The sequence below is a fragment of the Ctenopharyngodon idella genome, chromosome 10 (genome assembly GCF_019924925.1).
Source record: "Ctenopharyngodon idella isolate HZGC_01 chromosome 10, HZGC01, whole genome shotgun sequence".
Taxonomy (NCBI): Eukaryota; Metazoa; Chordata; class Actinopteri; order Cypriniformes; family Xenocyprididae; genus Ctenopharyngodon; species Ctenopharyngodon idella.
The window spans coordinates 24,821,335-25,032,222 of NC_067229.1; the positions used below are offsets into that span (position 1 = coordinate 24,821,335).

At 37.1% G+C, this 210,888-nt stretch overlaps 4 protein-coding genes across 23 annotated transcripts; 1 reads left to right on the forward strand and 3 right to left on the reverse strand.

Moving 5' to 3' along the window:
- Nucleotides 1–6,389: 6,389 nt before the first annotated feature.
- psd3l (pleckstrin and Sec7 domain containing 3, like) lies at nucleotides 6,390–108,888 on the reverse strand. 6 transcript variants are annotated; one of them, XM_051907590.1, is made up of 16 exons: nucleotides 108,399–108,888; nucleotides 92,565–92,676; nucleotides 86,213–87,080; nucleotides 84,157–84,576; nucleotides 63,115–63,306; nucleotides 60,818–60,898; nucleotides 58,637–58,749; nucleotides 57,653–57,711; nucleotides 52,450–52,539; nucleotides 26,956–26,999; nucleotides 18,158–18,342; nucleotides 14,485–14,555; nucleotides 12,806–12,963; nucleotides 12,413–12,557; nucleotides 12,167–12,310; nucleotides 6,390–9,225 (listed from the first exon to the last, which is right to left on the reverse strand). In XM_051907590.1, the coding sequence occupies exons 1-16, from the start codon at nucleotides 108,522–108,524 to the stop codon at nucleotides 9,025–9,027; spliced, it is 3,009 nt and encodes a 1,002-aa protein (XP_051763550.1). In that variant the 5' UTR covers nucleotides 108,525–108,888; the 3' UTR covers nucleotides 6,390–9,024. The 6 variants fall into 6 exon arrangements, with proteins under 6 accessions (XP_051763550.1, XP_051763551.1, XP_051763552.1 ...); XM_051907591.1 differs by lacking the exon at nucleotides 108,399–108,888 and adding an exon at nucleotides 105,648–105,808; XM_051907592.1 differs by lacking the exons at nucleotides 92,565–92,676; nucleotides 108,399–108,888 and adding an exon at nucleotides 105,648–105,791.
- On the forward strand, nucleotides 93,124–136,714 carry sh2d4a (SH2 domain containing 4A). 5 transcript variants are annotated; one of them, XM_051907600.1, is made up of 10 exons: nucleotides 93,124–93,289; nucleotides 124,262–124,401; nucleotides 125,152–125,402; nucleotides 126,459–126,618; nucleotides 129,052–129,196; nucleotides 129,323–129,470; nucleotides 129,785–129,974; nucleotides 131,951–132,081; nucleotides 134,610–134,827; nucleotides 135,967–136,714. In XM_051907600.1, the coding sequence occupies exons 3-10, from the start codon at nucleotides 125,228–125,230 to the stop codon at nucleotides 136,060–136,062; spliced, it is 1,263 nt and encodes a 420-aa protein (XP_051763560.1). In that variant the 5' UTR covers nucleotides 93,124–93,289; nucleotides 124,262–124,401; nucleotides 125,152–125,227; the 3' UTR covers nucleotides 136,063–136,714. The 5 variants fall into 5 exon arrangements, with proteins under 5 accessions (XP_051763560.1, XP_051763562.1, XP_051763561.1 ...); XM_051907602.1 differs by lacking the exon at nucleotides 93,124–93,289 and adding an exon at nucleotides 124,002–124,020; XM_051907601.1 differs by lacking the exon at nucleotides 93,124–93,289 and having other exon boundaries at nucleotides 124,147–124,401.
- On the reverse strand, nucleotides 136,480–153,230 carry slc38a9 (solute carrier family 38 member 9). 3 transcript variants are annotated; one of them, XM_051907596.1, is made up of 15 exons: nucleotides 153,070–153,230; nucleotides 151,763–151,875; nucleotides 150,954–151,083; nucleotides 149,357–149,475; nucleotides 148,938–149,001; nucleotides 148,762–148,855; nucleotides 147,263–147,433; nucleotides 147,092–147,148; nucleotides 146,191–146,391; nucleotides 145,678–145,785; nucleotides 144,603–144,709; nucleotides 142,679–142,792; nucleotides 142,424–142,572; nucleotides 137,972–138,061; nucleotides 136,480–137,857 (listed from the first exon to the last, which is right to left on the reverse strand). In XM_051907596.1, the coding sequence occupies exons 2-15, from the start codon at nucleotides 151,843–151,845 to the stop codon at nucleotides 137,692–137,694; spliced, it is 1,653 nt and encodes a 550-aa protein (XP_051763556.1). In that variant the 5' UTR covers nucleotides 151,846–151,875; nucleotides 153,070–153,230; the 3' UTR covers nucleotides 136,480–137,691. The 3 variants fall into 3 exon arrangements, with proteins under 3 accessions (XP_051763556.1, XP_051763558.1, XP_051763557.1); XM_051907598.1 differs by lacking the exon at nucleotides 153,070–153,230 and adding an exon at nucleotides 152,945–152,968; XM_051907597.1 differs by lacking the exon at nucleotides 153,070–153,230 and adding an exon at nucleotides 152,080–152,182.
- A 3,234-nt stretch (nucleotides 153,231–156,464) lies between these two features.
- ddx4 (DEAD (Asp-Glu-Ala-Asp) box polypeptide 4) lies at nucleotides 156,465–202,633 on the reverse strand. 9 transcript variants are annotated; one of them, XM_051910760.1, is made up of 25 exons: nucleotides 202,488–202,632; nucleotides 202,014–202,083; nucleotides 201,000–201,030; nucleotides 196,836–196,883; nucleotides 195,506–195,538; nucleotides 190,271–190,324; nucleotides 189,967–190,023; nucleotides 189,109–189,135; nucleotides 188,956–189,030; nucleotides 188,697–188,735; nucleotides 188,583–188,609; nucleotides 188,445–188,507; nucleotides 186,618–186,659; nucleotides 186,483–186,518; nucleotides 186,347–186,391; nucleotides 183,974–184,116; nucleotides 182,713–182,865; nucleotides 178,239–178,393; nucleotides 176,415–176,544; nucleotides 176,120–176,286; nucleotides 170,717–170,862; nucleotides 168,929–169,028; nucleotides 168,481–168,751; nucleotides 157,146–157,253; nucleotides 156,465–157,059 (listed from the first exon to the last, which is right to left on the reverse strand). In XM_051910760.1, exons 2-25 carry the CDS (start codon nucleotides 202,035–202,037, stop codon nucleotides 156,976–156,978), a joined length of 2,058 nt encoding a protein of 685 aa, XP_051766720.1. In that variant the 5' UTR covers nucleotides 202,038–202,083; nucleotides 202,488–202,632; the 3' UTR covers nucleotides 156,465–156,975. The 9 variants fall into 9 exon arrangements, with proteins under 9 accessions (XP_051766720.1, XP_051766721.1, XP_051766722.1 ...); XM_051910761.1 differs by having other exon boundaries at nucleotides 202,494–202,551; XM_051910762.1 differs by lacking the exon at nucleotides 202,488–202,632 and adding an exon at nucleotides 202,184–202,202.
- Between the last annotated feature and the right edge of the window lie 8,255 nt (nucleotides 202,634–210,888).

Genomic DNA, 210,888 nt, shown 5'->3' on the forward strand with positions numbered 1-210,888 from the left:
TCATGTTTCAGTTCTAAGACTATGTGCCATATTACTAGAGAGAAGAGCAGCACCATCCCGGGAGGGATGAATACCATCTCTTTTCAACAGGTCAGGTCTGCCCCAAAAGCTTTTCCAATTGTCTATGAAACCTATTTTATTTTGCGGACACCACTTAGACAGCCAGCCATTGAGTGATGATAATCTGCTAACTATCTCATCACTCCGACGAACAGGAAGGGGGCCAGAGCAAATTACTTCTCCTGACATTGTACTTGCGAGTTCACACACCTCTTTAATGTTAATTTTAGTGATCTCCGACTGGCGAAGTCGAACATCATTAGTGCCGACGTGAATAATAATCTTAGAGTATTTACGATTAGCATTAGCCAGCACTTTTAAATTTGCTTTGATGTCAGGTGCTCTGGCTCCCGGCAAACATGTGACTATGGTGGCTGGTGTCTCTATTTTCACGTTCCGTGTAATAGAATCGCCAATAACTAGGGCACTTTCAACAGGATTCTCAGTGGGTGTATCACTGAGTGGGGAGAACCTGTTTGATGTTCTTATTGGAACGGAAGAGTGGTGTTTTCCGCGGCTAGGCCGCCTCACCGTTACCCAAGTGCCCTGCTGCGCGGGCTCTACAGCCGGAACCGAACAATGTACAGAGTTCACTAAGCTAGTCGCATTTAAAACAGTATCTGAAGCCCTTGCATTCTTACTATCCTCGATTAAAGTTTGGATGCGTGTCTCTAATTCTGAGATTCTCTCTGTCAGCCTGACTATTTCCCTACATTTATGACATGTAAATCCCTCGTCGCTGACAGAGAGAGCTATGGTGAACATGTGGCAAATGGAACAGGTAGCAATGCTGGGAGAAGATGACATGACTCACCGTGTTTGTAGACTGATCCGACTTACCACAGCTGTTTGAAGAACGCGTTGAAAAAGGAGCACGCGAGAGACTGTTAACAAGTTAACAAGCTAGCGCTGCAAATGCAAATGCGTTGTAACAGCGATTTAGATTCAAAGATTACAAGCTTGCGACGTCAGATTAGTGTGGTAGGCAATATTACATATAAGGTAATAAAAAATAAGAAACAATGAATAAAAGTAAGAGATTCAAAACAAAGCTATACAGAGTTACAGACGCAAACCAATCTGAGCAGCGAGGCCTGTATGATTTCTTTAACGGAGGTTTTGTAAGAAATGCCAATCATAATCAGCACTTAGTGTAGTTTTACAGTATCTAACATAATACTTCACCAAAATCCTTTATTAATAATTGTTTACAATGGGATTATTAAACTATTTTGGCATAAGAATAACCTTTACTATACTGGACACCTAATGATAAATTCAAGGGGTTTACACTGAATGATATGCTGTAGTAACTGCAAGATACTGGCATATCTGCCATGTTTAACAATAAAGAAAAACTCAAAAAAGTATTTTCTCATTTGTATTCAATAGTCAGAGTTCAAAATGACTTCATAATGAAGTAGCGTACTGAAATATTTTATTAAAAATCAAATACTGCCATCAAACTATAGACCTGTTCTCTATTACATAAGCATTCAGCTGGTGACACGCAAATATGCTACTGGGTTGCAAATATTACTTAAATATTACAGGTCAGTAGAATGAAAAAAGCAGTCTAGAGATTGGAATGGAAAAAATATGAGTAAGGTTTTGAGACACATTTTTTTTAAAAGTTATTACTGTAAATGTTATTTTAAACGTATTAAAAGTTATAGGTCTGCTTATTTTAACTTGAGTGCCACAATACCATGTCATGCATGAGATTGCCCCCTATACCCTTAAATAGGGTACTGTTTGAGGGGACAGTCATCTGTAGTGGTGTCCGAAACCATAGTGAGAGTTGAGCACACTCATTCAATCCCATAATGCACTGCAATAATGAGTGTACAATTGATGTACACTCAACGGCTAGAGAATACCCATAATGCACTGTGAGGGTTGCTCCGAATGAATTCCCGCGTCTAACCAGAAGATGGAAGCTGAATCATCTATCCATTTTCCAAACTGCTGGTCCAATGTGGCTACAGTATAATATCATACAGGTATAAATCCCTTTTTAATTTTAAATTGTTTAATTAAGGTTTATACATGCTAGTTTCCATGGCAGAGTTCAAGATAAATCTTTTCATTAATACTGGAGCTGCCAGTTTGCCAAGTTTCAGATGATTATTAAACAGCAAGCACAAACTATGCAAAAGCGGCAGCCCTTCCGGTGCACTCAGTGTCTGAATTCACTCACTAGTTTTCATTCATTCCTTCAAGTGGACTATATTAGTGGAGTAGGGAATAGTGAATAAGGGTATAGGGTGCAATTCCGGACAGCTTCTGAAAAGACGCAAGCGCAACGGTGAAACATGTCCATCTAGTGCGTTTACATAGAAAAACAATGGAAAAGTAGCGCACTGGAATGGAAAAACATATTCTGTGTGAACGACCGACCCCTAAGTTTGTAACATTCCACCCTCTTCTCCTTTTTGGTTGAGAATGAAGTCTCTGTAGATCTGCTCACATTAAGCTGAACTCTCTATAACGTGGTCAGCTGGACATGCTCTCTTGTTCCCACATCATCTCCTATTTTCTCCCATATCTTTCTCCCTCCTCCTCCACTTTCCCCCTCTCTTCTTTATCTGTTCCTCCTATATAACTATGTATCAATAACTATGAATATTTTTTTGGTAACACTTTATTTTAGGTTCTTTTAACTAGTTTCTTATTAGCATGCATATTACTAGAATATTAGCTGTTTATTAGTACTTATAAAGCAGATTTTAATGCCTTATTCTACATTCTTAATCCTACCCAATACCTAAACTTAAAGGGATAGTTCACCCAGAAATGAAAATTTGATGTTTATCTGCTTACCCCCAGGGCATCCAAGATGTAGGTGACTTTGTTTCTTCAGTAGAACACAAATGATGATTTTTAACCATTGCGGTCTGTCAGTCATATAATGCATGGCAATGGGAACTCCGTCTATAAGAGTCAAAAAAACATGCACAGACAAATCCAAATTAAACCCTGCGGCTCGTGATGACACATTGATGTCCTAAGACATGAACGATCGGTTTGTGCGAGAAACCGAACAGTATTTATATCACTTTTTACCTCTAATACACCTTGACCTTGAGCATCCGGTTGGTGAGGTCTGAATGCGCTCTGACAACGGAAGTGAACTCTCGCACTCATTGAAGTATAAGCGCGAGAGATCACTTCCGTCATCAGAGCGCGTTTTCAGACCTCACACACCAGATGCTCAAGGCTGTTGGCCATAGTGGTGTATTAGAGGTAAAAAATAATATAAATACTGTTCAGTTTCTCGCACAAACCGATCGTTTCGTGTCTTAGGACATCAATGTGTCATCATGAGCCACAGGGTTTAATTTGGATTTGTCTGTGCATGTTTTTTTTTTACTCTTATAGACGAAGTTCCCATTGCCATGCATTATACGACTGACAGACCGCAACGGTTGGAGTTAAAAATCATCATTTGTGTTCTACTGAAGAAACAAAGTCACCTACATCTTGGATGCCCTGGGGGTAAGCAGATAAACATCAAATTTTCATTTTTGGGTGAACTATCCCTTTAACAACTTACTATTAATAAGCAGTAAATCATGAGTTTATTTAGGGAAAAGTCATAGTTAATAGTGAATACAGGTTCCCTATTACCTTTTTTTTTTGTATTATTTTTTAATAACTATGATTTTTTTTGGTAACCAACACATTTCTCTGGTTATATCCACAGTATTGCTGTCCTCTGTTTTTGGTGTGATGAAAGAATGTTGGAGTAAATGAAAAGAACAGACAGATGTCAATATTTGCTAAATATATTAAGAAATCACAGATTACGTCAGCAGTTCGGTGCTCATAAACGATAAACCTTTTATTTAGAGTCATTTTCAGGCTTTTGTGTGCAATATATGTGTGAAGTCCAAAGTGGGCTTAGGACATTGTAATCTGGCATTTTCCTGTTCCAGCACTGTCAGACCACCCTTCTGTCTCAATTTGAATAGTCTAAAGTTCACTATTACAAAGGTGTCTTAACTCTTACCTTATCCACATACCAGAACACTTCTAAATTAATCCAGGCATTGTTTCAAACATAATGCTGAATGGTTGAAATCTCAGGCATGCATTTAGTTGAGTTTGAATGCATTGTTGTGTACAGTAGCTTATATTATTCTCTTTATGGATATGTAGAGGATGTGCTGCAGTTTTATCTGCACTTGTTTTCCCAGCCACATGGCCAGGCAAGTTCATTTCCTTGTTTTTCCTGAAAATCCTTTACCAAACTTACTGAAAATATCTGCCCAACCTGTGTTGTGTAATCAGCCTCACCACTTTCACTAGAAGCAATAAAGCTACATTATATTCATTTCCAGTGGATGTGAAGGTTCTGCAGATATATATTTCTGGTTACAAAGCATTTACCAATCACAGCTGTTGATGTGGTGTAACCCGCTGCTCACTCCACAAGGTGGTGTTGTCTTATCTGAGGGTCCTCAGATTTTTATGTTGTTTACAAAATGAAATGGTGTTCTTACAGGTTTTTGAAGTAACATGACATTTTTTTGGCTTGGTCTGTCTTGCTTTGTCTTGAAATGGTTTCATTGTCCAGCAAATCTGAAACTGTAGGATGGACCTTTGGGTTGAAACTGGAGGTGGTAGTGAGTTCGGAGCAGTGGAGAAAAACGAAGAAAGATAAAATTAACATTGCATTGAGGTTATGGGCAGTATTGACAGAGTGGTAGCCTAGGCGGAGAGTGGAGATACATTTGGTGAGGAAGTCTATGGTTCAGGGTTGTCTGGTGTCTGGGCAGATTAACCTTTCATGGATCCGGCTTGGAGGACTTTGTCACTATTAAGATATGAAATTGATGTGACAAATAGAAGGGAAAAATCAGGAAATGGCCAGTTGTAGATTAGGTAATTATTTAAATTTTTTCCATGCTGTTCAAAGGTTTGGAGGGTTCTTGGAGAGACGGCTTGTAGGATGGAGTTGAGGGAGACGTCAAGAAGTGGTTTTAGTGGGTGATTTACAGAAATATGAGCTCTGAATAAGAAGGTACTGGGGTTGCGGTTGAATTCGACTCTGGAGACAGCGATCTGAATTTCTTAAAGTATTTGCACTTTGATGTTATTGGCCACTGGAAGTCCCGAGGGGACAGTGTTCGGCGGGGCGGGCAAGAAGCGTGACAGAGAAAAGAGTGTATGGAAATCAAGGCTGGAGCAGAGAGGAAGAAAGAAAAGGGGCCGGGGCTATAGTCGTTGGTGAAGGCAGCCTCGCTATAGGGTCTACCCCTGTAGCCGACAGCCAAGGATAGGGAAGAGGATTAGAAATAGCAGGAGGAACAGGCAATGTGTGAGTGGTTGATGCGGGGTAGACATTGTGGAAGGCAAGGATTGGAGGGCGCGGGTGACTGACAGATCTGCGGCGTGGGAGAAAAGTGGGAGCTGGCTGTGGCGGGATCCGGAATACGGCCTTGGCTTTCTGAGGACCTGATAGAGCTCGATCTGGTACATGATGGACACTTAGGGTGGGGCCAAATGCCGGAAAACTGTTGAGGAATGGTGGTGAGAGACTTCCTCTTGTGCTGATTGGATCAATTATTAGAATATGCTCCTCCTGAACTTTATTAAAATAACTTACAGGCTATGTTCAAATTACTGTCATGTAATTGTTTCTTTTAAAAATAATACATTATTTTAAAAAGAAAACAGTTTAATTTCACCTCAGACTTTGTATGCGTTTTCTCTGTCACTCAGAGATATGTCCACCCAGAAGACAAGAACATTATGAATGACAACTACATAAAGGTCAACATGAAATCAAAATTGACAATTCCTTTTTTTTTTTTTTTTAATGGAATACTGCAGTGTTTATTATAAATGGTTTATCGGTGCACATCATTGTTTTAAATTTATGTGGCTCAATCAAAATAACTTCACCTCCCTCTTGCAACGACATCTCTTCTCTTCTCTGATGACGAGGGCGGGGCAACCTGTCATTCACATGAGATCCACCAATAGCAAACCACAACCATCCAATCAATTCCCCATGGATAAAATAAAGCCCCACACTGCATTTGTTCTTGAGAAACCATTTCACTCATATACACGTCACAATATAGGGAAGAAAATATGAGCACAACAACAGTTGCTATGTCAATATCCTGACAAATAGAATAGCTTTAAGTAATGTATATTTGCCGGTACACGTCAAGATTTTCATGTGATCAACACCTGCTAAATTCAATATGTGTTGACTTACAATATGTTGGCTAACTTTTATTTGAGGAAATCAGTTTATAAGAAGCTGTTAAGTTTGTACCTCATATACTGTATGACAAATGAGTGCAGATGCAATGAACGATTAAATACAGTATTTTATTGACTGAAGCCAACATTGTGTCCCTGATCTTAGCAGGCAGGCGTAAGACACGCATGCCAAGAGACCACAACCAACAAACCCAATCTTCTGAACACAGGGCAACAGGCATATTTAACAACATTTACATATTGAAAGGAGTGGTACAGGATCACAGCTAAAAAAGGTATTTCACTCTATCTGAGTTTGGACACCAAATGGCCCAACTGATGGCTAAGGCGCATTAAAACCAGCAGCTCTCCTTCAATGCTCACACAATTGCATTTTGAGAGGAGATCATACATTACAGGGTTTGATAAAGAGTAAACAGACAAAGATGACATCGCTGGAAAAATAAAGCGTTGTGCCGTACATCATGGTAAACATGAGCATTTGCACCCAGGAGATTAAAAGTCACAAACAAATTGTATGTTCCAGTCAAAATATTGTCATAAAGAAAGAAAGATATTCCACTTATTATTTCAAACCTCTTCACTGCTTCTAATTATGCAAGTCACACTTTTATGCGTTTTTTTCATTTGCGTTGTTATTGTTTTTATTTTGAAACCCTAAAGTGCACTTGCATTCCACCATCTTTACATTACACTTTTTCTGATTTTCTTTTATTGTTCTCTACATCCTATGTAAAATATTAACAAATGGAATTACTATTTAAAAGTACTAAGTCTGTGTACAACGTGCACTGTTAAAGGGTTAGTGCCAGAGTTACATCTCACAGAAAACTATTTGGTCTGGAGAAGCAGTGAACATCAAACAACATAAAACATAGTAGCACACAAAAGGAAGAGTCCATCTCTTCATATCACCATTCATACTGATGACAGTTTTGTAGTATTCATTACTAACTGTGTATATACTGCTCAAAAGTAATTGCAATTTTTTTTTTTTGTTCTAAACAGCAACAAATAAATAAAAATAAACATTATCTAAGTGCTTCTGTGAGAGCAACAATATAAAGTCTGTTTAAAGAGCTAGTAATGACAAAAACACAATGTAGATATGAACGAATCCTTTCTATTTGTCAAATTCTAAAAAAAAATAAAGTGTCCTCAAAAATATTTCAAGTAAACAAATGTCTTTATAGACTGCAGGGACTTATAGACTAATATCTGTAAATGTGAATAGCTTTTCATATAGATTCCTTTTAAACCCTCAAAAGTTCAAATGAGTAAATAGATTGACGATCTTTGTTGGTGTGCAATCAACAGTGTAGAACGTTCATATAGTGTTCACGTCAATTCTGTCTGTAATGAAAATGACATCTTAAATTCAGCATCACGAAAAGCAACAGTTCCAAACCTAAATGTTCTAAATTCTTCTAGAAAACGTGTCTTTGAACAACCTAAACATGACAGCAAAAATACACAAGCACAGACAAACTAACACAACTTTACACGAGTGAAAATGTACCTTCCGCTGTGTACCTTCAATAAAATCAACCAGCGATTTGGTTATGCTTGAAAAACCTGTGATATAATGAAGTAACATATCACTACCCTTTATAAAGCTCTCTAAAAGAGTCAAAAGAACTAATAAAGTGCACTATAAATACTACTGTCATCTTTACAACAATAATGTTCTGAACCGAGAATTAAAAATTCAAATATATAAGATTATAAAATACACAAAAGGAGCATTGGCATTTACACTACTGAAAAAGCAGAAGTACTTCAACAAACAGATAAAAAAATAAATGGCACAAACTGCACAGTCGATGATATCAAGATTGATATCATCTTGCAGTCTGAAACGCCGTAACTCAGCAAGTACCTCAAAATCATCATTAGAAAATAATCTATGTAGAGTTTCGGTCCATTGCTGCGACATGCTGGTACAATCCATTAACGCGGGTGAGTAGATATTATATTGAGAATTTGGTGGTTTGTTAGTAGATGGTTAGTACGTCGGTAGTGGACTACATCGACAACGAAAGGCTTTCGTGACAAACTCTGTATCATAACCATGCACTGAAATCCTGAAGGATCCCCTCAAAAACTCTTCCTGCTTTTCATCAGGCTGTTGTCAGTTTATATCTGCCGCTTATTTGTATATTAAAATAACAGTTAATGCTCCGAGTGAGACTATATCTACTGCCTAGCGTATGTATGTGGACGTTTCCACTAACTTGAAGAAAATACTGCTCTTGAAAGAAAAGCAAATTAGGGGACAGCACAATCAAGAGAGTCATGTTCTCTGAACAAAACTGGTAGCACTTTATTTTACAGTCCTGTTCCGCATGCACTTACTATAGTAATTACAATAACTGGGTAATAACTAGGTACTAAACCTGAACCTACCCCTAAACCTAACCTTAACCCACGTACAGTAGTTACCTAATATTACACAGTCATTTCTTGTGTACATACACATACTGTAAAATAAAGTGCAACCATGAAATATTTACACGCTAACAAATAAAAAAGAAAACCATACTATTTGCTCCACAAGCACCAGCTGGTCAAGGGAGACCTAGAGATTTACAACTTCCAATCAATTGATCAATTTACATTTTACACAAATGTTATCTGATACAACTGTCGGCAGGTAAATAAATTACATCAAAATACAGTCACGCGTGATATACAATGGCTCTCCGACAGGAAGCAGAAGACTGCCTATGTAACCTTGGGCGTTTCGGGCCGGTAATCCTTCCGCTCGGATGTGTTGCGCTTGACTTTGGCGGTGGCCGGCTGAGATTCTTGGTTGAGAGAGGGGCTGGACTGAGATTTCTTCAGCGCTGTGTCACCATCCCTGGCCGTCAGGAGCTCTTTCACCCCCTCTTTCAGGAGCTTCACGTACATCTCGTAACGGCTCTCCTTCAGAGAGAATTCAGAAAATCCATTAGACTCCATTATCATGTCATCACCCGCCACACAGCCCAATGACACAAGCGTTCTAACAATAGCTCTGTTCCAAACCCTCGCTGTTGACACAGGCAGTTACTGTACCTTTAAAGGCAGCAACTTAAATCAAATGGCACCTTGTGAGTGATTTAAGGCAAGACACCACAGGCAAAACCAGTTTTTTTTATGGTCAGGCCAATTTTGAGATATTGAGCTAATTTGATTTCATACCATGTCTTCTTTCAGACTAGTGGTTAGAGAACATCCAAAATACACATTTAAATGTCTATTTTATTACACTTTATCTATTTGAGTCTGCAGGTTTCAATCACAATACATAACTTAAAAGGCCGTTTTCTCAAAATTATTTTTTTTTCTCAGTCAGAAATCAGAGACCTAAATCTCCACTTCAGCAGCTTTTACAAGCACCAAACTTTACAGTTTTAATCCTTATCTGTATTCTGAAGGGTTTTACAGAGGTATTTGCTCATATAATTTGCCTGATTGTATACTTTATACATTTCATTCCTAAAATCATGGTGAAAATGTATCGTTTTCTGGCTGTTGGCAGTATTTTCCAATTTATGATAAAAAGAGATCCAAAATCCCCTCTGTAAAAAACTCTGACTCTAACATGTCAACAAAATAAAACAAGAATTTTGAACTCTATAAAATATAAATTTAATTTGATAATGCTTTATTTGCTTATATAAAAACATTTCAGAAACCTGTAATACAAAACAACTTAATGTACTGTGATTAATCACCTGGGGTAGTATGGTGAAATAGCATATTTTTTGTTTACCCTCTTCTTGTCTTGCCTTAAAGCACACAAACAACACTCCTCAGGTGACTGCAGGAATCATAGCAGCATGTTGCTATTCTAACACACTACAAATTTTTAATTTTCCTCAGTGTCCACCATTTGGAATTCATTTTATTCACTGAGCTTGTTGTAGTGCATTCTGGAATTGCATTGCTACCTAGACTTTGGCCAAAACCTGCTGTTTTGAACAGCCTTTGTGTTGAAGGTGCACCTAAAGATGCTGCCTAAACACACAAATCACTAATGTCTGGAACAGAGCAAACCCCTAAATACAGTGTAATAAACATTAACTTACAAAAGTGCGAAATAAACCTCATATCATGCTGATTAGGGGATAGATTTCTCAGGTTGGTCTTGACAGTTAAAAGGAGAGATTCATTAAAGATCCACATTTAGGAGGGTCTTTTACCCTTCAACTGTAAAACACACTGACTGGAATATTGATCCTGACTTCTGGCCAAAGAACTTTAAAAGGTTTTTTTTCTTCCTACAGAGGTGTTTCTTTTATTATTGTAGCTGAAAGCCCATCAGAGTGTATGTGTGTTACGTCAGTGTGTGATTGCCAGGTTTATTAGGAAAGGTTAATACACTGCAATACAAGTGTGTTCATCAGAATTACATATTATAATGGGGCTGTCCAATAAAACTAGTAAAACTGAGTTCACTTTAACCAATTATTTCACTGGTTAACAATCATATTATTTGTTTCTCAGTTTTGTATTATTTATCACACACATTGCACCTCCCCTGCACTTGATGACGAGCCATTTTCCATCTGTTGAACTGACTCAATCAACGCAGCTACATAGTTCACCCAAAAATGAACATTGTCATCATTTATTCTCCCTCATGTCATTCCAAACCTGTATGACTTTCTTTCTTCAGTGGAACACAAAAGAAGATGTTTTGAGGAATGTTGGTATCCACAAAAGAAGATGAATGATGGTAACCAAACAGTTTAATTTCCCATTGACTTCCATTATGGACAAATGGACAAAAAATATAATGAAACTTAATGGGAACTGAAACTGTTTGGTTACCAAAATTCATCTTCTTTTGTGTTCCATAGAAGAGAGAAAGTCATACAGGACTGGAATTACATACGGGAGAGTAAATGATGACAATGTTCATTTTTGGGTGAACTATCACTTCAAACTATGGCTGGAGAAATTTGAGAAGTTTGGGTTGGTTTCATAATTCAAGGCTACTTCTCTTTGACCTCTATGATCGTAGACTCTTTCCACAAAAAGGGTACAAAAACAGGGTTTGACACTTAAAAAAAAAAAAAATCAAACATTCACTTCAAAATCATTTTTAACTATTTTTTTGTGAATGACACTGTTTGTGAACGATGCTGCTTAACCTCAGAAAGTTATTTTTTTTTTTTTTTAAGTTATTTTATTTTCAATTAATGTCAAGTCTAAATACTGTTTAAAACCCTGATTTTCAATGGATGTTAATTTATAAAACTAAAAATAAAAAATATAATGGTAACACTGTTGCACATTTAGCCTAAATGAAGCTGCTGCTCAGTAGAAAATATTTGTTTGATCATTTTGATCAAAAACGTCTTTGATAACAGGATTGAATGGCTGAGCTTGATGTACACTGTCAACACAACTGTGTATAAATGGATTTTAAAGATTATTTGATTTTTAGAGATTTTTTTAAACAAAATCTGTTTATAATTGTTACAATATTAATTATTATTTATGTATTAGATGAGGACTACATCAAAAAGTGCTGGTTTGAATTCATTAAATATGAGAACAAGAATTTATACAGCATCTTCTTTAATGTTGAAACAAAAGTGCATGCTCTATGATAAGAGTACTGTCTAATTCTCTTCCTCTGACCTTAACTATCAATCAAAGCCAGAAAATGAAACGACTTCAGTAAATGCATTTCCATCAATTCTATGCGAGTTCATCGCTGACAGTCTAGATGAGGAAACGTCAAAAACTATGAATGCGAGTCTCCACGTGTCAGCATACGCCAAAGCGAGGGGGAAAATATGGCCAAGGTAAACCTGAGTGAACGAGATGCTTGATTGTGTCTCTTGCATCATAAAAAGGCAAGGGTGCCTACCTCAAATTCTAGGTAGTGCTCTTTCAAGCGGTACTCATCGATCTCTTTGGCTTTGACCTTCTTATCTGGAGGGTAGGATCTGTGCTCGGCTAACTCTGTAGAGACGTGCTTCAGCTTGGCCTCGTGGGACTTGAGCTGCTCTTCCTGTAACACAACAGGCACATCAAACGATCACCAGTTATCAAAGACTTCAGATGGACACAGCCCGTCCCATCAGCAGCGCCTCACTTTACTCTTTAAACCCACCTGAGACATTCGGGTGGTGGTCGCTGGCAGCAGCGGGCGGCTGAATTTTTTCTGAGAGCCAATGGCAGCGGGGAAGGACGGGGCCGAAAACATGGCCGCCACTGAGTTGATTATTCCAATCCAGGACTCCATTTCCTCAGGGCTCCTACAGAGAAGAGATTTCACATGTTCATATGAGGAAGGCCATGCTACAGTTGTGCAAACTCGCAAGATGAGCCCAGTCAGCCTTAGGAAGAAATAAAAGGTCTGCAGACAGACCAATGGAAGAGATAAACGAGCTTTAATTAAGGTTAAACTGAAGCATGAAATTAGATTTGGAGTTCAGGGAAGGTCTCAGCAGTGTTTTAGGCCTGTTTCTTTGTAGACGTGCTGGTGTCTGTGAGCGGATCTTACTGGGCTTGGAAGAGGAAAACTCTCCAGTCAGCAGTCTTGAGCTTGAGAACATTGGGCTTCTTCTCATAGTCCATAGCCTTGATGGCGAGAGCGTGATGCACGCTGATGGCGTTCTTTAGATCGTCCTCTGATAGAGCCTTCTCCGGCTTATATTCGTCCTGCAGAAGTAACCACACACAGGACGAATGATGAACAATGTATAGGGAACTGGAGAAATTTAACTAAACTGGTTCAGATTCCTATTCCTTAAAAATTCTTTTATTACTACTGAAACGTTTTTTTTTTTTTTTTTTTCATAAATCAGCTGTTTGTTTGTTGTTGCGAGGACAACACAATAGAAAGCACTCTTTTGATGAAGTTAATGACTACATTTAAAAAAAATAACAACTTATTTTTAAATACTTTTGCTAAATGTCCCCACAAAGATGTCAATGTCCAAAATACTTGTCCTTGTGGGGACATTTTTTGGTCCCCATGAGGAAAACAGCTTATAAATCACACTAAGTAATGTTTTTGAAAATGTAAAAATATAGAAAGTATTCTTTGATGGGTAGGTTTAGGGGTAGGGTTAGTGTAGGGGGAGAGAATGTATGACAGTATGTAGAGTACAAAAATCATTATGTCTATGGAAAGTCCAGATAAAACATGGAACGTGTGTGTGTGTGTGTGTGTGTGTGTGTGTGTGTAACTGAGGATCTTTAAAGTAAAAATACACTGTACTATATGTTTTTCATGGCTCCTCAATATATATTGTCAATTAAGGGGTCAGGACGTTGGAGCCATAAAGTTACAAAGACAGAATATTGTTACACAATGTCTTCTTTATAGTCTATTACTTGATTCACTTTGGGTGTGTCTCAATCAGCTCCCTAGCTTCAGAGGTTGTGAAATAGTATATCTTGTACAGTACATGAATTCGGGCACAGTAAGGACCCTGGCTCACTACACATTGGGACACTGATGACACTATTTCCAGCGACATGACAACGTCCTCATTGTACAACATCATTACTGGTATTTATGAACAACAGCAGAACTGATATCTTTCTGACATTACTTTCTTGTTACATATACGTGCAACATTGTAGCCGTAAATAAATTATAAATGTTTGCTAGATTATGTTCATTAACTGTTCATTAATCAAAACGAAGCCACTACAAGTATAATCTTTTAAAGTATATTATTTCCTCCACAGTAAAGGGTCTGTTTGAAATGATAATGAGAAAGCCATCCAGCACATTTTCTGTTCCTCTGATGAGACTCATTCGGTGTGATTGCTGCACTTGGGTAAATGGCACATCATTAGCTGATAAAGCCATGGAAACCTGTGGCTGCAGGTACAATCAGTCACCGGCACAAATGTATGCACAGGTACGGCAGTATTTCATGCCTGTGACTTTTGCATGACTGCACAGCTAAGCAACTAATGCAAGTTCAAATGGAGCACATAAATAAACTATTGTAACAGAGAATGGGAGGCGCTGGGACGCATCTTTTTTTGATGGGCTTTGAAAAGGTTTGTCAGACCTGAAATAAATGTGAGAATGTGATTACCTCTCACCATCTGACTCTCCTGGAGGAGAAATTGAATTATTATTGACAATGTTTGTGAGAAATGATGGAAATTTGATTAAATCAACAGGGCGAGAAGGGGAAATGAAAGAGCGAATAAACAAACCTTCTGCAAATAGAGGATCATGCCTTTGAGAACAGCATAAAATGTTTTCCACCCTCGCTTTCCTCTTGGTGCTAGAGAATACAAATAATAAAAATATTAAAATCATGATAATAACATTCTACAATATTATTACAGAGGACATAAAAAGTCTCCACACCATTATAACAGCTGTTTTTTTTGTGATGTAATAAAATGAAACAAAGACAAATCAAATCAGAACTTTTGCACCATTAATGTAAAAAGTACAGTCTATGCAATGGAACTGAAAAACAATGTGACACATTTAATAAAAACTTAACCTAACTACATAAGTGCGCACACCCTTTTATAATTGGGTATGTGGCTGTGTTCAGAAAGAAATAATCATCAGGCTCATGTGAAATAGTACCCTGTGGTACTAGGGTTGCATGCTACTACAAGAGCCATGGGCCAAAAAGAGCTTACGAAGCATCAAGGGGATTTCATTGTTGAAAGGTATCGCTCAGGCGAGAGCTACAAAAAAAAAAAAAAAAAAACTTTCCAAGGCATTAGATAAACCATGGAACACAGTGAAGACAGTGACCAAGTGGAGAAAGTACCCTGACAGTCACATCATCAAGAACAGGGCCAAAACTGACAAGAAGGCTAAGAGAATACTGGTTGGGCAGGCTGTCAAGAGGCTTACAGCAACATTAAAAGAGTTGCAGCTCTCTCTGGCAAGTACTGGTTGCTCTCTACATGTAACAACTATCTCCCGTATTCACCATCTGTCTGGGCTATTGGGCAGAGTAGCAAGATGCAAGCATTTTCTGACAAAAAAACAAAAACAAAACAAAAAAAAAAAACATCCAAGACTGACTAAACTTTCCAAAAACATTTATCCATTCTCCCACCATGTGAAAAAATGTGGTATGGTCTGAGTAGACCAAGATTGAACATTTAGGATAAAATAGTAAAAAGTATGTTTGCTGAAAAAACAACGGCACATCAGCAAAAGTACACCATTACCCATGGTGAAGCATGATGGTGCAGCATGACACTTTGGTGCTGCTTTTCTGGAGCCAGGGCTTTAAGTGAAGGTGGAGGAAATCACTGATAGCTCCAAGTACCAGTCACTTTTTGGCACAGAACCTTCTGGCATATGACAGAAAGCTGAAAATAAAGAGAACTTTCATCTTTCAGCATGACTATGATCCAAAACACTCATCTAAATCAACAACAGAATGGCTTCAGCAAAGAAAGATAAATGTTTTGGAATGGCCCAGTCAGAGCCTAGACCTGAAAACCTGTGGGGGACCTGAAGAGGGCCGTGCACGGGACATGCCCTCGCAATATAACAGATCTGGAACGTTTTTGCAAAGAACAGTGTGAAAATATTCCCAAGTCAAGATGTGCCAAACTGATATTTGGCTCCTATCCAAACAGACCTAGTGCTGTAATAAAATCAAAGGGTGCTTCAACTAAGTATTAGTTCAGGGGTGTGAACACTTAGGCAGTTATTTATTAAAAAAAAATTCTCTCTGAAATGTGTCACTTTGGTTTTCAAGGACATTGCATAGGTTGTAATTTTACATTAAACATGCAAAAGTTATGATATGATCAGATTTATTGATCAGATGATTTACATCACAAAAATTAGCTGTTTTAAAAGGGGTGTGTGAACTTTTTTATATCCACTGCACTTGATATGCTAATCTTTTCCATTAAATGACAGTTCAAAGTGATCATGGCTGTTAAACTCAAAATATAACAAATAAAAATATATCATAAAAGTATCCTAACTGTAGTCCATATATGAGTCATGCACGATATTTCAAGTCTTCTGAAGTCATATGCTTTGTGTGAGGAACAAACCCAAATTTGAGACGCTATTCATTGATAATCACTGTAGTATGCATACTAATCACAATCAGTAACAACATACACATCAAAGTAACACTGACTACTTTTGTAGTGTTTTTGGAGCACAACAGCATCTGTTCTCATTCACTCCCATTCACTTTGTGTTCCACTGAAGCACGAAATTCATATGGGTTTGGAATGACATTAGGGTGACTACATTTTTTCTTTTTCTTTTTTATGCTCCTTTAGTCCTGTATTCTCCATACTGTTGTGTTTTCAGCGCTTTATTCCACCTCTGAAGGGTATTACTTAAATTTCCACTGTCAAATGATTCCCTTGATAGTGTCTCTGTAGAACAGCTTTATTTACGGTAGTGCTATAGGAGCTTTGGGAAGCATCCAAATCCTTTACACCACACACAGACCGAGTTCTCAGAAGTGTGCCATGCCTTACTGATGGCACCTCTGGGACCCTGGCCTGAATGCTCTCAGCATGTGATGCATCAGATCACTAAAGCCCTGCTGTTTTTATCTTCGTTGTAATGCGTCCACAGACACGCTCATTAGACCGCACTGGCATGGCTGGTATTGGAGACTCAGCGTGGCATGCCCACTAAACTCATATAGGCAGGTCTTCTGCCAGAGCTGGGCAGTAAATCACAAAGCAGTGGAGGGTAGAAGGTAACCCCCTCAGTTTACCCTGTTAAACATGTTCAAACACAGACTCCCGTTCAAAAGTTTGGGGTCAGTAAGATGTTTTCACTTCTGCTCACTAAATTTGATCAAAAATACAGTAAAAACAGTGAAATATTTTTACAATTTAAAATAACTGTTTTCTATTTTCATCTATTGTAAAATGTAATGTATTCCTGTGATCAAAGCTGAATTTTCAGCATTATTACTCCAGTCTTCAGTGTCACATGATCCTTCAGAAATCATTCTAATATGCTGATTTGGTGCTCAAGAAACATTTCCGATTATTATAATTGAAAAGTTTTCAGTATTTTTTGATGAATTGAAAGTTCAAAAGAACAGCTTTTATAAAATAAATGTTATAAATGTCTTTACTCTCACTTTTGATTTAATGTGTTCTTGCAGAATTAAAGAAGTTCTAAAAAAAAAAAAAAAAAAAAACATTTTACTGATTCCAAAATTTTGAACGGTAGTGTATATAATACAAAAAAAAAAAAAAACAGAAATATTTACAGTTTTTGAAATCAACATCTTAAATTTTCCTATAATATCAGTTCTGATTATTTCAACTGTCAGTATCTGAGGTTTGTTTTTCCCACACACTTGCTGGAGGAGCTGAAATCGGTACGTCTCTTCAAACAGACACAAACAGCTCAGCAGGTTTGCAAGTGACTCTAGAATCTCATTAGGAAGGAAAAATAAGTGGACATAATATATGAGAGACTACGGCCAAAATCCCATTTCACCATGTGTGCTTGCCAAAGCACTGAATCACACCTGCTTTATCCTCGTTCACATTACACAGCGTTTATTTAATGCTCTTTCCCATCATTCCCTGCATACCCAGAAGCTTTACTTGTGAAGAGTGATAAATATAACCTGCTTACGAAAAAGGCTTTTAATTACACACAGAATTAATACATCAAAATGCTTCTTAAAAATCAGTAAAGGCATTCGAATGACCTGCTCTGCTTTTTAGCAAAAATAAATGTTTAGTTTTAGTTCAAAGTCTTAACTCTAATTAAACAATGCAGTTTCAGAGTATTTTACTGTATTACTGTATCAAAATCATGCTGCATGGATCATGTGGTATTGAAGATGTTTCAAACAATAGCCATTACATTACGAAACAAGCCAAAACCTCAGAACTTAAATCTTACTTTTCTTCCCGTCCATGTCAGCGTGGATTTTGCGGGTTAGGAAGCCAGTTTTGTAGACGGCAGCGTTAGGGTCATGGGCGATGTCCAGGAACGGGTTACTGCCGCTGCTGATGCGACTGATGCTCTTAGAGTGATGGTTCTTATCAGCCAGCTCAGACAGAGACTTCTTCAGCTCATCTCCATCACTAGAAGACAGTACAAACATCCCATCAACTCTTTTCTCATCACACACCTTCATGCGTGACAACTCTTCCATAGCCCTGACCATGTATAAAGTATCTGTGGTGAGAGTTTGAACAGGTTCTGTATGTTGGTTACAATGTTGATGTGGAAATACAACTTGTGTGCATGCAAGAGACTGATGGGCTGATTTGTGGGAGAGTATGCAGTCATTCAACATCACTGCAGGAATCCCAATATAAACACACTGACCACTGACGCATACTGAACATCTGCTATTATATGGCCATCTGTCTGGAGGAAAAATCATTTGACTGCATCTAAATGTCTTTTTTGCATGCATTTAAACGACAGCAAAAAAATAAAAGACGATTCATGTGTCTGATTTGGTATGCACAGTCCAATTTATACTAAGTCACATAAATGTTTCTCCACAAAATGGATATAAATCCAAAGTACTATTCGTACACTATATGAAACTATTACAGAGTTCGCTTCTGTGATGCTGCTATCTTCAGCCCGTATGGCAAAGTGACTCCATCCTTGTGTGTCATTTACGACTGCTCATTTATGTATGGATGGCAGGGCTCCTGGAAATCTATCCATCCTTCTGTCCATCTCGAAGGTGTCTTGGCAGGTTTTTACACTGGTCTTTTTATGACCAGACACCTCTCTGATCAATGGAAATGCATAAAGTGACCAAATATATATTATACCCCCAATAATAGAAAAACACTGTGGAATGAAACTGGTATGCATGGTATTTCAGCAAAAACCTTATATTATCAATCTTATCACAATTTAACCAGATATAGTGCTGCACCATGATTATTTAAGTGATTCTCTTGCAAATGTAATTCAAGTGCTATCTGTTTATTCACCTTATTCACAAAAGTCAGCTATATGCCTGCTGCAATTGACAACACACTAAACTGAATTTAGTATATAAAAAAGATTATATTACATTATATTATACTGTATTACATTACATTATATTATATTATTGATCATGGCACATTTTTGGCCATGTTTCTGCCATTACCTGATTTGTAAAATAGTAAATTGAGTCCCAAAACAACACAGATAGATTGTGCAAATATATTAATTCTAAGATAATTCCTCTGTGTGCATTTATAAAGCCATTTATATAGTTACCTCTAACTTTAACACTTTAAATTTGTTTTTGTGATTAACCTTTGATGCATGATGAATGTATACTACCAATCAAAAGTTTAGGGTTAGTAAGATATGTATTTTTAGATATATTTATATTTTTAAAGATTTCTATTTCAAATAAATGCTGTTCATTTGAACTTTTTATTCATTACAGTAGAGACCTGCACTCCCGCGGGACCCAACGCAACAGAGTGCAGTGCGGGACAAGATTTGATGGGCGCGTACAGGCACGGGCGCTGAGACACTACTCGTGTGCGGGTTGCGGGAGAATCAAATGGTTCGCGGGACTCCGGCAAAATACCTAAATACAAATATCTAAAAACTAATAAATTGTTATTCATATATTGCAAAAAAGCAACAAGAACAACTAATATAAAATAAAAACGAATTACAGTCGCAAGCATATGCAAGATTCTATTTATAACTTGTGTTTGCAGTGTTGAGCAATGTAGCCAATCACAGACATATCTGTTGATTTCTGAGACGCAATGGAGATGCAACACAATCAGGTATTTATGTTAGAATCCAGACATTTGCGCGCTCACAAATCCTATTATTATAACACACAAAGTGTAAACATTATGAAATATTCATTGTTCATATATTCATTGTGTAATAACAGAGCTTTGTGAGATTGCGATGAACTGAGATGTCAGCTTTAGTCGTTATAACGGGAGCGCTCTTTGCACGCATTCTGCCATACCAAACCATGCACGCAGCAGCTTGCTTTTCGGTTAAACTATCTGTGGTTTGTGAATGTTGATGCTTTAATAACAAATATTTTATCGGAAGCGTTTATGCTGGGATGTTGTGGTGACACATACTTTAATATTTCATGGATGTACGGACAAAAATCTATATAAGCTACTTTTATGCGAGATTTTGCAGGCGGGAGCGGGACAAATATAACAAAATCTGTCCCGCGCAGGTCTCTACATTACAGCTGCAGTCCGTAAGTTTTGCCTCTTTGTCGCCATCTCTGTTTGAAACCTGCAATTGCAGTTGTTTGCAGAATTATCATCTTTACATGGGTTGTGCATCATATCAAACTATGCAAATTATTATTATTGTTATACTTTGTTCTCAAATTGTTAATGTTAACAACAACAGCATTGCGTAACTACGTGTATTTAGTGTGTGTTAGCAGATTTCCTGTAGATTTCAATTTCTGTAAAGTCTAATCTCTAACATTAATTTGTCATACCATACAATCTGCCATCAGAATGATAAGTTTAATCATTCCAGCTGCTGTGAGAAAAGCGGTAGTGCATGTAATGACTTTAGTTTAGATCTGTTCCTCGCACAGATATCATAAGAGACTTCTGAAGACCTGAAATATAGCACACACACACTGTACAGACTAATTTTATGTTTATGGTGTTTTGCATCATTTTCAAGGCTTGAAAGTTTCTGTCCCCATTCATTTACTGCAACCAGTTCAAAACTTCTTTGTGTTCCACAGAAGTTTTTTAACATTCGTTTTCCATTAAATTTAAACAAGAGACAAGTGCATTTATAAGTAGAAGAAAATAGCTGTAAATCCGATGTCCTTCTCTTTGTTTCGCAGAGCAGGTGGAGAAGATTAAAGACAGACAGCTTTAATCATGTGACAGCTGCGTGACCATCAGATATCACAACTTTAACGGATCATTTAAAGTGGGTCACATGTTTACACACTTCGCTACTGCATGTCATATTACTGGCTGAGAAGATGCTTGAAGGGACAAAGACTACAGTTGCACTGCTAGGTTCTTGATTAAATGCAAACACTCTGCCGGACTCTGTCCTGAAGGTTGGAGCTTCTGTCAGTCACGTTGCTAGGAAACTAACAATCCCAATAGCAGCCATTTACCTCGGCTTGCAAAAATATGTTTGAAGCTCGTGACCACTATTTCCTTTGTGACATTAGTCGAGTGTCAGGAGGCATTAGAAATGCTCAAAGATTCCCTTTACGTAAAGAAGGATCACACAAAATATTCTTCAAAAGAAAAGCTGACAAAAAGAAACATTAATAAATACTGATTTAGGCAAAGAGTCAATGTAGTCACAACCCGTAGACAGGCTCACAGCAGCGCCTCTTGTCTCGGTATATAAATGACCCTGTTAGAAGTTCCCATCCACTTACTCAAGCTGAATCACACCATTAACCAGCAGATGTCATTTACCTACCCACAAAATAAACAATCAACATACTTCAAATCAATTCAAAACAATTCATTTCACCCTCATTTCAACTTTACATTAAAACAGGCCATTTCATTCACCCTCTCTGTACTGTATATAGCACTCTCCACGTACTCTAGGAAACGCTATAAAAATCCAGATATATTATGATGGAGGCAGATTATTTCTGCAAGATGAGAAATGAACAGAGCTAGTGTTAAATGACAGTTTCTGTTATGTATATGACTTTAAGAAAACGTCTGCACTTTATGTGAATCAGCTGCACATTTCCATATTTAACATCTAATGAAATAGGGCGGAAAATGTCTGCGCAACAAACACAAAGAAATACTTTACATATTAAACCACCACCAGATGAGAAATGATGACAATCAATTAAAATATCGATTGGAACTGACGATGCATTTGATACATCTGACGATAGTTATTTAATTTACATTAGTCTATGATTTTCCAAGACAACACAAAATACAGCTGCAGCAGCAATTTTTAAATTAGTCACTTATTTACAGCTATTGACCAGTGGCAAAAAGTTCACAGATTATATGTGTTTCCACAGTCTCTTTCACTCTGATTTACACTAGACAGGGCCGGACCAAATACGTTCTGCTTGTAAAGCAAAGCTATCAGAAAGAGTTGCACCAAATTTGGTTGCACCACTGTTGGAGGGGGATAACTATTTCACATGCAGTGGCAAATAAGAAAAAAAGTCTAAGCCATTAGGAGCCCAAATTAAGAAAAAGAATAGGAAACAAGCAAAAAAAAAAAAAAATAAAATAAATAAATAAATAAATAAATAAAGATATGCCTTATCACTCTCGGTATGAGTATAATATTATGAATAGAATAAAATAGGATAATATATCACTTATGTTATGCTATGTTGCTTGTTATGCTATTACACACAGGGCAACAATATTATTTTTCTGTCCAAGCTTACATAACCAGACAGAAAATTTGATTTTGTAACATCATGTGTGTAATTTTTTTAAACAAATTTAAAAATGTTTGTACTGTACAGTTGTGTAGTTTTGGGGAATTTATGGTATTTTTTTTATTTGCCTCAATTTTTTATACTTTAAATATATACATTTATATAAAATAGCAACATTTTTTGTAAAATTCACTTTAAAAAAAATCTACATTACTCAGTTTCATTCATAGTGATAATATGAAAAATGTGCCTTGGTTTAGTGGAAGATTGCTGCCATCTACTGGAAAAGAAACACTTAAAATTAAAATAACATGAATTTTCAACTACAGCCACTAGATGGCTGCGGAGGATTACTCAATGGCTCATAAACCATTCCCAAGTTTTTCATTTAGATTTATGTTTAGATATTATAAAATCATTATTATAACAATAATTTAACATTACAGTCAAACCTGAACATGGTGTTATGCATGTTATATGTGTGCGTGTGTTTTCATTTGTTCTCCATCGCGGATATGTTAAGGTGTCACTTCTTCATTTCTGTGTGGGTCTACATAGTTGTTAGGGTGTTGAGTTTTCACCCAGGGCGCCATACGAGCTAGAACCGCCACTGTTCACATATAAAGACTGCATAATTGGAACCTTCAACACCAAAGCAATGAAAGATGCATTTGTGTCCATTTTAGCCCAAGACAATTTCTAAAAACGTAATTTTTACTTTGGATGTTAAAATATATTCTCAAAACTCATAAGATTCGTAAACAAAGACAGCATGCCATGTTTGTTTGATGGCAGCAGGGGAGTCGCTAGGAATTATGGGCCTTGTGACTGTATATTGCTCTTGGCCCCTTTGCACCCCTTATAGATCCAGTTTAATGGCTGAGATTGGGGTGAGATGTGGAGACATCTCCATTGGATTGGGGGTGTCTGTTCCATCCCTTAAAATCATCCTAACTTTCCAACATAGTGCCCTTGGTTGGGAGGTTATGTAATAACAGTCAGTTACGTTATTTTCTGGTGTGTGCCGGCAATGTTGGGGAAAGTTACTTTTAAAAGTAATGTGTTATAATATTGCGTTACTCTCTTTAAAAAGTAACTAATTGTGTTAGTTACTTTTTATGTAAAGTAATGCGTTACGTTACTTTTGTGTTACTTTTTCTCACCTGGACTGGGCTTGCTTGTTTGTTTTTAATAACATAAAAAACATAAGGTCTATTTTTGGTAAATGTAAAGGCCCTTTCTTTCACACCAAAAGTGAAATGAATGAGCCTCAGGCTGAAGGAAATGCACAGCTGTACAGTAGAGGGTGCAGCCCAAACAAACCTTTCAGCAGTGCTGGCCTTGCTTGAGTGTATGAGTGTATGTTAACTGGAGTGTATGTTTTTATATATATATATATATATATATATATATATATATATATATATATATATACACACACACACACACACAGGTGCTGGTCATATAATTAGAATATCATCAAAAAGTTCATTTTTTTATTATAAATTATTTTTAAAAATGAAACTTTCATATATTCTAGATTCCCTACATGTAAAGTAAAACATTTCAAAAGTTTTTTTTTTAAATTTTGATGATTAGAGCGTACAGCTCATGAAAGTCCAAAATCCAGTATTTCAAAATATTAGAATATTTCCTAAAATCAATCAAAAAATGGATTTGCAAAACAGAAAAGTTAAAGTTCTTTAAAGTATGTTCTTTTGTGCACTCAATACTTGATCGGCAGGACATATTACAGCAAATGACTTGCTCCTAGCACAAATTACTGCATCAGTGAAGTGTGGCATGGAAGTGATCAGCCTGTGGCACTGCTGAGGCACTATTGAGCCTTCAGATCATCTGTATATTGTTGGATCGACTGTTTCTCATCTTTCTCTTGAAAATATCCCATAGATTCAGGTCAGGCATATTGGCTGGCCAATAAAGCACAGTAATATCATGGTCAGCAAACCACTTGGAAGTGTTTTTTGCACTGTGGGCAGGTGCTAAAGTCCTGCTGGAAAAGGAAATCAGCATCTCCATAAAGCTTGTCAGCAGATGGAAGCATAAAGTGCTTCAAAATCTCCTGGAAGATGGCTGCATTGACTTTGCACTTGATAAAACACAATGGACCAACACCAGCAGATGTCACGGCCCCCCCAAATCATTATTGACTTCAGAAACTTCACACTAGACTTCAAGCAGCTTGGATTCTGTGCCTCTCCAGTCTTCCTTCAGACTCTGGGACCATGATTTCAACATGAAATGCAAAATTTACTTTTATCTGAAAAGAGGACTTTCGACCACTGTTCACTGTCCAGTTCTTTTTCTCCTTAGCCCAGGTAAGATGCTTCTGACATTGTCTCTGGTTCAGAAGTGGCTTGGTAGTCCTTTTCCTGAAGATGTCTGAGTGTGGTGACTCTTGATGTGCTGACTCCGGCTTCATTCTACTCATTGTGAAGCTCTCCCAAGTGTTTGAATCGGCTTTACTTGACAGTATTGTCAAGCTTGCGGACATCCCTGTTGCTTGTGCACCTTTGCCTACCCAATTTCTTCCTTCCAGTCAACTTTGCATTTAATATGCTTTGATATTTCACTCTGTAAACAGCCACCCCATTCAGTAATGACCTTCTGTGACTTACTTTCTTTGTGGAGGGTGTCAATGATTGTCTCCTGGACCATTGCCAAGTCAGCAGTCTTCCCCATTAGTGTGGTTTCAAAAAACAAAAGATACCCGGATTTTATACTGTAGGGATGGTCATTTAATGAAACTCAAATGTAAATATTCTAATATTTTGAGATACTGGATTTTGGACTTTCATTAGCTGTACGCTCCAATCAACAAATTTACAAAAAAAAAAACTTTTGAAATGTTTTACTTTACATGTAGGGAATCTAGAATATATGAAAGTTTCATTTTTTAAAATAATTTACAATAAAAAAATGAACTTTTTCACGATATTCTAATTATATGACCAGCACCTGTATATCTTGTTTTGAGTTCCACAGATTTTTGAGTTTTCATTTTTGAGAGTAGTATCTCTTAATGAAAAATGCACTTTTTCTACATCTATAAAATCCATTTTTAAACAAATTCCCTCTTTGCAAAATATTTGATGTGATCTGGGTGGACAGTGAACTTTTACAAGTAAAATCTGCTAATAATGTCTTTATACTCACAGTCACTAATGTCAATTTAAAGCGGTCCTTGATTATTGGCTGAGCCACATTTGTAGCCGTTGTAAAATACTCTATAAACACACACCTGTGACCTCATCACATCAGTATTACTGCACCAGTGTATTGGTGTGTTGCTTGGCAACCATTCTTCTAAACACTGCTTGGCGGAAGAGTCAATTCAAAGAAATATTCCAGGTTCAATTCTATATCTCAGCATAATTGGCATAATGTCAATTACAGCAGAAAACAATTTTCTTTAATTATTATAATTATTACATTATATATATTTTTGTTTAAACAATCATATATGTACATGTTTTGTGTTCTTATCTTGTGTTTATATGTTCAAAATTGTGTGTTTTAATTGCTTAAAATAATTGCTTTATTTCTTTGCACCTTTTATTTTTCAACCACATATTGTAAAAAATGTATTGTTAACAAAAAAAAAAAAAGTAACAACAGCAACGCCCCTTAATCACTGTAAACAATGGTATCTTGGGGTTTATTGCTTTAATAAACAGAATATATTTAAACATTATAGCACTTAATATTTAATCAGCAAAGAACTACTGTAATGTATACTACAGCAAGAGATTTAAAGCTTGAAATCGTTTTGTTGGGCTCAGGCAGAGTGAGATCTGGTTTGCAGTTGGAGCAGAGAGTTGGCGAGGGCTGGCTGTAATTTGGAGCAATGGGACGGTGTCTCGCTCTATGACTGTTATCAGTAAGACACACTGTCAGTCTAATGTCATGTTTTCAAGATCATAATTACAGCTCATGTCTCAGATGCCACCGATCTAATCATTTGACTCAAAAGCACACTATCACACACTTTTTGGACCTTAACTGGACCATGTATTTGATGTGTATTGGTGTATTGTGGGCACCAGAGCCAGGGATGACGAAGATAAAAATAAAACTACTCATTTTTTTCACCCCTTGTAAGGACTTGAGGCTTTAGAAAGGTGGTGGTGCAGGATCTGTGGGCTAGTAAATATTGCATGTGCTCATGGGAATGCCAGCTTGAATCCAGCATGCACATTTCCTGATCCTATAAAGCACAATTCATAGCTTTTTCCCTACAATTTTCTGTTTATTCTTTTATTTCTGCTTTAAAAGACAGGAATGATGGTGGCGAAGTACTTACACGGCCCATTCCAGCTTCTCATTCTTGATGGAGTTATACAACGACTGCATGGAAAAAACAGAAAAAAGAAACAGGCTTAGTATGGTATGCATTCAATTTTAATAGAATTCATATTCACCTGAAGTACAAGGTATTCATTTAACCTCCTGAAATAACTGTTTTTTAAAATGTGAGATCTGTCCCATGGTATGTGTGATCTGTCTAACTAACATCATGATTGTGTAAAACGTAACAATGATGCTTGTGGTCTTTTATTTAATATAACATCTAATAGAGTTATTATGAAGTCAACCACTGTAGAAGCAGTCATAATGAAACACTGTCTCCTCCGGACACTAATGGATCTTTCTCATGCAATGCCATCAAGTGAAATTCATTGTGAAAATGTCACACAATTCATTTGCAGTATTTATGCAAATGCACACCCAGATTCCTGCAAGGAACGTTCTGCATGAAGTATGAGCGAAAAGGTCAAACTAAATCTCAAAATGCAGATCTCTCATTTGTTATCATGAATATTAGGACTTAGAGTTCTTCTTCAGACCACATGCAAACTTTCAGAACCACGCCATACATCCATGCAGGTGTCAAATGACAAAAAGGGCTTCACTACAATCATGCCAGATAAAATAGATTGACGTACTCTTTCAGCTGTCATCTGATACACGTTTCACATGAAGTAACCTCACTGTAACACTGATGTGACCCTCAGTAGACACTCAAGCGGCTGATATCTCATAACAGTCACCGTCTCATAACACTAAACACACGTCAGCTGATGTTACGTGAAGCTGCTAGACGACACATGATGGATCATGGCCCGTATGTTTGTGGTCTGCAACACACTCCCTTGTAGTACTGGGAAGTACTGGTGCAAAAATGAGGAAAAAAAGTCATGATACCAGTCTGTGCTTTCTGACTGACACATGGCTTCTTTTGAACGCATGTATATCTAAGTGCACACGTGATCAGTGAACACTGGGTGTGCATGTGAGTGATCAAATACACTTCTTGCTCAAAATGCCTGTCGTGGCGAGGTTTTAATACCAAACCAGTTAAATGTCTTAGAAGATACAAAATGTCACAATATTCAATCTGCATTAGAAATATCTATTAACATTAATCAAACATTAATACTTTCAAGACACAGAGAACACTCGCTGTTATAATTTTCTTTGTTCTTTATGACTGTTTACTTGAAAAATTACACTAAAAATCTGAAGTAGTGTTTATTTCACTGACCAATACTTAAAACTACATTACAGCCATTGTTTTAATTTAATTAATTTAATTATGCTTGTCAGACTGTATGAACATGATCCCTGCTGTAAACCATGTCACATTGTAGGATCTCAGTTGTCATTCATGTCAGTCTGGACAGCAGTCAAGATGTGTTAAAAACGGACACACGCAAGAAGACTAGTCCAGAATTTTACATCATCAATCAGAGACACGTTCAGTGACTGTGAGCTGCATTTACATGCAGGATTGAAATGGTGGCTAGTAAACAAAAACAATCTCTAGCATTAATTTTTATCATGGCTTCTCTTGAAAAGAAAACTGGGGGGGGGAAAGACGATGTGTGTGGTTTGTTGTTGTCTCACTAATTGCGTCATTAGGTTCAGGGCTCATATTGGTTTTTGATTTGACGGTTGTCATAGAAGTCGTCACACTGCAAAACTTCTGACACTGCCAGAATTTCGTCTGAGGTAAAATTTGATCGCAAAATTCATTAACCGGCTGTCGGTGAACATGTCAAAATGATTTTGGCCAAGGACCAGATTTTGGCCAAAGATCCGAGGAATTTTTCAGGATTCACAAAATTTGTCTCAGATGGCCAAATCGTGGCCAAAATCATACACTGTGAACCAAGCTTTACCTATGTTGCAATTTGTCAACAGGTTAGGTTAGTGCATACTGTGCTGTAAGGCACTTTAGACAAGAAAATCTGCCAAATGAGAAAATAGTGTCAGCTATATTTTATATTTAAAATAGCAAAATTAAGTACACTGATTTCCAGAGAAGCATAAACAATGTGGCGCTTCCAAAACACTGACGTTTGTTTGAGATGCACAACATGTCGAGTACTGACCAAACCAATGGCGTGAGTTTGGGGAGGGACCATCTGTTTGAATGACTAAATGCACTGATGGAAACCTGTTTGAAAACATTATTTTGTCTTTTTGTTTGGCACTAGTTACGTCAGAGTCAATAGCCTTGTGGGCATCGCTCCAACATATAGCATAAATATAGCACGGTTGTACTTCGGCTGATTCTCGGCTCATGGTGGTTTCCGATCTCAACGCCCTCTCGCTAACTCCCACATTGCTTCCTGCCAACTCTAAACTGTACTATATGTATAAAAGCAAAAAAATGCCAATATATAAAATCTATTCTAAATAGAATTAAATACATTTATAAAATCTATTTTAAACCTAATTAATAATGTTATAATAATATTTTTGTTTGTGTATACACACACACATACATACATACATACATACATACATACATACATCCAAACAAATCTGATCAAATCTACAGCAGAAAAGGTTAAAAATGGTCAAATATACCCATAAACTCCAATGTGCTCCATCTCGTATCACTTTAGCCTCTAAATCCAGCTAAATCATCAGTTTTCTTTAAAGGAATCACAACCAATACACAAACAATTGCACGAGGATCCACTGCTGTTTAGTCATTAGTAGTTGTAGTCATTTTCCCTTGTTAGTTTACCCAAAGTGAGAAGTGTCAATGTTCATATGTGTACAAACACAAAGCCATGATCCTCTCGCATGAAATGTGTGTCAGTGGTAGCGGGATACCGCCCGCAGGACAGCAGACACATTAGACTGGCGGTGTTAATGGCACAACAGAAAACACACGGGTGTGAAAGAGGGAGCAAGTTACATTGGAGAGGGTTACGCTGTCATGAATGATATCTGTGAATCATAAATCAAACACAGTGGCCAATGAAGGAGAGAGACGCCATTAACCCGGGTCAAGGTGACTCGTTAATGCCATCACAATAACAGATGTTAACAACAGCATGCATGTCATTCAATAACCGCCGCAAAAGGCGAAAAAGCTGTCATCAAGCCATCTATAACTGCTGCCTGTTGGCTTCTGGTACAGACATAAATCCAGTGTAAGGACAAGAACATGTCTCATCCAGTGGGAAATGCAGCATTTTGTTGAGTGCAAGTATTGCGCCCAGTGCTGCAGGCACAATCACATCACACTGAACTACAACACCAGAGCTGCACTTAATAACAGCATTATCTGAGGAGCTTTTGTGTGCGTGCAAGTCAACAGCAGCATGCCATCGATTATACTCAAAAATCCCAGAGTCCAATAACAACAGAGATTATGTTAATACAGCATCACAATGCCAAAGAAATCATCTCCATTCCAGGCACACAAACACCACAGCAAATGTCAGGCATTACCTTTTCCTTTTTGGGCAGTCCAGTGTTGAATTCAGCAGAATTGGACACTTTGAGGGACTTGGAGCGGTGCTGGGGCTGACGCCTGACCGACTCCTCCCTGCCGTACTTGACGGAGCCGCTGGCCCGCATGCGGACCTTCCCGGTCCCCTGAACGCTGTTTACCCCGATCATCTCCTCTGATTAAAGCTCCTTCACATGCACACAGTGCGAGAGAGGAGATCAAGCTTGATCCGGAGCCCCCGGACGTCTGCACAACAGAAGGGACGTGTGAGGAGGCAGCGGTGAGCCACAGGAAAGGCGAAGAGTGAAAACCAATAGACGAGCGAAGCAGAACGGCACACAAATGTCCCTGCCTTCAAGATACGCACGGCGCTGCTCTCTCCCGCATCGCTCACTGGAGTGTTTGGATACAGAGCGATAGTTTCCCTGGAAGCAACACGTCAGTGACTGGTAGAGTCAGAGAGAGACAGAGAAATAGAGAGAGAGGGGGGAAGAGGAGGTGCTCCTCCCATTCTGAAGTGAGCCAATGTTCAGATCGATTCATTTACATTTCAAACAGCCGATGTGAGCTGCCCATCAGACTCACTCGCGTCTGCACAGAGAACACAAGCCATCCTGGCCAACTCACAGCTCTGGTCTGGTGCTCAGAGAATGTTAACCAGAAGATTACCAGCACTAGCTGTAGATGAACTCTCGTTTACGTGATCAAGAAACAAACAACAATGCAGCGCTGCCCCTGAGGCATGCATACACTATGCATGCTAATATTGGAGTTTATTGGAGAAACGGCCAAATAAGATTCTATTGAACGCAATAAGACTTTCATGCACAACTCTGGCTGTCTTGAGGTGGTTTATGATAATAACAGTTCTGGAATAATGAGGGAGATTCTTCCAAACATGCCTGGCTCTAGGCAGTAATTCAAAGATCTCCTGTGAGAAATCCATCACCTCAGTATGATTTCAACTAAATCAATAATTCAAAGCGTTCAAGCGCATACTAATGACTGCAAACACACCATGACTGGCTGAAATAAAACAAATTATGAGCAGGCAGGTTTAATCAGATGTGAAACTGTAATGATAAGCTCAATGCAGCACACTCATGAGCCTTCTAAAAAGCGGCAAAAGCTTACAAGCTCTAATCCTATTGGCTGACAGTCATGTTTGCAAGGTTGCTACAATGAACACTTTGGAGGAAGAACTCCATTTGCGTGAAAAGTTTGTTGAGGTTCATAAGATGTTGAGATTTAGAGATGTACTATATACTGCCACCATGTCAATTATCAGCTGATATTAGTGACTTTTTAATTTACATTTATCAGTATCAGTAAGTATTGTATATATAATAGATGATATTGGATATTTAATTGTGCATGTTCTTATGCACCAATATTTACATTTAGATAACCTTGCCTTCATTAAGCACTTTAACAATTTTTTGTAGATCTCAATATTTCAACATCAATCTGTCTTTCATACAGTACACTGTAATGTTGTGATGCCTAAATTCACAGCATTTAGAACTACTGTTTGTATTTTTAAATCTAAAATTGGCCATTTATTGGTTATTGTGCATAACATAATTATCGGCAAGAATTTTAATATTAGTGCATTCCTAATTGAGATTAATAAAAAAAAAAAAAAAGTTTCTGCACTACTGTCGGTTCCACCTTAATTTTATAGCTGTGAAATAATCTATGCATCAGATGCACAGTATCATTTTTCGTTGAAAAGTACACACACATTTTAAATCATACAATCTTTCAGGGAGAAAATAAAATTCTTGGATCATTATCTAAAGTTTACAAATACAAATTTAAAAGTACCTTTTACAAATTTTAACATTATGTTAGCATGAAGTTATTTGAAGGTAGGGCTTAAAAACTGGCAACGCTGTAACTGGACAATTTTGGTTGCTACATAGCATTTCATTTTTCCCTTTAAGATATGTAAATGACATCTGTCATGAGAAATGAGGCATAATCAAAGGTTGCTGTTGCATCAAGAACGGTATGAAATAAGCACCCTGCACCAGCCAAATGGAGGTGAACTTTCTGAGGGGAAGGGTGAATTGCCATCAACCACATTTACGATTCTCTTTTAGAGGAAAATACTTTCCCCTTAATGTTCATTACTATTACTGACTGTAGTTTACTTTATAAACAAGTTGTTTTAAGTTGTTGGACAGTTGTTTGGCATTTAGTTTAAATCCCCTGCTTTATCTAATAGCTAGTTGTTAGATCTGCAACGAGATTTCGTTTTTGTGTAAACTAATCTTAATTTTGTAAACTGAATAAAGTTAATAGTTAGATTAAGAATAATTTGGAAAGATTTTTCAGGAATTATACCACTAACTACTAAAAAAGTGTGGATGCTGGTTATAAAATTTAAAAGTATGAAAAAATGAATTTAATGAAAAATGGAAGTTCAGAGAGAGGAGAACAATACATTTTCTGACTTCATCTGGATGTGTATGTAAATAACTCCACTTTTCCCAATTAATGCATACTAATGCTTTCATTAAGGTTGGAGGATAGTATCAGACACATAGAGCCCATGCAGATTGTCAGGAACCCTATTATCAGATATCTGTTTGTAGGGGCTTTTGCACCGGGTAGTTATAGGAAGATCAAGACATTAGGGCAGTTCTCTGAGAGCTAAATTTTCCCCTAGGGCAGTTTTTCTGGTTCCATATGCAGTAGGAATGTGCTGTAAGTGATGTAAGTCGGCCAACAGCGACGTCATCTAAGCGCGGCATTGAACGTCACCAACTGGAGGATGGAGGACACCATGATCGGAACTGTGTTTTTATTGTGTGTTGTGGGTTTTGTGATAACGAAGATGGAATGTAGACGTATAAGTCATGTGATTGAAAGACCAAAATGGAAGGCTAAGAGAAGAAATCTCCTATGACAACTTGGATATCTTCTGCATATCAACTTTTACATATCAAGGCTGAGAAAAAGAACACTACGCCGCAGGCAAAGGTAACAGGTAAATGCCGTTAACATTAGCTTTTTGTATGTTTAGGGAAGTAAGTATAAGTAAACTGTGCATTTACACACCTTTTTATAAATGGCAGGTGTTGGTTTTTCAAATGAGTTCGGCCAATGAACGTACACTTACGTCACTGGTATTTCCTATTGTCCTGGGTTAGACCCTACTCTGAAGTATGAGCTAATTTTGTCCCCCCAAAAGGTGTTCCTATAACTAAAATTGTTCCCAGTTCCTGCAGTGCAAACACGGCAAAAAGCGGGCACTTCTGCCAATAGTTATAGGAAATATAAAAACGTTCCTCTGGTGCGAAAGCCCCTTAAAACAAAAGATAGCTAGCTACACTATTAGCTAACTACACTATTAAAAATAAAAGTGCCAAAAAATAGGGTTTTCAAAGCGATGCCATAGAAGAAACATTTTTGTTTCCCCAAGGAACCTTTCAGTGAACAGTTCTTAAAAGAAGTATTTATTTTCTAGAGTAAAGCAGATTTTTAATAATCAGAAGAACCATTCTCTACTAGAAAGAACCATTTGTGCAATGGAAAGATTCCATGAATGTTAAAGGTTCTTCATGGAACCATAAATGCCAATAAAGAACCTTTATTTTAAGAGTGTAATATAAGGCTAGCTTGTTTTAATATTACAAATCACACTTTGAGAGCACTAGCAAAAGAGAGAAGAATATTTTAATGTTTCTGTGAAGAAATACAAATCTCTTTACGTTTTCTGTTTGATAAGGTTGATGAAAAGGTAAAACTTAGGGAAAGGCTCACACAGGTTCAAAGTTCTTCTCATTCATGTCGAATGGCTCTGTTAACAGTGGTGTGCAGGCACAAGAACTGCTTTAAGTATGCAATTGTAGGGCAGCATAATGAGTAGCATAAGCCAACATAACAAAAGCTACAGTATCCGTGCCATGGATGGTGTCTGCAGTCAAGCGAGGGACAAAGAATGAAAGAGCAACTGACAGTGCAGCATAAAGAGTATTGTTGTACCTGGGCTGAGGATCATGCATGTATTCTGCATGTCCACAGACTGCAGCTTTCATACAAGGATTCTGTTAAAAACAGCACTTTCTCTTTGAGTAGATGCAGTGATCAGTTCCCATTCAACAAAGAAATTTGAAGTCTGCATTCAAAGTATGCATGGCAGTCTAAACCTACTCATGCCCACCAGAGTAGGTGGCACATGGTGGCTGGCTCATCTTCTGAAAGCATTACACCAGTTCCTCAGAGAAGCAAATAGGCTGTGGATCTGTATATATTGGATCTGAGATAATTATGCCATCCTAAACTTGCAAAATTATTATTTATTATCTTTCATTTGATGGTTTTCAATCCAACAAGTAGCATGTACATTTATTATTCACTTGACTGTATGCCAGATTCAGTCACATGACATTGGAGGAGTCAATTATACTTAAAAAAAACAAGGTAAAAGGCCTTTATGACACTGTCAGAGATCTACAAGACACCCTTAATCACCTTAGCTGACAGACAGGACTGACTGTGGCCAAACTCCATGCTACACTTTACACATTACAGATCTGTGCTATTAAATAACAAAACAAGAGTGTGAGAGTGTGTGTGTATGTGTTATGTAACCAATTAACAGAAAATACTACTGGACAAATGGATTTTGGGAAATTACTCATTTTATGTAGATCTGGTGCTCGAAAAAGCGCAGACAGCCAATAGTTTTCTCTGTCACGCAAAGAAGGGTTACATCACTCAAAAATGCAACGATCGTACAGCTTATACAGATCATGAACAGAAGGTAGTGATGTCAGATCTGGAGTGATGCTTACAATACAAATGCACTGTAGGTAAACATGTCTTGGCATCAGTCTTTTTATAGAAACATACAGAACTGGTATGTTATAAGGGGGATAATATATTTGTGAATGTTTTGTGATCGTTTACTCTTTAATGTGCTCAGCAACTTTATTTCAGCCCTACAGTATTCTGCATAACAGATAACGTTTTTTTGTAATAAACTGCCCTCTGCGCTACAGCTCCGACCACTTTGTGTTACTGACAGACAGACGATGATCACAATAAAGATGTGCAGAATACAAGCCAAATTTCAGTAAATAAATAAATAAATAAATAAATACAGTAAGAGCCAGTTATGTTTTTATTAAATTGACTTTGAGAGTTCCTGTTTGAAATTTTCCCTGGGGAGATTTTGGATATGGTGATGGATGGATGAATACTTCAGATGATCAATGCAATCAACCACAGTTCTAATCGTATGGGTGTCAAAATGACTATTCCCAAACTGTAACTGGTTAGTTCATTCAAACGTTTTAATTCTGCATTTACTCACTCTCATATTGTTTTCGCGCATCATGCAAGCATTTGAATGTCTGTGTTTACTACAGTATGCGCGTCGTTGTAAATCTGTTCATCATATAAAGCCACTGTGCCTCTTCAGAAGACTTGGATTTGGATTAGACCACTTGATTGATTCATTTTATGACGACTTTATGACATTTTTTGGATCTTTTAAGTTTTAGAGAAATGGACTTTAAATGGAGGGACAGAAATCTCTCAGGTTTCATAAAAAATATCTTCATTTGTGTTTGGAAGTTGAATGAAAATCTTAGGTTTGAAATGACATGAGGGTGGTACATGATGACAGAATTAAAATTTTGGGGTGAATTATACCTTATAAATACAGCAAGCTGTGTCTTGGATAAAACTAACTCTATATCGTGAATCATTTCGTTTACATCAACGATACATTTCGTCGCATTTTTTTAATCGCGATATCTCGATATACCAATGTATCGTTACACCCCTAATTAAAGCTACTTTTATGACAACTAGTCATCTTTAGATTTTTCTTTGTTATACAGTGCAAAAGACAGAGCACTTTCAAATACATTTGATGAAGGTTTTATTAATTTTATTCTTAGCAGGTTTGTCATCAGGTTGCTTAAGATGGCATGGTCACTTGCCAGACAATATGCCTTAATGTGACGAGTGAGCCAATGGGCTCATGCATCATCATGCCCATCTGTTCCCTACAGTGAGCTGCAGAGCGCCTGTGTCTCCTCAAGCAACAGCATCCACTGCTTTAAAGCCAAAAGCACTCATGTCACTCTAATAAAATTGAAGAAGCTAATCTTACTGTTTGCTTCAAAGTGTCTTTGATGTGCATCTAAATAATAAGAAAAACAACAACAATAATACTCCATGCCTTGCAGAATGAGATCTAATAGTTAGACTGAAATAATCAACATAAAATGTTAAACAATAAACAGAATTATAGAATAGAATTATTTAATTAAAAAAGCAAAATGTGTATAATTGTATTTAAGTATGTTTTGGGATTGTGAATAAATTAACTCAAACACAGATATCTGTGATAAATCACAATTTTTAATCATAAATATATTGGCAAATCAAAATACTCTTATATGTGTAAATATCATGAACATTTGGATTCTCCATTTCATGAACCCTTTAAAGGAAGTGAACTAATAAATCATGCTATCATATAAATCCACTTCGTTGGATTTTACTACTGTTTTCTATTGAATTATAAAAAATACTGAAAGCATAACAGAAATGTTTCACAGCAAATGCATATTTGTAACTGTATTTATTTGTAATAGCTTGATCTTATAACTGGTTAAAAACAAACTACAGTTACACTAGTAACACTGTGGCCACTCAAGTCATTCTGAACATTATGTTGTGGGAGTGGGGATATTCAAATGAACACCACATCCTGACATCATGATGTGGCTGATTTCAAAGCAAACAATTTTGCAGAATTAAAACTAGGGATGCACCGATATCGATACCAGTATTGGGCCCGATACCAAGCTCATGTACTTGTACTCGTACTCATAAAAATACCCCCGATACCAAAGACCGATCCCTCACATGACGTAACTGACAGAATTTTCCGTGCACAGAGACACCGGCGGCAGCAGCAGAAACAATGTCAACCTCAGGGGTGTGGAAATACTTCAAAATTAATAATGACAACCCACACTTTGCGAACTGCATGCTTTCAATCAAAATTCTTTATCGATTAGTGAAGGCGGGATAGGCGGAATCATGCTGAATGACACAGACCAGAAGCGCTCCTTCTCGCATGTGCGCTCTCTCTCTTTCTTTCTTGCGCGCGATCCCAGTTCTCTCAGACAGCGCGCGATCAGTTCTCCTTGCACCTGAATGGTCAAATGCACACATAATTGTCAAAATGTCCATCGTGTGGAGTATCTCACATAAATACAGTCGGTTATGGCTTAAGTGAACGTAAACAGGTGGCTGAAAACAGGATATGTGTCAGATATTACATCCATGGATTCGGTCTTAAAGGGACAGTAGCCTATTAATTTTAATAAAACAACAAAAGATGTTAAATAAATGTATACATGGTAAATAAGCATACTGTATCTGAAAAACAAGTTTATTTAATTTGTATCTCTATAGTATTTGTTGTATTGTCAGTAATTTGTTTGTAAATTTCTTTTTATATAACAATTATATATATTGGTAATTATGCCCTTTGAAGGTTATTGGACACTGCAAAATTTTTGTTCTTTAAGTTTGTGACAAGCACATAAAAATTACTTTTTTCAGTGGAGTAATAAAGATGCTGTCCTACATTCATTAGTCTCACTGTGTTGTGTTTGGAAAACTGCCACATCACCAAAAAAAGAAGAAAAAAAAAAAAAGAAATTAATAAATGTATAGGCATCGTATCGGCGAGTACCAGAAAAAAAATATCGGTACTCATACTCGGTCTTTAAAAAATGGTATCTGTGCATCCCTGATTGAAACAATAAATGTTCATTTTCAGTGTTGGGAAAAGTTACTTTTAAAAGTAATGCATTACAATATTGCGTTACTCCCTGAAAAGTAACTAATTGCGTTACTTAGTTACTTTTTATGGAAAGTAATGCGTTATGTTACTTTTGCATTACTTTTTCTCATCTGGGCTGTTTGTTTGTTTGTTTGTTTTAATGACAACAACAAAAAATTATTTACAAATGTAAAGGCCTTTTCGCACCAAAAGTGAAATGAATAAGCCTCAGGCTGAAGGAAATGCAAATTCACACCTGTACAGTAGAGGGTGCAGTTTAAACAAACAAGTCTTTCAGCTGTGCTGCCATTCTGGAATACAGACAAACAGGCCGCAGGAGAAGTAGTAAATGAGTAAATGCCTGCTCACATTTAGTCTAGAACTAATCTAGAATAACCATCACGTTCACACAGTGCACACAGCGCCTCTGCACTTACTTCTGATGTCTTTTAACATGGGGACAGGAGAGCTGACAGTCAATAAACTGAAAAAATAAAGTAACTTGCGAAAAAGTAACTTAGATACTTTGCGTTACCCCAAACACTGTTCATTTTGGAATGAGGAGAGTGAGTTCTGAAACTCAGAGCACAATGTTTTTACAGTGTCATGACTTCAGACTGACAAGTCTACTTTCTCTGACTGATCTACCAGAGACAAAACTTTGAATTAATACCCAGTAGTTCAAATATTTATAAGTAAAAACATTAAAAAAAAATGATTTTGATAAGCTCAATAGCGTCACTTTTTCTAATTGTTTTTTGCATTGTTTTGTGCACTGAGTGCTTGGTAAGTTTAAATTTTGGACAATGTTAGTACTGATGCCATGTCACTCAAAACATCAGCATTCATGTGATGTCATTAAAGGCATTCATACTGATACTGATCTACAGCGACAAAGTGATGGAAGTCGGTGATTTGAGGTGACATGAGCAACAACGACCTCTGGCAATGCAACAAAGTTGAGTTATATGAACTTTCTAATGAGCAGTCATTTCACTCGGTGGCCATGTTCATAACAACCTCGGCCAGCTATTTCCTAAGATAACAATGGTATGATATTTTGTGCTTCTTAATATCAACTCATACAGAGAAAAAAAAAAAAAAACATGTTTAAGGCCAGTTCAGCTACAGCACATTCTACTAAAAAAAAAAAAAATAAATAAAAACTCTACTCTTTTACATGTAATTTGGGACTACAGACTGGATTTTAAGTGTTATGATTTTACCTATAAATACATGTAGGAGTGGACCTGAATGGTTATACAGCATCTGCCACCAGTGTGGGTGAAGACAGTGGAGCTGATGCAATTGGACACTGCAGATGAATGTCAGAGTAGAATGATTTAATTGCTGTCAGTGCGAAGACAAAATTACACTGCGTTCTAAATAGGCACGACCAGCACAACAAGTGTTCACTCTCTTGATCCATCTTTTTATAGCCCACTATGATAATTGATGCATGAAAATTGGTGGTCGAAAGACATGGATTTTTTTGATGGCCGATACCAATATTTTTAAGAGCAGGGTGGCCAAAGGCAGATATAAAGCTGATATAGGCCTATATGATATGACAATACTACATTTAAATATAGCAAATAACACACAACGCTGTGGAATTTATATTTCTTTCTTTCATTGGCCTCATTCTAATCATTGGCCTTATTCAAGATGGAGATGAGTTGGCATATAGTCAGCAGGTGGAACAGCTCTCCTTGTGGTGCAGATGCAATAATCTGCAATTAAACATCAGCAAGACTGTGGAGATGATTGTTGATTTTAAGAAAAGCCCTTCCTGTTTGTCTCCACTTATAATCAATGGTTGTATAGTGAGCAGCACTGAAGTTCCTTGGCACTACAATTTGTAGTGAGCTGATTGATTAACTAATTGATTGATTTATTTGACGTAATATTTACTGAATTAGAAATAAAAAATCTTCTTGATTGTTTAATCATATTGTAATATTTTTCACAAATTATTTCAAGAAATTATTAAAAACATGAATAAAAACAAAGTAAACACTGTAACCAACACCAACATATTTTCTCACTTAAGGACCAGGTAACCCTAATTTTATAGACAGTACACAGTGAACATGACATGAATATGACAATGACAAAATGGATCTATTGCAGCATTGTTTGAAATGAAGGATTTAATGTTTGCAGCTTGTGCGTGTCCAGGGACAGCCGCATTACAATTTGTACAGATGAACCATCAGAGGATCTAAGAGCTGGACTCAGTTTGCAAAGTTTGTAGAATTAAATATTTACAGTATAGACCATTTAGGTGGTTGCTAACAGTGATGCCGTGTTTTGTGGGCGGAGCCTACTTGGTGGCAGAAAATGACAGTTCTGCAGTAGCAGTCTATGGAAGCCATAGAATAAAAGAATAAAAAAAAAAAAAGGGTAATTTTCGAGTTTCTACCTCACAATTCAGACATTTTTCCTTGCAATTCTGAATTTATATTGCAATTCTGAATTTATATCACAATTCTGACATTTTTCCTCGCAATTCTGAGTTTATATCTCACAATTCCGAGAAGAAAAATCAGAATTGCGAGATCTAAACTCGTTGTTTTGTCTTTTTTACTCAGAATTGCAAGTTTATAGACTTTTTTTCTTTAGAATTGGGATATAAACTGGCAATTGTGAGTAATAAAGTCAGAATTGAAAGATAAAAATGCTATAGGTTTAAATGGTATCTATGTAAAATGTTATAGGTTTAAATATTGTTTCATGCTCACAGTTGGGCTAATACACCATACCCCCTATGAACCACATGTGAATATTATGTAGATCTATTGTTTACATCAAATTCATGCTTTAATAGCAGACTAATCATCACAAGTTTCATCAGCCTGTCCGTTTAATGGCTTGCAACCACAAACGTCTGCGTTTAGCTTCAAAGAGCGTCTTTGATGATGACATTCTGTAAAAATGAAGACCATCTCTTTTTTTTTTTGCATTCCAACAAGACATTTTTTTCCTCTTATTCTGTGGATCTTGCCTATTTTTCTCCTCTCATTACCACTGTTTTCTGCCGCCACTATGCACGCGCAACTGCAGTGACCAAATGATGCTCCCAAATGGTCTATTAGACATTCAAAAACTTCTTTAAAATTCATCATGAAATCAAAAATTGACCCTATTTACTTTGTTAGTGCACATTACTAGTTTTGTGGTGAACAATTAATCTGTGCAAATTTTTTTTTGTTTTCAACTTCCGGTTCATGAGGATTTTAAATGCAATTAGCTGAATGCTGACAGAAAATAAGAATGTAGTATAGCATTAGCATTTCTATTAATAATAAAAGAAAGGCAATCACTATAGTTTTTTTTTAATATACCATTTACTTCCTTTGTTTAACAGTTCTAATAATTTATTAGACATATTGCCGTTTCCAGAGCTGTCAAAATAAAAGTCCTGGCACTGTCAAAATACTTATTGGCCAAACAGAATAATGTATTATGTTTTTTAAAAAATGCTAAATATCAGCCAATATAACAGCCTTGGCAATATATTAGTTGACCACTGACAAAAATGTAGCGACTGATTACAACATGGAGAACTGTTGTCTGTGGACACTTTTCATCATGCAGTTAAGAGCGTCTGATATATTGAATTAAAGCACTTTACAGCTGATGTACTCTAATTGAATGAAATCTTTATGGGGTCTGTTTATTTGCCTGCTGACCATTAAACTCAGCTTATTTTATACCCTCATTAAAGCGGCACAGCTTAGTGTGACCTACAGGTTAATGGGCAGCGCACATGCAATTCAGATCTTGGTTTCTACTTGATTATTCATGCATTGAGAAAGATTCACTCTAAACAATATTTTGGCCACATTCAGAATGACGCCATAGAACTGGTTTTATTAGACATCAAGCAATAGCATACCACTGTTGCTAAATGTATAATGTACATGGTACATGCAGCTCATAATTGATTAAGACATGCATACACAAAACACAATGCTTCACAAAAATCTACAAGACATCGTGTGAGTGTCTGTATAATCTATACAAATAAAACAGTTTCTATGCGCAACCTTGAAATGGTGTGGACATGCATGTGTAGGATGAAATGCTGGCAGCAGTTGAGCCCGTCTCAGTGCCGCGCGCCATACGCCAGATAACACAGACAGGTCAATTCACTGCTGCTCAGAATAAACCACCATTCGATTCAACCAATATATAGTGGGTACATGCCATATAGCACTAAATGATGCATTCATCTCACAGCACACACTAAAAACACAATAAACCAATGCAGTTTTGTGAATATTTCAGCTGCTGTCATTTCTCAGGAGAAATATCATAAAGTATCAACACACGGCTGTCCTGTCAGACGAGGCCTTCCTGTAAGTCAAACAGTTGACAGTTCGGTTCCCAGAGAATGCATTAACTGAAAAAGTGTATAGCTTATATAAATACACTCTACCGTTCAGTGTCTTTTGCCCGACTGCATTATGTGATCAAAAATACATTAAAAACAGTAATTGTGAAATATTACAATTTAAAATACCTGTTTTCGATTTTAATATATAATTTATTACTGTGATGGCAAAGCTGATTTTTTATTATTATTTGAAACTAAAAAAGGTTTTTGCTGCTTCATTTTTTTTTTTTTTTTTTTTGTGGAAACCGTGATACATTTTTTTAATGATTCTTTGATGAAAAGAAGAACAGCAGTTTTTGAAACTGAAATCTTTTGTAACAGTATAAATATCTTTATTGTCACTTTAGATCATTTAATGCATCCTTGCAAAAAAAAAAAAAGAAGAAGTGTACATACGAACCTGAAAGCCATTTAATATGGGAAAACAGCTTAAGACGTGAATACAACGTTCATGTTTGTGCAGTTTGCAAACTGTATGCGCTTGCATGACCACATAAGCACATTAAGAAAAATGAACACTCCAAGCAACTCTGTGAAAAGGAGATTGAAAAGCACAAAGCAGGGGATTCAAGAAGATTTCCACTTCCAATAAATATCCTTTGAGTACAGTTAAACCAATAATTAAATACTGAAGCAGTATGGCACTGTTGTAAATCTACCAACAGCAGGCTATGACAGCTGTTGCCATCACGATGAACACGCCTTTAATGAGTCCACACAAACACTGATGCTTTGTGTAACATGCCTTCAGTCCTACTACCAGACAAAAGCAAAACACATCAAGTGCCAAATTCGAGTAACAAAAAGTTACTGGCCAGATACCGGTAACCACACATCAGGAAAAACACCATTCTCACCTGGAAGGCTTGTAAGGGTAGATGGTAAAATAAATGCAGCAAACAGAGAGAAATCAAAAGAGAAATCAAAACCTATCAGCAATAAAAGAATAAAAGCATCACAACATTGTGTTCTGACATACTGAAGAATAAGCTGAAAGGAATCTCCTCTCCTTGTGCAAAGCAGCAGTTGTCTAAAGATAGCCACTGCGATTTTCCATCTAATATACAGTTATTAATCTTTTGACCTTTGATTTAACGCTTTGTTTTCAGATAGATGAGCTGCGTCACATCGCCTGCGTTTATAAACCTGATATCAGACAATCATTCTAGCAGCATCTTGCCATGAAGACAAACAATCTCTATTAAATGTAACACTTGAAATGTTTTTTAAGTTTTTCTGGACCAGCATAACAATAAGAATCATTCAGATCAGTTATTAATCTCACCAAATCAATGCATGTATTAAAGCTTCTAACAAGATGTTAAAGTGAAATTAAGTAGTGCAATAGAGACAACTAAATAAGGCAGGGAAATAAAACAGATGTAGTGTTAAAAAGGTTAAAATTTTACAGTAAATTCACCACAGGTCACTGTGTCTTGCCCAAGAGCTTGGCGAACACCTTCAGCATTATGTGTGTTGAGTCTAGCAAAAATAGGTCTGATAAGAATAGAAGCGTTATAAGTGTGGTGGCAGCGATCGGTGTCTGATTACACGGAGGTGTGCAGTCACTCATGTCTCTGTTTTAAAGGCCAGACCTCAGCAAATCCAAAGATCTAAGGGTTTCAATATACCAGGACAAGAGATGGTACTTGAACATTCAAACATTACTGCCATTAATCCCCTGGTCAATGGTTGAGATTTCTGCAGTATATATTCAGTTTAAATTCATTATTGTACTGAATATTGAAATTAATATGGTAACACTTTACAATAAGGTTAATTAGTTAGCATTAGTTAACTACATTAGTTAACATGAACTAATAATGAACTGCACTTCTACAGCATTTATTAATCTTTGTTAATTTCAAAATTTACGAATACATTATTAAAATCAAGAGTTGTATTTGTTAACGTTAGTTAATGCACTGTGAACTAACATTAACAAACAATGACCTGCTGTATTATCATTAACTAACATTAACAAAGATTAACAAATACAGTAATAAATGTGTTGCTCATGGTTACTTCATGTTAGGTAATACATTAGCTAATGTTAACAAATGAAACATAGTAAAGTGTTACCATGATGAATATTTAAAAATGCCACAAATATGAACTATTCCAACAAATATTAAATTAAATGAGCCAAATTGTTAAAACAGGGATCAGATAATATATATATATATATATATATATATATATATATATGTCTACTCTTTTTGCACACATATGTACCTATACATATGTAACTACTTATTGCATTTCCTGAAGAATTTAAGTGATGTTTGCCTGTGTAAAACTCATACTGCCGTGATGCTAGGGAATTCTCAGTGTTTTTCAGCATGTCGCTATGCAGTTGCTAGGGTGTTCAGGGTGGTTGCTAGGGTGTTGTGAGCATTGCTTAACGACCACAGTCAAAAGAGCTCAGAAGAGTCTGTGATATTCTGGTCTCTATCTCTAGTCCCTCCTTACATGGAGAAGTATAAAGCTGAGCTCACATAATAAGTCCTCTGAAGGATAACAAGAGATCACATAACCTTCATAGACTTTGACACACTGCTGTCAGTGTGAACGCCCCGTAATATTTTGAGTTAGGGAACAAACCCCTAAACTTAAGTATGAACAGCTGTAATAATGCAACACTAATGTGCATTCCATCAGCAAACCAGGCTCAGCTGTGGTTAACTAGGTTTAGCTATGGTCTAAGACTGTCAAGGAAATATTCTTCAGTTTTCACTAGCTAATACTCTTACACAAATACATATATATAATATGTCTGTCTCATGAACACACAGACATTAAACAGCAACATGAAACTTTAACGCAAGGAAATATAAAGGCGTGAAGTTTCCTCTGGATATCAGTTGTGACGACAGTACACGGCTGATCATTGTGACTCCACTACAAACAAGGCTGTAGTCATAAACACAGCAACATTAAACTTGTAAATGATACATAACAGTCAGACCCCAAATTACAGTATGTAACTAGAGCAGATGAGAAATTAGATCTTTGATATATCAAAGCAGACTGTTTAATACTGCAAGAGATATGTGACAAATTGTTCTGTGTGTACGGTCAAATGGAGACACACAGTCACACAGCCCTTCACACTTACAGACACTGACGCTTTCAAGTTTATTTGTGTCCGTCGCAATAGTCCTTCTGAAAAGACACTCTTAACAAGCCACAATGTTTCTCGGAGTGAAAAAAACTGTCCTTAAATCTTAATTAAAAAAAAAAAAAAAAAAAGCCTTGTTACAAGAATTCTTGAAAAGAAAACTTTATTATTAGGTAGTTTGGCATGTTATTCTATAATTTTAAAGGAAGAAACAAAATTGTTTCAGTGCTTAATAAAGCAATAAGCCCCATGAAGCAAAATGAAGTCCCATGAAGTGTTGTAAATCCGCTGTAAACCACGGCTTCACAGGGCTTATTGCATTTATAAAAAGGTTAATCTATAAAAAGATTTATTTTAATATTTATTGCAGTTGCGCAGTAATACTGATGTAATGAGGTCACAGGTGTATGTTTGAACAAGGTTCAACTAATCAGAATCAAGGACCAGAACTATCCGTTTTAGAGTAATATTTGAAAAACTTTTGTCTGCAAAATGTAATCTGCAATGTAGTGGATGTAACCAACAAAATTCTTTTAGAGCAACTACAGAAAACACCCGCAGACCTTAAAGACTATGTGTCAAGGACATTAAGTCTTAAAATATCTTTTTAGCACAGGTTGTAAAAGGTCATGCGACTCCCTAAACACTTCAAGGGCAGGGCTCCAGACTGCAACCAAATGGTTGCATTTTGTGACCTTTTGTCCTGCCGGTGCAACTAAATTTTGTTGAAGTTCTCACTGGTGCAACCTCCATGTTGCCCACCTGATAAGAGCTGCCTTATATATGAGAAACATCAAAAGGCAACCAAAACGAAAGTGAAACAAAACTGCACAATTCGTTTGAGCTGCGCAGATCAGCTCGGAGCAATAACTGACAGCGCAGCACAAGCTCAGAACAGGTTTACTCACGGGCCAATCTCGAGCACGCTACACTGCTACTACACAGTGCTGTGAGATCTAGTGAGAAAGCGTTTGAATTTACCGAAATACTAACATATTAAAACACAGACATTGCAAAATTCATCACAGCGCTGTATAGTATCTAGTACGTATAATATCTAGTACGTATAATATCTAGTACTAGTATATCTAAATGTATTTTAAATTTGATGTTAGTAGATTAAAATAATGGCCATTAACATACATACTGTATGCCTATCTGAGTGTGGTATAACCATACTTGTTAGTGAATAATCAGAGTAATGAAAATCACATGTAAACTGGAGTGAAGATTTTGCTCTTGTCATGTAAACTTCTTTCTGCGATTAAGACCTTACTCTGATTATTTGAAATAATCGCATTTTTGGTGCACATGTAAACGTAGTGATTGTGCCATGAACTAACAAGTTATAGAAGGCTTTCCAGTCCACAAATCACAAACATTCACCATGGATTTAATGTAGTAACGCTATCTGTAACCATGGTATTATGGCAAAAATAAGTGCTTCACACTTTCTCCAGCAATTCAAAGCTCTAAATATTAACCAATTTTAATGTTAATTTTAATGTGATGATTTGTAAAACTAAAAGTTTAAAGATGTAGGAAAACTAAAACTTTGTGGCAAACTAACACTTTTATTTAAAAAAAGACATGAAATTACCACTATAACCAGTAGATGGCAGCAGAGATGCACTTATTTGCTTATTAGCCATTTCCACTCCCTAATATATGGAAAAAGTACTAAGTCACAAAGTCTCATGAAAAACAAAAACTTTTCTTCAAATTGTGATTAAATTACACAGAAAACAAGAGCGCTCTATTTAAAATATAACACAGAAGCTGTCGGTCAGTTCAGTGTGATATTAGAACAACGGTACATTTAATAAGAGTAGAATATTTTAATTTTCCCTATAAAAATGAGGGTTTTACACTTTACTATTGTTAAAAAAAGTTAATTTTATCTGCATCTCAAGTGCTTTACTGTCCAATTTCCAATAAACAAACATGCCATTTTATTAGTAACTACACTTATTAATGCAAAACAATAGTAATTTTATGATTAAATTAATTATGGTTAAAAGTGCTACCAAATGAGGCGCTGGTGCCAAATCAGATGCTGGTGGCTCCATCTGTAGAGCTTAGTGGCACCGGTGTTACTGCTCTCAAATATTAGTCTGGAGCCCTGAAGAGGTCATGACGTTCCTTTTTTGCAGTATTTTAATGTTGCTTGATGTTCACTTCTAAAGTTTTCTGCACAAAATACAGTTACATATTTGCAAAGCAAGCTTTTTTTCCACCCTCATTCTGACCCTCTGTCAGAAACACTCCATTTTTGGTGCTACGTCTTGACTTGTCAGTAGCAACAGGAAGGTAATGGTGTAATGGATAAAAGCATCTGCCAAATGCATAAATGTAAATGTAAATCTAATGCTGGACAGGCTATGGAACTGATAAGGTAAAGTGGGTATTGATGTGTTGTTGTGGAGGCGGTCAGATGCAAATATCTGCCACAGTGGGACGTCGCAATGCGGAGGAAGTAGAAAACTAGTGATTTTAGCAGCTTGGACACATGCTATTTTTAGAAACCATACAGAATTTTTTATAGTAGAATTACCTCTTATATGTCAAAAGATCAAAATAAATTTGATTCCTCATGTCATTAACACCTTTAATGATGTTTATCAATGAACAATTCAGAAACTTCTTTAAAAAAACACTTACCTATACTTTTTAATATATTTAAAAACTATATTTATGATCAAGATGAATACACACACCTGTATTTGAGTTTTACAAAGAGAAGAGTACATTTCTGAGAACAGCTAATAACTTTACTTTCGTTTTTTAGTTGTAAATAAATAAATAATTATGGTCTTTCTGCATCATTTATGTAACTAATTGCTTAAGTTGACAGCCCCAAAATGTGCATTTTATTAACCATCAGCCACTCTGCTATCCAAATACTGGCATTTCTGATAACATGAAATAAACAAATTAGAAGCATTTTTCCACCAAACTTATGCCTTAATAATAAAATAAAACATTAAGTTCTGCTACAAAGATGCTGCTGGCACTATGTGATTCAGTCAGCCATTTACCAGAGTTCCTTCAGATGCCAACCAAGAAATATGAAAGGACAAAATAATCCATCAATATATTTTGAGTTTTGGCAGGTTAATTTCACTGCAGAAAACAAGACGGTGACTCACACAACTAAAAAACTTGACCTTGTACTCAGAATGTGTCACTGAAATGAGCTGAAAACAACTTTAAATGATTCTGGCCTTGCTGCCTCAGATCTTAATAAACTTGTCTGATTGTTTCGCTAGATGTTAATATGACCGAGGTAAGTCTGTCAAAGATGCAAACTACTTCATTCCACAGCACTGAACTAACTGAACCGAGACAAGATTATCTGCGTCCATTACAAGAATTCTTGTGACCTAACGTCAAAAAGACATATTTGACACAAAAAAACCTGAAGAACCCAGTACACAGCACTCTTCTCTTTCATTAAGACAAGTTGTCAGTGAGTCATTCAGCATTGTGATACCTGTGAGCAGGCCATAAAAAGCTCATAAAAGCAGGCAGCTCATGGAGTTGGCAGAGGACAGTCACGACAGACGCTCGGCAAGGGCACTCAGTTTTGGTGCAGCTTTATATAACGTCATATAAAGTGCTCACTGAAGTTACTGCCAATTTATTAAGCATGCAATACACATCCTGTTAGTGTGTGAAGTGTATTCATTTTAATAAAGCGGGACAGAAAGGGGCGGGAGGTGCGCTATCCGGAAGAGGTGGTAATTATTTATGTCCACTGATTTTGGCAGATCACACTCATTTGATCTTGAGCCCACGTGGGGCTGTTTTGGCCTGTTGTTGATTGAGCTTGGCTGCAGTGATCGTGCCAGCACCGGACATTTCAGAGGAATCATGGGGCAAGGATTTTTTGCAGTTGGGCCACAGATCTGTTGGTGAATCAAAACATCTCTAGAAAAGGGGAAGTGACCATACAAAGCCCAATCAATCAAAGTTTCCTGTAGATATCTGAATAGCCTTCCGATAAGATTAATTTCTCATCTGAACATTCATGTTATGTTTTGTCATGAACTGACAAATGATGTTATAAGTAATATACTGTAATTGCTGAGTGGCCTTAGAAGGTACATGTGCAGCATTTAAAGGGGCTATAGGAATTTTCATGCATTTTAATTGCTTTTTTATTGCCAATGTGTGAAGAGTTTGTAATAAAACTTAAAAAACAAGACCTTCCCTGACTTCTTAGGTCGTCTATGAAAGCCTGTAGACTGATTTTTTTTACGTGAAGGTTTCGGGACTTTTCGCCACAAAAATCAAAAGGATGTGACGCATGCTCCCGAGATCCTCTCTTCCGTTCAATGACACATGAAATAAATGCTTAAACAATGTTCAGGATAATGCATTCTGTACTGTAATGTCAATGTGTCATGCAAAGAAAAGGGATTGATTCAAACTATAGTTTTGCATACCCAGATCTATATAGTCTATAGTTTCAAACATACTTTAAAATCAAACTATCATGACAGTGTAATTTTAATGATCTGTTGACATTGATGCCGGTGAATTGCAGAGCTGGAGCAAACATATCCACATCACCATGATCAGATGCTTTCTTAACTGCTGTTTTCTCACCGTTGTCATTTTTGTTGTGTGATTATTTTGTTATTTAGAGAAAAGCGATTAGCATATATTTACATATTCATCTAAACGTTGCTCTCAGCAGCGTGGACGATGTTGGGATATATCACTGCAAAGGTATTTCCAACTTTATTTACTTCTAAGCGAAGAATGAACAAGAACTACGCCGTGAGAATATCAGGGCCTTGAATCACGTTCAGTCTCTTGTGCATTACGTTTGCACGAGTGCGATCACAAGCAGTAAGTTGCTGGCTGCAGTCCACTTAATGGCCACCGGTGCATTATCGCTAATAACAAGGGTTTCTGAATTCTACATATAGCTCCTTTAAAGGGATAGTTCACCCAAAAATGAAAATTATCCCATGATTTACTCACCCTCAAGCCATCCTAGGTGTATATGACTATCTTCTTTCAGACAAACACAATCTGAGATATATTTTAAAATATCCTCAGTCCTCCAAGGTTTATAATGGTTGTGAATGGTAATCCAAATTCTGAAGACAAAAAATTGAATCCATACGACTCCAAGCGAATTGATGCATTTGTGTAAGACTAGTATCCTTATTTAAAACTTTATAAAGTAAAATAATGAGCTTCTGGCGCGACAGCCATACGCATTCGACGTAGGTCCAAAAAGCGTTAACTTCCGTGACGTAGTACACAATGCTATGACATTCTACACATTCTAACATGAAGTACAACACGTAGTACGTCATGTCATTGTGTAGATCGTAATTGCATTGTGTACTACACCACGGAAGTTAAGGCTTTTTGGACGTACGTCGAATACGTATGGCTGTCGCGCCAGAAGCTCATTATTTTACTTTATAAAGTTTTAAATAAGGATACTAGTCTTGCACAAATGCATCAATTCGCTTCAGAAGGCCTTTATTAACCCCCTGGAGTTGTATGGATTCATTTTTTTTATGGATGGATACATTTTTTTTGTCTTCAGAATATGGATTACTATTCACAACCATTATAAACCTTGGAGGACTAAGGATATTTTTTAAATATATCTCAGATTGTGTTCGTCTGAAAGAAGATAGTCATATACACCCTAGGATGGCTTGAGGCCAAGTAAATCATAGGATAATTTTCATTTTTGGGTGAACTATCCCTTTAAGCAGACCTGTGTTTAACCCCCTATGCATTTTTTAAATAATTTATCAGCCAATTTATAAGCCCACTTGAAAAAAGATTATATTTTTGGATTACAATTAAATTCAGAGCATTTTTTTTTCTTCAAGAAGCTTGTAAAATGTTTATTTAATATGGTTATCAACAGTTTGTATTAATTTTTTTATCTACTGCATCTTGTTGTTGTTCCTGTAGCTCAAACAATAGCCAGCAACAGCAAGGTCATGGGCTTGGTTCCCAGGGAGTGCATGAACTGAAAAAAAAACTGAAATTGAAAATCTTGAATGCGATGTAAGCTTTAGATTAGCACCTGACAAATGTATACATTTAAATTTGTGTGAACATCACTTATGATCACAAACAACTCAAGATCCGAATATTTACATAATTACCTCCATATAAAGAGAAAATGACAGTAACAAAAAGTGTCCACTTGCTGTGAAACAAATAAATCCTCTCCTGCTCTCTATCCTGTTCTGTCAGACGCTTCTAGCCACACAAGTTTGATATCACGCATCATTGCATTTTGCATTCTTAGTATTGCCACAAGATATATTTTTATTTTAGTATTCACTTTTATGGTGGAGCAACAGTTTGAAGGGGATGCACTGCACTAGTTCAGGACTCCAAACGTCCATGTCTGTCTCCAATAACAGCATCCATTACTAATGAATCCAATTCAAGAGCGCTTTTGTGCTAAACTTGTATCAGGTGTACAAACATCAGGTTGATGGTGATTGATTAGTAAGGATCAGATGATCTTATGAAAACAGGGGAAAGTAGACGGCATTGTGTGTTATAGAATATCACTGGGCTCCACGGACCTGGAGCAGCTGATTTCCATTTTGAGTTTTCTGTATCGTTCACGTCGGCTTTTAATGTAACGCATCCTTCCACACGTGATCTTACAAAGGAATGCTGAGAGATTTGTTTGAGTCTTACCTTCAGCAGCTCCCGGGGGAAATCTTGTCCTCCGTTGAGTCCGTCCAGGTTATTGATGAATTCTTGGCACGTCATCTTCTTCCCAATATTCTGTGGGGCATGAGAAACATTTATTGGGCTGTTAATGGGACAGGATGGCACTGCATCACCCTGATTTAACCCTGTGAGCCCGACATGACCTGATGCCACTGACAGCAGCAGAGCAGAAGATCTCTAATGAATTTATGCTGACATCCCAGCAATGGCTGTAAATCAGTCAGTCCTGCTTTCTCATCAGATTTACAGACTGAATAGTACTTTGCGTTAAAAATAAGGAGCCATATGTACTGCTGGGGTGAGATCTTATATCACATTATTTATCACCACGTAGTTGTCTTTGCTGGAAGTTCAATGTGAAACCGTTTATATATTAAACACACTACCATAAGATTTTTTTTTATTTTTTTTTTAAAGAAATTAATACTTTTATTCAGTAAGGATCAAAGTGACAATAATATGACAGAAACTATCTCTATTTCAAATAAATGCTGTTCTTTTGAACTTTATATTTTTCAAATAATTCTGAACAAAGGACCACAGTTTACAATAAAATCAGCACAACTGTTATCAACATTGATAATAATAATAAATGTTTCTTGAGCAGCAAATCCGCATATTAGAATGATTTCTGAAGGATCATGTGACACTGAAGACTGGAGTAACGATGCTGAAAATTCAGCTTTGATCACAGGAATAAATTTTACAATATATTCACATACAAAACAGTTATTTTAAATTGAAATAATATTTCATTGTTTTTACTGTATTTTTGATCAAATAAATACAGCCTTGGTGAGCAAAAGAACCTTCTTTCAAGAACATTAACAGAAAAATATAGACCTTAAACTTTTGAACAGTAGTGTGTGTGTGTATGTAGTAATGCCTCTTATTGGATAATCCAATAAATAACTTTGCAAATTAAAAGTACATAATATTTTTTAATTGCTTTCTCTTCACATTTGATTGCTTTCCTCTTCACTTGTAACTTGATGGATGCAAAGCAAAAGATTATATATAAATTAATATGTCTGACATCATATAATGCCAAGCTCATGTAAAAATTCACAGAGGGATGCAGTTGATTAAATACTGCTGGACGAGGTGACATATTTAACTAAATGTACAGGATTAAGACTATCAATTATAACACCGAAAATGATCTAATCTAATAACATAAGATTATTTAACTGTAATGTGTAATCACCTACTAATGCCTCATTACTGATGGCCCATGAACATTTGCTCTGAGCTATTTTTTACAGTTTGTGTACAATAAAAGAAATTTAAGTGTTTTAATATAAAATGTAACTTCATTGAATCACTTAAACAGTTTGCATTTTGTTAGAGTATTAACTATCCACTGAAAATGTATATAAGTATTTGGGATTGACAACCGCATTTACTTACAGATGTGTCTCGAAATGTCCCGTTCAAACAGCAACTTACTGTAGCATCTCGAATTCTATCTGTATGAATGTGCAACGGGAGTCAAGCCCATATTCTTTTACCAGTAACAATGGTGACGGTGACCAAAGTAATATACTGTACAAGACGGTGACGTCCATGAAACTGAAAAGTCTTATCACTTTTGACACAACAAGAGTGCAATCGAGCCGAGATTTCATCTGTTAAATCTTTATTAGCCGACAGCAGCTTTTATATCTTGGATGGAGAGCAGAGAATTTGAGTTGTGCGTAGAACACAAAACTGATGGGAACAGCTCCGGTGGAGAACTTTATCTAAAACCTTCAGATGACACACAGCTCATATCTGTGTAGCTGAAGGTACCGAAACCACGCATGAAAAAAATGCAATCCATGGTAGTAGAGAGCGGCTCTTTCGACTGTATGATGTGACAGACAACTATTTGTCCACTCCGGTTCTGTTCACACAGCGTGGGTTTTCCAAGAATGCAGTTGTGAGTCCTGAAAATTTACGGGTGTGAGTTTGGTTATAGAATGTGGTTGACAGTCCAGTAAATAACTGAACTGTGTGTAAGCATAACCATGTTAAGGACATTGCCTTTGTGAGCATCTGTCCCCCTGTTCTATGATACAGTAGTTCTTTATTTTGTTTGTTCGTTCTGTAAGAGAGCAAAAATACCTAAATAAATGTGGGAAAAAATATGCACCAAACCATTTTCATACCTCTGGTATAACAGCTCATGCAGGAACAAACAGAGAAAATGTCACAGCAGAACAGATCACAGTTCTACAACTGCTGTAATGACCAAAGCCACGATAGCAGAGCTGCATCTCACCATATAAACAATACTGTGACCAGCTGAAGCCTGCTGTAAGATCTGCAATACATACACTAACTGCTGCCATTAGATATTATCTACAATTACTCTGTCTGAACCTTGATTTCTCCTTCACAGCATCAGATTGCTGCTTTTATAATGTCACGACAAAGACCGAAGGAGCGGCTGCTTGCATTCTAAAATAAAGCGCAGACGGTGTTTGTTCCACTGACTTTACTGTTCCTGCCAGCACCAGCCGAGTTTGTAGGTGGATGGCACTGACAAATGTTCAGACTGGCACGAGAAATCAAAGAGAGACACAGGCTGCTTCCAAATACACGATTCAACAAGATCTCGCACTGCAGTTTCATCGGCGAAATGATGCTATAACCTCACGTCATCCATCACTTAAACAGCCATTTTTCTCTTTCTGTATGATTTGACATGGATCTGCAATGCACACATATCACAAAGTCAGCAAAGACTGACTGACAATAAAACACTATTTTGCAAGGACAATAAATCATTCTTAAAAGTAACATTTGAGTCTTGCTCAGTAACCAGATATCATACTCAAATACAAAGCAAACGTGTGTTCATTCCCCCGCCCCTAAAGTTTAATTCTCATTACTGTAAAGCAAGAAAGGTCTATTTCATATTTTATTTCATTCTGAATGAATCATGTTAGCATTTGTTATACTGAATGCAATTTAGGCTACTAAAAAAACGTTCTCATAAAGAATGATTTCCATTATGTTTTACAGTAAGTATAATGAGATTGCATTATGGGAAAATGCAGTTAATTGTATTGTCACAAACAATGCCCTAATAAAAACAAATGATGTTTTGTTTTCCTGTATTGATGTACTCATTTCTCTTATGCTCATCAAGGCAGCATTATTGTGATCAAGAAATACATTAAGAATACTGTGAAATATTATATTACAATTTAAATATTACAATTTAAAATAGCTGTTTTCTATGTGAATATATTCTGTAATGTAATATATTCCCTGTGATAAAAACTGAATTTTCAGCATCATTACTCCAGTCTTCAGAAATCATTCTAATATGATGATTTGCTGCTTAAGAAACATGTCTGATTATTATCAATGTCATTTCTTTTGACATTTTTTTTGTAAAACAATGTAAAAGTCTTTACAGTTTTTAATCGATTTAATTATTCCTTGCTGAAGAAAAGTATTAATTGAAAAAAAAAAAAAAAATCTTACTGACTCCAAACTTTTTATTGGTACTTAATGTACCGTTGACACGGGATGTTTGGTCGAGAAATAACAAAGACCCTTTTTATTCAATAAGTTTCAGTCATGTCACAGGTCTTTGTCATTGGACATTCTCATTCTGAAGAGAATGTGAGCAAACAAACATCTTGGATATCTGGAGTTAATTTTGACAGCTTTCAGGAATACAATAAGGCTAGGTTCACACTGTAAGGCTTAACGCTCAATTCTGATTTATCGCTCAGATCTGATTAACAGATTTGAGTGTGAACAGGTCACGGTCCCAAAAAAGAACAGTAACAAGATGGTGTGCAGCAATCTGTCATGCGGCAGTAAACACGGAGGTTACTGAAGTCAGCATTAGGGGTTTAATTATGAGCCGATGTGCTCAGGAGGACATAAGGAGGTCAAAGACGAGGATGAGGAGTTTTTCTAGTTTTCCCTCACTGTCCATCCATTGACTAACTTCACTGCCATCTTCCATATTAACCAAGTGACCAAAGAACTACCGTTATGTAAAATCTTTGGAGTGATTCCCATCAGTGCAGAATTGTAACCAATGTCGATCTAGAGTGACGTAAAAGTAGCATGAATTCAGACTGAGGTTGAATTGCAAAAAATCTGATTTAGTACCATATATGGAAGTGGCCCAAATCAGAATCTTAAAGATCAGATTCCATGTGGTTTGTGCTGTTCACACTGTTAAGAAAAAAACAGATCTGAGCAAAAAAAAAAAAATCAGATTTGGGCCATTTTGCCTCCAGTCTGAGCGTAGTCTAAATTACCTTAAAGCTAAAAATAAGTTTTGCTTTCTTTACGTAAAACACAAACATCTCCTTTCATCTTTCAAATTTTGTCTTTTTGAGGTGAAATGGGACCTGGACAGACTTTGAGGAGATTCCCCCATCTGCACCTGCTCTGTCTCCATATAACCTGTGTGATATGCATAACGCTTCTCTCCACAAATGGAGCCATGTATTTGTGTGTGGGTGTCTGGCATACATTTCTGAAAAGATCCACGGCTGCGCAACTTTCAGCTGTATTCACCCACATGACATGAAACTAAACAATGTTTGAAATGAAAGCGTCTAGAGAAGTGCTGTGGCGTGGGCATGAAATCTCTACGTCTCCATGGCACATGCGTTCTACTGAATGTGTCAAACTCCTGTAAGTTCCAAGACACATGATCAAACTCCATGGAGACCAATGAGAGGAGCTATTCTTAGAGAACCCAGAATGCACCTCACATTTCACTTAGGAAATAGTGGGGGGTGCAAAACTTTCTTCTTTCTTCACTGTAGTTACTGATGGCACATATCTGAACCATTTCTTTTTGTTTTCTTCCTGTGGTTAAAACCAGCTGGTTTTATTTAGACACATTCATGCAGATTTATCAGGTTTAACATTCAATATTTAATCACAGATATCTACAAATAAATAAATCACAAACGAATCTGACATGCTTGATGCACATTGCACCCTGCCCCAAAAGCTTATTTTGTCTTTTGATTTTGGAGTAAATATGACCCAAACATATTGTCCTCCAGTAGAATCTTTACATTCGCTGATAACAGGCTCTGATAAGGTCAAACGGTGTCTGATTTCAAAGAGGGAACAAACTGTCACTTCTCATTTAGCTGCTAATATGAGAAACTCTACCAGAGGGTCAGAGGTCACTTACAGGGCCATGAAGGTCAGTGTTGAGCAGCATTAGCGCACAGGTAAGGCAATGAACTCCATCTGCAAACATCAATGAAGCACTCGTCATATTATGAACGCACTCACATACAGGTCAAACAGAGAGAACATTATTTTTATCATAACTTCTGATATCACACACACATTCATTTCTGCATCGGGAGAAAATCTAACATCACTTCCATGGCAACAGTCTTAGCAACAAGGAGATGGTTTAGCTATACTGGCCATAGCTGTTACTAAGAAGGTTGCTATGGAGGAAACGCAACACTGTGATACTGAATGAGCGATTAGACAATCACGCTTTATGGAGAATTAGTAAAATGATCTGACTTATCGAACAGATATCTAATGTTCTGCAAGTGCACAGTATTTCATAAGGAGGGAGTTCTATATGTCAAAGCATTAAACACTAAAATAGTCCACAGGCAACTTTTACATTTGAGACAGCTGTGCTAGTTTCATGTCTTTCGTATTACTCCACATTCTCTTCCTTCTCTCATAAGAGTGAATGATATAAAAAAATATATATATGCATCACAGTATTCTTAAAATTTCACTCGATAACAATATACATTACAATATAAACATTTTTATGGAAATGTGATAATAGTAATAGTAGAAATGTGTTACATTTTGATTTTTTTTATTTAAACAGTCATGAACACTGAAATGAAACAGCTTTATCAATATCTGTTTAACATTTTAACTGGTATATCACCCTCTTCTATTCTTGCATTATTAATTTCAACTCATATCAATATATCTTATCCATTTATGTATTATTTGGAAAGTAGCCATGCAATAAGTAGGATAATGTACAGTCAGACTGGGTGATCAGGACCCAAACACAGAGTGCAAGTGTGTATCACTCTGTTAGGGTCACATATTCTCATATTGATGGAAAACACTAATCTTGTAAGTAATGAGTGAATGAGAAAGGTTGCGTGAGGTTGACATGCAATACCTTGTGCAGTGATGACAGTGGGATTACACTGATAGTACCGATTAGAGAAATGAATTAACACCCGCTCCCTCTCCTGAGTCTCGCCCATTAGTGAGAATGCTTTCAGAAAACATCTGCAACAGAAAAACAGCAATATAACATGATCATCACAAGACGCATGGACATGATGTCTCTGATTTGTAGAGCCAACAAAGTGCCCTAATCAGAGCAGAAAACATGAATGATGTGTGTGGGCAGAAATAAAGGTTCAGAACCACACAAACAGATAAATGAAAAAGTTTGAACACTGGGTGATTATCTAAACTCCTGAACTGTGATCTGGCATTGACCTAAAATAACTTTATAATAATAAAAATAGACTTATTTATTTAAACAACATAATAATGTTCATCATTCTTTTGTTTCCTAAATGATCTTGATTGTTAAAAGCGTTTATTCAATTACGATACAGCAAAACAGAATAAGTGTTGCTTTTCTTTATAATTATAACAGCAATGAGCAAAAAGTCCACAGACTCATTTCACAACTTTTAAAGTCCCCCCCCCCCCCCCACCCCGTAGTCAATAATTTCATCCCTTAAAACTCATCTTTGATCACCAAAATGACACATTTAAAAAAAATTTCCTGTGAAATAAATAATGTAACTCTACACCCTTGCTTCATTTATTATACACTGTTTTATGAATATACTAATTAGCCCCGTCTCCACTCGCACAAGCTCAGAGATCCACTCGGTCAACTTACTGAGGTAAACGCTGCACAATGGTATCGCTTTTTACAATGCCAGACACATGACAGTAATTAATATGATTAGACTTTTGCTTGACTACATTATCAAACAGCTGCTAATAATGTGTTGCTAATGTTACACGTTCCCACTCGCGAGACAGTATCCTTAAAAATCAGTTTCCTTAGAAACGCTTCGAACACCTTAGAACATCAGTGGAGAAAGGCATACAGTTCATCATAACATTGTTATTAGGGCTGCACAACGATTAATCCTGATTAATCGTTTGCAAAATAAAAGTCTGTGTTTACGTAATATATGTGTGTATTCTGTGTATAATAATTATGTATATACAAATACACACACATGTATAAATTTAAGAAATATATGCATGTATAAATATATATTTATATATATATATATTCTATATTACATATAAATATTTTATATATAAATATAACATTTTTCTTAAATATATACATGTATGTATGTGTATTTATATATACATAATAGGCTTGCTACGGTAGTCGGTGTTACCGGTGCTACCGGTGTTCAGTCACAACACCGGTTTCATTACTTGCCCACCGCGGCACCGAGGTTGATTTGTTTTCCCACTTTAACGCGTTAAAATATTTGCATTTAATGCAATTAACATAGTATCCATTTTCTGCATTATATGATCAAGCTCTTATTCATGCTAATGGTTTTAAACCATTCAAGCACGACAAGGCAAAAGAGAACGCGCTGTCTGTGAATGTCCTGCCTATGTGACACACACACACACACACACACACACACACACATATCTCACGTTGCAGTATGAGAAATTTTATTTAACAGTAACAGTACATATCACAATATTGCATTTTTGCTGGAAATTTTATTAATATTAAGTACTCTTTTTTTTGATATTCCAACGAATACATTTACAAATTAAACCGTATTTCATTTTTTGTGGGACCAAGAGATAACCAAAAGGCAAAATTATAATATATGTAATATTATTATGTGTAATAGTGGCATCATCGCAAGAAAAAACAATCTTTCTATTTAACACGAGTTAAAAACCCAAGACTAAACAGATAACCAGATGAGGCACACTTCTAGACATTGCAAAATAGCAGCGATATGCACATTGTGACCGTATGACTGCACATTAGTTAAAACTCTGCTTGGCAACTGTAAACAGCCTTCAGTTACAGCATCAATACTAAATCACTACCCTTAGGATGCCGTCTACACTAGAAGCACTCGCCTGTGACACACTTTGCATTTTACTGATGCATGGTATATAATGTTATACCACCCAGCAGTCCTAACATGGAAATATGTATTAAATAAAAGCCACTGAATATACAGCTTCTAAAGAGCTCATTAACAATGACGCATGCAGTCAATCACACATCAGTGGGCTCTACCCACATAATGACATAAACACTTGACATGAGAAGTACCTGAGAGATTGGTCCAATGTCTGGTCTGTAAACTCAAAGAATGTGAGGTACTCTTCTGCAACCATCTTACTGAAGTCATTACTGTGAATGCAAACACAAAAAATATATTACATTACTATGGAGATAAAAAAAAAAAAAAAAAATTACATTCACATTATGAAAAAAAAAATTACATTCACATTCACGTGGGTTGTGCATCGTCAGCGCGGATGAATCTAATGTTTTAAGGAGAATGTGTGGCTGTCAGTCACCGCACCGGTGTGAATACTGTACTTCGGAATCATAGATTGTAGTCTATTTTCACCAGAAAATGTCATTTGAACAAGTAAGTAACAAATCTTCCACTTTTGTTCTGACCAACTGAGAAAAAAAGCATTACAATAAATTGCGCTACCATTGGTGATTAAATCTAACGATCACTTAGCTCATATTACATCAAACCGTGCAAATTGTTCTCAAACTGTTAATGTTAACAACATCAGCATTGCGTGACTATGTGTGTATTATTGTTGCCTGTAGATATCAATTTCTGTACAGTCTAATCTCTAATGTTAATTTGTCATACCATACAATCCGCCATCAAATTGATAAGTTTAATTATTTCAGCTGCTGTGAGAAGAGGCTAGAAATGATGCGTCAACTGCAGCATCCTCACATGCCATATAGGACTCCTTCTTTATGTAAACAGACGTGACGTAATGACGCAAAGACGAACGGCTGTATGCTCCAATTTCCCGCAGAAACCTTCCAGTACCATCCGGATTAGGAAACATTATTACAAGCTTACCGTTGTGAATCGGGCTAAGGTAAGGAGATAGTTTTGAACACTGGCTGGTTATGTACTTACTCAAAAATTGATTTTGAATCATTTTTAACCAAAAAAAAAAAAAAAAAGTTACGGACTGCAGCTTTAATATGACTTTTATACTGACAGAATTTTCAAAAGCTGCACAAATACAGGACTGCTAGAAACTATTTTATCTAGACTTTTGATTGTAAATCTTATTTTCGGCTCATGACCTTTTAGCAGAGGGCAGCTGTTTTTTGCTGTATTAGAAGGCATGATATCAAGCCAAGATTTGCTTGAAAAGACTTGTGTGAAGATCTGCGTGATAAGCTGCAGACAGTGATGGTCTTCAGACAGCAGGAGAGTGAGACAAGATGACCACAGGGCTGTGGACAGTGATGCTCTTACGACACAGGATGAACACATGGATGAACGCAGGGCTGTGGACAGTGATGGTCTTCAGACAGCAGAAGAGTGAGACAGGATGTGCAGGGCTGTGGAGGCGGTGCTAGAGAGCACACTGGAGTAATGATGCTCTCCTCTGGAGTACTGTGTCTGGCACTGAGAATGCTTATGAATATGGATGAGTGCCTGTATGTTCAAATCTTTATTTCTGTGTGTGAAATTGTGAGGGATGAACTTGAAGGCTGAGGGCAGTTCTTTAAGGGGACTGACAGTGTTTAACTGCTCCAGTGCAGTCAATGACCCAAGGTCACACACAGATCTGACAGAGGAATTAAAATTATGCCTTAATGTTTTTGTCTGTAAACCCCAAGTGAGCAAGTCAAAGTCTTGACTGTGTCAAGGAATGAAAAACTACAGGGACCTGAACTGTAAATGTTATGTACATAAAAAATAAACTTTTATTGAAATGTTCATGCATCATTTTTCACGCAAACTTTGACATTTATTTTTTAAAAATCTGGCATAGATATGTGGACTGTGCATACACACTCTTTTAGTGCGAGCGAACTTATGATTGGGCTGAAGTACACAGAATGATTTTAAACATGTTACATCTTAATGTTGCATTGACAGCAAGGATTGCTTGGCTCATGGTAATTCCATTTTGAATTGTGCTCTAAATTGCGGAAATCATGCTCTGAGTGCAAATAAAACATGTTCACCTTAATAACAATTAATATTTGATGTGCCCTTAACTAAGAATATGGCTTAAGCAACATAGAAAGTATAAGATACATGACAGACTCATTAAGTGGTTAAACGGTTAATTAGTTGGTTTCTACAGTAGCTTTTTCAGAGAGAGCATGGTGAAGTGACACAGAAGTGTAATGTAGTCAACAAATCCAAAACTACCTGCCAACCAATCAGACTCAAAGAAAGCATCTACATGTATTTTTGCAGATTGTCTTTCTTCAGGTTCAATTTAGAGACTAATGTTTTCATTCTCATCTGGTTTCTTGTTATAACAGGTATCCAGTGAAAAACAGGATAGAGAGGAAGAAAACCCAGAACTGAATTTATGGCTGAACTGAATTTATGCACTCACTTCTTGCCCAGATGTTTAGCGACATCCGAGCGTCGGAAGCCCTCCAGGTGGTAAAGTCGTTTGGCCAGACGTCGGGCAGCTTCCTGGTCGCTCCGACCGCCATTGTGGAGAACATCTGTGTCCTTAAGACAATCCACACCATCCATGTCTGAGTCCCAGTCCGACAGCACGTCCTTCAGCCCTGCATCGCTGCTACACAACACACAACCACACATAAGACAGTTACAATTACAATAGGGATGGGTCACAACAACTGGGTAGTCAGTTAGTTAATGTAGATATTTTCTTTTTTAAATTTTAATAGTTTTAGTGGCACTGCTTTAATTAGTTGTGCACAGGACAACCCCTCTCTGAAAAGTTCTGCCCTACTGAAGTTGGCATAAAATTTTTGACCCACTTTGACCCATATTGTTATGTATTTCCGAGTGAAACTGCTTATCAAACAATAAAAATAATGTAGGGTGGAACTTGACTTTATCCATCGCTTGTTGTTTGGCTCATGAAAAGTGAGCATTGCATTCCGGAATGGAGGCAGATCTGAATGTGATTGGCTGAACTGTAGAGCAGTCTTGCATACATCAGTAGCGAATAATAATGAATAGAGCGCTCATTGATTCACCTAAACAATTCGCTGGCCACCAAAAAGTATTTGGACACTTAAAAACATCTCAATCCGTTCATCCATTGAACTCTGTGTAGAACACTTTTGAGGAATCATCTGATATCGTCTGAACAGTAACAGACATATTTGAAATCTGAGACCACACACATTTCACCAGAGAAAAACAAACGCAAAGCCCAAATCCACAGGCCGACGATACAAAAGACCAATGTCACCACAGGCCTCTGCCAATAAAGATGAAAGCCAAAACTACACCAGAAACAACTCAGACAAATGAACCGATCATCACCCGCTGTCCTCCCACATCAATGACATCATCCAAGATCTCAGAGTCCAATCTGTTTTATTCTGGTTCTGGCAACAATTAGCCACTAGAAGGATAATACAGACAAACGCTAGCTGTGTCATGAAGGACAGCATCTGGAGAAGGTTATGATCATTCACACAGAACTTCATAGAGATGTGACACTGAAATGCAATGAGGAGGTTGATTAAATAAGACAAATGCTTTTTTAAATTTCTTCTCTCTACACAGTCTGAACACAGGTGGAGATTAATGACCATGAAAACTTTAATTAAATAGTATTGTTCATTGAGGTTGGTTTCTGAAGAGCATGTTTGTATTCATTTACTCCAATGGTACAGTATCTGTTATCCTCAAGTCATCACACACTCCTCATCACAGTTTAACAGTGCCATCTGTTGAGTGCCTGAACAAATGACAACAAAAAGGAAAAGAAAAGCTCAGGATATAGTGTAGAAAAACTGGGTCAGCTCATTGGGAGCAGAGGCAGTTATGTAACAGTTCGTTCTGCTCCTCTACTTTGATTGGACAAAATCACTGTCACTTCTTCTTCACTGTATAAACAGTGACACAAAAACAAATAGAAATTTTCCTTAATTTACACAATTTTAAAAACACTGCTATCTGTTTCCCTAGTTTAGAAACATGGCCACAGCAAAGGACGCTAATTGAGAAGTGAAGAAAAGTAGAGAAAATAAAAGTTCCTCCCCTTTTCTAGGAAAAAAAAAATAAAGAAACAATTTTTTATTTCAGTCTAAAACTTATTAACTTTTGTAGTCCAACTGTTAGAGATTTAACAGTTAAAATAATATAGGACTAATACTGCATAAATAATGTACCATACATAATACAGAAGAACAGAATTAGATAAGATAATTAGAACTGTTTAATGAGAAATTTTTAATTATTGAAAATACTGGGCAGATCAATACGGCATATGTTTACATGTCACAAAATTCTGTTGTTGTGTGAAGCTAGATTGCCAATTTGAGAGCTAATAAGGTCAGGACTGAAGTAAGAAGTCTGCTTTGTGCAAATAATAAACGTTCTGATGGAGATGACACAATTATTCCACGACAGTAACACTTGTGACTTGGAAGTCCAAAAGTTAAATTGAACAGATAGCTGAAAAACTAAAGCACTTCTCATCTGGGCAGATGAAGAAAATGCTGCAGCATTTAAAAGTCATTTCCAATTACTGACATCTCAAGAGTTTATCTGTATTTTTTGGTGCTCATGTGTGAATGGAATCTTATAGGTAAATATGTCGTTAAGCTGTTGCTTGTGTAAACAAGCAAATGTGATGCCTTTAGTAATCTGGCAGAAATTTTACAGAAATTTAGCTGGTTTAATGTGTGAAAGCAGCTTATGAAAGAGAGATGTTGCATCAGACTATATCTGCACATCTGTTTGTGGCTGAACTAGTTTTTCAATTGCACTTTCAGAAGGCAATTATTTCTTCAATATGCAACAAATATGCTAATACCATCTCCAGCTACACAAATTATTCATAATATCATATAAGTACATGTGAAATACAGTCTAAATACTGTAATCAATAACAAATTAAATATATTCAGCCTTCAAGTGTTTCTCAATGAAGTAAACATAGCTTCAGGCTTTTTAATGTTATTTTTCAAGTAAACACTCATAGAAATACATTTAAAACAGAAAGTGTTTTTCTCTTTCTTTAGTCAGTACTGTTGTTTGATTAATATTTGTCATAATAAAAAGCAGCAGGTCTATCAGAATGCATTTATTACACCGCTATTTAATTTTTATTAATTATATTAATTCAAAATAATAATTTTCCAGTGTGTCCAGAATTGTCAATACTGCCCAAGAAACTGAGCCTTTGCTAAGCCTTAAAGTGTTACAGACCAACTACTGCTGTCTGTTGTAAATAATAGTGGTCCCAGGTTCAAGTCCCAACCACATTTCTTCTTCACTTTTCTGTCTACACTAGGTCTGCCCCCTAATATTCGACTAATCGTTAGTTGACTAGAAGAGGCTTAGTCGACCAAAAAATGTATTATTCGGTTAGCCGCAGAAAAAAAAATAAATAAATAAAAAAAACTCACGCAGCCCGTGAGGGACAGATCGTTAATGGCAGTTCCTTGTGGTAATTACAGTATGTTGGGCAGGAAATCCAAACGTTCGCCTATTATCCATCGACCTCAAATATGGCTTATCATTTGAAACATGTAAGTAGTCGCAACTATACATGGCTGCTCACTCTAACATTAATTTAGATAAATCTGCGCTATTATTAGGTGCATATCCAAGTGCTTGTGTGGAGTGTGGAAGCTAAAGTATAGCGCACTTACTGCAAGACATGGATGCACTGGCACGATCACTGGCGTTTTTCATGATAACAGTGCATATAGGCGCGTCCACTACTGTGGAGATGACGAGTCAGCATCATCGATTTAATTTATTGATAATGTTTTCTGTGTTTTCGGCTACAGAGATTATTAAATTGTTTAGACAGTCTCCTTGCTGTTTTTTCACGACACATTCATCATCATTACTTCTGCCGGTGCACTGTGGCAAGCTTTTTATGTATTATATATAGGCAATTAAAGGCTCATTATTATGATTTATATGGCTTATTAGTATACACGTGCGATTAGTCGACTAATCACTTAAATGAACGACTACGAGTCGACTAGAAAAATCTTTAGACAAGGGCAGCCCAAGTCTACACTAAGCTTTCCAATAAAGGTAGAAAAACTAGACAAAGGCAAAGTCTTTTTTAAGACTACTATTAATGCATTAAAAATGTCTTTCTCTTATTATTATTATAAATTATATTTAAAGAAAAATGTTGCCAGGTAAGTAACACAAGCTACAATACTTAAAATAGGCATCCAGACAGTTAAAGAGTTAGGTAAAGGGAAAGGGAAAAAAGATGATTAACTGCAGGCTTGTGATGCCAATCGAGCTTAAAAGAAACCTAAAAGTGACTTATTTGAAAGGCAATTTCAGGCTAAACTAATATATGTACATCAAAAAATGCAAAACTATAAACCTATAGTAAATCAACACCTAGATGTGGAAACTCCTCAAATGATACATAAAGAGTAAAAAGAGAAGGATTTCAGATATTGGAGGTGTTGTAAATCCACAGCCTGCTGTTCTAGTGTTTCACCACAGGGAGGCAGTCATAGAAACATTACAGATCATCAAAGCATCTGTTTTCACACTACACAAGTACATCAAAACATCAAACATACAGCACACAAGTACAGGTGTGAAAACAATGATCTTCAGGCAGAATGTCTCATTTACTCACATTACACACTTAATATCATTTTAATACCTCTTACAACACACAACGCCTCACCAGTTGATTAAAAATTGCAACTAGCATTAGTGCACAAGTGCATGATGTGTTTAAAGTAGACTGATGTGTTCCTATTCACATCTTGTTGGACAACAGCGTTTCTCAAAGACATAAGAGTGCATGTTGTCTTAAAATCAATTTATAACAAATATTGATTTGTGCAACAGTATATATCTTCATTAAAAAACTACAAATATTGTAAAACAAAGTTCTGTAAATGATTACTAAGTGTTCATTAAAAAAGCACAAAAAGAGAGAAAAAAAAAAACAAGAAAGGGAAGGGTAAACTCACCCTGTAAAAAAAAAAAAAGTAATTTGCTACAAAAACCAATTCAAACATTTTTTAACAATTGTGTCTGAAATTGTTATATATAATCCAATTGATATAATCCAATGCAAGACATACTAACATATACAAATACCATGGTGTGTGTGTATATATAAGTGCTGTCAAAAGATTAATCGTGATTAATCGCATCCAAAATAAAAGTTTGTTTACATAATATGTGTGTACTGTGTATAATTATTATGTATATATAAATACATTCATGTATATATTTTAAAAAATCTGTTATATTAATATACAATATATATATTATATATATATATATATATATATATATATATCCCACTGTGCCATGGTCAGCCACAAAAAGAGTATCTAATAATAGATAGCAATGATGATACTCTAAGTTTCCAAGTATGCTTTGTGTACATCTCTGATAAACGTTTGACATCACAAATTCATTATTTGTTCTTTTTAGGCTAAATGAAGAGAGGAGTGAAAATGGCAGTAGTTCATTTCTGCGTTGTGGAAGACTCAATGTAATTTATAAAGACAAACATTACATTTCACTCCAGCGTTTACTCTGCAAGCGACGCGATGCGTCCTGTCACAAAAGAACGCAACGCTCCCGTTATAAATTACCCAAGTTGTTTGTATGAATAGCGCATACGCGTTTCGAGCGCGTCAACTATTCACAACTTTATCGACTACAAAGAGCGCGTTGCGTTCTGATGTATCGCGTCGCTCTCGTGCAGTTATCATACTTTCAATAGTGTCTTTGTTTACCTGCAGATTTCACGTACACGTCCAGAGCGCAAACCTCCAACTCTCACACAGCGCTTTCATTAACATCCCGACAGAGACGCGAGCTCAAATGCGCCGTTAAAGTTCAAACATCTCTGGTTAAAGTACGAAAATAAAACGATGTTCAAAGTTCGGCTCATACTAGTGTCTGCTCATCCCTCGCGCATTTCCCACAAACCCTTGCTGCTCTCAGCCAGACCTTGGCGCACAGAGGAGGGAGAAGAAGAGCGGGAACATCCTCTTCGAAACTCTTTCTCAAAACAACTGAAAGAAGATTGACGAAGAGCAGATGGAACTCTGAAGATGTGTTTCCATACTACAGCTACTAGAAAAGTAGTATGCGAATGTGTGTGCAGTATGCATGGAATAATTACAGTAGATGGTGCTTTAAACATAAACGATATGGCATTACATAGCCTACTAATAAAGTTGATTTCTTTTTGTTTCATATATTAATCTAGATACATAAATTAACTTGCACATTTTTTCTTTGGCTAGGGCTTCATTGTGCCCCATTTTACTACAGAGATCTTGTGCAAACCAGTATGAAATCACAGATAACCTATAATAATAACTAAGTAAAAAACTTTTTTAAAAAGTTGATTTTTAAAGCTAATTTAGTCATTGTTTGGGATTAAAGAAGTGAAATCATTCTGGCATGTGAGAACCACAACTAGAACAATTATTCATTTTAGAGCACCACTATAAAAACTGAAAGTGACCACACCTCTCATTCGAAATGGAAAACACAAGGAAAGTTGCTCTTATAGTGTTAAGCTTAACTCAAAGATCTATGTGAAATACAGATATTAATTTCAAACTATAAAGAATTATTATGAGCTCTAAAAAAGGAAGACACAAAGAGGCGATGCATGAAGTTCCCTGTGCTATGACACATGATGCATGATGGGAAACAGTGTATATCTTTCATTGCCGGAGCTGGACTCTAAACGCAGCAGCAGTTGCACAGACAGTGACCACACCATGTTGGTTTTTTCTGAGGCCCTGAAGGGAGTGTCTGGCCAGCTGTGCTTCTACAGCACAAACCTTCTCTCTAGCCTCGTGAAGCTTGTGCAAAACTTGGCCTGATTCTAACAACTGGTTAAGACTAAGCAAAAATTACACTACAATAATCTTAACATTCACAACATGTAAATATGACACTTTAATAAAAAGGGTTGAAAAGCAAACAGCAAATCGCATGAATTATATAACGATAACAACATAGAGAAATGATAGTGTTGTAATCACTTTCAGAATTATTTTTCGAATGATAAAGTGATTGCAGGGTACAGTGCGCTGTTCACAGGTAAAACTTGAAGGGATAGTTCACCCAAAAATGAAAATTCTGCCATCATTTACTTACCCTCAAGCTGTTCCAAACCTATATAAATTTATTTGTTCTGCTGACCCCAATTAAGATATTTTGAAGAAAGTTTGTAACCAGGCCGTGTTGGGGTACCACTGACTTCCATAGTAAGAAAAAAAATACTATGGAAGTCAATGGTGCCCAGAATTGTTCAGTTTCCCACAATCTTCAAAATATCTTCCTTTGTGAACAAAGAAATGTATACAGGTTTGGAACAACCTAAGGGTGAGTAAATGATGACAGAATTGTCATTTTTGGGTGAACTATCCCTTTAAAGGCCCTGATCATACTTCAAGCTAAATTGAAGAACAAACTGGTGTGACGTCATTTTGAACAAAATAAGGCAAAAATTAAGTTCCTTTGAACTTCATTTAAACATTGAACTTTGAACATTGGTCTGTGGCAATGACACAATAGATGGGTGTTGCTCTGAGGCTTCTCTACACTGTGTTCCAAATTATTATGCAAGTGACATATCAGTAGGATTTCAGTACAATAAACATTCAGATTTTAGTTTTTCTAAGAAAGTGTTTGTTTATTTATCCATGTCTTTTTAGATAACTGGTATCAATCTCAGACAAAATAATTTGCCATGTCTACTTAGGTAAATGGAAACCCTACTTAGAGGTTGTTCCACATTATTAAGCAAGTCACAGTTCTCATGCAATATGAAGAGGAATAAAGATCTTTTTGAAGATGAAAAGCATGAAATGGTGCAATGTTGTGCAAAAGGCATGAAAACAACTAATATTGTGTGAAAAGTGAATGGAGATTATCGAATTATCATAAGATTTGTGAGTGATTTAGAGCACTCGGTCAGATAAAGGCTTAAGGAAAGTTCCTGTCAAAAAAATTAATTTTATTAAAAGGGCAGATAAGAAACAGCAGTTTGCTGTTGAGCAGCAAACAGGTATTTGAAGCTGCTGATGTCTCTGGAGTCTCAAGAACCTCTCCATGCAGGCTGGCAGTTGTGCGTAAAGATGCATTTCAGCCACCATTAACCAAACCTCACAAAGAGAAACATTTACAGTGGGTTTAGAAATACATAAAGACTCATTTTTAAATAGTTTTATTCACTGACGAATGCCGTACTACAATGGATGGTCTAGATGGATGGATTTCTAGATGGTTTGTTAGTGGCCACCACGTTCCCACAAGACTGTGACGTCAGCAGGGAGCTGGCGGGTGATGATTTGGGCTGGAATATTGGGAAGTGAGATGGAAGGTCCCTTTAGGGTCTCTGAGGGTGTCAAAATGACTTCTGCAAGATATGTGGAGTTCATTACTGGCCATTTTCAGCTATGGTATAAAAAGAAGGATAGTGCCTTCTGATATACAATGCACTATGCACTATCCCATGCTGCAAAAAACACCACAGCAATAAAACTGTTTGAAAATGTATTTCTACACCCACTGTAAATGTTTCTCTTTGTGAGGTTTGGTTAGTGGTGGCTAAAATGCAATTTTACACATAACTGCCAGCCTGCATGGAGAGCTTCTCAAGATTCCAGAGACACCAGCAGCTTCAAATACCTGTTTGCTGCTCAACACTGGCTTTTTTTATAGCTGCCCTTTTAATACAATTAACTTGTTTGACAGAAACTTTCCTTAATAAGCCTTTATCTGAACCGAGTTCTGCTGTGCTCTAAATCACTCACAAATCTTATGATAGTTCAATAATCTGCATTCAGTTTTCACACAATATTAGTTGTTTTCATGCCTTTTGCACAACATTGCACAATTTCATGCTTTTCATCTTCAGACAGATCTTTCTTCCTCCCCATATTGCATGAGAACTGTGACTTGCTTAATAATGTGGAACAACCTATTTAAGTAGGGTTTCCATTTACCTAAGTAGACCTGGCAAATTATTTTGTCTGAGATTGATACCAGTTATCTAAAAAGACATGGATAAATAAACAAACAAACACTTTCTTAGAAAAACTAAAATCTGAATGTTTATTGTACTGAAATCCTACTGTTATGTCACTTGCATAATAATTTGGAACACAGTGTACATTTTTTCTGTTCAGTCCGTTGAGGTCAGACACAAGTAAAAATATGAACACACTGGACAGCTGCTTTATAGAAGAAAATGAAGTTGTAATTTTTATTGAAAGCTACACTGACATGGTTTTATGTTTAATTCACAATGTTTAATTCTGTGAAGCTACTGCTTTAGCAGTCTATTGTATAAAGTGGTATATAAATAAACGTGACATGACTTCACTGGAGTGCTGAATTGCAGAGCTGGTGCAAATATATCCACATTGCTATGATCGGAATGTTTTCCTAACTGCTGTTTTCTCAGCACTATCATTTTCATTGTGTTTTTCTTTTGTCATTGAAAGGAAAGCACACAGCACATATTTACATTACTAACATACATTACTAAATTCATCTAAACGTCATTCTAAGCAGCGTGGATGGTGCCGGCATGTTTTTAACAGTATATCGCTGCAAAGGTATTTCCAACTTCTTTTTACCCCTAAGCGAAGAATAAAAAAGAATTTTGCCATGAATATATTGGGGCCTGAAGCAGAAAGTATACTTCTTTTGTCGAACACACAGCCTTGCAAAATATACTTCACTTGACTTGTATGCGTACACAGCCGTTCGACACATGTGCATTGTGACAAATTGCAATACCTCTATGAGTTACAACCCATATAAACATCTTTGTATTCTTTTATGCTAGTTGTACAAATGAGGGTACTTTCTAACCTCTTCGCACAATCTCTCGTCTATATAGGCCACCATTGTTGCTGCAGCTTGCACGCATTCCGGTCTGTTCTGTTAATGCAGTTTTTCTTTGACTACCTTGTGAATTGATGCCCCCAGGGCAGAGTTGCTATCTTGTGGATAAAGTAATTACTGCAAAAAAAATTAAATGCGCATGTGCGACCTGCGACCTCAAAGTATGCGCGGTTACAAAAATTCAGATGTTCAGTACGCGCACACTATTCTGATGACGAAATTCACATCACGCGCACTGTGCACTGACCCTTGTGTACGCATAAAAAGTGAAGTATACTTTGGCCTTTTGGTTGATTTCAACCATTGATTTCCCTCAAAAAAACAAAACAAAAAAAAACATAACTCTGTTAAAGTTATTAAATCCACACAGTAGTGGCTTTCCTGAATGAATCAGCTTTTTTTAATTAATAGGTTGCATGAATGATTCAATGACTTAGTCACGCTGATAACTATAAATACAAAGTTTTAATAAACATTTTAACTCTGAGAATAAGTCCACAACAGCTATAACAATAACGACAAAGAACGATATTGTTGTAATCACTTTCAGAATGATTTTCTTTTAGCTTGTAACAATAAAGACATTTACAGCCAATCGGAAATGAACCAGCTTTAAAGAGCTTGAGCATTTATATCAGCTTGAGAATGATATACTTGCAGAGCACACTTATAATAAACAGAACGTTATCATCCATTGGAGGACGCTGGAACAGACACAAAGATGAAACTGTGAAAATCCCTGTATATCAGCACTCTTGGAGTGCTCCAATCAAATTCAACGACATAGAACAGTGCAGAAGTATGCAAAGTGAGATTACTCTGTTTACAGTTGCGATGAAACAGAAGTAGTGACAGATCATTTCTTCTACATTGTGATGTAGGTTTACATCCGAGTCTAACATATTATCGAAAAAAAATATGTAGGACAGGGACTTGGTTCTATCCATCAGTTGTTTATTGAATTTTCAAATAAACCGGGTTTAAAAACTAAATGAAGGCTTACAGTCAATTGTGGAGGGGCAGGGTTTAAGCCAGGGGTATCCAATCCTATTCCTGGAAATCTACCTTCCTGCAAAGTTCAGCTCCAACCCTTAAAATTCCATGTTAATGGCTTGATTCAATTTTAATAATCAAAAACAATCAGTTGAAGAATCAGTTGAATTCATAAAACTTTACCAATTTAATAATTTACTCAAATTGATGCATTTGACTGAATGGCACTGGCAGACGGGGAGTGTTTAGAAAAACCTGTAATTACTGCAATCAACCAATCAGAATCAAGAATTTCAAGAATCATACTTTAAATCTTTTTAAAGTTATTTCACGTTTCAGAATATATCTTTAGAAGACCATTTCTTGCACAGAGCTCTACAAATATCACACAGCAGGATCTATATCGTGGGAATATGAAATTATTTACTCTCCCATGATACTCAAGCAGGAAGTCATTCTTCCACAACAGACAACTGTAATAAAAGGCCACAGAGTTAATTAAATTACAGAAGACTCAGACACAACGACAGCACAAAAGAGAGAGAGCCACCCTAGTAAAGAAAGCAGAACAAATACTGAAGATCACCTGCACAAACAGCCCTGGGTAAGGGAAAGAAGACACCAATGAAGACATTTACCACATCACCATCCAGAGCCAACGACAGTTGGAGAGGAGAGACACTGACCTGAGAACAGACTAAAGTCCAAAAGATAGTAAGGAAACATGGTTGTACACTTGTTGACCCGAGCTAAAGAGAGTCTTCTGCAATAGCAAAAGACGAGAGGAATCCAGATAAAGGTCTAAAGCACCTCCCTCCATCTATACTACAGAATAGTGGCAGAGCCAAACAGCACTGAGCAAAGTTAGTTTTTCTTCATTCCCTCACACTGAAAGTATGAAGTGAAAGCCTGCACGTGTCACCCTCCCACCCTTTCCAAACATTCTCCAACTTCCCTATTCCTGCTCCCACATTTCAACAGCACTTAGATTGACCTCAGATTCTCTCAAGGCGTCTACGGAATGCCGGAATAACAGCAGACGACGTTACGCTAACTGATACAGCCTGTTCTTCCAACAGATTACCACAAGAACAGTTCCCAGAGGTTTTTGCAGCAGAAGTCCCTGTAAAAGCACATAGGCAGTATGAATTTCTCTGTGTGTGTTGACCTCCGTAAGAATCTGTGCAGATCTCTGAGGCTGTTTGTGATGCTTTATCGTGAGATGAGGTGGCTGTAAAATGCTCAGCCTTGAGCAGAAGGGCAGGTCGGTGAAATATGAGGCTGATGAGCAACGACTTAGACTCGCTAGAGTCAGCCAACACACACACACAGCATCTCTCCTCTCATCAGATCTCACCCAGGTCAGTAGATTAGCAGGGTGTGTGCTGATTAATTCAATCCCAACAGTGCAGATCGGCCATCAGTCTGATGAACAGAAAAACAAACTTTGTCATTTGACACTTTTTGGGTTCCCTTCTTATACTTTACATAATGTCTCTAGATCTCATTCATGCGTCATTCATATGTATGTGTTTATTAGATTACATTTAACTAGATTTTTACTTATTCTGTTTACAAATTTTTAGGGTGTTTGGGGAGTTGCTTCTTTGTGGTTGCTAGTGTTTTGCTATGTGATTACTAAGGTGTTCTCAGTGGTTTTTAGGACACTGATATGCAGTTGTTAAGGCCCCGATATACTCACAGCGAAGTTCTTTTTCGTTCTTCGTTTAGGGGTAAAACGAAGTTCGAAATACGTGAGCAGCGATATACTGTAATCGAACATCTGACACTGCTGAGAGCGACGTTTAGATGAATATGTAAATATGTGATGCGCGCTTTCCTCTCAGTGATAAAATAAAAAGCAAGCATTTTTTTATAGAAAGCATATTTGTCTGTTGATGTATTCAACAGACAAAATGAGTCAGAGAAGAGTTCCGTGTGAAAGAAGGCGGAGCCTCAGCGCACATCTCCTATTAAGTTATCGTCATGGACCAATGGTAGTATGAAGGTGTTTTGCAGCTGGAGTGAACTTTTCCTGAGAGTTCGCTTTGGCAAGCCGTTTTGAACTCCCAAAACGAACACAAAACTAACTTCGTTTTGGCATGATTTTGTTCAGTTCGTTCTTCGATTTAGTTTGAAATATATCGGGGACTTTATGGTTCTAAGTGGTTGCTAACTTGACACATGACGGGCAGAAAAAAAAAAAAACTAGATATTGTGTCCACAAATTAAGAATTAGTTCCACAACTTATTAATTTATGGCCATATATGTTTAACTTGTTCCATCCAAAATTGAAGTATATTTGTATACAGGGCTTGACATTAACTTTTTTGCTCACCAGCCACTGTGGCTAGTGGTTTTCCAAAGTTACTAGCCACTCAGCATTTTCACTGGCCACAATTTTGCTGTTGGGAAATTACATTTTATATGATTAAAGTTGACTTTGACATGCTAAAATTACTTGATTTTGAGTCATTTTACTTGATTAGCTAGATTTAAAACCCTTTCAAACTTTCAAATGCAGATTGACCACCAAAATCAAGACTAGGCCTACATGGTATATCAGCTGTTATGTACGGGTGGGCAAGAGGAGGGTAATATGACCATAATATGATACATTTTATAATTGTACAAGTTATTTTTGTTAGGCTATATAAAAAGAACAAAGAAGCAAATTAGCAAATTACAAATACAATAGTAAATTAAATAGCCTAAACTCTTTTTTTCAGATACAGTAGGTTTATTTAACATTTATTTAACATCTTTTGTTGTTTGATTAACATTAATGACAGACAGGTATTTAATTGGGCTGCTGAATGCATGTATGTAATATACTGACACATATCCAGTTTTTACCAACCTGTTTACATACACTTAAGCCATAACCGACTGTATTCACGTGATATACTCCACATAATGGAAATTTTGACATCTGTGTGTGCGTGTATTTGACTATTCAGGCGCAAGGAGATCTGATTGCGCATGCGAGAGAGCGCTTCTGTTGTGTGTCATTCAACGCGATTCCGCCGATGTGATCGGATTGTAATTTTGTGCTACGACGAGCTTGGCTACCTTTGATTAGGCTGTAGGCTGAAATTATATTCAAACCACCAAAGTGGCTAGTGGGAGTGGCTGTCTTACCTGTCTTACACAGCTGAAATCTACCCGCATTTGGCGGGTTGACGGGTGTTAATGTCAAGCCATGTTTGTATATAATTGATTTAATTTTGGGGAGTTTTGGTAGGTTTTGTAGTTTGCACCTTATCAACATGCAGTAACAGGCTGATAATGACGATTAGTAAGCAATGCTTGTAGTAAAGTGACAAAACTGACCAAAAATGGTTGAAGGAGACTCATAGGGCCTATTTACACTTGACCACTTCATACGTTTTCTCTGGTCAGATCTATCCAATTTTATTACAACTATTCCATTTACGCTTGGCCACATAAATGTGTCTAATAAATGAATGTGATCTTCAATTCCTGCGCTATATGCAAATTCATGTGACAAAGTTCATGTCACAGAGAGTAACAAATATGTGTAGCAATTCTTTGCCATCAGCTAAATTTATAGTCAAAGACTGTAATAAGAGAAAGCGGCATCAGCACTGCTAAGAGAAAATTTAAAAATTTACTCAAATACATTTCGGAGGCCATTTACACAGCTATCTGATCAGACAAACGCATGCAGTGGCCAAGTGTAAATAGGCCCATTGAGACACATTAACTCATTTCACTCAGTTCCAGCCTATACATGTGATGCTAAAAAACTCACAGGCATATGAGAATAGAGAAAAGCAAGCCATGTGTGGAGTGGAGACATGAAGGGTCGTTAAACGAAACGGGTCTGTGTGCGGGACAGTGGGCAGACAGACGCCTGGCACCCGTCCGCCGGTGCTGACTCACATCTCCAGCACTGGCACAAACCCAGAGAGCTGCTGAGAGCTACTTCCTCTATATAGCAGCTGAGAGCCCACGACGCCCCGCCACATGACATCAGCACCTGCCACACACACTGTTTACCTCTGAGTGTGAGACCATGTGGAAGTAAAGGGTGGCACCTTACAGAGCACAAGTGCTGATCACTGCTTTTATCAGCCTTACAGAAAACAACACTTATGTTCTGAGGACAAGCACTGATGAATATAAATAGCATGAAGATTTAGAAAAGCAATTAATTTCCTCCCAAACAGCACCATTCCATAAATGTACCATTACTTATTCAGAATAGATACTCACTGGCATTGACTGCATGTTTGTGCTTTGAGTATCTGAAATACTGCAGACTATAAAGTCCTGATGGAAATCTAGACAGTCTGTCGCAGACTACATTACATTAGTGATGAACGAAGTTGCTTGTACTAACGACGTCATTAGAAAACTAGAGAATGAATGTTTATCAAGACAAGCTTTGAATGTTGGTTTGACAAAACCTTTTACCTGAAAAAAATAAATAAATAAATCATTACACAGTGTGGCGTAGGCATGGTGGCCAGGGCTTTGCACTGGGCTGGTTCCACGCTGCACACCATGCTTTTTTAATGCATCACATCATGAGTTTAACAATGAATGCAGCAAAAAAAAAAAAAAAAAAAAAACAGGGTAAACTTGGCATGTGTGTGGTGGCCAGGGGTGGGGAGTGTCTTGGGGGTGGGGGTGGGTCTTTGGGCCCTGGGCCCCGCAGCACCTCTCCTTGATGGCCTGTTGCAGCGGGGGTACAGCTTATGCCGTGGCCACGGAGGGATCAGAGACAGCCTTATAATACCTCATCATTATTAGCTGTATTAATATTACTATTTTTATTATTATGACTATTATTATTATTATTGTTGTTATTATTACTACTACTATTATTATTATTATTTGTTCTCTGATCCTCTAACCTCTCCTTCATTCCTGATGAAATGAGTTTATTGTTAATATTGTTATTATTACTACTATTACTAATACTATTATTATGATTTGTCATCTTCCTCATCCTTTCCTCTCATTTCTGATTAATTGAGTTCATCATCATCATTATTATTATTGTTATTATTGCTACTACTATTACTATTGTCACCCTCCTTATCCTCCATTCTCCAGTTTTTTTTTTTACCTTTTTTTTTTTTTTTTTTTTACTATTGTTATGTCTGTTGTACTGTATATTCCTTTATTTATATGTTTCCACTCCCACAACCAGTTACACACACACAACCAGTTACACACACACACACACACACACACACACACACACACAAATTATATTGGCTGTTATGTATGTTTTGTTGGTCTTGGTTATTTTGTATTTAATTTCTCACCTGTAAATACTTTGTCTGTTTGCATAATAATAATAAAAAAATAAATAAAAAACTTCCTTTTACTTGGAAGTTTAAAGGATTAGTCCACTTTTAAATTAAAATTTCCTGATAATTTACTCACCCCCATGTCATCTAAGATGTCCATGTCCTTCCATGTCCATGTCCTTCTTCTTTCACAGATTTTTGAGGAAAACATTTGAGGATTTTTCTCCATATAGTGGACTTCAGTGGTCTCCAAACGGTTGAAGGTAAAAATTACAGTTTCAGTGGAGCTTCAAAGGGCTTTAAACGATACCAGACAAAGAATAAGGGTCTTATCTAGTGAAACGATTGGTCATTTTCTAAATTTTTTTTAAATGTATATACTTTATATAAACAAATGATCGCCTTCAAGTGGTTCCGCCAAAACCGCACTTCCGTATTCTTCAAAAAGCTTACGCTGTATGTCCTACGCCTTCCCTATCCAACTTACGGAACGAACGTGGCGCCAGTTCCGTTTTTTCCGTAAGTTTTTTCATTTGTTTTTTTAAAAATGACAGATCGTTTCTCTAGATAAGACCCTTATTCCTCGTCTGGTATCGTTTAAAGCCCTTTGAAGCTGCACTGAAACTGTAATTTTTACCTTCAACCGTTTGGAGACCATTGGATGACATGGGGGTGAGTAAATTATCATGAAATTTTAACTGGAAAGTGAACTAATCCTTTAAAATGGCTCAAAAAGGCTTGAAGAATATTTAAGCCTGGTGTAATTTAGAAAAAACCCTTTAACCCTCCGGTGCTGTTCAGTAATTTTTGACCAATAAAAATGGTTTTTGTTTTTTTAGAATTTTTTTTAGAATTTTTTACTTCATCGGAATGGTACGAAACTTGGTAAAGGTTTTGACACTTGCTATGTGAACACATAGCATCCTGGACATGATTCGAAAAGGTTAAATGGTCCTGAAAAAAATAGTCACAATGACCGCATTGGAAATGAAGGGGAATCAAATTTCATCTAGTGGAAATGTTTGGTACTGCGCCCCAAATAAAATCTTACTGAAAACTAATTTTTTAAGATATCAACCTCAAATTTGGAGCAAAACTTGTTTAGACTAATATGGCTTTGATTTTCACACAGTTTTAGAGTAAAACATGTTTTGGAAAATATATATTTCATATAAAATTTTAACAGTATTTTTATGCATTTTTCATAATAACTTTTTTTGTTTCACTTTTTTCACTTCAGCAATAATCTGCCAAGTGTCTTCTTAAAAAAGTGATCAAATTGCAAAGCATTCAAGATTTATGACAGTTTAAGTTAGAAATTTCATTTTCAGGTATATGCTCAAAAACTGATGAATGAATGAAATAAATCATACCTATTCCAATAATATAATTTTGAACCATATCGAACTAAATTATAGTACATTCAATTAATTGAAATAATAATAATAAAAAATGGTTATTTATGGGTTAGGTCTATAAATGTAACCAAACAGTTGTTCCCTTGTCTAATAAAGCATGTAATATATTAAAGCGTCTTTGGTGTTTCCATGGTTTCTACAAAATAAAACCGGAAACCAAGGGTAACGCGGATATGACGCCATTGACAGGCGACTCCCGGACACGTCCCATATCCTTGGTTAAAATCACGATTTTCTCACAATTTACAAATAGTTGGAAACATTTGGGAAATTTTAAGTACTCAACTGAACAAAATATATAACACTGGTTTTTGGATATTTTACTGCAAAAATTTTACATATTGTGCCTTTAAGGTATGGTCTGTAATGACTTCATTAAATGTGACCACACTTTAAAGGGTTTGTTTTGACTGGAATTTCACTAATATGACAACACCTTTACCCAGATACAAGCAATTTCCTGTCTGTTTTTAGTCCTAATAAAATTTACACTCAAGACAGAGTTGTTCATTAGTTCTTAAAGTTATACAGTTATAAATTAACAGTGAATATAGGTAAGTGCAGTTCAATGATCTTGACTCAGCAGTAGATGAGTAATGATTTTACAATACAAGCAACTTTATATACATAATAATATCAGCAGTGTTTACAGTTATTATCATTTATGATGTGCTTCAGGATCAGCCCACTGGAGTCAAGAGGGAGGGGAGAATCACACAAAGACAGGAAAGCTTCAACCTTTCAGCTGTAGAGGACATTGACAGAAGACAGGCGCAAGAGCTGCTGCTGAGACGTCACTGCAGTCACACACACACTCAGACACACACATACACACACGCTAGGAGCAGCTGCCCGCGTGCATCGCCACGGCATTTAAGAAGCGTGTCATGCAAGCCGAAGGTCAAGACTTACTGGACGGACACACTCTCGGCATCGGACAGGCCCGGCTGGGAAAAGCAGCCCGACACTACGGAGCCCATGACAGTCGTCTGGTGGTGCGTGTGGATGAACTCCTGATGTGTCCTACCGTCCGGCCAGATGCTTGGCTCTGACCTACATGGAGACGGTGCGTGCGGTTTCCTGCGGGCTGCTAGGACACGGCGGTCTGTTTGTGCTTATTCATTACTGTAGCGAGTCTCATCACTACAGCCGCTACGCTCAACTCCGGCGTCTTACTCCATCTGCGGGCCGGCCGGGCGGACGGACGGATGGAGGGGGGGGCTGGGCCAAACACATGCGAGTGTGTGTGAATGGAGCGACAGAGCGATGTGCTTTATTTACATCCATCATGCTCTAGGGCACAAGGCTGCAGCCTGCAGTTTGATGCTGCACTGGAGCTATAAATAACAGCAGGGTTGATGGGTCTGATGATGAGGAAATGTAGCGTGATTTCTGACGAGTGTGCGGGTGAGGATGCATGTTTACTGATCACTACTGTTATGCTGTGGTACAGTGTGTTTGTCTTGCTGTATGTTGGTCTCAAATGTGCTCTACAAATATCCACGTATAAGCACTGATTCATCAAATTATACACATGAGAGGTTGAATTAATGCAGTGAACAGCAGGTTTAATTAAGTGTATAAGCTGCATTTACTCAACCATAAAACACATGAGCTCCTTCAATTCTGTGCAGCTGATCACTATCCCATTGTTTGAGTGCTTAATATTGTTCTGTTCTTTATACACACATTTTGTTTATGTACAGGAACCACAACCACATTGTACAAAAAAATAATTACCCCAAATCCACAAAAACTATATTCACTTCAAATTTGCATATTGTGAACAGAACCAAACTGAACATAGTTCTAATGCAGTGACGCCACTCTCTTTTGGAAACTATCTTCTTCAAAATCACGTAACAGGTGTTAGTGTCTTGACTCACTCACACCCCCCCCCCACTCCAAAAAAACAATATATATATATATATATATATATATATACGAACACACAATGCAAGAGTGGATGTCTCTGAAGCGAAGCAAAATAATGCTTTGTGAAAAATAAAGCAAAGATGATGAAAGGAACGACAAGAAAGAACAAAAAAAGAATACACAGTACACAAGAGTATATACAAACAAGAGTTTGTTGTTAGTCGCCAGCAGCACACCAGCTCCAGACAAACAATGACACTTAAACTGTCCTGTTAGTATAGCTTATATTACAACAGCATATCTTGGCTCTGTGAAACATAGCAAAACCAATGTTACTCACATATGGAGCAGAAACAAAGCAACCTTGGTGTCCGTTTTCAGGACTTTTCTAGAATTAATGCGGATCCAAAAGCTCTTGCCTGATCGTAACCCTTCTTTTTCCAGTAATTTTCCTCTGACCTTCTCTCTTTCAGCATTCTTTCTTCAAATCTCTCCCTACATTTCATGAAGGGGTCCCTCCTGAGGCATGAAATAAAATATATATGTATGCATATACACACACCGATCAGGCATAACATTATGACCACCTTCCTAATATTGTGTTGGTCCCCATTTTGTTGCCAAAACAGCCCTGACCCATTGAGGCATTGCTCCACTAGACCCCTGAAGGTGTGTTGTGGTATCTGGCACCAAGATGTTAGCAGCAGATCCTTTAAGTCCTGTAAGTTGCGAGGTGGGGCCTCCATGGATTGGACTGGTTTGTTCAGCACATCCCACAGATGCTCGATTAGATTGAGATCTGGGGAATTTGGAGGAAACACCTTAAACTCGTTGTTGTGCTCCTCAAACCATTCCTGAACCATTTTTCCTCTGTGGCAGGGCGCATTATCCTGCTGAAAGAGGCCACAGCCACCAGGGAATACCGTTTCCATGAAAGGGTGTACATGATCTGCAACAATGCTTAGATAGGTTGTATGTGTCAAAGTAACATCCACATGGATGGCAGGACCCAAGGTTTCCCAGCAAAATATTGCCCAAAGCATCACACTGCCTCTGCTGGCTTGCCTTCTTCCCATAGTGCATCCTGGTGCCATGTGTCCCCCAGGTAAGCAACACACACACACCCAGCCATCCGCGTGATGTAAAAGAAAACGTGATCCATCAGACCAGGCCACTTTATTCCACTGCTCTGTGGTCCAGTTCTGATCCCATACGCAACAAACCGTGATGGACTGTGTATTGTGACACCTTTCTATCAGAACCTGCATAAACTTCTTGAGCAATTTGAGCTACAGTAGCTCGTCTGTTGGATCGGACCACACGGGCCAGCCTTCGCTCCCCACATGCATCAGTGAGCCCTGGCCGCCCATGATTCTGTCGCCGGTTCACCACTGTTTCTTCCTTGGATCACTTTTAAAAGATAGTGACCACTGAAGACCAGGAACACCCCACAAGAGCTGCATTTTTGGGGATGCTCTGACCAAGTCGTCTAGCCATCACAATTTGGCCCTTACGCTTGCCCATTTTTCCTGCTTCTAACACATCAACTTTGAGGACAAAATGTTCACTTGTTGCCTAATATATCCCACCCACTAACAGGTGCTGTGATAAAGAGATAATCAGCATTATTCACTTAACCTGTCGGTGGTCATAATGTTATGTCTGATATATATATATATATATATATTATTTCAGTTAAAGTTTATTTTATTTAAAGTGACAAATCTTTTTGATGGTTCTAATAACCCTGGTCTGAGCATGTAAGTGCAACTGATGAGACTTATCAGCAGAGGGCGCCATATTATCAACTCAAGCCTCCATGTTTTCTCTCTCACACAAGCTCTTCAGCAAAACAACATTAATGAAACTATGACCAGTGCTAAAAATGCTACATAGCAACAATTTTTGCAACCATGACAAAGTCAAAAAGAGTTGTCGTCCATTCTTGCAGCCTTTTTATAAAGTGAACTGTATGGTCTTACCTTAAACAGCCCTGCAGCCAGTCTCTAGGATCTCTCTGGTTCACACCGTTAGCTAGAGCTGCTCCCGCTGAGAGAAACGATGAGGTCACCTCCAGAGCTGCCCTTCCGCTCTCCTTTATGGTGGTGACGCTCAGCACCTCAGTGTCAGAGCTCAGGCCCGGTGCGCCGGAATCCAGGAACAGACTTCTGTCTTTGAGTCGCTGCTGAATCATGGGAGTGAGTGGAATGTCGAAGGCAAATGAGGGCTCCGGAGCGGTTTGAGAAGTGGGTTCAGGTGCAGGGGTGGAGAGGGTGTCCAGCGAGTCCATGCTACTGTAGAGAGTCGCTCGCAGACGCTCCGACTCCAGGATGTTCTCAAACTGGCAGCTGAAGACATCTGTGGCGTCACTCTCACCTGCAGCAGATTTACCTTCAGAAGTCCTGAAACAGACAAACGCATCTCAATAACAGCACAGCACACAGTGTGAGACTGAACAGGAAGATGTAAAAAGAAGTTGGCATTATGACATATGTTTAATTTCCTACTTGAGGGGTGTTTTAAGCCCTTGTCAGAGAATCCATGATCAATAATTCATGAATTAAGCACATTTCCTCTCAAACTATCGTTTCCATTAAGCATTTAGTTTTTAAGTTTTTCCCTTTAGATTCTTATTACTGTAATACAGTATTTTTTTTTTTTTTTTTTTATTAAGATCCACATAATTACAGGTTGTACAGCAAATGTTAATTGCCATGACAATGCAAAAAAATATATAAAATAAATAAGCTTTGTTTTCATTATGCAAATGATTAGTTATGATCTGTATATGTTCTTGACAAATGAGCATCTCCCACAGGAAGTAAAAATGCGTGATTCCATTATAAAGCCACAAACCTTGTTCCTCTTAGCAGCTGAAAGTGAACACAATGCTTCCTCTATTGTGCTTGATCATTTCTTACGAAGACCAAGCAGAAAGGATAAAGGAAGTGAAAGCCATAATCGCAAACATTACAGAACTGAATATATACAGTAACTAGATTAACTGATGAACAACACGCTTGAACTCTATGTGAGGTGCAGCTGTGTGACTCTCATTCTAGACAGCTTGTAGTGTTCTCAGTGAGCTGCCTACATGCCTACTATGTGTTTTAGATGCTGTCTATGAGAAAATGTTATTGTGCTCATTTAAAAATGTCCAAAACCTTCACTAAATGTATAATAATAAGCTTAATTGCTATTAAATAGAGATAAGAAATTCAATACTGATTATTTTAATGATAAAGTGTCTGATAATTAGGGTTGCCAGGTCTGCGGAAAAAAAAAACTAGTCCAATGGCTAATCAAAAACAGCCCTATGATCCTATACCAAATATCAAAACTCAAAATATGCCACTCCCATGCCTAAAATGCATATAGTTTATGTGTTATACACAATTTCAAAATCACTACATAGAAATAATCATGAACAGTCTGTTTTCACGAAGGAGCTCAAAGGCTTCCTTACGGTGTCTTTCCCTCACAAAACTCATCTTGCAAGATGATGTCAAGTTTTATCATTGACAGAATATAAAATGGGTAAAATATTTCAGTACAAACATTTGAGTCAAATAAAATGTATGCAATATGTCAAAACTTTAACCCGCTTAAAATAAATCAATGTGGGGCAACAGTTAAAAGAATTCCACATGAAAACCACAGACTTGGCAACCCAGCAAAATCCCTTTTTATTTATCATTTTATTTCAGATTTCTCACATACAGTAAAAACAATTTAAAAAGTATTAATAAAATATGAATAGCTCAAAATGCTGTAATAAAACAGTTATAAAAATAATTATGTAGTTACATAAAAAATATGCAAACAAAATACCTTGATAATAATAAAAATATAAGGAGTTAATTTACCCGTGAACACGGCTGTTTCCTGTTGAACGCACACCGGTTTAACTATTTTTTAGAATTTAAAAAGAAAAGTGTGAATATCTGCGAAAAGTATCAGTCATGCTGATTATCGGTGTCGCTTTACTATCTACTGACCTTATGGCAAGTGAAGGATTGCAATGAAGAGGTACTGTACCTGTCTGAGGCGTTTTCTGTTGGTCTGTGATCGGGTCTAGTCGCACGCCCCTGTGGCGCTCCTGTGGCTTCTGTATGCTGACTGTCCTGAGTCACTTCCTCTTTCAGGCTGCAGCTCTGGCGTGTTCCGTTTTGCATCTCTCCATTCACTAGACTCTCTGCCTTGCTTTCCACAAACCGCAGCTTTTTCGGTGGCTTGTCCCGCAGTTTGCCCCCTTCCAGAAAGCCGCTGAAGATGCCCGGGATCTCAGCCAGGATTTTATTGGATTCCTCTAGAGACTTGTCTATAAGTTCTTCCGAGGGGTCGTCCGACATACTAGGAGAGGGTGACCCTGCCCTCTTGCCCTCCGTCTCTTTTCCAGCATTTTCTTGGGAGGGCACCTCTACAGATGGCTCTATGTGCACTGCAACTGGAGTCGGGCTGGCGTCAGGTTTATTTTGGCTGGCCGATGCATTCCTAAGGTCCCGTACGGGCCCAGTGCTGAAGCAGCTCAGCTCGTTTGCGGCCGCCATAACTGAGCTAGGATCCTTTATGAGCGCCTCACACCACGAGTCGAACAGCAGACCAGACGTCAGGAGAGAGTCTCCTGCTAACTCAGACTGGCCGTTCTGAAGGTCTAGGCCCTGCTTGGCCATATCCACTTGTAACGGCGAGGTTTCGCTTTGTCCGTTGCAGGGGATCATGGGTGAGGCGCTGGCATCTCCTGACATCGAGGCTTGTTCGGCCGCAGCATGCTGGCTCCGAGCGGTCAGGCCACTCAATAGGTTCGACAGCTCTCTGTCAATCTCCTGGAAGAGTGACGTCTCATCAATGTCATCGTCCTCAAGACCTGAGCCGGTTTCCGGTTTCGCTTGGGTCGGAGAGGTGACTGAGAAACCAAAAAAATGAAGAATAGAGATCAATAAGAGTGCTATAAAATCAAGTTAAGTGGAGTGAGACTGTCTTGACTCAAAACCAGCAGAAGGGAGGATGGACAACAAAAGAAACTTGCAAGGCAAAAGCACAGCTGGTAGTGGCATTTCATGTATACAAAAGAAAAGCAAACCTTTTAGGTAGATCATATGTGTCATCAAGCAGACAAATTAGACAAAAAATAGATCAGGGCCAGACATGAAGTGCCACAATTCATTTTTCCTGTTAAACGCTGTGCGCATCTTTTTATTTTAAAGGGTTAGTTCACCCAAAAATGAAAATAATGTCATTTATTACTCACCCTCATGGCGTTCCACACCCGTAAGACCTTCGTTAATCTTCGGAACACAAATTAAGATATTTTTGAATAAATCTGATGGCTCAATGAGGCCTCCATAGCCAGCAATGACATTTCCTCTCTCAAGATCCATTAATGTACTAAAAACATATTTAAATCAGTTCATGTGAGTACAGTGGTTCAATATTAATATTATAAAGCGACAAGAATATTTTTGGTGCACCAAAAAAAACAAAATAACGACTTATATAGTGATGGCCGATTTCAAAACACTGCTTCAGGAAGCTTGCAGCACTTACCAATTTATTGTGTGCACAAGTGGTTTGACTTTATAGTACAGTTTTCCACCTTAAACAAAGAAACACGTGTATATAACGCTCATTCTATAAAGGAATTCAAAGAAAATGTCTGTTTTATTCTGTATGTGTGTTTAGAACAGTTGTGTGTTAAGTGTTTCCTATTATTATGTTCAATTATTTCATAGACAAGCCTGATATGTTTCTGAAGCAGACCCTCATAAAAATAAATATACTGTTTGTTTGTTTTTTGTTTTTTTTGTTTTTGTTTTTTTACAAATATCATGCATTATTAAATTTATAAATGTTTTTAAAGGTTGCACCACATGATAGTTTTAAGACCTGAACAAACCTTTCCTTGTCATAAAAAGGTCAAAAAGGTCAAATTATTTGATATTTTAAGACTTGGCTGACAATCTGCATGTTGGTTTCACCAAATGATTCGAATTTGACAGACAAACGTTTTATTTTATTAATTAGCATTTTTCACCCCTAAGAAATAACAATGAGAGATTATGCCAAACTTAAGGTTTTCTTTTCATAATTAATTGAGAATTTTCTATGATAGGACAACTCTATTACCCTGACATATTTTACTTTATGCTATTTCAAAATGATAAAAATGAATTTTAATTCATCAGAAATTAAAAACTTGCTTATTACGAAAAAAGTAAAAACAAAAATAAAAAAATTGTACAGAAAACTGCCAAAGTCACGCCCCCAGTGGTGAACCACTTAAATTTCGAAACACCTATGACGTAGCAAAGCCTCGTTTACTGAAATCACATGACTTTGGCAGTTTGATACACGCTCCGAACCACTGATTTGAAACAAAAGATTCGTAAAGCTTCGAAGCTTCATGAAGCAGTGTTTTGAAATCCCCCATCACTAGATATAGTTGAATAAAGTCATTATTTTGTTTTTTGGCACACAAAAAGTATTCTCGTTGCTTCATAACATTAAGGTTGAACCACTGTAGTCACATGAACTGTTTTAAATACGTCTTTAGTAGCTTTCTGGGCATTGAAAGAGTTAATTGTCTTGCTGGCAATGCAGGCCTCACTCAGCCAATGGATTTTATGAAAAATATCTTAATTTGTGTTCCGAAGATGAACGAAGGTCTTACGGGTGTGGAACAGAATGAGGGTGAGTAATTAATAACAGAATTTTAATTTTTGGTGAACTAACCCTTTATGCAACATGCAGATGAGTCATATTTGTTCAGAACTGCTAAAACTCTTTTCACCAGGTGGCAGCATTTGACTTGATTTAACAGACTGAATGAAAATGTACTCTAATCAAGCTTACAATTCAGCTCTTACAGTTCAGTGTGTGAGATTAAGATTAGGCACACTTAGAAATGTCTGAATGTCAAAAGATATAAAATATTAAAGCCGGTGGCATTTATTGCAAAGAAAAACAGCACAGTCACAAAAAAGTTTGTTAGGTTTAAAATGATAAATCTGTGTGGTCTGGTGTGGTCTGTTGGTTATATTCATTGGCGGTGGTGTATCCTGTAGTTCCCAGATATTATTATTATTACCTTAATTTGTTTTGATATCATCTATCACTATGCATTTATATCTATATCCATTTTTTTCTCTCCATAACGTTACCAGAAAAATGTACCAGAAATATGTAAATAATAATAATAATCACTATTATTAGTCTGAGTCTGTATTTATTCAGACTCATGAAAAAATAGATTAAAATTTTTAGTAACACTTTCTATGAAGACCATGCTTATAATGAGTTATAGGCCCATTTATACTTATTTATAAGTAAGTATTACTATTCTATAAATATATTTGTAAAGCCTCATTAAGAAATATACTGCATTATAAGAACAGTTATAGATATATTTATATTATTTTTATAATTAATTGTAAGCCATGCATTTGCTTTTCCAATGCGCATGCTCATAATCCATTATACACTGATTTATAAATGATCATATATAAAATAGTTCCAGAGACATTTGTTTGCTGTACCAATTAGTTATTAATTATGTCTTTAATGGCTAATGTTTGCATTAGAGGTCATGAAACGTAATTTTGATTTATTAAAATCTATATCTTCTCAGCCATATGCATGGTATTGCTTATAGCAGTTTGGAATTATACTTTAAATATTGTTAAATATTGTATACTTAAATATTGTTCCAGTGTTTTGCAAGTATGTAACATTAAAAAAGATACATTTTTTTACAACTGTTTTTTTTTTTTGTTTTTTGTTTTTCTTTTATTACAGGACTTGTTGTTCATTAGTTACATTTACAAGTAAGCAACTTAAAATGTATAATGAGCACATTTTCATGATTTCTTATCATTTGCTTTAGCAAAATTGCATCCTGTGTTTTCACTTTACTTAGAGCCATCAATGATGCATTTATAGAGATTAGTAACTGTATTATTACTCACAACAAGTATTTATAAGAACACAATACAGCTAAGCAGCAATGCAGGTTACATCTTTATAAATACATTCATGGAACCATATGACTGACTAATTAATACTTATAAATCAGTGTATAATGGATTATGAGCATGAGCATTGAAAAAGCAAATGCATGACATAATTAATTATATAAATAATATAAATGTAACTATAACTGTTCTTATAATGCGGTATAGGTCTTAAGTCTTTATAAATATGTTTATAAAATAGTAATACTTGCTTATAAATAAGTATAAATGGAGCTATAATTCATTATAAGCATGGTCTTCATAGAAAGTATTATCAAATTTTTTTTTTTTTTTTAACTTAAACAGCTCTGCACAGGGTTTATTTGTGCAATGGCCCATCTTGCAGTGGACAGACAGACAGGCAGACACATAGGCAAAGAGAGACAGACAGGCAGACATACAGACAGGCAGGCGGGCAGACAGACAGAAAGGCAGACAGACGAGAGTTACTGGTGGTCATTAGAGTCCAGTTTAAAAAAACTTTGCTTCAAGTCCATAGTAGATTATATGAATTGGGACGTAAGGTTACTGCTGTGCTATGTTACTGTGTTATTTGTAGAAGTACAAGGAAACTGTGAGGCAGCAATCTATGAGCTTTGTGACTCACATTTACTTCTGAAACAGGTTTCATCATGACTGCTGTTGCCACTGAAGTGTGACACACCAGTAATACGGAAAGACCAAGATCGTGGAGAAGCGTGTCTTGTTTGTGGTGCTTAAAACACACAGCAGGTCAACACATTTGTCACTCCTTTACTGAGAGTTTAATCCCGTTCTGTATGCACAGTTCAATCAATTATGTCACTATATTCACATTACACAACCGAATTACATCACTGACAATTTATATAAATTTATATAAAATATAAATTTAATGTTACTCTCTTTTTGACAATGGCAGCTCAAAAATGGATGCCATTAGATGCTAGAAAACAAAGGTATGTCTCATCACTGAATCTTTTTTTGATACGGTCTCTCTCACCAAAGTTTCTCCCATGAGCCTTGTGGTCTTACGGAAATCCCATACATTACTCTCTTGAAAGATCAATGTGTTGCGAGAAAAGCTGGGTCTGCCAAAACAAGCCAGTTGTCTTACCAAAATAAACCCAAATACATGACTGTATTCTGGAAATAAGTCCCACAATAACTCATAATTTTTTATAAGCAACTTACATGAAAAAACAAGCCCAAAGAAGCGTTATAATAGCACCACTGAAAAAATATGCTGTTTACCAGCAGCAGCTTAATGAGTCAATTTTACTAAAAATTGCCAGACACAATGCATTGGCTGGATAATATGCCTTAGGTATAGGTCAAAAATAGCGGAAATTAAACAGGTTCAACTGAAGCCCAAATGTTGCTATAATTATCACTACATCAGTAATCGCAATTTTGGGAGTGACTCATGTTGATGACAATTAAGGGATTTACTCGGAAATTGGTTGCCTCCCTCAAAAGTGCATTGTGTATGAGGACTATGTATTATTATTATTTAAAAAATATATCCCTATTGACCCTATTTATTGTCTTACCAAATGCACTTCATTGCCTCCAGTTTTCACCAGTAAAGCATTATGTTTGCTACAGAGTGGCAACCTGCAATTGTTACCTTAAAGAAGCTAGTTAATTTAATTTATAAAGTTTTAAATATGGATATTTTTCTTACAAAAACCCATCACTTTGCTTCGGATGGCCTTTGGATTGCCGGATGGATTACTTTTATGATGGATGGTAGGGGTGTGAATCATCACTGGTCTCACGATTCAGTTCGATTATGATTATCATGTCAATGATTCGATTCGATTCCGTGACATTTAATTTCAACACCCCTAATGGATGGATGCGCTTTTTTGGGCTTCAAAATCATGAGCACCATTTCCTACCATTCTAAAGCTTGGAAGAGTCAGGATATTTTTTTTTTTTTTTATATATACTGTAACTCCGATTGTGTTCATCTGAAAGAAGATAGTCTTATACACCTAGGATGGCTTGAGGGTGAGTAAATCATGGGATAATTTTCATTTTTTGGTGAACTACCCCTTTAAGGGCTATTTCTATCTGATTTAACACATAAAAATGAGTTTTGTTGGTATAGATGGATGTATTTAGGTTTATTCAGTAATGTTAAATAATATTGTTTAATAAAAATAAGTTAGTTTAGATGTTACCATTTTTCAGTGTTTTTAATGACTATGTTATGAAGAACCACGCAGATGTCACACATTTAGAAGAAAAGAATGTAAGCAGAGGAAAATATAGCAACACAAACAGAAGTGATAGAGAAATGAAGAAAATGAAGTGTTTCATACAGTTTAAATTTACTAGTAATACAACACACACAATAATCATACAAGTAAAAGTATGCAAGAACATAAAAGTACCGCTATCTGATGAGCTTGTGTCTTTTGTCTTTCCAAAGAGAAACTCGTACTTGGCTTTGGCAACACTCTGTGCATGTGCAGAGGAGCTGCTGACACGATCAAACGCTTCTCCCTGCAAGAACAAACCACAGTTAAACTTACATGCATTATACTGACATCTGACCTATTAACTTAACTGGCATCTAGGATGACAAGGCTGTTTTCAATATAGGCTTATCATCAGTGTAATAATCAGTTGCAGGAGGACATGATGTCAGACTCAGAACAGAGCCAAAGTCCTTCAATTGACCAAAAGATGACCAAAGAGAGGAATTCTTCTCAAATGCAAACAAGTTTTACAAGATGGACGCTGTCAAAACAAAATATGACTTTTGCGCTATATTCATCCTCTCAAGCTATATAATAGCTTTTTAAAAGAATGCATCCAAAATGAAGTTATTTTTCATTGAAAATTATTCCCCTCCTCCACAGCTCTCTTATCCATTTTGCAGTTGCATATATTCAAATATGGTAAGTCAAAACGTGTTGTGGTAGGTTTCACAACGATGCCAAATCGCAACACACTAAATTTAGAAATGCAAATGAAGATTTCTGTGAACAGTTTTATTTTGATGTGCTTTTCACACAGAGAACATATGGCTTCAGAGGACTTGTAATATAGGACAAGATAAGATCTCCTTTTGAGTTCCACAGAAGAAAGTCAGTCATACAGAATTGGGGCAAAGGTGAGTAAATGAAATATTCCTTTAAATCCAGCAAGCGGCATGAGTATAAGGCTGTCTGTGTGAATCTAGCGTTGCTGTGCATCACACTGACGCTCCTGCAGGAGGCCAGTCGCTATGACTTGCTCCAGGCGGCTCAAGAATGTTTCTGTTTCCAGAAACGGGCTGATTTTTTAATACTAGTGTCTTTTGTAGCTGGCAAGTAATTGACCACACTCTAGCCACATGATGGAGCATGCGGAATTACTGGAACTGAACTCCAGACGGAATGAAACGGTGTCCACTTTCAATTTCACAAGAGAAGTCAACCTTAGTGAAAATCTGACCTTAGAGTTTAGGTTTGCCTGTTTTCCCTTGTTTGTTAAGATTAGAGTTCAAAGACTGTGGAAATACCAAAGCCCTCTGAATCAGACATCTTTATCAGACACCGTCTATAAAACAAGCTCAAAGTCTAACGTCAGCTTTGGAGTTGAGCATGTTTTAGTCAGATCTGACAGAGTGAACCCATTACTGTCAATAACAGCAGCTTCCTTGTACCAAGACGTCAGGAAATAGAATCTAGTGTGATAAACCCTGTTATTGACTAGTCTAAGATCTTCATTGAAGACTAGATTTGATCTGTGTAAAGGTCACCTTTTCCAGACAGTTGTGATTGGCGATAGAAACACTAAGCGATATCTCTGTTTAGTTAGTAATGTTATCTACTTATGGCCATGGAAAAAACATTGTGAAATGAATGTTATTCCATTCAAACAGTTTTGAGAGTAATGAATGCAATGTTCTAGCAGCAGTTATGAAGAAAACTCACTGAGCTTTCATTATTGTGTTATGGCTACACCTCAAAACCTTGTGACATGTTACTTAGACAGCATTTTTAGACATAGACACAAGAATGGAATGATGTCAGCTTTGACTTGCTCAAATTGTCCTCAGGTGCAATCCACTGCAAACAGCATGCAAAAAAAGAAACAAAACAAGACAGGAAGTGATATCAGAGTGCACCCCTGCCATGCACTCCCAGTCAATAAGGTTAATGAGGTTGTAAAATGTCATGTGATACAACTCCACAAAAACATGAAATTTATTCTATTTATTATTAATACTATATAATTAAAAAAAAAAAAAAAAATAGGTTATTACTTATTACATGATGCTATCCTTACACCGCATGACATTTTTAGATATTTTAACATAACAAACATAAACAGTACATTTCTAAGAACATTCTTATTTGGGCATTCATATAAACAAATTATTTATGTAAAAATTGTCATTTTATGTCACAAGGTTCATGGTATCAGTATCATTGACTGATTGTTCAAATGATAATGTGAATTAAAAGGCACATGTATCAAACACAGAACACTTCATTCATACAGACAAATGTTTCACAAAGGTATTTGCACTTCTTTAAAAATAGAACAATGTGACAATGATGAACTTGAAGGTTGATATAAAATGGTGCAACAGTGAAAACTGAAAGATTATAAATGGTGACATTTATAACGAAACTTCTGTACATGTAGCCAAGGCTTTGCTCACGCTGTCAAACCACAAACTTGACAAACTGCCTATGAGTCAAAATCTGCTAAGGGTTAATAATGACAACAGTTTTAAAAAGTGATTTTTCACTATTATTTACAACAGGATCTGCATTTTCATGGGTTTAAATAAAAGATTTTCATTATAAGAGGCGATAAAAACAACTTTGTGGTTTCAAAACCACTCCTTTCCTGGTAAAACAAATTCCTTTTGTTCCTTTCCTGTATATTATGAACTTACATTATGAACTTTAATTTTATAAAATGTAGTTTGAATACTATCTTCTCAGTTGCTTAAAAAATTAAAGCAATTATCAACGTTTGATAAAATGTTGTTTAAAAGATGATAGATTTTTACATGATTTGTTACATTCAATTGCCCCTTAGCAAATTTTAACTCTTATACACAATGCATCTTCTTTTCTACGTTATGTGTGTCCCTTGGTACTGTAACTATTTCTGAAGGCTTTGTTTTGAGAAAACATGAATTTTGTGAAATATGTGATTGGAGCTAAATGGAGTGGAAAAAATTTGAGTAGCTACAGAACAGAAGTCTTGGCACCATTATTGGATGCCAAATGGCAGTGGCACTATGCATACTTTCATAGAAAACAATGGTGTTGAATTTTAGGGCGCTTTAAGTCTTCCACCTGCTACATCAAGTGTGCTCCCCCTTAAACCACAGCGTTCATTATATTTCTGGAAGAGGCCTACTCATAGAGAGGGTATTAAAGGAGAACTGAGGAGGAGAACTCCTAATGGGGTTTGGGTCAGCCTTTGACTTGCTTAGTTTAGGTTTAAAATACGCTTAATATTCAGTAATATTACTGAATTGCTGAACTGACACAAATAGATGAAAACAAAACCTGAACTGTATTGAACTGAATGATGACATCACTGTTTTCAGCAAAGCTGTTTTATAGCCAATTTGACTTTGTTTCATAATTGACAGAATTTTGTGTCCCACTTTATATTACGTGGCTTTAACTACTTACATTTAAATTAATCATTTAATACAATGCACTTATTGTGTACATGCATGTTTTTACATTGTACTTTATTTTAATACCTGCATGTAATTACAGCTGTAATTAATTTCTGCAATTACATTTATAATTACACTGTTGACCCATCCCTTACACGTTAACCGACCCTTAAACCTACCCATACCACCAAACCTTTCCTAACTTTACCCGTATCCCACCTCAATAGCAGCAAAAGTGTTTTGCAATACAATATGAACACAATAAGTACATTACTTATTTTTTGATGTAAGTAGTAGTTAAGGCCACCTAATATAAAGTGGGACAGAATTTTGCAACATCAACACTGTTATTGAACTGAATTGAATCAACATTGAACTGACTCAAAGTGAATGATACTATTGTCTTCTGTAAAGCTGCTTATATGGATTCATTGAACATATGTGACCCTGGACCACAAAACCAGTCATAAGTCGCACGGGTATATTTGTAGCAATAGCCAAAAATACATTGTATGGGTCAAAATTATTGATTTTTCTTTTATGCCAAAAATCATTAGGATATTAAGTAAAGATCATGTTCCATGAAGATTTTTGTAAATTTCCTACTGTAAATATATCAAAAAAAATATTTTTGTGAGTGGATATGCATTGCTAAGGACTTTATTTGAACAACTTTAAAGGCGATTTTCTCAATATTTAGATTTTTTTGCACTGTCAGATTCCAGATTTTCAAATAGTTGTATCTCGGCCAAATATTGTCCTATCCTAACAAACCATACATCAATGGAAAGCTTATTTATTCAGATGATGTATAAATCTCAATTTCAAAAAATTGACCATTATGACTGGTTTTGTGGTCCAGGGTCACATATTTCATGAACTTTACACAGTTATTGAACTGAACCAACCAAACTGACTTCAGCTGAACAATGACACTATTTTTTAAAATCTTTTTAGAGCTGCTTACAGCAGAATTTTAATTTCTCTCATAATTTATCATATTTGCATCTATCATGGTTATTTTGTTATTCTATATTTTGTTTGTTACTGTGAAGCTGAATTGTATAAAGCGCTATAGAAATAAAGGTTACTTGACTTATAGTACTCATCAAGACAACAAAAACATTAAACAAATGTATTTCAAAAATAAAAGACTTGAGGAATACTTGAGTTAGGCACCAAAATATAAAATATGAATACTTTAAGACAAGATAAGGACGAACTGGGGAAAACCATGAAGATGAACCAATTCTGACAATCCAGGTTTTTCACAACAGTGAGCAGTCTGAGGTTTTGCCCTCAGGGTAAAACATGGTACTTAAGACACATAGACATCATGTCAGCCTGTGATCTTCAGTCTTCTAACACAATAATTATTCTCAGAGAATAAAGGAATAACACGCTATTTCTGAGCATGTTTAAGAGGTACAGCAGAACATGGTTCATGTTTACACTTCATTTAATATAGTACAGCATTTTACAGGAATTTACAATTTAAATAAATGTTGTGATCACCTACAGTATAACATCTCAGGCAAAACTTCAGCCTTTATCCCATCAAAGTAAGAGTTTTATCTAACATTATCAAACAGAATATAAAATAAAGCATATAAGTTGACTATTACTTTATTATATGGTCAAGTGTACATTTTAGGTCCAGAAACTGCTCACAATTTCTTTAACGTTTTTTTAATAATCTTTTTGTCTTTACTAGTTCATTACAAATGATTATGTGGAGTGACAAATTAATTTTTTCAAATACAAATATTCTATGTAGTGTCTCAATTAATATGAGCTCATGAAAACTGCATGTTTAAAAATTGGAAAAGAATGACAAAAACATTCTATAGATGGAATAGAGCATGCCGCACTTCTTTAAATAACACATTAATTTAATGTAAAACTAGCCACAGTTTTATTATTAGCAATACTTAAAGATGCAGTAAGTAACAAAGATTTGCTAATAGAAATGAGCTGTACTTGTGTTTATTTGTATCATTGTGACTGCCATGTTGAGATCTCATGGCTGGCCCAATACTTCTCACTTTAACCCATTTTTTGGTGGAATAAATAATTTATGGGTAACAATGTGCCTGTGAAAAGAGTATTTCTGCAAGGGCATCTTTTGTGTCTGCATGACACTGGATCCATAGAGATATCTTAAAATCCTAGACCACTGTCATAACAGCCAGAGAAAATAAGAATTCTAAACAACTGAGTGCACTTTTAATATCAGAAGTGCAGAAATGTTCAGTTGCTACTGTGGGAAAGGCCCCTAAAGTGTACTAAAGCGTGTCATTACCGCCAAACGGTGCCAAACCTGCTGTCAAAATGAGGAAGCACCTTGTGAGGGTATTATGGTTTTAAACAGAGTACACTCAATCATGTAGGTTGTGGGTGGTTTCTCAAAGGGAAAATACAACAAACCTCTTGAGTCAGCTCAAGCACAATGGGCTACAAGAGCAGTGTCCAGCAAATAGTCTGCAAGTATGGTTAAATCTCACCCTCCTACCAAACCAGGACTAAAGTAGCCAGTTAAACTGGCCCTCCGTTTAGAACAGTGTTTCTCAACCAGTGTTTTTCTGATGCAAGACATTTATTTTGAGCGCAGTTTAAGTCAAGAGTTCCAGAGAAAAACACGTTGTCCTGATTCAGCATCTGACATGCTGTGCTTGCAACATGCAAATGCAGAGTTACGCTGTCTATCACTTCACTATATACAAAGAGCAAATGAAATTACAAGCATGCATTGTCAATTAGTAAGTCAAGAAATTACCAAAAAGTAGGCCTACCAATAAATTACGCAACTGGTACGTTGTGTGTTACTGTAGCTGGGAAGGACTTGCATGCAGGTATGACGTTCATTCTTATTCATCAGGAGCAGCTTCCATGTTTCATTAACAGTTCATGTTAGTATTTGTATTTACCATGTAACTATAACCAAATCTTAACCCATTACACTTTATTTCCACTTTGTATTATTTTCTATATTTTGATGACTGTTGTGGCTCATGCCAATTCACTACCCAGTGTGTTAACAAAAACTAGAGGTTGATTAATTGATCGTATCCATACATAACCATACCGATAGGTTTCTGGGTTGCATCCATTGCTGGAACGGCTGAGAAGGGTCCGCTGTCATTATACAGTACGCGAGCAGACTCTAGAGGCAAAATAAAAACTATCACTGACACCTTGTGGAGTTTGTTTTGACACGTGGGACTTTGCACTGCACGGAGCAGGAAACTTTAGCTACAGATTTTAAACAGACAACGAAATCCTATGTATACAGTACACTACACTACATGTTTTCATGTTATTATAAAGTCATTAATTTGTTGACTAGATGCTGCATTAGTGGAGAACAGCAGTATGTTTGCCGTCAAGGCTGAGAAGTAGTACCTCAAGCGGTTAAAACAATGTGACAAAAATACACGCGAACCCGAACTAAATCTTTAATGTCACGACTGTTACAATCTATTTGCGTTAGTTTATATCTAGCTGGTCACTTTTATGCATTCGTTATGCAGCTAAGTTGCATATAGTGACATGAAAAGGCAAATTGATATGTTCAAGCAGCTGAGAAAAACATTAACAAATCAGAAACGCAGCCAATTTCAGTTCTTTCTTTTTTTTATCGTGACTGTAATACATATTGTTATTTTGATTAGATAATCATCAAGTGTTCTAAAATAGAGGCAAATAAAGTGTGAGAGTATATATACAATATACATATGTATCTAATTTCAATGTTATGGCCTTTTGGGTAGATTTTCAAAGATAGCCAATAAATAAGACAATAATCAATAATACAATAAGAGTTCAATTGTAACATTAACTAAAGGTTAATAAAAGTATTGTTCATTTCATTTCAACATTTACTAACACATTTTGACATTTTAAAGTTGTATCTCTTAACATAAGTTAATGCACTGCTAACATGAATGATCAAGGTATAATTAATATATTACTATTTATATTTAAAAAGTACAGTACCTTTTCATGGTTCAGTACTGCTTTTGTTTCTTTCTTTTTTTTCTTTTTTTTTTGTATTAAAGCTTAGCACTATTTTATGTATTATGTTTGTTTTCATTCAGTATCCATTTTTAAAAACTATCAGTTGATTAATCGGTTATCGGCCAGCGTGGTCCAACCTAGTTATCTCTATCTGTAAAATTATCGGTAGACCTCTAACAAAAACTATTTTGGGCCATACCTTATACTGTTTATTCATCAGTGTTAGAGATATTCTTACAATTGTATATGTGTATGTTAAGTAAAGTGGGACAGCACTTGTGTGTTTCAACTATTTTTGAGAAATACATTTGCTTGTTCAAATTCCTAAAAATTTAGGTTGTGGCATAATGACAATTTCCTTACTACTATTTTTTATTGGTTGTTTAATAATTTTAATGGAACTGGAATTGGAACTGGAATAGTTAGGCAGAACCGGAATCGGAAAATTTCTTACAATTCCCAACCCTAATCAAGTATGACTATCCAATCAATTCACCAAAAAAATCATTATTCCTCAGAGAATATCCTCAACTTTATATTGGATGATTTTTGATTTAATCTATTTTCACTTGGAAATAAATAACATTATGGAGGTAAAATGCTTTTTTGATATACATAATGGTTTAACACCTATACACCGATCAGGCATAACATTATGACCACCTTCCTGATATTGTGTTGGTTCCCCTTTTGCTGCCAAAACAGCCCTGACTCGTCGAGGCGTGGACCCCACTAGACCCCTGAAGGTGTGTTGTGGTATCTGGCACCAAGATGTTAGCAGCAGATCCTTTAAGTCCTGTAAGTTGCGAGGTGGGGTCTCCATGGATCGGACTTGTTTGTTCAGCACATCCCACAGATGCTCGATTAGATTGAGATCTGGGGAATTTGGAGGCCAAGTCAGCACCTCAAACTACCGGCCATCCACGTGATGTAAAAGAAAATGTGATTCATCAGACCAGACCTTCTTCCATTGCTAAGTGGTCCAGTTCTGATGCTCATGTGCCCACTGTTGACCCTGACTGGTCTGCGGCTATGCAGCCCCATACGCAACAAACTGCGATGCACCTTTCTATCAGAACCAGCATTAACTTCTTGAGCAATCTGAGCTACAGCAGCTCGTCAGTTGGGTCGGACCACACAGGCAAGCCTTCGCTCCCCACGTGCATCAATGAGCCGTGGCCGCCCATGACCCTGTAGGCAGTTAACCACTGTTCCTTCCTTGGACCACTTTTGATAGATACTGACCACTGCAGACCGGGAACACCCCACAAGAGCTGCAGTTTTAGAGATGCTCTGACCCAGTCATCTAACCATCACAATTTGGCTCTTGCCGAACTTGCTCAAATCCTTATGCTTGCACATTTTTCCTGCTTCTAACACATCAACTTTGAGGACAAAATGTTCACTTGCTACCTAATATTTCCCACCCACTAACAGGTGCTGTGATGAAGAGATAATCAGTGTTATTCAATTCACCTGTCAGTGGTCATGTTATGCCTGATCGGTGTATGAATTGATTAGTTACATATCTCCATTTAAAAACACTTGACACCATGTGAGATTCTCCGAAATGACTGGAGCTGCATTTAGATGAATGTTTAGGAGATTATGATCCTTCAGTTTCAGGTTTTTATGAATTAATGTTTAAAAGCAAAGTCAGCCCCATTAAATGGGATTCTTATGCTGGCCTTAATATTGCAGATGACAGACAAAAAGAACTCCATTAAAAAGCAATCAGTCAATGAAAATGCTTAAAGTAAAAATGCTCCACAGTAAGGGAAAATACTGGAAACATTTACTAAGAAAAGGTGGAAACATCTGCTGAGAAAATCAAGCCACTGCCAAAGATTCAGCCCAGGACAACCGCAGCACTGATGAATTTATCTGCTCGTATAACTGCATGAAAAATAAAAAGCCATATATAAAAACAACCGAAGGGCTGAGACTGATATCAAAGCCAGTCAGCTGTTAACACTGACATGGATCATTATTTGGCTGTAGGGTGATGGTAGTATCTTAGCGGTTGAAGGGTCAGTAACCCAAAGGTCAAATGTTCGAATCCTGATGGCTGATTCATAAACTTGAGAACAGCACTGCACAAATAAGGCCAGGGTATTGTTTTCTGCATTCCACTCTAGGGCTGCATGATATATTGAAATTAATAATAAAATACTTGAGCATTTCATTTATTTGAAATTTAAATAACAGTTTGTTTTTTACACAGCTTAAAGGGTTGTTTTGTTGATCGTTTTGCTATTGTCTTGAATGAGTGACAGGGCTCCAGACTGCACCTAAATGAATTGCATTTGTGACTAAAAATATAAATTTGCGAGTGACATTTTTGCTGAGATCACCACTGGTGATACATTTACTTGTTATAAGGGGTGAGAAAAAAAAAAAAAAAAAAAATCGATGCATCTCTCCAACGATTCTGAAATTCTCAAAATCGATTCCGCGTTTAGGTTTTAACCGCAGATGCGCGATAACGCTGCGTGTGAAATGTGCGCTTTGCTTGATGTTACGCTTACAGTGTGCAATCTCGCCCGCCTGTATTTTCCTTACAAATGCTCTACGAAGGCTTCATTTATGTAGTTTAAATTTCAGTTGGCTTATATATTGAAAATATGAAACTCACTGAAAGAAGGCTGCTTTCAATTTCAAATGCTCATGTGTGCTTTGTGAAAAGTGCTTGTGTATGCAGCCGTGTGCAACTCCATTTAAGTGGCTAAATGTACTTGCATCTCAAAATGGTTTCATGATGCAAAATTAATGTAAACACAGTCAGTTATGTCTTAAGAGATTAAACAGACAGGACAAACCACATCTTATATTTCAAAAGAGATCTGTGAATTAGTGTGAATGCAGCTTATCTCCCACTGTCTATGATGTCATCAGTAATAATCAATCAACAGTAAAGCTGAGAAAGAGAAAAATCACTCAAAGCTCTCGAATGGAAAACGTTCAGAAACTCTTAAACAGGCTACTGAAAGCACTCTGTTTAATGTTTGTAATTTGCTTGTAATATGGTTTTTTTTTCGTCTTTATTATTTACTTGTTTTTGTGTTTTGAAACTATATTTATATATTTAAAACTCTTAGCATACTAGAGTTGTCAAAAGTACCAACTTCGGTACCAAGTCGGTACTGAAATTTTTGACACTTTGAGCGCTGTTCAGCGGATTGGTAAACACCTCTGATTGGCCATTGTGTTCACGTGCTCATGGGATATGTCTGTGATTGGCTACAATGATCAACGCACAGGAGCGTTTGAAATCACACGGAAGTGTTTGAATTTGAAAGCGTTTTGAAAGCAGGAGAGTTTGAAAGCAGGCGTCTATCAGCAGACTGGTCCGAGATAGATGCCTGCTTTCAAACGCTCCAGTGTGTATCTGTGTAAGCGCTTGGTGAAGAGCGTCATTGATGACTATTTACAACATGATTTAGAAGCGTTGATTATTGAAGCCAATCACAGACATATCTGATGAGCACGTGAACATAATGGCCAATCAGAGGCGTTTACGAATCCGCTCAACGTGTCCGAATCCGCATCCGCTCAATTCACTGTCTGAATTGTTCCCTATTCTCTATATAGTGCACTATGTGCCATTCACCATGTAGAAACTAGTAAATTTGTGAACAAATGACCGATTTCAGCCGCAGCCTCAGCATCTGTTTATAGTGTAGGAGGGGCGGGACTTCAGATTCTAGAAAGCATTTGATTGGACAGAAGATTTGACAAGAAGCTGAAGTACAATGTGATGTCATGAAAATCCGTGATACATTTTAGCAGAAGTGAGAGACTGTAAGTTTTGAATGCTTATATCTCCTAAATACGAATTTTGTCATTGTTTTGGAACACACCAGCTTATTAATAACCTTAAGGCTAACATATTCATACTAAAAGATAAAAAACTTAAATTTTGATTTCAGAGGGACTTTAAGTGAACCTTAGTTCCCAGGACATCCACAAGATGGATGCTTCAGACATAAATATGTGACAGGGTGACAGAAATTAAAAAATTTACATGTTTAAAAGAATTAAACATTTATTGTTATGTTGAACTTAAAAAAAATATTTTGTGCCTATTGTTTTTCTAATAGGAACAAATGGCTCCTTAACTGATTTTATAATTGATGTTTAAAATGGCACATAAATAATTCAGGAACAGTTTTGTTTGTTTTGAAAGTGTAGCCGCATAAAGAATATAACACGCAGTTGTACATGCAGAATATAACACGCAATCCAAATTACTGAATGCAATTGCAATATCAAGGGAAATAAATCAGCAATTATGATTTTTGTCATAAAATGCACCCGCACCAAAGAGTTATTGAGCCTGTCTATCACCACTGTGCCCTGAACAAGACATTAAACGTCAGGTTACTCCATAGGGTCTGTCCTCTTATTAGGATACTGTCAGTTACTTTAGAAAACATCTGCAAAATGACCAATATGTCAATGCAAACAGTGGCATGTAACCAAAGACCATGATCCAATACACACAAAAGAAAATATCTGTACAAACCCTCGATTTCTCTGACACAGCAAAAGCTTGCCTAATATCTTAGTAACAGTACTGTGGCAGAACTACATTAATAACATTTTTAAACATGATTTTTTAAACACTATTGATGGAAGACAAAATCAAGACAGTTTGCAACATTAAGTACATTTACATACACAATATGCTGATTACTATCAAAAACGTCCTTTTAACAGTGCAAAATATTTTTAATTATTACGTTTTGTACAGTACAATTCTACATTTAATGAGAATATTCCATTTCTCATAGATACAGTTGTTTAGGGTCTGCAAGCCATAATTTGTAAATGATCAACGAACATGACAAAGTGACAGTGCATCACTAACCCAATTGGGCCCCTTTCAATAAAAAAACAGCATGTGCAAATAACAATTGTAACACAAAGACACGTTTTGTAAGAACAAAATGCAAAAACAAAATCCACATTTTCCAAGACAGTGTTTCCTCCCTTTTACGTTTAGGTCTCGGTGGCATGGTGTAGCTTAGTGGTTAATGATGGGATGGTAAATGAAAGGTTGCTGCTTCAAATCTCAAAAGATTCCATCCACAAACTATAAACACTGTGCCAAAACACTAAACCTCAGAACTGAAGCTGTAACAACACATGACAGTACTGTAGCTTTGGAAGCAAAACCTACATGACCAAATATCAATGAATCACACTGCTGATTGGCTGGTCTGATCAAACATCAGCAGACAATGAACACAAAGGCTGAACAGTGATGTTTGTACTGAGGGTCTATGGTAACTCTCACCAAGCCCTCATAATTCAACTCTGCAGGTTTCATTAACACTACTATTATTATTATTACACTAGTATTTACACTGTAATAACATGCATTAAGGTCGAATGCAGAATCACATGGATATCAAATCATCGTTCATCTCGCCAGCCAGCAAACAACAACAAAGCTGCGTCCTGAATGAAGACGATAAAACAGAATATAGTGAAGAATCGCACCGTGGTCCTTCTCTTCCTCCTCCTCCTCCTCCTCATAATCACTATTTGATTCTCATTTATTTTTCACTCATTTATGTCCTTTGCTAAAGTCTGTTAGCTTCGCTATTAGATGTGAACGAGCAGCTGCAGCTACACATATAAACAGTAAACATGTTTAAAGTGTGTTTTCTGTCAAACACATAACAATAGCGTTCAGATTGAAACTGAATGTGTGACACAAACAGTGAATACTGCTGAAGTGAAAGCGCGTGAATCGAGTTATCGGGAAATCAAAAACACTGAATGAAACAGCAAAACAAACAACGAAACTCACCGACAGAATGATTTACATTCACCAACAGTCATTTAAAGTTGGATGTTGAGCATCACTGTGATTTACTTAAGCTCAATATAAGCGCAGCGGTGTGGGTATGAGTGTGTGTCTTGTTGTTTCGCGTCCCCTCAGTCTGGCGTCAGTTGGTACAGTCCTGTGTGAGTGAGTGTGCGCGCACTCAGACGTCATCATGCATGACACTGTTTTAAATCCAGATGTTAAATCTTCGAGGACATCCGGGGCTTTTCTTTGATAGCAACTGTTTTATGGTCAGGCCAATATGATAATATAATATTAGGCTATATATCTGATATAGCTGTAGACATTTTAAACAACTTAAAATGTAAAACTGTTACAAATAATTAAATACATACAGGCCTACTCAAAGTTAAGGCTGTGCTGATGCATTTTATTTTCACATTTCATTTGTCTTGATCGCTCTTTCTCTACTTTTCACTTCTGTTCTAGCTTGTATCCTGATATAGCTACATATGAAACTTGGCGGTTGGCAACATGTACTGCAAATACACTGTTCGTTCCTATTAATAATTTGCTTGCAATGATCCACTTTTGATTCCCAGGAGGCACACATGCAATTACATGAATACTTTAAATCAACCTGTAGAGTTTGCCTCCAAACTCAGTCAAACACACGTGAACCAAATAATCATGACCTTCAGGATTAGAAACCAGGCAGGTGTCTGCTGCTTAAGATAAAAGTGTCTGCAAAATTGATCAGTATCTGACTGACCACCAGGTCTTTGTTTACATCTACATTTTTCCACTATGGTCATTTATTTCTCTTTTGATGTATGTGTGTTGCTTAATTTTATTGTTTGTGTTGATTTACTAAGAACGCTTTCAAGCACAAACACTAAATCATACACTCAAAAAACTCTTTGGCTGAACTAGATTCAATCCCCTCCACATGATGAAAACATGTTATCCCTACTCAAGTGCTTCATGTAGGATGAACATGATTGAATCAAGTACCTTGGACACATCTAAGTTTAGATGAATTTACATGTTTGTGTCATGTGGAACCACTGTCCATGATTGAATCAAGTTCAGCCAAAGTCAGCTTTTCAGCCAAATATACGGTAGATTTTTTTTTACATGTTAGGTGTTGGCAACCAGAAGATGGTGGTTACATCCATGGCATTCCCAAATTTCATTTTTATGCAACTTGGATTCTTGTTAGCAGGTCCTCAACCCAAACACATACTGAACACTTAAAGGATTAGTTTACTTTCAAATGAAAATTACCCCAAGCTTTACTCACCCTCAAGCCATCCTAGGTGTATATGACTTTCTTCTTTCTGACAAAGACAATCTGAGAAATATTAATAAATATCCTGATACATCCGAGCTTTATAATGGCAGTATGCGTTACCAAATGAGTATGAGCTGAAGAAAGTGTCTCCATCCACATCTATCCATCATAAACATATTCCACATGGCTCCAGAGGGGTAATAAAGGCCTTCTGAAGCGAAGCGATGTGTTTGTGTAAAAAAAATATATATATTTAACAAGTTATGAAGTAAAATATGTAGCTTCCGCCAGACCGCCTTCTGTATTCAAATTACGAAAAAAATGGAACTGGCGTTGCGTCAGTTGAATAGGGAAGGCGGGATATTTATTAATATTTCTCAGATTTTCTTTGTCAGAAACAAGAGTCAATATATACCTCAACAAGTCATACACACCTAGGATGGCTTGAGGGTGAGTAAAGCTTGGGGTAATTTTCATTTGAAAGTGAACTAATCCTTTAAACACAGTAAAGTCCCAGAAACACCAACATAATAGAAACTCTTTTAAATACCAAAATAATAGATTAACGATGCACAAAATATCAGTTTATTTTAACACTTACTCTCACTATTCAATCCTATGTGAAGCATGATGGGAAATAGAAATCCAGTTTTCTATTTGTGATTGAGCAACTTCACTGAAACTGGAGTAACTGTTTCAAGTCAGTTTCACATGATACAATCATGTTTGAATGCGAAACCTGATACAATGGTGTTAAATCAAAATGAATTATTTAAAACCAAAAATGTTTTGGAAATTTCATTATTGCGAATATTATTTTATCAGCCGTATTTTAAGGAAGTGAAATTCTAAAGGGAGAATACAGTGGCCCAAAAAGTATGTGGACCCTAAGTCACATGATGTCATAACATTAGAAAAATGAAGGCAAGTTCACACGTGTCCTATCAAAGTGATCACAGGAGTTCAAAATGCACAAACTTGATTTTTTTTTTTTTCCAGACACTTTGCATAAAATTTAGCTTTACAATAAATGACACTTGCTTTGATATTTTCTCCATACAATTACATTCACTCCTTTTAAGTATGAACTAAATGTCCAAATACGTTTTAGGGCCATTGTACAATTCTCCAACTAAAAAAGTAAAAGAGGAAGTTGAAAATTGGTTCTAGTCCATTTAATGTGAGGTATGGCAAAGATGGGATTCAGATATCAGCTGTAATCAGCCCATCTGGGTGGAGAGACAAACAATACTCAAAAATGCTCAAGTCCCAAAGAGGCGCTCTTCAAATCAGTCTAAAACAGTACTGAGCAGACTAGACAAATCTGTGATGTCAGTCTGAAGACATGCAAATCACTCACTCAAATTCAGTTATATGTAGTAAATAAACTATAATACAACATATACATCAGATATACATAAATATACAGTGTACTGAACAACAGACAGAGAAGCAGCATTAGTGAAAAGCACATATACCTTCATAGGAAATCTGGCCGAAGGCATCATGGTGATCTGTGTTGCAATAGATTGTGTTTCTGCCGTCATTGGTGAAGTCTCGCCGCCATCCTTATCAGGATGTGATGTCATATCAGCAGACTCCATGGCAGGTGTCTCCCTGGAGGAGCTCTGTTGCAGTACAGGTGTGTATCTGTCTCCATACAGCTTTGAGGTGCGCTCAATGACAGCGGACAGAAAGGACGTCCTTTCAGGTCTACTGCTCCCTTTTGCTCTGTTCTGAGCACCAGCTTCCTCTTTCTGTTTAGCACTGTGCACCCAGCTGGTGTGTGGCTGCCGCGGCTTGCTTGGGTTTATGACTGGAATCGCAGGAACTGGTGGAAGAACAAGAGGCTTGGGGCTCAGTTTAGGTTTGATCCCTGGAGTCCTGACGGTGTCCGATCCTGCTCCTGGATGGAGGAAGCTCACTCTGGCAGCTGAAGTGAGCTGGGGGTACACCGGTGAGAGTGAAGAATTTCCTTCTGAAGCAGAAGGACTCATCTGGCTCATGATTTCAGAATTCCCTTAACGTAAAATCCAATTAGGGAATTCTGTGTCCCATCTAGTGTCGACTGTGACAGCTGTCCTAATTTTAATTCTTAGTGAAGAGCTGAGTTTGTAGTTTCTTCTTGAGAAGCACAGTAATCCAATACTACGGTGCTACAAGTGTCAATACAATTACTCTTAATATTTTAATATTTTGAAACACCTCCTTGAACAGACGGGTCTTGGCGACCCCTGGTAGAGGCTCTCTGGCTCTCCAAATGGTAAAACAGAGGGTCCTCTTTCCATGGGCTGGTAAGAGACTGGCGCTGATGGACCCTGGAGGGTAACTGCAACTGGACGCAGAGGAAGGAAGTCTTACCATGATGATGATCTCCAGTTTCCTGTAAGAGGGGCTAATCTTTTTGAGTTGAGTGCGAGGGCTCTGAAAAGCTCAGATGTCACAAAGGAGAAGTCCCAGAATCATAAAGGCCAGGGTGGCACTGGTCCACCCAGATTTTAATAGTTGGTCCACCCAAACTGTATTAACTAAAAACTGCATTTTGGCACTCCAGTACCAAATACAGTACATACATATAGTTGGAGAAATGTTTTATTTTAAAGAAGAAAATTTGGTTACACTTTATTTTAAGATGTCTGTGTTACAGTGTAATTATACATTTAAGTACTGAGTAATAACAATTAACTACATGTACTTACTATAGGGTTAGGGTTAGGATGAGGGTTTGTATAGGGTTAATTGCATGTAATTATGGATAATTTTAAGTTATACTACATGTAATATGTGCAACACTGTAAAATAAAGTGTTACCGAAAATTTTAACATGACGTATTAGACTATGATGAATAGAGTGATAGTGACAATACAGTATTTTTGTAGGTCAAAGCATAAATTCGCATCACCCCGATTCCCTTGACAAAAATTCAATAGGATTTTTCCTTTTACTTTTGAATTATTGCAGAAAATAAGCTCTGTGACCAAAAAAAAAAAGTTTATAATTCTTGCATGTTTTGTTCATCATAATAATCTTCACAAATTAACATAACTTGAAGCCTAAATACAATCAGCAGAAGTAAAAAGCTAAACGTAGGCTATAAACAGACATCACAGTTGCATGACTTCAGTGTCACCATTACTGAGCTTTCGACTCTTTCAGTCTTTATTTAAAAAGTCTTTATCTAAAACCTTTATTTAAAAAATATATATATATTGAGTTCCTTTATATGGAGTAAACGCAAGCCTAGATTAAAAATGTCAGTACTTAAAAATGTCTAGTACTCAGTATCTCAGTTCTCACCTGAGATACATTGCAGAGTGGGTTAGTAATGATTCTTCCTCAACTTGGTTAGATATTGAATCCTCATTTTCACAATTTCCTTTAAGAGCTCTACTTTTTGTTAAGAGCTTTTCAAAAAATAAAAGAGATATATGATAATCCAATTATAGTCAGTCTCTAAAAGCAGTCTCTAAATACTCTAAAAGCATGGAAATCAGTCTGTAGGCTTGATCTAAATTGACTTTTCTTTACCCCAATATTAAACAAGCCTGATTTTTACCCCAGGAATTTTGGATTGTGGTTTTAAACGCTGGTGTAGTTTGGGACTTATTAGGCTTGGGGATATGTTTTCAGACAATAAGTTAATGTCATTTGAGGAGTTAACTCAGAAGTATCAGTTGTTTAAACAGGATTTTTTTCATTTCCTCCAATTGAGACATTATATTACTAATAGCACAACACTTGTTAGGAATTGTGAAATGTCTTCTATTGAGAGATTATTGATGTCACTGCCATTACACAATAGGCTGAGAGGTGCCGCACGTGATTAAGTTAGCCGTTACGCTTTCTCCAATGGTAAGAGATACAGACCCTCTCATCTCCCTATAATATACAATCTCTGGCAAAACACGACTTGGTGGCGCCAAAGCATAAAACGGTCTTGCCGAGCACACATTGATACCAAGTCGACAAAAAGAAAGTAAGTAGACGAGGAAACCCCTACAAACTGGAAATGTGGGAATTGTATATCTGTTAAGAATTGTGAAATGTCTTCTATTGGGAGATTATTATTTTTAATAATAATGGGTGCTCTGTCAGTTCTTGGCCACACCAATAGATGTGTATTATATGCCATTTTATTTCTGTTTTTTTTTTCCTTAAACATTCAAGAAATATAGTTGAGAATGTCTATTTCATAAATATGTTTATTTGCACTACTGTCATTGTGACCTATTTGCACTACCGTTTCTGACTACCATCTCCTCATGTCATGTATATGCCATATGCCATTTTATATCTGTATTTTTATCTTCTTTAACTTTATTAATATCATAAATATGTTTATTTGCACTACCGTTCAGCACAAGCGCCATATACTGTCAGGGAGTGAATTTGCACGTTCACTCAGCGCATTGCCAGTGAAAAATCGATTGGGTATGAACACGAAAATCATCTCGAAAAACGATGGCGATAAGCGCGTTTCTATATTCGTCCCGGTGTGTACAGGCCTTCAGGCTGAAGGAAATGCAAATTCATGGCTGTACAGTAAAGGGCGCAGCTCAAACAATCCGATCAGCTGTGCTGCCATTCTAGATTGTAGAAAAATAGGAAAAACAAAATAATGAAACACAAACGTGGTTTATCTAAAGTCATTTTTGCTTAAAGTTATTTTTTCTTATTTAGTGGGCAGTTATGGCCTAATAATTAGAGAGAATCAGAATGGTAACCCGAAGGTTGTGGGTTTGATTCTCAATATCGGCAGGAATGACTGAAGTGCCCTTGAGCAAGGCACCTAACCCCCAATCACTCCTGGGCGCCACAGAAAAAAATGGCTCCGGGTGCGTGTGCCCATGGTTTGCTGTGTGTGTGTTCACTACTAATGTGTGTGCACTAACATGAATGGGTTAAATGCAGAGGACAAAATCCGAGTATGGGTTCCCATACTTGGCCATCACATGTCACTTTCACTTCACTTTCACTTATTGGTATGGCTGAATTGAATCATTGAAGGTCAGAAGCAAAGACATTGGTTAAGTTAAAGTGAGATTAAATACATAAAGTATATTTGTGTAATTTAGCATATTTAATTATTGCAAGTTTGCGTAATATTCTGAGTTTGCATTACAGTTTTTATTCATTTTGAGGAATACTGAATGGTTTTGTGCAAGTGAGATGAGTAAATGCATGTTCACATTTAGTCTAGAACTACAATAACCATCATGTTCACACACAGCGCACACAACGCCTCTGCACTTACTCCCGATTTCTCTCAACGTGAGCCGCCATTCTGACATAGAACCTGGAAGCGCTAGATGTCACAAAAAGTGTAGGAGAATGACACAGAAAAGAAGATATTGTTGAATAAAGTCATTATTTTTGTTTTGTTTTTGCATACAAAAAGTATTCTCATCGCTTCATAAAATTAAGGTTGCAGTCACGTTGATTGTTTTAACAATGTCTTTAGTTCCTTTCTGGACCTTGAAAGTGGTGATTACACTGCTGTCTATTGAGGAGTCAGAGAGCTCTTACATTTCATCAAAAAGATCTTAATTTGTGTTCCGAAGATGAACAAAGGTCTTACAGATGTGGAATGACATGAGGGTGTGTAATTAATGACAGAATTTTTATTTTTGGGTGAACTAACCCTTTAAGGTGGGACATTTGCTTAACTGGCAACATAAAGTAAATTTACAACTTAATTGTGCACCCACATACTAGTCTTTGTAAAATGTGCAAAAATTGTTTCGTATAGGATATCGTGATATTTGTCATCATGTCTCATCTCTCACAGAACTCGAAATTTACCTTTTCAACAAAGCTTTTGTTTATATTATATCCATCTGTCTAATTGGGCATAACAACGATGGTTATTATTGATTGGACATACGCACAATCTTCATCAACATATCCCAAAAAGTATTTTCATGTGATAGTATAAACCTTGCCTTTTTTGAAATTTTTAAATGTAAATTTTTGATTGTGATATTTGATCTGATGCATCATCTCAACAACCTTAAGTAACAATGAAACAGAAGTGGTGACGGATCTTACAGTTCAATTTAAAGTGTCATGAGCCCCCTCTGAGAAAATGGGCATGTAAAGCTCTGGAAAAGTGGGAGGGGGGGGCGGACAACCAATAAAACAGACATACAACACACTAATTATAAAGAATAATGAATATTAATATATGAGCACAGAAGGGAGAAATGCGCAAGAATATTTAAAAGGGCTAATAATATTTTCATTATGTTCACGAGCACTACAGTCTCATGATAAATGACACATAGTTTGACACAGAAAGAATAAAGACACAGTTACTTTTTTGTCCATTCTTTTTTGAATTTTCGGTCTAAATCATTGTCTTTTGTGTATCAGAATAATCGTGTTATCATGTTCAGACACCACTGTATCAGTGTCCAGTTTGCACATATATTTAATTTGAAGAAGACATGATTAAATATGTGTGCATACACCGTGCTGGTTCATGTTTGGTGCAGGAGAGTGTGTGAAATACGTCTATAAAAACTTTAAACACGCATACTTTATTCTGTATATAATCTATAATCCACGTGGCGAGAGTTGTTAAACTCGTGGAGCTCCGCACTGAAACCGATCGTGTATATCATAACAATCGTATTTTTCACGTGTTCGTATTCAAATTCCAGTTCTGAATACAAAATACAAACAACACTCATGTGGTACTGTGCTGAGGGAAACTCACGTGTCCGAACGCAGAGCAGGCAAGAGGTGAATGAACAGCACTTTTGTGACATTTGAATTCTCCGCTGTAATGCGATCTCATGCCAACATATTTTCCATTTGTGCTAGTGGACAACAGCAAAACAAATGCCTGCACCAAAACTTAAGCTCTGGTCACATCGCAGGGAAACGCATTTTTGTATTGTAGCACTGAGGAAACGAGCACCTATACGACCCATGTCTAATAACAACAATATTAGGCAATGAGGCAATATTAGGCTCTTTCTCATGAATAAATGCAGAGAACCCAGTGACGTAGATTTGCCCCCGCAAGCCTATTTACACACTCCGAGGCCCAAATCTACGTCAGATTTGTGACGTAGCTCCGACTTTGCTTTTCAAACTCAAGTACAAAATTGCTCTGAAAAAATGCAAAAATAACCAATTTACGCTTGTTATAAACTTTATGAGTGCTATTAGAGTTTTCAGTGACATGCAACCTGTAGCCTACATATCTGTTGACATCTCAAAAAATGTGTTCTGGGGTTTCATGACCCTGGATGGATGGCTTTAAGTAAACCATGACTGGAAAAATTCTGCATACATCACCAAAGAGAAGTCTGTTGTTTCAGAAGATCAAGTAATGACGTTTTGATAGAAAAAAATGACCAGGACAAGAAAAAAAAAATCATTCACAATAATAAATAATATGCATTTAGAAACTAGAAAGTGAATTTTTATTTCATGAAAACTTTAAAAAGCTGAGATTTTATAGAAGAGAAGTCGAATGAGATTTCACAGAGTGAAATGCTTCCCACGTACAGAGCATGTGCCTGTCAAAGTCACATCACAGTTATTGAGCTCGAACGGCAAGGAAATGACTACTGAACTCAAAGGGAACATTGACTGCAGCCTTAAAACATATTCAAAACAGTCAACTATAATCTGCCCTACAAAATGGCTATATCCAATATATGAAGGATAAATACAAACACAATAAAAATGCAAGGCGCTGAGTGCTGGACATCTTCAATTTTACAGTTAAACACACCTCTAAACCTACAGTACTGTACATCAATATTTAGTGATGGAATATGACTAAAAGGACAAAACTAATTGTCATCCAAAATAAACAAAAATTTGATTAAAGTAATCATACCTGCATTTTGCTGCACAGAGTCCATTGAGATCATCGGCATGTGTCTTCTGTTCTAATTTAACATATAACAGGAAGTATTGTTAAGACTATTACATGTGACTATTTGCTTTGTTTTCCTCACAGTACTAATGATGAAGCTTCCTGTCTGTCAGATCATGTTAAAACATTTAAAAGTGTTCATACAGTAACTATGAGCTATGTGTTTCAGGCACTGCTCTGGGAGAATCAAGATAAATGCCTAGTATTTGCATACTTTTATATCTGCAATAGAAGGTAGCACTCTGAAATTTAATCTGCGTTTAGTATGTCACCTGAAAATGCTGACAGTGTTGTCGTGACCCTTCTTTCATGCAGTCCCCGTCAAATAGAATGGAGACAAGACTGATAATGTGATCAAAAATAGCCTGAAATTGTGAACTGGGTTACATCAGAACCTTTCAGTTCAGAAAATGAGGACATTCTACTTTTGAAATTAACCTGCTGCTGATATGAGGCCGAAGATTATTTGAGAAACAGACTGTCTTAAAATAAAGAAATGGGTCAAACTGTGATCGAGATGTGAAAAGAGCATCAGGACTCATTACTTGAACTAGTTCTATAATAATAGATTTGCATAATACACCTGCCATCTCACATACAGTATGCTCCATTCCAGATAGGACACTGCTGAATGCTCAGAGTTTCTCTGATGATACGATGAGCTTCTCAGTCTGAAAGTTCCTGTTCACAGAATGTCACAGTTCCAGTGCCAGTTTCATTCTGTTTCCTGATAAAGTTGCTGACAAAATCTGCAGATGTCTTATTCTAGCTCTTTACATCACTATCAGTGAGTGGTGCTCATGTAAAAGTTTGGCATTATAATACTGCAGCTACACTCTTAAAAATAGAAGTGCCAAAAGTAGGGAGTGATGCAACAGAAGAACCATTTTCGGTTCCCCAAAGAAGAACAGAAGAACACCATCTCCATGGTCAAACATGGAGGTGGTCCAGTCTTGTTATGGAGGTTCTTTGCTGTTGCAGGAAGTAGAAATCTTGACTGTATGAAGGACATCATGAATTCTTTGATGTAACAAGCCATTTTGGCAAAGATGGTGATGCCTTCGGTGCAGAGACTAAAGCTTGATGATCAATGGACTTTCCTGCAGGACAGCCATCCCAAAGTATACATCCAAATCTACTTAAGCTTGGTTCAGGGATCAGTCATAGAATGTTCTTGAGTGGCCTGTACAGTCTTCGGATTGAAATCTCGTTGAAAATATTTGGTGGAATTTGTAGAAAGCAGTGGTAACATGGAAACCAAAGACTATCAGTGATCTGGAAGCTTTTTCAAGCGAGGAATGGGCCAAGATTGCAGTAGAGAGGTGACAGAAGCTTTTAAGCACTTACAGGCAGCGTTTATTGGAGGTTATAAAGAATAAAAGCACAAAATTTGACTTTTGGGGGTTAAACAATTTTGTACACATATATGTTTAGAGCCAGTTTGATTTTTTTCATTTTTCATCAACTTTACATTCTCGGAATCACTCAAATGTGTATTAATAAATGTTATATAATAGTTTATACTGATGCCTTTGATGAATTGTTTTCATAAAATTTTGTTCTCAGCAGCAAAATGTCTTGCAGGTTAAGGGGGTTGAATAATTTTGATTGCAACTGTAAACAAAGTTGACTGACGCTCAATGACAGCCCGACACTAGTTGTCGGCTTGGTGTGTCAGGGCCTTAGACACATCTGCCATAGACACTCACAATGCTTGCTGATCAACTGAGGGAATGTCTTTTGTAACTACACAATATTATTTTGACCTGTGAAGAATAAGACAACATTTGTTCCAATTAACATGTTCTGATAAAGACAAAACACTATTTCCAAACCTTTCTATTTGGACTCAGATACAAGCACTCATTCTTTAAGGGTTTAAGGGACAGCTGAGTCTGACATTGAGGTCTTTCAGATCACGCACAGAGGATCCATTCAATCACTGAGACACTGCCTTCTCTTCTAGTCGCTCCCTGAGATCTAAAGCAGTTAGTTATGTCAACAGCTTTGACCTTACTTCCCTTCTGGTTGAACTCAATAATGTGACCCAATGCTCTATTGCGGGGATGTGACATGGAGCAGTTGCTCATATGTAAACTTCCACTGGAGGAAACAAGATTATTGGGATATGGGTTAGGGTTATGTCTTTAAGCCTCAAGTAAGCAAACCAAGGGTGACTATATGGCTGGGGGAAAAATGCATAAATCCACACTCTGAGTTTTTTAAACACCATGCATTGGACAACCATTTGTGTTCTTGACCGTGACATGTCTATGGCTTTACTATTAAATGAGTGGATTTTATAAATACTGTATTTGGGTGCTTTCACACTTGGTATGATTGCCTGGTCCAAACAGAGTTTGGTTGCACCTCCTGCTCCTGCTGAGTTGTGTTCACATTATAATATTTGTGTCCAAAACGCGGTGCATTTGCATCATCAAAGCAGCAGCTGTTTACTCCTTGTTGCTTGGTAACAACGATGCAGGCATAGCGATACTCATCTCACTTTTATATTTTAGTTTTTGTACCTTTGGTTTTGTTTTCAAAGAGTCAACACATAACGGCACTTGCAACTATCGCAAATGTACTGCAAATGCTACTTAAGAAATGCATAACATAACTTTTTTGGTCTGGTTCTCAAGGGAGCACCTGGAGAAGTTGCTTGGTACTCACACTTTACGCGACACACTTATCCTAAAAGCTATCCTCGTCACTTCCTCCTGACTGCTCTCCTCACTATCTTCTTTTCTCTCGAACATGGTAGATGATGATAATGATTTTTTTTTTTTTTACTAACATTAATGACACAGACAACAGCAAAGGCTGCTGTCACTTTAAGAAGGAAAGCACAGACCGAATAACTGACACACATCCGGTTTCTTTCTCGACTGTTCACTTATGACATAACCGAGAGAATACTTGCTGAGACAGGTATTTTGACAATTTTGTGTGTATGTGTCCATTCAAGCGCGAGTAAACGCTAAAGAGGAATTAATTCGGTGTTTGAACGCTGTCGCTGTCTGACTAGGGTGGCAACCTGGCTATTGATCTGTTGCAAGACACTATTATGCTATGTAAATATTGATTTACATTTGTTGGCAAACTTGGCATATGCGCCGATTAATGTTTCTGCCGGTGGGTGCCCACACTATAATGTTGGACAAAGTTTGAGCACGCACATGTGATATCTTGTGCAAGGGAATCCGCCTGTGAGTCGAGAGATTGCTCTCATGTTACAATAATGCGCTCTCGACATTTTTCATTATAATAGCGCCATAGAACCCACATTAAACGAACTATTAACGTGAGAATTAAGTCGTGCATATGCACGCGCTCTCTGAGAGACTGTTTCCCAGCGCTGTCTGAAGGCCCAGGTATACTTCAGTCGCGGCCGCGCATCTTTCAAAGTATACTAAACCACGGATGCGCGCGGATGACCGAGTTCGACACATGCGCAGTATAATTTTTTTCTATACTTTTACCAGACATCGTGTCATCAACGGGACATTCGCTGAGCAGGATTGAAGAAGAAAAATAGTGCATCCACCACTGCAACATAGTTCAGAAGATACACCAAGAGAACAGGAATCAAAAATGATGGAGAAGGCATGCTTCTGAGTTTACTCGTCTTGTTTTTGAATCGCTCTTTACACACTCTTCTTCGACGACTACACATTGTGCTCAGTACTGTGCGTATTGCCACCTAGTGGACTATGCTTTCCTGCTTGCGCATGCGCTGTTGCACGCGCACTGTCCGCGCGGTCTCGAAATTTGGGGTGTGCGGCCGGCCGCAAGCCCTCCGCATGACAAAAAAAATTACATCATGCGGACGGTGCACGAATGCGGACGGCCGAAGTATAGCCGGGGCTTGAGAGACGCGCGACATGAAGCCGCTGCTCACAGAGCGCGTGAGGGCTGAACGGAGTACTTTTTGATGCCTAATTGGGCTTGAACGGGTAAATACACATACCTATGTGCCAAAGTGACCACGTATTTGCAAGTAAACAGAGCCATTTATGTCTTAAGTGAAGGTACAGTTGAGAAAGACAAGGCTCGAGTTAATGGATCGGTGCAGTCAGTCTTAAAGGGACAGCATCCAAATTTACCTGCTGTCATTATTAATGCTAATCAAACAACAAAAAAGAGAGAAAGTCTCTCACTGCTTGCTTTTGTAACTTTAATAAGAATACATGTATATTTAATTTACACAGTAAAAACTGCATTGTTTTTTATACCTTTGATTACTTTATACATTTTCTTGTGCTTGAAGTTTTTTCATGTAGGTCTATTTCATCTGTCTTTGTTCTATTGTAGTTTGTTTTCTTTGCTCTTTCTTTATCACAGTTTATTTGTCTGCAGTAAGCTTGAGAGTTTTTTTTAGGTTAGTATTAATTTTCATCAATTGATGATAATTATGAAATTTCAATGATATGGAAAATTTTGATATCATAAAAATCTTATTTAAAGCAAAAATAACTATATTGTGATATATATCGTTATCGTGATATAAAATTACTCATATCGTGATATAAGATTTTGGTCATATCGCCCAGCCCTAACTTCTTTCTATGTTTTCTGGTGCGCATCGTTTATTTTTACCGCGCATGCGTATCACTTATGCGCACTCCTGGATATACATTCTCTCGGCTTGCAGTGCTTCAGTCAAGCTTGTCAGGACAGTGAGTGAGAACACACACAAACACAGTTTTATCGAATCATATGTCACCAATAGCAGTTCACTTTCGCAATTTAATATGACTGCATTCAAATCAGCAGCAAACCATACCAGAGTTCACATGAACCGTACCCCTGACCACACCTGAGTTCGGAAAACAGCATTTACATCATCCAAATGAACTGAACTCTGATGTCAATCGAACCCAGATGCTCACCAAAAGTGCTAGTGTGAAAGCACCCTTAAATGCATTGTTTCCAAACAGGTTTCCCAAACACTCTTATCACCACTTAAAGGTACGGTCACATTAGCTACATTTTGCAAGCAAAAAAAGGTCCATTGTCTATTGTCAATACTGTAGTGATGTATGAAGCACAGCTCACACAGAAGTCACTTTCAAACCAAACAGCTTTTTGTTTGTCAACATGGATTTCACACATGAACATTTACCTCTATTCTGCTCCACACCGAGTCTTCTATTGGACAGTGTTACACTCTTCAGAAAGTCAACAAAAAAGAGAGAAAGTCTCTCACTGCTTGGACAGACATACAGGTAGCCTGTAAGGAAAAAATAAGATGATTTTAAATTTCATGGCATCAACACATCTCAAAAAAGTTGGGACAAGGCCATGTTTACCACTGTGTGGCATCCCCTCTTCTTTTTATAACAGTCTGCAAACGTCTGGGGACTGAGGAGACAAGTTGCTCAAGTTTAGAAATAGGAATGTTGTCCCATTCTTGTCTAATACAGGCTTCTAGTTGCTCAACTGTATTAGGTCTTTTTTGTCGCATCTTCCTCTTTATGATGCGGCAAATGTTTTCTATGGGTGAAAGATCTGGACTGCAGACTGGCCATTTCAGTACCCGGATCCTTCTTCTATGCAGCCATGATGTAATTGATGCAGTATGTGGTCTGGCATTGTCATGTTGGAAAATGCAAGGTCTTCCCTGAAAGAGACGACGTCTGGATGGGAGCATATGTTGTTCTAGAACTTGGATATACCTTTCAGCATTGATGGTGCCTTTCCAGATGTGTAAGCTGCCCATGCCACACGCACTCATGCAACCCCATACCATCAGAGATGCAGGCTTCTGAACTGAGCGCTGATAACAACTTGGGTTGTCCTTGTCCTCTTTAGTCCAGATGACATGGTGTCCCAGTTTTCCAAAAAGAACTTCAAATTTTGATTCATCTGACCACAGAACAGTTTTCCATTTTGCCACAGTCCATTTTAAATGAGCCTTGGCCCAGAGAAAACGCCTGCGCTTCTGGATCATGTTTAGATATGGCTTCTTTTTTGACCTATAGAGTTTTAGCTGGCAACGGCGAATGGCACGGTGGATTGTGCTCACCGACAATGTTTTCTGGAAGTATTCCTGAGCCCATGTTGTGATTTCCATTACAGTAGCATTCCTGTATGTGATGCAGTGCCGTCTAAGGGCCCGAAGATCACGGGCATCCAGTATGGTTTTCCGGCCTTGACCCTTACGCACAGAGATTGTTCCAGATTCTCTGAATCTTTGGATGATATTATGCACTGTAGATGATGATAACTTCAAACTCTTTGCAATTTTTCTCTGAGAAACTCCTTTCTGATATTGCTCCACTATTTTTCGCCGCAGCATTGGGGGAATTGGTGATCCTCTGCCCATCTTGACTTCTGAGAGACACTGCCACTCTGAGAGGCTCTTTTTATACCCAATCATGTTGCCAATTGACCTAATAAGTTGCAAACTGGTCCTCCAGCTGTTCCTTATATGTACATTTAACTTTTCCGGCCTCTTATTGCTACCTGTCCCAACATTTTTGGAATGTGTAGCTCTCATGAAATCCAAAATGAGCCAATATTTGGCATGACATTTCAAAATGTCTCACTTTTAACATTTGATATATTATCTATATTCTATTGTGAATAAAATATAAGTTTATGAGATTTGTAAATTACTGCATTCCTTTTTTATTCACAATTTGTACAGTGTCCCAACTTTTTTGGAATCGGGTTTGTATATAGAAATCACTAGGGCAGGTAACATAATGGGCCTGTCAATCTCAATGACTTTCCAATCTAGCTTTTAATATAAAGAGTTTACATGCAGCCATACAGGACAGCAGCCAAATATATTCTCAGTTATCTGGTTTAAAGGAGTTCCACAATTTACCAAATTACATTGGTGCATTTATAAGACTTAACTCCTATAATAAGCCCTACCACCAGAAACTGCATGTTCAGCTTTCAGAATGACTCTGTTCTGTCCAGTACTGTGAATTACCCCTGATCAAAGTTGTTAGTCTGTGATAACTTCCCCTCACTGTTCCTCCAGCCAACTGCATCTGCAGCACAAATCAACCAGCGATCGGCTCATGCTGAAACACTGCACCTCCCAACACTGCTGACATCAAACAGGCCAAATATGTAAACCATCATGGATCACTACTAATTACACCCTTGATATATCCAACATCCAAGGCCACATGAAGACCCAGCAAGATAAAATCACAGCATCATATAAACATGGATAAATTACAGAGTTCCATTCTAGCATGAAGCAGGAAATGCCTTCTTCCTTAAACTTATACTATTGCAAACGCTTTTAGAGTGTTTTTGAAAATATCTGAACAAATAGTGGTTGATGTAAAAATCAACAGTCATGCTGATAGTGTAAAACTGTTTAGGTTTTTGAGCAACAACTCAAATGCATTTTTAAACTAAATTAACGACAATCCCAGACTTTGTACCTACACTTAGTGAGCCACAAGATAGTCCATAATAAACGAGCAGATCGTAGCTTCAGATACAAGATGATAGATAACACGGAAAAATGTTTTAATTAAGTGATTTATCACCACATGAAAATAGCCTAATTGTAAAAAGCAACACAGCAACAACAGCATAAATAAAAGCAGCAAATGGTAATAATTTGCATAATTGATTTATGCTATGTGGCATTGGTGGAAACTTAAAGCACTGCATCTACCATGCAGAAGAAAAAAATCTGAAAAGAAAAAAAAAAGCTTTTTAAAGGTTTCTGGGTTTCTATGTAAAATACCTATTCCAGTTTAGTTTTGTTGTTTGTTTTTTGCTCAAAATCTGTTTTAAGCAAAATTCACTTTTGCAGATAGTTCTGCCTCAATTGTTTACATCTATTGCACTTACAGTGCTCAACTATAAGAACGGTCCGCTGACCCAGGGTCAGTGTGACAGAACTGACACTTGCTGTTTCAGACCAGCTGCATTGAAGCTATATTTAATTTGCAGCTTATTGTAATTTTTTGCAAATACATTTAATTAAGAAAATACACACACACACACACACACATATATATGTATATATATATATATATTATATATATAATACACAGTTATGTCGGTAGTTGAAGTGACAGCAGTGTCCTGCAAGATGACAATTCATCAACTACTTTATATTTTATTAATATTATATGTGCTGTTATTATGAACTCATTTTAACTGGGAGACTACATGAAATATTTGATTCTGAAAAAAATCCTTTGTCACTCCACAGGACTGACTTGCCTAGGGCCCCGCAAACCCATGGCCTGGCCCTGGCAAGCAGATGTGTTTCTCAACAAATATGATGATATTTTGCAAGTTATTTGAAACGGATGGATCCATTTTGAAGATCAGATTTTATCCACATTTTAAAAAAAGTTGTAATAACCTGCTTTTTGAAGTAATGATAAGGAGCACTGTCATTATCACAAGCAATTAATATAAACCAAATGGACCTATTCAAACCAAAACCACTTCCCATATCTTTAATATATCATTTTGAATCACTTTTTGATTGCTCATTTATGTAAATGACTTGAACAAGTTTAAGACAGAGTAAAAAGAAAACATCTTGTGCGTGTTTTATCATCTTTTTTGTTTTTAATTCACATTCACAAATGGACAGAGACCACGCTAAACCACGACCTGTCAATGGCACATTGACGACTGGAGGTATCGATGTAATATTATTTTTTGTGTCGTTATGAGATGTTTTATCTGAAGTGTGCGTTTCTTGTGTATATGCAAGCACTTCATGCATAGGCCTAAAAGGCACCTCTTATGGCATAAAGCTAGAAATATCAAGCCAATTTCACTGGCGGTTTGTGACAAGTGCGCCACCTAGTGCACATTGTTCTTCACAACTCTTGAAGAAATCCTTGTACAACCTTGTACAAATCAAGAAACTTCAAAGCCTGTTAATGGATGCTGTAATGAACAAATTGTAAAATATAGCCTGAATCATGGTCAAGCTATATTTATGTTTCTCTCTCTCTCTCTTCTCTTTTCTGTTGTTTTTTTATTAGTTGAAAGTCACACAATTTCAGGGTCAGAATTTCTTCAATCCGTGTCAGACGTCACTATGAATCTGCACATTTTTGTCATGATCTGCACTATTAGGGGCATTAATCTACCGAATGCATTTAAATGTGGTCAAACGTGGGAAAGAAAGTAGACCCTTGTACAGCAGCTGAAAACACGATAAGATTGGACTAAATATTTTAAAGCAGCATGTAGAAATGTGAGTTTGACGGCGTTTTGTGTATTAGAGAGATTCCGTGCAGGTCTAGTAACGCTTATAATAGCCTACAAACAAATAATACCGTATAATATCGCCGCATATAAAGCACCCTTCATGAAACTGAATGAGTCTTTCACAGTACGTAGCCGGACTGTAGGAGGGAACTCAGTTTGAGCTGTAAGGGTTGAGTTAGGGTGTGTACATTACCACAGACTTCACTCGACATTACCTTTCTCTACAGGTTTCTTCAAAAGTCAGGTGTTCTAACCAACATGAAGCTTTATAGTCAGCAGATTGGTCTGGATTCTTTATAGACACATCACTGATGTGCTGCACTGATCGTCACGCGAGTAAAGAGTGTGTGAATCCTTCCTTCCAGCGGTAAGTGTGTCAGATTGGTTTCGATGTAGCATTAATTGATTGACGGCCTTTTGTCCTGCTTCCTGTTCCTTGTTTACATTGGAATTTTGACTGTATCAGATTTTTGTTAGTTGTTCAAATATGTGTGTCGAAATTTAACCGATATCAACCTTTTAATTTTATTCGCAGAATTGATTTCCACTTGTACTGTATATTTATGAAAAAATAATATTTTAATTGTATGTATTAATGTCATATTATATTTTAATTTCCATCTAAAAGTATTATGGTAATACTATGTTTTTGGCTTTTTTGTTGTTGTTGTTGTTGTTGTTGTGTTTTTTGACATTTTTTTTTACTAAGTACTATGAAGACCAGTATCACTGATAGGCCTGTTCATGCCTCTTATTAATGTAATTATTTTATTTTATTTTATTATTTTTTTATTTTTTTGTGGAGATAATTAAATTCTTTATAATAACAGCCATTTAACATTACAGCATAATTGAAACCCAGGTCTAAACTGCAAATTATCAAATTTATATTTAACAATTACACACCTTTAAAAATATAAGAATTTAAGTGAATTTAAAGCTAAATTACCAAACCCATTGAAATGTCACATTTATATAGTATGTTTGGTGATGTTTCTGTCTCTAAATACTCTATCAGCCCTCTCTGGGATAGTTTACCAATTGGCCATAATTTACTCTGCATGACCTCCTTTGGTGTTGTTTCTTTTGTATCATGAAATGTTTCTGTTTTACACAGTCCAAACCCACGGAGACCAAGAGACGGACATTCCCTTGCTGAAGTTCTCGGAGCTGTGTGTTACTGAGACGTGAAGATGCTGCAGCAGATACTGGCTGACATGTACATTGAGCCGGAGCTGCTGGCCGAGCTGAATGAGGAACAGAAACAGGTGCTGTTCTTTAAGATGAGAGAAGAACAGATCAGGAAATGGAGAGAAAGAGAGACACAGCTGGAGAAGGAGGAAGCTGCAAGTGTGAAAGTCAAAAAAGGTTTCTATTTCCACATCCTTACTGTCATTAAGATCTGAATATACAGGGCAGAGGATTTGTTTTACCAGAAATTGATGGATTTCTGGAATTGTCTAAAGCAGTTCTGTCCAACCCTGCTCCTGGAGAGCTACCGTCCTGCAGACTTTAGTTTCAACCCTGCTCCAACACACCTGTCTGTAATTATCAAGCAACCCTGAACACCTTGATTAGCTGGTTCATTGTGTTTGATTGGTGTTGGGGCTGAAATCTGCAGGATGGTAGCTCTCCAGGAGCAGGGTTGGACACCCCTGGTCTAAAGGCTGAAATACACTGCACAACTTTTTCCCAGATTTTTGCCCTGATTTACATTCTGGATAGTTGGCGAGAGTCAGAGCCAGTCTGCAGATCTGAGTTGATAGATCTCACAGAAAAATCGTGTAGACCAGGGGTGGCAAACGTCGGTCCTGGAGAGCCAAAGTCCTGCAGAGTCTTGCTTCAACCCTAATCAAACACACCTGAACAAACTAATCAAGGTCTTCAGCATTACTAGAAAGCTACAGGCAGGTGAGATTTTATCAGGGTTGGAGCAAAACTCTGCAGGACTGTGGCTCTCCAGGACAGGAGTTCGCCACCACTGGTGTAGAGTATGATGGTCACAGACTCAGATTTTTTTAGCTTCAAAGTTTGATTCCATCCAGTCGGATTCCATTTGTGATTTTGGATGACACTCTTCTTGAAGAGAGACAAAGTCAACACATCATAGCTTTGTGCTGTATAAATCTTAGCCCATGTTCGGTCCTTTTCTTAATCTGTGTCTACACCAGACGTGAGTGGCATGATGCGACAAAAGCGAATAGAAGCCATTATAATCAGTGATGCTGTCTACACTGGATGCTTGATACGACAGTAAACTGATGCTTTGTTCTGTTTCTGACATACTTCTAGCGCTCGTGCTACTTCTGACCAGAACAAATGGATTTGCAACGTCTGGTGTAGACACGTAGATATTTATTAGTTCTGGTCAAATTCTGTTTATTCAATGGCACATGTTGTGAAATGTGTTTGTGCTGAATGCAGTTTCAGGAAAGTGTGTGTCATGGATGAAGGGTCTGGATGATGATGTGTGGGTTTGGGTGATGGGAGAACATCATGACGACAAACCGTACGATAAAATCTGTGACGAGATCATGAACGAGAGAGCAGCGCTGCAGGCGCAGAGAGAGGCTGAGCAGCTCAGGTGAAACTACAGCCATCACACGCACACTGTTCATTCATATAGCGCAAACATACAACTATACATGATTACAATTATAAAGTCGCTATACATAATGCTATTATTTACTGCACTGCTTTTAATTTACGCAGATTTAAATAAAAAATTATGGTAAATGCAATACTGGAAAATACTGTATCATGAGAGTCTAATGAGAATCATTTTTGACAATCAGTGTTAGTTTTAGTAGTTAATTTATATTTTGAATGTAGCTTTTATTTTTACATTTGTTATATGCTTTTGTCACTTTTATTAGTTTTTTTTTTAACTATTTAGGGTTTAATTTATTTTTATTTCAGTTTTGTTTCAATTTAGTTAAATTTTTATCTATTTCCAATTAGTAATTTTAGTGCTTCAACTTAAACATTTTGTTTAGTTTAAGTTTTTCATCTAATATTTATATTTTATTTTCTTTCAGCTTTATTTTAGTTAGCAAAAATGTTTTTTCATATTTTTAACAATAATAACCTTGTTGATAATAATGTATGTAAAATGTCCATTATTACAGTAAAGAAAATTTGGGCAGATGTATCTGATGCAGTGTGATCCAAGCAAATGAAAAATAAGGAATAATAAAGTTTAATAAGTAAAAGATACATTTATTGCAATAATCTATAAATATTACAAAATAAAGAATAATAAAAGAATCAATAAAAGTGATGGAAGTTGTAAGAGTCAATAAAAAGAAAGAATAAATAAAAGAAATTAGAAAAATAATTCTCTAGCTGAATAATGACTCGTCTTGTGTGGAGCTGCTTTTATAGCTGAACTATAATTGTTCTTTGACTCTGAAAATGTATTGTTTGGCATAAACTACAAAGTAATCCACTCGGTCAACACTAGTTAAATATTTGACCAGTTTAATGGAATGTTGTCAGCACAGGGCATGTGCGCTAATTCTGTGTTCACTTCCTCCTCATGTGCTTGTTCTTTTTAGCAGGACTTTCAGACTGACGTTAAAATGATTATTTGTTTCTGTTTTTAGAGGCACTTCTTAATGTGAGATTATGATAATCACTGCCTAACTAGTTTTAGTGTGTATCAGTGCAAACACAACATATATGGTCTGTATTTCCATGATGCAATGTGTGTTGTAGATAAACTGCACTGAGTAAAAGGGCAAAACCTCCATGTGCAAACCTGAAAAGGCTTCTGTTTAACATGAGGTGTGAGGCAAATGCAATTTGTTATCCAGTCAAAACCACATAACTAGTGACAAAGCCACATAACTGTTTATGCAACATCAAACAACTGCAGTATGAAATAGAGGTTTAAAGGGTTAGTTCACTCAAAAATTAAATTTCTGCCATTAATTACTCACCCTCATGTCGTTCCACACCCGAAGACCTTCGTTCATCTTCGGAACACAAACTAAGATATTTTTGATGAAATCGGAGAGGTATATGACATGTCCATAGACAGCAATATAATCAACACTTTCAAGGTCCAGAAAGGTACTAAAGACGACGTTAAAACAGTCGACGTGACTGCAGTGGTTCAACCTTAATGTTATGAAGTGACAGCAATACTTTTTGTGTGCAAAAACAAAACAAAAATAACGACTTTATTTAACAATCTCTTCTCTTCCGTCATTATACTTACGCATTTGATGCAGTAAGCACAGTGAAGGCTTCCATGTTTACGTCCGAATGCCAGCTCAGTATTAGCCAAAGCTGCACATGTGAGCAGCACGACGCATGCGTGTGATGCTGACGCAGGAGCCGGCCAATAATGAGTCGCTGTTCTGACGTAAAACCTGGAAGCGCTGAACGTAAACAACATATGAGAATGACACAGAAAAGAAGATATTTTTGAATAAATTCATTATTTTTGTTTTGCGCAAAAAAATCTATTCTTGTTGCTTCATAAAATTATGGTTGAACCACTGCAGTCCCGCCGACTGTTTTAACGATGTCTTTAGTACCTTTCTGGACCTTGAAAGTGGTGGTTATATTGCTGTCTAAGGACGAGTCATACCTCTCGGATTTCATCAAAAATATCTTAATTTGTGTTCCGAAGATGAATGAAGGTCTTACGGGTGTGGAACGACATGAGGGTGAGTGATTAATGACAGAATTTTCATTTTTGGGTGAACTAACACTTTAAATCCAACACAAACTGATAGCTGCCTGATTTTCATATCATGGAAAATACATGGAAAAACATGTTTTACTTCTTTTCTTTTCACGTTGACATAAAGAGTATGACAGTGAGCAAAAGGAATTTCTTTTTATGCTGCGTGAGAACATGAGCACTTGAAGGAATTTACCCATCATGAACGTTATCACTGACATTCACAGTCTCCTCTCAGAGCAACTCTGTGAATAATTAATGATCTCTAATAACCTATGCAAGTGGCCTGCATAATTTGATGTTTTTTCGCTTATAATTGTACAGGGCTAAGAAAGAAGCTGAGCTGGAGAAGCGTTTCTCTGGACTGTATCTTGAACCGGAGCAGGTTGTGTTGTCGGAACAGGAAGTCCAGCTGAAGGCCAGGCAGGCTGCAGCTCTGGAACAGAGAAGGGCAGACGAGGAACTCAAGGTACTGCCGCCACACAAACACAAACATTCAGTCCAGCTACCCTCATCATCTCAGTCTTTTGTTTTAAACAAATTAAGAAGCAAGTGTTTGGGTTTGTGCTGACCCTGGAGGCTTGTTCTCTCTCAGAAGCTAGAGTTGGAGGAGCGACGTAAGGCTGAGGAGGAGCTGAGAAGGTTGGAGCAGGAGAGGAAGCAGCAGATTTACATGAGCCTGAAGGAGGTGCAGAGCAGCAAACAGACGCATGATGAGCAGGACAAGGACTGGCAGCAGACATGTAAAGAAAACTCTGACCATATAATCTACACCACACACAAAAACATGACACAAAGTTTTTTCTGCAATATGGTAAAAAGAATATAATTTAAAAAAAATCATCATGGAGAAAAATGAGAATTACAAAAAGCAATAATTTGATATTTGGGGAGAGAGACACTGACTGCTTTTGTGAGATTCGTGACAGTGACACACGATAGTTCTAGTCTGAATAGGGAAGTTTTGTTCTCTGCGGTTCTGTTTGTGTTGTTTTCTCAGTGATGCATATGCTGTACAATAGGAAAAACTGGTGTGATTTTGCATATGTGGTTCCAGTGCAGAAGTCAAAAGCCGCAGACATGCGCAGACGATCTATTGCCAAGCAGACGATCGAGGACCACCGCAGGCGCTCAGTGAAGGCTCTAGAAAGAGGACGTGTAGCGGCCATGACAAAGGCCTTCGGCAGCACAAACCCAACCCTTCCACCTAAACCCAAACCCAGAAACACCAGCGGTGCCATCAGCCGGTGAGTCCTATCATATGGTTCACATCACAGCCAGTGTCATTGATTTGTGTGGCAATAATTTAACAATAATGAGATACTGAAACAGAAGAGCTGGTGGATTGAAAGATCATAATCATCAGTCATGATGGCCATGTTTACATAATAAAGGTTAAGTTTACATACTCCCCTGCCACTGGAATATTTCTGTATTCCAGTAATCAGCATATTCCACATGAACTGCTTGTTCTTTATCTGCTATTCTCTTGTGGAAATACTGGAAATGCTTGCTCTTGACATTTATTTGAGTTTAACTGTAGTAATTGCACTGTAATTTAACAGTATTCATGCTCATTCATGTCCCTGACAGCAGCACACAGAGATCATAAGACTCTTATGGTGCTGTCACACATCTCTATATTGATTTATGTTCATTTTGTTTAATGTTTGCATGGAGTCGTCGATGAAAAACAATTTTTGTATGAACAGCTACTTTCGTTTGGACATGCGAATCTAAAAGAACTGTACATATAATGTGGTGTTTACATGACATAATTTTGATTAATTATGTTGTATTATTCAGATTTCTAAAAAAAAAAGAAAAAAAAAGAAAAGAATTTATTTGCATGTGAACATTAAACCAGACAGGACTGAGGATATATGAATAGGGGTGGGAATCAGAAGAGACCTAGAAATATGATATTATATCAATATCTGGGCTATAATGCGATGATATAGCTATTCTTTATGTCTAGTAAACACACACTACAATTCAAATGTTTGGGGGTCGTAATATTTTTTTAAAAACATTTGGAAGTCTCAATTTTAAAATAATAAAAACTATTTTAAAATAGCTGTTTTCTTTGTGAATATATAGCAAAAAGTAATTTATTCCTGTGATCAAAGCTGAATTTTCAGCATCATTACTTCAGTCATCAGTGTCACATGATCCTTCAGAAATCATTCTAATATGATGATTTGCTGCTCAAGAAAAATTTCTGATTAATATCAATGTTGAAAACAGTTGTGCTGCTTCATATTTTTGCAGAAACCGTGATGCATTTTTTCAGGATTATTTGATGAATAGAAAGTTTAAAAGGAACAGTAATTATTGGAAATAGAAATCTTTTGTATAAATGTCTTTACTGTCACTTTTGATCAATTTAATGCGTCCTTGCTTAATAAAGGTATTTGTTTCCTTACCTCTTAAAAAATCTTACCTCTTAAATCTGTGGTAAAACTGTGGTAAATTGCATTCTTTTGCTTGTTCTGAGTTTGGATTTTAGTAGAAAAGAAATTATGGAGTGTAAATTGAATCAGTATTCAGGTTTGCTTTGCTTTGTCTACCTTGTCACAAAAATATGCATGTAACTCAATAACAGTATTGTGACAAAATATTGCAATCATGTTTTCACCCACCCTTACATTTAAATATAAATATAACAATCTACAGTAGTCAACATTTGAAGTGGATCAAAACCTTTCATCAAAGTTGTCCTAAAACCTTCTTCTTAGGACAACTTAGTTCTTAGGACAACTTTTATTAACTTTTTTGATCTACTTCAAATGTTGACTACTATATTTATTAATCTGTTATCTAAGTACATGCTTTCATGTCAAGATACTGGAATGCCACCTGTCTCATGCTATTAATAGTGATATATTGTACGTCATGTCTTTTCATTCATTAGTCATATTCATCTCAGGAATGTTGTACTGCAGACTGTTACATATCTTGACAAGGATTTCCCCTCAACACATCACTGCCAATTCTTAAGATTTAAGTTCCTCTGTTATACAGTAGAAGATGTTTAACAGACCAAATTTGGGCTATTTGTGGAGCTCAGCGTCTATTGTATGAACTACATGGAGCTCAATGTCTTAACCTGGTTAAATATCTTTCACATAGCTTCATTTGCTCGGGTTGTGATGCATTTTGGTTGATGGTCCAGGATTTTGACAAAGATGTGATCAAATGTCTCTTCTGTTCTGAATGGCAGGAAGGGTGGTATGCGACGCTCACTGTCAACGTCTAGTCGAGATCATATTATTCGTTGGTTCCAGGAGGAGCAGTTGCCCCTCAGAGCAGGATTCCAGCGTGACCAGAGCCGAATCGCCCCCTGGTTTCACGGTAAGAAAAAACACAGACTATAGCTGTTCATTTCACTTCTACATCTAGACCATCCCTATTGTCCTCTCTACAAAATCACACTCTTCAAAGAAACTTGGCAGAACCAACAAGGTTCTTTTCTAGTGGAGTTTGGGTTCTTGCCACTGTCGTCTCTGGCTTGCTTAGCTGGGGTTTAAAAGACACTTAATATTCAGTAATATCATCAATCTGACTGCAGTGATACTACTGGATGAGAACAAAACTGAATTGAGCTGGACAATGCCACCACTGTTTCCAGCAGAGCTGCTTTATAGCTTTGTTTCATATTGACAAATATTGAATATGGTTATTAAACTGAATTAAATCAACACTGAACTGACTGAATAACTGAATAACGACACTGTCTTCTATAGAGCTGTTTTATAGATGAATTGAACTCATTTAATTATTGATGAACTTTACTTGAGTTATTGAACTGAACTGAATCAACACTGAACTGACTTTAGCTGAACAATGACACTAGTCTTTTTTAGAGCTGCTTTACATCAAAATTTGAATTTGTCTCATATTTTATGAAGTTTGCATCATTGATCATTATAATTAGGGGCCAAGCACCTGCATAGACACTGCTTGTATGTGATACACACCTTGTATCAGTTTTCTTCTTCTTTTCTTCTGCTCTTGAAGTCTATGGCAGCCAATAGAGCCGCTTGTGGGTTTGGCACACGGATAGAGGAAAGTCTAAACATTAATCACAGCAAATTTGGAGTCTCTAACTTAATTCCTATAGCAACACCAACTGTCCAAAGTTGAACTCGTATTTAGCTAATAAATTTTGAACCGTAAGTGCTTTTTCCTCTAATTTCTTGGCTCAAGATTATTCGATTGCACAGTATGACATTATTTTCCATCATGAAAATTTTTCTATTTCACATTTTCGTAAATTTTCGTAAATGTGAAAAAACAAAAAACTTTTTTAAAAGAACAAACGGTTCTCAAATAATGTGCAAATGAATTTTATGAACAGAACTCCAAAATGAATGTGTGGCTGTATCTCCCCAATGCTTTAATGTATTTAGACCAAACTTGGTATGTCATCATCACAAGACCTGAGGCTACTTGCTGCATTTCGGCAAAGCGCCACATAATGGTCAGTAGATTTTTGTGTATATTTGTACAACTTCTGAATGGTTTTCCCAAAAATCATAAAACTGGTCTCTTTTGATTCGGTCAAAAATTAAAAAAAAAATATATTAATAACTTTTGATTCATTTTGCCTATTTTCATAAAAATGGTCTTAATAGATTCTGTAGTTGTGTCCCAAATGATGCACTATACACTATGCACTTATACACTATGTACTTACGCACTATGTACTCAACTGTGTAGTGTATGAATTTTATACGGTTATTTTATCATTCAACATCATAGTCTGATAGCTATGTAATTAAAGCTGTGACAGTTGAGTGCATGAAGTACATTCCACACTTCATTTTTCAGTTAATTAAGTGCAATTCAGTGCATCATCTGGGTATTTATAGTGCACTTTTTCTTTTTGGAATTTTCAGTGTGAACACGCTACTCACACGATTTATACTACAAAACGGCATAGAATAGTGCATAAGTGCGCAAATTAGGACACACCGCCTGAGTTATACCTAGAACAATGATACCAATTCCATATTCATTTGAAATTGCTGTCCGCCATTTTGAATTTCTTTGAAAACCTACCTTTTTAAACTACTCCTAGACTGTTGGTCCGATATTCACCAAAATCAGCTCAAATCATTGTGAGACCTTGCTGGAAAAAAGTTATTAAATGATTTTTAGTGAGACCTAACCTTTCTCGAATAACGCATCAACGAAATTGATGGCATGGTGCCAAGCTGATTCTGAGGCTGTAACAGCATATTGAGCATATTGACACCATATTGACACCTAACTTTGCTTCCTCACACTGACCACACAACAACATTTGGCCACCTATTGGTCAAAAGTGATAAGCAATTAAATCATATTAATAGTGATTGTATTTGTGATTTTTCTGTCGTTTTGCACAAATAATCTAAAAATGTCTTTAATTACTCAGTGTTGCAGTTGGTCTGATGCTCCCAGCCATGCTTGTGTAACTCCTCATTTTGATTTTTTTGGCCACTTAATTGCTGTGAAGCTGCTTTGAAACAATCTGTATTGTATTAAGTGCTATAGAAATAAGGGTGACTTGATTTAAAATAGTTCAGAACACAGGGCATTTTGGATTGGCTAACATGTGTGGGCCACTACCCTGACTCTGTGACTGACTAGGGTGGACAGAGACAGATGTGATTTCTCCCAACACCTTTTTTACTAATATCTGTACAACATTTCCCCCCCACCCCACCCCACCCAAAAAAGAAAAAGAAATGAATTACTGCTTTTTTATTGCTTAAAACAGTGAATGGTAAATGTAAACATTATAAATATTACTGTGGTGTGAACTGCTGCCATCTGCATTTATACCGAATGCTGCTGGGTTTCCTATAATATACATAATCTCATACTACCTGCAGGTATAATATCTCGTGAACAGGCAGAGGCGCTACTGAATGATGGCGAGCCTGGGCTCTTCTTGGTGCGTGTTAGTGAAAGAATATTTGGATATGTTCTTTCCTATCGCTCCAAAGAGGGAATCAAGCACCTGCTGATCGATGCTTCAGAGAACTGCTACATGCTGCTGGGAGACCAGATCAAATTCTCATCACTCAGTGAACTAGTGGAATATCATCAGGTAATGTACTGCACACATCACTCGGGGTAAACTGAGCCAGAACTATCCAAAACTATTTTTTCAGTCTGTGAGGGACAGAAGTATAGTGCATTCAATGGATTGTACTGGTTTTTTTTAACAACATGCCAGTTGTCCAAAAAAAACTACATTGTGAGTTGTGAAAATTACAAGTGATGTAGGACCTTTATACGGTGCTTGACATTTTAAACACTATAAGTCTGTCCCTCACAAGCTTGTGTAAGATTCAATATGGTGTCCTGATATTGGTGTCTATTGTGTGCTGCAGTGAAATCATAATATAAAATGCAACCTAATGTTCATATAAATCCATTGATATACAATTCTTCTTGGTTTAAAACAAAGTTTTATAATCAGCCCTTGACCAGTAGAGCTGTATGCTGGAAAGGTTTTGGCTGATCATTTATTTTCTTCTCTTTCTTTCATATAAGCAGTGGTGTCCAAAAGTCTGAGACCACTAGTGAAAATGCTTCTATATTCTTCTATTTTAAACACGCAACACCCCCACCCCACCTGATCACTGCAAATCGGCCCCAACATCAGGCTTAAAATCTTCAAGTATGTGGCCAGAATTATGTGTATGTTTCATGGCAAATGAGCTATGTTACATTGAATTGATTATAGTTATTTTAGAGAACAAATTATGGAGAACATTATAAATTTAATGCTCACTCTCATATTGAATTGATAAATTATGTTCTTTATGTATGTGGAATAAATTAGATGCTTCTAACCTCAATGGGATAGTTAACATGGTGATAATGACCAAACAGTTTGGCATCTCACGCCTATTAACAAGAAACATGTCACGTCCACATGCATGCCAGTCATAGGCGGAGAATGAACCGACTTGCAGGGTAGTCATTAGGTTTAAATAGACTGGGGCCGTTGAGCGCATTCCATACGCGAGAAACAAAAGAAAGTCACAATACATGCCATACAGCATTCACAGCTAACACAAATCACTACAGAACTGCTTGCTATTATTGTACTCACACCATATTGAATATTGATGACGTGATTGGCTACAGGTCGGTTTGGAGTTTGAGAGGGTGGTCTCCCCCCTCCACCTCCAAAATCTCCATTTAAGCCATGTGTAACTCTACATTTTCTGGCACTAGGTGGAGCCGCTGAGCTCATCTGGAGAAGAGGAGTACCTGCTACAGGCATGTGGACAGAGAGAGGCCACAGTAGATTATACAGAGCTCTTCACCTGACCCCCAAACTCACCAACAGTTAGAAGAACATGTGGAGAACATCTGCGCCTAACACTGTGATCAGCACTGGCAATACACTAAAGTGAATAATAATTGCAAAATCACATGTGAAGACAAAGTCATAATTAATTTTGATTACAGTCAGGTTCACATTTCATAAGCACCCCATTTTAAAAGTATTGAATGTAACTGAAAAGTATAAATCCAACATTTGCCATCCAAATACATAAGCCTGTTCCTTTGTGTAGAACAGACTTTTTCCATTTCAGAAACTGATATGATGTTGTTGGTTACTAAATGCACTTTTCATTTTATTCTATACTAACTAGCTGGTCAGTTTAAAACAAACTGTCACAGGTGTGACCGGGAATTACGTAAAGCGTGAAACCATAATTTTGATGGAACATGGACAAATAATTAAACAGTTTATTCTTTTTATTCACAACAGATGTTTAAAAGCATATTTTTGGAACTATGCAGTTTTGTTCCTCTGACATTTGATAAAAAAAAAAAAAGTGTTGGCTGTGATATGAAAACATTTACTCAGAGTTTGACAATTTTCCTGTAAAAAGTAGCACATGTAGTTTTGCACTTTTGAAGTGAATGGAAAGCATTATGAAGGAAACCATTAAAAAACCCTCTGTTAACAACACTTGTTGTGTTCTGTATTGGAAATTTTTTTTAGGGTTGAACTATGTTTAGGTAATGTGTGCTGTTCATTTTATACTCTGAAATACAAGTTGTTCAAATACAGAAAGGTCACAATGTCACTTAAATTTAATTGTTTAAAAAATACACAAGAACATAAGACAGAAAGTGACAGAAATGCTTAAAAGTGACTTAAGCTTTGGAATCTCACAAAAGTGTGCAAATTTAAGCTTCCCTTATTTGTTGTGCACATTTTATAAAGTGAGATGAACACACAGAATGCATCAGTACGCTCAGATTCAGCTGGAGAATGACACAAACACTGCAATATCAGCAAGAAACAGTCATCAGGAAATGTTTGTCTGTAGTCTAGACTTTTGATTCCCTTTTTTTATCCACTAATTACACAAGTTAAATTTCAGTACACTGATACAAGAGCATTCACAACACTGTCACAGTGAGGACTGGGTCCGGAAGAGCTTCGAGTTGCATTTCTGTTGCACGTCGACCTTATCTGTGTCTAATCTGAGAACTTGTGAAAAATTCAAAGCACATTCCAGCAGTGATGTTAGGCAGAATTCAGTGGCGTTCAGTACAGTTCCAGTAATAATCATCTGCTCATCACATGTAACAAAAGTGTCTTCACTCCACATTTAACTAAACGTTTTAAATTCAGAGTCTTGATGAAATCATGACAATTATTAGGAAGAAAAATACAATACAATTTTTTTAAATGACTGAATCCCTGCTGAAATAGCTTGTTTGAGCTAGTAAGAGCAGTTAAAAGCAATATGATAATTCTATAACTTTAATTAAATCCTTTTAAAATGTCAAAACTTAGACGTTTGGTGCCTTTGAGTGAGTTTCTTGTAATGAAATTCACCTGTACTTGTTTAGTAGGTTAGTACTACCAGGACTTCATTCCTATGAAAATCACCCCGAGAAACCAGAGGGTGTGCAACTGATTTAAGGCCCAGCGTGTCACATGAAGAACTGTCCGAACAGATTGGCCACTCCGAGCAGGATGAGAAAGCCATGGAAGAGCGCCGAGGGCCAGCGTAACTCACCTCTGCGTCTGAGTGACACCATGTGGATCAGAGAAGGAAGCACAAACACCAGAGCCAGGCCACAGATGGCCCCCGAATACCTGAGAGCAAACCAACAGTTACAAAGCCTGCTGTTCTTCACAGCACTACCCAGTTTAAAAATCAAAGTCAAAGCTCCTGTTAACAATAACCCAGAAATATTACACAGCTCTTACCTGATGATTGAACCAATGTTGGGGTAAAACCTGGCCGTCAGAACTCCAGCTCCGACAACAAGGATGTTCAGGAAAAAGACATGAAAGAAACTAGGAATGGAAAAACAAGGGATTTATGCAAATGAATTAATCATGTAGACAGGCAAACCCTTTCAGATCATTCAGGTAAATATACAGTGTGTCTGTAATAATCAGGCAAGTCAGTGATCTGCTCAAACTATATGATTTCCAAGCACTGTTTTCCAACTTTTCAAACTTTTGTAATTGCTTATGAGTGAGGCTGTGGCTTAACACCTTAAATTCAGATGTGCAGAGTTGAAGGAAGAGACGCGCAACATTCACAACACAAGCTGAAGCATCATGATCAGGCCATGAAATACAAGACAACTGATCTGTAAGGTTTTATGCACATTAAAAATATGTGTGAATGCGCAAACACTCACAAACCATCTTTCAGCAACACACTTGAGCATTTCAACTTAGACAAATGTCACATGATGTCATGAATAATTATGAGACAGCACCTTCTTAAATAATTATGCCACTCAGTCTCAAATAAATAACTTAATTTTCTTCTAAAAATAACAGATTCTACCATTGTTTGATAATGTGCAGCACACATCTCAAAAATGTGTTTTGGTGTTCTCTGACCCTTTAAAAGGACAATGAGTGTGCTGATTGTTTTAAATGTTACTTTATACAAAGACTTTAGATATACAAAGATGGTGCACAATGAATGGGAGAAATTGTAACATGCAATATGGCAGAATAAGTACCGCCCTGATTGATAAAGGCTGCATCCGAAATCGGATACTTCTCTATTATATAGTAGGTGAAAAACAGTAAGTGACAAAAATAGTAAGTCTGAAATCACAGTTTTTATAAAAGAGTAAGGAAAAAGTACCCGGACGACCTACTTTTTCCAGCGAGGTTCTGAAGTGTGCATACGATGGACACTTTACTATGCCATGAGGCCACAGGAGAGGATTTATGAATGGCAGTGAAGCGACGCAACTGACGCTGGTAGGTCACATGATAATGAAAACATGGCGAATGTAGTGCGTCCGGATTACATTCATTCTACACACATTCATACTACACTGATAAAAAAAAATTAAAAGAAAACTTTGAAAACACATCAGATCCCAATGGGGAAAAATATCATACTGGATATCTATACTGATATGGACTGGGTACTGTGTTAGGGATGAAAGGATGCCACATCGTTTGATGGAAATGAAAATTATCAACCTACAGAGGACTGAATTCAAAGACACCCTGAAAATCAAAGTGAAAAAAAAGGTGCAGCAGGCTAGTCCATTTTGCTGAAATTTCAAAATGGCACCCTGCTTGTATGCATGCCTGACCACATCGGGGTATGCACCTAATGAGACGACGGATGGTGTCCTGGGGTATTTCCTCCCAGATCTGGACCAGGGCATCACTGATCTCCTGGACAGTCTGAGGTGCAACCTGGCGGCATCGGATGGACTGAAACATAATGTCCCAGAGGTGTTCTATTGGATTTAGGTCAGGCAAGCATGGGGGCCATTTCAATGGTATCAATTCCTTCATCCTCCAGGAACTGCCTGCATACTCTCACCACATGAGGCCGGGCATTGTCGTGCATCAGGAGGAACCCAGGACCCACTGCACCAGCGTAGGGTCTGACAATGGGTCCAAGGATTTCATCCCGATACCTAATGGCAGTCAGGGTGCCATTGTCTAGCCTGTAGAGGTCTGTGTATCCCTCCATGGATATGCTTCCCCAGACCATCACTGACCCACCACCAAACTGGTCATGCTGAACGATGTTACAGGCAGCATAACGTTCTCTACAGCTTCTCCAGACCCTTTCACGTCTGTCACGTGCTCAGGGTGAACCTGCTCTCATGTGAAAAGCACAGGGCACCAGTGGCGGACCCACCAATTCTGGTGTTCAATGGCAAATGCCTATCGAGCTCCACGGTGCCGGGCAGTGAGCACAGTGCCCACTAGAGGACGTTGGGCCCTCAGGCCACCCCACATGAAGTCTGTTTCTGACTGTTTGGTCAGAGACATTCACCCCAATGGCCCGCTAGAGGTCATTTTGTAGGGCTCTGGCAGTGCTCATCCTGTTCCTAATTGCACAAATGAGCAGATACCGGTCCTGCTGATAGTTTAAGGACCTTCTACGGCCCTGTCCAGCTCTCCTAGAGTAACTGCCTGTCTCCTGGAATCTCCTCCATGCTCTTGAGACTGTGCTGGGAGACACAGCAAACCTTCTGGCAATGGAACGTATTGATGTGCCATCCTGGAGGAGTTAGATTGCCTGTGCAACCTCTGTAGGGTCCAGGTATCGCCTGGATGTCAGTGGCCTCTACCTGTAAAACCATTCCTGTTTGGGGGTCGTCTCATTTTTGCCCATCTAGTGCACCTGTTGTTAATTTCATTAACACCAAAGCAGCTGAAACTGATTGACAACCCCCTCTGTTACTTAACTGACCAGATAAATATCCCAGGAGTTTAACTGACTTGATGCTATTCTCTGATTAAAAAGTGTTCCTTTAATTTTTTTTGAGCAGTGTATATAGAATGCACTTTAGCGCTCATGAAGTAATTACTTATTTTGAATAAGTACATACTCAAGAGAGTATGCGATTTCGGACGCAACCATCATCGCGTCACTGCAGCTGCTCTATGTGAGCATAAGAAACAACATTTATGGGACAGTAATGTCAGATGTTGTTGATGATATTAAATGTTATTTAATTGTGAGTTCAGCAAGCAGCGTTTCTTGATTCCCCCATTCAAGTAGATAGGACTAGGTCTTGGATGGCCAAAATAGCTGCCCGGAGGTGTCGCAAATATGACCATCAAGTGAACTGACTTTGCTTTATATCAGTTATTTGTTAAAGCCTGCTTGTTTACTGTTCAAGAAAGTGGAAAAGTGGGCCTTTTGACAATAATATATCTCGTCTCTTGATATTTATGTATTAGCTCTGACAAGGGTGTATCCATATGTTTCAGAGGATGTGTCATGCAGCTATAGATATGGCAGAAGCAAAACTTTCAATTCATTTTTAAATTTCATTTTGCAAAAAAAAAATTCAACTGATTTTCTGTGATGACATCTGCTGGTTAAAGCTGTTTAAATGCAGTGAGAACACAGCTTAAATACAGTAGTCAACATTTGAAGTGGATCAAAAAAGTTCAAAGTTGTCCTAAGAAGACGGTTTTAGGACAACTTTGATAAAAGGTTTTGATCCACTTCAAACATTGACTACTGTATGTTCAATGGCATGTTCTGCAAAACAACTGCAAGTCTTTATTTTAAAGTGTTATCTACAAAGTGTACTCCATAATCAGCAAATACAAAGTAACATTATAATTAATTGTAAGTTCAACAAACATGTTTGAAACAAGACTTTTATTGACAGAATACTAAGAACCTGAACAATTCTACTACTCAACTGATAAAAACTGACTCAAGATCAGTTACAAATGGTACTTTTAACAGTACTTTTAATACTGGATTAAGGGTTCAGTTGAGATTAATAACAACGTCAACATCAAAGTGCTGACTAAATGTTTCAAAACAGTATGACGTAAAGCCTTGTTTGCTGAAATCAGATGACTTGGTTCACTAGCCACACAGGCCACGTACACACTGTAAGTTTCAAGAGTGAATCCCCTAAATTACCATTACATGTGTGTACGAAAAATGTGATGATTGACAGCTTGGAAACCATAGCGACGTTCTGGCGTCTCTCGTGTTTGGTATCCGTTACTGTGACCAAAGTAATATTACAGTGACAAAACACTCGTTACTTTCAGCAATTTAACTAAACACAGTCGACGGAGGCGTCGTGCTTTGTTTATGCTTGTACAGCCTGTTTTACACAGAGCGCGCTCTTTCTGGGTTGCCATGATCACTCATTATAAGCGTTTTTGGGCTTGTTGTTTAACATAACATTGGGCTTGTTGTCGCCTCATAAAGCGAATGGGTTTATGGAGTTATTAAAGTGAGCAGACATGAATTGTGATATTTTGGTCTTATTTTCAGCATAAAGCTTTTGGATTTATTTCGGTCTGTTATGGGCTTATTCTTGTTGATCTGATTTTACTAGCAAGATCTGGCAACTCGAATGAGTCAAGGCTCGTGCTTTCCCTGTGATTCACTGCGCATACAAAAGGGAGATAATCCGATGAACGTTAAAAAAAAAATGTCATTAATAACTAGTTGTTCGGTTCGGTTCTGTACACACTGCATATCATTTCTGTAAATGTGGTTGTCACTACCTGTATTTTTCAGGAGTTAATTTGGTTGTAGAATGCGGTTGTCACTCCCGTATTTTACTGAACTGTGTGTGTACATAACATGATTAAGCACTAATAGGTGAACTGACAACCTAATTTAGCTGCAGTGTGTACGTGGCCACAGTTATTACTATATACACAATTATTACTGACCCTGGGTAATGGTCCCCAAAGATCTGGCCCATGAGCTGCACGCGCACCAGGTACCCAAGCAGAGGATACACAGTGGTCATCTGGAACAGAAGGAAGGTCCTCGCTATAAACACTAGGATATCACTGCTGGGAAAGTTATCCAGGAAGTTCTGTAGAGGAGGAAACGACGTCAATATTAATGGCTGCACTTGAAACTGCTTATTTTAACAACTAAACATTCATGATATTACATTTGCAGGAAATGAACAGTCTTACTGGTTCAATGCACTCTTTAGACAGCGGTGGTGATGGGAAAGCAGCAAAGATCAGCACTCCCACATAGAGGTATGTCAATCCCACCAGCAGGTAAGCCAAGGACAGATCCCGCACCTGAGAGCACACTACAGTAGGTCACACCTCATCACAAAATCACAAAACAATGTCACAAAAATAACAATAATTATAATAATAATAATAGTAAAATTATTATTATTAATTATTATTATTATTATTATTATACTGCTGTAAACTCTATATACACTTTATGATGATAAAGCTAAAATCAATGACAAATAATTAATTTAAAAGAAAAAAAACTCACAATATCCCAAAGTATTTGGACACCCCAATTTCAATCAACAGGTTTGGAGTTTCCAGTAAATCCAATTCATATTCTATTTAATTAAAATTAATCAAATCCTAATACAACATTCTGGAACACAAGTTCCCAGACTTTTTTGTTAAACAAACTCCTTAGATGTATGATATTTACTTGAAGTATTCCCTGAGATTTGAAGTTTCAATAATTTAACCACATATGTTCACAGTTCTCTGTTGTCACCATGTGTTTGTCATGTAACCATTAACTGACTGTCAGTTAATGGTCACATGACAAACACATGACACAAACATTATTTTTCCTGAGACATCCAACAACAAAACAAAAAAACAACAACAAAAAAGTGACCTGTCACTCACATGAGATCCCTGATAGCAAACCACAACCATCCAACCAATCAGTTCCCCGTGGACAAAATCAAGCCCCGCCCAACATTTGTTCTTGTTCCAGAACCCGTTTCACTCATATATATTTCACAATAGGGAAGAATAGACTAGCACAACTTGATGAACACAGTGTCACTCTTCACTCTGAAACACGCGAAGCAACAGACTATATACTTCTTCAGTTAAATCACAGCCTTTGGTTTGATAATCATGATTTGATGAGATATAAATAGCTATTTCAGTTTTATTTCAATTAACTGTTCAGGTAAATAGAAAAGAAAAAATAACGTCCGCACACTGAAGTTACAGCTCCATCTGGGGCCCCTTGTGCGCTGTTCATAAATAAATATATATATATATTGTATGGAGCTGTAACTTCTCTGTGTGGACATTATTTTTTCTTTTCTATTCATCGTTATGTTTTTTGTCCTGCAACTTGGGTTTAGGATATGGAAACCTTCTTGTAATTGTTGACTCTTTAATTAATTGTTCAGGCCCAGTTAATTATTTTAATGTTACATTAAATTTAATTAATTATTAGGTTTTCCTCAGCTCTTGAACCCCCTGCAGTTCCCTCATGAATCCCGGTTTGGGAAACCCTGTTCCAGAGCATTGTTTACTTTAAAACTTTACAGATTGGGAAGGGTGTACAATGATTTTACTTAAAGAGTTAGGCACATTTAGTAACCCTAAAATAATAACAGTCCTAAAAACGGGATACATTTTCTTTATGCAATATATATATAACATATTTTGTGGTGAAATGTTATCTGGGTATTCTTGAAAGGTTTTGTGAGTCTCACTCCAATATTTAAAAAAATAAATAAATAAATCTTAATGTTGCCATAATAAACATTTTCTGTTTTTGCTCAGTGACTGGATGTTGTGAAATGAAGCATTATGGCCAAACTACACAAATGTCCAAGAATCATTACATTAACAGAAAAATGGTCATAGTTTGGCTGACAGTGAGGTTCTTTCTGTTCTTCCTGACAGCTCAATCTCAACCACAATGACTCATCTCCATTTTTCCCTTTTTAGAAAGTACAACGCTCAACACTAGCCGTTTCAGTAACTTTTTTTGCACACAATGCACAAGTATAATGTATGGAATATGGAACTGATGCTACAAGGACAGAGCTGATGTGCGGAGTTAGTAATCATGCAGTGATGTAGACAGGCGGAGAACACTCACATTGTTTTCTTGATGTTTGTTGTTCTTCATAAGCGTGATGATGCAGTTGTGAATGAAAAATGCTAATGTGAGAACCCCGCTCAGCTGAACAAACAGTGATCTGAACTCTAAATCAAGCCAGAGACAACAAAGACAACCACATATTACACATAAATCAATACGTGCTTATTCACACTACCATAGTTCTCTTTCACATGACTCAAGTCAGGGCTTTGCTTGCCTCAGTACATCATGGAAAGAAAACTGAAAAACTAAATATGGGTTCGCAAAACATTTGGATCTCTGGATTGGCCATTAAATCTTCATTTAATGTCATGCAAATTGTCCGGCAATCATTAGCCCCTTTTACACATACAGTCTTTACTGGTAAATTACCAATAAATTACTGTTAAGAAATCATGTGTGAACAGGACCTTTTCAAAAATACAGATAAATTGGTTCTGGCAATTTTCTGGTATGAGAAGTTGTAACATCACCAGTAAATTATTGGTTTGATGCTGTGTGTGAGAATGAGGTCAGAACACACTGACATAAGAAGTCTGCTTTGGGCCAATCATAAAGCTCTGTCGGAGCCGTTTACGGTAAGCTGCGCTGCTTTTTATTGTTTTTCTCTGTAAACATACCACCAAAGTTTACTGGTATTTTGGTCCTAATGTGTGAATGGTCTCTTACCGGTAAAAAGACGGAATGTCGTTGCTTGTGTTTGAATGGCACATGCATTTATCAGAAAAGTCGTTCAGGTAATTTACCGGGATTGTTGTGTGGAAGGGGCTATTGGCTGCGTTTCAAAAGCTCACCAGCAAATGGGGTCAAAGTTGAATTAGCTTTCTGAAACTTTTATTTCTGCATTAAAACGCTTCAACTACGCAACACTGAGCTTTTGGTTTGACGCTTAGCTCTGTAGAGTTCACTTCAATGGGTAACAGAGTCATGTGAAAGGAAATGAATAAAGAACCATAGATATCTCTTTAAAATGTGTTCACAGCTGATTTCATGACTACAAGAAGTTTCATTTTCATGCTCAAGAAGTTGCAAGATTGGAGGAAAAAAAAAAAAAAAAAAAAGACTTCTTTACCTGGAACAAAAAACGTTGATGAATCGAACCAGTGGAACTCCAGGTGAAAGCCCAGTCGAATAGTTTTATATGTGACCAAAAAGATGAGATAGAGCACCGATATAGTGCCTGTGAAAATCAATGAAAGCCTCTTAAACAGCAGGTTCACAGCAGATGACACAGCTGAACTGATCAAAACCCAAGCTGCTGTTCATATCAGTCATAAAACACAACTGGCAAGATTATTTCATATCAATAGGCAGACCAGAAAATCAAGAACCATCCTGATTCGCATGATAATGACCTGTTATATGTAGATTTTGAGAGTCTTCTCTGTCTTCTAACCCTATCTAGTACCCCTGACATCCGCTCTATACTGATACATGACAGACTACCATAGCAAACCTTATTACACCCTCAAGTCCTACTGGATACATGTTCATCTGACATTTAGATATCTTGCTTAAAAGAAAAAAAAAAATTGTTCAAAAAACAGAAATATTACCCCTCTAGCTAGGAAAATAAAGGTCATACCTAGGAAAGTGAACCTGGCGAAGAAAGAAGCTGAGCGGAAATTGAGCAGTGGCAGCAGCAGAACAATGAGGTAAAATGGGATGGTGTTGGTTTTGCTCCACCAGAGATCAAACACATGACCAGTGCTGTTCTCAGTCGCATAGTACAGGAGAATGCCGCTGCTGTTCCTGTCTGGATCCACATCTGGATACGGACATATCACTAGTGCAAGAGACCAGAAGAAACACACCTTCTCATTTTGAATAAATTAATAAATGAATGAATGACACTTTGAATAGTTAAGCACATGAAATGTAGCTTCAAATGCCAAATGAGCATGTCTAAACATTTCTATCCATTTCAATATTGGACCAATATTTCAGGCAAATCAGCGCTGAAGTTATAAGTAGATTTTATTTTTTTTTTTTTTACAGAATTTTTATATTTTCATTTCAGTAGATTCTTTCATTTTGTGATCTTCATGATCACAGAAAATGGTTTGGAATATCAAAAATACAGTGAATCATTTTTGTGAGGCATTGTCTTAAAATCATATGGTTAAAAGAATGGTCAAAATCTGTAAGAGGATTGGCAAAAACCTTCTCTAGGCAATTTGGCTGACTTAGATAAGATGGGCTCATGATTCATGCAACCACTAGGTGATTTTGTCTCGAAACAACTCCAGTATCGTCCCAAGGACATTTACCAAGTTTTGTTCAAATAAAATACAGCTTTTTGCAAGAAAAAAAAACTCAAACCATTTAACCCTGGGTATTATTAGAATCTGTATGGCTCAAGGAATCCAAAGAGACCAGGCTCATGACTTCAGACCAATTACTACTACTACTACTACTACTACTACTACTACTACTACTATTACTACTAATAATAATAATCAAAATAAATCACTATGACTTCTCACCTCTATCTGTTCCATTTGTACCAAAAGTATCTGATGTGCTGACATTGTGAACATAGTCTGTGAATGCAAAATATACAAGCAGTTATACAGATCTTCCTAGAAAACATCAACATCTTATCAGCTAATGTACAGCAGAAAAAGATGAGAATGGTGGGGAAAACAATCACTTACTGTAAATGAATTTCCCTGCATTGAAAAGGAAATTGGACATGAGAACCCAATAGACCACCATCGCACCAATCAGTGACACCAGTGAGAAGATGAGACTCGACCATTTTCCAAATGCCCCAAAGTAATATTTACACACATCAGGAAACTCCCAGTCTGAGGTATCCACATAAGCTGCAAAGACAAAGCTCTATATTATACAGAATTCGTGTTAACCCTGCAAACCTGACATATGAAATAAGTCAGGAAAATCTAATTTTTTGGAATGGAATGGTTTTTAAAGAACCTCTAGGCAAAAAAAAATTCTCTATAGTGAGAATATGGAGCTCATACTCGAAGAGGAAACAGCTCAAAATTATTCAGAGGCCAAAACGGAGTAAAAATTTACTATTTGGATCAGATGCTGATATTTATATAGCCAAAAATATGAAATTCTCAATGATATTAATCATTGAGATCTTTAGAATAGCAGACTACTGACAAAAAATGCATATAAATATCAGTTGTCACTCTTTATATGCCAATAATGTCTTTGTAACATGATATTTAAATGCTTTATGCTTTATTTATATGGTTTATGATCAAAGCTCTGTAGTTTTAAAACAAAGCAATGAAATAAAATGATGACTTAGAGATAAATGTTCCTCAAAAGCCTGATGTAAAATGAAAAATGATGTATGGATAATCAAGTAAACCTTCAAGTAAACCAAGTTTCTTCAGTCCTGTATGTCCAGGGTTGGTCCAGGGTTCTAATTGATATTCAAAACAGGTCCAGTCATGGCCAAGCCCAGTCGAGTTCCGGAGGGTAAAAATCGAGTTTTGGAAAGTTTTGATCATGTTGATCATTTATTGGCCCTATATATGATATAGTAGGCTTTATAGGGTTAACCCCTTAGTATTCCTAAGGTCTCTTTTGAAAGGTATGTGTACCATGAGCGGTACAGTTGAACGCTAACAGGTTAAACAACTGCTAAATTGGTCCAATAATGGAAATACTATAGACTGCAGGGTTATGTAAGTTAACATCCTGTTCATTTTCTCCATAGAGAATTTTTTTTAGCAATAATGTACGAACATATCAAAACCTAGATCCAGCAGGAACTCCAGATCTAGGCTGTTAAATGATGGTTTAATAAACAAACTCAATGTAAAGCACTACAATTCTTATCCTTAAGCAGGGCCAGTTAAAATGAGCACAGGAACTCTATTAAACTTTTAATCAGGATTTGAACCTGGGTCCCCTTTTAATATCAAATAAACATTATAGCCCTGGATTATCCCATCTCTCTGTCACATGAAGAAGTACCAGAACTATCACTGGGGTCCCCTAAAAAATTAGGGTCATAATGCCTTTGATTGCACATTAATCTGAGAATGATAAAAAGATTTTAACCTCATGATTTATTAACATATATCTTTCATAACATAAGCCTTGTGTATTGTGGCTGTAATAATATGAAAGAATGGCTGTTTATTTGAGAGAAGTCATGTGGTTGGCTTACGTATGGACTTTGTGGACTTTAATACTCTGTAGCAGCAGTAGAGTGTCAGCAGGCCCATAAGAACAATGATGATGATGCCCAGAGTGAAACCAGCCTAGAAAGAGAGCAAAGAAAAATTTATCTTCATAATAACCTGCAGTGAGTAAAGGAAATACACAAGAAAAATTTAAACTTACTTGTTTTATTCCCCATGGTATACTTAATATAGATGTTCCCATCATAGTGTTCCATATGGCAAAACTGCACTCACACACACACACACACACAAAATGAGTTTTTATAACTGCTTGTACATCTGTGGAAATGTAACCACGTAAATCCACTCTGCTTGTCTTAACGTTCCATTAATAGGTTCCCTCAGGTGCTAAAACTGAACAATTGCAGAAACAACTGTGCTGTTGCAGAAACAACTGTGCTGTTTAAAGGCCATGAATATTTAACAAGCCAAGTATTGCCTAGTTTACTGTCTGTTGGTAATCAACTCGACATAACATTCTGCTCAGTATAGCTTTGGCACTGCAGTTCTCAGTGGCAGGGCTTCATAAACTCTCTATGGAAAGCACTGCATTAAAAGCCTTTTTGAGGTTGGTCTTACATTGTGACAATGCTGGGGTTTTTGGCAGTGCTGTCGCCTCCCTGCACTTTGAACGCTGTTCCCAGTGGACTGTAGATATAGATGTCCTCAAGAGAAGGAATCACATGGTCTGGAGGTGCCTGAGATAGATAAGGCGCATAAACAAATGCATTACATCACAGTACGGGCCTAGATCACAAACTTCAGAAGCAGCTTCCCAAACAAATGATGCACTGTCCTAAAATACTGGTGGAAAGTGAAATTCGTGGTTGAAGACGGTGTTAATCTGATTTTAGAATTGCATCCTTCACAAACCAAACCAGGCAAAACAAAAAAAAAAAAAAGAATCAAAGCCACTGGATAATTTAATTATACACAGATTCAAAACAGCTCATAAATATCTGTGAAATAAGGCAGCGTAAAGATATTGTAGCCCTTGACTTCACCCGCTTACAGCCCTCAAACAACAGGATGATGTCACAGTCACAAAACTTTAGCTTGAGACTAACTGCCATACAAATAATTAAAATATTAACAACTTAATCGCCTGTTTTGTTTCTCACAGTGCAAGCTTAAGGGGAAAAATGTTAAATTCTTCCATCATTTGCTCACTCTCATGTCATTCCAAACCTGTATTATGCGCTTCACAAAAAAAAAAAAAAGAAAGAAAAAAAAAAAAAAAAAAAAAAAAAAAAAAAAAAGACATGATTGACAAATTTTGGCTGCAAATTTCATTTTTGGTCAAATTATCCCTTTAAGCCTTTGTAAACCTATAATTGAAAGGAGCAGAATCAATGTTATGAATGAATGAATGTCATTCTGAATATTCTTTACAATTATGTTGAATGCTTTATCCTAAATTCTCCATTTTCATTATTATTTCAGTATTTTAAGGTGGTCTTATTAAACCCACAAGCCTTCATTTCACACAAAGGAAGACTAATGCGTTGATGTGTGTATTTGACAAAAGTTGTGTTAATATATTCTCCATTCTAAAGCTGCGCTCACATTTACCGTTGTTCTGCGAATTTTTGCGGGCAAAATCCAGTAATTCAGGGGGAAAAAAAAATAGGAATCCATGTGATTGTGAATTTCACGTAGGGCCGAAAAATTTCCCTACGCAGGTTTCAAATTGGTCATGCGGATTAGATGCGTTGACCAACAGGAAACTGCTTTTTTTGAAAATGACTTCTGTGTGAGCTGGGCTTCATATATCGCTACACTACTTACAATAGACAATTAACCTTTTTGCCCACAAAAATGTTTTGCAGAAAGTTCCCTAATGTGACCACAGCTTAACATCTGCACAGAATTAGTGTTCGGAGCATATGATAACATGTAATAGACAAAAATATTTTTTCATTGTGCAAATGAACCCATAAAAATTTAGAACACTTAATTATATGGCATTTGTATATTCACTTAAAATTCTCCTACTTGGTTAGAAATATGTGATTCAAATTTGAGATGCACAATGACTGTAGTAATTGCAAATAGCCACAACAGGCCTAATAAACCTTTTTTTGCTATTTCCACATTTGTTTGTCCTTACACAGAACAGCACATTTGAAACATGCATTGGTATTTGTAGTGAAATGGGAAGTAGACAGTGACACACCAGCAGTCTGTCTGAGGAGGCTGTCAGACGGCCGTAGTAATGAACTCTACTGCTCAGTACCGCAGCTTCAGCAGACACTCTCTCCTGAGCATCATCCTCCACAATATTCCTGGGCTCCACATGGAACGGTCTGAAGGACAGAGCAAACAGGACTCTGAGGTGGGGTTCATAGGCATCTCACATTAAGAATGCTAATCTAGGATGCAGCCACTCTTCACACCATGTCTGGTGGCTTCAGGTCAGCACAAGGCTGGGAAGAATTATTACTGTATACATTAGTGCAGAGATGCCCAATCAAGGAAGGTAGATCTCTGAGGACAGGACTGAGCAGCCCTGCATTAGTGTGTTTTGTGATATTGTGCAAATGAAGGTAATGTAATCCAAAAATATGCTCTTAAGCTGCACTAGGTGGGTTTATGTTTTGAAGCACACTGCACATAGTGCTACATCTTAGACAGTATTTGTGAAATACCAGACTGAGCTAATTCAATCTTGCCAGTATTGCTAATTAGTCCTGGAAGGAAACCAGTGTAGGGTGACAGACTAAGCATTAAAATGTCTAAACTGAATGGCATATGAATTAGGATAAAAAAAAAAAGAAAAAAAAGTTTAACTCTTGATGTTAACCCATAAAGAGAGAGAGAGATTCTTGACTGTGTCTGTAAGTTCGCCCAAAGCGTCTGGTAATAGAAGACTTTGAAATAAAGCCAGCAGCAAAATTGTTTAGTTTAACTGTAAGGGTCAGAGAGTGGGATGAAAAAACAATCATGACTGTTTTTGGTGGAAAAACACACACTCACACACAGTACCTTCTTTGCTTGGGGTCCAGTGAATCCGTGTAATACTCCCCAGCTCGCACTGATCCTAGTAACGGTTTACTGTCCTCATCCATGATGCTGTGTGTCGTTTAAACCGTCATCACCTAAACAGTTGGACAAACAAACAAGAACACTAAACCCAGATCTGAGACGGTTGAATATGAAAGATGGTTCACTCCTCAAAAGCACCACACTAACAGCCAAACATTTGAAGACTTTTGACAGAGAGGTCAAAACTTAAGTATCAATTTCCAGTGTAAAAAGGCAGACATGTATATTTGAAATGACACTTCAAAACCTGAACATACAAATAAATGGATAGGACATGATGAGACATGTCACACACAGACTCTAAAGCGTCATTCCACAGAAGAGAACACAAAACAGCAGCACAGAGATTCCTGTCCTATGAGTAACATCCGGCAGGACACTGGCACAGCCACTGCCAATAACTTTTACATCTATTCATTATGTACAGTAGTGTCCAAAAGTGAGGTCCGGAGGAGATATTTGTTTTTTTATGACTTTACAAGTTTGATTAAACGATCAAAATTGTATCTTTAAATTTATTATTACCACAACAGTGAAGATAATCTAAATATTCAGCACGCAAAAGCAAAGTTATTCAGAAAGCAAATCTAATCAACACTAAATCCTGTTAATACGCAGTGTAAGTAGATTACGATTCATGTTGCTTGGAGTCTTGACAAACAAAACGTGTTCTGTGAATAGTGCATTAATACTCATAATTATTTTACTTCTGCATATAAAAGCCATTCACGGTTTAAAATGACCAGATAGGTTGAAGCTCATGTCATCTCTCTGCTGTTTGAAGACACTTCTGAAAGTCATATGACATCAGGTGTCATTTTATGATCACTGCAGTTGCTATGGAAAAAACCTTCATATATCCAGTGTGTCAATAATGAAATATGTCTATTCTAAGTTTAAGAAACAAACACCTGCAGTTCCTCTACAAACACCTGCAGTTCCTCTACAATACACACGTGATATGTTAAAACATAGTAAGAATATAAATGTGTGAGCGCATCATTTTAAGCCCTGCCAACGCACATGTATTTAGCCTATAACGAGAGAACCAGAACACATACTTCATGCGACTATTACTGTAAACACTAAATCAATTTAAATGTCCCTATGAAATGTCCTTACAGCAGCTCAATCTGTCATAAACAAAACTGTATAAGGTATGTGGTTATCTGCTCAGATGTTCATACGCGTGTTGCTTTACTATTATATAAGCTAATCTAAACAGGAAGTTTTAATTATAAACTTACCGAAATCAGACATAAACCGACAATCTGCTGAGACGATTGTTTTGAAAAGGAAACTCAGTATTTAAACGGCACATGCCTTTCAAATGTCACATGGGATTAGTAGTGCAGATTTCACGGGTACACAACGTATTTGGAACGTGAGAAAGAGTTCAAACAACTACACTACCCACAATTCCAGAGCGGGCGGCAGTCTATACGCAATGGAAGCTGTTCTGGGAACAGATCTAAATGCGTTGTTTAGTTAAACACAAAACTAACATTTTATATTGAATTCTAAAAACTTAAATCAGCAAAGAGTTCCCTCAATTTATTTTTATACAGTTTTTCTATGTGTTAAAATGAAAATGTTTATATTAATTATTATAATCTTACTGTTATTTATTGTTGCTGTTGTTATTAGAAATTACTCAAGAGAGTTCAAATTTGTATAGGCTAATAGAGACCCTAGGGCAGTGGTTCTCAACCAGGGGCCTCAGAATACTTCTAATGCTTCTAATGCTGCCAAGATATTTCTGATTTTAAATTAATCAGCCAACAACGTCATATAATTCCATGGGCATCTTATAAATATGGGTTTTTTGATAATTCATACTTTTTTTTTAATTAAGCAAAGTCTTTTTTGCTCAGAAATCTTTAATGATTTTTATAAAATAAATGTAAGATAAACATTTACTGTACTAAAGCAACTTGGGTTTACTTGATTATTCATACATTATTATTATTTTTTTAATGTTAAATATTAAAAATTCTTTATACATTTTTTCATGTTAATGTAAATGTCAAATATGACAACAGACTTTTGGGGAACATTTTCCATCTCTCAATTATCATTGGTTTGCAATGAATTGCATATGTATGCCATAAAAGCCTGATGTATAAAAGTCTGTCTCTGTGTGTGTGTAATATTTTAACACTAAAAAATGGTGTATGAATAATAAAGTAAACCCAAGTTGCTTCAGTACAATAAATGTTTATTACATTTACTTTATAAAAATCACTGAAGATTTCTGAGCAAAAAAGACTTAAAATAAAAGTATGAATTATCAGTCAAAACTTCTAATGAGATCAAGATGAATAAAATCAAGATATTTCTGATTTTAAATTACTCAGCCAACAACGTCATATAATTCCATGGGCATCTTATAAATACAGGTTTTTCTAGTAATGCCAAATTCTAAAATACTTTATTGGTATAAATGTTTTTTTTTTTAATCCTTAATCGGTAAATCTCAAACAACTGAAAAAACTAATTTTGCTGTGGCCACTGCCGCCCTGAAGGGCCATAGTGTTTGTTTCTCTAATGGAGACCAAAATGCACTGTAAGCTCAAACCAGTAGCCTCAAACTCATTGTATAGTTAAATAGTTATGGATAGATATTTATGCTTTGTGCTAGTCTTTTGAGTGTTTTTTTTCCACTACTTCCATGCTATAAAAAAATGGTATAGGAAAATCTTGCATAGGGCTGCACGATATATCGTTTTTGCATCAATATCGCGATGTGCGCATCCGCGATAGTCACATTGCAGGATGTGCGATGTCTAGTGTAGGGATCCTAGTTGATCCGTACGGACCAGGCACCACGGTTCAAAACACTTGATTCTCGGATTAATTGCAAAGTTCAACCTTTGAAAGTTTATCATTTGAGCTCAAGGGGACACGAAAGAGGACTCAATTCTGAACTCACACTGAATTGCGTACTCTTCTGTTAGACTTACCTGAAACTATTTCATTTGATGACTATTGAATATTACTACTGCCTCTTCATGCATCTCAGTGTATTTACACACATATAACAGTTTTCTTAATGAAAAACTTCATGCATACATAATAAATGGACTAATACTGGCAACTACTAACCAGATGCTATGGTTAAAGGGTTATTGTGTGAGAAATCTGATATTTTTATCATTGCTCCCTCAAAATGCAGACATGAACAAAGAATCTATTATTATGAAAACTTCAAACGGAGAAACTTTTCATCTCCCATAAAGAGAAAGCAAGCTTGTTTAACACAAAGTGGTGACGTGACCTGGGTGATACAAACATTTGAGAGGCTGTGGGGCGAGGCAGGGAAAGTTTGGGTCTCATTTCTTGGTTTCATGTTGAAAGGGTGTTTGTTGTGAATATTTAGATTATACTGACATTGTTCATAAACTTTTTGTTTAGCTTATGGGCAGCATTTAAAAACAACATGACCACCTGTAGTGGGAAATCTACTAACCTTCTGATAAAAGTTGATACATTTCACATATTTACAATATTTGGAGGAGACTTGCATGTTTAAAACGTTGTTGTTCAGTGTTAGCTTATTACTATATTATTATTTTAATTAAGTAAAGTCTTTTTTGCTCAGAAATCTTTAATGATTTTTTTATAAAAATAAATGTAAGACAAAACATTTACTGTACTAAAGCAACTTGGGTTTACTTGATTATTCATACATTATTTTAATGTTAAATATTAAAAATTCTTTTTACATTTTTTCATGTTAATGTAAATGTCAAATATGACAACAGACTTTTGGGGAACATTTTCCATCTCTCAATTATCATTGGTTTGCAATGAATTGCATATATATGCCATAATAGCCTGATGTATAAAAGTCGGTCTCTCTGTGTGTAATATTTTAACATTAAAAAATGGTGTATGAATAATAAAGTAAACCCAAGTTGCTTCAGTACAATAAATGTTTCTTACATTTACTTTATAAAAAAAATCACTGAAGATTTCTGAGCAAAAAAGACTTTACTTAAAAAAAAAAAAAAAAAAGTATGAATTATCAATCAGAGGACAAAAGACATGAAGTAGATTTTTTAGCAAAATTTTGGTCATATTGATAATTTATAGACGCTAGAAATTTGCGTATTAAATATTATACAGCATTATACAATATATTCATAAATAGGCATTATACTTACTGTTTAACAGAATTTTACAAAGAATGTTTAGTTGAAGTTGAGAGAATAAATGGTTTTAGAAATGTGGCTAAAATGTTGTAACATGCATTGCTAAACAAGCATTCTGTTTTCACTTAATTTATACCCCCAAACAGGCAACATGACCAGGGAGATACAAACATTAAAATCAAAAATAAGTCATGTTTAAAAAAAAAAAAAAAAAAAAAAAAATTAAAAAAATAAAAATCACGAAATTGTATTGTGTCCTAAGATGGAAAATATTGATAAAACACTTATATAACTTCTTATAACTAGCAAAAATGTTTAAATTATAGAAATTTCCATGACTTCGAGGTCTAGAAATTGACAAAAACTCAAATCTTAAATCTAAAAACAATCTTGAAACAAATTAAAATCTAGAAATGTTGAAGCACTGCTCGATGGTAGAGCCTGATCACTGAATTATAGCAACAGATTCAGATTTGAAAACAAAGATGTCTGGTAAACACTTTATTTACCTTTTTCTGGTAAGGTGCAATGGCAAAACAAGTTTCTTTACTTGTTGTATACTTTGGCTTTAAGACAAAAACGTCAAGAAAAACAACCTGCAAACTGTCACATTTAACAACAGAACTGATTGATAAGGTACAACTGTAGGAAAGAGCTTCAGGTAAAGGCTTACAAAACTCAATACACTCTTAGCAAAGTGTTAAAATGTGACAACTTAAAAACAAAATCCACTAATCCAGTTGTGCTCTAGTCAAAACAAGTGATAAGAAAAAAAAAAAAAAATCATCAATTCAAACCAAACTGCTAAAAGGTATCATGTCTTGATTAGTATTCTGTCCTGGAGATCAAACCTACAGCTTTCAGAATGTGACTTCTTTTAATGCAACAGCTTTACTGTAATGCTACATCAATAATTCAACTTTTTAACAAACACATTGGAGAAATGAATAAACTCAAAATAAAAGTTAATCTACATAATAGAACAAGGTGTATGTGTAGTTATTCCCATTCCTCATCATCTGCCGCGGCTGCTGGTTTTGGGGCGGATGCTGGTGGCGGCTCGTCTGTCCTGAAGGATCCTCCCTACAAATCAAAAGCCATTCAGACATGCATCACATCACTACAGCAGTCCAACTGAAGCTCAGGGCAGGGATTTGGATGTAGTGTACCTTCCGTGTGTCTGTAGATGCAAACAATCTTCCACGTGGGTTGATGCCTGTTGTCCCATGAGCACTGAAAGCTATTTCTTCCAGCCATTTGGGAACCGTCTGTTGAGCCTGAGAGATTGAGATTTATGGGAGATATTTGAATATAATAATTCATCAGACAGTTTTGTCCAAAGCCACTTACAAATGAAGAGAACAAAAGCAATTAAACCAACAAAAGGGCAACAATATGTAAGTGCTGTGTCAAGTCCCAGATAATCTAGCACAGTGCACATAGCAAGATTACATGTTAGCATACACCCACAGAATAGGGCTGGGCGATATGTAAAAAATATTTTATCGATAATCGCCTTAAAAAAATATTGCGATATCCGATAATATCGTCTACCCAAGCCCCGCCCGCCCCGCCCCCGTCGGAGACAACGTAGCTGACACGCACTGTAAACAGTTTGGTTGCACTTTATCCGACAATAGCCTGCAAATCAGTAGGCATAAACTTAATTTAATTAAAGGTTAAAGGTTTGGGTTTTTTTTTTCTTAGTTTGTGCTTTAATATAAAACATTCGCTCTGTTATGTTAGTGTTGTTAATCTTTTCCACACTGCTCTTATCAAGTGTTTGAAATTAATTTCGTTTCGCGAAGAGAACTGTTTAGAGAACTGAGAAGAGAATAGAGTTTAACCAAAGACTATAGAATAACAAGACGCATCACTCGTATTATTATGAATGGGAGAAAGTGCAACACGCAATATGGCGGAAAAAGTCCCGCCTTCTAAATAAGAGCCAATCGCGATTGGTAAAGTCATCGCGTCACTGCAGCGGCCGTTAGAAGCTCCAGTTTCTATAGAAACAGTCAGATGCGCTCCTCCGAAATGAGGCACAAAAGACTTGCATTTAGGACTGTGCATGCGCATTACGTTGATCCAGCCTGAAAAATACCGTTTAGTTGTTTTTTTTTTGGCATGATTCGAGCGTTTAGAAACAAAAATTTATGAGACAGTTTTTGTCAGATTTCATTGGTGATTTCAAATATGAAATTTAATCGAAAGCTTGGCAAACAGCTTTAGAGAATTTGATGTTTCCCTGTGAATGAAAATAATATATATATATATATATATATATATATATATATATATATATATATATATATATATATATATATATATATTTTTTTTTTTTTTTTTTTTTTATGTGTGAATTTTATTTTTCATTTATTTTGATAATGAACAGGCTGCGATGTCAGGCAGTGCTATTAACGTGCGCGCATGAGGCACCGGTGTGATCACTTGAACTACTTCCTTACACCAGTGAAGAAAACAAAATACTAATTTTTTGTCATGCATAAACTGAAAAGAGTTTAATTATATCTGTGTACACTCACAATAAAAACAAAACATTTTGTTTTTGTAAAATAAAGAAAACAGGTACCGCTTTCTTCAGTCTTAGTTTCCTTTTGAATGTGTTTGTGTGGAGAGCGTCGCTAAAAAAATAAATTAAAACAGCAAATGGCTTCAGCTTTTTTTCTTTCGTTTTGTTAATCTGTTAATTGTTTAAGTGAATATATTTTGTGTATTTATTCATTTTATTTAGGCTATGAGTTTATTTTGCACTGCAGGTACGTGATGTGAATCCTTTTCTGTTTGCTCGTGTAAAACGAAACCACTGGAAAACAAATTGTTATTTTTAATGGGTCAGACATTTAGGCTATCCATTCTAATTTAGCCTTTTAATTCTAATTTGACAATCGTGTTGGTTTAAACAGAAATGAACATTATTAGCGCCGCAGGTATAGGCCTAGGCTGATGTCAATACACGAATATATAATATAACAAAATATAGTCTGTTACACACACACGCGTGACAAAACTGTGTTTAGGGGAATATTTTGACATAATTTGTGTATTTGTCCACGAAATAACCTAAGGCGGCGCTCTGGATGTATGCGGAGCTCAGAAAACAGCACGCGGGGCCTACAGAAGTGTTGTCTGCTTCATCTCGCACTTGAATGTTTTAAAAATAAAAATACATTGTTAATAAGCAAAATCAAACTTAATTTTATAGAGTAGCCTAGGCCTATTCAATTCCTGGCCTTAAGTAAACGTTGTCATGAATACGGCTCCCGCGGCTCCTCCTCCCGGCTGCCGGAGGGAGCCATCACCCAAGCTACTTCCCTCTGGACTACATTACCCATAGGCCCTCATTCCTGGGACTGATTGCGCACACCTGCACTGCATCACACTCATCCATACACTGCGAAGTCTTGATTTGCCCTGGTGATCACTACTGAGCGTTTTCTTCTGGACTGTTACCCTGTTATTGTTTGAACTGTTTATCTCCTGTGAACCTCTGCCACCTGCCCTGAACCATGCTTGTTTCCTGGATTGTGTTTGCCTGCCGCCTGCCCTGAACTCTGCCTGTTGTAAGACCCTGAATCTCTGCCGCCTGTCTCGACCTAAGCCTGTCCCTGTTTACGCTACTGTCTTGCCCTTGTCTGCTTTGTGCTTCGTTGTTACAATAAAGAAACTGCAAATGGATCCTCACGCCGTTGGCCCATCATTACAGAAGACTTCGCCATCAAACGATCCAGCAGTTCTCCTGCAAATCTCCACCGAACTCTCAGCACAGGCCTCTCAGCTTGCCGCGCACCAGCACCAGCTGACTCGTCTTACGTCACTCACCGAGGAGCTAGTGAAAACCCTGCAGAGCTTGCGGTTTCCCTCTCCTGAAGCCACCACGCCGCCTCCCACTATCAATGCCAGTCAAGCGTTCACTTCTCCACCCGCTGTAAATCCACGCCTCGCACTACCAGAGAAATTCGACGGCAGTCCAGCCAAGTGCAGGGGCTTCCTCCTTCAATGCTCCTTGTTCATAAACCAGCAGCCTTCGTTGTATTCCAATGACACCAGCCGGATATCGTTTGTATGCTCCTTGCTCACCAGCAAAGCACTTGACTGGGCCACAGCGGTATGGAGAGAAGATAGCTCTGTGTTCCCCACATTCACGGCCTTTCTGCAAAGCTTCAAGGAGGTGTTCGAACACCCAGAGGGCGGCAAGAGCGTCGGCGATCAGCTGCTTTCACTAAGTCAAGGTAAATCTACCGCCGCCAAATTTGCATTGCAATTCCGCACATTGGCCGCACAAACTAACTGGGTGGAGGACACACAAATTGCTGTTTCGCAAGGGCTTGTCTCTGGAGCTCCAGGCCGAGCTCGCTTGCCGTGACGAGGGGAGATCGCTGAATGCATTCATTGAGTTGGCCATTCACATCGATAACCTCCTCCGAGCCCGACGACCCGTTCGCTCCCTCGCGCCAGTCTCTGCCGCTCCTGAACCCATGCAACTCGGATATACTCCCCTTCTTCCAGAGGAACGAGAGAGAAGGCGCCAGCTGCACTTGTGACCAGCCTGGCCGCAGTATAGACACATCAAGCTCAACTGCCCCATTCGACCCAATGCTTCTAATCCCAAAGCGGTGAGTTCAGCACAGCATTTCGATTATTTGCCCAACTTCGATTATTTGCTAAAATCCCCATCCAACTAACTAGTGACGATCAAACCATATCTGCCTATGCTCTTCTTGACTCTGGTGCAGCAGGAAATTTCATGTCAGACACATTCATCCGTCAACACAACATACAACTAACCAACTGCAACTCTTCGTTAACAGTGGAGGCGCTAGATGGGAAACCAATAGGAGGAGGAAGAGTGGCGCACATTACCTTGGCGCTTGCCCTACAAGTCAGGGCGCTTCACCATGAACAAATTCAGTTTTACGTCATCCATTCACCCAACAATCCAATCATCCTCGGGTTGCCTCGGCTTCGAACACACAAACCGCACATATCCTGGAAGGAGGGTCAGATCGTCCAGTGGGACCCCGCCTGTCATCATCACTGCCTGAGTTCTGTCACGCCATTACCTCTCCAAACCATCTCCGTCAACGAGACTCCAACCGACCTCGAACCTGCTATACCAGCCGAATACACAGATCTGGCCATCGCTTTCAGTAAGTCCAAATCCACGGAACTACCACCTCATCGCTCCAGTGACTGTGCTACTGAACTATTACCCGGTACCACTCCACCTAAGGGCAGGATATTCCCTTTGTCACAGCCAGAGGATGCGGCCATGAGATCGTACATCGAGGGGGAACTGGCTAAGGGATTCATTCGGCCATCAACATCACCAGCTTCATCCGGGTTCTTCTTTGTCAAGAAGAAAGACAGCAGCCTACGGCCCTGCATTGACTATCGCGGCCTGAATGACATCACTGTAAAGTTCCGATATCCACTACCATTGGTCCCTGCAGCCCTCGAACAGCTACATCAAGCCAAATACTTCACCAAGCTGGATCTACGCTGTGCATACAATCTAATTCGCATCAGGGAGGGCGATGAATGGAAGACCGCTTTCTCCACTGCCACTGGCTACTACGAGACCCTTGTCATGCCCTTCGGCCTGTCCAACAGTCCTTCAGTCTTTCAATCCTTCATCAATGATATCTTCCGAGATATGCTCAACCGCTGGGTCATCGTATGTATAGATGATATTCTCATTTATTCCAACTCCTATGACGAACACGTTCAACACGTTCAAGCTGTGCTGCAACGTCTAATACAACACAAACTCTACGCCAAGGCTGAAAAGTGCCTCAACATCCTTCTTGGGCTACATCATCAGCCGAGATGGAGTGGCAATGGATGACAGCAAAGTAAAGGCGGTGTTGGAATGGCCGCAACCACGCACCTTGAAGGAGCTACAGCGATTCCTGGGGTTTGCCAATTTCTACAGGCGGTTCATCAGAAACTTCAGTGGGGTTGCCGCTCCCTTAACATCCATGACTAAGCGCCAATCTTCACGACTCGTCTGGTCACCCGAAGCAGTAAGTGCTAGGGCTGGGCGATATGGCTGAAAACTGTATCACGATATCAGTGTTTCATATCGGTCGATATCGATAATTATCGATTTTTTATGACCAATTTTAAAATAAGGACCAGGAGAAAAATATATTACATTTAAACATTTTTATTTTAAACTTATCCTTCCTCTGATCATAATCCCCTCAGTTATTAAGACAGAAATGTCAACAAACATGGAAAACTCAAATAATTAAAATGATGCAGCTACAGATGTTGTTGGTTGAATACGGCTGTGCTCCAAAGGGTGAGCGCGGCTAAGGTGGTACATCAAGTTCGTGGTATTACCAGTCTTGGCGGGGACGACGGTCTTGCATAATTTGCAGACATTGGTCTGACTATGGTCAGACTTATATCCAAAAAACTGCCATACTAACGAGCTGACTTTTCCTCTTTTATTTACAATTACCTCGCTCGCTGCGGCACTCATTTTCTGCTTATCAGTCGCCGGTTACTTAAGAGGAATCCAGCAGACCAGCACGAGACAACGATATGGCGCAACCAAATATGATACTGTTACATGATTGGCTGTTGCTAGGTTACCAGAGAGCGAGTGCCTTTGTTAATGCAACCAAACTTGCTTCGCAACCTCTGTTTTCTTCCGACGAAGAATAAAAAATATCGAAGGTTTTATCGAACACATTTTTTATTGATATCGATCACGTGTCTATCGCGATACATATCGTTATCGTTTTATCGCCCAGCCCTAGTAAGTGCATTTCAGGAATTGAAGGAACTATTTACGTCAGCGCCCATCCTCCGTCATCCAGACCCCAAGCTTCCCTTCATCGTGGAGGTGGACGCTTCCAGTACTGGCACTGGCGCAATCCTCTCTCAAAAGCAAGGTAATCCGGCCAAAATGTTCCCCTGTGCCTTCTATTCTCGCAAACTGTCAGCGGCAGAACGTAACTACAACGTGGGCAACCGAGAATTACTCGCAATGAAGGCGGCGCTGGAGGAGTGGCGCCATTGGTTGGAGGGGGCGAGACATCCGTTCATTATTCTCACTGACCACAAGAACTTGGAGTACCTGCGCTCAGCCAAACGCTTAAATCCACGACAGGCAAGATGGGCAATGTTCTTCACGCGTTTCCACTTCACTGTTACTTACAGACCCGGGTCAAAGAATGTCAAGGCGGATGCATTATCAAGGCAGACGGAGGAGACAGGACGTAGTGAGGGTATTGAGAACATTCTGCCCGAAACTTTGTTACTCGCTCCAGTACAGTGGGATGTCATGACTGAGATTTCGCAGCTCAACGAACGAACCGCACCCCCAGTAGCATGCCCTCCGAACCGAACATTCGTCCCCATCCAGCTCCGGGACAAACTACTCCACCAAGTCCATGACTTCCCGAGTTCTGGCCATCCGGGTATCACAGCTACGCTTCAGCTCCTTCAAAACCAGTTCTGGTGGGAGACCATGCTCGCGGATGTCACCAAATTCATCAGCAACTGTATCACCTGTCAAACCACCAAAACCTCACATCAAGACCCTGCCGGTCTGCTCCAACCTCTTCCCATTCCCCAACGTCCTTGGTCCCACATCGCAATCGACTTTGTCACCGATCTCCCCGAATCCCAGGGTCACACCACTATTCTCACGGTCATTGATCGCTTCTCCAAAGCATGCCGTTTACTGCCACTACCCAAACTACCCACAGCACTAGAGACCGCCAAGCTCCTATGTAACTCGGTCTTCCGCTTCTACGGCCTGCCGGAGGACATAGTGTCGGACAGGACATAGCGTCGAAGCGAGGAAACCTGGGATCTGGCTCACCACCATCTTCAGCGGGCTGTGAGGCGACAGGAGAATCAGGCAAACCGGCATCGACGTCCCAATCCTCACTACTCCGTGGGACAGTGGGTCTGGCTGTCCACCAAGGATTTTCGCCTCCGACTTCCATGCCGCAAGCTCAGTCCCAGGTTTGTAGGGCCTTTTCAAATTCTTAAATCACTCCTGTATCATTTCGACTCGATTTGCCTGCTAATTATCGTATTTCTCCCACCTTCCATGTATCGTTACTGAAACCCTCCGGGGGCCCGAGGGAGGAGCCAGTGGGAGCCGAGACCCGCAACCCCCCACCCCGATCATCGAAGGCGAGGAGGCCTATCAGGTTCGAGAATTGCTCGATTCCAGGCGCTGGGGTGGGAGGCTGCAATATCTGGTGGACTGGGAGGGGTACGGCCCGGAGGAGCGATCTTGGGTCAACAGGGATGATATCCTGGACCAGTCTCTCTTAGAAGAGTTTCATCGGATGCATCCGGAGAGACCGGCCCCTCGCCCACGTGGTAGACCTCGGCGCCCGCTTCCTCGCGTCTGGAGCTCTGTCATGAATACGGCTCCCGCTGCTCCTCCTCCCGGCCGCCGGAGGGAGCCATCACCTGAGTTTTCAGCTACTTCCATCTGGACTACATTACCCATAGGCCCTCATTCCTGGGACTGATTGCGCACACCTGCACTGCATCACACTCACTATTTAAGATGTACACACACATCCATACACTGCGAAGTCTTGATTTGCCCTGGTGATCACTACTGAGCGTTTTCTTCTGGACTGTTACCCTGTTATTGTTTGGACTGTTTATCTCCTGTGAACCTCTGCCGCCTGCCCTGAACCTTGCTTGTTTCCTGGATTGTGTTTGCCTGCCGCCTGCCCTGAACTCTGCCTGTTGTAAGACCCTGAATCTCTGCCGCCTGTCTCGACCTAAGCCTGTCCCTGTTTATGCTACTGTCTTGCCCTTGTATGCTTTGTGCTTCGTTGTTACAATAAAGAAACTGCAAATGGATCCTCACGCCGTTGGCCCATCATTACAAACGTGATTCCAGAATAGATTTTTTAGTCCTACCCCTATTAATTAGTCAATATAGGCTACAAAATATTTCATTTATGCTATTGCATGTGAATAAATATGTGAATGGTAACTACGGGACTATGTTAAATAAATGTGTATTTTTTTTTCTCGATATTGGCGATTATTGTCTGTAACTGACTTTTATTATCGGCATCGCGATACTTGCAAGCAGGGCTTAAAAATGAAAACAAAAAATTTCAATCGTTTCACTCCGAGCAGAATCCGTATTTTAACGTTTCTGTTCCAGCGTTCCTTCTGTATTATTAATGTATAGTTTATATATAGTTTGTTTAGAAAAAAAATAACGGTTAATAACGTTTTTTTGTTTGTTTGCATGTAGCCTACTTAATAATAATAATAATAATAATAATAATAATAATAATAATAATAATAATAATAATAAGTACAGCATTTAAAAAAAAAAAGAAAAAGAAAAAAGTATTTTCTGTCTTAGCCAATAGGCCTACAATTATCTTTTATAACATGATTGTCCAAATTTGTAGGCTAAGCATATTTAAACGAAAGGAAAAACTATCAACGGTTTATAAAGTATTTTTTCAAGATATTTTAAAATGTTTGCTGCATGGTTTAAAATACCGGCGCTATTCCTGGGAGGAAAAAAAAGACAAGTCGCATTTTATTATTACATTCAGAAATAATGTAATTTATCGGTAAAAAAATAAATAAAATGTTTACAAATAGCCTAGCCTATATAGCTTTGTTTATAATGTTTGTAAACACCCATTATAAAAAAAAAAAACTTACCTATTTTATTTTACCACAAAACCTCTAAAGTTAACAGTTGGCCTATTCAGGCTATATGCCTACATCAAGCCAAAACTAATTAAAAAAATAAATAAATAAATAAATAATAATTCTCTTTAACGCCATTCCAGCTTCTATTGCTATATTCAAGGTGAGAAACAGGTTTATTTATTACAAACCCGATTCCAAAAAAGTTGGGACACTGTACAAATTGTGAATAAAAAAGGAATGCAATGATGTGGAAGTTTCAAATTTCAATATTTTATTCAGAATACAACAGAGGACATATCAAATGTTTAAACTGAGAAAATTTATCATTTTAAGGGAAAAATAAGTTAATTTTAAATTTCATGGCATCAACACATCTCAAAAAAAGTTGGGACAAGGCCATGTTTACCACTGTGTGGCATCCCCTCTTCTTTTTATAACAGTCTGCAAATGTCTGGGGACTGAGGAGACAAGTTGCTCAAGTTTAGGAATAGGAATGTTGTCCCATTCTTGTCTAATACAGGCTTCTAGTTGCTCAACTGTCTTAGGTCTTCTTTATCGCATCTTCCTCTTTATGATGCGCCAAATGTTTTCTATGGGTGAAAGATCTGGACTGCAGGCTGACCATTTCAGTACCCGGATCCTTCTTCTACGCAGCCATGATATTGTAATTGATGCAGTATGTGGTCTGGCATTGTCATGTTGGAAAATGCAAGGTCTTCCCTGAAAGAGACGACGTCTGGATGGGAGCATATGTTGTTCTAGAACTTGGATATACCTTTCAGCATTAATGGTGCCTTTCCAGATGTGTAAGCTGCCCATGCCACACGCACTCATGCAACCCCATACTATCAGAGATGTAGGCTTCTGAACTGAGCGCTGATAACAACTTGGGTTGTCCTTGTCCTCTTTAGTCCGGATGACATGGCGTCCCAGTTTTCCAAAAAGAACTTCAAATTTTGATTCGTCTGACCACAGAACAGTTTTCCACTTTGCCACAGTCCATTTTAAATGAGCCTTGGCCCAGAGAAAACGCCTGCGCTTCTGGATCATGTTTAGATATGGCTTCTTTTTTGACCTATAGAGTTTTAGCCGGCAACGGCGAATGGCACGGTGGATTGTGCTCACCGACAATGTTTTCTGGAAGTATTCCTGAGCCCATGTTGTGATTTCCATTAAAGTAGCATTCCTGTATGTGATGCAGTGCCGTCTAAGGGCCTGAAGATCACCGGCATCCAGTATGGTTTTCCGGCCTTGACCCTTACGCAGAGATTGTTCCAGATTCTCTGAATCTTTGGATGATATTATGCACTGTAGATGTTGATAACTTCAAACTCTTTGCAATTTTTCTCTGAGAAACTCCTTTCTGATATTGCTCCACTATTTTTTGCCGCAGCATTGGGGGAATTGGTGATCCTCTGCCCATCTTGACTTCTGAGAGACACTGTCACTCTGAGAGGCTCTTTTTATACCAAATCATGTTGCCGATTGACCTAATAAGTTGCAAATTGGTCCTCCAGCTGTTCCTTACATGTATATTTAACTTTTCCAGCCTCTTATTGCTACCTGTCCCAACTTTTTTGGAATGTGTAGCTCTCATGAAATCCAAAATGAGAATATTTGGCATGACATTTCAAATTGTCTCACTTTCAACATTTGATATGTTATCTATATTCTATTGTGAATAAAATATAAGTTTATGAGATTTGTAAATTATTGCATTCCTTTTTTATTCACAATTTGTACAGTGTCCCAACTTTTTTGGAATCGGGTTTGTAGAAGAAGAAAAAAAAAAACAACTAAAGATGCTAAACGAATTAAAGTGAATCTGAAGCTTACCTTTCTCATTCAACACCGTTTCCATTTTCGAGACCAATGCTAAACTATTAAGCTTTGTACTCCACTCGCATTATCGACATCATCCTTCACATAACAGCACAGTCAGGCGGTGGTCACGGGTGGTAAACGGCAGATTGTATTACAGAATTGAATTGAGCAGTTTAACGTTTTATATGTTTAGTTGATTGTATTTTATTTTAATTATTTAACAGGCTGCGATATCAAGCAATGCAAGAATTTGTGCGCACGCGTGAGGCGCCGGCGCAACCACTGGAATTTTTCCCCCTTCTAAGACAGTAAAAAAGTACATGTGGTAAACCAATAGAGAGAGCACTTTTAGGCCACGCTCGACGGGAAAACGATCCAACCCTCTCCATTGACTTTGTATTGTGTGAAGCTGCCTCCTTGTCATTTCTTGCTTCTAACAAAAGACAGAACAGTGCCTAAAAGTTGCTGTGTGACAGGGTGTACAGCAAACAAGCTAAAAAACCCAGAACTAAGTTTTTTTATAAGCTACTAAACCGTAAAAGCCAGCCTTTAAGGAGGCAAATTACGTTCCCCGTCGCCGATTACATTCCCCTCCAGTGGGCGTAGTAATATGACACGTTGCGCTCTGTCTCAATTGCCTGTATCCACTTGTGTCCTTAAACGCTCGTTTTTTTGGGTCGACAACTTATAAAAACTTAGTTCTGGGTTTTTTTTTAGCTTTGTTTGTTGTACACCCTGTCACATAGCAGCTTTTAGACATTGTTCTGTTTTTTTGTTATAAGTCAGAAATGACAAGGAGGCAGCTTCACACAATACAAAGTCAATGGAAAGGGTTGGATCGTTTCCCCCCGGTGGGCGTGGTTTTCGCATGTTGCTCTGACTCTATAAGGTTTGTTCTTGAACATCAAGCAAGCACATTTGAGCTTTTGTTGATTTTTTTTTTTTTTTTTAAATCAATATGAAGTGTCAGAAGCGAGAAGTACAAACCCCTGAAAGGACTTTGACCAGAGAGCGAGCTAATGGAGTATCTGACTCTGGGTTAAAAAAGGACACGGCCCGACCAATGTTCCCACAGCGTCCGGTTCTTCCAATGCGATGGACATATTCATCGATGTTGTTGGGCAGGTCGAAATTTACCACATGCTGCACATGCTCAATGTCCAGGCCTCTGGCAGCGACAGATGTGGCAACCAGCACTGGACACTGGCCTGTGCGAAAGTCACTGAGAGCTTTCTCTCGCTCCCGCTGTTCCCGATCACTGTTCAGAGAAGAAAGGTGTTCACTTTAAAGCTTTAGTCAGAGTAATCGTACTAACATGCATCAATAACTTATTAATATGAAGAATGGCAATTCAGGTTACAAGGCTACTTTTCAACACAGAATCAGAATAAACATTTTATTGGGAGAAGAGAGAGAGAAGTAGAGGAAATGGTACCCGTGGATGCTTGTAGTGGAGATCTTCTCCTGACAGAGGAAAGTTGCTATGAAGTCAGCACTTCTTTTGGTTTCAACAAAGACCATTGTGCGTTCAGTCCCTGTAATTACAAACACAAAATGCCATAAAACTGATCATTTAATGTCTTAGCAGTGAAAAGAAAGTTACCCAGATTATTTTATGCATTATTTATTTATATATATATATATATATATATATATAAACTGATGTTATTAATGTTGATTCAACATCAGTTTTGAGATTTAATGTAAAATTATAGATTCTAAAAATTAAATGTGCGATAAAATAACACTTGTGCAATTAGTTTTTTTTGTTTTAATCAATACAGAGCCCTACAAAAATACATCACAGTGGAACAAAGGCAATGTAATCATGAACCTCTTACTGCCACATTTGGTAAAATCTATGTTAAGGCCCATTCACACTAGGGATGTGCAACAGCGACCGAGTACTCGACCGTGACTCGACAATTGATCATGTAAACGATGATCGAAATGTATTCTCTTTTTTCTCCTGATTGGTTATAGCAGCACTTTGGGTGGCGCCCTGAGCTCCGATTGTTTAGCTTTCCACAGCATGCTTCAAAAGATGTGAGAAGAGAGAATGGCCTCGAAGTCACGTAGTGATGTCTAGATTCACTTTGACAAGATAGATGAAAATACACTTCAATGCAAGCTGTGCAGCGCTTTTATCTTGTGCTGAAAATATTCTTTCAATTCTATTCATAATTTAGCAATAATCAGTGATTTTCATACTGTAAAATTTTGGTTGATCAGAAAGTGCAAATTGAATCCAAAATATTGCTGAAATATTAGTGACTTTTTAAAGCACAATCGGAGTTACACTTTCGATCAAGCTCACGTTTGCATTCGCAAACCTTTTGCAGATGAAAGTTGTACTAATAGCTACATCTGATTAATCTACTATAGGATGCGTTGGGTCTGGATAAACATTTATTAAGATGCTGAATGCGCTGCATATCAGCGTTTAGTTTCATGCTCAAATGCAATGCCCGATATTGACTGAGTTATTTGAGACAGTCATATTGCTTTTAGATGTTTCTTTTTAAAATAAAAAAAATAAAAATACTGATGTTATAATAATGCAGCAGTGCATTTTTCGTCATATTCGCATGGCTTCAAAAACGCGCAGCCGATTTATGGAATCACTTAATGTGATTAAAATAAAGCACAGATCTGCCATAAACTTGGTTTTATAATGAGAACTTTATAGAAATCTACAGTAAATTCTGTCCTTACCTGTTATTTAGCGCGCTGTCGTGAAAGCGCGCGAGCTCTCTCTCTCGCTATAGCGCGTAACTTAAAGTTCACTGGCATTTGCATCCTTTTGTGTCGATACAAGTTGTAATGTTATGTCTATATTATGTATCTAAGTTATCTGATTAATATCATAGGATGCGTCATAGAACGGGCTTCAGTTTATTGGCGTCACTCACCTCAGCCGGCTATTCCTTTTAGATGCTTCCTTATTAAAAACATTGCTGCATCATAATCTAACAGTGTTCTAATCACGTTTTCATGTCACAGGTTTTCATCTCATATTTTTAACATTTATTTTCCTAACAGTCTTCAGAAATTTTCATTATCTCCATGACGGCCATGCCCCGCCCCCCCATCTATCTTCAAATCTATCTTGTTCCTTGCAAAGCTATCAAAAGATTTTGACTAACTCTTTTAAAAGCAACTTGTTTGTGCTTCAATGTAAAGTCCTCAATGTAAAATCAAACACTTATGCATGTGAACACACCCGTAGTTTTGAGCAGTTCAAGCAGCTGCTCTCTCTTGGAGTACTGGTCCACCTGAATGATCGTTTGCTCCACATCACTGCATGCTCCACCCACCACACCAACAGCAAGGAAAAGGTAGTCCACTTTCAAAAATTCTGCTGCCAACCTATAATGCAATACAGGACACATACATCAGTCCTACTGAAGTCATTATTTCATTTTTATTTTACAGAACAACAGTAAAATTACGATACTAACACAATACTTATGGTTGTGCTAATTTCTTTCAAATGTTAAACCACTGAGCTTTTATTTTGGCTGAAAACCACAGGGAGACCTTAAAGGATTAGTTCACCCAAAAATAAAATTGTCATTAATTACTCACCCTTATGTCGTTCCACACCCATAAGACCTTCGTTCATCTTTGGAACACAAATTAAGATATTCTTGATGAAATCCAAGAGGTTTTTTTTTTTTTTTTTTATCTGCCATAGAAAGCAACCTAATTATCGCCATTCAAGGCCCAGAAAGGTAGTAAAGACATCTTTAAAATAGTCCATGTGACTACAGTAGTTCAACCTTAATGTTATGAGCGTCGTGCTGCTCACGTGTACAGCGTCAGCCAATACTGAGCCGGCGTTCGGACATAAACATGGAAACGCTGAACTGCGTCAACTGCATCTGAGTCTGACAGGGTAGAGAAGAAATTGATGAATGAAATCTTTATTTTGCCGCACTAGTATTCTCTTCGCTTCATAACATTAAGGTTGAACCACTGTAGTCACTTGACTATTTTAACTGTTTTTACCATTCTGCACCTTGAATGATGGTAATTACGTTGCTTTCTATGGGAGAAAAAAACCTCTTAGATTTCATCAAAAAGATCTTAATTTGTGTTCCGAAGATGAACGAAGATCTTATGGGTGTGGAATGACATGAGGGTGAGTAATGACAATTTTATTTTTGGGTGAACTAACCCTTTAACCCTTCTTTTTGTTAAAGGTCACCTATTATGCTAAATCCACTTTTACAAGGTGTTTGGATATAAATGTGTGTTGGCAGTGTGTGTACACAACCACCCCACAATAATAAAAATCCACCCACTTCTTTTCTTTTAATCCCCATTAAACCAAAGCAATCTCATTAGACAAGCCATTTTGATTGTCTGAGTAATGTGACGTCACATTACTCATGTCCCGCCCACAGCCGCTGATTGACAGTCCTGTATTACCATGGTTTCCACCCTCAGCGAGTTGTACGCTGTCCGCCATTTTTTCTGCGGTCGAGCAGCTGTAGCGACAACAATGTCTGGTAAGTAACTGAGATGTTATGTTGTTGGATGTAAGAGTGAACAGTCTTCATTTACTGACATCTGAGTCGCTGAACGCAGTGGATTAGTTTTATTTTTGAAAGGAATGCACCACATACAATTTCTGTAACATTGCCTGCTAATTACGTTCACAGACTTGACTGTTTATGTGAACTGTGTTTTTGACAGAACCTTGTGTGTATTTGAGTTTAAACAAAACAAAAAAATGTGAAAGTTACTCACGAGACCTGACATCTGACAGCCAGCTGTCTATGTGTGTGTGCTTCAGATAAGCGTACTCAGAAAACGATCCATTAGAAGTTTAAACTGATATAGCTTTGAAATGCGTGGAAATAATAAACTTTAATGATGAAAGAAAAACTATGCTATCCATGAGAGTGTTCACAATATAGATAATCAAAACCAAGCAGATGTCTTGTTAATATTTGGCAGAGAATCCGATTGAGGCAGGAACTGATCGTAGAGAGGGGGCGGGGCACAGCAGCTCATTTGCATTTAAAGGCACATGCATGAAAACAGCCTGTTCTTGACTGTAATCAGAAATGAGTATTTACAACATGGGTTTATAAATGATCTGTGAGGTATTTTAAGCTGAAACTTCACAGACATTCTGGGGACACATGAGAATTAAATTACAACTTAAAAAAATAATATGGGACCTTTAAGGCTGTCACGATATCAGATTTTTCACTACATGGTTATCATGGCCAAAAGAATTCACAATAACGATATATTGTGAAATCTATAAAAATCTTTAAGAGATAAACCATAATACAGTCACAACGGTGTTGAAGTCTCCCTGTAGTCAAGTTTATCCCTTAAAACTCATCTTTGATCACCAAAATGACATTTTTTCCTAAAAAAAAAAAAAAAAAAAAAAAAAAAAAAAAAATTCATGCCTTAAAATAGCTTGAATGTAACTCTACACCCTTGCTTCATTTAGTATACGCTAGGGGTGCAACGGTTCTCGGTAAAAAAAAAAAAAAAAAAAAAAAAAAAAAAAAAAAAAAAAAAAAAAAAAATCAAACCGTACCGTTCTCCACTTACGGTTCGGCACGCACTTGCACCGCGGTTCACTTCGAATGATGACACAGCTATAAGGTTTGTTGACAATAGCAATGTGTAAAACAGACAGAGTTCGGATAATGTATGTTTCAGTCGATGAATACGCATTCTGGCTTCCCAAAACATTACAACAGCAATGATGAAAAAGCGTGGACAAAACTGTCACTCTGTAAACTTGGTTCACCGTGAGTGCCGTATGCTCGAATATGAGCAGTCATTTTACGCCGTCATCACCCGGGTGTTAATGGCGCACGAGCGCAGGTGAGACCTGAACAGCACACGTTGCCATCTATGTTTAAACTAAACTCATTTAAGCCTTGCTAATTTAAACATTCAAAAGCAAGACGCGAAAGAGAACTCGCGCGCTGTGAGAAGATTTGTGTGCGCTCATCCGAAGCGCGCAGGCCCTTTGTCTCAGACAGAGCTCAAATATGGAGTTCTTTCAAGTCATGCGTTTGAGCGGACAAATTCACACAAAAATTGTCTCAACATGCCAGTCTTGGCAAGTATCCTAACAAACATAGTCGGTTATGTCTTGAGTGAACGTATAACAGTTGAAAAAAATCATGCATTACGTCTTAAAGGGAAAGAAGCTTATTCCTGCTGCCTGTTTTTAATGTTAATTAAACAAATGACAAAGAAATCACTCACTGCTCTTGACTGTATAGCTTTTGTAACTAAATAATGATTAATCTTTATTTAATTTACAGTGAAGATAACATGCAGTGTTATTTTATATTTGATTATTTTATTCATTTTCTGTACCTGAAAAGCACTGTTTATTTTATTTGAATCTTTGCTCTATTGTATTGATTTGTGCTGTTGCTTGTAGTTTGATTATTTGTTCTTATTTTCTTTATTTTAATTTGACAGTAGTCCTTTTTTCCCTGAACATAACATACCGAACCGTACCGAAACCATGAGCCTAAAACCGTGATACAAACCGAACCGTGAGCAATTTGAACCGTTGCACCCCTAGTATACGCGGTCACCATGAATATGCAAATTAGCCCCGCCTCCACTCACACAGCTCAGAGATCCACTGTCAACTTTACTGTAGTAAACGCTGCACAATAGCAAGTGAAAATACTAGCTTAATTCAGCTGTATGTTTGAACCAGAAACTGATTCAGAAGAGGAAGAGTTATACAGGCTCGTCTACAAATTGATGCATCAGAATGGTAATGCATTTTATGTATCGCTCTCTACAACGTCGGACACAGACAATTAATATGATTAGCCTTTGCTTGACTACGTTATCAATAGGGCTGGGTATCGTTCAAAAATTTGATATCGATACAGATACCTTGACTTCAATACCAATTCCTGAATGATACCTTTTTCGATACCAATTTTATGAAATCTGTTTTAACAATATTACCTCAAAAAAATCTTTGGTTTTATATTTTAAAGTTTGTTGACTTTTTTTCCCACCGACTCAAAGACTCATCTCCTGAGCCACTGCACAAAGGAATAAAAAGGCTGCTTATAAATTAACATTTCAAATTAAAGTTCTTTTTTGGCTAAATTACATTTCCTTAACAGCCTTTAAATACAGGTTTTACTCCTTTCTAACTTATATTTTGCCACAGTTTCCTTACATCATTGTTGGATATATAATTATATCATTTCTGTTAGTTAAGCTTGTGTATATTTTTAGTTAAAGCTAAATTATAAAGCATTATCTCATGTAGGGTTTTCCTTAGTGTTTTATATAATGACCACTACGAGGTGCTCTAGGCACATGCTTTCCTTGATTGGTTTTCTCTAAAGAGAAATGCGTTCAGCTGAAAACGAAAGTAAAAGAGTGACGCACGTTCGTTGTGTCTTGGCGTGAAATGAGAGTTCCATGTCTTTATTAATATCAACACTGATTTATCACTCATCCACCCGCAATTAATTGGAATGTTAGTTTTTATTACTTGGCCCGACCCCCATATTATCTATCTACATATCTATCATCTATCTATCTCTCTCTCATATATTATATATATATATATATATATATATATATATATATACACACTTTTTCAGGAGACAACCATTTCAAAATGTCCGCTCTGAGGGTGTGGTTGATGCTTGCACACAGTGGCACTATCAGGAGGATGCTGAAACCCCTTTTCCACCAGAATTATTCGCATTCTGGAGCCAGAGCCTGTGCTCGCGCAGGCGAACTAGAACCCGTTATGAACCGGTCGCGTGTTTCCATAGACTTGAGGAACGCACGCTGTTGTAACGCTGCTGTGTGTTGTACCTGCCTATAACTAGTCTAAAAAACATTGCGCGTCCCGCTGTTTGTGCAGGCAGTGCGGCACTTATGTTTTGCTGTTCACAGTATCTGGAGTAACTGTATTGAAACGGCTGCATAAACAGCCGGTACTCTGAATTCTGAAACGTTTTTTTGCTGTGATTTTTTTTTATTTATTTTTTTTTATGGGTGCTTTGGTGTAGCCTACATAAATGTATGAATTATATGAAAAAATATTTGGTTATTTGGTGTCCTTTTTTGGAAAGACTCTAAATTTACCTTGAAAAAAAGCGGAAAAATACAGTTTTGTGAAAATCACAAGTCACTTCAGTCTGATGGTTTACTTTGCTGGATATAGGCAATGATGGCAAAATGGACGTGTTAAACAAGATAAATGGTGTATGCTTAATTTCACGATAATTAATCACGAAATTAAGCATACACCATTTATCTTGTTTTACACGTTAAAAAAAAAATCTATTGACAGCCCTAATTTAGATATAAATAATGTAGTGCAACGTTATTACACTGATCAACGAGACGGCGACAGCATTTCTCCGCCCACTCTCCCCTGCTCCATTTGGAGGTATTTCGAAATTTGGTATCGAATGACAAGACACTTCAATACTCGATAGTATCGAGGCAATTCGGTCGGTACCTAAAAAGTATCAAATTCGATACCCAGCCCTATTTATCAAACAGCTAATGTGTTGCTAATGTTATATTACTCATATATACTTTATACTCTTATAATAACTCTTAAAATGTGTCAGAGTCAGACCTTTGAATTTCTTCAGGGAAGGTGGCACTGAACATGAGGGTTTGTCGATCCTCTTTGGCAGGCATTCCTGGAGATCCCACTAGCTTGCGCATATCTGGCTCAAAGCCCATGTCTAGCATTCTGTCTGCTTCATCCAGAATCAAATACCGTAACTTACTGAGGCCAACCTGATGGGAACATGTCAAATAACAGTCATTAAAAAAAAAAAGGGAAAAAAAAAAAAAAAAGTGACAGGCACAGTATATAGTCATTTATTAAATGCACAGAATATTAGAGAGAAAAAAAAAAAAACTACCTTTCCACGACCAATGATGTCAAGCAATCTTCCAGGGGTCCCACACAAAACATTGCAGCCCTTTAACACCTCTCGAATAGTATATCCAGTATTAATACCACCATAAACCACCACAGGACGCACGCAGGTCCTACAAGATTCAGGACCAAATTGTTTAAGGATATTAAATTGCTGTACAGTTTTCAACTTGGGGCCTACAAGCAAAGTGTAAATCAATCAACTCAAAATCTGTATCGATACCCAGCCTCACTGTGCATACTGTACTGTAGTAGTACAATACAGTTAGGCCCAATCCCATTACTAACCCTTACCCCTTCCCCTACCCCTTCGTTTTGCGTGTTAACGTGAAGGGGTAGGGGTGTCTCGATTCTCTTTTGGCTGGAGTGGTAGGAGTAAGGGGGAGGGCCAGACAGCCCTTCAAACGAAGATTTTTCGAGACCACACTTCGAACAAAGGGGTATGAGAATTTCCCTGCATACACCAACTACTGTGCTGCTAAAATGCGTGTAGTGATCATGGTAGTGATATTTCCACTCAGAATCGATCACTTGTGTTACCTGGCTGCCAGTTTCTCTGTAGCTTGCTAAACGCGCTATTTGAATGATGTGAACACAAATGAATAATACAGTTAAAAGAAATATCTGGTCATCCTTCATAACAGTCGCTATTTACATCTTGTATCGTCTGTAAACTCTTGCGTTACCAAGGCAACAACTGATTTGTTTGTATTACATTGCAAAGAGCTCCGTTATCGCAGCACCACAGTAGAAAATGAAACCATATCCGTACTGGCCCGCTCGGCATGGAATGGAACGGTTAAATAAACAGCTTGGCCTGATGGAAAAGCGGCTCCACCAGTCTTTTACGTTCTGTATCATTGCCAGGCTGTTATTGAAAATAACTTGTTCTTAATGACTTGCCTGGTTAAATAAAATTCTGTATCGTCTTGGGAAACTCGAAGGCTTATACGTTTTCTAACTGAAACCAAGCACCGTTTTCTGAAGTCCAAAATACGGCGCAAAACAACTTTGGGAGTGAGTAATCTGTTAAACGTGCTTGCGCCTGATTTCTGTTGATATGCGGACTTCATTGCTGTTCATACTGGTTAAATGTTACAGGACATTAATAAAAGAAACTAGGTATGACGATGTGTGTAATGGTGTAGTAGTGGTGTCCCATTTCTTAGGGCAGTATTTTCACCCCCTACACCTTGCCACTATGATTCAAGGGGCAAGGGGAAGGGCAAAGGGCTAGGTGAAGGGGTATAAAATAGAATTGGGATTGGGCCTCAGTATTTGTTTCCTAGTTATTTTATAGGGAATCATGTCCACATCCCCATAAGAGAAGCATTTACAAATATGTGCAAATGTGCTTTTGCAAAAATTTACCAGCATTTTTGCAAAGGCTACAAGGCTTCTGTTGCTAAAGAATCAGCCACATTTGTCTTTTGTTGGGTGTGATTTTTTATATATATATATATATATATATATATATATATATATATATATATATATATATATATATATATAGGGTAAAAATATGCTTATATTAGTCTGTTTTTACATCTAGAGTTGAAATAATATTGTAAAAATATCCAACACATTGCATCTGTCCCACATTGAAGCCTAGATGTTAGGGTAGAAGTGCCATTTGATAGAAGTAAAACAGAAAAAAGTAGAATTAGTTTCGTTATCACAAAGTCAAATTTAAAATCATCATTTTTACTTTTCAGTTCAGTATTTCCAGACTTTTCAGTTTAAGACAAGAAAACTATAAATAAGCAAACTACCCAATTTATAATGCTGAAAATTCTAAAGTGTGTACCCATATGCAAACTTCCTGGCCTCCAGATAGATCTGATTGATAAGCTCTCTGGTGGGGGCCACGATTATGGCCTCGGGCTCCTGCACCTCACTGAACTTGCTGGCTGCCACTCCATCAGTCATAAACCGCTGTAAGATGGGCAGCAGGAAGGCCGCCTGAGTGACACAACAGAGTGAGCAAACAGTCAGGCAGTTGTATCAATATTTTCCACCACTGATAAACCACATCAGAATCAATTAAAAAGTTGTTTTTTTTTTTTTTTGCACATTACACAGCATTAGCAACTGTTTGAGTGGAGGGAAAGAAAAAAAAAAAAAAAAAAAAAAAAAAACTACACATTTTCCATTTCAAAATTCCATAAATTTTCCAGGCTCAAATTTTCCAAACCTCTCTGTAGATAGACCATATAACAAATCAGGGTTCCCACTCTTTTTCAGCGATCATTTTCCAGGACATTTTCAATTTTACAACAGCAGGAATAAAACTGGGATCAAAATAATAACTGGGATCAAGCCCTAAATAATATATTGTTCTCTAAGTCTTTAAAAGGCATAGCTACATTAACTATGAAATCAGTTTTTAATATGAGCTCTTAATCCTACATTGACTATGGAAGCTTGTTTCTGCCACAGAATTAAAAAAAAAAATTTCTCTCTCTCTTTTCGGACTACTTTTTCACAATTGCGAGTTTACATAATTGTAATTTGATAATCACAACTGCAAGATATAAAGTCAGAATTGTGTGATATTAACTCGCAATTGCGAGTTTTTCACAATTCTAAGAAAAGTAGTAAGAATTGCAAGATATAAACTCAAATGCCAGAAAAGTCAGAATTGCATCTGAATCTGAATTTTAAATTCAGTGACGGAACAAGATTCCATAGTTTATTGCCATAACTTAACTATAAAATCAGGTTTTAATAATTTTAATATGACATTGACAAATATTTCTCGTTGCCAGTGTCAATTACTGGAACTATTTTAACCCTTTCAAGCTTGAGTTTAAAATATTCTAACTGACCCCCCAGAGTGAGTTTAAGGCGACCATTATTTTAGAATGTTTGCCCCTATTGTTTCCATGGTGACACGTCATGCGTGTTACGTACGCTGAACGCAGCAACAATAACACTGTATGACAGATGGATTGCTATTATTTTGTTTTTCCTTTATTTAAAATATTCACAAAATTGCTTACCATGTCATCAACTATCTGATATTCCGATTCTCAAATATGTGTAAGTGAGTGTGTTTTGTCTTTTAAAAACCTTTATAAATGATCTTTATCTTGATCTATAACGCGAGATGGGCGCCGCCATCTTAGTTTGCTCCGCAGTTCGAAGAGTCCTGTCAGTCGGATTTACAGCATGTGAATTCATCAGTTTCTCCCGAAATATATCCAAGTAAGTGACTGGTGAACTGGAAGAATAATAGAGTAAACTTTATAGTTGCTTAAGCCCATTATGTGTGTCTGATATGAATAAATGTCGGCAAATTATATTTGAATGGGTTGTTATTGCTGCTTTCACTGATGCCTGACATCAGTGTGTATTTTATAAACTCTAAATGTATTGTTTTACTGGTGCTTAGGCATATTTTAATGTCTGAAACCTAAAAAAAAAACAAAAAAACATTGTGGCTGAAAACACTGCATAGTTGTGATATGACAAGAGCTGAGCGCGTTCGTATGGCAGCCAAAGCGCGAAAGCACAGTTTGAGTCTGGCAGTTATGTGACATCGCTGAACGTTCTAAATCCCATATGTGGGACCATACGCCCAGGGGCACAGAAATAAAAATCCCATATGTGGGACTGTACCGCTCAAAGGGTTAATGTTTTGTTTTATTATTTGAAAATAAAAATATTAGTCAAAAGACAAAGTCAATGAACAACAAAGAAATCCATAACACATAAAATATGTGGCAGGTCAATTAGTCTGCGTTTACACTTAATACACACATCTATTTTTTTGGCAGTAAGTTTTGGAAGATCATGATAATCATCATAAGAGATGGATCATCATAAGAGATGGACTAAAAATGAACTCTCACACCTTACTGCCAGATTCTGGAAGATAAATTGTTCAAACAGTGGTACAAGAGGATGTGGTTCTGGTCCTTCAAGAGTCACTCTCAATCTGTCTGTCTATAAAGCCTATAAAAAGAAATAGTATTCATGTATTTTACTACACTTCAGCTTGTGATTCTTAAAGTCCCTGTAAAGCCATATTAAAGCATGTGTTCTGAGTTTGTCACACCACAGAAAAATGGTGTTATTAACCACCCAGCCAAATTTGAATGATTTAAAAAAAAAAAAAAAAAAAAAAAAAAAAAAAAAAGCCAAGTAAATAAAATAATTTATCAAAATCGTGAAAAAATAAGCAGTATTCTCTGCTCTCAAACACTGGGGGCGTGTCGGCTGAAACACGCCCACTCGCGAGAGCTGCCGTCTCAACTTGTCTAATGAGTCAAACATACTGATGCATAAACAAAAGAATCATGTTAGAGGGTTGCAAAATTTAACTGAGTTACTGTGGACTACCTACTAATTATAACATAAGAACACAAGGCAACTTTGCCTCATTGGTGGGCACGTACTGCTGACTGTTGTCGACAGATGTCGGCACCGTGAGACGGGAGGATGAAGGCCGGGACAGGATAGACTCTGTCCGGCCTCATTTCATCGGTTGTTGGTGGGAAGGGAGGATGAAGGCTGAGGTGGGACATAGTCTGTTCAGCCCCATTCACCAATAACAGCGGATTATCAGTGAATCCCACTTGTCTCTGATTAAAGTTTGTAAAGCTATCCGGTGTAAAATTATCACTGCAAAGACAAAATTAATCCACACCTTCATATCATCGTTTTTAGGAAATTTAAATAAGACCGAGCTGTTTTGTATATTATCGCAACCAGCTAATATGCATTTGCGTGACAAAGGCATTACTAGCTAGCAAAATGCAGGCTGTATAACTAACGGTAATGACACTCGAGATTTAGTAGGGGCGAGCCGCTCTAGCATTAGGGGTGGCGCCATGCTCATTGGCTCTAGTGCGTCATCAACAGTTATATAGTGTTAGGGGCGGGGCCATGCTTGGGGGCTCCAGCGTATCATCGAGCCCTTGTTTTAGTGCCGCCCAAAAAATCCTAAACACAGAATTGTTGAAAAACTGTTTAACGCTCTAACTTCACAATTCAGTACTATATAGTTTACAGTCTTTGTAATGTGTTTCAGCAATACATTTGTAACATTTATAATGTGTCTGACCCTGCTGACCCAATGAGCATTTCACCGTCCAATGTTCATGCCTTAACTTTGCGATTTCTAGTATTTCATTAGTACTGCATCCTTCTCATGGGCATTTAATAATTTTTTACATTTCAGTCTGAGTTAAATCTCTTTTTGGCTCATTTTATCTGTAAAAGAAAACATACCTAATAATTCTGCACACCTGAATATAAGGCGTTTTTCATTTCCAGCCTTCATAAACAATGATATATCACTTATAAATTATTAAATACAAAATGAATAGTTAAGATTGATGTGGTTTGGAATTGGTAAAATGTGCTTGGAAAAAAAAAAAAAAAAAAAAAAAAAAAAGATCAGAAAATCAACTTGCTAACTACAGTGCGTGCATAATCATGCAAGTTACTGAATTAGGTAGCTGCTTACTAGTTAACATTCACTGCACATATTTGAGCAGTTACAACACAAGACTAAACATCATCATTGAAAATACTACTCTCACGTGTCTCAACTCAGCATTCCTGAACATCGCACTTTCTGCAACTAATGGTGATTGTTTTGGGCCAGTGGTTAACTTTGTTCTCGACTAAAGAAAAACCCAAGAACTTTTAAAAAAAAAAAAATTTTCCAGGACAACAAGATTTTCCAGGACATTTTCTCTAATTTTCCATGTGTTTTCCAGGACTGGAAAATGTGTCATAAATTTTCCAGGTTTTCCAGGACGAGTGGGAACCCTGCAAATGGTTCATACAGCATTATTTGGTATATAGTACAGTCATCTGTAAATATATTTGTTTTTTCTTCAATTGTTTTCTCAAAGTGATAACATGCACTTGATAACATCAGAATAAACCTAAAATGCTTTATAACCTGCATATATTCTCCTCTGACACATCGGTTTCATGCTGGAAATGTGGTCTGATGTTGCACCACCACCAATTCATTAAGTTTTGTTTGACTATTACTAAATTATCATTTAACTTTTACCATTAAAGCACTTTTTAAATTCTTAATTTTATATTTTAGAAAACAGAACAGGGCAATAGTTTGAAAACACATTTTTTTTCCCTGTACTTATCCAGACCTGGAAATTACTCCAATCAAATTACATCCTCAAAACTGCATAGGAACCCTGACATTACAAGAAATAAAACATGTATAATAAGTAATCTACTGAACACATTGACAGTACAGCTGATCATTAAATAACAGGATGCAAGAAGGTTGTTCTTGCCGTTTTTCCTGATCCGGTCTGGGCACAAGCCATTAGATCTCGTCCAGCAGAAATAATGGGGATTCCATATTTCTGGACAGGAGTTGGCTTCACATATCCAGACTTTGTTACATTCTTGCTCAGTGATTCACAAAGCTTTGCTTCATCAAAAGTCTGAGAAAGAGAAAGAGAAACTTAATTTAGCTATTTTGGCCTATTTTCATAACTTTTGAACATGCTATGTACACAAAACAGCCATTGTAGATATGAGCTTACAGTATGTGTATACACAATGAAGACCCTTTTCTTGTAGTGTCTGAGCTACCAAGTTGTCAGATCTTTCAGAAACATGCAGGCTCCATCTAGTGGCGTTTCAGGTTATGACACTTTGCAATGGTAAGCCATTTATTTATTTACTTACACCATGTCAGCAACAAGGCTTTTCATGGCGAAAACAATAGGTAAGCCTTTTAGGATTTAATGGTTCAGTATAGCAGATCCTTAGAAATAATGTAGATTTGCTGTAACAATCAGTAAAATTGATTATCAACATGTGAAATAAAGTACTTACAACTACAGACAACATTACAATATAAACACCATAGAGTAACCATTGTCAATTTATTAACAGGAGATCACAAGCAATCATTTGGCATGAATGTTTAGCATTCATTGATTGTAAACTGCTCTAAAAACCACAAGCTTGTAGAATGTGCAACTGTGCTGTATTCTGACTGAACATGCAGTGCTCATTTCATTATACTAGGCTTGCTGTGTTAAGCCCCTTTCACACAGCGCATTGATCCCGCTCTTTCATTTCATTCAAAATGCAACTTGCTGTCTTGTGTCTCAGTTTTTGATTGTATTGAAAATGAAACTAGAAGACTTGAGTATTAATAGGCCTACTACTATAATATTGTTGTAGCAATCATCTTGTCTGGACGATTGTTTTGTACAATGTACAAAACGGATTTATAAACATCTCAGTTTAAGAATTTAAAACATCTTGGGACGCTTTCTGAAGAATTGAAAAATTAAAACCAACCATCTCTGTCAAAAATGTCGGAGGCTATATTCATAATCTATGGCAAAAATATTAAAATATATTTAAAATATTATAGTGAAAAAAGTGGGAAACAAAAGATAAAATGTTCCACATTGCTCTTTGTACTGTTATAAAATACATTGATGAAATACAAGTAAATGTATTTCAATTTATTTCCAACCATTATAAATCCAACCATTTTTTTTTTATTGCATAATATATGCACTACCAACTTACCATAATCGCTTTTGGAGCATTGCTGCCGCTCACTTCCACAGGGATATCATCATATTTATCAAAATTAATGCCTGTGGCAAATTGGGAAAATATGGAATTCTCGTCTTCTGGAGGGGGAGGCGGCACATAGACAACCTTGGGTCCTACAAGACAGACAAACAGGATGTTATTTCATTTTGGATATGAAATAAGGCTGCAGCAATGACTTCAGAGTTCCTACACATTTTCCATTTCAAAATTTCCATACCATTTTTCAGACCACATTTAACAAATGGTTTTAAAATCCATGTGTTAACATGTTACATTCAGATTATGCATGCTATTATGTTGCCAAATAATTGCTGGAATATTGTAGCTAGGTACTGTAGCTTATATAAATTGAAAAACCAAACCAAGATCAATTCAATCAGCAGCATTTTATTAAAACTGCAATGATAAACTACAGGATTACGTTTGATACGTGTAAGACTGATACTGTCCGGAACAAGAGAGGGCTACTCTGAGAAAAAGGCAATTAACATTTGAACTCTTGCAAATTAGCATCCCGTCCGAGATGAAATCACACCGAGTTGATCATCTCAGTATTGTGCCAATTTACATCTCATGCCCTTCACCCATCTCTCACATCTCTCATGTTAAAATGACCTGAAATTCACCCAAAATCTATATGGTTTAATGTGAACAATTATCATACAACACTATACATGTTTGGTATCATTTGAAATGTCTCAGTCCTACTGGTACAAAGGTCTCATTCCCACAGAAGTAAACCAAAAGGTAATAAAGGTTTGAAGAGTTGAGAATGGGAATTTGCATTACTCAAGTCCAGACCTGGGTAGTTTACACCTTTTGAGGGCAGAAGGTAATTTGCATGAAAGACCAATTGGTAGATGATCCGCCCTCCACAGAAAGCAAAATATCTCAACGTTTCCATTTGAAAGAGATTTCTAGCTTGGTCTGAGTATTTAAAGAGATATTGCAGGAGGCTCAAGGCGCGATTCTGTAACCAGGTCAGTCCGTAATTCTGTGTCCTTCAGACACTCTGCATCATTTATCTTTCTGATGTCAGGTATTCATCTTTTACTCTATTTCTGAGCATTTGATGTTTTGTATCGATTATCTTTGAATTGGTTATGTAATTGGCATGATACATTTACCTGACTAATAAACTGTTACATTTGATTTTATTCTGACTGAAATTGACTCAAGTAGATTAAGTGAAGACTTATGTTACAGCAAATCTGCATCCAGGGTTAAGTACATACTAGATCTCATGTTAGATGGAGCATAGAGCACATCAGGTGGGATTCTAGATTTCTGACTAACTGCTCGACTTTAGTTAAGTTATGCAGTCGCTTATAGGGGGCTTCATGGGTACCTTTTAACAATAGCAAGCATGGGCGGCATTGTCAAATTGCTTTAGCCATAACCTCTGATCACCGTTTGAGCTTTAACTAAGTTGTTATATAGGTGACTGTAGGGGGCTACATGGGTACCTTTTAACAATGGATGGCATTGTTAAATTGCTTTAGCCATAACCTCTGACTAATGATCGGACTGGCGAATTTGTGACTGCGAGACCCGTGTTAAACGGCTGTCGCGAGGCTCTCTATGTGACAGATTCCTAATGAACGAGTACAATAAGTGTAGTGTTAAATAGAATAATCAGATGTCTAGATAAATCATAAATTATCAATAATAAATTGGCATTCTAACCTAAATTCGACTTCATAATAAAACAGTTTAATTGGAATTAAACTACTTTGCCATGCTGAAAAGACCAAAAACCTTCCCCGCATAATCCGTCATTGGGCCAACTGGACGAGCCTTACATGTGTTTTCACACTTTAACTGACTGCATACATTTGAAATGTTATTCATAAGTTTTAAAATAATGTTGTCACTGATGACATGCATTTAGAGAACATTACTTTCAAAATAACGGCAGAATATGCCATCCAGTATAATAAAGTTTGTTATACTATAAATTTACTGATGAAATTATCTGGTATTATCAATTTCTCACCCATAAAGTATTCAGCCATACAGTTTGAGCACGCTCATTCATTTAGCGAAGTTCGAGAGACTTGCTTATGGTGAAGAAAAACAGTTTTGCATAATGAAAAACACTGACCTTGAATTCATATAAAACTTTTGGTTGCACCATGAAACACTCCTTGTATCATATTTTCCAAAAAAAATCCAAATTTTTTAATTTTAGAAAATAGGAGAAATGTTGCATGCTGCAGTTTATTTTTGGAAAAAATATTTTTCCATACCATTTTCTTTTTCCATACTTATCCAGATCTAGAAATCAAATTCCATACAGTGAAATAAAAACATTGACTTGCACTGAAGGCAAATACGACCCACCTGCATTTTCACCTGCTTCTTGATCTACCTTGCCTGCTGTTGAGACTGGACAATCAGGGGGAAAAAAGAGCAAGAAAACCAGCAAGTTAAAGCAGCAGTTTACAACATACTATTTACTATAAATGCAGTAAATTACCCTTGGAAAACACTTCCTCATTCTGGCCTCTGAAACCTAGACAGAGCCATTAAAGAAAGTTCAGTTGAACCCCTAAGAGCTACTTGATAAATCAATCAGGTACCATTTAAAAACAGATGAATTTTAACATATCACCTCCTCTTCCAAAGCCTCTTTTTCCAGTCTCTTCATCGCCACCTTGAGAGAGAGAGAGAGAGAGAGAGAGAGAGAGAGAGAGAGAGAGAGAGAGAGAGAGAGAGAGAGAGAGAGATTAAAATTAAATTACACTATTCAACTGTGGTTGGTCAAAGGCAGCAGTGGTCATATGTACAGGTGCTGGTCATATAATTAGAATATCATCAAAAAGTTCATTTTTTTATTATAAATTATTTTTAAAAATGAAACTTTCATATATTCTAGATTCCCTACATGTAAAGTAAAACATTTCAAAAGTTTTTTTTTTAAATTTTGATGATTAGAGCGTACAGCTCATGAAAGTCCAAAATCCAGTATTTCAAAATATTAGAATATTTCCTAAGATCAATCAAAAAATGGATTTGCAAAACAGAAAAGTTCAAGTTCTTTAAAGTATGTTCTTTTGTGCACTCAATACTTGATCGGCAGGACATATTACAGCAAATGACTTGCTCCTAGCACAAATTACTGCATCAGTGAAGTGTGGCATGGAAGTGATCAGCCTGTGGCACTGCTGAGGCACTATTGAGCCTTCAGATCATCTGTATATTGTTGGATCGACTGTTTCTCATCTTTCTCTTGAAAATATCCCATAGATTCAGGTCAGGCATATTGGCTGGCCAATAAAGCACAGTAATATCATGGTCAGCAAACCACTTGGAAGTGGTTTTTGCACTGTGGGCAGGTGCTAAAGTCCTGCTGGAAAAGGAAATCAGCATCTCCATAAAGCTTGTCAGCAGATGGAAGCATAAAGTGCTCCAAAATCTCCTGGAAGATGGCTGCATTGACTTTGCACTTGATAAAACACAATGGACCAACACCAGCAGACGTCACGGCCCCCCCAAATCATTATTGACTTCAGAAACTTCACACTAGACTTCAAGCAGCTTGGATTCTGTGCCTCTCCAGTCTTCCTTCAGACTCTGGGACCATGATTTCAACATGAAATGCAAAATTTTCTTTTATCTGAAAAGAGGACTTTCGACCACTGTTCACTGTCCAGTTCTTTTTCTCCTTAGCTCAGGTAAGATGCTTCTGACGTTGTCTCTGGTTCAGAAGTGGCTTGGTAGTCCTTTTCCTGAAGATGTCTGAGTGTGGTGACTCTTGATGCGCTGACTCCGGCTTCATTCTACTCATTGTGAAGCTCTCCCAAGTGTTTGAATCGGCTTTACTTGACAGTATTCTCAAGCTTGCGGTCATCCCTGTTGCTTGTGCACCTTTGCCTACCCAATTTCTTCCTTCCAGTCAACTTTGCATTTAATATGCTTTGATACATCACTCTGTAAACAGCCACCCCATTCAGTAATGACCTTCTGTGACTTACTCTCTTTGTGGAGGGTGTCAATGATTGTCTCCTGGACCATTGCCAAGTCAGCAGTCTTCCCCATTAGTGTGGTTTCAAAGAACAAAAGATACCCGGAATTTATACTGTAGGGATGGTCATTTAATGAAACTCAAATGTAAATATTCTAATATTTTGAGATACTGGATTTTGGACTTTCATTAGCTGTACGCTCTAATCAACAAATTAAAAAAAAAAAACCTTTTGAAATGTTTTACTTTACATGTAGGGAATCTAGAATATATGAAAGTTTCATTTTTTAAAATAATTTACAATAAAAAAAAAATGAACTTTTTTACGATATTCTAATTATATGACCAGCACCTGTATATTGAGAACTACACTATAATTTACCATTGCTGTTCTAGTTGCATGTTTCATAGCTTCCTGCCATCTTCTTACATTACCACAATTTAAATTTTTTTTTTTTTTTTTCAAAAACTAACCATCACGAAAACCACCACGGAAACCACCGCGGCCTCTTCCTCGGCCTTCACCTCCTTTCCAACCTGCAACAAATAGATGGGCTCCATGAAACAATGAAACAAGAGTCATAAAAACGTGTTATTCGAAAGAAATATTACCTTCATCATTGCCATTTTCATCAGTTTCTGGAAGATAAACAAGAACATTTTATGTAAAAATTCTTATACATTTGCGCTCACACACACACACAGATGAATATTAAAATTTATTACCTCTTCCAAAGCCTCTTCTTCCAGTATCTTCATCACCACCTTAAAAATGAGACATTAAAATGAACTTGCATATTACACAGCTCAACTGTGACTGGTCAAATGAAGTGTTTTGTGGTCAACTATGTATAATGACCACTAAACTATATAGTTCGTTGCCCCAGGCAACCAAATACCTACATAGCTCTGCACATTTCTTGTCATCTCTTTTTGCCATTCTCTCACAAATTACAATTCAAATTACTTTATTCGAACAACCAACCATCACGGAAACCACCACGAAAACCACCACGGAAACCACCGCGGCCTCTTCCTCGGCTTTCACCTCCTTTCCAACCTGCAACAAAGATGGGCTCAATGAAACAATGAAACAAGAGTCATAAAATCATGTCTGTTATTTGAAAGAAATGATTACCCTCGTCGTTGCCATTTTCATCAGTTTCTGGAAGAGAGCGCAAGAGAATTTATGTAAAAATTCTCAAATTTACACACAACACAGCTTTGAATATTGCCTCCAAATTCTCAAAGTGTTTGTAGATGCTCAAGATGCCAAAAACAACTTTAGGAAGACAATACTGGCTGCTATGAATGCCAGTGAAGCATGGATGTCTCTGTCAAGAAAAGTGCTTGTCTTGAAAAATAACAATTGCGATATTATGGTAGACAAAATATATTACACAACCTTAGGAATTGCCACCCTGAGTCATGTGATCATAAATGGTTAATTACTCCAGTGAAGTGATCGTCACATGCACCCTTTGCTAACAGCCTTGTGGCAGGGCAATTCGTAAAGGGGTTTTGTCACTCACTTTCATTTGAAAATGACCCTTTGGGTGGCATCCCTTCCCACACTGCCCTTGAAAGTCACAAAAACGGCGTTTGGAATTTGCCACAGATTTGGTTTTGCATTCATGATGTCTGTTACAATAAATTAATTTCCCCCAGTAAAATTGAAAATGTATCGAGAACACAGAACAAAAAAAATCTTATAAATAACATCACAATAAATTACATTTGTCCAAAAATGGTTGAGAACCACTGTTCTAAAATATAACCAAAATCTTATCTTCTAAAGACTTGTCAGCAAACCACGCAAAACGATTACCAGGCAGAGCATTTATGCGGAAAAGCCACTCACGATTTTTTGTCAGAGACAGCTATTTTAGTCATTGTACATGCTTCTATTCCTCTGAGTGTAACAACCAAAATTGACAGACAGCATTAATATTAGATTTCTGTTGAGTAGGATCAGAGATGACAAATGTAGTATCACCTGATTTAAAGGTATTCCTTAAGCCGCCTCTCCCTCCTCGGGATCCTCCTCTGCCTCCTAAAAACACCACATAAGCAATGCCTCTCTCAGCATGGTTACAGCATTCACACTATGCAAGCACAAACAACTTTAGATTTAAACTCATAATGTAACCGAATCCATAGTTTAAAAAAAAAAAAATGTTCAGGCATTTTAAAAATGTAGTTTTGCACATCCCTAAACAGGGTTGCTGATGAAACGCTGTCTGTGTGAATGCTTTTGCAGTTGCACTTCATCATTACTTAGTATAAGTTACTGTACTCACCTCTGCCTCTGAATCCATCACCAGAACTCGTCCTCCATGAGCTGCCTTCACTATCTACAAACACAATAGCTCACCTTAGACAAGCTCTGATCTGAATTCTTGTAAGCATTATAGTTCCAAATCATAATAGCATCTGATATGGGATTTTAAAGGACTAGCTCACTTTTAAATTAAAATTAGCCCAAGCTTTACTCACCCTCAAGCCATTCTAGGTGTTTATGACTTTCTTTCTGATGAACACAATCGGAGAAATATTAATATCCTGACGCATCCAAGCTTTAAAACGGCAGTGAACAGGGGTCACAAGTATACACCGCATTCCAAATTATTATGCAAGTGACATATCAGTAAGATTTCAGTACAATAAACATTCAGATTTTAGTTTTTCTAAGAAAATGTTTGTTTGTTTATTTATCCATGTATTTTTAGATAACTGGTATCAATCTCAGACAAAATTTGCCAGGTCTATGGAAACCCTACTTAGAGGTTGTTCCACATTATTAAATCAAGTCACAGTTCTCATGCAATATGGGGAGGAAGAAAGATCTGTCTGAAGATGAAAAGCATGAAATGGTCCAATGTTGTGTAAAAACTGAATGGAGATTATCAAATTATAAGATTTGTGAGTGATTTAGAGCACTGCAGAACTCAGTCAGATAAAGGCTTATTAATGAAAGTTCCTGTCAAAAAAATTAATTGTATTAAAAGGGCAGCTATAACAAAAAGCCAGTGTTGAGCAGCAAACAGGTATTTGAAGCTGCTGGTGTCTCTGGAGTCTCAAGAAGCTCTCCATGCAGGTTGGCAGTTGTGCGTAAAGATGCATTTTAGCCACCACTAACCAAACCTCACAAAGAGAAACATTTACAGTGGGTGTAGAAATACATTTTCAAACAGTTTTATTGCTGTGGTGTTTTTTTGCAGCATGGGATAGTGCATAGTGCATTGTATTTCAGAAGGCACTATCCTTTTTATACCATAGCTGAAAATGGCCAGTTAGGAACTCCACATACCTTGCAAAAGTCATTTTAATACCCTCAGAGACCTTCCATCTCACTTCCCAATATTCCAGCCCAAATCATCACCCGCCAGCTCCTTGCTGACGTCGCAGTCTTGTTGGAACGTGGTGGCCACTCACAAACCATCCAGAAATCCATCCATTTAGACCATCCATTGTAGTACGGCATTCGTCAGTGAATAAAACTATTTAAAAATGAGTCTTCATGTATTTCTAAACCCACTGTAAATGTTTCTCTTTGTGAGCTTTGGTTTGCAGTGGCTGAAATGCATCTTTACGCACAACTGCCAGTCTGCATGGAGAGCTTCTTGAGACTCCAGAAGCTTCAAATACCTGTTTGCTGTCTTTTCAATGCTGTCTTTTTTTATAGCTGCCCTTTTAATACAATTAATTTTTTTGACAGGAACTTTCATTAATAAGCCTTTATCTGACTGAGTTCTGCTGTGCTCTAAATCACTCACAAATCTTATGATAATTCGATAATCTCAATTCAGTTTTCACACAATATTGCACCATTTCATGCTTTTCATTTTCAGAAAGATCTTTCTTCCTCCCCATATTGCATGAGAACTGTGACTTGCGTAATAATGTGGAACAACCTCTAAGTAGGGTGTATATAGATCTGGCAAATTAGAGATTAATACCAGTTATCTAAAAAGACATGGATAAATAAAAATTCTTAGAAAAACTAAAATCTGAATGTTTATTCTACTGAAATCTTACTGATATGTCACTTGAATAATTTGGAATGCGGTGTAAGCTGAAGAAAGTGCTTCCATCCACATCCATCCATAATAAATGTGTACTCCACATGGCTCCGGGGGGGTTAATAAAGGCCTTCTGAAGCGAAGTGATGCGTTTGTGTAAAAAAAAAAAAAAAAAAAAAAGTGACAGTTACACTTTTTCCTTAAGTTGAATAGGGAAGGCGTAGGACATAGCATAAGCTTTTTGAACTGCACAAGTTTTATACTTTCTTCATACGTTGAATACGAAGGCAGTCTGGTGGAAGCTAGATATTTTACTTCATAACTTAAATATGGATCTTTATTTTAACACGCATACATTGCTTCGCTTCAGAAGGCCTTTATTAACCCCCCCGGAGCCATGTGGAATACACGTTTATGATGGATGGATGTGGATGGAGACACTTTCTTCAGCTCATACTTGTTGATCCTCACTCACCATCATTATAAAGTTTAGATGCATCAGGATATTTATTAATATTTCTCCGATTGCGTTCATCAGAAAGAAGAAAGTTATATACACCTAGGATGGCTTAAGGGCGAGTAAAGCTTGGGGTAGTTTTCACTTGAAAGTGAACTAATCCTTTAAATATCCCTAATAATGGGAACTGCGTATAAAAATTATTGCTTCTAATATTTTTGTAAAAACAGGGCTCCAGACCCCAAAAAAAAAAAAAAAGGAAAAATCAGGATTAGGATCGGAATTGAGTTAATCTTGTTTCTTACAGTCAGGTCTTTTTTTGTTGCACTGATGGTTGTACTCTCCTCTCCTTATGTCAGTGTGGCATTTCATTTTTTTCCTCTTTTTAATAATATTGCAAAGTTATCAAATATATTTTTGATAGGGTTAAAGGGATAGTTCAACCAAAAATGAAAATTGTCATTACTCACCCTCATGTCGTTCCACACCTGTAAGATTTTTTTGTTCATCTTCAGAACACAAATGAAGATCTTTTTGATGAAATCTAAGAGCTTTCTGTCCCTCCATAGACAGCTACACAACTACCACTTTGACGCTTTAAAAAGTTCATAATGTGAAAAAGTTCGTAAAACTAATCCATATGAATTGAGCAGTAGGGCTGCACGATTATGAATCAATTGTCGATTATTCCATTGAAATTGAAATTGCGATTATTAATTACGATTATTATTATTTACATTGATGTACTGAATAGCTTTATACCATTGCTTGAAGCAACTGCATGCCATATTTTTGTATAAATATAAAAATCTGAACACACAACTTTTTATTGTTTTTCTAGAGCATTAAACCTCAAATATCAACTATATATTGGTTTGGTTTCTTCTTTAATAAAAAAAAAAAAAAAAAAAACTACTAATGTTCTAAAAAAAACTAATGTTCCCCTAGGGCCTGAAGTGACGTAAACTGCGCTTGTTGTTACTTTAATTTTGACGCCGCAGAGAACAGTTCAGACAGATCCTGAGCACAGTGCTCGTATTCTCAGTCTTCATTAGTTTATGTTCTAATTAACAGTCCTAATACGTTATTAGATAGAACTGTTATAGAAAGAAAGTAGACAGTACATGAAAAAGTACTAGCATTTGCCGTGTGGTTGATCCCCAATGTCGCTAGCTCAGCAGAAATACATAATCATGTTTTGCTTGGTCTGCTCAAAGTCGTGCTGAATTTTCTCCTTAGTGTAAGGTTGAGAGGTCCATCTATCACTATTTTTCACGTTTGTAGAGTTAGTTCGTGAAGTAAATAAATAGGCTGTGTACACGCTTTTTAAAAATGGCGGGTGCTGGTGTTTTGCGTGCGTTTGACATATCAGCATACACCTACGTCACTGGTAGTTCCTTTTGTGCTGGGTTAGACCTTTTACATTCTGAAGTAGTCGTGATTCACCTCACAACGTAACATGCTCTAAACACACAGAATAATGCAAGTGGATATTTTTCCTTGTAATCGCGCCTTTGAATGATTACGAAATCGTGGCATCCATAATCAGAATTGCAATTAGAATTTCGATTAATTGTGCAGCCCTATTGAGTAGTTTAGTCCAAATTTTCTGAAGAGACACGATTGCTTTATATGATGAACAGATCGAATTTAGGCCGTTGTTAACATAAACATTCATCATAACAGTTGTGGTAAACGGAAACTCAAGCATGTTTGCTTGACGTGTGCGAGAACCAATGAGGTTCATTCTCGTGTTACACAGCACGTTTGAGTTTCAGCAAGATGTTTGTTCTGATCAATGTTTATATGTGAATAAAAGCCTAAATTAAATCTGTTCATCATATAAAGTGGTCGAGTCTCTTCAGATAATTTGGACTAAACTGCTCAATTCATATGGATTAGCTTTTCCAATCTCTTTATGAACTTATGAAGTGTCAGTTGCATAGCTATCTATGGAGGAACAGAAATCTCTCAGATTTCACCAAAAAGATCTTCATTTGTTTTCCAAAGATGAACGAAAGTCTTACGGTTTGGAACGACATGAGGGTGAGTAATTAATGACAATTCAATTCTCATTTTGGGTGAACTAATGCTTTAATATGGACTATGGAGTGTAGATTGATGTGAAAAAATGAACTGCAATGAAACAGAAGCAGCGACATATTTTTTCTGTATACATTAAAGTATAACATTATCGGCAAAAAAAAAAATGTAGCGCAGGTTCTTGGTTCTATGCATTAGTTGTTGATTGGATTTTGAGTTGTGGCCACTGCACTCACAAATGGAGGCAGATGAACATGAGCTTGCAGGGGTGAGTTTAACCCGAACTAAAGGACTGGAGAAGTCTTGCACACGTCACTTGAGAAGTCTGAAGTTATGACATTAATTAAAAAGAATACAAGGTAAAAAAAAAAAAAAAAAAAAAAAAATCCCTGAAGCATACATGTATGGATGAACCTTTCACAAAAAGAACTATTACATGCATTTTGGAAAATAGGGTGAATTTTCTGAATACATACACAGTATAAATACTGTTTTGAAAATATTTCTGCCTGTTTGTGAAGGTTGATTCCAGAATTACAATTAGATCTCAAACAACTTTTTTTTTTTATTTGAATATTTAAGAATTCACCATTATCATCATTAATTTACCATTAATAAAATTACCATTATTAGCCTAATTGATTGGAACATGTTGTGAATAGGGGAAAAATAACTGCTTTAATTTCTATGATTAATGAGACCCACTGTAAGCTCTGTCTGGCTACCGGTTTTTGATCCTGTCAGTAACGTGTTTTTCTCAATTAGGATTAATCACAAATTGGGCATCACAGCTCACACTGCATTCACTGCTGCATGCAGGAAACGCACGCACTTGAAGAGGACCATATAAAGACTTTTCCTGACTGTAATAAACAAGATTTTTAAAATTCTAACACTTGTCGCATTTACAAGCATTTCAGTTGTGGTCTGGAGTCCTGCAACACACATTGCTTTCAAGATTCTAAAGCTACTTCATACATACAGCCTTATCAGAGAAAAAAAAGGAAACAAACCTTCATTGTTAGATTTCTCATTTCCTGCACTTCCTACAAATGAAAAGCATCTTGTGAACACAATGTACACTGTGCAGCTAATGCGCATATATATTAAAAAAAAAAAAAAAAAAAAAAAAAAAAAAATTATTACCATCCATGTTTCTAGTCTAAGTCACAATATAAATTTGTTAACAAAACAACAACAAGAGTCCGATAAATTTTTGAAATAATCTTTATGCACTAAAAGTGGAACAAAACAAGCTACTCATTTAAACTGCGCCACATGGACCATTTATCCGCTCGGCTCAAAGTTCAAAAGGCAGCACATCACGAGCATAAGAGCAAATTTGTTTACTCACCGATCAGTCTCGGTCATGCTACCACTAAACAGCGCTGTCAGATCCAGTGAGAAACGCTTGAATTCAGCGAACACGTCTCAGTGATTTAAACTAGTTTAAAGCCAGATGAAACAGCGCTGACAAACAGGAGAAACACTGTGCACAACGATACAGTCAGAAGGCTTTTCAATCTACAAGTCGACATCATTTACCATGGATTCACGTTGCTATATGCATAGTTTTAGGTGCTATATGCGTGGTTTTAACTGTGGTTATCATAATCTAAATGTATGCTACTATGAATGACCAATGGTTAATTTTAATAAAACTCAAACATTCAGAATATTTAAATTTTACCATATAAAAATTAGGTGGTTACAATTTTTAGAGATGTATGAACAAATTTACATCTGCATCCTAACTCAAGCTGCTACTACGGTCAACTCAAGTTACTCTCAAATGTGCATTCTAAGAGACAATACATGTAATATTAATATTGCAGCCTGCACTGCAAACTGTGCCAAAGATACGTGCCATCAAAACCAGGCAACACTTGTTTCCTGACTTAAAACAATATCAACATTTTGTTAAAGGAAAAGTGACCGGAAAAGTGTAAAGAATTCAAAAACGTCAAGTGTTTGTCATTTTCTGGCAATAAAGAAGTTTAAAACCACAATTAACAGTCCGGTTTCTACATCTTTCAATTAGGAGCAAAAATCTGCCTTTAAACTTGAAAGAAATAAAGATTTGAAATTTTATTGTGATAATTATCGATATCAACTGATATAAAAAGTTATATTGTGATAATTGTTTGGGCCATATTGCCCAGCCCTATCTACAGCTGTGAAAACTCAAAACAATGCTATAGTAAGTTGTTAATCACTGACTGACAGCAATGACTCCTGTATTCCATAAACACATGATAATTTACACGTGTATTTGCTTTTGTCTGGAAAAAAGCACATCAACACAAATGATATGTACAAAACGGGGCTCATATGGGAGTCAACCTTTATAGAAGCTCTTGAATCCTCCATCAGTACCACTAGAGCCCAGACCTGTAAGTAAAAATAGGTAATACATTTGACATTTAAGTGTACATTTAGGGTGTACTCACACTAGGCGATCTGAACCATGCCTGTGCACGTTTGACCCCCAAAGTTTGGTTCATGTGACTAGTGTGATCACTCAGTACCATTCCCGGGCACAGTTCGTTTAACTGTCCCTGGTCCCCTTGGAAGAGGTGGGCCAGAACACGGTTCAGTTGGGCTCGGGCGCGGTATGCATGTAGTGTGATCGCTAACCGCGCCGGAGCACGGAACACCTACTACTTTTGTGTGTGCTACTGTCATCAGTACGACAGCAAACTTCCATTACTACTTTTCAAATAATTTAACAATCGAGTGTATTTAGGTTTATAACGGGTCTGGTTCTCACTTTGATGAACAGAAATTGTAGTTTGCGAGTAAAGCTGTAAACTCCAACGTCAGCTGCCTCCATAATCTTCTGATACATGCAAGTGAAAAAAATCGCTGCGCAGCATAAATGATAAATCTATTAGGCAGTCTATTAGCGTAAAAAGTCTATTAGCGTAATTAAAGGGGCATAATATATGACGCAAGTGTGCTCTGGCCCAGAACGTTAAGTGCAATGTAAGTGCAGGCCAGCAGGAGAGTGGGAAGGGGGGGGGGACAATCGCACCAGGGCACGGTACAAGGCAATCCTGCAAGCTTCATAGCTTAAAATGCCCTCATTACAAAGTAAAGCTAAATATTTAAATTAAGCTCCAAAAATGTCTCGTTTTGTTATTGCATTTGCCAAACTTCAGAGCGAGACAGATATACATCACACCATAGGCCCCGCCCACTGGCGTTCAGTCACTTAACGGCTGACATTTATCTACACTGGATGTGTGCATTGTCAAAAGCAAATAAAACCCATTATAATCACTGACACTGTCTACACTAATACAGTATACAAATGCACATTCTGTTTCTGATGTACTTCAGTTTGGAGACCAGTTTGGCATACTGTAGAGCAAATAAACAAATGTGCTTGAAGAGGAACAAAAAAAAAAAAGAAAAAAAAAAATATATATCGGCAACTGGTATTGGAATCGGCCAATTTATATATTTATAAAAAAAAAAAAAAAAGGAATTAGCCATGAAAAATCATGATTGGTGCGGTGCATCATTAAAAACTAGTTAATTTTAAGCTTTTTTGTGCCATTTCCGTCTTTCGGGTTTAAAACATCACAGAATGTGACACTTGCACCTAAAAACTTTTCACACTTGAAAAAGCTAACCGTGGGTCATACTAAACTCGTAGTAAATGGAATCCTGGGTTATCTTGCTTCACGTTTCACACTGCTCATAACATACAATTAATCCTGGGTATTCATAAGCTGAAGTTTCACTGTAAATTGCTAAACCCTGGGTTAATGTCCTTATTTGCAGTGTCATTGATTGGACAAACGCAATATGTTTACACAAAGGCTCTAACATTGCGCATCATACATAATCCTATGGCCGACTGTAATCCTGAATGGACTTTTTGGACTATAAAAAGGTAAGAATGAAACAGTCTCACTATTCACCTCAATTGCTGCATTTGTCACCATTTGACATTTTTCCCCCTCAAACACTGAAACAGCATACCGTTTATACAATGTGCAGTGAACTTCACAAATTTAGGAGCTGGTTTTAGCACTAAAATGCTTTGTGAAATACTTTTAGAATAAAAATTTAGCAGTCCTAAACTTAGGACTAACATGCCCATTATTTTTAAGAGTTTCTCCTAAATCGGCAAGTTAGTAGCTACTTTTAGCCTTAAGATGTTTTGTGAATACGACCTGACCTGTTAACACTTAAAGTGAGATGCTTTCTTTATTTTCTATAGTTTAGTCATGTTATATGGCATTGCTGCTTAACCATGAAAATATTACAATATATAAATATACAGAAAAATATTCATGATTCTGAACCTGAAAATATAGAATTATCCCGTACATATAAATAATTAAAGCCCTTTTTTTATTGGTAAAATCAGACATTTGGCATTATCAGGAGCCACAAATATTGCCCCATTACTTTATTATACATTAAAATCAACATAATAGTTTAATGTAGTACTGTTACTGAAACTATGTAAACTTTCGTTTTTTTCTAATGCAGTAGTACTCTCGCGCCTTCAATGCAGGCATTCGTTGAATCATTTTTTACCCAGACAAACCACCGATTATACAATTACATAAGAATAAATCTAAAATGCTTTGAATCATCATTCTGCCAAAACTAAAAAGGCAATATGGTGAGTTAAATTATGCTTTCCCTTTCAGGAGTGCAGCTTTAAATGATGTTTGCGCTTTCACTTTGAGGAGAGCCGCTCCAGCGCGTATGCAATTCAGAGGATCAGTTCTAAACACAAAGCGTGTCAAAATGATTCCCAAAATGTATTAGTTCATCCAAAAATTAAAATTCTATCTTCACTTACTCACCCTCATGTTGTTTTCACACGTCACACACACGAACGTCCATGTTTACTACAGTAAGCGCATCGTTGTAAATCTGTTCATCATATAAAGCCATCGTGTCTCCTCAGAAGACTTGGATATTGATTAGACTGCTGATTTATTATTTTTACAATGCCTTTATGTAGGGGTGACCCTGAATAGTCGACGATTCGATGCTTCGATAGGAGGAGCCTGATTCGACTACCAATCTCACAGTTGAATCTTTGCAGAGGTGTTATGAGACGAGATATGGGGGTGCTCAATATCTGATTTTACATAGACGTACCGGTTCTCTCCCAATAGGTTAATATAAAACCTATTATGATAATGCTATGAATACAAATGTGAAAAGAAAGAAGCTTTTAATAAATATTTTTAATGTGCGTGAATAAATCCAACCACCCCTGTGACAGATTTAAGTTTCACTTCCATGATCCGTGACCGACAGAGGCACATCTTGGCGGCAGGGATTAAATCTTTAATGTCTGGGATAAGAAAATCTAAAGTGTAGAATTGGATGCACTTTGAAATGGTAAAAGATGATCCAAAAAATGTAAGATCCAAGTTGTGCCAACAGATCACGTCCTACCGCTCAACAACGGCAAACATTGCGGCGCACTTCTGCCGGCCAACGTTAACGAGCTGACTAGCGCACTATTTGAAAAGACTCAAACGGACACAGGCAGATCGCATGAAAGACTAGATTTTTATTTCGATCAGGTAGGGTACAAGTGATTTCAAAACATTTCAACATTTCAGCCGGTTCTAATTTGATTTTTGGATGCTGTGAATGTTTCGCCACTCCAGTTTAGCGTTTGTCTCTGCAGTTAAAAAAGACAAAGGTGAATTCTGGCTATACTCGTTATTTTAATAATTTCTTTAATTTTAATTTATTGATCACTCTGGGTTTTCTAACTTAACTATTTGTGGCTTGTGTTTTGAATGTATGTTCCCCTGCACTTCAGGCATTTTGCACTTGTGACTTGATTATGACCATTTCATTTTTTTAAATTATTTTTTATTTATTAGAATGGTATATTCTGTTCTAATTCAATTCTGTAAATTAATTTTTTGATTGTTTTTCGGTGCATCGATGTTGCGCTGTAGACTAGTTAAAGCTTGCTCGCATAGGCAATTTAGTCGATTTAATTTGATTTGCCGACATGTGAAATGCATATCTATCTGCAGTGTGGCCTTTCTGCAGTTATTTACATATATTTTTAAGGTTTATTAATCCAAAATGTTTTTATCCATTTTCTTCTATATCTTTTTGTGGTGTTCTGTACATCGTGGCTGTGAATGTTTATCCACATTGCCTTTCATTTCAGTTTAAAAAAAGATAAAAATCATTGTCAGTTTCGTCTATCACTTGAAAAGCAGTTTGGTCGCTTTATTAGATAGTTGTTTCTCTGTGTGAAAGAAAATAAAAGTTGTCTTAAGGCGAGGGTAGGCCGCTTACTTGATTTTCCGCGCCCCGCTCCATCTCGTGCACAGCAAGCCTTTCAAAGTATACTCCTTTTGCCTTAAGCGCGGAAAGAGTTTGTGCGCACTATCTAGAGGACTGCTGTTTTTCCAACCAACTCGTATTGTAGAGGGTTGCTGCTAAGCCTCACAATGAGAATAAAATGAGGCTGAATGAGAATGGGAATTTTTAAAAACCTACCAAATCCTGAGTTCCAGGATACAACAGGGCTCTGTAGAAGGATAAACAAAACACATTAATAAATCAATCACATTTTTCATTGATAGCTAATGAAGTTTGAGTGAGTTACAACCAGGTAACCTGTACAGTTTATTTCCTATAGCGCAAAACGTAGAGCAGTGGCTCTGCAGCACCTCCTGAGCACATTTTGGATGTCGTCCTTACCTGACACCCATCTCAGGCTTTGGAGAATGTACTAGTTAAAAATTGTCATTAATTACTCACCCTCATCTCATTCCAAACCCGTAACACCTTAGTTCATTTTCGGAACACAAATTAAGATATTTTTGATGAAATCTGAGAGCTCTCTGACTCCTCCATAGACAGCAATTTAACTACCACTTTCAAGGCCCAGAAAGGTACTTAAGACATCGTTAAAATAGTCCACGTGACTGCAATGGTTCAACCTTCATTTTTTAAAACGACGAGAATACTTTTTGTGCGCAAAAACAAAAATAATGACTTTATTCAACAATTTCTTCTCTTCTGTGTCATTCTACGTCAGAATGCCAGGTTGCCCAGGCTGACTATTTTAACCATGTCTTTAGTACCTTTCTGGGCCTTGAAAGTGGTAGTCAGAGAGCACTCGGATTTCATCAAAAATATCTTAATTTGGGTTCTGAAGGTGAACAAAGGTCTTATGTGTTGGAACGAGATGAGGGTAAATAATTAATGACAAAATTTTTGGGTGAACTAACCCTTTAACGCCAAGCTCATAGCTCATTATGAACTGACAAAAAATGCCTTGCAAGTCACTATGAATTAGAGCGCTGCCAAATACATAAATGTAAAACGCAGAACTTAAATTGCAATCAGCTCACACAGTAACAATATAAATTTAACACGTCCAAATATAAAAGAACAATGACTAATGTTCCCAATACTACTGAAGGAAGTAGAAGAGAACACGCGGCTTTCTATTCATCTCCGTTTAGAGATGAAGAAGCCTAAGAGGAAGAGTGTGGTCGACATTACCTGATCTTCCTCCCAGTCATCCATGTTGAACAGCTTTGGCTGAGAGCAGACGATTAAATATTTCCAAGATCTGTGTCAGAAAACAACACATTGTCGACAGTGAACACAATGTCCAACATAATGAAACAATTAGCTAGGCTAACATTGAGTAACGTTATTTAAATTCAAACCGGTCATTAGAGTTCCTCTTTCAACGACAAACTAATGTAAAACGACGTGATATCTAACAAAAGCAGGAGACAAGATAGTTTGGACATGTTATAACAGTAATATACGTTCATTTAAATGCTATAATTAAAAAGAGATAAGTTAGGCAAAATGACTAACTTAACGTTAATTGAACCGCGGCAGTAACTAGCATCTCATCAATTAACTATTTGACACTAACAAATAAACTTTTTCTTTAATTCGCGTTAATAAAATTTTGAGGAATTAAATAATTTTAGTGTAGCTTATAAAGTTAAAACAGCATACTTTTACCAGAAGACCTGATGACACGTGCAGCGGCGGGAGAGACACGTCAATGAGCTCGCGAGAAAAACCGGGTAGAAATGACGCACATCTTTTTGTGGGCGGGAAAATCCGAATGCTTTCCGATTCGCGCTTTTGAACAGATTCTTTTTAATGAATCAGGCGAACGATTCACAAATCCGTTGGAATGTTTTTCTACAACTTGAAGTAATTGTTCTGAATCGATGGTCCAAAAGACTTTAAGTCATGATTCTTTCGGTCATGTCTGAATCAAATCAAATGAGCACTTGTGCCGTTTAATGAGGATTTTATTAATTAAAATAACTAAATTATAATAAATTAAGAAAACGCAAATATTAAAACAGTAATTGATTAGGCTATATGGTATTTGTTGTCACCTGTCTGGATGTTTGTTACACTGGTTTTGGGACTGGTCCCCAACAGTTTTTAATATGTGGACTGGGAGCAATAAACATCTCAAGTCACCCTGGTTACTGAAGTGATTACAAAAGTGTTAACACCTATATATAAAAGATTGTTAGGCAAGGTTTATGATACTGCGGATAGCACTGAAGACCCTGTACATTTCTCCTGTTACATCACTGGCTGTCCCTCCAAACACTCCTAATTAACACTATAGAAGAATGAGGTGTGTTTGCCAACAAGAGATCATGAAAATGTGATTTTAAAATAATACATCATAACGCTGGTGGTAAAGAGATAGACACATGATGAGCCAAAGTTCATCACAAGTAGCTTTTCCACAAGCTGATGTAAATACTAGAAGATGCACAGTGTCATACACACAAATACAAAACACCATCATGGTAACACATGACACTAAATAATAAACATTAATTCAACATAAGATGTAACATAAAACCCTAATGTGCATAACAGATAACAAAAAACTAAGAAGAATTTAAAACCATCAAATGAGTGACACACAGGGAATTCTGTGAATGTCAGTTTATGGCTTTTACTATAAATTATAAGATGATTTGTTTTTTCAACAGTATTTTACAGTAAAACTAAATTGAGATTAAGGTTAGATCTATTACAGTTTTAAGGGAACTTAGTTGCTGTTAAAGTTAGTTAGTTTGAAAAAGTTTTCCATGAAGATGTGGATTTTGTGAAACATCTGGTAAATCCAGTAGGAGGAAATATGTTCAATAAGGTATCATGGACCATGAAACATTATGCTGTGGATCTTGGAGAATATTTTACACTGTTTTCCCAAAGGCTGGCATTTGTGTTATTGTGTTTAGAGAGATTTAAATGATTGTGGAGACAAATCATGACTTTGACATTTTTGTTTCATTGGAGAGATGTTTGCATGCTCAATGTCATTTTTTCATTTATTGATGGTGTTATGTTGTGACCTGATCATATACAGTGCTCATTCCATCACATAATGCTGCTCACTTACTGCAACCATTTTAAAACCACCAGGTTGGAGCATTTGCTAATTCACTCACCATGTCTCAAGAATCTGTGCTTTCTTACTGCAGCAGCAGCACCCCAGAGAACATAATTGTGATGCTGAATGGCAACACCACCTGCTGAAAAATCCAGCATTTCTGGTCACCAGCATTAATATGTTTTGCACACTGGGACCAGCTTGGGATGCAGGTTTGCAAGTGTAGTGCTATTTCGGAGTGTTGTGGTGATCCATTTTGTATAAGAAAATTCAGCCAAGAGCTGTATGTAAATATTGTATATGTACTTATTCCTTTTTTAAAAAATATATTTGTACACTTTTGGGACTGTTTGGTTATACGGACACTGCAAATAAACATTATTGCACTGATGTGCTATTGTGGCTGAGTCATCATTACTTCAGTATTTCAGTACTTCACCAACATGCCTCATCACATATTGTCCCAATTTACAAAGAGTAAATGTACTGAAGCAGTGTTGCAGTTAATGAAATAAACTAATATATGAGTGATAATTGACCATTAGTGACGACAACTGTGCATGATATCTCTTCATATTTTACCAGAGAATTCTTAAACAACTCCAAAAACAGCATTATGTTGACATATAAAAAGTCACAGTCACCAGCTAGAGTGCCCGTGATTACCACCAGAGGGCACTCCACCCTGGACTTTTGCCACACCATCGTGGACTTCATTACCCATAATCCTTTGCCCAGACTAATCAGCCATGATTGTTCTCAGCTGTTTCTGATTATCTCATTACCCCTGCCTATATAAGCCAGCTATCTATCAGTCACTCTTCGCTGATATCAGATTTCTTTGTGTTCCGGCACATGTAGGGTGGAGAGCAATGAGGTGGTAGATAACTGGCAAAGATCTCACTTAAAGGCACTAATGTAGACATCCATAACGTAAGTATTGATGTGCAGATCGAGGCTTCGTGAAACACTGAAGCAGTTGAAGCAAACGTGCCGTAATGTGTCGAGGCTTCGAAACAATCTGACACCCGTCTCCACGGTGACCCCTAGTGGTCAGAACAGTGCAAATGCAACAAAACACAGGCAAAACATGCATAAAAACGCCTTTTACAAATGTATTGCAAAAGTTTTATTGAAAGTAAAATCTATCAAATGCAATTAATCATCTAATAAAATTAAATATAGAGTGTCTGTATAATATGTGTTCTTTTATCAATTTTCAGGGCTTGTTTCTCTGTTCCATGGCTCAAGCTAAACAGGCCAATAAGAGACTAACTACCATTATTCATTTTAATTATTCTAATGTCTAATTAAAACATCTACAAATGTGTAAAACCCATAGACACTTGTTCAATAGTTCTCAGTGAATCCGCATGATTCATGGGTTCACTTTATCATCGCCCTCTACCGGTGAACCATTGAAAATTCGAACTGTTTTGAAACGTTTCGAAACATTGATGACGTAATGAAGCCTCGTTTACTAAAATCACGTGACTTTGGCAGTTTGATACACGTTCCGAATCACTGATTCGAAATAAAAGATTCATAAAGATTCGGAGCTTCATGAAGCAGAGTTTCGAAATCGGCCATCACTAAACATAAGAAAAATCAGAAGCTAAGACCTGTATTCGTAAGGCGGCAAATGATATCTGGCAGAAGCATTGGGAAAGAGAGATTTAAGGATTAGTTCACTTTCAAATGAAAACTTCCTTATAATTTATTCACAGCCATGTCATTCAAGATGTTCTTGTCTTTCTTTTTTCAGTTGAAAAGAAATTAAGGTTTTTGAAGAAAACATCCTAGGTTTTTTGTCCATATAGTGGGCTTCAACAGTTGCCACCAGGATGAAGGTCCAAATTGCAGTTTCAGTGCAGCTTCAAAGGGCTCTACACTATCCCAGACGAGGAATAAGGGTCTTATCTAGCGAAACCTTCAGCCATTTTCTAAAAAAAATAAACATTTATATACTTATTAACCACAAATGCTCGTCTTGCACTAGCTCTCTTCTTCTTTTTCTTCTTCTCTTCTTCATCTGTGTTATGACTGCCTAGCCTTTGAGTATGTCTTTGGATTAACCAAAGACATACTCATATGCATTTAACTGCATTTGGATCCTCAATCATTTGAGCCTCGGAGAAGTTTGTTACAATAAATCAGTTTGGCTTAATTTCTTTTGTACAGTATGTGTACAAAAGTTGGATAAAATAACCATCTCTCTGTTGAAGTCCTTATGGTGATTATCATTCCCTTTAGCTAGACACTTGGCCCTTGAATTTTGTTAAATAAATTGTTTCAGCAGTTATTGAAACTTGTAGCATCTAGACCAGGGGTGTCCAAACTCGGTCCTGGAGGGCCACTGTCCTGCAGGGTTTAGCTCCAACTTACCACAACACACCTGCCTGGAAGTTTTCTGTATGCCAAAAACCTTGATTAGCTGGTTCAGGTGTGTTTAACTGGGGTTGGAACTAAACTCTCCAGGACAGTGGCCCTCCAGGAGCTGGAGAAATCGATTGCAACTTCAACACCATCGATTCACGGAATCACCAAGAACCTGTTCAGAACAACAGACTGCTTCCACTGCAAAGGCATGCAAGTACTGAATATTTTAATTAAACAGGGGTTTAGGATAAGCAGTAAAACCCTCTTAACGAGGTGTTCTGAAATCAGAGACTGGTGGTTCTTTCCTGGTTTAATGACTCTTTTCCATAGCTTCATTCCCTGTTCCCACTTCCGGGTTTCATTCTGTCATTTTTTCATTTTACCTATGTACGTGTAATTAGTGTGTGTGTGTGTGTGTGTGTGTGTGTATGTGTTTGTTAGTTTAGTTATGTGTTTGTGATTTAGTTAATAAAACTTGTGCACAATACATATTTGGTTCTGACTCCCTGCCTGCAAATAAATTGTCACTTAAATGATCTCGATCTTGTTACATGCTCTAAGCGCTGTAAATACTAAGAATTATTTTTTCCTGTGGCCATGAAAAATATCCTCTTCTTAAAATTAATTAATAATCAATATTGAGTGTTCACAGGGCAAACTGATTAATTGATTGTAATGTTAATGTAGCTACATCAAGTTAATACACTCAAAATTTTTTGATGCTGTTCACTTTATTTAAACAATTTATTTTGATTCAACACCATCAATTTATTTTGATTCAACATTTTGGTTCAAATGTAATTGCTTCATGTTAAATTGACTTGAAACAATTACTTTTTGACTTAACTTGATGTTTTCATATTAAAATAACATGTTTCAATCAAGTAAACTCAACCAGGACTCAATCAAACAGGACTTTCACTTCCCATCATGCTTTGCAAAGGGGCTGATCTGGGAGAGTAAATGTTGAAATAAAGTGTTATTTTAAGTAGTTTTTAGCAACATGAGAAAATGGAGAGACTTTTTAATGGTTACTGTTCTATTATGTTGGTTTTTAAAAGTTTCTGTTATGTTAATAGTTTTGGGGTTACCATTGTGGTGAAGTGTAGAACATGTGCTTGGGTTGAGGACCTGCTAACAACATTTAAAGTTGTTTTAATAATAAAAACAACTATGGAATAAAACCATCTTCTGGCTAACACCTAATAATAAGAGACTTTACAGAGTAAAGATTATATAAAAATTGTGAAAATTATTCTTAAAGGCATTCACTAAATAAACTAATCAATTAAACTGAATTATTTGTTTTAGTTTCTGTTTGATATTATTTTAAGATATTTAAACTTAATGGTTTTGGACAAAATTAAAAAAAACCTGATTCAACTAAATGGCATTGAGTTAACCTTATGTAATAAATTTAAGTTAACTGAAATAAATAATTTTAATTAAATGCAACATAACCAAATTACGTGGAACCTGTTGACATAAAAAAAATTAAGTAAATCCAATGTATCATTTTTTGAGTGTATGATGACATACATAATTAATCATAACAGGTTATGAATAATTATTAATATTCTCCCTTTGAGCTAACATGCTACAAAGTGCATGCTTTCAATATTGTCTACAATACATGCTCCTGACTGCAATGACACACCTTTTACTATGCACATATTTTTGGAGTCAGTGACTTATTATATAGTTGTTAGTAAGAGTAACATTGAAAGAGCTGTTCTAATAATCAGTGTTATAGTATAAACTGCTTATGGTTATGTGTTTCCCTGTTTTTTATTTATTTATTTTTTATATCTCTAACCCCCGGTTTCACAGATAAGGCTTAAGTTAGTCCCAGACTAAAATGCACGTTTGAGCTGTTTTAACTGAAAGCAGCTTATACTGACGTATATATTAAAATATGTCAGAGCCATTTTTTTGTCTCAAGAAGCACACCAGTAATGTTTTTTTTCGAGGGTACATTTATAAAAGCTACTTAAATGTCCTAATTGAACTAAGGCCTAATCCTGGCTTAGCCTAAGCCCTGTCTGTGAAACCGGGCCTAAGTGTTTTAGTTTTGCAAAGTACCCCGACTAAGCCTGGTTTCTCCCAAGGTTTTTTTCTCCATTTAAACACCTATTTGCCACTTGTCTGCCACCTGATGTCACCTGATGGAGTTTGGGTTCCCTGCCGCTGTCGCCTTTGGCTTGCTTAGTTGGGGACACTTGACATTTGACTTGACATTTGATATTCAACAGTGCTTTGATCTGCCTGCATTGACACTATTCTTTTAAGAGCTGCTGTGCAGCCAAATAATGTACCAGTTATCAATGTAAAGCTGCTTTGACACAATCTACATTGTAAAAAACGCTATATAAATAAAGGTGACTTGACTTGACTTGACAAGCTCTCGATTTGTGTACAGATCCTTTGAATCATTTTGACATTTCTTTGTGTAAAACATTGTGCGCTATGTGCATGTAAAATGGATCACTGTATGTATTGGACACTTTTCAGGCAAGGAGGGGAGATCTGGATGCAGCTCTTTTCTTTTATTTATAGAAATAAAAAAGATAATAATCCAAAGGTGAAAACAAATGTAACAGCTTTTTGCACCCAAATGTAAAGACAATACTCAACAATGAACTGAGGGCATTAAATACAAAAGGCAAATGGGGAACTAAACAACATGGGTGATGATAATTAGGAATTACATAAACAAGCTAGCAATGGGAATGAATGAAACAGGACCTAAACAGCAAATAGGAACATACAAACTGAGCGCACAGGAACTAAAACCAACATAGAACATGACATGAATAAACAAGAATAAACATTTTACCCATTTGAATTTTTTATTCTTATTCAAAATTTCAGATGACGTCGATTAATAATAAAACTATATAACTAACAGAATCAAAATTGTCAGTTGTACTTTTAACAGAGGGAGCAAAAGAAATGACAAAGTTAGCATGTTATAATTTAAAATCCTATATTGCTCCTTAAAAAGCAAAAACAATGCTTGTCCCCAATTGCTTGCATACCGACCACTGGCCTACAAGTAAGCAAGACCATGGTGGTCAACCACCTACATCAGAACAAACTATGCTGGTGAAACAGCTTCACCATATTTGTTTAGCTTGAAAACAGCATGACTGCATGGTCCACCAGCTAGACCAGCACGATCAGAAAGACCAGGAAGTAGTGAAGCAGTAATTTTCCATTGCTTTTGCTTTAGTATAAAAATCTGTTGAATTTGTGAATTTGAAAGAAATAAAACTATTCAATAAGCTCTGCTCATTTTTACCATCACTTTGTCTTCTGCTCTGCCTGCACCTCTTGGAGTTGGCTGGTTTTGGATATCAGAGTCAGACAAAACTCAGTGTTGACTGATTTTATGTTGGATATCTAATGATGATATAGAGTAAAGGGACTGGATCTAAACTCTTCCAATAAAGGAACATTATTCTCCCATGTAAATATTCATGTTATGTTTTGTCATAAATGTCAAGATTTATCTCATGGCCATTTAAAAGATACATCAACATTAATGTTAAAAACATGTGCCTGCTAAATGAATCAGCACAGTGTTACGTGCATCTTTAATCCAATTTGGTGCAGAAGTGCCACCTAAAAATGGAAGTGTGTGGCCAAAAATTTGACATATTTGGAAATAAGAGGAGCAAGAAATGTGATGGATTACAAAAATTCTGTTGGTATCTGCTTAAATTTACCTGATAAGCAACAATGCATAAGATATTAAGACTTGTTTTTAGAATATCTTTAAAACAAGTGTTTTGTCTTAATGCACTGTCATTTTCTTTTTTTGTTTTGATTTGTATAAACAAGTGTCACATCCCGATTGCCCCTCAACACAGATGTTTACTGAAATTTGTCTTCAAATATAACGCATTCCATTTTTAGGCTCTCACATTTGGCCTGTCACTGGCTACATTTAAATGAAACCTAATAATCCGAACCATTCCCCATACAACCTTTTAAAAGTTCATGGACGCGCACCCAAGTCCAGGCAGGTATATAAGAGACACGATCACATCGAACAACTCCAGAATGACTCAGTTTCTCTTCGTCTCTTGCTCAGAACAACGAAGTTGTTCCCGACACACTCTCCACTTCAACTCACAGGGCGGCCAGGACTGCATCACTCCATACACAGCTCACTCTGAAGAAACTTTCAGGCCAACCCACCTGCATCCGGAGCATATTTATCTGACCACTTTCACTTGCCACTTCACTTTCATATACAGTAAATGTTCACTTCTGGGAGAAGTGATACCCTAACTTTGTTTGTAGCAAATCATCCAATAAAATTACTATACTACAATAAAGAAAAGAGATGCTTAAAAATATATTCTCACTGCTGTTAGTTTTCCTTTAAAAAAAACAAAAAAACTGACACATTTGATTTTACCACAACAGACAACATTTCTTGTCACAACATCCAGGAACTTGCCATCACTATATAAATAACAAAAAAGATATAAACACAAATCAAACTTCAGTAGATGAGCATTTTTTTTTTTTTTTTTTATCTCAATGGACAGGATATGTTTCCACTTTCCACCAACATCCAAGATACATCAATGACAC

What these genes read in the sequence shown, in the direction of transcription:
- psd3l (XM_051907590.1), bottom strand. Translation starts at nt 108,524, where the DNA reads ATGGAGTCTGCTGATATGACATCACATCCTGATAAGGATGGCGGCGAG. An exon ending in CGGCCAGATTTCCTATGAAG is followed by an intron (nt 92,677 to 108,398) that starts GTATATGTGCTT and finishes TTGTTCTTGCAG; the next exon opens with GGAGAAGCGTTTGATCGTGT. An exon ending in CACAAGCTCATCAGATAGCG is followed by an intron (nt 87,081 to 92,564) that starts GTACTTTTATGT and finishes TTGGTTTCTCAG; the next exon opens with TCACCTCTCCGACCCAAGCG.
- sh2d4a (XM_051907600.1), top strand. Translation starts at nt 125,228, where the DNA reads ATGCTGCAGCAGATACTGGCTGACATGTACATTGAGCCGGAGCTGCTG. An exon ending in AAGTGTGAAAGTCAAAAAAG is followed by an intron (nt 125,403 to 126,458) that starts GTTTCTATTTCC and finishes TGCTGAATGCAG; the next exon opens with TTTCAGGAAAGTGTGTGTCA. An exon ending in AGAGAGGCTGAGCAGCTCAG is followed by an intron (nt 126,619 to 129,051) that starts GTGAAACTACAG and finishes ATAATTGTACAG; the next exon opens with GGCTAAGAAAGAAGCTGAGC.
- slc38a9 (XM_051907596.1), bottom strand. Translation starts at nt 151,845, where the DNA reads ATGGATGAGGACAGTAAACCGTTACTAGGATCAGTGCGAGCTGGGGAG. An exon ending in CTGGACCCCAAGCAAAGAAG is followed by an intron (nt 151,084 to 151,762) that starts GTACTGTGTGTG and finishes TCTGTCCTTCAG; the next exon opens with ACCGTTCCATGTGGAGCCCA. An exon ending in TACAAATGGAACAGATAGAG is followed by an intron (nt 146,392 to 147,091) that starts GTGAGAAGTCAT and finishes CTCTTGCACTAG; the next exon opens with TGATATGTCCGTATCCAGAT.
- ddx4 (XM_051910760.1), bottom strand. Translation starts at nt 202,037, where the DNA reads ATGGATGACTGGGAGGAAGATCAG. An exon ending in TCGTGGTGGTTTCCGTGATG is followed by an intron (nt 188,736 to 188,955) that starts GTTGGTTGTTCG and finishes CTCATTTTTAAG; the next exon opens with GTGGTGATGAAGATACTGGA. An exon ending in CCGTGGTGGTTTTCGTGATG is followed by an intron (nt 186,660 to 188,444) that starts GTTAGTTTTTGA and finishes CTCTCTCTCAAG; the next exon opens with GTGGCGATGAAGAGACTGGA.